At 41.1% G+C, this 259,251-nt stretch overlaps 6 protein-coding genes across 12 annotated transcripts; 4 read left to right on the forward strand and 2 right to left on the reverse strand.

Annotated features, from left to right (window-relative positions):
- Positions 1–48,847: 48,847 nt before the first annotated feature.
- Positions 48,848–160,405, forward strand: RAI14 (retinoic acid induced 14). Of its 5 annotated transcripts, XM_081317824.1 has the most exons (18): positions 48,848–49,118; positions 63,500–63,570; positions 115,103–115,233; positions 131,644–131,732; positions 133,699–133,763; positions 135,311–135,368; positions 137,127–137,197; positions 142,142–142,248; positions 143,585–143,763; positions 144,850–144,878; positions 146,098–146,187; positions 146,743–146,826; positions 148,082–148,142; positions 148,996–149,114; positions 151,652–153,190; positions 153,820–153,969; positions 156,192–156,257; positions 157,914–160,405. In XM_081317824.1, the coding sequence occupies exons 2-18, from the start codon at positions 63,535–63,537 to the stop codon at positions 158,013–158,015; spliced, it is 2,976 nt and encodes a 991-aa protein (XP_081173950.1). In that variant the 5' UTR covers positions 48,848–49,118; positions 63,500–63,534; the 3' UTR covers positions 158,016–160,405. The 5 variants fall into 5 exon arrangements, with proteins under 5 accessions (XP_081173950.1, XP_081173952.1, XP_081173953.1 ...); XM_081317826.1 differs by lacking the exon at positions 146,098–146,187 and having other exon boundaries at positions 48,849–49,118; XM_081317827.1 differs by lacking the exons at positions 48,848–49,118; positions 63,500–63,570 and adding an exon at positions 97,448–97,683.
- Positions 160,406–170,840: 10,435 nt separating this feature from the next.
- On the forward strand, positions 170,841–185,615 carry TTC23L (tetratricopeptide repeat domain 23 like; the record flags this gene model as incomplete). The annotated part of the gene is made up of 10 exons (XM_081316382.1): positions 170,841–170,924; positions 171,814–172,046; positions 176,423–176,524; positions 178,054–178,179; positions 179,282–179,459; positions 181,158–181,266; positions 182,536–182,663; positions 183,245–183,394; positions 183,805–183,887; positions 185,527–185,615. The coding sequence occupies 10 exons, from the start codon at positions 170,841–170,843 to the stop codon at positions 185,606–185,608; spliced, it is 1,275 nt and encodes a 424-aa protein (XP_081172508.1). The 3' UTR covers positions 185,609–185,615.
- A 1,399-nt stretch (positions 185,616–187,014) lies between these two features.
- On the reverse strand, positions 187,015–191,443 carry RAD1 (RAD1 checkpoint DNA exonuclease). 2 transcript variants are annotated; one of them, XM_081316542.1, is made up of 6 exons: positions 191,381–191,443; positions 190,782–191,034; positions 190,121–190,229; positions 189,073–189,331; positions 188,025–188,123; positions 187,015–187,228 (listed from the first exon to the last, which is right to left on the reverse strand). In XM_081316542.1, the coding sequence occupies exons 2-6, from the start codon at positions 190,974–190,976 to the stop codon at positions 187,045–187,047; spliced, it is 846 nt and encodes a 281-aa protein (XP_081172668.1). In that variant the 5' UTR covers positions 190,977–191,034; positions 191,381–191,443; the 3' UTR covers positions 187,015–187,044. The 2 variants fall into 2 exon arrangements, with proteins under 2 accessions (XP_081172668.1, XP_081172667.1); XM_081316541.1 differs by having other exon boundaries at positions 190,782–191,442.
- Positions 191,444–192,949: 1,506 nt separating this feature from the next.
- BRIX1 (biogenesis of ribosomes BRX1) lies at positions 192,950–202,130 on the forward strand. Its single transcript, XM_081321200.1, has 10 exons — positions 192,950–193,146; positions 194,104–194,215; positions 194,699–194,742; positions 194,987–195,057; positions 197,145–197,194; positions 197,411–197,484; positions 197,581–197,631; positions 198,240–198,341; positions 199,380–199,508; positions 201,299–202,130. Exons 1-10 carry the CDS (start codon positions 192,979–192,981, stop codon positions 201,569–201,571), a joined length of 1,074 nt encoding a protein of 357 aa, XP_081177326.1. The 5' UTR covers positions 192,950–192,978; the 3' UTR covers positions 201,572–202,130.
- Positions 202,131–204,671: 2,541 nt separating this feature from the next.
- DNAJC21 (DnaJ heat shock protein family (Hsp40) member C21) lies at positions 204,672–224,162 on the forward strand. 2 transcript variants are annotated; one of them, XM_081315693.1, is made up of 12 exons: positions 204,672–204,872; positions 209,457–209,550; positions 210,123–210,246; positions 211,889–212,011; positions 214,520–214,824; positions 217,995–218,149; positions 218,942–219,029; positions 219,222–219,377; positions 220,859–220,898; positions 221,565–221,746; positions 222,458–222,536; positions 223,696–224,162. In XM_081315693.1, exons 1-12 carry the CDS (start codon positions 204,776–204,778, stop codon positions 223,858–223,860), a joined length of 1,608 nt encoding a protein of 535 aa, XP_081171819.1. In that variant the 5' UTR covers positions 204,672–204,775; the 3' UTR covers positions 223,861–224,162. The 2 variants fall into 2 exon arrangements, with proteins under 2 accessions (XP_081171819.1, XP_081171820.1); XM_081315694.1 differs by having other exon boundaries at positions 222,458–222,530.
- Positions 224,163–225,918: 1,756 nt separating this feature from the next.
- On the reverse strand, positions 225,919–253,686 carry AGXT2 (alanine--glyoxylate aminotransferase 2; the record flags this gene model as incomplete). The annotated part of the gene is made up of 14 exons (XM_081321901.1): positions 225,919–226,032; positions 227,364–227,462; positions 229,524–229,673; positions 231,017–231,105; positions 233,803–233,935; positions 235,011–235,103; positions 236,194–236,294; positions 237,659–237,752; positions 243,378–243,471; positions 245,178–245,272; positions 246,592–246,715; positions 248,961–249,145; positions 249,986–250,071; positions 253,596–253,686. 14 exons carry the CDS (start codon positions 253,684–253,686, stop codon positions 225,919–225,921), a joined length of 1,548 nt encoding a protein of 515 aa, XP_081178027.1.
- Between the last annotated feature and the right edge of the window lie 5,565 nt (positions 253,687–259,251).

Below are 259,251 nucleotides of genomic sequence, written 5' to 3' on the forward strand. Positions count from 1 at the left end.
AACTCCCAAGCCTCTCGGTTTCTAGGCCAGCACCTTAAACCACTACTCCAAACTAGCTGATGCTGTTTTCATCGCCCTTTCCACCCTTGAGCCCCTGCCCTGTGGACACTAGGCTTCTGTGGCAACAACTCTGATCAATCCAGCTGTATCAGCCTGTCCATCATCGCCACATCGAGGTTTGCTCTCCTGAGCTCCTTTCCAACCACCAACCGATCCACATGGCTAAACCCCAAAGTGTCACCAGGGGAGTCTTCTTGGCACTTCTGGCTCTTCTGTTTGGCACGAGTTCTTAAATGTCTCCTGAAGGTGCCAGGGAATGTTGGTAATTAGGACAGCTGATTAATGATTATTTTGGGTGGTTTGGGTTTTGTTTTAGTTTCTTTTGCTTTGTTAGACTTAACTGCTTTAACCCGATTACTGGATTAGGTGCCAGTCAGAGTCACATCTTGTAATTAAGCAATTAATAAGTGTTTCGCAATGAGTCTTAGAAGCCAAGAAACAAGATGGAGGGCAAAGGTGGAAGTTTTAGGGAACTTCCAGACAATCAGATTTCTTCTTGGTCCATTTGGATTCGTGTTTCAACTGTTCTAGCCATTTTTGGATTTCTCTCAAGTCACAGCAGATATGTTCACATGTTGTTTAGTCTGGGACTCTGTGGCTCAACCTTGGCAGCTTGAAGCTGTTGGACTTCAACTCCCAGAATTCCCCAGGCACCATGGTGGTTTGGGAATTGTGGGAGTTGAAATCCACACAGCTTCCAGTTGCCAAGGTTGAGAAACAGTGAGGTAGGAGGTTACATAGAACCACCAGCCAATCAGGACTTGTCCTTTCAGGCTAATAACGGAGCCCAAAGGGCTGTTGCCCAATCGGTCACCACCCTAATCATATGTACCTTTGAACATATTCTTGGACATAACTTTCCCATTTCCTCAATTTTTTTAAAAAAATTACACATTACTTCTGTATTCACTATGGCAGGCATGTCAAACTCGCGATGTCACGTGACATCTCGTGACGTATTGCGACTTTTTCCCCATTGCTGACAGTGGGGTGGGTGCGGTTTTAGTATGATGCATCCGGCCTGCAGGCCGGCAGTTTGACATGCCTGCACCATGGTGTTAAGTTTCTATCATCCCAGTAGCGTTTGCGAGAGGTGTGTGTCCAAAAACCCCCACACAATATGGCAGCCTCATACAATGGAAGCCCCAACTCATTTTTAAATGTATCATATGGGCAATGCATATAAAAAGGGTGGGGCTTCTATTGCATGGTTGTCTGTCATTTTTACCTTTTTTCACTCTAATCCCCAATTAAGGCGCCTAATAGGTTTGTTGGTTTGTGCATTTGACTGAGTGCAGAGTCCTGGTGTCTGCTGGACTAGTCCCTGCAATTTTTTCTTGGCAAGATTTCAGAAGTTGTTTGCCATTGCCTGCTTCTTAGGGCTGAGAAAGTGAGACAGGCTCAAAGTCACCCATCAGGCTTTGTGCCTAAGATGGGAATGGAATTCACGGTATCCTGCATTTTAGCCTGGAACCTTAACCACTACACCAAACTGGCTCACGTTTTCTATATTTATTGAATTAAACATTCCACCATGATGGGACGAGGAACTGAGAGCTGCAATGAGCTGATTCCTTTTCACTGGAGCAGAGGTTATAAGTAATCCTTGATTTATGACTGGTCACTTAGCTATTAGAAGTTATGATGGACCTCCCATGGGCTATTTATGACCTGGATTCAAAATTTTGACAGCTGGTCTCCCTCCCTCGCACAGTCACACAATCACATTTTGGATGTTACACACACACACACACACACACACACACACAAATTTACTCTAACATCTCACAGTGACTGTGATTTATAACTTTACAACTTTTTTGGCAGCACCAGCACTTAATTCTGTTTTCTGGCAAAAAAAAAAAACCAATCCCACCCATTATGGACAGTGGATTTGTTTAACAACCATGGCATTCACTTAATGACCATGGTGTTTCACTTAATGATCACCACAAAAAAGGTCATTAATTAAGCAAGGTCACCTGCTTAGCGTCTGGCGCCATTTAAATTCTAATTGCAGGTTCTGTTATAAATTGGGAGCTATCTGTATACTGAAGCAGAAGATTTCTGAGCTGATGTGGGTTGCTGTTAGTTATTTTTCTGCTTTCCAATAAAGCACCAAAACCTCTATCTATGGCAACAGCTGGATACAGAATCATTTAGTGCCCAGGACAGTGGCTCATCTTATGCCACATCAGAAATTGGGCCTCTGCTTAGGCTTTTAAGTCATGGATGAGAATCCTACTTAAATTTGAAAACACCATGAAAAGGGTTACGTGGGGAAAAAGAGAGCTGAAGTGATGTCAAACTGTTTCCTAACCAGAGACATGCAAATTCAAGTTATCTTTTTATTCTTGGATTTGGTTCTTTTTCTCTCTTCTTTTACAATTTTTCCTTAAGTAAGAGAGACAAAGAGAAAAGAAGCGGGAAGAATAATCCAATTCCTTTGCTCAGTCTTATTCAAATTCTAAATTAATCTATGAAAATAAGAAAAGGGGCTCCAGATGGTTTGGGCTATCACTATGGAGATAATCCAGTTTAAACAGTATGCAAGAACAGTGCAAACAAGATTAAGAAAAACTTTGAAATGGCAAAAATGCATCCAAAGTTGCCAGAGAAAAATTTGACCTGTGCACAAATATGTCATCCATCAAGGCAGAGAGATGAAGGAGCAGGTCAGGAACCATTTGTCAAAGTAGGTTGTTGTTGTTGTTGTTGTTGTTGTTATTATTATTTAGATTTATATGCTGCCATCCCACTGTCATGCCACTTTAGTGACTTTGATAATAAGATAATAATTTGGTTTGCATAAAGCAATAAGCCACAGTGTGGTTGGATGGTAATCTTCAGCGTGACATGGTTTCTGGACAAACCCAACAACTGTAGCTTGTTTAACAACCTGTTTGGTTCTGATAGACGAGGACTCAGAGTGGTTTTACAATGAACGAGTTTATTGAATACACATAAGTCAACTGTCAACTGTCAAATGTTGCAAGCTTTTATAGTGGAACTGTTTGAACTGTAACCAATCAATAGAGTCTATTTTCCCGCTTCTTGTTTGTTGTAACCAATGATTGCACCGGAATCTCCCGCTCTAAACCCGGCTATATTGCAATCTGCTATTTCACTTGTTTGCAACTATTTACAGACACAACACCCCTTACCCCCCAGTTGTTGTTATTATTGTACAAAATCCTTTAAATATTTTGGTGGCCTATGGACTCTCGAAGGGTATCTATTGCTCTGGCTGCTAGGGTTACTTCTTTCTGATTGTCTGCTAGGCTGATTGCCTCTGTTGGACCTGGACTCTTGGCTACCTGACTCTGACGCTTCCCTGTTGCTGTTTTGTGGATTTGTTTGTGTTTGAAGATCAGCTATCGCTGGCCTACTCCGCAGGGGTATTTCCCAGTCAATTTGACTAAATTGTTGTTGTTGGTTACCAGGGGATGAGTTATTTTGCGTTTCTGCTACCCCACTATCTGGCGTGTTGTTATCACTGAACCTGAATGTAAAGTTCCCCCCCACTATACTTTGATCCCCGTCTACTGGCACACATCCACTAGTTCTCTTCCTCAGCTGATCTATGTGTCTTTTGCTGATCCTATTCCCTTCCCCCTCAATAGTGTAAGACAGGGGGCCCAATATTTCAGTGACCACCCCTGGGATCCATTTGTCCCCTTGTGCATAGTTCCTGGCCCAGATTAAATCCCCCACTTTAAATGTTCTATTTGGAATGTCCAGTTCAGCACTAGGTAGAAGTCTGTCAGGGTGTAATCTGTCCAATTTGGTGGTTAGTCTCCTTCCCCACCTCATTTCAGCTGGACTTTTTCCGGTAGCTGTACATGGGGTCGTATGTTGGGTCAGCAAAAATTCGGCCAGTCTTTGATGCCAGTCGCCCCGAATGATTCTTTTTAAGGCGTCTTTCGTGGTCCTCACATTCCGTTCAGCCAAGCCGTTGGTAGATGGGTGGAAGGGTGCTGATGTCTTGTGTTTAATCGAGTTGGCCTTGAGGAAATCCTGGAATTCAACAGAGGTGAATTGGGGCCCATTATCAGACACAATTACATCCGGTAACCCATGAGTGGCAAAGAGGCCCCTTAATACCTGTATAGTTCTACCTGAAGTTAATGAACTGACTGGTACTACCTCTAGCCATCTAGAGAAGCTGTCCACTACAACCAGGAATGTTAACCCTTGGAAAGGTCCAGCAAAGTCAATATGAATCCTGGACCAAGGATTCCTAGCTAACTCCCACTTATGCGTACGAGTGTGTTGTTGTTCCGGCCTAGAACGTTGGCACAAATGGCAATTGGCAACACATTCCTCAATGTCATTGTCCAGTCCTGGCCACCACAAGTGGCTCCTGGCCAACGCCTTCATACGAACTATTCCTGGGTGCCCTTCATGTAATTCTAATAGAATAGCGGGTCTGTGGATTTCGGGAATGACCACACGGTTTCCCCACAGTAAGCATCCCAAATGAACTGACAGTTCATCTTTTCTTCTAAAATAGGGAATGTACTTGGCATCAGGGTTGGCATTTGGCCACCCGCTCAGGACCCAGGCCATTATTCTCTTTAAAGTATGGTCATTATTTGTTGCCACAGCTATATCTTTAGCAGTTAAAGGCCAGTCAGGAATGTCCTGTAGGGACATTATTTGTCCCACAGGGGCAGGGTCTTCCTCAGTGATGTTTAAGGGCAGTCTGCTAAGGGCGTCAGCATGTCCCATGTCCTTGCCCGGTCTGTATTGGAGAGAAAATGAATATGCCGAGAGGAAAATGGACCACCTCAGCATTCTGGGTGACATGATTTGGGGAGTCTGTTTATCCGTGGTAAACAGTCCCAATAGGGGTTTGTGGTCAGTCAGTATGGTAAAGTTCCTACCATAAAGGTAGTCATGGAACTTTTTTACTCCTGCCACGATTGCTAAGGCTTCCCTGTCTATCTGAGCATAATTCCGCTCTGCTTTGGTTAGCGTCCGGGAATAATATGCGATTGGTCTTTGTATACCTTGGTTGTCTAAATGGCTGATAACAGCCCCCACACCATAAGGTGAAGCATCACACGCTAGATAAATTGGTTTATTCTCGATAAAATGGGTTACTGTTGATTGGCTGGAAAGAATGTCCTTTAAAGTTTGGAAACTAACTCTATGTTTATTCAGCCACTGCCAAGGAGTCTTTTTATCTAAGAGTCTATGGAGGGGTTCTGCAATGGCAGCCTTGTGTGGCACAAATGTATGGTAGAAGTTCACTAAGCCAAGGAAGGCTTGTAGTTCAGCCTTGTTCCTTGGTTCAGGAGCCCATTTAATTGCTTTAATTTTGTCAGGGGTAGGATGTATTCCATTTTTGTCTATCCTGAACCCCAAGAAGTCAGTGGACTTAACCCCAATGCAACATTTTTCCTTTTTTAGTTTCAATCCAGCCCTCCTAAACCTTTCCAATACCTGTTGAAGCCGCTCCACTAACATTTCCTCATTTTTTCCAGCTATCAAGACATCATCAAAGTAAGGGCATACACCAGGTATGCCCTTTAAGGTCCTCTCCATCACTTCTTGAAAGATGCCTGGAGCTGCTGCAATACCAAATTGCAGTCTGTGGACTCGGAACGCCCCCTTGTGGGTAACAATCGTCTGTGCTTCTGCAGCCTCCTCAGAAACAGTCAATTGTAAGTACGCATGCGCCAAGTCTAGCTTGGCAAACATGGCGCCGTCCTGGATCGTGGCGAGGACCTGCTTCACCGTCGGGACCGGGTAAGCATGTTTTTTCATTCCAATGTTCAGGGTGGCCTTGTAGTCAGCACAGATTCTCACATCCCCATTGGGTTTGAGGGGTGTGACAATCGGCGTTTCCCACAAACCATCCTCAACAGGTTCCAGGACGCCCTGGCCTACAAGCCGGTCGAGCTCGGCCTCGATTTTTCCCTTCAGGGCGAAAGGTACCCTTCGGGCCTTAAGCCTGATAGGTTTTACTGAGGGGTCTAGATTAAATTTAATTGGGGGACCTTTGTACTTACCTAGAGATCCATCGAATACGTCTGCAAAATCATTGCAGACTGATTCGAGGGTCTTATTTTTAATTACTGAATTTATTCCCCCAATCCAAATGCCCAGGGCTGGGAACCAGTTAAGGCCAATTAAACTAGTCCTTTGTCCCTCAGTGACTATTAAATCTAAAACCCCCTTAAACCCCTTAAATTTAACGCTAAGGCTAATCTTTCCTTTTATTTTTATTGGGGTTTTTTGAAAATCGGTTAATTGAATGTTTGTTGAACTAAGTGGAAGTTTCCTTCCACTTATTTGTTCAATCCTTTCAAGGGTTTCACTGGATATTATTGACACTGAAGCCCCTGAGTCTATTTCCATTCTGCAAGGAACCCCTTGCAGGTGGACTATGATTTTTAATTTTCCTTCTGGAAAATTGCTATTTTTCCCTTTCCTACTGCGATTGACACGCGCCACCTCCCCTAGATTTGGAATCTCAACCCAGGGTCTAGGGGTCTCTTTGCCACTAAAGTAAGGGGTTACCTTACCTTCGGCCCACACATCGACTTCGTGAATGCGGTTGTCACGAGCACGACTCCTACAGATGGCCTGGATGTGGCCGGTCTTCCCACACGCTCTGCATTTTGCGGTACGGAAACGGCAAGAGGCGCGGGGATGGTTGCCTCCGCAGCTGCCGCACCGGTTGTCATTGTCGCGCGGTCTCGTTGTGGAGTCTCTCCACGGTCGTTGGGCCCCTATCGTTGGTCGTTGCAGCGTTGCGGTTTGGTGACGGCGGTTCGGTTCCGGCCCCTCACTTCGGGATGAGTTTGGCGCCATTTTCCCGAATCGTCTGGAAACTTCGGCAATGTCTTCTTCCCATTGCTGGTCCACCTCCCCACAGTTCACATAGCCTTCTTGGTTGATCTCGGCAGACACGGCCATGCTACTGCGGGGGGGGGGTCGCGATACCCGGTGGACTCGTATGTTAAAAGTTCGTCCAGCACTTCTTGCAAATCGCCGGTGGGTTTGGCGATTATTCTATTTTGCAGCTGCTCGTCTCTCAAGCCCAGTACAACTCGGTCCCGAATTCTAATTTCTAAATTGTCGTATTTACAACGTACTGCGGCTTCTCTGATGGCAGCAACGAATTTTTGTATGGATTCTCCCGGTCTCTGGTTCCTTTTCTCAAAAATGCGCCGCCAGAAGAGTTCGGATCTCCTGGGTGTGAAGTGGACCTTTAGTTTGGCTAGGAGGTCAGCATATGGCACGCTTGAGACCGGCTGCGGTTGACACAGTCCAACAGCGATTCGGTAAACCGGTGTGCCGCAAATTGTCAATAATGCTGCCGCCTTTTTCCGGTCGTCTGTGATTCCATTCACTAGCAGGAACCCTTCGACTTGTCCGATGTATTCTTCCCAATCCTCTGGAAAGTTTGGGTCGAATTCTTTCAATGACCCTATTTGCGCCATTCGGAGAATTTTTCTTATTCCGCCGCGGCCGCTCGGTTGACTGTAACACGCTTTCGAATTTGCCGCCTTTGCGCAGCAATTCCGCCGATTCTCTGGTCTTCTGTCTATCCCACCTTCGTCGCCAATTGTTTGGTTCTGATAGACGAGGACTCAGAGTGGTTTTACAATGAACGAGTTTATTGAATACACATAAGTCAACTGTCAACTGTCAAATGTTGCAAGCTTTTATAGTGGAACTGTTTGAACTGTAACCAATCAATAGAGTCTATTTTCCCGCTTCTTGTTTGTTGTAACCAATGATTGCACCGGAATCTCCCGCTCTAAACCCGGCTATATTGCAATCTGCTATTTCACTTGTTTGCAACTATTTACAGACACAACACAACCTATGATTCATAAGTAGATGGTAATCTTCAGCGTGACATGGTTTCTGGACAAACCCAACAACTGTAGCTTGTTTAACAACCTATGGTTCATAAGTGGCAGGTCTGGTATTATGCATGCTGTAATAAGATCCAGGGCTTACATATTGCACCAAATTGTGGTTTGCTTAACCAGAGTTTACTAAATAAACTGCAGCAGCTAGTTTATCAGTATTCCGCTAACATATTTACAAAATAACCTTAATGAGAAGTCTGTGGAATATTTGATGCTCTCTGAGCTTGGTTGTTTTCTTGTAGACATTTCATTACCAAACTACGTAACATCATCAGTTTTTAGCAGTTCATGCCTCAACTACAAATATTCTCTTTTATTGGCAATGAGAGGCCTTTTTTTGCAGTGTCTAGCACATAATGCACAACTAGAGACAAATGTGTGTCCTTTGGTAAGTGTGTACTATTCCTCAGTTATTTGGATTATTTCCAGAGAAGAAAACAAATCCCTCTACATCTTGATTTGCTAATAACATAGCCCAAAATTCCAGTTACACCAACGAATGTTGGTTTGATCTTCAGGTTGCATAGCACAGAGGGATGTATTAAACATTACATAAACAAAAGCCAACATCCTGGCATTATGTGAGAAATAAGAAATCTGCAGTGCCTGAAATCAATAAACTTCTAAATAAAGCTAACTAAGTTATCCTTTCAGAAAGGAAACCAGGAGATGGGTGGGCATAATGATTCAATCCACGACTTTTCCCGGGTACTGAATCACAGAGCCGTATTGGAAGGAGAGATCTATAGTCATAAAGGCATAATTAGTGGAACTCTTAATTAAAAAGCTCCTCTACAAGCAGGCAGTTTGCATAACTTGTCTGGCTCATGGGGGGGGGGGCTTCAGCGGAATAAAAACAAAGCAAAACAGCCCAGTTTTTCTATGAGCAGTTACATGTAGGAATCTGTTTTCAAATTACCGTAGTTTCCTTTGCCAAGTGAGCTGGGGGAAGGCCTCAGACATATTTCACCTCCAGAAATTACTCTTTCCCAGCCAACAAGAGCTTGGATCGCTTCCAGATGGAATCTGGACTTTGAAGCAGCTATATCTCCGCAGAGAGAACATTGTATATCATAAGGTATTTAGCTAAAAGGGAATGGAATGTAATTCATAGCCCCAAGTGCCCCAGGTTCACAGAAGGTAGTTTTGTCAAATCCTTCTTCTCGACTCCATTTGTTTTCTGTTAATGGATCCAGCATGTTGTCACGAATAGAAGGTCGCTCAAAGTGGAGAGGAGGCCTCCATTTAGGAGAGAACTCACCGAAACCCTTTGGGGAGAAAAAAAAAACCCAGGAGACAGTGGGATATCACAACTTGCAGAGAGCTGGTTCACACGCAAAGCGCTTCAACAGCTTCTCTGCTCATTTAAGCCTGGAGTAAACGCATCCAAACCTATCTTGTTACTTGATCGATAAGTTTTACATATTAAATTAAGCCATAAAGTGGTTTGCTTGATGTTGGCTGAACCCAGCTAGGGTGACCGGTAAAGCGTGGGGGTTTTTTTTTTGTTTTGTTTTAAGAAACAGAGTCCTGAATGCTTGCTGGGAAGTGAGAAGCCCTCTTTCATATCAAATTACAGGTAGTCCTCAGCTTACAACGGTTTGGTGACTGTTCGAAGCTACAACGCCCCTTGAAAAAGTGACTTATGACCATTTTTCACACTTACAACTGTTACATTTCTGAGTCTAACTTATGGCTGTGATTTGCCATCCAAGACTAACCAGGTCCAGACTGGTTTAGCCCTTGAATCTCGACTAGGTCAGCCAGGAACTGGTGTCTCCTGAGATCCTAAGAAAATCCCCAAATTAGTAATACAAAGCATGCATAAATCATGCAGGCTCTGTTTCCAAAACAATAGAAGAAGAATCTCCTTGAAACTGTCTTCTCTGTGTTCTTTTCTCAGTCCAGGTCTAAGATGATGAACCACTGGTTTTCAACCGTAGCAACTTTCAGATGTGTGTACTTCAACTCCCAGAATTCCCCAGACGGGTTGCTTAAAGTTTATTTAAGTTGAGAAACACTGGGCTTTGAAGGTGGTTGCTTCAGATTCTCCTACTTCTATGGATTCAGTGTAGCTTGTATTATGGTTTTTCTGGTGCATTTGGGGAATTTCCAAGGGATGATTCAGTGTCTATACACTGGCACAGAGTTGGGGACTAATGTTGATCTAAGACAATGGGAGAGAGGAAGAAAGGGGGGAGGAGACAAACTTCCTCCTTCCCCCCCACCATCTTTTTAGGAATGTGTAACATCTATCCTAAGGAATGGGTGATACACGTTTCTCTGAAATCTGAGCAGTTTTTCATGGGAAACCATGCAGTCACTTCTTCTTCATGGAAAACAGTCTATTCCAAGTCAAGACCACATTTTTTTCAATGTATAGTGCAGGGGTAGGCAACCTTGGCTCTTTTATGACTCATGGACTTCAACTCCCAGAATGCTGGCTCAGGAATTCTGGGAATTGAAGTCCATGAGTCATAAAAGAGCTGAGGTTGCCTACCCCTGGTATAGTGCTATCTCATTCACACTTCTTCATATACTCCTTAACTATAACTTAAATGAAAACTCTATATGCTTCTTAATTATAGTTAAGGAGTATACAAAGTTTATAGGTTGAAGGCACTTTGAGGGCTTTGTGAGGTCTACCATGGAGTTCACTCCAAAAACTAATGGGTAATACCAAGAGAAACATTTGATTTCAGTTCATTTCCATTTTGTTTCATTCAAATTAAATTCTTAATGTCACTTTTTTATTGAACATATACCTCCTTCTGTCACATGAGACATTCTGGGACAAAATTTTAAGAGGACAGTTTGTGAGCATTTACAGAAGTTAATGAAATCACAAGGCTGGAAGGGAGCTCAGAGGTCTTCTAGTCCAACCCCCTGCCCAAGGCAGGAGACCTTACTGCATCCTGGAAAAATGGATATCCAAGCTTTTCATGAAGGCCTCCAGCAATGGAGCATCCACAATTCCAGGAGTCAAGCTGTTCCACTGATTAATTGTTCTTGCCGTCAGGAAATTTCTCCTTTGTTCTAGGTTGCTTCTCTCTTGAATGAGGTTTCACTCATTGCTTCTTGACCTGCCCTTGAGTACTTTGGAGGATATGTCGACCCCCTCTTCTCTGTGACAACCGCTCAAGCACTAGTAGAATCAATACTTGAAGCCACTGTTTGTAGAACTGATTAGCATAGATCAACTAATGATGATGGTAATGAATCATGGCCCCAATGTATTGATATATAAACATCTGTAATTATGTTTGGGAATTGTTTTTCTTATATTTGGTTAATAATTAAAAAAGCAAAACAAAAAACAAAACTCAATTATCCCACAAAATCTAATTGAAATAACTTTGCCATCAATTGGACGGTATCCTTTCTGTCTATGAAAGTGACACTGATTTTTTTCTGTATTTTTCATGTCCTGAGTAGTAAACAGTTTGAATTTTTTTTTGCCAGAAATCAGAAGTAAAGAACAAAAACTGGCCAAAAAAATTGTTGCAGATTGTGATCTGCAGGATGCTGCAAATGGCTGTAAATTTGAGCCGGTTGCCAAGCACACAATATGCAATTACATGATTGCAGGCATATGTGCGGCCATTGGAACTCCAGAACGGATCCTAAGTAGCTCTGTGGAAATCGCTCGTAACTTTCAATGGTCATTAAGTGATTGGTCATAAATCAAGGACCACCTGTATAGGTCAATGTTTTCACGTGAAGGTGAAGGAACGTTCTGAAAGAAGTGCTTTTGCCTAGGTCCCATCCCCTTCAAAATATATATAAATGATTTCGAGGACATGTTAGAAAATAGACTCATCAAATTCTATTGGTATATGACAGCAAAATGCAAGCATGGCAGAGGGTAGCTGTAGCTAGATTCAGAAAGACCCTGAGAAGCTTGAACATCAGGACCAGCAACTTGAATTTCTACCTGATATTTATTTGGGCAAATCAAAGTCACAAATATAGGAGGGGGAGAATTAAACTAAGCAATAAGCATGCAAAAAGGAATTGTATTCACATGCCAAACACAAGCCAACAATCTGCAACAAATGCAGATACAATTCTAGGTTGCATCCACAGAAGTATAGAGTCACATGTGTTATCATTCCTCTTTATTCTGCATTTGTTAGACTGTACTTAGAGTCCAGTGGGAAGGATGTTGACACATTGGAGCCTGTCCAGAAGAGCAAGATGCTAAAGAAAAATACAGGAGAAAAGACTACAGGCGATGGGAAGATTTAGCCTGGGGAAGAGAAGGCTATGGGGAGATGTGGTGACTTTTTGGATTCTAAAGGACAGTCTTGTAGAAGAGAGGGCAGAATAACAGAACTGGAAGGAACCTCGGAGGTCTTCCAGCCCAACCCCCCTGCTCAAGTAGGAAGCCCTGCACCGTTTCAGACAAATGGTTGTCCAATCTCTTCTTAAAAACCTCCGGTGTTAGAGCACCCACAACTACTGGAGACAATTAACCACTGGTTAATTAGTCAAAGAATTTTCAAATCTGTTCCAGAAGAAAGGACAAGAAACATTTGATTTAAATGACTAGGAAGGAGATGTTGATTGGTCCTAACAAGTTCTAAAAGTGAGAGGTGTCCAATGCTGTCATGGAATGAACTGACTTCTGGTGGCAGGACCTGCCTTCTCTGGGGGTACTTAAATAGAGGCTGCATTGAACGAATGATATACTACAAGCAGAGGAGGCAGATTCACAAATTGTATGAAACTCAAACTCAAGTTCAAATAAAGGTAGTCCTTGACTTAACAACCATTTGTTTAGTGACTGTTCAAAATTACAATGGTGTTGAAAAAAAAAAGACTTATGATCAGTCCTCGCACTTAACTACTCTTGGAGCATCCCCATGGTCATATGATCAAAATTTGGGTGACTGACAACCAGCATGGATTTATATTCATTGAATGTCCTGGAGGTTATGTGATCGCAATTTGCAATCTTCCCAACTGACCTCCAACAGGCAAAGTCAATGAGGGAAGCTGGATTTGCTTAATGACCATATAATTCACTTAACAACTGCAGTGATTTGCTTAACAACCAGGGCAAAAAAGGGTGTAAACTGGGCCTGACTTACTTAACAATCACCTTGATTAGCAATGGAAATTCTGAATCCCAATTGTGGTCACAAATTGAGGACTACCTCTAATACAAAAAATAACTTCCTTCTGAAAGCTAATAACTGCAGCTGTTTCCAGATCTGGCTGTCCAACTTGTGATCTCAAGAGCAAAGGCAGCCAATGACCAGCCGTATATGGTTGCTTTCTCAGGGTTTGATAAATGTCATTCCACATAAAGCATTGGCGCCAAGGTGAGACCAAATAAAGTAACTAACGAGAGCTGTCAGCACTGGCTAGTGCACAAGACTTGAATTTTGACATGTTTGCTCTTATTTCAGAGTGATTGTGCTTGGATAGACTCTAAGCTGCATCTTGTGGTTAATTCTGAGTAAGACCTGGATTGGGCATGAACCCTGCAATTTAAGTGCTTCTTTCACCTATATGAGAAGCTGTGCTCAGTGTTTGGAGAAAAAAAAGGAGATACTTCTAGTTGTTGCTAAATCTCTTTCAGTGCAGAGGCTGTCAGAGACTGAGGTGATAGTGGGCACAGTGTCATTAGATATTCCATTGGTGCCCACCAAGTTTATTGTTCTCATGACTTTTTAAAAATCTTTTCATAAGAGTATTAAATAGGAAGCTTACATGCAGAAGAGCAGAACACCAATCATGTCCATCTTGCTGGACCAGATTGGGTGAGTAGCAACAGCTGGAAGAAATTGATCTGTCAGGTCATGTGTCTGAAGCTATGAAGCTAAACCCAGGCTCAAACCCAATAATTTATTTTATTTATTTTTATTTTAATCCCATTTATATCCCGCCCTTCTCCGAAGACTCAGGGCGGCTTACAATCTAAGCACAAATAAAATGTGCTTAGCAATAGCCTTCATTCTATGTATATGCCTGCTTATTAGGGCTTTCGCCCCCCCCCCCAAGCGGCATTATTACAAAGTCAGCTTATTGCCCACAACAATCTGGGTCCTCATTTTACCTACCTCGGAAGGATGGAAGGCTGAGTCAACCTTGAGCCTGGTGGGATGCGAACCTGCAATAATTGCAGGCAGCTGGTGTTACTTAAGGAGGCATTAGCCCACTGCTCCACCAAGGCTTGTTTATGGCTTGTTCAATAAACTAAAGCAAAAACAAACCATTTAGTCACATGATGGGTAAACAGGCAGTATCAGGCAAGAGATGATAATTTACCTCCCAAACCTTGTCTGTAGAGTGTGTAGAGTCATCAGTAGTTCACGATGTCCAGTATGGGCAGAGATTTGTCTAAGCACAACTAAATCAGACTATGAGCAGTTGAAATCTTTTCCCCTCCTTCCAGGCAGGAGTTAGTTTTCCTTTTTGTTTCATTTGGGACAGATTCAATCTGATAGGGCTGTCCAGGACGTGATTGCTGCCTTAAGAAAGTTGGTGACATTCCAGAGAATTTTCTAGGGTGTAAGGCTAACCTGACCAAACACGCATTCTAAGCAATTGCTGAAGGTGTGACCTTGTTTAGGACAATAATTTCCCTTTACTTCAAGGTGGCCAAAGGAAATGAATGCCAAATGTCAGTTAAGAGAATGTATTCTTCCTTAAAAGATGTTGGGAAAGAGAGAATTCTACTTGACAAGCCATAGCATGCTGTGTAAGAGATTGTCAAGCCACACTCAACAGGGCAAGATCAAGCAAGCAAAACCTACACAGATTTCAGTTATTTTTAACACGAGTTATGGTAAAGGGTAAATACCAGGAAACTGCACGAGGAATATCTAACCTTCCTTTATTGTGAACTCATTAAGGTGGAGTCTCTTATAATGACCAGAAATGGTTCTTTGCAAGTTTCTTGCCACTTGAGCTACGTTGCCATTTATAAGATAAGCTGCCAACTGACTTGCTTTTGAACTTGATTGTTTATGTCTACAGTACAACTCTTTTCAAGCCAAATATTTCCAATACTTTCCAGATTCATCCAGAATTGTTTGGAACAGTGTAGAGCAGAGGGTTTCAAACATTTTCAGGCTCTGGAAATGTATATGTGTCTCTTTGCATGTTAGAAAAATTTCAGTTCATGTCCCTGACTGCATCCAAACAAATCTTTTCTCACAAAACCTTATTAGTTTGAAAACTCTTCATGCACGTTGAAACTCTTCGTGCAAAGTCCAATTTTCAAAGTTTGACTTTTAAGAAGCAAGATAGGAAGAGCATTGACACTTTTGAACTTGGTGTTGAAGAAGATTCCTGAGAATACCATGCCCAGCCAAGAAGACGAACAAACGGATCGTTGAACAAATTAACCCAGAGTTTTCAGTTGAGGCACAAATGTCCAGATTCAAATCATCATATCTTGGACACACATTCTCCAAAAAGGCTCTAGTGCTGGGAAAAATGAAAGGAAAGAGAAGAGGATAACCAGTAATAAGATGGACAGATTAAGTTCTATAGCGAGAGCATCATTAAAAGAAAGCACTGTTAGAAGACCTGAAAAAACAAGTCAGGTTGTCATGGAAAAAAAACTATGTGGTTATCAAGAGTTCACATGGATGTGAGGACCCATAACCAATCATTCAATCATGGCTTGACATATCAACAATTAGCAAAAGATGCTGAGATGCAAATGCTAGCAAATACACTCCCTTATTCCCAGCCTTTTTCCAGCACATGGGTACATTTAAAATTCTGAGAGAAGGTGATGGATGTCACTTCAAAACGACAGTTGTTGTGGGTACCACCAGCCCCAAACCACCAGAAAGATGGTGATGAGGCAAAAGAGTAACACAGATTTAAAGGATAGTTTAATAGATGAGTATTCTGCAAGCATTATATACAAGAGACCAAGTCTTTTTAACAGTTGGTTAAAGTTGATAGAAAGCCTTGGTTGGTTAGTTTGAAGTTTGTTTAGTTCAAATTCTTTTACTTTTCCTCAGCAGAGGTAGCTTTATTTAGTAGCTTTTCCAACTGCTTCTAACCCTTCTGATTGTTTGACACTTTAAATATATATAGTTTTTTTAATTGGGAATGGAAATGTTAATTGCATATTATGTTGTTGACTACTTTGAGTGCCTTTTAAAAAGAAAGATGGGATAAATGTGTTTTAAATGTCTTAAGAAAACCATACTTGTTGAACTCATTTTTTGTGAATTCAATTTAGCACTGACGCCCTCCAAATTTTTCTGACATGGTCTAAGAATGTTCCAAATCTAGTCATTCTTTTCTCTTCCAGAATCATTCCCCTAACACTCTGGCTTGATGTGCTATGTAAATCTAACCATTATGATATGTCACTTAGCATGTTGTTTGATCTTTTATTCTTTTTTTGTTTTCACACTGATATTTATTAAGCATTTTTAGAAAGAAGAAAACCACAAACAACAGAAAAAAGGCCCCAAAAGACATCAACAGCAATAATCAGCACAGTATAAGTTAGAAAATGAAATTAAGAAGTGCACTCATTTTTATTTGGGACAGTGGTTCTTAAGCTGTTTGATCCTTTTCTTGGTCTCGATAATGTCAAGACCGCTACGACCCAATAAATCAGACTCTGTTGATTTCCCGAACTATCCCAGCTGTAGCAGTTCCAGACCTGATCCTTATCTCACAAAGGAGCAATTATAAATAAATTGCTCCATTAACCCCAGAACTATTCCCAACATTAGGAATAATTATCTCAGTTTAAGAGCCACTAATCTAGGCAATTGAAGATTGATCCTTATTTAATAGAACGTTGAAAGCTGGAATATTAAGACTTTGTGTTGAGACAAATCCAAATTCTGAATATGGGATGATCCTTTTTATTGATTGATTTTTATATAGCTGCCCATCTTCTAATGAACTCTGGGCAGCTTCCGAATAATTAAAAATTAGTTTCCAAATCAAGTTGAATTTTGTGTTGTATTTACTTTCCAAATACAAAGTTGTTTGGGATATCAAGGTGTACCTCTGCAACTTAATTAGCCATTCTTTTGCAGAAGGAACTGTACATAGTTTCCAGTAGAAAGTGTATAATACCCTTGCAGCAATTACTACATACAATGCTACTTCAGTATGCATTGTGGGAATATAAGGTTTATTAATAGTTTAAAAAAAGATTGAAGGGAAAGTAGAATATCCAGAATTTCTTTCATCCTATTATAAACCATTTAGCACAGCAATCCCCCAACCTTTCCAGCTTTTCGGACAGCATGCAGCTCCATTTGCATGAGCAGTGGGCACAGACACCTGTTGCTTGCACAAATGGAGCTGCACACACGTGTGCATTCACCTGGCATTTCTGTGGCCCAGTTCCAAACAGACCGCAGCCCGGTAGTGGGCCATGGCTCAGGGGCTGGGGACCCTTGATTTAGCAAAACTGTGCACCTTTAAAGCATTGCCGTGTATCTTAAAGTTGCCAAGGTTGAGAAATAGTTCCAGAGGAATAAAAGTAGGACAGCAGCTGAGCCAGTGTTTCTGCACGACAGCTTTATTGGCAGTCGTAAATGCAGAGGAGACTCATGGGGTAAACTGGAAAGGAATGCCCCAATTCAAACCTTGCTTTATGTCTCTTACTTGTCATTCCTTAAATTATGAGATGTTTTACATGAGTATTAAATTAAATATGGATACTGAATGTTTAAAGCAATAGATGATGGAAGTGAGGAATGGATTAGGGTAAACTGAATGCTTAGTAAGTGTTCAGCATCGAGCAGGAAGTAATACATGGATGCTTGATGAGTTTATGGATAAGGAATGTTTGTGGTGACAGTAGAGGTGTGTTGTTTGGGAATATGAATGTGCATGTATTTTTGTACTTAGGTGATACTGTGTTGTTAGGTGGGAAATGGTATGCCATGAAAAACATGAATCTCAAAATAAATTGATTGATTATGTACTATCAAGTCATTTGCACTTCCTAGTGACTACAGAGATAGATTTTTCTGCATGAGATCTTTTCTAACCTGTTCTTCCAATTCCTCTAATGGTATAGTCATCATCCCTGTAACTGAGTCCATCTACTCTGCTCCTGGAGATCCTTTACTTTTCCTTCCTTCCACCTTTCCCAGCATCAGAACCTTTCCCAGACAGCTGGGTCTTTACATAATGTGTCCAAAGTAGGTTCGAGTATGGTCATTTGTGCCTCGAGTGAGAATTCTGGGTTTTGTTTCCTGATCCATTGGTTTGTTTTCTTGGATGTCCTTGGTATTCTCAGCAGTCTTCTCCAACACCAAAGATCAAAGGCTTCAATACCTTTCCTGTCCTGCTTCTTTAAATTCCAGCTTTCATTTCCATAGTGTCACCATGGCTTACCGATAGAGAATATTTGTAGCTCAGGTTTGAAATGAGAGACCCTTGGTGCTCTCTGAGGTTGGTTGTTTTCTCGCAGATGTTTTATTACCTGAACAGTGTTGACGTTGCCTAGTTTGGGTAATGAAATGTCTGTAAGAAGACTACTAAGCTCAGAGAACATGAAGGACTCCTCAATCCATGGCTTGCAAGATTCTGATCTTTGTAGGTATGGACAGATCACATTTGAATATCTTCTCCAAGACCTTCATGGCTGTTCTACCAAGTGCCATCTGCAGAGTATTTCTTGACTCATGTTCCTTTACTGTTGGTGATTGATTCTATAAGGCAGAAGCTATCCATCACTTAGATATCTTGATTGTCAATTCTAAAACTGGTTATATTGTCTGTTGTCATTAGTTGGTTCATCTTTATGGTTAATTTTAGACCAATTTTTTCACTGTGCTCTCGGACTTTTAATTAATATATCAAAACCCAGATAATTTTGTCTAACAGAGAGAATGGAGTGATCAATAGAATGGTGAAAAGTTAAAGGAGGCAGATGCATTTGTGAACCTTGGTAGAATGTTGACTTAAGAAGGGCAAATAACAGAAAAACAGAATAAGAGAGTTGGAAGGGACCTTGGAGGTCATCTAGTTCAACCCCCTGCTCAGCAGGAAACCTTATATCATTTCAGACAAATGGTTCTCCTATCTCACCTTAAAAACTTCCAGTGTTGGAGCATGCACAACTTCTGGAAGCAAGCTGTTCCATTAATTAATTGTTCTAACTGTCAGGAAATTTCTCCTTAGTTCTAGGTTGCTTCTCTCTTGATTAGTTTCCATCCGTTGCTTCTTGTCCTGCCTTCAGGTGCTTTGGAGAATAGCTTGACCCCCCCCCCTCTTCTTTGTGGCAACCCCCTAAGACAGACATGTCAAACACAAGGCCCGGGGGCCAGATCCGGCCCGCGAAGTGGTTTCATGTGGCCCCTGAAGGCATCCTGGAAACAGTGAGGGAACGGCCCCCACTGCCTTGGCCCTGGCCCAGAGACCCTCCTTCTGCCAGAGACCCCCAGATCTGTCCCACTCCTGCCCAGGCCCCCATGATGCGAACGATGTAGAGCTGGCCATGTCCACCCAGTAGGCCATACGCACTCTAGCCATGCCCACCCAGTAGGCCACACCCACCCAGGTCATACCCACCCGGCCCCCTGATGGCAACTGCAATGCTGATGCGGCCCTCAATGAAATTGAGTTTGACACCCCTGCCCTAAGATATTGGAACACTGCTTTCATGTCACCGCTCATCCTTCTTTTCATTAAAATGGATAGATGAGATTTTAAGAAGCACAAATGCTGGTGGAAGGATAGTGGACAAAACTGTATATGAAAAAATTTTATTTTATTTTTTTTTATTTTAATTCCATTTATATCCCGCCCTTCTCCGAAGACTCAGGGCGGCTTACAAGCTTAGCAGTAGCCTTCATTCTATGTTATGTGAATGTGTTTCTGCCCACTTTGTTATATGGAAATGAGAGTTTGTTATATGGAAATGAGAGTTTGTTATATGGAAATGAGAGTTTGTTATATGGAAATGAGAGTTGAATTTGACAGAAATATAAGTTGCATGTTGTAGGAATGATGTACTTTAGAATTGTATACTTAAGTCTAGAGCAAGAGGTTGCTATATTATATATTTGTATCTGTACTGAAAACAGCAGGAACTTGCTCTTTCTTACTTATTTTGCCATGTTTAAAATTTTTCCCTCTTTTACCTCCCGCCCACCAATTTTCCCCCTTTGTGTTATTTTGTATTTTATCATTATTTTGAAACTCAAAGTTATTTGAGGAAAAAGGAATTGTGTGTGGTAAAAACATGCAAAGAGATAGAATTAAGAAAGGATGTGGGATGAAAACAAAAGTGAGTGACTGATATAAAAGAAGTATTTTTTGTTGTTTATATAGACATATATATGGATATAGTCCCTGGATCTGGATTTATCTAATACACAGAGAGGGAGAAAGGGGCATTTAAAACCATGCATCTATCTGTGTGTCAGAAAGCAACAATGACAATAACAGCTGAATTTGTCATCAGTTCTATATATCAGCCTCGGTACTCAAAGGATAAGTACATAAATGTAATATAATCCTTGTAGATTTATTATTTATGAAGGATGCAGGTGGGACAGGAATTTCTTGACTGGTGGTTTATTAACTCCACAAGGAAAGAGGACGAATCTTTCTCCCCCTCAATTGATTTTCCAGGATCCTGAAAGAAGGATGGCTAAAGATTTAATGGTACTGTTTTGTATATATTATTTTTCTTTAAAAAAAAACCTTACAAAGTTAGTACAAGGGTTACAACAGAATTAGAAATGATGTAACAATGTCTTACAAACCTATTTTAATAAATCTATGTTGCACGTTTTACATTTTACAATTCAAAATTCTGCATGCTTGTTTGGTTAAAGAGGTTTTTTTAAAGTAATATTCCAGCACATGAGAAAAAGAATATATTTGGCCTAAATAAATGAACTCTCCAGACTGTAACTCTGTAAAAAGCCTTGTGTGTTAGTTATATAAGAAATTCAGGATACAAAATTAAATGCCAAGCTAGTTATATTTCCCTTTGATCTTATTTTATGTAACATAGCCTTTTGAATATTGCACAAGAAAGTTTTTCCAGGTAAGATTCTCAGCCTTAATTAAAAACGTATTCAGATTTGACTTACTTAGTAGTCTTAAAGACTTCTTCACTTGTACCTCTATTCTAGGCAAGCTTACTCAGAAAGATTTTCCACAAACAGCTGAACTTTTCTAATGCCCTTAACCAAAACCAAGACATGATAGGCTTATATCTGAGCCAGACCATAATGGTTTGTTCAACAAAGGTTACTAAAGCAAGTCATAGCTTAATCTAACTTGTAAAAAAAAGACAGTTCAAACAATCATGATGTATTTAATTGTGCTTTATAGAACAAGCCATAATTGGGTTCAAAACAACCTGCTAAGTCCTAAGTCGTGGTTTATAAATTTATAAATAAATAGCTTCACACATTGTGATGCATGGACCCAGCAGCCGACTTCTTGGTGAGCTTAAAAAAAACGTGGGATAGACAGCATGACCACCAGATGGATTTGTAACTGGCTGACCAACTGCACACAGCGTGTGGTCCTCAATGGAACTACATCTACAAGGAAGGAAGGAAGGAAGGAAGGAAGGAAGGAAGGAAGGAAGGAAGGAAGGAAGGAAGGAAGGAAGGAAGGAGTGGGGTCCCCCAAGGTTCCGTTTTAGGCCCAATACTCTTCAACATCTCCATAACAATTTAGATGGAATAGAAGGGGGACTCATCAAATTTACAGACGACGCTAAACTGAGCAGAATGGCCAACACCCCAGAAAACAGACACAAAATCCAGATGAATCTCAACAGACTTGAACACTGGGCCCTATCTAACAAAATGAAATTCAGTGCAGAGAAAAGTAAGAAAACCAAATGTTCGGATACAGATTAGGCGAAAACTGGCTCCGTAGCAGTAACTGCTTGAGGGTCTTTTCAACAGCACCGCCATTGACCCAAATACACCTATATCACTTTTAGCTTCCTTAATTTAGCCCTTGGAAAAATCATTACTTAATTATACTGAAGATTAGCGTTTTGAGGCCCACAAGGAAAGCTGGCAAAGACTGAGGCTGATATTAATGGACTTGCCAAAGGAAGACAAAGAGACATTGATTAAATTCATCATTAACTAGCTAATCACCATAGTTAATTGAGTAATGTTTTGGGGCTAATTGGAGAAAAACAGCATGTTCCTCTCCTCAAAGAAAGGAACAAAGGAAAAGAAAGGTGGAAAATGAAGAGAAAGGCAGACAGAAGCTGAAAGTGCATAATAGGGTTATTTTTTTATGTTTTTAAATTTTATTTATTTCCAGCTTTTATTATTTTTATAAAAAAAATCAAGGTGGTGAACCTACCTAATACCCCTTCTTCCTCTTATTTTCCCTACAACAACCCTATGAAGTGGGTTGGGCTGAGAAAGAGAGTGACTGGCTCAAAGCCACCCAGCCGGCTTTCATCCCTAAGATGGGACTAGAACTCACCGTCTCCTGGTTTCTAGCCTGGTGCCTTGATTTTCAGCATCTGATTGCTGCCATCTAGTAGCTGTTCTGCCTTTTTTTGCTGCTCCAGTCCGATTCCCCCTTTACGAAAAAATAGTAAGATGAAGGAAAGGGAAGAGAAAATAGAAACCCCAGGATGACAATGAGGACAAGACAATTATTTCAAATGCTGCAAAACCCCATTATTTCTCCTTTTTTCCCATGTCCCATCAAAGGAATATATTAAATGACTCAAATGAATTTATTCAGTCTGGATTGGAAAGAGAAGCTTTTGTTCAGGGATTTTTCCTGCTGTATACCCCCAGTTATGGTCAGGCCAGCGAAGCAAACTATCGGCATAATTTAGTCTGGTTCATTTAATTTGTCATTAAAATGGATTTCTATCCCATTAGATTTACAGCCTTCAGGGCATGAAGGCAAAAGGACTGTGTACGACAAATAGATTTTAGAGGCTTAATTCCTGCTTTATTAGGGATTGTCTTATGCCATCAGTTGTCATACTGTGAATTCCTTGTCTAATCCCTATTTTATGGAAGGTCTCCTGGAGTACGAAGGAAGGGTGTTTTTGATTTAAAAGAGATCTTGAAGAATTTGAGAGATAATAGCTATACTACATACAGGGACGCGGTGGCTCAGTGGGTTAGGACGCTGAGCTTGTCGATCAGAAGGTCGGCAGTTTGGCGGGTCGAATCCCGAGTGCCATGTAGCAGAGTGAGCGCCTGTTACTCGTCCCAGCTTCTGCCAACCTAGCAGTTCGAAAGCACATAAAAAATGCAAGTAGAAAAATAGGGACCACTACGGTGGGAAGGTAACAGCGTTCTGTGCGCCTTTGGCGTCTAGTCATGCCGGCCACATGACCACGGAGACGTCCTCGGACAAGCGCTGGCTCTTCGGCTTTGAAAGGGAGATGAGCACCAGCCCCTAGAGTCAGAAACAACTAGCACGCATGTGTGGGGGAACCTTTACCTTTACCTTTACCTTTAGCTATACTACTGCATGCATAAGTTTGTTTCTTTTCACTGTAACAGAGAGGGAAGTCATTTCTTTAAGACTAATAAAAACATTTTTAAAAACAACCTATTAGAACAGGCACGCACAATGTGCATTTACCAAATAAAATGCAAGTGAGCTGCCTGCCATATGTGATTGCTCGCTAGGAAGATAATAAATGTCCTAGTTTTGCTTATAGCCTGGATTTACAAGACCCAGCAGGGAATGGTGAGGTGGTTGTTCCCAAGGGCTGATTCAGTTGCCTTTGTCTTAATGTGTCAAAACGTACGTTGATATGTATTGGTGCATTTGCTTCCATAAAGTGACATGCAGTTAATCAGAGGCAGGGAGGGAGGGCTTTGTAGCCCTGGGGGTGATACGTGACCCACTTGCATGCCTGTTTTTGATCATCTGCCATGCCTGTGCCAGACCTTTGTAAATGAATCCCATTGAAAACACATACTGTACCTTCTTCTCCAATGGAAACTGGCTCCATAAAATTTGACCATCCACTTTCCTTCGCTGTAAATCATAAATGGGGATGAAGTGGATGAAGTATCAGGGCTGGGGTGGGGGTGGGGGTGTGTACAATTATGCTCTTTGCTACAGCTGGTATTTACAGAATAAAATACATATAATGGCATTGGTGCAATTGTCATATTTAATTGAAAGGAATGGTAGGTCTGAATTTAAGACAGCCTTTTGAAATATATTTATAATATTTTTCTTTTTTTTTTATTGAAAAGTTTTAAAATACAGTTTTCCTTTAAAAATCCCCCCTTCCCCCTCCCTCCTCCCCCCTCCCTACCTCCCCCCCTCCCCCCCTCCCCCCCCCGACTTCCCAGAGCTAAATACAAGGTATATATATAAAAAGCAATCATAAACAATCATATACTAACAATTATAAGCTCTAAAATCCATCACTCTCTAGCTTATATAAGATAAAACAAATAATAATAATATTGAATATGTATGAAAAGAAACTAAAATAATAAAAGAAAAAAAAATGAAAGAAGACTTATTCAAATGCTACATAAAACTTCTTAACCCTATACTTGTTCTGGATAAAATCAATCCATTTTCTCCATTCCATAATATAGCGTTCTTGCGAATGATCTTTCAAATAGGCCGAAATCTTCGCCATCTCTGCCAGGTCGGAAACCTTTAAAGTCCACTCCTCTATGGTCGGCAGTTCCTCTTTCTTCCAGTATTGGCCTATCAAAAGTCTTGCCGCCGTAATTAAATTCAACATCAACTTGGTGTCCACAACTGTGGCATCTGTTATTATTCCCAACAAAAAAAATTGCGGACAAAACTTTATCCTCTGTTTAAAAATCTTCTGCATGTTCCACCAGACTTTTATCCAAAAAGCCTTAACCTTTTTACAAGTCCACCATATGTGAAAATATGTTACATCTTCATCACCGCACCTCCAACATTTAGGCTGATAATTCGGATACATACTTGCAAGCTTTTTGGGATCTAAATGCCATCTATAAAACATTTTGTAAAAATTCTCTCTTAAATTTTGAGCTTGTGTAAATTTTACGTTCCTCACCCAAATCTTTTCCCACGTGTCCATTGTGATAACTTCCTGGATATTTTGGGCCCATTTTATCATACAATCCTTAACAAGCTCTGTTTCTGAGTCAATCTCTATCAATGCAAGATATATCCGTTTGATATGTGCTGGTCCCTGATTCCTGATTTGCTTTATCAAATTTTCATCAGTCATTGTAAATCCATTTTTCTGGTCTTCTTTCCACCTGGCCCGTAACTGAGTATATTGAAACCAATTTTGAACAACCTTCTCTTCTCGCAAGAGGCTATATGATTTCAAACACCAAACATTTCTTTCCAAACTGAGAATCTCCTTGTACGTAGTCAAATCATGTTTGAAGCCAGCATGTATATTTTCTATTGCGTGTTTTGGAATTGCCCACAATGGTATCTTGCAACTTAACTTATGTCTGTACTTCTTCCAAACTCTCAGCAATGCCTGTCTTAAAATATGCACCCTAAACACGTTGTCTACCTTCTTATCATACAACAAATATGCATGCCAGCCAAACAACAAATCGTGGCCCTCAAGATTTAATAACCTCCCTGGCGTCAAATTAATCCAGTCACTTATTCCTACTAATGCAGCAGCTTCATAATATAATTTAAAATTAGGCAATTTAAGGCCACCTCTCTCACGAGTATCCTGCATAATCTTAAGTTTAACTCGCGGTTTTTTCCCTGCCCACACAAATTTATTGATACCTCGCTGCCATTCCTCCAGATTGGAATCTTTCTTAAGAATCGGTATCATTTGAAATAAAAATAAAAATTTAGGCAGGACATTCATTTTTCTACTAAATATTATATTCAAACAACCTATCACGATCAACTCATATTGAATACAGTCCTGGAGATTGCCGCACTCTCAAAAAATTGTCTGTGTTCGCCTCAATTGGGTGCATACAACATACATATTTGGGATTGTGCAAAACTTCCCAGAAAGGTGCTGTGTGATATGTTGCAGCGTGAACAGAACACCTCTCCTTAAATAATTAAAGCAGCCATGTCTTCTGTAATTATTGGCTGCTTTGGAAGCTGTTTCTGGAAAAACAAATAGCTGTTTTATTGTTTCCAAAAGAGATGCTTCATTCATGTTCCCGCACATTCTGGAACATCTGCTTCACAGCCCTAGAACATATTTATATACATATATATGAATATTTACCAAGCCTGAGGCCATATTCTAAAAGAGAGAGAGAGAGAGAGAAGGACAAAAAGTACATTAATATTAACTGAAATAATGAAAACTGATTAAAGTTAATTACCTGTAAAATAAAAAATTTCATTTGCAAGCTTAATTGGTCTCCCATCTGTAAACAAAACATTCTCCTCTTTACCAATTTACAATTAAGCTGTGCACACACAGAGAAAGACCAAATATTGTATCTGGACTCAGCAAACATAAAGCTACAGGTACCTGTATTAAGTAGTAAGGCCCACTGAGTTCATGTCAATTACTTCCAGGTGAGTACAGATAGTCCTCAACTTACGACCACAATTGAGCCCAATATTTCTGTTGCTAAGTGAAACATTTGTTAAGTGAATTTTGTTCCATTTTATGACCTTTCTTGCCACCGTTGTTAAGGGAATCACTGCAGTTGTTAAGTATAGTAACATGGTTGTTAAATGAATCTGGTTTCCTGCTTGTCAGAAGATTGCAGGTGATTGTATCACCTCAAGGCCCTGCAACCGTCATAAATATGAGTCAGTTGCCAAGCATCTGAATTTTGATCACATTATCACGGGGATGCTCAAACGGTCATAAGTGTGAAAAATGGCCATAGGTCACTTTTTTCAGTGCCATTGTAATTTTGAACTGTCACTAAATGAACTGCTGTAAGTTGAGGACTACCTACAGTATATGCATAAGCTGTTATTCTGTTTAGCCTGCCTTACTAGGATGAAACCTGGGAAGGAATCTTAAGGGTATTGAGCTGTTTATTCCAAGTGACACTGATTTGCAACAAGGAAATTTACTGTTGGGTCCCATTGCATTCAGTGATAAATATGCTTAGGTTTTTTACTTCCCTTCAGTCAGCATTTTGCTCTCCTTTTCTCCAGATGTGTGTGTGTGAGGGGAGGTAATAAACAAATCCTAAGAAACTGGGAGCACTTTTTCTTATTAAAAAAAGTATCAGCTTTTGTGAATTGCAGCTCTTTATCAGATGCATAGAATGGTTAGACCAGGATATGTGGACTTCAACTCTCAGAATCACTGCCTCAAAGCTGCCTCAAGGAATTCTGGGAGTTGAAGTCCACACATCTCTTAAAGTTATCAAGGTTGAGAAACACTGGGTCGCTAGACTGATGGAGGACTTCAGATAGGATGAACAAGTGGTGGATGGAGAATGAGGAGATGCAATGAGATACATTACAAGTATCTCATCAGTCAGCAATTATAGTGTATTAAAAACCCATTGTGTTTGTTGACTCCTTCTGACATTGCCTCAAGCCTTATTACGTGGGTGGATTCAGCAATTTCTTCTTGATGATGCTTTTGAAGTCCTATTTTCCCCAAACAATCACTTTGAAGTCTGCCCTAGAATGTCCTGGAAGATCTACTTTGCCTTTAATACAGTAAATAATTTTTGTTGTGTGCAAAATTTCTCCTGTACTGAATCCTGAATGGCATTGCTGGAAGATGACAGGATACAGATAGTCCTCAGTTTATGATTAGCCACTTTGTGACCAGTTGAAGTTACTGCAGACTTGCCCAGAAATGCTTACAACCTGGTTCTGAAGTTACACAGCTGATAGGGGCATGGCCACATGACCACATTTTGGGTGCTCAGCAAACAGCCCACAATTTTATTTTTGTTTATTTGTAAAAATTATTAGCATTTATGACCATTTGCAGCATCCTGCAGTCATGAGACCATGTTTTATGGTGGTTGGGCCAAAAACTGACATTTACTTCTGGTTTTCAGCAAAACTGTCCATAGTGAATCATTGCTTCGTTTGACAACCACAGTGTTTGTTTAATGATTGTCACAAAAATGGATGTAAAATCAGGTTGGTCATATGGGCGATCTGCTTTACGATCATCAGGACATACAACCTTGATGGGCAGCTCCACTACAGTCATAGGTCAAGGACCACCTGTGTATCACACTGGAGAAATAGCATGCAATGGCACCTCTAATCATGTGTGTGTGCTTGTTGACATCTGTTGGTACAAAGTAGAGGTCTGGGTTTGTTTCGGGGTCTGGTTCTTATGTAGTCCTGCTGTTTTGGTTTATGAGCATCTGCTTCAAGTTGAATGGTTGTGTGTGTGCATGTACGCACACACGCCTGAGAGAATGAAGGGTTACTGTCCAATATGGATTATAGTTTATTAATAACGTGCTTAAGTAGTTTGAGTGGTTGGTGACAACTGGCAACATTCTGTGGTCCATCTATCTTTTAATAGATTGAGGGCAGGGTGGAAGTTGTTGAAATCATAGAACAAGCCGGCCTGGTCTGATGGGTTTTGGGATTTTATTATGTTTTTATGTATTTATCTGTTTTATTGGGCATTATGGTTTAATCTCTTCTTAATTTTTGTACTTTGTATTTTAGTATTTATTGCCCTGTTCACCGCCCTGAGTCCTTCGGGAGAAGGGCGGTATACAAATTAAATTAATAAATAAATAAATAATAAAAAGAGCCTTGGTGGAGCAGTGGGCTAATGCCTCCTAAAGTACCACCAGCTGCCTGCAAATAGTGCAGGTTCGAGTCCCACCAGGCTCAAGGTTGACTCAGCCTTCCATCCTTCCGAGGTAGGTAAAATGAGGACCCAGATTGTTGGGGGCAATAAGCTGACTTTGTAATAATGCCGCTTGGGGGGTGGGCAAAAGCCCTAATAAGCAGGCATATACATAGAATGAAGGCTATTGCTAAGCACATTGATTTGTGCTTTAGATTGTAAGCCGCCCTGAGTCTTCGGAGAAGGGCGGGATATAAATGGGATTATAAATGAATGAATGAATGAATGAATGAATGCTTTTTCATGGGATTAGTTCAGGGGTGGGGAACTATGGCCCCTCTATGACCTATGGACTTCAACTCCCAGAATTCCTGAGCCAACATGGCTGGCTCAGGAATTCTGGCAGTTGAAATCCCCAGGTCATAAAGGGGCCATAGTTCCCCACCCCTGGTTTAGATGATGAAAATGTTATAATGAATCTCAACTAAAGGATGAACTTTAGAGGGTATGAGTTTAGCAAGTGCCATTTCTTCCCTCCCCACGGGAATTTTGTATTTTTCAGAAGCTTTTAGGCAGAGCATGTCCTGCAAATTTAAAACAGCTGCCTTTTTGCCTCCTTTTAGGAAATTTTGGGCACAGCGTCAAGATTAAAGAGATTCAAGATGGTGGCTAATTTGAGTTTGAAGCACATAATAAGCCTAAAACTTTAGATAAAACTTTGCAGTGCTACGTATGTTGAATAAACACACCTGTAATGTGGCTTGCATAATCTGATTTATTGGCTGTGTTCAGACAAAACAACTGTCCCAGGCAGCCATTATCTCAAAGGAAACATCCCAGGCTGCCTTCAGTAGTGAATCATAGAATCATGTGGTTGGAAGATGCCTTGGAGATCATTTATTTTAGTCCAATCCCTATATGATGTCCTGGAGAATCATATGTCCTAGACCTAGAGAATCATTTTTGACCAATTTCCGTTTGCCACAAAGGCAGCTGGGAGAGTATCTCTGTCACAGGGCCAAAGCCACTCCATGTCTCACCCCTTTTCATCTCGAACTTACTACGTGTATGAGTGCAACAAGGATAAAAAAAAAACCTGTCAACACAAAGCTGTTTTCTGTCTTGGAGCTTATCAAGAAGGTGAATGCTTGCCAGTTAAGTGGGCAGCCAAAGCACATGAATGTCCTACAGAACTATTTATAACTGTTATTTCCTGACCATTGCCAAATATTTTAAATATTCAGGATAACATTTAACATTTCCTTCAGGTTGCCAAGTTCAAAACATTGGAGGAAAATAATTATAACAGAGCTTATTGCACCTTTTATATCTTTGCCATTTTCTACTTGTTTTTGGAGCTTGTCATAGGTTAGCTCAAAGCCTATGAAGATTGCGAACCCAGCAAAAAGAAAAAAGAGATTTCCAGATCCCACAGGAGAAGTGGGATCACATGAAACATCTGCATAGAAATGCTTATCTAAATCCACTGGATGGGTTTCTTTTATATCATATCCCTGTTTTCCTCTGTTTTGCTGGGATCACAATGTTTTGCAAGATCTATCTCTTCCGAGCTCTGTCAAATTTGTAGTAGGCCTGATATAGATATAATTAAATACAGGTAATTCTCAAATTACGAGCACAATTGAGCCCAAAATGTACTGCATGTTGCTAAACAAGACATTTGTCAAGTGAGTTTTTTCCCCATTTTACAACCTTTCTTGCCACCGTTGTTAATTGAATCACTGCAATTAGTAGCATGATTGTTAAGTGAATCTGGCTCCCCATTGACTTTGCTTATCAGAAGGTTACAAAAGCTGAACACATGACTCCAGGACATGCAACTATCATAAATATGAACCAGTTGCTAACTTAACAATTGCAATTAATTTTGATCACATGACCAAGGGAATGCTGCAATGGTTGTAAATGTGAAAATGGCCATAAATTGCTTTTTTCAGTGCTTTTTTTCATAAATCACTTTTTTTCACTGTTGTAAGTTGAGTTTAATGTGAGGGTATGATGCCATATGCTTTCATCTGGGGTCTTGAGTAAACCTAGGAGCCATAGAGGAACAATACTCCAATCTAGATCTTAAGAGAGTATTTGTAGCTTGGGGTTGAACTGTGGGATCCTCTGAGGTTGGTTATTTTCTTTCAGAAGTTTCATCACCCAAGTCTGCAATGCATAATACCCACATTCTGAGGATATAGTAGATGTTCATAAAGCTAGAAGTGACAAGCAAAAAACAAAATCCATTCCAAAGTCATAATACCTGCTAACATCCCTAGAGGCCGTAGCTACTTTTTCTGTTCTTGAGAAGAATCATACCATCCAATGATAACTCATTTAGACAGTCTACATTTTGGGGCACTAAAGTTTGAAAACTGACTCCATAATAGGAACACGTGACCCATCTTATCCTCTTTATCTTATTTTTTCTGGAAAAAAATGGGAGGGGGAGCATTCTTTTACTGGCTGCCTTCTTAAAATGTCTCACATATGCTTCCAATATTTGTTTTCCACCCTAAAGTATTATCTGTTTAATTGGTTTGGGAGAGATACATATTGCTTTTAAAAACAAGAAAGATTAAGATGAGGACTTTCCTATAGACCCTGTGAAACAAATACAAAATTATGAAATTGTGTAGGTTGTAGATTGATTCTGTGTATGGTACTTTAACTCCTTAAAGATACTTCTTCCAAGTGCTGAAGTGAAAGGATTATGGTTCAGACCTGTGCATACTTATAGACAGAATAATGAATTCCAAACTAACATGCTAGTAGCTGGATTCAGCAACTAAAAGTTGTAGAAAATAGTTGGAAACATTTATGTGTTTCTCTAGCACCTAGATTTTGCACTGAGATTATAAATTCAGGGGATATTACCCTGTTCAGGTGGTCTTTGACTTACAATCACTTGTTTAGTGACCATTAAAATTTACAATAGCGCTGAAAAAAGTTACTTACAAACAGTCTTTACACTTACGACCTGCACCCATGGTCACATGATTAAAATTCAAGACCTGGCACCTAGTATGTATTTACAACAGTTGCAGTGTCCTAATTGCTATTTTTGATCTTTTCAATTGGCTTCTGACAAACTTAAGTCAATGGGAGAAGACAAATTTGCTTAACAACTGCAGTGAGTCACTTAACAACCAAATCAAGAAAGGTTATAAAATCAGGCATGACACACTTAACAATTGTCTTGTTTACCAACAGAAATTCTTATCCCAATTGTGGTCATACGTTGAGGACTACCTGTATTATAACATGCCTACTGAGAACAATTGTGTCTTAGAAAACTATCATGCATAAAAAGGATCCCAGCATCATCCCTGCTCAGGATTCTCTGTCTATATGAGAAGCATACTCAAAACTTTTGTTTTCCTTTCAGTGCAACTGTATGTAATTACATCGGTCTTAATGCCTCTTGGATGGAGAAGGATTACACAAGGTTTATATCTGTCCTCACCCAAAGTGCAGATATCCCCCAGGTCCTACTTTAAATCACAAAAACTAAATCTTGGACAGCATCCTGCTTTCCATCCCTTTGATATTTCCCTCTAATGCTTTGGGACATGCGATATAGATTATCTCTTCCTAGAAAATAAAAAGAATGTGGTTCTCAGTTTAGCTGAAACAAAGACCAGCTTCTTTACATCTCTTTGTCTTATAATGAAAAGAAGCAGTATGGTCTACAATGGGGGTGGGGTGGGGACTGGGTTTTTTCAAATTCTTATTTGGATAAGCCCTTGATGCAGAGGTATGGAGGAGGTGTTTAAAAGCAAAATCCTGGTTTGAAAATACTGGAATAATTTAAAAGGCATATTAGATTTTTTTGAACTTTATTTTGGGGGAGATTTTTTTTAAAAAAAGGATGAGGAACATTCTGCTTAAGAATTCAAAAGAAATAGAAATGGGAATGTTTGCACCACAAGTCATCTATAAAACTCTGATTAAGCTGCAAGAAAGTTGCCGTGATTGGCTTCCGGTTGCCCTCCGGGTGAGATTCAAGGTGCTGGTAATGACCTATAAAGCCCTAAATGGCTTGGGTCGGGGATATTTGAGGGAACACCTGCTGCCAGCATCAAGTTCCCTTCGTCCAGTGCGCTCGCAGAGGGAGGGTCTTCTCAGGGTGCCGCCAGTAAAAGATTGCCGGCGGATAACACCCAGGGGGAGGGCCTTTTCTGTGGGTGCGCCTGCCCTCTGGAACCAGCTGCCCATGGAGCTCAGGACTACCCCTGACCTACGTTCATTCCGCCGAGACCTGAAGACTTGGCTCTTTGAGTTCTCTGGCCCAGGCTGAGAATTTTAACTGGGGTTTTATTTTCAGGGATAATTTAATCTTTTATTTGTCTTTTAACTTTGTATTTTGTATTGGTATGATTTTATAATGCCCTGTAAACTGCCCTGAGTCCTTCGGGAAAGGGCGGTATATAAATATTATAATAATAATCATCATCATCATCATCATCATCATCATCTGTTAGATATTCAGTTCTATCCATTTATTCATTTCCAGCAAACTGGATAACTCACAGGAAATATGGAAGAAAATAGTGGGCTCTCCCCTCAAATTTCTTTGCTCCCTTTCATTTTCCAGATTTATGTTACTGTATGTTACATAATTGTGTGTGGGGGTTTTACACTGATAGTAAAAGACTTTCTTCATTGTGATAGATTCTTTCCAGAATTCTTCCTTCTGAGTTTAAATTCTAATTATTACCATTGTTACTTGTGACCCCCTTTTCCCCCCAAGTCTGCATTTTTGTTTGATTTGGTTTTCATCAAGATTATATCCAGTCTAGATATGGATTTGTGGGGATGATGTGGGAAATCCAAAGAGGCTGAATCTATTTCTGAGCATTTGTAACATAAGCATACAGTAAATCTATTTCTACATAATGCTACAGTCAGAAGAATCTCACAATCACAGCCATTGGTGTTCCACTTGATTATGATATTCTATGGACACTGTCTGAATAAATTATGTATGGGAAATGACATGGCTATGGAGTATATGATCTAGAGAAGGTTGGAACTACTTGTGAAGTCATTGGCATCTTGGCTTTGGAGAGAACTTCATACTGTATCTGGCATAACTTCCTGGTTGAGTATAACTCTCTCAAAAAAAAATGTTCCCGAATATCATGATGGCTTTGACACTTGTAAGCAATTTGACCTCAGGATGTTCACATTAATGTTTCATACCTAAGGTGGGTCTGGTGTATATTTATATGATACCAGCAGAGTAAAAAAAATAGGAGGAGGACAATTGTGATGGAATGTAGTCTGGTTTCCCAGCAGGGAGGGAGAACATTCCAGAGGAACAAGAGACAATTCAGTTCAGATACTTTGTGTGAGAGGAAGAGGATGAAGATGGCTCCTCCCTTATAGTTGCCAGAATATATGCTTTATAGGGATAGTATTTTGCATTAGTATGGCACAATTCTGCCTATGGGTGAGGAGCAATAAAAAAAAAATCTCCTTGGAAGAATCACGTTTCTTTCTTGGTTTCTGAAGCCTGACAACAATACAGGTAGTTCTCGACTTTCAACCACAACTGAGCCCAAAATTCCTGTTTCTAAGTGAGACATTTGTTAAGTGAATTTTGCCCTATTTTATGACCTTTCTTGCCACAGTTGTTAAGTGAATCACTGCAGTTAAGTTAACAATGCATTTGTTAAGTGAATCTGCCTTCCCTGTTGACTTTCCTTGACATGTCACAAAAGGTGATCACATCACCCCAAGATATTGTAATTGTCGTAAATATGAGTCAGTTGCCAAGCGTCTGAATTCTGATCACGGGACCAACAGTTGTAAGTATGAAAAATGTCATAAGTCACTTTTTTCACTGCCACTGTAACTTTGAATGGTCCCTAAAGGAACTGTTGTAAGTTGAGGACCACATGTAGAAATGAACATTGCATGCTTTTACAATCACAGAAAGATTTATACTACAAGGTGGGAAGATCATTCCTTACAGTTAATTATAACAATAGTTCTGAAGAGTTCATCTCATTTTCTGTATCCAAATTAGCATTTTACTGCTTTAAATCTTGTTTGGGAAAATAATATTCGGGCTATAAATATTTGATTAGAAGTTCCTAGTATATCAGAATGTAATGATTTAATACATGTTTCTATATTTAATTTATCTTGTAGCCTCTTGTTGAGTGAATTACCCTAAGTAATAATAAGATAATTGCAGCACGTGAAGCCAATATTTAGGACATTTTTTTAATACATAAGGGGATGTATATACTTTTCATTTCCCTTTTTTCCCTTCTCTCAAAATGGATCTAATGAAGATTTAGATTTAAGGTATTTCTAGGAGAACGCCTGCTATTATCTTATATTTCCCTACAGATGGATCTGCTCTGAAAATAATTTAGGAATGAAATATTTAAAAGTATGTATCATTAGGTCAACAGCTGCAAAAGAAGGATATTAGTTACCAAGGCCCAAGAGCTAGATAAAAACTCCAGAGGAAAAAATATACATCTCAAATTATACCTTGGATATTAACCAAGGTCACTTTTCTGTCTTCTGAGCAATTGCCAAAAAAAAAAATAAAAAATAAAAAAACCCCAATGTCAATCATAACAGCAAGACAATATATCTATTCTTGGTTTTATAATAGAATCAGAGAAGTGAACTGAATTCTCTATCTGCAAGTATCTGTAATATCTTTAAGTAGATATTTTAAAATTCAATCACTCTTCCTCTTGGACAGAAAAGAAGCACAATGCAGAAAGCTGAAAGGCAATGCAAGTCCATCACAATTCGTGCAAGTTCAAATACAGCTAGTCCCTGACTTATAACCATTTGTTTAGGGACCATACAAAGTTACCACGGCACGGAAAAAATTAACTTACCATCGGTCCTCGCAGTGTGACCATCGTAGCATCCCCACAATTATTTGATCAAAATTTGGACACTTGGCAACCAGCATATAGTATGATAGTTGCAGCATCCTGGGGGGGGGGAGGGGGCACACGATCATCATTAGCACGCTTCCCAGATAAGCTTCCAATAAGCAAAGTTAATGGGGAAAGCCGGATTTGCTTAACAACCATGTGATTCCCTTAACAATTGCAGTGATTCACTCAGCAACTGTGGTAAGAAACATGAGCGTGACTCACTTAACAACCACCTCACTCAGCAATGGAGGTTTCGGTCCCAATTGTCATAATTTGAGGACTACTTGTACTCTGAAATTTGATCTAGTGTAATTTATAAGTTGATACCAGGTCGCGTTTAATGTGACCCAAAATTCAGGGAGTTATAGTTAGTTTATAGTTTATTATATTTGTATACCGCCCTTCTCCCGAAGGACTCAGGGCGGTGAACAGGGCACATATAAAATACAAAGTACAAAAGTTAAAAGAGAATTAAATACAGTAGCATGTGCACTAATAAATAAGGTAGCATGTGCACTAATCATCGTTTGTGCAAAATGGAGAAAAGGAATCTGAGCAAAGCTCAAGAAAGAACTACAGCAAAATATGGGAAATAGCAGATGTGCTTTGGATAGGAGTTGACTCTCTTTTACTGTCACAAAAATATTTCATTGATAAATATATAAAATTACATTTCAAAATTTTAATTGCCCATTCCCATCGAGATGGAAGCAATTACTCTATTTCCCCATAGAGATATCACTTTGAATAGCACAAATTTGAATAAAGCGACCATTTCATGGAGTTCATTACCCACACTAAACTGTAGATAAAATTTTAAAAACATGTTCTGTGTTTGCTCTGGATGCTTTAGCCACCTCTGTGGCTTTGAATGTATCAGAGGAGCTTTTTACAGAGGAAAAATTTACAATTCAATTCTCTCAACCATTTAAAAATAAGAACTGAGTTTGAGCAATGTACACAATTTGGAACAGATAATTAGATATCATATAGTATGATTCTCCTATATTTTTTCCTTTTTCCTGGAATATCCTACCTAGAATATAAAATCAGTGGGATCGTTGGACACAATGTCAAGTATGTCCTCTATGACTTAAAAATCAGATTAGTCCAGCATTTTTTTTCCAGGTTATTGGACTGCATAGTAAATGTTTAAGAAAGGTGGGCTATTTACCATTGTATGTTGGATATAACACATTTGAAAGAACCCCACCTCATATAGCAATAGCACTTAGCACTTAGCCTTATATACCACAGTGTTTTGCAGCCCTCTCTAAGCCGTTTACAGAGTCAGCCTATTGCCCCAACAATCTGGGTCCTCATTTTACCGACCTTGGAAGGATGGAAGGCTGAGTTAACCTGGAGCCGTCAGCTGGCCGTCAGCAGAATTAGCCTTCAGTACTGCATTCTAACCACCGAGCCACCATAGTGCTTTGGTCATGTCCACTGGTGCTTCCAGTTTGACTGGATACTATTATAATCATCAACCAAATTTGTGAAAGGAATGCAAGTTTTAAACTTATTAGTATTTTTGTTAAATCATATTCCCCAAACAGAAATTTGTCAATCTAAGAACCTTGGATATACGGGTGGTCGTCACTTAATGTTCACCCGTTCGGTGACTGTTTGAACTTATGACAACTCTGAATGAATGATAATTATGACTGACATTCTAGCTATCACGATGTCCCCATGGTCATGTGATTGATGCTTTTCACTGCCAGCTCCTGACAATCAAAGTCAATGGGAAAGTTTCCAGGAGGTTGCAAATAACAACTATATGAGATCACTTTATTGATGATGTGGGGTTCACTTAACAACTGGAAGTGATGGAATTTCTGTTGCTAAGCAGCACAGACACGTGATGTTGCACTTTACAACCACATAGCTCAGTGATGGAAATTCTAGTTCTAATTACCTTTGTTAACCAAGGACTACTTGTCCAGTATTGTGCTTAAACTGTTGTTAAAAAGTGATTAGCTATTCTTGTGAAATTGTGTCATTATCAATGGTTGGCTAAATTAAATTTATCTCTCAGCCTTTTAACTCATTTTAAGTGAGGCAAGATATGAAGATAAGTTCCCATATGATCTCAGTTTAATTTGAGCAAATAAAATGAATTTAAAATAAACTAACGTACCCAGGGAAGTGGTGGCTCAGCGGGTTAGGACGCTGAGCTTGTTGATCAGAAGATCGGCAGTTTGGCGGGTCGAATCCCGAGTGCTGCGTAGCAGAGTGAGCGCCTGTTACTCGGCCCAGCTTCTGCCAACCTAGCAGTTCGAAAGCATGTAAAAATGCAAGTAGAAAAATAGAGACCACCACGGTGGGAAGGTAACAGCACTCCGTGCACCTTTGGCATCTAGTCATGCTGGCCACATGACCACGGAGACATCCTCGGACAAGCGCTGGCTCTTCGGGTTTCAAACGGAGATGAGCACCGGCCCCTAGAGTTGGAAACGACTAGCACACATGTGCGGGGGAACCTTTACCTTTTTAACATGTACCCAATTGTCTTGTCCCCTTCATAGTTTTTCGTTTCTTCTTTTTCTTTGCTTTTCCCTGTGTTCTTTCCTGCTTTAGGTATACAATTTTTATAAGTACTATGTTAACAACACTCAAAAATGTTGTTTTTAAAACAATGGTAAAGCCAAATGACAGTGGATGAATCATCAAGAGGACATGACAGTATCAAGCATATTGTTGACCTCAGTGTGATATTTTGTCTGAGCCACTGTTCTGAGGACACAGTTGTAAAGATGCTACATTGCCAAAAATTTCAGTCAAAAAGCTTAATTAAGGCTTATACCCTAGAAGAGCAAGAAGGCAAATCTAAGGCTGGCAACAGGCCCCATTCATTAGAAAAGAAAAAAAATAATTATCCAGCATTTGCACAGAATGTCCAGAAAGCAACACAAAAGAATTCTTGCATTCCATTGTTTTTTCAAAGGGATGCACTGGCAGTTCTTTGATTACCCTGACGTTTGTAATGTTCAAATATGCCATTGGTTAAAAATAATAGCCATTTTCTTTAAATGTCCTCTTTAATTGTTACTTTTACGCAAATAGGCTGACGTGGTTCTTTATGCAGAAATAAGCTGTTGTCTCTTTATTGTGAAGTACTCTTGTTTTTGAGTTTTGCTTTCTAAACACAAGAAATGGATATAAATATATATATATATTTAAAGATGCCTCGATCTTCAGCCTTTTCATTGCTGCTTGGATGACTAAAATCACCAAACTTTCTTCCCTGGGACTTCCATCCTTTGAGGAAATTAGTTCAGATATTATTAGAGACAATTGGACAATGATTTATCCTGCTAACTGCACTTGTTCAAGGAACTGTCAAAATATATTGAAAGGTTAGATAATGTTGTGGTTCCTCAGTTCCGTTATTGTGGGCTGACTGTGATAAATGATGGTTTTGTGCATACGTGGAGTTGGCTTTATTAAATGGGGGACTAACATCCTACTGGCTTAAGAGAGCCGTGGGCTGTAGTAGTCAAAGGATTAGAGAAGGATGGGAAGAGCTCAAATTCAGGTCCATCCTCAAACACTCACCAGATGACCTCTGGCCATTCTGTTTCAGCTCAACCTACCTCACAGAGCTCTTATTGTGGAGAACAATGGAAGAAGGGGTGCTACACTGAGTTTTTGGAGGAAAGGAAAATATAAATCCAACAAGGCTGGGCTTTTACTAATACAATCCCAACTATTTAACATTCCCAAATATTGGGAAATGCCTGAATATGGCTTTTATCCCCTTTCTGGACTTTTGGGTTTGGAGGCAATCCCCTAAACTCCTTCCTTCCTTCCTTCCTTCCTTCCTTCCTTCCTTCCTTCCTTCCTTCCCTCCTTTCTTCCTTCCTTCCTTCCTTCCTTCCTTCTGTTGTGTTCGGTGCTGCGACAGATGACTCAGAGACTGGTATGGGGTTATTCTGTTTATTCCAATACACGTGGCTGAACTCACCTTGCATGCCCCGTTAACTCTTATATGTCCGGCAACTGCCGGACGCTAGCCAACCCCCTGGCTGCAATCTCCCGCCTTGCCTCAGACACCCAACCCGATGTCCAGGAATTCCCGCCGGCCGGATTAGCCAATCAGGAGGCTGGACAGGTACATACAGAACACCTTCCTTCCTTCCTTCCTCCCTCCCTCCCTCATACAGCCATCTATCTCATATATGATTCTGGGTGGCTAACAACAACCACCTCTTGGCCTTCAATACTCTTAAGGAACTTAAGAGCATGCTCTCTAATTAACCTTTCCTTCACTTCCCATCTCCTCTGACAAGTAGGAAACCTTAAGCCTCATTTGCTATTTTTCATTTAGATTCAGTTTTTTCTCTGTTGTTTTACTACACCCTTCCTGTGGTCTCTTTCTTCCTGGGTTCATTGTCCCTTAGCTTCCTGTCTTCCTAGGAGCTTTTCCCACACAACCTCCCCCATGCAATATCTGAATCTCAATCAACTATCATTTTTACCTTTTTCCAAGATACCCAAGGGTAAATTGATTTGTCATCTGACATTCCTCTTCATCTCATAAATTGGCCAGTTGGTATCAGAGTCTATGAACAGAGTCTATAAAAGACCTAATGCAGAATTAGGTCTTTTAATGAAATTGTAAATATTAGCAAATTCTTTCCATGTAAATTCATATGGATTCTTCTGCATCCTGGATTGTTTTCTTCACTGAAGCTAATAGCCAGATCTGTCAGAACTAACTATATCCAGACTTCTGCACTGGAGTAACCCAAATTCTGTGCCTAGAGTAGCCACCTGCCAACCCAAGTATGACTATTGTACCAATAAAACAAATGTTCACAAATGTGCTAATTCTATGCATTTATGAAACTATGGAATGTGATCTTAGGGCTCTGTGCAAAAGTAAGTCCCATTTGATTCCCAAGAAGTCCCAGGAACAAACAGTGGCTAAGCTGCTTCTGAGGATCGTAGGAAGGGAACAAAAGCTCCATGTACCATGTTGTTCTCAGCTTAGGGTGGAGGGGAGAGAATCTGCTTCCTCTTTTTTCACAAAGCATGGCCCATGCCCTCTTTTTTTGCTATCCAAAGTGTAGAGATATAATTGTTGTGTGAGGGGTTTTTTTGCACAATGTGTAATTAAACTTTGGAATGTGCTACCACAAGATGTGGTGCTGGCTTAAAAAAAAAGGACTGGACCAATCATGAAGTGAGCGGCTATCAGCCTTACTGGCAGTGTAAGGGCCATTTGCTGGGATACTGGTGGGCTTCCTTGGACCATTGACTGACCAACAAAGGAGAACATTTTAGCTCAGGGTTGAAATGAGGTGCTCCTTGGTGCTCTCTGAGCTTGGTTGGTTTCTTGTAGGCATTTCAACGTATAGTCAAGGCTATGGTCTTCCCAGTTGCAATGTATGGCTGTGAAAGTTGGACCATAAGAAAGGCTGAGCACCAAAGAATTGAAGCCTTTGAACTATGGTGCTGGAAAAGACTCATGCGAGTCGCTTGGACTGCAAGGCGATCAAACCGGTCAGTCCTAGAGGAGATCAACCCTGACTGCTCTTTAGAAGGCCAGATCCTGAAGTTGAAACTCAAATACTTTGGCCACCTAATGAGAAGGAAGGACTCACTGGAGAAGAGCCTAATGCTGGGAAAGGTTGAGGGCAAGAGAAGAAGGGGATGACAGAGAATGAGGTGGCTGGATGGAGTCGCTGAAGCAGTAGGTGTGAGCTTAAATGGACTCCAGAAGATGGTAGACAGGAAGGCCTGGAGGAACGTTGTCCATGGGGTCGCGATGGGTCGGACACGACTTCACAACTAACAACAAGGCATTTCATTACAGTACTCAAACTAGGTGACATCATAATGAGCACAGATGATGTTACATAGTTTGGGTACCAAGGCCCCTCATTGATTGACCACTGTGAGACCAAACTGCTGGGTTAGATGGGCCAGGGCTCTGATCCAGCAAGGCACTGCTTACGTTCTGAAGATCCCGGGATGCTAAAGCTGGATTTTGTAGCAAAATTTAAATAGTAGGGATTTCTAGTCTTCTATGCAAAGTCTTGCCGAAAAAGGTAATGAGGGAAGGGAATGGTTTTTCATGTTTAAACATTTGGGACATACCAAATTTGATTTGTGTTTAGATTGTAAGCCGCCCCGAGTCTTCGGAGAAGGGCGGGATATAAATGGGATTAAAATTAAAATTAAAATAAAATAAATGGAAATCTGCTCATGCGGTAGGATTTATGTATTTATTACTTTATTTATATATCAAACTTATGAGACTGCCCATCTCACGCAGAAAGGATGTCTTCTTGCCGTCTCCCATTGGAATGTACATATCAGAAAACTCTCCTGGAAGTTTATCTGTCTAGCATTAATCAGGAAATGAAATCAAGAAGAATCCTGCTCTTAGGAGACCCTGCCTGAACTCTCATTCAAGAGGCAGCTTATTGTTTCATAGCAAGAGCAGGCAAAGGGAATTGACTCACCATCCTGTAGAAATGCAAACAGAGGTCTTTTTAGCTCAAAGGAAGTGCTAATGGGAGGAGAGGCTAATGAATCACGAAAAATACCATTTTCAGCTGTTTTTACTGGCTAGATAATGCTTAGAGGTTATACCTTTCAGTTGAGGCTGAACCTTACAGAGAAGCTGGGGATTTCTTCAGATCAGGCTGAACTCAGGCTAAGTAGAAATTAATTGGCTGCAAAAAATCTTAGATGATTGACAACAAAGATATATACTGTCAAGGCCAGGGTTTTCCCAGTTATCTGACAGGGACAATTGGACCATCAGAAAACCTGAATTAAGCAAAACTGATGCCTTTTAAATGTGTCACTGGATAGACTCGCTGAAGCTATCTTGGATCACCAAAAAACAAATATAGTTTAAGACTAAGGTAATACTAGCGTATGGTGCTCATCTCTTGCTTCTTGGTTGAGGCAGCCAGTGTTTTCTAAAGTGGCCAGCATGGCTATACGCCAAAGGTGCATGGAATGCTGTTACTTTCCCACCGAAGTGTAGCTATTAATCTACTGGCATTTGCATGCTTTCAAACTGCTAGGTGGGCAGGAGCTGGAGAAAGGAACAGGAGCTTACCCCGTTCCATGGTACTCGGGTCTCAAACCCGGTGAAGTAAAACCAGACCGTCGCCAGAAGTGTTAATCACAAAACTAAAGCTTGAATATTTTGGATATATAATGTGAAGGTAAGAGTCACTGCTGCATGGGGGGGAAAATCAAGGCAACTGAAAAAGGAGTGAACAGCAAACAAGAAGGTTAGATACAATTATTGATGATACAAGTAGAAGCTCAGGCTCAACATAGCAGTTACTGACGGGCAAATCTGCTGAGGTGTCTGAACAATAGCAGTGTGGATGATTACAGACATTACAATGAGCTGGACAATTGATGGTAGGCATGTGGGGAATAGACTAAAACAGAGGTCCCCCAACCTATGGGCGGTGGCCCGGGACTGGGCTGTGGGCTCTTGGCCAGCGGGCTGTGGAAATGGCTGGCTGGTGCATGCATGCATGGGCGTGCATTCCTCCCACTCATGCTAGCACCCGTGGCCCCGTTTGAGCATGTGCATGGGCACAAACAGGCACATTAGTGCAGGGTGGGTGTCCGCAGCCCGTTTGTGCATGAATGAACAGAGCCACTAGCCTGGGTGGGTGGTGCGGCCCATTTGCACATGTGCAAACGCGGCCGCTAGCCACCACAAGGGGTGCACGGCTGTTCTTGCATGCACACGGCACCAGTACATGCTGCATGCATGCATGAATGGGGCCGCTAGTGCCACGCCACTGTGCGTGGCCCAGTGCACACGCGCACCAATTTTGAAGCTGCTCTTCTTCCCTCCAGTCCGCAAGCCTGAAAATGTTGGAGACCTCTGGACTAAAAGAACTAGAGGAGTAAATGCAGACTAAAAGAAGAGTTTTGGAACAGGATAAGGAGGAAACCATTCTACCATTGGACAGTTACCATTGGGTAAAGCCACAGCAATGCCGTTAACTTGATCCCACTGACCATGATCAGAACAGAAATAGTACCGGGTAAGATATGAAAGATTTATAACTGTCTTCTTGCTCGCCATTTTTGTTCTCACAGCAAGACAAATGGAGATGTTGGTCTTAAATCATGGGCAAAAAACAGTTGTCCCAGATTGGTCTGAGATTTCATGAAGAATAAGGGAACAACACTGATTTCATGTACATAACTTCACTAATGATTTTTCCTCCTGTTCTAATGCTACCTTCATATGAAGGCAACAGTTGAGTTAGGAACTGTGGGACAAGATCTATGCCATACACAGTAGCTCTTTCCACCAATATTTTCTAGCATCTGCTGCTTAATGACTGTTTAATATTACATCAGCCCCACCCAGTTAATTTGTTTGTTGGCTGTACTGATCTTGTATGTGTTAGTGGATAGAAAATAATATAATGGGGACATTAATATGCTGAGGCATCAGAATAAAAATTAAATGAGTTGATTTTATTTAAAGGAACACCCCACACCCATCAGCCATAAAATGGCAGACTACAATTAGCAGATGGCATTCCTGTGATCTTGAAAAAAAGTTGCTGTGCAATACTGAAATTGTATGTGTAGGTAGATGCATTTCCCCTTGTACCAGAGTGTGGTTGTAGTTGTGGAATGGTTGTGGTTTTTCTAATTGACACATGGGTGTCTGGAGGAAGTTCTCATTCCTCTGATTAGGCTGAAAGCAGACTAGAGAAACAAATGGAGAGGCATCAAGGCTCCTGGTGCAGAGTGTTGACAAGCTTAGGGTTTCCAAGTAAACAAAGGTAAAGGAAGGCTTGTTGTCATTTCTGAAATGAGGAGGAAGATGCAATATGTATAGGTCAACTTTTCTCCACCTGACGACCTCCAGAAGTGTGGGCCATAGTAGATTGGGATTATGGGGACTGAAATCCAATATATCTGGAGGGAAGCAGGTTGAGAGAAGGTTTTTTTTTTATGCATATGCATCTAGTGTGAAACAACATTTCTGGTGGATCTGGGAACAGAGGAATGATAAGATCAAAATCCCCATGTTTTATATCCTAGAAGAAGAGATTCTGACTTGCTTCTGTATGACATTTGTTCAATATCTGAAAAGTAATGATTGCAAGCCTCCTCAGTTGCCTTTCTCAAGGCTAAATAGATCCCCCCTCCTTCAGTCTTTTATAGGCCTTTGCTTTTGGTCCCCTGATTGGCTACCCATTCCTATTTCACTGAATCCTTAATTAAAGTGTGGTGAGGTTTCCAGACCAAGACACAGTATTCACGAGATGGTCTGACCACAGCAAACTAGCCTGATTACTTTCCATGACCTTTATTATTTTTAATCAATGCATTCTAAGGTAGCATTTGCCAGCTTTGCAACTACATCACACTTTTGGTTCATATACAGTTTGAAATCACTATTCCAAACCCTCTTTCACAAGAATCATTACCAAGTCGACCATTAAACTATCTGAGCATTTGATTTTTTGTTTTTTGCATGAAAAAAATGCAATTAAATTTCATTCTTCTGTTTTGCATCTGATTTTCCACAACAGGTCTGAATTTCTGTCTTGAAGGAACAGAGTGGACTCAGCTACTGCCAGTGGTGGGATTCATATATGTGAACAACTGGTTGTCTGTGTGGATGCCGTTTCCGGAAGTCCATTTTGGGCCTGGGCAACAAAAAGCTATCGGTTCTGCCAAAGTGGTGCGAACTGGCTGAATCCCACACTGGCTACTGCCCAGATAAAGCAATGCACAACTTCCTTGTGGTGGGACACCCCCCCCCCTTTCTTCTTCAATGTGGTCTCTGAAGACTATAGAAAGCTTGCCCATGATGTCATCAGATTGGGAGAGACCAAATGTTTAGCAGGTGTTGGGGGATAGCTCTATTAAGCCTTACAAATACCCATCTGGCTTCTTAATTGCCTGCTAAGAAGAAAAATTAGCTAAGATGTGGCTGGCTAATTGATGGTTCAGCACAGTGTGTGAACCAAGTTTAGGAATCTTTCTAGAGAGGAAAACAAAAGAAAAAAAATCAAACAAGTTATTTTTTCCAACCAAGTAGCAGCAGAGTTATGTTAATCTCTTCTATATTATGTAGTTAGTCTATAATAGCCAACCTCTTTGTGATCTTCTTGGAACAGGAACTGGGTTAAAAAAGAAATTATAGATTTCATTTTACTAAGTATTTGGAAAAACTTTTCAGTTGCAAAAAATGGTTTAAGAAGACTGAGTGGATTGAACTACTTGAAAAAATATCACTTGCTCCGTCTTTTCCATCTATAACAAAATGAATACTATTAGCATATATGAAAAATTTAAATTTAATGGCTGGATATAATAATGTAGAAGCTATTGTATGTAGGGCAATGTTATGAAACATTAGTCCTAAAATTTCTAAAAACAATTCCATATGGTTTATCCTAATCCCACACACTAATTTCAGAGAGATTTGGGCCATGCAGCCCAATGCCTAAAAAAAAATAATCTATTCAAATGCTTATAAAATGCATTTTTCTGCCAATGAGCAGTTGTAGTAGCATTATAAAAAGAACCATGAATGCAAAGATACCAACACCACAAGTCTGAAAACAAATTCTAAAAACCACAAGAGCCAACAATGACTACCCAACAATTTTTTTTAAAAGAAATAAGCTGGATTCGCAAAAGCTGCTCAGCTGAAATGTTCTTGAGCTTTTGGGGGGATTGAACTGTGAATATAATTGACAAGAAGCTTTCTACAGTGTGTGAGTCCAGCCAAATGGGGCTACCTGCAAGCATGTTAATCTAATACCGTACATGCTGACTGAGGAACTCTGGGAATTGAAGTGCATATATCCTAAAGTTGCCAACTTTGAAAGCACTAATCTGAGGGGTCCATAGTGCTTCCTGAGCTTGGCTGTTTTCTTGCAGACATTTCATTTTCCAAATTAGGATACACTATCAGTGTCCTGCAAGACAACAAGCAAGCTCAGAGAGCACTAAGGACCCATCACTTCAACACTGAGCTATAAATATTCTCCTTTATTGGTTCCCTGATCTAAATCCATCAGTCTTCTGCAACTCTCTGTAATTCCAAGCTAACGCATAAATCAGATTTAAAATAAAAATTTTGCAGATGAATCAGCACTTGTGTGTCATTCCAAACAATTTCAAAGAACTCTTATTTCAATGTTTATAATTCCAAACAATTTCAAAGAACTCTTATTTCAATGTTTATTATGGCCTCAGCCGCTTTTGTAATTTTTGCAGCCTGGTTTTATGTATGTTTACTTAGAATTAATCCCTACTGATTTAAATAGGAAGTACTACCAAAGAAGCGTTGTAATTTATTTGCAGCCATTTATTATTCTGGTTTAATCATTCATTAGTTTCAATTCCAGCTTTCCTTCAAAGCAGGGGATTGGAGTGCATGGGGGTACCCTATTCAAAGTTATCCTCGCAACAATCTTGTGAGGTAAGTAGAACTAACATGTGCTTGACCTGTCCTAAACTCATCTGGGGAGCTTCCATGACTGAGCATGGACTTGAATCTGGAACTCCAGGATTCTGGTGCAGCACCTTATGGCATCCTGAACTAGCTGTCTCACGCAATAGCTCCCAGTTCGTCCAAAGTGAAATCTATCAATCAGGGTAGACTCAGAAGAGGAATTAGGCAGAAGCCTAATTGAAAATTAATTCCAACACACCTGAACAGGAAGAATAAGCAGTCTTAGAAATGATAATGAAAATATCAAAGTGGTGTATATCTTTTGCCTTTTAGGATCAACCATCAACAATAAAGGAACAAGCAGTCAAGAAATACTTTACAGATAACACTTGGTAGAGCAGCCATGAAGGTTTTGAAGATATTCAAATGCCTTGAACCCTAACCCCAGAAAGATCAGCATCTGCAAGCTAAGATATTCCCCATGACTCTCTGGAAACAGAAGCTGAAGTTTAAAGCAGCAGGATAGAAAATATATTGCCATTTTTTTTGTTTATCATTGGTGTTGGAAGAGACTCCTGAGAATACCCAGGAGAGCCAAGAAAACAAACCAATGGATCATTGAACAAATCGACTTGAGTTCTCACTCAAAGCATAAATGCTCAAGTTCAGATGATCCTACTTCAGACACATTACCCAAGGACCCAACTCTCTGGACAAGACTCCAGTGCTAAGAAAGGTAGAAGGAAAGAGATGACCAGTGGCATGGTGGATGGCCCTCAATTTTGGTCACCACGATGTAAAAAAGATGTTGAGACTCTAGAAAGAGTACAGAGAAGAGCAACAAAGATGATTGGGGGACTGGAGGCTAAAACATATAGGGAACGGTTGCTGGAATTGGGTATGTGTAGTTTAATGAAGAGAAGGACAAGGGGTGACATGATAGCAGTGTTCCAATATCTCAGGGGCTGCCACAAAGAAGAGGGAGCCAAGCTATTCTCCAAAGCACCTGAAAGCAGGACAAGAAGCAACGGATGGAAACTAGTCAAGGAGAGAAGCAACCTAGAACTAAGGAGAAACTTCCTGACAGTTAGAACAACTAACCAGTGGAACAACCTGCCTCCAGAAGTGGTGAATGCTCCAACACTGGAAGTTTTTAAGAAGAGACTGGACAGCCATTTGTCTGAAATGGTATAGGGTTTCCTGCCTTAGCAGGGGGTTGGACTAGATGACCTCCAAGGTCCCTTCCAACTTATTATTATTATTAATTATAGTGATGGCAAGTGCACTGTTGGGGGGGCATGTTAGAGATAGATCGTCGAAAACGATGACACATGATCAATCAATAATCAGAACAGCTTCAGATGAAGAGAAGAGAAATTCTTTATTGGCGAAGCGTGATTGGACACACAAGGATTTAAGGCGACCTCGGTGCATGATGACCTACTTCGCTACCCTTTCAGGAGGCACCAACCCAGGCGCTCCTGGGCGTTTTATCCGCTGAAGTCCAAAGCAGAGGAACGTGGGGTTTTTGAGGGGTTCTTCCCCTACCAGCAGAAACCCAAGTCCCAACACCTGAGGTGCCGCTATCGCCGCCGGAAGCGATAAAACCCAACCCCGACGGCCACCGAGCCACCAAGTTCATCAGGAATAAAAGAAGCGGGGCCGAGATTGAGAGACAGCGCGAACCACGTGACCGACCTCCAGTCAGTTAGGCGCGCGCCCCAGACCCGGCGCCACGCGGTTCACCCGAGGCGGAGCAGCGGTGGCGGCGCCTTTCGCTGAGTCACGTGGTTCCGCCGTGACATCATTCCCCCGCCCACTCCGGGGCATTTAGAACGCCGAGGAGTAATTTTCGAAGCTCGGCATATGGGCGCGCGCGCGTGGCTCGGAGCGAACGGGCGAGCAGCTCGCAAGCAAGCGGGCAAGCGAGCGAGGAGTAGCAGCAGCCGCCCTGTGGCGGGAGCAAGCGCCGGGGGTGGGGAGGGGAAAGAGGAGAAGCAACGTGAATCCTACATTTTGCAAAGCGACAAATCCGCCTCCCGGGTCCGAAAGCGCCGCTCGGCAGCTGGCGGCGCTGCAAGCCGGAACCGGCATCAACTACTAGCAACAGGGTGCAGCAAAGCTTCTCCGAGGTGAGTAGCGCTTGTGGGAACTTTTGGACGAGCTTTGCTCTCCCTCGCGGAGGATTTGGCGCAACTCTTCGGTCATCTCCGCCCGCTCTCTTTGCATTCTCTTCATTCTCTCTTTTGTAGTTGGGAATCTTTATTTGGGAGGGCTGGGGGGGAAACCTTGACGCCCCGAGAAGGAGCGAGCGAGGCTTATGAATGGCTGCTTTGTCTCGCCCGTCCTCGAGAAAGACTGAAAGTGGCTGGGACGGAGGGGCAGAAAGGAGAAAGATAATCTGAGCCGGTGCAATTGGCCCGGGGATTTCTTTGACCAGGAATATGAGCTCGGGAGATGCTCTTTGCTCTAGCTTGGACTACAAGTTCCATTCTCCCTGGACCGCAACGATGGCAATTGCGGTCCAGCACTTAGGATAGGCGTACGGTGGCCGGGGAAAGAAGACCCGAATGGCCGGGAAGACAGCTGGGTATATATAACCCCGTCGTGTCTGATAGGTACTTGCAAATGGGAGCGCTTCTTCCCTTTGCCGGGGAGGGGGCGACGTCGGTCTAGGGCAGGGGTAGGCAACCTTGGCTCTTTTATGACTCGTGGACTTCAACTCCCAGAATTCCTGAGCCAGCCAAGCTGGCTCAGGAATTCTGGGAGTTGAAGTCCACGAGTCATAAAAGAGCCAAGGTTGCCTACCCCTGGTTTAGGGCGAAAGGCCCCCCGCGAGCACCTCGGCTTGAAAGGCGCGCGCTCTCGCCCTTTTGTTCTGTCGGGAGTCGAGACAACCTTCCGAATCCGCTGGGCGCTTAGCCGGGAGCGGGGAAAAGTTGCTCGGCGGGAAGGGAGGTCGCCAGTTTTCCTCGCGCTGCTTCCACCTCCCTGCTCCCCCACCCACCAAGGGGAGCCTCGCCTGCCGGAGAAAGCCTCCCGGGTGACTCCGGGCCACTTTTTCGGTTTAACTTTCCTCAGGGAAGGCGAGCCCGGGGCGGGGAAAGTTGACAGCTCGGCCGCTTCCACTTGAGTCAGATGAAATGAACCTTTACTGTCAAAAGTACAACTCTGCGTAGATTGAGATTAGCTGAGCCTCCCTTTCGGAGAAAGCTTGGAGAACTCGCAGGGAAATTCAGTCAATCAGAATAGAGCTGGAAGGGACCGTGGAGGTCTTCTAGTCCAGGGAATGTTCAAACTTGGCCCTTTTGTGACTTGTGGACTTCAACTCCCAGAATTCCTCAGCCAGGCATGCTGTCTGAGGAATTCTGGGAGTTGAAGTCCACAAGTCATAAAAGAGCCAAGTTTGAAGACCCCTAGTCCAACCCTCTGCTCAAACAGCAGACCCTATACCAGGGGTAGGCAACCCTGGCTCAGGAATTCTGGGAGTTGAAGTCCATGAGTCATAAAAGAGCCGAGGTTGCCTACCCCTGCCCTGTACCATTACAGGCAAGTGCCGTCCAGTCTCTTAAAAAATCCAGTGATGAAGTACCCACAACTTCTGAAGGCAAGTTGTTCCACTGATTGATTGTTTTCACTGTCAGAAAGTTTCTGCTTAATTGCAGGTTGCTTATCTCCTTGATTAGTTTTCCATCCACTGTTTCTTGCCTTCAGGTGCTTAGAAAATAACTTGACCCCCTCTTCTTTGTGGCAGCCCCTCAAATACTGGAATACTGCTATCGGTGTCATCCCTAGCCCTTCTTTTCTCTAAACTAGCCATACCCAGTCCCTACAACCATTCTTCTTACGCTTTAGTCTCCAGTCCTTCAATCATCCTAGTTTCTCTTCTCTGCGCTTTTTCCAAAGTCTCAACATCTTTTTTTGTAATGTGGTGACCAAAACTAGATCCCCCCCTCCTGAGATTTAGCATCTCAGGGTGGGCTAAGGCAGCCTCAGATCTTTGATTTAATGTGTGGGGCAGCCTAAGTGGATGGTTTATGAATCCCAGGTCTAAATTCCTGCCATTTTAATGATTTCTGTTCAAACTTTTTTTTCAGGGTGTTTCTTTTCCCACTGTTGCTGGTTCTTAATTGATTCTGCTTATTGAAACTAGGATGAAAAGTATATCTGTAAGTCCTACAAAGTTTCCTGGTGGTAAGGCAGAAGAATCCCCCATCTTTCCTTCTACTGCTTGAGCATTAGAAATCTTAAAATAAGAAATGCAGGCATTTCTGCAAATTGTTGGTAGACGGGAGATAGCTTTGCCTGTCTGATATACTTTTATAAATCAGCAGTGATTGCATGAGATTTGTGCTGATTCAGGCTTTCATACAGGGCCTCACTACATTAAGACTTCAATAACTTTGAGGAGAAGCAGTAATTTTGTTCAGTGTCCCTTCTCTAATCTTGGGCAGTTCTGATTTCTTACCCTGCAGAGAGGTAATCTTGGCTTGTAAGCAGGAGAGTCATAACCTATTTAACCATGCTTTGTATGATATGCATATATCTTTTTCAGAATGTTTTTCACATTCCCTTGCTATGTCCAAATGTTTACAAGGAACTATAAAGTGGTTCCTTATACAGGTAATCCTTGACTTACAGTTGTAATTGAGCCTGACAATTATGGTTGCAAAGCGGGTTACCATGTGACCAGACCTGTTTTTAAGACCTTGTCGTTCACTGAACCAATTGTTCACTATGTGCAGTTTTTGCCAGAAACTGGAAGTAAATACCAGCTTCTGGCTAAACGGTGTTGTAAATTCTGATCATAGGGCACTGCGAATGGGCATAAATGCAGGATGAGGACCCAAAATGCAGTCACCATGACTGGGAGAGCAATGAAAGCAGGCCTTAAGTCCCTTGGAGGGGGCATCAGAATGTTGAATGGTTGCTAAGCAACCAGTCATAAGTTGAGATATATGTTTTGATTTGTGGAATAAACCACACAGCTGGATTCACAAAACCTGGAAGCCACACTAGAAACGATGTGTAAATCCAACCATTTTCTTTTATTCCAAGTCATTGAGGTAGGAGAAATATCTCCAGTCTTTCACTTTGCTGTTAAATGCCAATGGAGATGCTGGTATGTCTCTGTAAAGCAAATTCTTGAAGATTGCTGTGTTAATTGAGGACACAATTGCATCACTTCCAACCATCCTTTCATTTTGCATTTCATGACTGGCAAATACAGTAGCTCAAAGTGACAGTGAAGCTAAAAGGGAGCTTGTTTGAAAGAGTGTTTTTCAAAATACAGAGCTTCTAATGGTAACTGTTGAAGTTGGAACACACCCATCCATAGTGGACCAGAGGACAATTGGTGATTGTATTTATTCTCACTTTTTTTTTAAAGTAGGCTTTATCCATTTTGAGGAGAAGGGGTGCTTTTCTCCCTAACTTGCATTTCCTTTCCGATTATTTACTGAATTATTGCTCAAGTGACTGGAGTATCTAAATGTTAATGTGTGTTGAACCTTCTAATAAACTAAGTTTTTCTGATTAAAAAAATCTACATCTATTAATGCCAAAAGGTGGTTGGAAATATGATTCATTGTGCATTAAAAGCAGCTTTTCTGATATTGTTGCTACTCTGTAATTGGCAAAGCATTTTTAATTGCTTTGGAAGCTGTACAGGTAGTTCTTGACTTAACAAGGTTATGAAGCCCAGGATCTCCCTCATAAGTCATGATGGTCATATGTCAAGGCACCTATGTGGCTGATCCAGTTTTTGCAGCAAATACCATTGTTACTGAGTCAGTGCATTCCTATGGGCATTTCAGTTCAAAAACAATGTAATTTGCATCATGTGCTACAACTGACCCAAATGCAGCCATGTGACTATGGGGGGAGGGGTTTGCCACCAAACGGCACTCTGGAACTAGGAAATAAGTACCTTTAGGGGAGAGGTGTGGTAACTTTGAATATCACTAAGCGATCAGTCATTAAATGAGGACCATCTGTTTTGTCTATGACAGGGGTAGGCAACCTTGGCTCTTTTTTGACTCGTGGACTTCAACTCCCAGAATTCCTGAGCCAGCCATGCTGAGGGGAAAGAGAGAGTTTTCCAAGCTGAGCCATGCTGGCTCAAGAATTCTGGGCGTTGAAGTCTATGAGTCATAAAAGAGCCAAGGTTGCCTACCCCTGGTCTATGAAATGGCATACAAAGTTTGTAAATGAATAGGTTCAGGAATATTGCCTTTTTAAGAGAGGCTAAAATTGTAGGAGTTACCGTAGTTTGAATGAGTCTCCTTTTGCTATCATTTGACTCAACCATTATCATTGAAAACTGGTTTAAAACAAATGCAAATTGACTGAAAAGAAATTACAGAAATATAGTGTATGAATGAACCTGTTAAACCTAACCATTTTAAGTTGGTGCAGCTTTATCTTATTTGGTTACATTTCATTTACTCATTAGATAAACAACCTGCTTTTCCTCCCAGAGCTTCAGGATAGTTGTCTCTTCTAATATTATTCCCCACAACAACAGTTTTTGAGACAGGTTGTACAAGAGATTGCATCTAAACCAATGTGTGGTTTTTTTGGTTTTGACTTTGCAAGGTGTGTCAGTGTAACCAATTATGATTTTATCAGAAGACCACAATTTTGAAAAGTGTGACTTAGTTACATTGTCACATGTGAACTGAATGTGGACTTGGACCTGTGTTTCCTAGTTCCAGTTTAATACCTGATCTTCCATAAAACTAATTTTCATATTTTTCTGAATTACAAAGAAGCAAAGAAGCCCTTATAATGTTTTTGAGTAGATGTCAGTGGGGCTTCTGTACTTACAAAAGAATTGTGTTCATTTTGACAGTGCTGATGTAAAAGAAATCCCTTGGACAATTCTTTTATTTCCAGACTTTGAATACGTATTTATTTTTCTCTGATTGAAAGAAAGTAACCTACGACTTCTACAGAAAAGAAACCTGCTTAGCTGGAATCATTGCCCTTTCCCAGGCCATTAGTTCCCAATTGTCCTGTTCAAGGAATTGTAGAAGTTGGGTTTTTATTGATCTTTACTATATTTTTATTTATTTGTAGTTATTTACTTATCAGCTTTAGCTGATGTGAAAAAGTTAAGCAGGAGAAGACCTCATTAGTACTTGGATGACAAGCTGGAAGTGTATATAAAGAAAGTAAATTCTGGAAGAGGATAGCAGCAAATTGCATTTTTACTATCAAAAATACAGTATGGCTACATCCATGTATTCTTTGGAGATGACTTAAATTCAGTAGAAGCTTTACCCATAGGCCTTGCAGGCTTTTTAATCCAATTAATGTAGACTAATTAATGTTTTTTCATTAGCCTTGACTGTGTTTATACTGTGTATTGAGAAGAACATCAGAAGCTCAAATTATTTTATTAATAACAAGGATTATATCTGTCTTACAGATATTGCTTGTCATTGAAAAGTTTCCAGAATGGAGAATCTGTCACTGTTTAGGGCAGTTTAAGTTGCTCACTATTATACAGTTACACTAAGATAGATGCCCAATCTTATGGCCTCTGGAAATGGTCACAGTTGCTTCCTATGAGTTTCTGCATTCCAGATAGTAGAATGCTCATCTCTCATGCTGGGAATTAAAGTCCAGTATATTTCTAGGTTACAGAATTCTGGCTTAAAGATCTCTTCCCCATCCCCCACCCCCCTTAAGCAGGGAAACATCTGATTGAAAATGAACACTGCCCAACTTATATGGTCCACATGAAGAGTAGGCGTTGGAGAGAATTTGGTGCTGCATGTTATATTTAACACTCTTGAAAATTTAGGTTGGCAAGAGACCATGTTAGCGCAAGAACAAGCCTAGGGCGAATTGATGGAACCACCCACTGGCAGCAGATCTTAACTGGTTTAAGACTCATTACAAGAATTATCCTTTAATATCAACTCAAAGTGAAACCAGTATTGGAGGTAGGGAAAATATTTTGGCTTATTCTATATTCGGATCTTTTATACAGGTAATCGTGTGTTTATATACGTGGAGTGAAGTTGCTTGTTTAGAATGTTATTTCTTAGACTGATATCATATCTACTGTACCTTGAACCTACCAGGAGCTGTGGTTCTGTTAAGTGGCTTTGCCCAATTCGCTTTATTCTTGCAACAATCTTGTGATGAACGTTAGACTGAGAGATGGGAATTTGAACATGGGTGGGTCTGCCATGATGCTGCCTCTGTCAATAATGGAAAGAAAGCACATGACTTTTACATGATATTGAATGGGTTAACTATAATGGGAATTTAAAATACGTTCTGTAACTGTTCTAAACAATGGTCTTGAGATATGAACATGTTTAGATGTGGCCAGGAAAGCATGTCCTACTAGTTTCAAAATATAGTTCCAGTAATGTAGCAGAGAAAAATATAGTAAACTCGGGCATTTTATTGCACGATCATCAGATTTCAGCTCCTCCTCTTCTGGAATATTTCAGCAGATCATAAGACCTCTGCAATTAATCTGCTTTTTCCTCCCACTGAGTTCTTTACCTTTTGTCTTCCAGATAATCCCTACTCTTGGGTTTATAGACTTGTTATTGACCTTGTAAGGCTCTGGGAATTCTTCCTCTTTTTGTGGCTGATGAGGAGGATAAAAATGTTTAATAATAATCTTCCTCAACTTAATGCTGCCACTGGCTACCCTTATTATAATGTGCAGGGAAAAAAATCTCTGGGTCACATCAGGGGAGGATGTTATATTGACCACCAGGAGGCAGGCATCATGTGACCAACTTCATCCTCTGGGATTCATCAGATGTCAGTAGCCAGATGTTATTCTATGGATTCAAACCCTCTACTGGGAATTGAACTCACAGATGAGTTGCATTTTAGATGACAAAAAAAAGCACATTAGCTTTCAAAGCTGTTTAGGTCCTGATGGTCAGTAGTTGCAGGAGGGGATATGTAGAAAGCCTTGAAATAGTATACAGGTAGTCCTCAACTTACAACCACAGTTGGGACCAGAATTTCCATTGCTAAGCAATGTGGTTGTTAAGTGAGTTGTATCCAATTTTACAGCCTTTTTTACCATGTTTGTTAAGAGAATCATTAGTGTTAAATGAATCAAGCAGTCATTAAGTGACTCCAGCTTGCCCCATTGACTTTTTTGGAAGTTGGCTGGAAAGGTTGAAAATGGCGATCATGTGACCCTGGGACACTGCTACCATTGTAAATGCTTGCCATTTTCCAGGCGCCCAAATTTCGACCACAGGACAGTCCTAAGTCACTTTTTTCATTGCTATTGTAACTTCAAACACTTGCTAAACAAAACATCATAAATCAAAGACTACCGGTATACTGAAATGAAGGAAATACAATGTTGTGTCATGTATCCCTGATGCATCATGTTGAGTCTGAACTCCTGTTTTGCAGGCCCCAGGAATAATGTTGTGGAAGTTATGTGTAAATCACTAAGAATTTTTTTAAAATAATGATTTTATGACTTTCTGTGCTTTCCTCAGATAGACAGAGGAACAATTGCATCAGAGCTTAATTGGATATTTGCTCTTGTTCCTGGTTATGTAGTTACGTTTAAGTTTCATACATCTTCCCCAGTTCTCCGTTTCCAGTGTTCACAAGGCTGTTTCATATTTTGGATCTGAATTTTAAAATGTTAATTTGTTACTAAGTTTCTGTGTCTCTAATTTCTTTATGTGCTTCTTATGCCTTGTGTGCATTTCTGTGAAGGAACGATGTGCAACAACTTTATGATGTGTGTTTACTAGACTTCTGAGTCAGTCCAGATAGGTATCCACAATAAGTCACAATGATATCATATAATCGCTCAAATGATGAGAATTATGTCATTTGCATGAGTTGTAACCTGTCAGTTGTCTGACAATGTTATGATGTGCAGTGCTGATAGATTTTTCTGTGGGAGGAATTTTCTTTCTGAAAGCACAATAACTGCATGATCACCCAGGAATTAACTAATATGACTTGGAGATGCATCTTAATCTGACCTTTCCTAACTTGGCATTTTCCAAATATTTTGGACTATCACCTCTGATAAGCTCTTAAGTGGCATGATCAGTGGTTGTGCTGGTACAGGATTGTTATTTTTATTGCTAATTTGTGTATGCCACCTTTCAAAAAACAAGATTTTCTAGAGGCAGTTTGCAAATGAGCTTATATTATAATTTTAGGAGCTGATATCCATTGTCTTTGGAAGGTGCCAGGTTCAGAAAGATTGATTTTATCTACTTTAAGGAACCTAGTTTCAGATTGGCTGTATTACTTCATTTTAAAAGAAGGTTTATTTGAATTTGGGTAGATGGTAAGAATAGCTTGCTTTTCCCTTTAATTGGAAAAGTCTTGTATTTTCATTATTCTGTAATGTAATGATACTGGTGCTAGGATTTTAAGGGCTCAAGTCTATAGCAATACCATTGATGAATAGTTCTAATGTAATCAGCTTTTTCATGCTTGGTTGTTCTCGAATGCTAAGGATTACAATATTTCATTTTCTTTGGCAAATGCACATTTGCCCTGCTTCAGCACAACTCATACCCTGATCCCATCTCCACAAATACTGCCAGAACTGAATTCTTTAAAAGCCGCTCCCTTATACACACAGAAAAATCTACCCTCTTATTGTTTTAAAAAGGCTTTTTCTATAGCAAGAGGATCATGGGAATTGTGAAGCACACTAATGTTCTTGTCTCTGCACTGGGAAGGTATGGAATTGTGCAGGTCAATCTTTGTTATACAGGTAGTCCTTGACTTATGACCACAATTGAGCCAACATTTCTGTTGCCAAACAAGACAGTTAAGTGACTTTTGCCCACGTGACTATAGGGATGCTGCAATGGTCAGAAGTGTGAAAACCACTTTTTTCCATGCTGTTGTAATTTTGAGTGGTCACTGAATGAATGATTATAAGTCAAGGACTACCTGTATTCCACTAGCTTGGAAATCTGGTATTCTTCCAGTTGATTAAGAAATCCCTCTTATGATGGGCACATCACATGCATTGCAAAAACACAGGTTTCGGTGTACACTCAGGGTGTGTCCTCCATTTGTAGAGGTAGTTCATGACTTACGACTTACCTGAAAAAAGAGACTTACCACCTGGATCAGAAATTCCAACAGTTGCACCATCCCAACACCAGCAGTCACTGACTGCACTTCTGGTGCTTAGAAACACAGCTGCACTTAAGGCCGTTTACAGCGTCCCATGGTCACGTAATTGCATTTTACAATGGTTTTGTTGAAAATTGGCGCTTCCAGTTTTTGGTAAAACCATTTCATAATCATCAGTGGGTTCACTTAACCCCGCTGTTTGTGCTTACAGCCCCCATGTTCGTTTTATGACCACCACAAAAATGTAAAAGTGTGTGTGATCACCCATTTTACAGTTATGACTTACAATCAGCAGGCTCCATTATAATTGTGAACTTGAGGACTACCTATACACAGACAAATACTGCAAGCCCTCCCTGCTCAATTATCTATTGTTGGATCTTAGTTTTACCCTTCCTGCAAATCATCTAAATTTACATTTTACTTGTCAGAACACTCACAGTTAATTTATATGGGGAAGATGAAGGAGGTGTTGCGTAAATCTGGTTCCTATGTCCGGGGGCTGTTAAGCTACTAAGAAGCTCCTGTCTTTATTATTTATTTCTGGAACAGCTCGCAACAACTGCCTGTTGCTCCCAAGCCCCCTTTTTTTTTGCATCCTCTACAATTGCATCACCTAAAATAGCAACATCAACTGTTTTTAAATTTCTTCCAGCATTTTGGAAATGTTTTGACTTCAGCATAGCTTGTTGAAGTTTAAAATACTTAAAGCACGGTTGGATTTTCATTTCAAAGTAAAGCAATTTTGTCAAACCTGAAATGTGCAGAACTCAACATTTTGCCTTCTGCTTGTTGGAAGAACCCTGTGTCTTTCCTCAAAATCTTAAGGAGAACTATTTGGTTACCCTTTTTAGCATAGCTCATGATCAGCAGGCACCTTGTTTCATGGGAGCCGTGAATGCTAAGTGCAGGCTTCTGCCTATGACTTAATAAAATCTCCAAAGAATGGGGAAAGATCTCCAGCCAGATTGATTTTTTTTCTTTCTATTGGCTAAACATGCTGATCCACGCAAATGTCTAACTTTGCAGTAAATCCATCAAGGAGCATTTGCTTTTTCCCCTCTGCTAAGAAGGCAGAGGAGGCCAGGCATGTTTTTGGCTGTTGTTTGAAAATTTGTTGTTTTAGTTGCGGAGCATGTTTTTCTGCCTAGCTCCCTGAATCAACTAATGTTCTTGGTTAGAAAAGCTGTCTGGGAACAGGTCAAAAAAGATCTCTAGAGAGTCCTGTCAGTCCACGTAAAATATCGGACCACATAGGTAGATAATTATCCAGCATGATAACAAAGAGGGGCTTCATGGGAGGTATAGAGGGATCTGCACATCTCCTCTACCTTTTTCACTCTCCTACATGAAAGTCACTAGATCATTGTTTCTCAATCTTGCAACTTTAAGATGCAAGGACTTCTGCTCCCAAAATTCCTTCACAGACAAGGTTGAGACATGCTGCACTGGACATATGTTTACTGCTTGATGTCAGCTAAAAAAGGATTTGCGGAACAGTGCAGGTATTCCACTACTTCCATTATCATTTCTTCTTCCATAAAATAGTCCTTGCTTAGTTAGCAACTATTCAAAGTTACAACACGCTCCTGGGATACATGATCTGGTTCCGAAGTTCTGACCACCCTCATCACATGACTGCATCTTTGTCCTGCATTTACAGCCATTCGTAGCACCCTGTTTTGACAAGACTGCATTTTATGACATTTTTGCTGAAAACCGGCATTCATAGCTAGTTTTCAGCAAAAAAAAAAGTGTGGCATTCACTTAATGACTGAAAAAAAGATAATAAAATTGGGTCATTCATGGGTAACCCACCTTACGACCATCACTGCTTAGAGGTTCCATTCTGGTCATAAGTCAAGGACTATTCAGGTACCACTCATAAAGTACAGACTGCTGCAATTATGCACATGCAAATATAAACCAACTTTGAGAATACAGTATGTATTTGTTCTGTAAAACAACTGAATCTGCTTGCAAATATTCATTTCTTGATGTATTAAAAATCCACAAAGTTCCAGGACCTGTTTGCAAGTGTTCTTTCCTTCTCTTAGAGGTCACTTGGTGCCCACACACAAAAAAGCTTACAAGGTTTTTAGTTTCACCGAATTATCCTTGTTGGTTTTGCAATTCATGAATAAATGTTTTTCTTGCCAAGTAGCACTTGACTGGTTTGGTGTGTTTAACAATGCAGGATTTTATTTTATGTTTTTGAGAGAAGAACAGGACTAACCTCTGGCTAAAGGCATTTGCAATGATTGTGCAATGAACAAATCAGTTGTTTTGACACACCGCTTGTGTCATGTTACTTCTATTTGTATTTTTTTGCAGCTTGCCTATACACATTCAGCTCTGCAAAATTGCACTGTGATCCCAGATTTTATTCCTGTTGGTGAATAGACAGCACAAGTCTACTGTTCTATACTCCTTGGTTTTGGAGCTAAAGTGGTATTTACTTCCATAATTTTTAAGTAAAGTGCAGGTGTGAAATACAGTTAATCCGTGATCACAATTGAGCCCAAAATTTCAGTTGCTAAGCAAGACAGTTATTAAGTGAGTTTTGCCCCATTTTACAACCTTGTCATAGTTGCTAAGTGAATCACTGCAGTTGTTACGTTAGTAACATGGTTGTTAAGTGAATCTGGCTTCCCCATTGTCTTTGCTTGTCAGAAGATCACAAAAGATGATCACATGACTCTGGGACACTGCAAGTGTAATAAATACATGCCAGTTATCAAGTGTCTGAATTCTGATCGTATGAATATTGCAGTGTCGTAAGTGTGAAAAACGGTCATAAGTTACTTTTCCAGTGCCGCCGTAACTTCAGATGGTCACTAAATGAATAGCAGTAGCACTTAAATTTATATACTGCTTCAGAGTGCTTTACAGCCCTCGCTAAGCAGTTTATAGAGTCAGCATATTGCCCCCAACAATCTGGGTACTCATTTTATCAATCTTGGAAGGATGGAAGGCTGAGTCAACCTTGAGCCGATGAGAATTGAACTACCGAACTGCTGGCAGCTGGCAGTCAGCAGAAGTAGCCTGCAGTACTGCATTCTAACCACTGCACCCCCATGGCTCTATGGTTGTAAGTCCAGGACTACCCGTATGATTAATACAAATAGAGCCTATATTATCTCCCAAACCACTGGATATATTTCACCCTTCTGCAGGGGTGGACAATGTTTTGCTTTTTTTTTTTAAGTATAAAGGAGGGACCCCTTGCCACACTAGATGGCATCTGCCGGATTGCGTGTAAATTGTAAATTTTCTAAAACTTGGCTGAAATTTCACAACATTTCAATGTTCATGCCAATTGTTCAGGGCAAATTGTTGCTAATAGGTCAATTTTAAAATGATTTCTAAAGTACTTTTTTTTTCTTTTGAGGGGGATAGGCAGGTTTTTTTTTGGAGGGTTTTATACATTTTACAGCTTCCATATTTAAAAAAAAAATAGAAAATGGCTCTGATTTCGCAGGGGAGAATGGGGGAGGGGATTTTTGGCAAGTCACAGGTTTCCTACTTCCGGTATCACTTTATTCAGTAGAGGTGTCTCTGCAAACATTCATCCTATGTATACTCAAAATTGCCATATTTGACATGCTTATTCAGAGGGATGGAAGTTTAGCTTTGTGCACTATGAGAACCTATCCCAAACTCAGAAAGCCTATTAATAAAAGAAGTTGGAGAACTATACAATACTTAATTCTCTTGTATTATTATCTGTTACTGTGCAGTCGTACAGATTTAAAGATCTTGCCTTCATCCAAAGAGAGATTTCAGGGTAGTATATTTCAAAATGAGACATTCGGTTCAAAAAGGCCATGTAAAGTCTAGTCCTAATACATTAAAATCAGCTAAGAAAGCCCAAATATAAAATGTCTAGATGAATTAAACTGTCTATGTAAGCAGAAGTTAGTATTTCTCAAGGCACAAATATGTGTTATTTCCTATACTCTAAAATGAAAAATGATTGGGAAAAGGGACTCCTGCTTGAGAGCTATGCATTTCAGAGCAGCGAACCTTACAACAACAATTATTGTTCAGCGGGTACCTAGAGCCTAGGTTTCCATTTTGGGAATCTTAACTTCAGAATACCAAATGTTTTCTGATCTGCTGTAAAATACTCTTCATGTTTCTCAAGTCATAAGTCTCATCTGTTTCAGCCTAGAGCTTTTGAATGCATAGTAATTCCATCCAGTACAGGTGACATATTCATAGATGGAGCTGCCTAGGTAGACAGGCAATATGTTCTTCAGTTACTCATAGTACAGTTACTTATGACTTTACCTTCTTATCTTCTCTATTTTACTAGAACAGCTTTCCCCAATTGGCAATCTCAGCAGCTTTTAGAATGCAGAGTATGTGCCTTGCTGGGGAATTCTGGGAGCTGGTGGTACTAGTATTTGTGGAAGGCATTAGATTGGGCAGAAATGTGCTGGAGGTTTTGTTTAAATGAGAAAGTTTTATTATCAAGTGGTGCCCAGGAAATGCTGTTAAGAGAGAAAAGCCTTGGCCACGCTAAGTTGTAGCTGCAAATGACATAAACTTAGCTGACAAGGAAACAGCCAAGTTGGGTGTTGTACAGTACATTCTGCTTCAATTGAACAAGATAAGAAAAGGCAGGCCTTGCTGTTGGATGAATCAGTGTAGGCAACTAACCCTTTATAGCATGGTCTATAAAACCAATGAATACTTTACCAGGCATGTTATTAAATGTATTGCACTTTGATGGAGATATAGAAAACCATTCTTTTAGAGATTTCATTTTTTTATACAGAAGGTATATTCTTTACTGCTTTGGAGAACAATGCCATGGGGTTATAATCACAAAAGAAGATTGTGCATTTTTCTTGCTGGATTAAAAAAATATGGCTAGATCAAAATTTATTTATTTTTATTTTATTTTATTTCCATTTATATCCCGCCCTTCTCTGAAGACTCGGCGGCTTACAAGCTTAGCAGTAGCCTTCATTCTATGTATATGCCTGCTTATTAGGGCTTTCACACACACCCCAAGCGGCATTATTACAAAGTCAGCTTATTGCCCCCAACAATCTGGGTCCTCAGATGGGAGATTATGTCATACTTATTCAGCATTGCTATAAGTACTTTGAAAATGCACATGTAAAAGTAGATCCTTTTTTCCATTGTTGCACAGAAAAGTCACTGTGTGTGTGTGTGTGTGTGTGTGTGTGTACGCGCGCACACACACACACACACATGCTATTTAATATAGCAGGTAAAATTGAACAATAAATTTGAGTATCATTTTGCCTAAACTAATGTTATACTCCATTTAAGAAAATGAAGCTAATGCTTATTAAATTTCAACCAAATGTAGCTGGAAACATACATATCCTTTACATCTCTGTTTTTCCTCCTTACATAGGTGCTGAAAACGTGTAAGGTTTGAATGGAAAAAACATGAAGAGTTTGAAAGCCAAGTTCAGGAAGAGTGATGTAAGTATTCAGTGGCTCAGTTTGGCTAACTCTCATCTGTTTTCACTTCCATTCCACATTCTTTTGCTTCCAAGATGATAAAACCGAAGGTTAATAAACTATAAGAGCAGGAGTGGCAAAGCTTGTAAAAGGAGACTGAAAGGAGTAATAGGATGACAAATTGCTTCTGTTCTAGACAAATATTATGAATTAATTGCTAAGGTGAAATCATGGTTCACCTAGCCAACTTTAGTTGATCTCAAAAAGCTTAGCTGCATCATACCTGGGTAATTCTTGAACAGGAGACTTAGCTAACATGGAAGCAACCAAAGAAACACAGGACTGAGCAGGATTAGGAAGTCAAGAAAATGTCCTTGAAGAAAGCAGCAGTTTCTATATTGTTGCCAAAAAAACCCTATATCTACCAAGAATTAAACTTGATATGAAGGAGACTTTTATTGGAGAGTGCATAAATTACATTCATCTTGAGGTGTGAAATAGATGTATATGTGTTGGCTTGAATAGCTCAGCAAACTTCTGTTTAAACTAATCCACTTCCATCAGTTTATCTGAAAAAAGCTACTATTGCTCAGCTGAACTTTGCTATCCATCACACCAGGATATAGTTTTAACTATTGAGGACTGCATGTTTCGGGAAGGATTATATAGCCCTTCCCTATGTACAGTCTATAATATGTAGATTGTATAATGCACATGCACTAGATTCAGGGAGAAAGTCTTCCATTTGAATCCCTGAAAAATTGCTGCATTTCAGCAGCCCACAATTGGGTCTCCACATCTTGCTTACTCATAATTCATGGTGTACAGATCATGATGGATAATTCTCAGTCCAAACCGAGTGCAGCAGACAATAGCTTATCTTAGTTTCTGAATTCATTTGTAACAGGATCATTCCTATTAGCCTTCTCTGGCTTATCTTAAATGAAGAGCAGGAGTTACATATTTAAAAGTTCTGCAGAAAAAACTATATTGGTTGAAGACCATGTCTCTGTTGGCCAGGGTTTTTCTTGTGTTTATCCTTTTAAGAACAACTGGTAGGAATCAACCTTTCTTGTTGCAGAAGATAATGTCCATGATCGGCTCTCTTTCATATCTGGAAGACTCAGTTTTGACAGTTCCTGGTGTTTCATCTTCTACATGTCATATTCATTTCTCTGCATTGTACCTCATCACTGTGTTAATGTCTTTGTCCTAGCAATCTGCCTCAGCTTGTCAGGAAGCAGCCACCCTCTTAGGCCAAGCATTGACAGGTTGTGTTGAAGTTTTGCTGGATCATCAGACTCCTTTAGATCGCTATAACTGCAGTTTATTGGGTGGTCCTTTGTAAAAGGAAACTGATGAGCCATATGTGCTGCTAGGGCTATGACAAAAGTTGCCTTCCAAATTGTTGCTACGCATTTCAGGCATTGTGTAACTTTTAGCTTTTTTTAATTTTGAGTATGAGCAACACTTTTCTGGACTGTCTGGATGACAGTTTTTTTATAGCTAAAGAGAAAAGAGAATGTCTTGGGTCTGCAGGAAGACTGTTTAGTGATAATATAGGCTGTTTTTTCCCTTGTGTCACAGATTGATGCTTCCTTGCAGATCTTTGGCATTCATCCCTGCCAAACACTGTCTAGCTCTTAAGAATCAGCCAAAGTTCTTCAAAGTCAGGGTTTCCATTACCATCTACTTTTTTTTCTTGTTGGCTTATTAAAAAAGCAGCAATCCGGTGATTCTAGCTTGGGTGCAGTGCTAAACAACCAATGAATAGAAATCCCTATTATTTGTTATTCCTGCTAAGTAGTGTACATAATGAAACCATGGACCCATGCAAACCTGCTTCTTCAAAGTATTTCAGGCTGGTTGGGATGCCGTTCTGGCACCATTTTTTTGTAAATAATTTTTGGGATGCTATTTTCTTGGTTGAAGGAAAAGTCAAAACCCATTGATTCCTTTAAACTAACTTGTAATTGTTTGCTTTCTTTGAAATGTCTGGAGAAGAAGCTTTTAACAAACAAAAGGGTATTTTCTGGTCTGTTCCCATGCCTGGTATTTGTAAAATTTTGTGGTTTCTAAGTTGAAAGGAAAAGAATTAGGGAAATATATCAGTCTGGATAATGTAGTCTGTTTTTTAAAAAATAAAGCATTTTAATATCCTATGAAAGACACTCCCACAGTTATCTGTTGCTATTTTTCCAGCTTCTTTCTAATTCCTCTTCTTAGTTGATCTTTTCCTGAATCCTTGGCATATAACCTGCTCATTTTCATATCTGCTTGTAATCTGGCCTAAATTGAAACATCTGCATATAGTTTCCAAGTTGTTGTTTTTTTTAGGTTGTAAAGTCCTTGAAAAAGAGTTCTTTCTCCTTATCTCTGGTCCTAAAGAAAGTAGATAACATATATTATGGAAATGAATAACATTAGCATATGTCAGGGTAGTAATTTGGCACCCAGCCACCAGGGTACCCCCCCAAATCTCAATGGATTCTTATTCCACCTCTGGTTTCTTTAAACTAAATGAAACTAAACTAATAGGAAAAATTTGTATTGAATAGAAGCACGTTGCATGCTGGCTTTCTGTATTTATTTATTTATTTATTTATTTAAATAAATTTTTATACCGCCCTATTCCCGAAGGACTCAGGGCGGTTTACAGGGCAACATAAAATATGATATAAAAATAGTATAAATTAAAATAGATTAAATTACATAAGCCCAACAATTAAAACAATATTAAAAGCTAAAACCCCTTCAGTCCAGGCCTGATAGATCAAAAAACCAAGTTTTCAGATCCCGGCGAAATGTACGCAGATCGGGGGCGGTCCGAAGTTCCACCGGTAAATCATTCCAAAGGGCAGGCGCGCCCACAGAGAATGCCCTCCCCCTGGGGATCACCCGCCGGCACTCCTTAACCGTCGGCACCCTGAGAAGGCCCTCCCTGTGGGAGCGCACAGGACAATGGGAAGTTGATGCCGGCAGCAGGTGTTCCCTTAGATAATCCGGACCCAAGCCATTCAGAGCTTTATAGGTCATTACCAGCACCTTGAATCTCACCCGGAGGGCAACCGTAGCATCTCTATTTGCTCAAATGCCTCAGGATTGTGTAGAGCTTTCACTGGGATAGAAGAAAGCAACTAGGACTATTTTCCCTCTGGTGAATAATGTGTGGTCAATGTGGTAAGTGACCTTCTCTCTTGGGACTGGTCATGCTATAATGGGATGTGGGAATGACCTTGGGAAACATTTCAGAAAGGACCCTCTTGCCGGTGGGTTTTATCACCCTGCTGCTGTGACTGCCACAAAGTCATCTATGCTCATTCAGAGGTGTCTTAGTCCTCAATTTTCCTCAACCGGAAATCCTCGCTAACTCTTAACTTTATTGTAAGGGTCCATTAACACATTCTTGCAAAACTAAAAGTATTTCTTTTCTCTTTTCCTTTTGCTTTCCAGAAAACTAGGGAGAGTCCCTTCTGAAACGTTTCCCTCTTTCTGTGGGTGGAGATATTTTTATATGCTTGTTTTTCAGCCTCTGGGCTCTTCTTTTTGTCTCCCAAAATCATTTCCTCATACTGTTATACATGCTTATAATGGCTCCCATTTTGTGAGTAGGTCCATCTCCATGACAACCATTTGTGACTGTGCTCTCAATAGGCTAACATAATTCCAAATCTACTATAATTCATAAATTTGTCTACCCTATGTATAAACATCTTGGGGGGGAAATAATGTGATCTATCATTCCCTGACATTTTCATCTAAAAGGAATCTTTGCAAATGAATCTTAGTGAAAATCTTATACACACTGGTAAAGGTAAAGTTATGGCTTATCAACAAGCTTTTTGAGAAGGAACCTGTTACATTTACCCTTTGAGTGAAAGACAAGGTTTAAAGGTTGTAAATAAAAGTCAGTGTTACAGATTTTTACATACGTAATTGCAGTGGCATTATTAGAATCTAGTTGAGTTCTTATTATTTACTTGGATTTGCATGAAACAGCAGGATTAATTTCAGTGAAAATCATTTGGACTGAAACTGAGAGGGGTGGGAAAGGCTGAGTTCATATATTGCTTTTAAATCATAATAAAATTGGCTTGTTTGGGTTTAGTATATTGTTCAAGACAGCCCATTCAGTAACCATACTTAGGCAAATGATTAGTGCTACATGGGAATCCGATCAGATAGAAATTAGGAACACCAGATCAGGTGAATAGTCCTATCTTAATCCTCTTCAGTGTGGTGCTTTCAAGATGTATTAGGACTATAATTTCCCAAATTTCAGGCTAACATAGAAGAAGCTTGGAATTGTGGCCTTAATTCATCTCAAGTTCAACAGTTTGTAGAAGAATGCCTTATCTAGCATTTTATTCCATCTATGTACAACCAGATGCTTCAGGTAACCAAAAACCACACTATATTCTCAATATGTCACAATACCTCTTGCTTTAGAGCACGGATGTCAAAGCCGCCACGTCATGTGATGTGTCATGATGTATCGCGACTCTTTTTGCATTGCCGGCAGTGTGGTGGGCACGGCTTCAGTATGATGAAACTGACCCGTGGGCCGGCAGTTTGACACCCCTGCTCTAGAGTTAATGATATAGGTCAGGGGTGTCAAACTGCCGGCCCACAGACCGGGTTCATCAAACCGAAACCGCACCCATCCCATTGCCGGCAATGCAAAAAGAGTCGCGATACGTCGCTTTATGTGACGTGGCAAGTTTGACACCTGTGATATAGGTACTAATAAGAAATAGGATAGAGAAGGTAAAATTTATACTGCTGAACATTCAGGCTGATTTTTCCTTGCACTCATTTTTTCACTCTTTAGTGGTATTATCTAAAGTGCAAGATCGTGCTTTTGCATAATCTTTTTGCACATTGTTTCAAGGAACAGCCAGAGAAAGCTGCATAACTTTGAGGTTAACCACAGAGCTATCCAAGCAGACTCTGAAGCTAGCCCAAGCTCTGTTTTTTAAATATTTGAGACACTTTTGAACTTAGATAGTAGAGACTAAGTTATTATCATTGGCTTTTAAAATCTGTGATATATTGTAGACTTGGAATAATGCCAATAGCAAATATTTGAGCTTCTTTCAGCTACCTTTGAATGGAGGTAGTGCTATTGCTTTAAGCAGTAGTAAAACATTTATATATTTCATTCACCATGTACTGTTTTGTCATAAGCTTCTTGTTTCAAACTCTATTAAGTTCATTCTGGGTGATGAATTTATAGAAGCTTGGTTGCTTTGTCTTTGGGAGAATCCCAAGGGTTCAAATATTGTTTTAATAGATGCTCAGTTGTGAAATTTTCTTGTGTTTTAGTCATATTTCTATATAAAGATTGTTTTTCTTCTGTTAGAGAATGTCATCTGTCTCTGCTAGACAAAATCACTCTTCTGAAGGAAGGTCGTCAGACATATAAGTCTGGAGAGTGATAAAAGTAGTTAGGTCTTTTCTGGAGTTTTATATGTTTTCTAGCTCAGTGAGAGGTTGAGTCATCTACGTGTGTGGTCTTTCTTATCCATTAACTTAAGAATAAAAACAGAGTTTTTGCATTTGGAATTGAGTTACCATAATTTGTTGCTCTACAGCAGTGATAGTGACACTGTGATTTGAGACCACCATCTGGTCTGCTGCAGTCTCTCTACCTGCATCAGCTAAACAATCTGCTCATTTCTCCCTTCTGTCCAAATGTATGATCTAGCTGGACAAAATCATTCAGCAACTCAACCTCCCTCTTTCTCACATCCATCAACTAGGCAGAAGAAAGCCTGCAGTTGTTGGTAATAGTTCAGGAAAATAGATTAGTGGCTGAAAACTTGTACATTGACATGTATACATTTGATAATATGGGTAGCAATGTGAGTGTGTTACTAAAATTCTGAAAACATTTATGAACAAATCTCAGATGCTGTTACTAACTTTGAGGTCACAAACTTTGCTAAGTTCTAATGGTATGCCAGAATGACCTTGGAATGCTGGGCTGAAGACTGGGCCAAAGAGGCTGCTTAGAGAATGGTCAGATATGAGACAGCATAGTTTGCAGCTGGATAGTATGTGAAGTAAGGGGCTCAAAAAGACCCTCTAATTTCTTGGACCTGTTTAGTCTACCTGGTAAAGCTAATATCAGTTCCCTACAAAGCGTCTCTGGGCCTAGTCTTCTAAGATTATTCTGACATACCATTGTACAAATAGAAGTATATAATTTTACACCGGCAACACCAAAGGAAAACTGTAATTAGGAAGTACAATTATGAATATTAAAAAATGAAACTCAGTTGAACAGGAGATCCAATTGTTTCTAGTCCCTTTGTATTCAAGATATTTCTATTGATGAATGTTCTTGACCAGCAAATTGTTTATTATTATGATCAGAATTTTTATTTAAATGAGGAAGTGAACTTGTACAAACTAATAGACCCAAACCATAGGGAAGTATATTCAAGGTAGGTATTAGGAGGAATTTCCTGACAGTAAAAGCTGCCAACCAGTGGAATAGCTTGCTTTAGTACATTCTACTTCATTAGAACTCTTGAAGAGAGACTGGATAGCTATCCATCCAAACTACTTTAGCAGATCCTGCAATGAATGGCATTGGATTAGAAGATTGCTAAATAAATGGTTCCTATCTTTTCCTGAAACATATGAATCTAAAGATGGAAATTGGGTGAGAGCAAGGAATGTTGGGTTAATTGCATCACCCTGCATTTTCTGAATATTTATTTAGTGGTTCATGGTTGGAGAAAGTCTGTGAACTACTACTGACTAGTATGCCACTCCAGTTGTACACTTTAAGATCAAGTTAGAAATGTACAATGCTGCTTTAACAGGATACTGATAGTATGTTAAATATTATGGGTGAACTCAGCCAATTATATGGCACCTATGTATCTACTATATGAACAATGTGCTTATTTGCCATTGCAGGTAGTCCTTGACATACAACTGTTCATTTAACTATGGTTAAAAGTTATGACAACCTTGGGGAAAAAAGACTGACAGCCTGTACTCGCATTTATGACTGTCACACCACCCTCTTGGTCATGTGATCTTAATTCAGATGCTTGGCAACTGGCTAGCATTTACAACTGGTTGCACCATTTGCAGTCACATGATTACAGTTTATGACATTTTTTGCTGATTTCCAACAAAACGTGCATTTTTTAAAAAATTCCATTTATATCCCGCCCTTCTCCGAAGACTCAGGGCGGCTTACAAGCTTAGCATTGGGAAAGAGGAATTCATTTAACCACATGATTTGCTTAACAACCACCATAATTGTTGTAAAATCAGGTCCAACATGTAGTGACTTACAATGGAAATTCCAATTCCAGTTGTGGTTGTAAATGGAGGGCTAGCAGTAGATACTTACATGTTGAATCCAGCGGTACTGTTTTTTATTTACACATCATTCTCATATCCCTTTGAAGTAAGCACTTCACTTGGAGGGCCAAATGTAATCACAGAGCCTATTTTGTTCTACAGTACACTTTCAGAAAAGTAGCAGACAAAAAAGAGCCATGCTCAGGCCAAGAACATGGAAATCTGTTTCTAGTATGTAATTTTCAATGAGTAGTCTTAACTGAAGAGTAGGAGAAATAAAGAAGAAAAATGTTCTTTGTTTAACAGGAGAAACAAATCTCCCCTCCCACCCCCGCTTGATTTGAGAGCAAGAGTCTGAAAGACAGCTGGCTCTGATCTTATCGACACCTCTTATAAAAGACTTCCTTTTAATCCAGCCAGAATAAATTTCTTGGTTTTTATTTACTGAAGTTTGGGCTTGATTTATTAAAACAGCTCCTGGCCTTAAAAGATTCCAATATTATGGAGGCAAAATAGTCCCAATCTGGTATATAAAGGAAGCTGATTATGTTTGAGAAATACAAAGTTCTGGTGGTGGACAGAAAATAAGAAAATGCAAGGAAAACAAATCATTAGTCTAGTGCAGGAGTGTCAAACTGGTGGCCCGTGGGCCAGATGCATCACGCGCAGGCCACGCCCACCTCAGCTCTGCAAAGGCAAAAAACATGCTATGTCACGATATGTCATGTGACGCAATCGAGTTTGACAATTGTGGTCTAGTGCAGAGGTCCCGAACCTTTTGGGCACCAGACACCGGTCCTGTGGAGAAAGGTTTTTCCACGTACCAGAGAGGGCATGGTTTTGTGTGCTGCCTGCATCCCACAGATGGGGCTTTGCTTGTTTGTGCGGACCGGTTGTTGGCATGCTGCAGCCCGGTACCAGTCCACGGACCCGGGGTTGGGGACCCCGAGTCTAGTGAATCAAATTGGGTTGTAGCAGGCTTCCATTGAAACATGTAATATAGACTTTTCAGCAGTCACCCTAAGCATAGGGCACATTTTAAAGTACACACAGATTCCCCAAAATTGGGATTGTTGTAGTTGTTTTTGAGAATTGTTTGAATGTTATCACTTCTGTATCATATTATCATAGAACATGATATAATTAATGCTCTATAAGTGGTGGATGCATGGAATATGGGAATTTCAGTTGGAATCGTGGAATAGTTCAGGAGTAACACACATCTGTCAAAACTATTAGGAAACTCAAGCTGGGACGTGAGTTCTCTTAATGGCTCTTAAGAGCTATTTACTCAAAGGTTGGAGACAGACAGCTCATCTTCCAGTCAACGCTTTACAAGCTGAGTCTCCTACCTTTTATTCCACTATAAACTTGACCTGAATGATCTAATTGTCCTAGAGGTGGGGGCAGGAGGACCTGATGGGCTCTGAAGATATAATTAACAGAAGTCTGCAGATAGGTAAAATATATGATAGCAAAGGAAATACATTAATAGTAAGCAAATTCCATACCACCATATTGGTGTAGGTGAATCTTACTATAGCCATTATATTTGTGTTTGGATCTTTTAAGCTTTCAAAGGAGCCTTTCCCTCAGAAAATAACTAGCAATTCATAATGTGCTTTTTGCTGTGTTTTGCGATGTTGGATTAGAATGATCATGGCTAATAGTTTGGAAGCGATTCATTTTGCACATAGCTTCATATATGTAATGGTAAGATGAGATGATGAAATATTTATTGAAAAAAAGCAAATAAAACCAAGCTTGGGAAATGCTGGTGGGGATGCGGCTAAACTTTTATTATTTATTTATATTTTACATTTCTGAAATACCTGCCTTCCTCGGGGAGTGACTCTAGGCAACGACAGTACTTTTCCTGTCACATCACTGTCTTCTGATATGTCTCAAGAGGGACAGTGGCTGGGTTGGTGGAAGAGACATATGAAATGGGGCTGATGTTAAAATTTTAGGCCTCCTGGATCTGTTTTGTGAAATCTCACTTCAAAGATATCTGAACAGAAGTAGGAACCGTCACTTTCATGAGCTTGATGGAAGCAGTATCCGGATGCAAGTTCTTCCTGTTTTGTACATGTATTCCACATCTCAACACTCATACAAAAGGTTGCATTGGGGCAACCTTCCATTCATCATTTATCTTTGAGGCTGGTACTGTAGCATCTAAGCAGTGTCATTAAAACTCCTCCAGAAACAAGTTAAAAGTCAGTGCTATTATAACTTGGTGTATGAATTTGCAAAAGGAACATAATTCCTTTCTAAAAATACAGTGGAATTCATATAAATATGTAGCTTTCTGTTGCTATTAGAGGCAAAGGCTTGCTACATGGGATCAACCAAAATGTACTGCTTAAACTAGAAAGCTAAATGCTCAGAGCTGCAGCGCAGAGTTAGCCCAAAGCATTTTGCTTCTTGTTCTAGAAGAACAAGATACCATCAATTTGTTCTCTGTACACTAACGTTAGCTTGATTAGCACTTAAAGTTTATATCTAACTGGCTTTTCCAACTTTTTTTTTTTTTTACAAAGGGACAAGTTGAATCCTAAAAGTAGATAGGAAATTGAACAACTCCCACCCTCTTCATATAGTCCTTAACTTACAACCACAATTGGGACCAGAATTTCCATTGTACGTCATTGCAGTTGTAAGTTGAGCCAGACTCAATTTTATGACAATTATTACCAGTCATTAAGAGAATAATGCAGCTGTTAAGCAAATCCAATTTCCCCAGTGATGATTTTTTTTTGCAGAAATCAGCCAAAAAGTAGCTGCAAACCATGATCACATAAACACAAGCCAGTTGCTAATTAACTAAACTGGATCATGTGACCACAGGGATGGTATAATGGTCATAAGTGCAAGTCCAGGTCATAAGTCACTTTTTCCAAGGCTGTCATAACACTGAACTGTTATTAAATTGATGTCCATAAGTCAAAGACTAGCTGTACTACTTGACTTTGGATAGCATTTGGCTCAATGGCCTTAACCTGGAGATGAGCACTGCATCCTTTAGTCGACAAAAACTAGTGGAGTAAAATCCGCAGGGATTCCTTTTTAAAAAATTATACAGCAGCTACTGAAATTATTTTGGCTTCATTAGCTTTTATATGGTAAGCCTTCTTGCCTGAAATTGTTGCATCTGTGGATACCATTTGGTTTTTCTCATCTCGCTTGCCAGAAGAGGCCTGACAAAGTTTGGGTATTAATATTATGTTAGCAATATGGTGATGCCTATGTGCTTATTTCCATCATCAAGAGATATTAGGCCGAGTAAATATCTGAATTGAACTTATGATGTTTCCTCTTTTGTCTTTGTGTGGAAGCCTGATTCTCAACAAAATGCCTATAAAAGAGGGCCATATAACAAATCATTTGATTTTGCATATTTGTCTTAAAATGGTGGGTGGGAACAATGGTTTTTAATGTGAGAAATTATAGGTCCCAAATACCTGTTTTGGCTTAATGATGTTTGTAACTGGTTGCTTCCAGCATGTGATCCTTTCTACAGGTAATCCTTGACTTATGACCACAATTGAACTCAAAATTTCTATTATTAAGCAAAAAGTTGTTAAGTGAATTTTGACCCATTTTACGATTTTTGTTGCCACAATTGTTACGTGAATGCAGTTGTTCAGTTAGTAACACAGTTGTTAAGTGAATCTGGCTTCCCCATTGACTCTATCAGAAAGTCACAAAAGGTGATCACATGACTCTGGGACCCTGTAACCATCATAAATATGAGTCAGTTGCCAAGCATCCAAATTTTGACCATGGGATGCTGCAACTGTCATACGTGTAAAAAACCATCATCAGTCACTTTTTCCAGTGCCATTGTACCTTTGAATGGTCACTAAATGAACTGTTGTAAGATGAGGACTATCTATATTAGGCCAACAGTAGTTGAGACTGATGAAATGCTGTAGAGTTTTCACTTCTAAATAAAATGATAGTCAGCAGCGTAAAGTCCAAGGAGAATTATCTATTGAAGCATTATTATCTTTGTCTACAGCTATGTGCTGACTCATCCACAAATCTATTGCTTAGAGATAAAGCAGTCTGAACACAGCTCACAGATGTAAAATATTGTCGGTCTTTGTCTAAAAATATGCTGTATGTCAGCAACACATTTTCCAATACGCTTTTCTCTGGTGGTGAAAACTCTAGGACAGGCAAGTCAAACTGCCGGCCCACGGGCCAGATGCATCATACTGGAACTGCACCCACCCCATTGTCAGCAGTCGGGGAAAAGTCCTGATATGTCACGCGACGTCACGTGATGTCGCAAGTTTGACATGCCTGCTCTAGGAGGTGGTGGTATCAATTAGTAACTGCTATAAGCAGTTACTAGGAGGAAGCAGCCAAGGCTGAAATGCGTCTTGGATTAGAATAGAAATTCACAAATCCTTTTTTCAATGGGAAATGAGGCAGTAGAAATGAGAGCTTTTGAAAGAATAGCTGCAAGTATCAGTGTTTAGTTCTGAACGCTTAAACAGTGTTTCTCAACCTTGGCAACTTTAAGATGCATGGACTTCAACTCCCAGAATTTTCCATGCTGGCCAGAGAATTCTGGGAATTGAAGTCCACTCATTTTAAAGTTGCCAAAGTTGAGAAAAACTAATGTAGAAAGATAATGTTTGGTATGTTCTTCTCCCCACCCTACACAGTCATTTCTTCAACCTGTTTTATAAACAGCAGCAGTGTATTGTGCTACCATTTTTAATAATTTATGCTACTTATTAGAAATATGTCATATCTCTAACATCTTCCTTGTAAGGAACTCTGAATCACTTTTAGATGGTTAGTTCTTTTTCACTTAACTTACTTTCTCTCTGTGCGAAGCATATGTTTTACCTTCCCTTTTCTTAACCATGTGTATCAGCCAACATAAAAGGAATCCATTGCACCTTGCTGATAGGCTAAAGGGATGTAGAGTTGGGATGCAGTGTTCAGATTCCTGTGGGAGTGAACGCTGAACCAGCTGTGCTTTGACCTTGGAAAATGCACATTCATTTGCCATAATTATACTTTGACTGATTGGCAAAAAATTACAAATACCAGATTGAAACACATCTGCTAGGGCAGATTTTCTTTTAAAAAAAATTACATGTATTCCCTTCAGTTTTATTTTCCTCTGAAATGACCCTTATTGTTGAGTGTATATTTTGCAGGCTGGGATTGTCAAGAAGTCATTACAGCCTATTCACTTGGCAGACCAGCACAGTGACAACTTTCTGGCAGTTTATAGCTGCAAAGCATCTAGTTGCAATGTGATTCCTTTTTCCTTCTCAAAAACAGCAGAGTCAGAAAGCAAATTTCTTTAGTTTCTCCACAGTTTTAAAACACAGCTTGCACGTAGGTATCTGGATTGCTAAGTTATTTACAGTCGTGCCTTTAAATGGAAACCTACATAGTTTCTTCACTACTAGAATTCTTGCTTATGACAGGTAGCACTGAACAAGCTTGTGATTGTTCCTGAACAGCCTCTTTGTTTTGGTTTAGCTCCTAGGTTCAGCATTAGGATAGGCCACATGTTTGCTTTTAAAATTTTCTCTTTGTAATGTTCATGCAGCTGATGGAAGTCCAGAAGCTGAGAAATAAAGTGATAGGAGATTCCAAAATAACAACCATTGAAAGAGAAGTCGAGGTAGAAGAAGACAAGGTTATTAAGTTAATAGTTTCTTAGCATGCAACACTAATAAATATGGTTTAGCATCAAGACACTACTTCTCTACACAAAATATTTTCCCCTCTATATACTTTGTGTTAAACAACTAGTACAGGTAATTGTCACTTAACAACCGCAGTGGGGACCAGCAGCTCCATCACTAAGCAACACAGTTGTGAAGTGAAACATCACCTGACTGTGCTTGACTTACAACATCAGTTCCAGCTGTTAAGTGAATCACCACAGATCATTTAGCGCAGGGATATCAAACTCGCAACGTCACGGGACATGTCGCGACGTATCGTGACTTTTCCCCCCCATTGCTGACAATGGGGTGGGTGCGGTTTCGGCATGATGTATCTGGCCCGCAGGCCGGCAGTTTGACACCCCTTATTTCATGTAATGTCCTGCCAACTTCCCCATTGACTGCTTGACTGTGAATGAAGTTTGCAAATGGTAATCACTTGGCCACAGAACTCTGCAACTATTATAAATGCACACTGGTAACCAAACACACTAGTTAACAATCTTCTGACTAGGGGATGCTGTCGTAATTTCAAGGAGCAGTGATAAATCTCCTTTTTCAGCACTTTCATAAGTTCAGTTGGTGAACAAGTAACTGAATTCAAAGGATACGAATTCAAAGAAATTCTGAGTAGGATCATTTTTCTTTTTCTATATTATCATTTTTCTTCATTGTACCTTGTTTCAACAAAGAAACCATTCGAAAAGGGATAGGGTGCTATTTACCAGAATTAAAGAGATTTGCAGAATTATGGGATAGTTTCAGGTTTAACTTTATGTTCAGTTACTCCTTTCCATTCCCACACATGTCTTTACTGACCTGATTATGCCAATGGAGAGCAGCAGTGCTTCTTAGATTACAGTTTGATGCCAAAGTTATCTAAGCAGGAGACTTCTATTTCGAGTCCCTGAGTTAGTGTTTAATGGGTAAGATTTCTCACTCACCTGGATCCCACTCCTGAGACTTGGGGTAATTTAGTCGAATGCTAGGACTAAGCTGCTGATTCATATGTTGTATCTGAAATAGCTTTGGAAGTCGTTCAAAAGCAATTTGCTATAAGACTTGGAGGGTGATAAGGGAAATAGAGCCTTTAGCTTATTCTTGGTTCCTGCTTCAGAGCTCTAAATTCAAATGTTGCAATGGATGAGCCTTCCCTACATAATTACCCTCCAGTTTATTTGGACCACAGCTTCAATCAACATAGTCATTAGACATGCTGCCCAAAGTTAGTCCAAAATATTTGGAAGCAGCTGGTTGGGGAAAGCCTGGACTAGATGGGTGGGGGCTTGCTCTGGTTGAATGAGTTTTGTTCCAAAGGAGAGAGTTTTACACTTAACTTCCTCATGAGGGTGAAGGTTCATTTTCCAAGGTTGTGGTTTGGTTTCTGAACATTTTGTTACCAGGGTAGGTAACATCTTCAGCAGAATTTATGGCAGGCATGTCAAACTCATGACCTCACATGACATATTGGGACTTTTTCCCCACTGGCCCACGGGCCGGCAGTTTGACATGCTTAGTTTAGGGTAGGGGTAGGCAACCTTGGCTCTTTTATGACTCCTGGACTTCAACTCGCAGAATTCCTGAGCCAGCATGGAATTCTGGGAGTTGAAGTCTAGGAGTCATAAAAGAGCCAAGGTTGCCTACCCCTGGTTTAGGGGAATGTCAGTGTCAGTGTTCTGTTTATAAGGGCTTTGTGTGTTCAATAGGTCTTATGATGGGTCAGATATGCGTGTCTCAAGTGTTGGTCTTGTAATGGATCAGGTGTGAGTCATCAGTGGGAGTCTTGTGATGGGGAGGTTACATCAGGTGAGGGTCATTGGGAGGTGAAATGCTCATATCTTTGTTATACAGCTCCATTCTGAGTGACTCTTGGTTTTGAAGGACAATGCCAGGAGAAGTAGCTTTAAATAACTTCATATCTTGCAGTCATCACTCCTAATTGATTTTCCATTCTTTTCCTGGGTACAATTCCATCTCCCCAAACTTTTCCTTCCAGATGTACTGTATTTCAACAGACACCGGGTTGGAGTGATGAACGTTGTAATCCAAAACATCTGGAGTACTATAAATTGGAGAGACTAGGATAGCCATTCTAGTTATGCTCCTCAACTACACTCCTTTTGTCTGCATTACTTTGTGTATTACTTCCTTTTTAACAATACCTTGCTACCATCTACAGTATCTCAGTGTTTTTCAAATCTGGCAACTTTAGGATATGTGGACTTGAACTTTCACAATTGCCCAGCTAGCATGATCAGTCTCGGAGAACTAACGAAGACAATTGTTCTGAATGCTCTCACAAGAGAGATATAATTGGAGGCCTAGATAGCAATTGTTGCCATTGTGGACACAAGTAATCACAAAATACCAGTTTAGCCTCTTGATGAGAATAATTATTGATCTCATCTTCCAACCCCCTATCACTTTAACTTATCTGTGATTTTTTACTAGGGCTGGAGAGTTTTCTGAACAAAGCATAGTTTTGCAGGCATTGGTAGCCCCCCACCACCACAATTTTTTCAGCTTTTTTTAAAAAAAAAACTTAGCTTGGCCTGGAAATTTTGGCATTTGTCTCCTCCCCCCCTTTTTTTATAACATAGGAATGCAATTGTTCAGCCATTATGGATTTTTCCTCTGCATACCAGGCAATTTCCATGGAAGGAAGCTTAAGAATAGTTTCATATTGCATCTCTGTGTGTGTCTCAGCCTTAAGAATGACTCATACTACTTGACTTTGTCTTATAGTTACCCTTTAAATATTAGTTGTCTCGCCCATCCCTCCCACCCCCAACATTGTCTTCAGAAAGATTCTTCTCCAAATTGTGCCATTGTGTTGAGCTGAACGTTCTGTTTCTTACTTAAAGGCTCATCTACTTGTATAGTAAACTTCTGCAGTGAATTCTAAATAAGCTGTTGAATTTCCATGCAAAAGTTGAAATCAGGTTCTATAACAGTTACTGTATTTTATGAAACCTCTCCCAGGGTGCTTTTTTCACAGTTGCCATGCAATGCAATACTTCTTCAATTTTCTAAAAGCCAAATTGGGCATACTACACTGTTTATCCTGTCCTGTATTTTTTTTGTGTCAGCTCCCATTTGTTATTTAATAACAGCTAGACCAGACTTGGAATATTCTTAATAAAATTCTGATTTGGGAGCAGATTACAAAGTGTTGCATTAAATCTATGTTTTATCAATTAGTTGGTAGGTGTATAAAAGGAGGTGAAATATACTGGCTTCATTCACCACAATATACAATTATTAGTTTTTTGCATAGTGCAAAAATACCTATTGTTTGGACCCAGCCATTAGGTTTAATGATTAGCACAATGGGGAACTTAGCCAGTTGTAAATAAACATATTTATTTATTTATTTATTTATTTATTTATTTATTTATTTATTTATTTATTTATTTATTTATTTATTTATTTATTTATTTGGATTTATATACCCACCCTTTCCCGCAGGACTCAGGGCGGTTTACAGGGTATTTAAAACAAGAAATACAAAAGTTAAAAACAATTAAAAATAATTACAACAGTCCCTGAAAAAGTAAAAAACCCCAATTACGGTAATTAAAATTAAAATTCTCAGCCTGGGCCAGAGAGCTCGAAGAGCCAGGTCTTCAGGTCCCGGCGGAATGAACGGAGGTCGGGGGCAGTCCTAAGCTCCACGGGCAGCTGGTTCCAGAGGGCAGGCGCACCCACTGAGAAGGCCCTCCCCCTTGGTGTTACCCGCCGGCAATCTTTTACCGGCGGCACCCTGAGAAGTCCCTCCCTGTGGGAGCGCACTGGACGAAGGGAGCTTGATGCCGGCAGCAGGTGTTCCCTCAGATATCCCGGACCCAAGCCATTTAGGGCTTTCTGGGTCATTACCAGCACCTTGAATCTTACCCGGAGGGCAACCGGAAGCCAATGCAGCTCGCGGAGTAGAGGTGTTACATTGGAGTATCGGGAAACCCCCATCACAACTCGCGGGGCCGCATTCTGCACTAGCTGAAGCCTCCGAGTGGTCCTCAAGGGCAGCCCCATGTAGAGAGCGTTGCAGTAGTCTAAATGGGAGGTCACGAGCGTATGAGTGACTGTACGTAGGGCATCTCGGTCCAGGTAGGGTCGCAACTGGCACACCAGGCGAACCTGAGCAAAAGCCCCCCTGGTCACGGCTCCTATGTGGTCTTCAAAATTGAGCCGGGAGTCAAGGAGGACGCCCAAGTTGCGAGCCCTATCAATGGGGGGTAACACCTCACCCCCCTATGCTAATAATGGCTAATAAAATATACAAATACAGCCTTTCCCTGTACAGAACTTGTTATTTTTCCTAATTCTCAACCACACCTTTCACTTTTCAATTTCACTTTCCATTTTATACATGTGGCAGGCTCCTCCCATTTATTTTTATATAGTCCTGCCCTCCAAAGGACTAGAAATTTGGTAGTTAAGCAGAGCTAGTCTTCGTGTTATAGCCATTTGTTTAGTATTTGTTCAAAATTACAACAGCACTGAAAAAAAGTAACTTACAACCAGTCCTTGCACTTAAGCTTATTGCTACACACCAAGATGACATAATCAAAATTTGGACACCTGTCAATCAGTATCTATTTATGAAGGTTGTAGCATCCTAGGGTCATGTGATCACCATCACCATTTGCAAACTTCCCAGCTAGCTTCTGACAAGCAAAACCAATGGGGGATCCAGATTTGCTTAATGACCACATTATTTACTTTACAACCATGGCAAAAGGTTTTAAAATCAGGCATGACTCATTTAACAACTGCCTTACTTAGCAACAGAAATTCTGATCCCAGTTATGGTCATAAGTTGAGGACTACCTGTATAATATTTCAGAATATGTCTGTAAGTGCTTCCAGGACATATACAGTATGTGCACATGCAAACTATATGTCAAAAAAGCCTTAATATTGCAGATAGCATTCTTCGCCTGAGAACAAAGGTCTAATCTGAAATTTGTTGAGTATTGGACTTGATATGTTCATAAATTTCCTCAAATTTCTGGCTGATGTCTGTGGGGTTGAGAGATCTTGGAATAGAGGGAGTCCAAGTAGCTCTAAACACTTAGTAATCAGGTACTTCCTGCTTCACCACCAAGGTATTGTTCAGATTTTGTTACCCTACATCCCAGCAAGGCTTCCATTGTCTAGAAGTAGGAATGGTCTTCCAGTAATTGCCCTGAGGGGAGATCTTTGTCTTCTCCAACAAGGAATTCATGTACATACAATATTAACTTCTCAATATGAGACTTCCTTATATAGCCACTTTTGGTGCTTTCTGTACATCTTGCTATTCAGAGGTTGTCTTCAGAATGAAACTGGCTCACAGAGTAGAAATTCCTGTGGCCTACCATATTTCATATTCAAGGAATGTGTTTTGTCCTTGCAATAACTTGCTTACATTATTCAAGCCCAAAGATACTATGCAAGATGAACACATCTTGGTTCTTTGTGTAGAAGGGCATATAATGTGTTCAAAGCAATCCGGAATGCTGAAATTTACTTCCCATTGCTGCGTTGTCAGAGCTGGCCCAAGCTTGTAAAATAGTCTTTTCAACATCTGATAGAGTAAGTCTTCAACTGCTGAAAACTCCTCCAAAATATAAGTTTTCTAAATAATATTGTAACCAAATCAGACCAAAAGTGGAAGGAGAAGTGTGTTATCTGGCTGTGGTCTAGCAATTGTAGTGGCCCTATCTTTGAGATCAATCAATTCCTTTTCAGAAGACACATGTCGACAGATGTGTACAGCCTTGCCGCAAGCAGGAAATGACCTAGCCTGTGACCTGGTCTCTGGGGAAAAATTAGAACTCCTATTAACTTCCCCCTTTTCACTTCAAGATCAGTCTCCTTGGATGGAAAAAGTCAGATGTAAGATATTGTTTGTAGTTAGTATGCCTGCAGCAGGAGAAGTGAAGTGCATCTTTCAAGCAAGCAAATGGATCTGAAATTCCTGACTGGAAGTTTAGGCGTTGTTCAGCAAAGAGGAGAAGATTTTTTTAAAATATCCCTTATTTATTTGATTTTATGTCCTGTCTTTCATTCAGATGCTCAGGGCAGTATGTCAGTGGGTTAGGAGTTTGTTTTTAGGGGTTGTTCTAAGTACATCTCAATAATATTACAGTAGTAGAATTTTCCAGCTAGATACACTATAATTTTGAAACTTCTAAACCCAAGTTTTCGCACCCCCAGGAGTATCATGTTGCACCCCAGTTGGGAACCCCTGTGCTAGAATGATCACCCTTTTCCCTCCTCTTTTTAAGTAAAGGTAAACATTGAAATATGTATCTAACTGAGTTTATACATAGTATTCAACTTACAACCATTCATTTAGCAAGGTTCAGAGTTAAGAGTGGCACTAAAAAAAGTGACTGACACCTGGTCTGCACAATCACTGCAGCATCCCCATGGTTATGTGATCAAAATTCAGGTGCTTGGCAACCAGCATACATTTACAACAGTTGCAATGTCCTGGGGTCATGTGCAGCCATCTCACTTAACATCTGCCTTGCTTAGCAATGGAAATTCTTGTCCCAGTTGTGGATGTAAGTTGAGGACTATCTTATATCAAGTACTCTGGCCCACTTAGTCCTGAGAATACTCTAGTATGCAAACTAGGAATCAGCCATCTTTAATATTGTGGGGACTGAAAAGTGTTGCTTGACAAAGCGAAAACATTGCGGCAGCGACTTTGTGAACTCCACTTTCAGGGATAATTTGGGTGGCTTTTCAAAGTAATTGTATGAACAGGCCAGTGCTATGAACAAGAAAGAATTTTTAAGGGTTGTTTTTTTGTTGTTCCTAATTTATTAGTAGAACATGGTATTAACCAAATAAACTATTAATCAGAATTTAGAATTAATCCACATTTATTTCAGCACATTTACTGGGGTCACAGTTATGTAGCAGAACTGGTGGTTTATATTTCAGTATGATTTTTTTCTCTGCCTTTTTAAAAGCAAGTGCAACTAGCCTCTTCAAAGAATAACCAGAGAATTTGTACAAAAGAAGATCCATTTAACACAAAAGGGAGACTAAACTTTAAATTCTGGGAATTTGAAAAGCTGCTTGCACATTTGCATGCCAAATTTGAGAGGCTAAAAATTACAGGAATTGTATAACAGCTTTTGTTTGCAGAGTGTGCTTTAACTTAAAATATTTTGGTGTAGTGTCAGGATTCTATTAATATACAGCCTGTGGTCTGTATTATGGGTTTTCCTCAGGATTTCCAAATATCATGAAAGGAAACATTCCTGTGGAAAAAAGACATCCGAGTTTCAAGAATTTTGAAATCCTGACTGTTGCTGTCAGAGCTCAAATAAGAATTATGAATAGATCTGCTATGAAGAAATAACAACACTTTTCCAAGGTAAATGCATAGTTGGTCTGAGGCTGCACCTGGACCCTGTAGGAGGATAGCGTCTGTAATCTGTTAGGGTTGGGGTTCTGGTAAGAAGGCACTTAAGTTTCTTCAGAAATTCTGCCCCCAAAGTGGCAGCACCAAGATATTCTATTGTTCATGTCTTCTAGTTCCTTACAACAGTTTTATGGGAGGCTATTGAATTGGGCATCTCTGACTTTTTCCCCTTTGCCAACCTTTTAGGATACAAGCAGTCCTCAACTTACAACTGTAATTGAGCCCAGAATTACAGTTCAAAACTCTTGGCGGTTGTTAAACAGTCTCACCACATGAGCACACCTGATTTTACAAACTCTTTAGCATCAGTTGAAACAGGAGTCTGCAACCTTGAGAACTTTAAGACTTGTGGACTTCAGCTCCCAGAATTCTGTATGCTGAAGTCCACAAGTCTTAAACTTGTCAAGGTTGCAGATCCCTGAGTTAAGCAAACATCATGAAGTTAAATCAGTCCATTTTCCCCAATAGGCCTTTTTCACCATAAACTAGAAATAAACACTGGAAACCGGGGGAAATTGCGATCACATAAGCACAGAATGCTTCAGGCAGTTATGAAGTGCCCAAAAGATGATTTGCAATACATGAGTGTGGCTGCTGAAACTCTGAAAACTGGGCCTAAGTAGCTCTGGGAGGTTTGTTGTAACTTTAACAGGCACTAAGCAACCTGTTGTTAAGCAAGGACTACCTGTAAGTCTTCCCTAACAGATTGTCATATCATAACTCCTATCAATCCTGATTACTACAGCTTTTGGCTACAGAGGCTAGGAATTCTTGAATAAGGCCTATTCATGAATATTTGATCTTTATGATGGCTGTATTAGAGCATTGAGTAATCGGTTGCCTTCAGTCCTTGAGTTCCTTAGATGAATCTTTACTTAGGTCTCCAAGAGAGTCATTTGAAGGTGAGCTCAAAACATAAGAAAAACAATATATTGATCAAGTGGGAGAAAAGACTAGACTTCTCTAGTTATTCAGGAACTAAAGTCTCACATGAGGCAAAGGTTCTGAAACTAGAGAACTTAACATTTCAAAGATTTGCAAACTAATTCTAGCTTACTCTGTATCTGGTTTCCTGATCTAAATATGAAACATGATCTGATTTTAACCTCTGAAAAAAAGTGGAGCAGAGAGATGAGAAACTTCCTAAATTATGATTTTCTTTTGTTTTAATTATTGAGCAAACCAGAGTCAAACTTATAGATAAGCAAAGTAGACGGTTTGTTTCTGATTTCTCTTATTTTGCATCTTTATAAATCAGTTTGAGTGGGGCACAAAAATCAAATTACAAACATGCTACGTAACATGACTATCAATATGCATATATTCCTATATCATTCTATGCCACAATGGCAGTTAGCAAGCTAACATTTAGTCATGGTTTCTAACTGTGATTTACTGTTGTAAAACAAGGTTTTATTTATCAATCCTTTGAGTACAGCACTCTTAAGTCCAAACCAGGTTAACTACATTATAGCTCAACAAGAGGTAGGAATCTAGTCATTATCTAAAAAAATACTGTGAAGCATGGACACTGATGTAGATTACATTGTGAGAACTAAAATACTTAATATTTAGTCTTGCAAACAGCTTTGCCGCTATTTGTTTCTAGTATTTGAGGGGAAAATATGATGGGGATGAAGAATTCATTTTAGGGACTTTCAGAGATCATTGAGCAAGTCAAACAAATGTGTTTACAGGGGAAAAAAGAGCTTGGGTACAGAAATTATGGGTAGAGGAAAATTTGAAATCCAATACTTAAAGTACTAAAGATTGCTTGACTTTTAGTAACATGTTATACTTTGGGTAGATTGCAGTTAAGATGCTTCCTTCATGATAACATGGACCTTTAAATTGTTTTAATATTACTAATTGAGAAAACCTGAGATGAGAAACATGTGGCTGGAAGAATTCAGGAATGTTGTACAGGGATTGATTAGGAAGAAAGAACTTGAGGGTCATGGCAGGAGATAGGCAATTTCAGGACAATCCAATAATTGCTCTATTTGCTTTCAAATTTACAAAAGATTTTGGCAATGGTACTCTGGCCAGGAGCCAAAGATTGGGACTGTTTGCAGTGAGCCTGGAACGTTTTAGATTTTTTAAATGGCCTTTTGTGCAGGTGGAAACTGCTTTATTTAAAAAGGTGAGCTTTTGTGCATGTCAGAAATCACTTGCAGTTCAGTCAGCAACTTTTTAGTCAGAAGAAGCAATTAACAAGTACATTCTTTTAGAGTATTGTAGAATAGTACTGCGGATCCTTTAGTGCATATGAATGCAAGCAATTTTGTGTCCACTATGCTACAAACCACTTTTTGTTCCAAATGATTTACATTAAGTTTGGATCGGCATGATCCAAGAGAAAACCAGAACATCCCATCTCAGGAATGGGAATTGTCACGCACATTTGGTTTATTCAGCTTCATAGACTTACCAGAATAAGACCTTTTTTCATTGAAACCTGTACCCATTTTTGTGTTGCTTGTTAGCTGGGGAGGCAGATCGGCAGTTGAACAAATTCCAGAAATTTTCCTAGGGTTGGAATGGAGAGATTGGAGATCAGCAGTGCTTTTTTTTGTGAAAGAAAAAGGTGCCGGAACTCACACACGTCATACAACCCGCCTTGCCTACCCTACAAGGTTCCATCCAAAAAAGGTGCCGGAACTCCATTCTGAGCATTCTGTGAGAAAAAAAGCCCTGGAGATCAGTACCCTAATCCTGTGCCAAGTTCTATCACTGAAGGCTTTTCAGAAGAGACTGCACAGCCATTTGTCAGAACTAGATGGACCTCCAAAGTCACTTCCAGCTTCTGTTACTGTAAATTATTTACCTCTGCAATTCTAATACAAGGTGGATGACTTTGGCTTCTCATGGTCAGTGTAATGCAGTAACATACAGTTAGTCTTCGACTTACAACTACAATTGAGCCCAAAATTTCTGTTGCTAAGTGTTAAGTGAGTTTTGCCCCATCTTATGGTCTTTCTTGTCACAGTTGTTAAGTGAATCACTGCAGTTGTTGTTAGTAACATGATTGTTAAGTGAATCTGGCTTCCCTATTAACTTTGCTTGTCAGAAGGTCACTAAAAGGTGATCACATGACCCTAGGATACTGCAACTGTCATCAGTATGAGTCAGTTGTCGAGTGTCTGAATTTTGATAATGTGATCATGAGGATGCTGCAACAATCATAAGTGAAAAATAAGTCATAAGTCACTTTTCCCAGTGCTGTTGTAACTTCAGACAATCACTAAACTAATGGTTTATTTATTTGTGAGTGAAAATACAAATGGGTGTTTTGTGAAAGTTAAGGGGTTCTTCATTGTTCCAAAAGCCACAACATGGTTTGTTCTAAGACAGACATGTCAAACTCGTGACATCACGTGACATTGCACAACGTATTGGAGCCTTTTCGCCATTACCGGCAATGGGGTGTACGTGGCTTCTGGATGACGTATCCGGCCCGCGGGCTGGCAGTTTGACACCCCTGTTCTAAGAGAACAAAAGAAAACATTGAATGTGAAGGCTTAGTAAACTATTGGTCAAGCAGTTGGATCTTTTTTTTTTCTTTTATATTTTTTTATGTTTTATTTATTAAAGAGTTTTACAATATTTTACAATATATCCCCAAATCCCTCCCACCCCAACCCCCCCACTTCCCCCCCCCCCACTTCCCAGAGCTAAATACAGGATTATAGTTACAACAATCATATTCTAAACAAAAATTTACACAATATACAATCAACCAAATTCGTACTGCGCTTTAACTCTCTCTTAGCATAACTACTAACAATAACAATATCCCACTAAATTCTACTCATAAGCTAAATGGAACTTTTTGGTCCCATATTTGTTTTCAATATAATTTATCCATCTCCTCCAAACTGAAATATATCTCTCCTGTGAGTGATCCTTTAAATAAGCAGAAATCTTGGACATTTCTGCAAGATTAGAAACTTTAAACACCCATTCTTCTACCGTTGGATCTAATCTGTATTTGTACACATTTAAAGTAAACAAGTATGGAATGACCTTGATAATTATATTTGTAAAATAAAGTCTTGGATTAGTAGTTGATTGTAGTGTTGAATTCAGTTTTTAATGTGGCTGCATTTTATGCTCATCAGTAAAAGTACAATTTCTAAATCATAACATGTCATGCTTCCACTTTATTCTGCAACAGAGGTAGTCCTCGACTTACAACCATTCAAAGTTACAGCGGCATTGCAAAAAGTGACTTATGACCGTTTTTGACACTTGAGACTGTTGCAGCATCGCCATAATCATGTGATCAAAATTGAAACGTTTGACAACTGACTTGTTGCAGTGCCCTGTTGCACCATTTGTAATCTTCCCAACTTGCTTCTGACAAGCAAAATCAACGCGGGAAGCCAGATTCGCTTAATGACCACATGATTCACTTAACAATTGCAATGGTTGACTTAACAACTGTGGCAAAAAGGTCATAAAAGGGGCAAAATGTAACAATTGTCTTGCTTACCAACAGAAATTTTGGGCTCAATTGTGGTAATTCAAGGACTACCTGTAGTCAATTCCATGTTGAGTATTGAGTCAGTCTGCAACTCTATATTTTAAGAAGGATTCAGAAAAACTAAAATGGGTTCAGGAAAAGGGAGCAAGGATGAGCAGGGGATTAGAAACTAAGACCAAAAAAGATAGATTTAAGATGTTCAGAATATTTAACCCTAAGAAGATAAGATTGATAGATATCCAACTCTTCGAATACAGAAATAATATAATACAGGGGCTCAGGACTTGTTCTCTTCTGTTCCAGAAAATAATGGAGTTAAGATACAGGGAAGCCGATTTCAAATAGTTTAATTCTCCACTGAGTAATTCGGATCATAAATGTAATGCTTTCATTTGGATTTTTCAACTGAACAAGGAGTTGGCAGCCTAAATAGCCCTCTTTCCATGATTTTATGAAATGAACATTTTGTAAAATTAGAAGTTTGTTAGACAAACTCGCAACTGGTGATGAAGTTTCTTTGGCATCTCACCACCATCCTTAGCTAATCTTTAAAAGCAAATGGATAAGAAACTTGTGTAGGACAAGAATCCTGTCCCCACATAGAATAAGTTGGAAAGGACCTTGGAGGCTTCTAGTCCCCTGTACCATTTCAGGCAAATGGTTGTCCAATCTCTTCTTAAAAACCTCCAGTGATGGCGCACCCAAAACGTCTGGAAGCAAACTGATTAATAGTTCCAAATTCTGGGAAATTTCTCCTTAGTTCTAGGATGGTTCTCTCTCCTTGATTAGTTTCCATTCATTGCTTTCATCCACACTTCCAAGGGTTTGGTCAAACACAAATGTCTGAATGAGAATGACCATGTCTGATGTTTCTAGTTGTCTGGAGCAATTTCAATGGACTTTTGTTTCACTAAAGGAAATCTTGGGGGATTTGTGGTGGGGAGAATAGGGTCCTAAGTAATGCATTATACTGCTGAGTATATATTGTGGTCAAGTCTGTTCATGAATTCCTTCTATGCAGGAATGTGCTTCTGGCAGGAAGTATGAACTAATGGCATAGATTCCATTACAAAAATCATAGAAACCTTTGTATGGTTCTAATAAGAATCTGTAATTGTCCATATAATGGCAAACAATGCCTGTTTTATTATTATTATGCAATTTTCAATAACAATTTTTGTCTTTTAATTGAAAAGCATTAAGTACTTTGGCCATAATCCAGTGACATGTCTAAAAAAGCCCCATTATAGCCTGTGGAAAGCAAGGGCCCTGAAGTTATACTAGTTTTACAAACCAGCCAGCACTGGTCTGATGCCCTTTGCTCTTATCTTTGCACATTGGTTGTTTATGCATGTGGAATGAAGTACATATGTGACCTTTTATGTAGAGCACCATTTAGCTCTTCATGACCCCATGTCCTCTGGCTTATTGATCCTCAGCTGGGGAATGGAAGGATTTATGAACACTGGTCGAGATTTATGTTACTTACCCCCAAGAGAATTTTCAACAGCACATTTTTCTGAGTTTGCCCATACTCCCTGGTGGATCTAAATGTTCCAGTCCTCACTTCTATGAGGAGTGAAAGAATAAACTGTGTTTTGATTTTTGATTTTTGCTGCAATTCACCCTTTTCTTCTTGTAAGAAGAACATGGCCATTTCTGTTCTTAACAATATTATTGTGGATAAAACTGTTTATGTGTCAAAAAAGCACCCCTGATTTATTTATTTTTCTCCCATCCCAAATTCACTTGAAATTTATTCTCATAACCTTTCCTCCCTCCTTGACAAAGGTAGAAATTTTCTTGGAAAAGCTAATACATGTCAGATTAAGCTAATGATGTCTATCCAGAAATTTGGCTTTTGGCAATGTTCTCTCAAAGTACTTTTCCAGTCCTTGATGAAAGCATTTTTTTTTCAGTTATGTTGACAGGTTTGCTGTTATTGTCATGTAAGCTACTCAGAGTGTTGAAAAATGCTATGATTTGTGTTTTGTTTTGTTTTTTAAAAAAATACTATTGTCTAGAAAACATGCATAGAAGAGCAAAGATACTTAGGGTACTAGAGGCTAAAACATATGAGCAACGGTTGCAGGATTGGGTATGCCTAGTAAAGCAGGCCTTTTCAACCAGTGGTACGGATACTACCTGTGCTACATTGGCACCTGGCAGGTGGTACGCGGCCATCCTAGAAAAGTGGTAGCGGGGGAGGGGAATGAGCTGAACTGGTGGCAGCACTGCATGCACAAGCCTGAGCGAGAGATGGCTGGAGCTGCAGGGCTGTCAGGGCTCAGCGGAAGTACCAGGATCAGCACTTCTTTGGGGCTGTCAGGGCTCAGTGGAAGCGCCAGGATCAGCGCCAGGCTCCAGCTGGAGCTCGGCGCTCATCCTGGCGCTTCTGCTGAGCCCAGAAGAAGCGCCGATCAGCTGGAATGTTGCAGCATCCCCAGGGTCTTGTGATTTACATTCAGATGCTTGGCAACTGATTCATATTTATGATGGGTCACAGTGTCCCAGGGTCATGTGAAGTGACCAAAACCTGCTGCAACCACCCAGCAGAGGGGGGGGGGGAGAAATAAAAACCAAATACCCTACCCCCCACCCCACCCCACCCCTGCTGCCAATCCTCAACAGAAATGCTCACAACAATGAAAACCTCGGACAGGAGGAAGAGTGCTGCTGGGCGGGCAGGCAGATGTCTTGCTCGGCTGTGGCTTGGGGGGCATTTTTTTCAGTGCCATTGTAACTTCAAACAGTCACTAAGCGAACTGTTGTAAGTCGAGGACTACCTGTACTTCATCACTTTTTTCCTTTTTTTTTTTTTTGGTCATCAAGTTTTTGACACCTTGCTAGGCGACTGGTGCTACTTGGATGTTGCCATATCCTAAAAGTGGTACAGTGGGTGAAAAGGTTGAAAAGCCCTGCAGTAAAGTGACAAGAAGGACTAGGGGTGACATGACAGCAGTGTTCTAATATTTGAGGGGCTGCCACAAAGAAGGGGTGGGTGGGTTTCAACCTATTCTCCAAAGCATTTGAAGGCCAGAAAACAATGGATGGAAACTATTCAAGTAGAGAATCAACCTAGAACTAAGGAGAAATTTCCTGACAATGGGAACAATTAAATCAGTGGGCTGGCTTGCCTGCAGAAGTTGTGAGTTCTCCATCACTGGAGGTTTTTAAGAAGAGAGTGAATGGCCCTTTGACTGAAATGGTATAGGGCAGGGGTAGGCAACCTTGGCTCTTTTATGACTCATGGACTTCAACTCCCAGTATTTACAAACTCAAGCAAAATTGTTACAGCCTAGTGAAGGAAAAGCAGACTGTAAGCCTGTTTGAATTTATGAGGTGAGTTTATTTGATGCTTTCCCTGAACATCTTCTTAGCACAGATGTTGTTTTCAAACTCATTATTTAAACTCTGTAATTTATTTGATTTAGACCACCGTTCCTACTTAACATTCTGCTCACTTAGACCTCAGCTCTACCTACCATTGACTTTGCTTGTTGTATTTTTAAGAATATCATCTTGCATAATGTCAGGATGTATACGGAGAGTTGATAATGCTGTTAAGACTGGCTTGCATCCCTCTTTCACTTGAATCTTCCTGTTTTGACATTAACTGTTTAGGGAAAATAATAATTCTTCAAAGGAGTGTGCATATGTGTGTTTCGAATATAAAAGAAAACTAAAGCTATTAAGCTATGTGGTTCTCGGGAAATGTTTCTTATTTATAACTTTGCTTTGCTTTAAGTTTATTTAAAAACATTTGATAAATTATGGCATCTGTCCACAGTATGGCACACTTGAGATATGTAGTCGGCATAAAAATGGAGAAAGCCATGTTAGAAAATAATCATAGATCCTATGATTTGTCAGACGCTAGAGAAATACAATTGGAGGTACTGCTGTGGAGAATGCCTGAACAGTTTCTCTGCAAAGTTTTACGGTAATGATTCATAGGGCAGTCACAACTGTCAAAAAAAAAAGTAAATCATGATTGGTTGACTCAGCCTTCTATCCTTCCGAGGTAGGTAAAATGAGGACCCAGATTGTTGGGGGCAATAAGCTGACTTTGTAATAATGCCGCTTGGGGGGGGGGGGAAAGCCCTAATAAGCAGGCATATACATAGAATGAAGGCTATTGCTAAGCACATTGATTGTGCTTAGATTGTAAGCTGCCCTGAGTCTTCGGAGAAGGGTGGGATATAAATGGGATTTAAAAAAAAATCCTAGTTCAACATGGGAATGCAATCCCTTAGGCCAGTGTACTTGAAGCTCAACTTGAACTTCAACTCAAGCTGACAAACTTATCTAATACCTTTCCTCCTCCTGATTTACCCACAATAGGTGCGGTAAGTTGAGAGAGATTGACCCAAAGTCACTCAGGCAACTTTCATGCTATGGTGGGACTAGAACTCACAGTCTCCCCATTTTTAGCCTTGTGCCTCAACGACTAGATTAAACTAAAATGGCTACTGCATAGTGCAGTACCAGATCTAAATTAGTGGCATGGTAGCAAAAAAATAAGGAGACTAGTAGCCCTTTTTCCAAGTAAAAAAATGTTATTTAAAGACAGAAGCTTTCATAAACTACAACTGCACGATACTTATCACTGTATTTCAGTTATTAGTATATCAGCAGTGTTGATATCTTCTGGAATATTTAAGATTTAAGATTTATTGAGATTTTTATACCGCCCTTCTCCCAAAGGGACTCAGGGCGGTTCACAGGGCATAAATATAAACAACAGTACAAACATTAAAAGATAATTAAATTAATGCCCAAGTTAAAACCAGAATAATAAAACAAACCTATAAAAAACCCAAGTACCCCCATCAGGCCAGACCCGCTAGTTCGAATAAATGGGTCTTCAACCCGCGACGGAAGGATCGGAGGTCTGATGCCATCCGGAGCTCAACCGGCAGTTGGTTCCATAACGCCGGAGCACCCACAGAGAAGGCCCTCCCCCTGGGGGCCACCAGTCGACATTCCTTGACAGGAGGCACCCTGAGGAGGCCCTCTCTGTGGGCGCGCACAGGGCGGAGGGGAGTCGACGCCGGCAGCAGGTGGTCCTCGAGGTATCGCGGACCCATGCCATGTAGGGACTTAAAGATCATAACCAAAACCTTGAACCTCACCCGGAAGACAACTGGTAACCAATGCAGCTCACGGAGCAAAGGTGTAACATGGGAGTACCGGGAAACTCCCAAGACAACTCTCGCGGCCGCATTCTGTACCAGTTGGAGCCTCCGAGTAGTCTTCAAGGGAAGTCCCATGTAGAGAGCGTTACAGTAGTCTAGGCGAGAGGTCACGAGCGCATGAGTGACCGTACACAAGGCCTCCCGGTCCAGATAGGGCCGCAACTGGCGCACCAGGCGAACCTGGGCAAAAGCCCCCCTAGTCACGGCCACTATGTGATCCTCCAAAGTGAGTCGTGAATCTAGGAGGACTCCCAAGTTGCGAGCCCTATCCACAGGGGGTAAAAGCTCACCCCCCATAGAAAGAGGTGGAACATCCCAGGTGTCTCGGGAAGCCGGAATGTACAGCCACTCAGTCTTGTCAGGGTTGAGTTGAAGTCTGTTCCTCCCCATCCAGACCCGAACCGCCTCCAGGCAACGGGACATCACAGCGAGGGCATCACTGGGGTGGTTTGGGGTCGAAATAAAAAGTTGGGTATCATCAGCATATTGATGATACCCAACTCCAAAACCACGAATGATCTCACCCAGCGGTTTCATATAGATGTTGAACAGGAGAGGCGAGAGGACCGACCCCTGAGGAACTCCACAAGCGAGAGTCCTAGGGGTCGACCTCTGCCCCCCTGCCAACACCGACTGCGAGCGTCCCAGGAGATAGGAGGAGAACCACTGAAAAACCGTGCCTCCCACTCCCAATCCCCTGAGACGCTGCAGCAGGATACCATGGTCGATGGTATCGAAAGCCGCCGAGAGGTCTAATAGGACTAGGACAGAGGAATACCCCCTATCCCGAGCCCTCCAGAGATCATTCACCAGAGCGACCAATGCCGTCTCCGTGCTGTGCCCGGGCCTGAAACCCGATTGGTAAGGGTCCAGATAATCCGCTTCATCCAGGACCAGAGGGAGCTGATGCGCCACCACACTCTCAACAACCTTCGCAAGAAAGCGAAGGTTGGAGACTGGACGAAAGTTGTTCAATACAGCTGGGTCCAAGGCAGGCTTCTTGAGGAGAGGTCTCACCACCGCCTCCTTCAAGATGGTGGGGAAACAACCCTCACTCAAAGAAGCAGATATAACCGCCTGGAGCCAGCCTCGTGTCCTCTCCCTAGCTGCATAAACCAGCCAAGAAGGGCACGGGTCCAATAAACATGTGGTGGAACTCAGCTTCCCCATAATCCTGTCCACTTCATCAGGGGTCACAGAATCAAACTCCTCCCAGATAACATTGACAAGACCGCCCGTGTCCTGATCGTCAGACTCTGCCCAGCTGGAGTCCAAACCGGTCCGAATCCGAGCGATTTTATCCGACAGATGTTGACCAAACTCCTCGGCACGACCCTGCAAGGGATCCTCCCTCACCTCCTGATTGAGAAGGGAGCGAGTCACCCTAAACAAGGCGGCCGGGCGATTATCTGCGGACGCGATGAGGGTGGAGAAGTAATTACACCTCGCCTCCCTCATCGCAGCGAGATAAGACCTAATGTAGGTTCTTAACCGCAATCGGTCGGGTTCAGATCGGCTGGACCTCCAGCAGCTCTCTAGGCCCCGTTTCCGACGCTTCATCTCCCGGAGCTCCGCGGAGAACCATGGAGCTCGCTGGGATCTGCGTCGGGTCAGGGGCCGCAAAGGTACAACCCGGTCGAGTGCCTCAGTGGCTGCCCTTTCCCAGGCTTCCACTAAGGCATCCGCCGAGCTGTGAGCAATGGAGGCAGGTGGAGACCCCAGCGCCGCTTGGAATCTCTCAGGATCCATTAGGCGTCTGGGGCGGTACCATCTAGTTGGCTCCGTACCTCCACGGCGGGGGGTGGCAAAATGGAAGACCAGCCGCAGGAGGTGATGATCGGTCCATGACAGGGGCATAATAAATGGAAAGCCCCCACCAAGATCATCCAACCACCGTCCAGATAAGAAAATCAGGTCAAGGGTGTGGCCTCCCTCATGAGTTGGCTCAGAAATTACCTGCGTCAGGTCCATGGCCGTCATGGAAGCCATGAACTCCCGAGCAAGCTCAGATGAACCTCCCAGGGATGGTAGGTTGACGTCTCCCAAAACTATAAGTTTGGGGAACTCAACCACCAACCCTGAGAGGACATCGAGCAGCTCGGGCAGGGCTGCCGCTACGCGACTAGGCGAAATGTACACGAGCAGCAAGCCCAACTGCGCCCCAGAGCCAAATCTCATGAAGAGAGACTCACACCCGACTATCTGAGGAACGGTGGTCTCCCGCGGACATAAGGTCTCCCTAACGATCACCGCCACACCCCCACCCCTACCCTGAGCTCGAGGCTGGTGCAGCACCCGGAAGCCTGGTGGGCAAAGATCAACCAAAGGGACCCCACCCTCTGGGCCCAACCAAGTCTCCGTGATGCAAGCCAGGTCCGCATGCTCACCCTCAACTAAATCCCTAATAAGGGGAGCCTTGTTGACCACGGACCTGGCATTCAAGTACACCAGCCGGAGCTCAGGAGGCTGCACATCATCGCTCCCGGAACCTCGGGAAAGAGGCAGAGGGTCGGAGCGCCCCACCGCTTGCAAATAGCGGAGACGGCGCTCCCGGTAACGATATGGCCCCCTGTCTATCCGCCTGCTGCCATTCCCCGTCGTGGGAATTGGTAATCCCACGACCCGCTCATGAGCCCCGGAGACAACGACCCCTCGTTCTCCCCCCGCGCGGTCAGACCCAAGTCTGGCCTGAACTATGGTTGATTGGCCGCCCCCCAAAGCCAGACAACCCCTATCTCCCACCCCCCTCCCCAACCCCGTAAAAAATTTTGATAAAAACAAAATCAGGGGCCTCTTATTACATTTATGTTGACGGCCCCTACCCCTGCCCAGCCATCTCTCAGAGACCCAAAACTCGGGCCCTTCATCGAGGTTAGAATTTAAAGAGGCGGGTCGCACCCAGGCGAGGGGGGCACCCCTGAGGGCGAGCAAGTCCGTGCTGGTATATTGTCGCATGTTAGTCCAGCAAGTCCAGAATAGGTAGTCCTGGAGATGATCAAGTCCATAGGAGGGTCGAAGGCCGGAAAAGAAAATATCTGGATCCACACCCAGCTGCACTGCCACTTAGCTGGGTGCCCCAGTAAACAGGTCCCCCCCGCCCTCTCACGGCAAGTTGCAACTCTGTACCTGGGGATGGTCAAAGATATACTCTGGGTAGGCATGCCCCATAGAGCTCCCACCTCTATGGGGCTGCAGATGTAAAAGTCAGCCACTCTCCCACCATGGCTGATACCCAGGACCGACCAAATCCAAAGGGGAGAGGGGGAGGCAGACAAAGTTATATATTCAGGCAAAAGAGTAGACGGGCCAAAATGGGCGAAATGGTCTAAAAGCGTCACCGCCGTTAGAACGGTCCAAAGGTGGTATAAAGACCGCCTGTTGCTCCATTGAAGCGGTCCAAAGACGCCGTTGCCAACACAAGCGGTCCGAGGCAGCACAGGAAACATCATCGCCGCTAGGATAACTCTCAGTCGCCCTCTCCGCCGCCAGAACGGCCCGAGGACGATAGCGTCACTAAAAGCAGCCTGATGCAGTCTGGGGTAAGATGGAAGCACCACCGCCGACGAGAGGGGCCAAGAGCCCGAGAAACATCGCAGCCAGTCACTGGCCTCCACAAGCGGCCCAAATAGGCCAGAAAACACTGATGCCGCCGAAGTGGCCCAAAAACAGGTCCAGTGTTGCCACTCGGGCCAGGAGGCCCCAGGAATGCCACCGCATAGTGCTGGTCGCTGAGAACGGCCAGAGCCCACTGCTGCCGTCGTCGTCGTCGCCGGATGCAGGCCATCTCTGCCGTCGAATGCGGCCCCAGGAGACGCCGCTACCAGCGGCAACGCCAACGCCCACGCCGTCGCCGCCATCGCCGCCGCCAAGCCGGACCCGCAGGCGTCTCTCTCGGCAACCAAAGGCAGCCCGAAGATGTTAAGGGCGGCCCGAAACGGCTCGGGGAAGCAAGAAACGCCTCAGGACATCTTGCAAACAGATAAAATAAACCAGGTCTGTTCTGGTAGTGAGATGCTTTGTCCCTTTCCGTAGGTAAATTGTTTTTTTTTTAACTTCTTGGCTGTGCTTACAGGTAATAGTGGCTATGCGTAGTGGTGGTTATTAATGATGTGGTACAGTTCTCACTGACATTGATTCAAGGGTAAACAAACATTGATGGAACTTTTCATTAAGTGGCTGGCTTCACACATCAATTCAAAAGATGATGTGGTTTGTTTTCACTTAATGTGATGTGTGAACTAAATCATTGTGGCTAAAACCAGTTTGTGGTTAACCTAGAGCACAAACCCAGCCGCTTGTGATGTATTAACTAAAGCAGGGTTTATGCTTGTGTGATTTATGAACTAGGCAATATTTGCTTGAGCACTGCGCAAAAGAGGATGGTGTGGCTTGGCATTATGGGAGTTCTCATTCAAAACATCTGGAAAATGCTGGCTGCAGGATATACTTTGGGGTTACTGGTTCTCTCACTACAAAGGTGTAATTTACCTTCAGTGCCCCTTTATATGAACCAGATGGAACAGCCTCTGCCTGTAGAAGAGATGGGTACAAATTGAATCTCAATTATGAGAACACAGAGGAATCAGTTGCAAAAGATTTCAATGTTCTTGAACATTCTAGCTTCAACCTTGTAGTTATTATGTGTTTAAAAGGAAGGATTCATGATTTGCTAAGGGTAGGAAGCTACAAACCTGGAATTTATTAACAAATTTTACCTCTAACCTGTAGCTCTTACATAGTCTTCTGCTTCTTTCTCCTTTCCTGAACCTTGGTTTCTCCCTTCCTTGGGTTTTTATTTTTGGACAGGGTACTAAGCTGGAGTGAGTTAAGGAGAGGTGGGTCATTATTAAGACAGATAAGACAGGAAGGGGTTGTGTTGTGAGTTATAGCTATAGTACAGTCTTGCTATTCTTTTTAAAAGTCGCAACAAAAATCATGCACTGGATCTTACGGCATTGCAGTAGAGACTGCATTCTCACTTCAAACCAACTTTCCATTTTGCTATTCAAATTCTAGCTTGGTATCAAACTTGGTCACGTGCAGAGTAGACCAGTGAAATTAATGCAGTTTACATTAGACCAGGAGTCTTCAAACTTGGCCCTTTTATGACTTGTGGACTTCAACTCCCAGAATTCCTCAGCTAGGCACAAAAGGGCCAAGTTTGAAGACCCCTGCATTAGACAGTAGTACCTAACATGACAATCATCAGTAGGTCAGTTTTAAAGCATGATGACATCTGGATCCAACCCAGAATTGTAGTCATCCTTAATGTGTGGTCTTGACACATGGCCCCTTTTTTGCAGTGGCGTTCACGTGGTAGGTGTACCCTAAAGTAATAAATGTTGAGAATGTGACATTTATTCCTGGCTCAAAATTATGACTGCCTGGACAAGAATGCCTTCTCCTTATACATCTTCTTGTTAAAGATGTTCAAACTGTTTGTCGTTAGGTTTACTATCACATCATGCATTTTCCCATGCCACTTAGTTTAATCTCAGGGCATGTGTGTCAGCATTCATTTGCCAGTAGCTTGAGCTGGCATATTTTGAATGGGTTGGACTCATCTTCCTATCATTCCTGGAGGCCAATGGCTATGCTGACTGAAGGTGATGGGAAGTGGTAGTCAAATTGAATGAAGGCAGTATTTTTCAATCTTAGTGAGGCTTGTGGGCTTCAATTCTCAGAATTCTGTAGTCAGCAAAGTCCATATATTTTAAATATGTGAAGGTCAATAAGCACTGAAATAAGGTGTCCTTTTGCACCTGCAGTGTTTTCACTTTTCGAGGAAACCAGCAAAAAGTTTTATTAATTTCTGCAATCTTGATTGGACTAGAATTAGATAAAAAGTATTGTGTGAGGAACATGTTAAGCCTTCTGCTGCTCAGTCTTGTATTTTGTGCTCTGTATTAGATTATGGGACAATCTTATTATTCTTATTTCTTATTTATTGTATTTGTATACCGCCCTTCTCCCGAAGGACTCAGGGCGGTGAGTCAAAATTTAACTGCAGTAACCATGTTGCTTGCCAAGATTTAACTAATGCTGTGATTTCACATCAGTATTGGGCCTTGGTGCCTAATCTAAAGCACAATCTAAATAAAGATTTATGTAATATTGTAAGAAAGGATAAATGGAGAATGTTGTTTATTTTCATCTTAAAATTAATTTATTGGTTGGGCAAAACAAGAAATGAATTGCAACCTTATCATTTTCAGAGTAACTTAGCATTTTCTTCTCTCCTATTCGGTCTTCCCACCTTGTAGTTTTGAGGGTGTGTATAATTGTTGGCCCAGGGGAGAATATGCCTGCAGAAGGACATTTGTGTGCCATTTCAAAAAAGTTTCCTCCTGCAGATTCGTATGCATTTTGAGGTAACATTTTGACTGTTGTGAGGTATTTTGGAGAAATACCCCTTAGTATGGGGAGAATGCTGCCAGGGAACAGTAAAATGATAGATGTGGTACAAAATGCTAATTCATTTGTAATATTTACATTTGAGGCAGAATTGCTTTTAAGTTTGCTTTAAAGAAAAGTCATTTATATAGATTCCAAGAACAGTCTTCAGAACGTTTGTTTTGGGTTTTAGTATGTCTTTATAATGTAGTATGTGTCTTTTGCAAAAAAAAATTGTAAAAATAGCTAAGCAGTTGGCTTCCAGGAATACTTGTGCATGTCACATATGTCTGACGCCTTTCTTGTCTCTTGAGGCCACACTACATTGCATATTTTATGATTAGAGTGGAGCTTTTAAATGGATCTGTGCCATACGGCTGAGTCATCTGCTCCCGCCCTGGTTTTGGGAGGATTATGTGTGGAACCTTCCAATGGTTATGAAACAGTTGGAGTGGGGGTAGGAAAGGAAATCCTCAGAGCACAAAGGAGTCCAAACTTTGCAATAATCAGAATGTATTATTGTCTTAAGCTAATACAGACGTGGTAAAATTAACAGTATTTCAGGTTTTGGTTTGAAAAGAACCACAAATGATACTTTTTTTTGGCTTTTTTTAAAATAAATTTGAACCAATGGAGATTAACTGAATTAACTGAGAATTCATTGCTAAATTGGAGTAGTTATATTGCTGAATGGTTACTCTGGAGAACTCCACAGTTGTTCAAATGTAGGATAGGGAATTTAACATTTTAAAGTTACTTCTTTTATGCCCAGTGAGAGTGTTACTTCTCCAATAGTTCAAACTGTATATTGTGACCTTTATTTCCTTTACCCAAGGTGGTTGTTTCTTCCCTGGTTTACAAATGATCCTTTATACTCTCTGCATTAAACTGGGTCCAAAAAAGTGGAGAAAGGTCTTGCTTATGGAAAATACACTTGAGTTGTGAGATGCACCATGGAGGGTTGTATTCCAAATACACTCACAACATCCTGTATCAACACCCGGTGCAGTAACGCAGTACAACGGGCACTGGATTGGAGAAGATAGTTGTAGGAAGCTTTTCCCAAATACTGTAAATTGTTTGGTCCCATTTAGGGCAAGTTCTGCATCCAGCTTTATATTTCTTTCCCAGTGGGAGAACCTAAGGGTAAAAATAGGTGACTGAAAGTTTGTAGTGGCTTCAGACTGCTTTCGTCATTAAATCTCAGTAGATGTGAGGAAACAAGTTAGCAGGTTCCACCAATGAAGAATATTGGATTAGGAAGAATTAAGCTCATCTTTATTAGCAATTACTGGGCAACCATGTGCAATAAGTAATATTCTATGACTACTCAGCCTTGTTGCTATTTCAGGAGAAAATCTTCTCTCTATCCTATGAGAGAAAGGAAATTGTTCCCATTTTCCAGCTATTTCATTTTTATAGATGTTCTACCTAGAAGTGACACAAGATTAAGAGCCCATTCATTCTATGTAGCATTTTTCATGTTTCCTTGTTGTTATTAGTATGCTTTGTCACACAGTCAGCCAGATATTCAGACTGGATTTGGCATTTTTGTCCACCTACTGAGTCTTTCCCAAGGTCCTAGGACAGGCAGATATGGCTGTTTGGTGGTCTTAAAGGTATTGTTACAGAATATTAGCTGTTCTGACCAAAGCTGTCTTTTGCAATTGACTGGTAATGATTTTGTCAGTGCCGATGGTATTCCAGTGGTGCTTCAGTTGTTTTGGAACCGGACCCAAGGTGCAGTCTATTACTATTGGTTCTATCTTTGCTTGCTTATTATTATTGTTACCGTGCTTAGACCAAGTGTAGTGTTTAGAGGGCTTTCTGCCTTCTTTTGAGGGAATTGTCTTGATTTTTGTTGCTTTGCCTGTATGTTTTTCTCCCCACACTATCATACTCCACCCTTTGGCATTTCTGCTTCTTCCACCTCAAAAGAGGTTCTTAGTTTATTGTGTTTGGGTGAGTGCACTACTATCTATGACACCAGTTTTTAAACTCTTGGAGACACCCATCTTTTTATAAATGCTTAAACTAACTGTATCATGTTTACATTTATCATATATTATCGTAGCTTCAATTTTTAAATCAGTGTTTTTTGCATTCTTGATAAGTTTTAGTTGCTTCGAGAGTAACTTCTAATGGGTACTGTATCTCAACAATGTTTTCCAGTAGATTTAGGGAGCAGAATAAGTATGCACAGACTGAAGAATTGTTCATAGTTTAGTTGTGCTAGAGCCCCACTATGCTTTGCTTTCAAAAAGCTGAATTATATTTTTTAGGATTTCTTTGAAATGAACAAGAATGCCTCCTGGAATGTTTTTCAAAACACAGAAGGACAATAAGAAATAGCAAACTAAAGAAATAAAAAAAGCAAAAGGAAGAACCAGAAAAAGAAGTCTTAAATTCTAGTTACCACAACAACACAACTCACTATGTAGCTTTCTGTTCTTGCAAATGATGCTTTCATACACCGTATCTCTGCATTGCTTTATATATAGCCTTTTGTTCTTTAAATTTTTACCCTTCTCATCAACCTGAACCACAATTTTTTTCAGTCTTCTTCCTCTTAACTCATTCTGTTCTACAGTTCAAGTCTCATTCATCCTGTTTCTATGCAAAGCTGCCTCAGCATACTTCTGACTGTATCTCTTTCTTTGGCTACATAGGCTTCATATTCCATCTGTCTGTGGTTTACTGCAAACCATCAACCACACACCATCACATTTCCAACTAACAGACTTCTAATGCCATCATAAGCACACCTTATATAATTATCCATAATTCATTAAACAGTAATGGGAATATAATTGCTGAATATTTATCCACTTACTAGCCAGATTATCAGCTTTAACCATTAGATTCCAAAGCAGAAAGCTTTTCTTTTACCGTAGTTACAGAAATTGAATCTGAGATCTTCAATATGCGACACATACACTATACCACGGAATTATGGGTCTTTCTGAAGAACAACAAAAACTTATATTTCGTCAGGAACTTCAAATTAAGTGCTATATTAAGATTAAAGTGGGAGACCTCGTGAATCTAATTGGAAATCCTGAACTGTTACTGACTATGTATTCTTAGCAGAAGTAATCAATTTATTGCCACATTGAGGTTGTAGACTAGAGACCACTAAAAGGGCCTGTACGGTATATTATGAAGGAGACCTGTAGACTTTAGATTATTTTTGGATGCAGATGTATTTTTAATTATTTATTTATTAAATTTATTTGCCACCAATCTCATTTCAAAGCTATTCACACTGAGCAATAAGTTGTAATCCTTGCTTCAAGAATTCTGTAAGTTTACTTCCAGGTCATAATGTTGAACAGTTAAGACTTAGTAACTCTGATCTGTATATTTTTAATTTGCTGACATTGTGATACTTTGGTGGTCTTTTTATAACCAGAGTATATCAAAGCAGTCAGACTGATGATATAATTTAAAAGTGATCTTTGGCATCTTCTGCCAAGGCTAGCTGTATGGTCTGCAAAATCACTTAAGCCAAATATCCCGTTCTGAAGTCTAGAAAGGGATAAAGAAACAAACATGTAAATATTTGTGGTTTTGAAGTCTTGCCCAGTGGAATTGGATGATGAAAAACTCAGCCTTTAGGAAGTCATGTGATGGTCCAGTGTGATGCCTGTTACCCTGTGATTTCTCTATTCCTTTGAAAAATTTCTTTCTTTCTTTCTTTCTTTCTTTCTTTCTTTCTTTCTTTCTTTCTTTCTTTCTTTCTTTCTTTCTTTCCTTCCTTCCTTCCTTCCTTCCTTCCTTCCTTCCTTCCTTCCTTCCTTCCTTCCTTCCTTCCTTCCTTCCTTCCTTCCTTCCTCTTTCTTAATTTTTGGTTGAGAACTTAATTTTTGGTTGAGCATTTTTTCATTCCTACTGAGAGAGTAATTGGGCAGGATTTGCGAATATGTGATTGTTGATTTTTGGAATGGGAAACCACATAGCTACAAAATCCGGAGTAAGATGTAAGCAATATAGTAGGAGTACTAAAGAACTGACAGGTTTTATTTAATTTTATTAAAATTGTAGGATGTCTTGCCATGCCTGTGACACAATTCCAGTTTCTTCTGTGTTTCCTGCAAAAGTTCAGCTGCAAAAATTGTGTTAACTTTAAACAGCATTTACTAAACAGATTGTTACATTTTCAATATTTTCTCCAAAGGTTTGTAGAGTAAATAAAGGCAGATATTGGGAGGACATAGAATAGATTAAGAAGTTTGGGAAATAATTATTGATAAGCCCCTATAAAATAGAATACATACGGGCCTGTTTGAATAGTGTTTCATGAAAGTGCATGTTTTGGGGGAACTTGTGGTGCCAACCTTCCTCATTTATCAGCCAGAGGACTCAAATCCAGAATTCCCACATTGACATTTGTACAAGAGCTACCCAACAAATTTAACATTGATTCCCAGTGGAAAGCCAAATGGGTCGCTGAATGCCCAGACATAGGCAGACATATAAATAACCCCACAAAAATGGTTCCAGCCTTTAAACCACAGTTAGTCCTCAATTTGCAGCAGTTTGTTTAGTGACTGCTCAAAGTTACAACAGCACTGAGAAATGTGACTTATGACTGTTTTTCAAAGTTACAAAGTTACATCCTTATGATTATGTGGTCAAAATTTGGATGCTTTGGGAACTGGTTCATATTTATGACTGTCGCTATGTCCCAAGGTCATGTGATCACCTTTTGTGACCTTCTGACAAGCAAAGTCAATGGGGAAGCCAAATTCACTTAACAGCCGGGTTACTAACTTTATCAACTGCAGTGCTTCACTTAACAGATGTGGCAAGAAAGGTTGTAAAATGGGGCAAAATTCACTTAACAAATGTCTCACTTAACAGAAATTTTGGGTTCAAGTGTGGTCATAAGTTGAGGACTACCTGTACTACGTCAGCAGTGGACAATCCTGAAGAGGATTAGCACCTCACATATCTGCCAGGATTCTCTGTATTAATGGGGCATAATATCCTCCCCTCGGTGTGACTGCAGGGTCCACATGAACTGTAGATCACATCGTGACTGACTATAAGCTGAGGGCATTGTCTATTTTTTAAAAAAGTTAAATGATGCTGTGCTTCAATGCTTAGATGGCACAGACATTGGTATTTCTACATAGATCTTTTTTAACATTTATATTTTATTGTGCTTTACTAATCCAAGTGAAATGTTAATATATATTGCTAGTCCTTGTATCATATGCCACATGCTAAATAATAAAATGGGGGAGGTTAATTACCTCCCAACATGCTGAGAAAGATAAATTGCATGTGATGACAGTAATTGTGCCTCTCCTTTCTTGAGAAGCATTGGAGATAAATCACCGATCATTTTACTGCTGACTTGCAATTTCAGCAACCTGTCTAGCTGCTTCTGCAATCTTCAAGTTGCACACTGCCTATGATTTGGGCTGCAGTTTCTGGGTTTTTTTGCCTTTGCAGGATCTTTTCTGCTGTGTACATGTGGGAACATGGACAAGTTGTCATATAAATCCCCGGGACATCTGATTTTTTCTCAGAGGGAACAAGTTCTAACCAGCAAGAATAGTTTGGAAACTGAAAACTGTGTTACAAAAGCATTGTCTTAATTGTTCACATTTACAGGAACCATAGAATCATGGGTCCCTTCATAAATCGTCCTAAGCAATCTTAACTTTAGGGTGTGGGAAATCCAAGGAAAAGCTCACCTTATCTTTTTCATGGATTTTTTTTTCTTTATGCATTTTTTAAAATGGCATAATGATGGTTCACTCATTTCCGTCCCAGCTTCTGCCAACCTAGCAGTTCGAAAGCACGTAAAAATGCAAGTAGAAAAATAGGGACCACTACGGTGGGAAGGTAACAGCGTTCCGTGCGCCTTTGGCGTCTAGTCATGCCGGCCACATGACCACGGAGACGTCCTCGGACAAGCGCTGGCTCTTCGGCTTTGAAACGGAGATGAGCACTGGCCCCTAGAGTCGGAAACGACTAGCACGCATGTGCGGGGGAACCTTTACCTTTACCTTTTTACAGGTGGAAAATCTCTTGCTAGATTCTTAGGTTCCACCAACTTCCATAACTATGCTCTCATTTTCTATGATAAAAACCATTTTATCTATTTGGGGCTTCCTTTCTGAAACCCTACTGAAAACCTCTGAATCATATCAGATGGGAAAATGTTTTGCTCAGAGATGTAATCACATTCTGAAGTAATTCCCCCCCTGTTTGTATAGAAAACGTGAAAGTAACATGCTCATCTGCCTTTCTTTATTCAGCAAAATTACTTACTGGTGGATGAAGAATGAGGCCAGGAACTGAACAGGGTGGGTTTTTTTTAGTAAATTGGGCATTTCCAGATTTCTCTTAATACCTTTTCCATTATTCAATCCTTCCTATACTTTTTTAGTCTGAAGACCCCCTTTTAATATACACATCTAATCCTCCACTAAGGATCACAATTGGGCCTGGAATCTCGATCATTGAATAAAGCAATCATTAAGTGAGATGCCACATGACTGCTTCACCCAACAGTCCCAATCCCAACCTTCCCAGTTGCATTTAAGTGAAGCCTTGGGGAGAGGACCAAGGCCCAGAGCTTGTCACTGCCCCACCAATGAGAACAATGACATTTGCTAGCATTTTTGCAGGAGAGGGCAGGAAATCCCTTTGCGTGCCAAAGGAACAGACCTCAGAGGGCAATTTGGCAACTGGTTGTGAATGCAATTGGTTGCCAAACATCTGAAATACAGTTATGTGACTGTTGGGGAGTTTCATGGTGGCTGGAAGTGCTTTATGGGCCATGTTATGAAAGGACCCATTCTGAGGCCATTGTGATTTGCAGAAGTCTCTCCAATTCATTTATCACTTTGGAGGGTCATAGGACTGCAAATATTAGAAGCCCTGCCCTATTGATGGGAGTGCACCTAAAACAAGCAACAACTCGGGGGAGGGGGGGAGGATTCTCCCAGTGCCTCTCTTTTTCCCTAGCAAGGGGCAAATTTGCCACAACAAGAATTGAATTGAGCAAAGGACCTCAAACCTCCACCACCTGACTTTAGCACAGTATATAGTATTGTTCCTTTGTACTCTGATTGGAGGCATTAATTACATTTGTCATTATGACCTTTAGGATCATCTTCTTTAAAACTATTTTTTTTCCCGATTCTAACCAGAATGCCATCTCTGTGAGGCCTTCCAGTATGCTGGGCAACTCATTTAGACATTAGATTGCTTGACTTATCTATCTATATGCTACTAAAACTCTAGTTCTCATCTGTAACCTTTAGTTGGGCGAGACGGTGCGTCCAAAATCTGAGACACTGACTTCCATGGGATTGAAATTTGGCAAATTTGTGGCTGCTTCAGTGCTGCCATGGTACCATCTGGTGGTTCAGTAGACCTAACCCTGCAATGGGGTAGGTAGACTTCAACCCCCCAGAAATCAGATTGACTCGTCCCATCATAGTCCTCTGGAGGCCAGCTCAGAGTGGTCACACTGTCCACTCCTAAAGAGTGATCAGCTACAACAAGTTGGCAGGAAGAGTTGGAGGTCACTCCTACTGCATTTTGCCCTTGGTCGTTTTGTTTCCCTGTTTAGGTAATGAAAAATCTCTGAAACAACCCAATGGCTCACAAGTTGCCTAATAATGATTAATCCTGTCATTTTATTGTTAAGTTGACAGATTGAGTTTTAACACGAAGGGTTACATTTCTAGACGTCAGCTAGATACTAAGAGTGTGTGTTTATGTGTATTTATATTCAAATAATTTTTGGCTTTGGGGCAACTGGAAGAGATAAATATTTCCCAGTCTCCGCACACTCCCACTTTGTTGACAACAGTTAATTATTCATAGAATGTTCTGACCTTTTCCATGCTGCTAAGTTAATGTCTGTAGCACCTTCTAAAGATACAACTTAAGCTTTTATAATGAGCCTCCACAAACAACCTCTCAACAGCAGCTTGAGGAGAACTTGGAGTACATGCCAAATTGTTTGTTTTAGTGTAATTTAACTTCCATAATTCAACTTTGGAGGAAGTCTTACTTTATAAACACATTCCTTCTCATTTCAGTCTTTTAGGATAGTTTAGAGCATTTGCAGCATCCTGCCTAAGATGAATTGTACAGCAGGTGGGGAATCTTTCATGGTTTATGTTTAATTCTTTAAGAGATTTGATAAATAAAATTAATGCCTTATAAAACTAATCTCTGGGCCTTGTATAATCATTACATAGTGTTACAAGCATAGCAAAAAATAGAAATTTCAGTGAGTGAGCGAGAATAATGGTAAGCAGAGAAGTTAAGTTGCTATAAAAACATACCGAATCAGAAATCCCAATGCAAAGCCTTCAGGATTAAAATCATCATTCAATAAATAAATCTAAAATGTAGAAGATCAAACTAATAATTGGCATGTACCAAGGCAAGTTTTGCTAGGATTTTTTAGTTGGAGCAATTGCTGTCTCTTGTTGCTATACTCAGTGTCAGACTTGAAGGGTGTCCTTAAGCCAGTGATAGTGATCCTATGACACACATGTCAAAAATACCATGCTATGTTTTTGGGTGGCATGCTAGTGTTCACCAACATCTAGTAAGTATTCTAGAATGTATGTCCCATTCTTGCTCAATTTTTGGAGACTGCAGACGCCATGTGAGAATGGGATATGCTCTTGCAGGGTCTCCAGAGCCTTTAGAAGTTATGTGACAGGACCATGTTCTTGCATGGCCTCTGGAGCCTCTGAAAAACCTCCCATAATTCTCAGCCCATGTGCGGAAGGCTGATCAGGTTCCATATGCTTTACAAACGGGGTTCTCGAGCTGCAGGTTATGACATCTTGAAGCAGGATTTCTCAACCTTGGCCGCTTGGAGATGTGGCTGGGGAATTCGGGAGTTGAAGTTCACACATCTTCAAGTGGCCAAGGTTGAGAAACACTGCCTAAAAGGGTTATGAATATATTTGACTGTATGTATGTATGCAAATTTGAAAAGAGGGGACCTAAGGACTCCACGGATCTCCCATTCCAGAACAATGCAGACGTTCATGTTGTTGATCAGAGAGGTCAGACCCAGGCAGGCACTACCTCTTTAAAGCAGAAATATAGTATGATTTTGGGTAGTATCTGATATAAATGGTACTTTTAAGGTAGTCCTTCACTTATAACCAGTCAAAGTTACAACCAACTCGAAAAAAAGATTTGGGACCTGAATTCAAAGTAAAGTTCTACACAATCAAGTTACCAAACTTCAGGCACTTCGCAACGTTGCCAATTTACATCCAGTTGCAGTTTCTCACGGTCATATGGCTATATTCTTATTATGGTTTTGCTGAAAACAGAACTTATTTCCAGTTTTTGACAAAACTACACCCATAGTGAACCATTGGTTTGCTTTACAACTGCCACAAATAAATAAATAAATCTCGTAACATTGGGTTGATCACATGACCAACCTATTTTATGACTGTTGTGACATTTGACCAGAATGGGCAGAGTCCATTACACTTGTACTGGCTGCCCATCAGTATCATGATCATTATTCATGTCTATATTTTACTGATTTATTGACTTCTGCCATTTTTATGGCAGTGTGCATATCAAGCAACTCTTAAGGACAAATAATAACCATGTTGCACACTAAATAGTCTCATATAAAATCCTGGTCATCTAGTTTAGATGTAAGAATGATTGACCAAGTGATGTGCAGTCACTGGAAATTGGTTACTGGGGCAAAATTGTGGGGTTTTGGTGTGTCTTGTTTTCTTTTGCTAAATTTTTAATATGGGCTTCAATTTACCAAATTGCTTGTTTAGTAATGAATTAATTGAATGTTTATGAGGTTTTCCATCATGAAGTCAATCTGTCCTGTAAAGTGATAATGGCCTTGTAATGCTGAATGATTGATTAGACTCCATTAAAGAATGAAATAAAATATGCATAATACCACAGTGGGGACAAATTCCATAAGGTCTCAGTGAATTTATATGAGATCTTACAAGTTCATGAACGGTTATTGGTGCCCGCATACACACACACATGCGCACACAGTACCAAAAAGTTTGTTGACTCTTGCAGACTTCCGGGAGGCATTGCTAATCAGGTTTTGAAAGCTGCATTTAAAACTGCTGCATTCTTGAGATTCTTGAAGGCAGTTAACAACAAAGGGAGCAAAGTCCATTGATAAGTGCTTATCAAATGATAACATGACTATGAACTAAAATAATACAACCAGTAAATAGCCCTGGCTTGTGATACCTGTCTAAAAAATCTTTGTAACCTCCAGTTTTGAAATTCTCGATTTTTATTCTTGCTGAAACATGGAAAGTGGAACTCATATAACTGACTTCAGCTAGACACTTAAATGATTATCTAGCTAATAATATATTATCATGGTTCAAAAGGCCATGAAAAAAAGGAGGCTGTCCTTTAAATCAAGAGCAAGGCTACTTTTTAATGTCTTGAGAGTTATAGTCAATATTTTGTTGCTGCAATGGAAAGGGAAGTAAAGTTGGTGGTGCTGGGACTTTTTTCCCCTCCAAGATTATGTTGAAATGAGTAGTTTGTGCTTTTCTAAAAACAAGTACAGGTAGTCAGTCCTCAACTTACATTAATTTGTTTAGCAACCATTCAGAGTTACAATGGCACTGAAAAAAATGACTTATGACTGGTCCTTGCACTTATGACCATCGCAGCATTGCCATAGTCACATTATCAAAATTCAGATATTTACAATGGTTGCCGCATTCCAGAGTCATGAGATTACCTCAGTCAGCTTCAGACAATCAAAATCAATGGTGGGACCCAGATTCACTTAATGACTACATGATTCACTTAACTGCAGTGATTCACTTAACAACCATGGCAAAAAAAAGTTTTAAAATTAACAGCCTTGCTTAACAATGGAACCCAGTTGTGGTCATAAGTCAAGGACTATATGCAATGCATCCTTTTAGGGCAGGGGTCTTCAAACTTGGCCCTTTTATGACTTGTGGACTTCAACTCCCAGAATTCCTCAGCCAGGCATGCTGGCTGAGGAATTGTGGGAGTTGAAGTCCACAAGTCATAAAAGGGCCAAGTTTGAAGACTCCTGTTTTAGAGTTTACAATGCCTTTTCATATATTTTGGACCTCAGAAAGTTTTAAATCTTCTACCATCATTTTTCAAAAAACACACACCAGAAGGTGCTCTTTACAATCCTCAGCCCACAAGTTGCCATCTTGGTATAAGTTGCTCCATAATTTTAATTTCAAGATATTCTGTAAAAGATAGAATAATTCAACATGGAACTACTAGAAAGAAGGATAACTGGGGAGGGTGACAAGACAAGACATAAGGTATTGGCACAGAGGTAAGACAGGGCAGTTAGCCCTTTATATTGCATTCCCAAAGTGGATGCTCTGCCATTAGCTGAGTCATTTACAATGATTAAACTCTGACCTGAATATGTAATAATTCTGCCCTGATACTACACTTCTCTCTTGAGGATAAGACTCTTTTTCAGACCTTTCCTTTTCTTTCCTTGAAAAAATGATAAGCCAATATATTGGGCAGACTGGCACATGGACAAGGTTACTCCCTAGGCTGGGCAGTAGTCCAGATCAACTCGTTTCCAGTTTAGTACATTTATTAAAGCATTTGGTCAGATATAGTTGTACTTGAAAATAAAGCAAATCTACATGTTCCTAATTAAAACATACCAGAATATGTTGCCTAAATTTATCCAGAATCTAACAACTTGAGGATATTTAGAGACTCATTCCTTAAGATTCTACAACTGAACGTAGCTGTGACATTCCACCAGCTCCTTGAAGACCGAACAGATTCAATTTGCTGGGGTTTTGTAGGGATTGGGAAGAGCTTCCAACGAGGGAAATTCAAATGTTATTTATTTAGATATAAAGGGCACTCAGCTCTGGATGGATTACACTTTAAAAGAACAAAAGCATTAAAAAAAAACGGAGATCATGTATGTCTGACCAAACATACTATATCAGTAGTAAAAACACAACAAACAGGTTTGCAACCACCCTGCTCCAAGGTGTAGGAGAGCAGTTTGGTTTTTAAACATTTCTGGAATCTCATCAGTGTGGGAACCACACAGATTTCTGGGTTGATCCTGTCTGGAATGCAGGTGCTATGACAAAGAAGGATCACATCCTGAGTTACAGTAAATGGCATTGTTCAATTGACACAGCCCAGAGTGCACCAGGTTGGTCTGATCTTACTAACCAGTTAGTATCGAATGAACAATCAGGGTCTAGTAACTGATCGGATTAAAGTTGAGTAATAATAAGAAAAGCACCCTATGATGTGGATTCTGGTAGGATTTTGATCTGGGCATGTATGTATATATCCTATAATAGACAACCTACAACCCATTGGGTCATTCTTTGTCAATATTTACTTACTTGAAGAGGTAAACAGAATGACTACAGTCAGCTAAAGAAGCAGTGGGTTCAGGAGTGATTTTTGCCACCTTCTTCAGTAACTTTGCTTCTAGGAAACTGGCAGGGCTATTGGAAATCGGGATCACGTGACTGCGGTTGACCCCTGCAGCAGCCACAAGTTTGCAAATACAACTGGTCTAAAGATTCTTGAAATTACAATTCCAGGGGAATAATGGGTCCCAGATTTTGTTTGCTTAACTTGACACATTGAGGTACAGTTCCTTGATTCAAACATCGTTCCTCTAAGACAGGGGTCCCCAACCCCTGGGCCATGTTCCGGTACCAGGCCGCAGCCTGTTGGGAACTGGGCCATGCAAGGAGTGGATGAGCACAAGAAACTCCATTTACACAAATGGAGCTTCATGAGCAAGTGTGTTTGTGTGCTGCTTGTGCTGAGCCATCCCCCTCCCTCCCCCACACCCCCATTTTGGTTAACTACAGATTGGACACAGATAGTAGTAGTAGTAGTGCAGTAGTGTTGAGATGTAAAGGAGTGGACTAGGAAATGGGTAATTTGGATGCACCAATTGAGCTTTTAATGTTGCCTGTAGAGTACATGCTTGAGAGCAAATGTTAACTCCTCTTAGGCCCTTTTCTTTCTTCCTGGCATCAGAGTAGATTAAAAACTTTCTTGGCTTCTGAAAGCTTAAGGGAACACATGCTTACTTTGCATCAGACGTGAGGATGTTCATATCCTAGGAAAACAATTCTCTGCATTCTCATTTAAAATGGGAAGTTTTTCCTTATAACTAATGTATGTGATGTTCTGCTCACCAAACTAGTAAATAGCAAATGTGTTCCTTGGTTCATTTTTGGAGAGGAAAAGCGAACCCCTTATAAGAAAAGAAAATAACAATATTTGTCTATGTGTTAATGTATCTGGCAAATTTATGTGCTGCCTAATCCCCGGTGGCTTAGATTGTTTAAAAGCAAAGCTCTGTTTAACACATAAAAACATTTGAAAATAGCATATGAATTCTCTGAGCATTTAGGGGGAAAAAACCTGGAGCAAAAAGATCTCTTTAAAACTGGCTGTAAAAAGACAGCCAGCTTCAACTCCAAGTGGCAAGTTGTTCCAGAATATAGAACATGTTTTATAAAAGACAGAATCTTTGATGGAGGTTGAGGGGCTGCAAAGTGCTCAATTAAAGACCTGGGAGCATAAAATAAGCTATATGGAATTAGATAGCCTTGCAGTGGATAAGTTAATGAATGAAGCAGGTTGAAGAGTCACAGAATATTCTGCTAGGGTAACTTCCTCCCACGTGTACCCAAATTCCAGCAAAAGGCTCATTAATTGCTCCATGTTGAACTAATAGTTGGAGGTAACTGCCAAGTTGAACCTCAGCAGCTGGCTCATAGTAGCTTGTTCCAAAAAACTTTCTCATTTTCAGGTTTTGGCTTTTGTGTTTAAGCCGCAGGGTTGGCTTACAACTGCAACATAATCTGTAGTTCATTAATAGCAATGAAACTCCCTTATGGATTAAAGTCAAGCCAAGCTGTCAAACAGCATTGTCTCACTGAATGTTGCGATGGTAGAAATGTTAGTATAAATATTTACAACTTTTCTACATTTGAAAGATTGGCACTGCCTTCTGTTTATAGAAAACCCAACTTGGATCAAGGCACTAAAGGGCGCCTTCCTTTCTGAAGGCTGAGTTTAATGTAGGCTTTGTGTTTGTTTTTGTGAATTGAAGATGCTTTCAAACAAAGGCATCTCCACCCTTAACTTTTCCATGTGGACCAACTTGCAAAAGGCCAGAGTACATGGGAAGTTTCTTCTCTAACATGTTTTGGCAGCCCACTTCCCGTGGATTCTTCTGGGTCAACAAGATAAAAAATATCAGATTTGCTGCAAGATTCAGCTTTCAAAAATGCAACCTCCCAAATACTGCCTCTAAACAAATTGTGGGCAAGTAATTTTCTTGATTGTTTCAGTTCTGTGTAAGCTTAAGGTAGGGATATACAGCTAATTAGTTGCATGAAATTCGAAAATCTTTTTTATGGTCCATGATGATTCTCCAAATTGCTACACTGAAATTCAGTGGTCAGCTAACAATAACTGTGGTGAAAGTTTCTGCAGTTACCCAAAAAGATGACATAAAATTGTTGATGACCCATTACTATCATCAGTCTAAAAAGCTTAAACAAGAAATGGATTTAAAGAAAGAGAAAAATCAGTGCTTAGGTTGCATACTTAGTCATCCAGGACCATCAATTCCTATCATTTCTTGAGATTTATATCTCTCCCCCTAATAAAAACCCCTACAGATTAAAATAACTACCTTTATAATAAGGTATCCTGTTATGTACATAAAGCAGAAGAATATTAAGCAAAGGGTCCCCAAAGCCAAGCTTTATTGATTAATCCAAGATTCATTATAATAAATCCATTGTGATTAGCATAACCACAATTGTCATTCTCATGATGATCCTGTCCCATGCAACGACATGTACGAGCCAAATGCATCCAGAAATATTATTTAAGGTTGGGGTGAAGCCAACAGGAAACCTAAGTACCATTTAAGGAATACTTTATTCCCCTTCTTAATACTCTGAAACGTTTTTTTCTTTTACAGACCCATGAGTGGAATAAGAATGATGACCGACTCCTCCAAGCTGTGGATAATGCAGATCTGGAGAAAGTGGCTTCCCTTTTGGGCAAAAAGGGAGCCAGCGCGACCAAACATGACAGTGAGGGCAAGACTGCGTAAGTTGCCTTCATCTTCTCAGTTGAATAACAACAGGAGGGATATTTGGTTGAACCAGACCTCCAGATTCTCCACTGTGCTGTTAAATGTTTATGACAAAATTGATGAAGTTTGGCTAGTTTCATTTCCCATCACTTTGCAACTTGAAATATAAGGAGAAATAGTCACAGAACAATTAAAAACGGGCAACTGCAACCAAAAAAAGAGATCCCTGCTGGTGGGGAAAAGTTTGTGTAGGAGGGGAGATGAAAATCTTGGAATCAGAAGTTGGAATTAGCGCCAACCCCTTTGGACCGTGATGCATCTGTTATAGACCTTAACTCTCCCCCTAATTGCATTAGAGGATTTGGCCATCAAAAGATGGCCCATTTATAGTTGAACAGATCTTTTATATTTACGAATGAAGGCAAAGATATGTGTCCCAGGATAATGATGCAGGATCCAATCTGGGTCAGTCACCGGGACCAGACATTTATCCTTCTGAGCTCTCAGACTCGTGCTAGATGCCATCCTCAGGGAACTTCTCTGGTGAGAAAGACGTTCTCTGAGGATGGGCTCCAGGATGAGTCCGTAAGCTTAGAAGACTAAACCTCTGATCCCAGTGACCGACTCGGATTGGATCCTGTTTATATTTAGATTGAGTGTTTGGTTGCCCAAACTAGATAGATCCTCCTCAGGTTGGATTCTGTAAAAGGTTAGTTGGAACAATAGCTTGCAAAGTGAAAAAGAGGATCGTTGAAAGAACAAATGAGACACATGTTTTCAAAGGAGATGAGTTGATCTTCTGCCATTTTATGCTCCTTCCCCACCTCCAGGGTATTTTCCAAGATTACTTTTTTCCTTATTTAGCCAATAATACAGTGGAGCCACCGAGATTAGCTAGAGCAGTGTTTCTCAACCTTTGAGAAGTTTAAGATATGTGGAGTTAATATCCGCATGCCTAGCAGGGTTGGGGCTGGGGAATTCTGGAAGTTAAAGTCCATTCATCTTACAGTTGCTAAGGTTGAGAAATACTGAGCTAGGGAGACATTGAGATGAAGGCTTGATGGATGGAAAGGGGAGCCTTCTTCCATTAGCATTTTCTCTTTATGCGTTCAAACTAGGCTTATGCAAAAGTCCTAATTTAATAGGCATAAGTGCAGAAACATAAATGATATGCCGCATGTATAGGAACACATGTAGCACCTGACGGGAACATCTTCAATAGATGTATTTATTCCACAGCTCCCTCTGCAGCTGACACATAGGCCTAGGAAAAGATATTTTCAACGTGTATTTTCCAAATCGTGTTTTCCCTTCAGATCCGGAGCTTTGCACTGCCTTAATAAGCAGAGCCCACTCATTTTGCCCTGAGACTAATTCACTTTTAGATATGTGTAGGATGTGGAATGTGTCATTCTGTTTGTATTGAATAACATTGAAATTAATTTTGCTTTTTTTAAAAAAAAAATGAACTTGTGTCGATCTGGAGCTTCATCCTCATCATCCTGATAGCTGTCTGTGTTCCACTTTGAATTCTGATAGCTCGTGCAGAGTGTGTTGCGTTTTTCTTTCTTCTTTCTTTAAAGATGACAATAATACAAATCGTTCCAATACTGAAAGCTACAGAAAGAAATAGCTTCAGAAATAGCTTACAGTTTCAAGTCCCTTGATAAAAGAAAAGCCCTCTGAATTATATGAGTGGGTTGGAAAGAAGGAAGCAGCCAAGACGAGATGACTCTGGGCAATTTATGGCAAAGTCTGAAGCTGAAAAACAGAGCGTGCTCTCTTTGTTTACAGAACCGTGTTCTTGGCTAATTCTCACTTGCTCTGGATTTGCTTTTGCTGTGTCCAGTTTCTGTTTGGGTGAAGAAATGAAATTACATCTTTGAGTGACCTGAACTTGAAAGCTCTAACGTAGCTTCAAATTTCCCAAATAAGGCTTCCTCCACATCATAAAATGGCACTACAGGACCTACTTATCCTTTTGTTATGTTTCAGAGGAGAGAAAATGGGAAATGGATTGAGTGTCTGTAACAGCTGGAATGGGACAATTTGCCACGGCCAACCAGCCACGGCCAATTCGCTGCAGGACAATTCAACAATTCAGTTTAATTATTTAAAACAATTTAAAAATTATTTTAATTTTTGTCATTCAGACTTCATTTTGTCCTCCCTTTTGCATCCTTTCTTTTATGATTCTATTCCACCATTTTTTCAATATTACTCTTTGTCTTTTAGTGAGTTGTCCCACAGCGAGTTGGCCATGGTGAGTTGTTCCGTGATGAGATGGCCGTGGTGGGTTGTCCTAGACCAGGGGTAGGCAACCTTGGCTCTTTTATGACTCATGGACTTCAACTCCCAGAATTCCTGAGTCAGCTATGCTGGGTCAGGAATTCTGGGAGTTGAAGTCCATGAGTCATAAAAGCCGAGGTTGCCTATCCCTGTCCTAGACCTTCTGTTTGAATGAAGAAATGAAATTACATCTTTGATCTGAATTTGAGTTTTTAACAGAAGAGAAACTGGGAAATGGGTTGAGTGTCCATAATAGCTGGAATGGGACAGCTCCCCATGGCCAATTCGATGCAGGACAATTCAACAATTCAATTAAATTATTTAAAATAATTTTAAAAATATTTTAATGTTTGCCATTCACATTTCATTTTGTCCCTCCTTTTGCATCCTTTCTTTAATGATTCTATTCCACCATTTCTTTGGTATTAGTGTAACTCTTGTCCCATAGTGAGTTGACCCATGGCGAGTTGGCCGTGATGAGTTGTCCCGCAGTGATTTGACTGTGGTGAGTTGCCCTAGATCCTATAACAGCTTCCTTTAAATGGTATCCTCCTCGTGTATTGAACTGCACTTTGAGAATCATGGGGGTGATAGTCCCAAATATCTGCAGGGTATCTGACTAGTGAAAGCTTTTTGAAGACGGTGGGTCGATCCTGTTGTTAACTACTGGCAGACTGAAGCAACCATCTCAGACAATAGATCTTGGTTGTCATGAAAACGCACCAGGCTCCCGAGTTACATAATGTACAGATATTTTAGAGTCCAAAATGGGAAAGTGTTCATGTGATTTTGTGGCTCATATTCCAAAGTAGTGTGCTGTTTGTTATAAATGTTTCAGGAGAAGAGTGTCTCCATTTGCTCCTCTATCTTAAGCAGCAAGGGAACTTAGGACCCAGATTCAAAGTTTTGGCAATTGGGCCACCTTGTGGTCACATGACCAAACTTTAAATGCATTTATGGCCGTTTGCAGCATCCCACACTTATGTGACTGTGTTTTATGATAGTTTTCCCAAAAATCAGCACTTCCAGGTTTTGGAAAAACCACACCCTTGGTGAACTTAAGCTTGAGTTTGTTTAACAACTGTGGTGATTGGCTTAACTATCGCCACAAAAAAAAAGGTTACAGAATTGGGTCGATCACATTTTACTACTATTGTGACATACGACCATAATGAACAAGTTCCTTTATGGTCATATATCAAGGACTATCTGTATAGTAATTTTAAGTCATTTGCTTTTTATCACATTCAATCTCCACTGGAATGGAACTGAGAAGGATGAATGGTCACTTGCATACATATCTTCATGTATATTTTTATCATTTTTTCCTTTCTATAGTATATTATCTTTAGGATACGATGGGTGTTCCATATCTTGTTCAATGGCTCTGAACCTACCTGGAGTTACAGAGAGAAAAGTATTAATACAGCTTTCTTCAGCTAAGAAGCTTTCAAATGTATTGGATTTCAGTTCCATTATTCCCAGCCAGCGTAGCTATGCTGCTTTGGGATTATGAGAATCAAAGTCCCTCTCTTGGATTTCGCCACCAGGTTAAATAAGGTAAATTCATAAGTTATTGGTATTGCAGAAATGGCACTTTTATCGGACTGAATTCTGCAGAAAAGGTGCCCATAAAATGGTCACAATCTCAGGGGCTGAGTCTTTATACAGATGCTAGTGCCAGCTGTGCTGACTATGAATTCTGTAACTTAATTCCAGTACATCTGCAAGTTCCCCAAGTTGGGAAATTTTGGATGGAATGGGGATTGCTGAATCAGATGATGCAAACCATCCAATTTATAGCAAGAAATATTTTCCCTCTAGTAAACAGCATAGAATAGAACAGAACAGAACAACAGAACCTTGGAGGTCTTCTAGTCCAGCCCCCTGCTCAAGCAGGAGAACCTATACCATCTCAAACAAGTGACTGTCTAGCCCAGGGGTGTCAAACTCATTTTCATTGAGGGCCGCATCAGCACTGTGGTTGCTCTCAGGGGGCCGGGTGGGTGTGGCCTACTTGGTGGGCGTGGCTAGAGTACGTATGGCCTACTGGGTGGGCGTGGCCAGTTCTACATCGTTGGCATCAAGGGTGTCTATGGGGGCCTGGGCAGGAGTGGGACAGATCTGAGGGTCTCTGGCAGAAGGAGGGTCTCTGGGCCAGGGCCAGGGCAGCGGGGGCCGTTCCCTCACTGTTTCCAGGATGGCTTCGCGGGCCGCATGAAACCACTTCGCGGGCCGCATCCGGCTCCCGGGCCTTGTGTTTGACATGTCTGGTCTAGCCTCTTCTTAAAAATATCCAGTGATGGAGTGCCCACGATTTCTGGAGGCAAGCTGTTCCACTGGTTAATTGTTCTCCCTGTCAGGAAGTTTCTCCTTAATTCCAGGTTGCTTCTCTCTTTGATCAGTTTCCAACCATTGTTTCTTGTCCTGTCCTCTGGTGCTTTGGTGAATAACGTGACCCCCTTTTCTTTGTGGCAGCCCCTCAAATACTGGAATATTGCTATCATGTCAACCCTATTTCTTCTTTTCTTTAGACTGGCCAAACCCAAGTCCTGCAGCCATTCTTCATATGTTTTAGTCTCCAGGCCTTTGGTCATCTTAGTTGCTCTTCTCTAAGCTTGTCTGTTTTGGTTAAGCTCAGTTCTCAGCAGGGTTTTTGTTTGTGTGTGACCATTCTTTCCCCCAATTCTCTGGTATGTTCAGAGAATTGATTAGGAGGAGAGATGAAGCACCTAGTTGCTCACTTTCTCCTGAACCTCAGGGATACCCAGAACTCCAGCAAATCTGGATCGCCAAGAGAGGTGTTTTTTTAGAAGTGTTTCTAGGACCAACATCAGGTAATACTGATGTTCCTACTTCATCCAAGATCTACTTCTAAAAATTACAACAATAACATCTTGGTATATATTGTAATTCTAAATTAACCCAGTCTTCTCCAACATGGTGCTTTTCAGCTCCAGCCAATCTTGGCATCAAACATACTGGATGGGTGGTGGCAGAATTATAACCCAGCAAATGGTGTAAGTTGCACCTTGGAAAAGTTGTATTAAGCTTTAGAATACCTTAAATAGGGTGTTCTTTTTTCATTCTGCTCTTGAATCACTTTTAAAGCACAAAACACTTGTAAGGGGACTTTCAATTGCTCTTGTCTTTTTTTGGCAAACAGTTGCCAAACATGGTTGGAAAAAAACAGCCTGTAAATCAATTGCCTGATAGTTAAACTGGAAGGAAAAAAAGTCAGTTTTTTCCTTCCCTAAGGCAATTTGAAGCTAGAGGTTCATTGCTTGATGTAATTTTTGTTAAAGCAACAATAATCAACACTATGAAGTTTTCTTAGGCTCCAAGCTGATTAATCCATTACTCTCTTTGGTGTAGAGAGTAGCACAGCTGCTCAACAAATTGGAAATGGCATTAAGGTTACTTTACAAAGCATAAATTAGAGTTTAGATTTAGTTAGTGGATTTCTGGCTTGCCATATATGAACCACAAATCATATTTAAAAAAAACCTTCAGCCAATGTCTAAACAAACAAGGTTCAAATCCTGTGCTTTTTCTGGTTTGATTTCAATTTATTGTAAATTGTTGCTAACGTGTTATAACAGTTTAAAATATTCTAAACTAAACTAAGTTGGCTGGCTTCTATGAAAAGTGGGCAGAAAGTATTGTAGTTCATATTATTCAGAGGGATGTTCTTGTTCCATGTAAAATTAAATTATGGTTTACCACATGTGAACTAGCCTTTACATGTACTTTTTAAAGTAAGTTAAAATACGAAGATGGACTTAAATGTGATACACGTGCACATACAGATCAACAGATCAGCCCCTATGTAGATGCTCTTATTTTAGATCAGGGGTGTCAAACTGCTGGCCTGTGGGCCAGATGCATCATAGCAAAACGGTGCCCATCCCATTGCTGGCAATGGCAAAACAGTTGTGATACGTCATGACACATCACATGATGATGCAAGTTTGGCACCCCAGTTGTAGATGAAGGCTAAGCTTCGCTCTTTCTAGGAAGTTGGATATCTTCAAGAGTTTTTTAAATTATTGCCTGAAACTACTTTAGTTTAGTTTACTTTAAGGGACGCGGTGGCTCAGTGGATTAGGACACTGAGCTTGTTGATCAGATGGTTGGCAGTTTGGCGGGTCGAATCCCGAGTGCCGCGTAACAGAGTGAGCGCCTGTTACTCGTCCCAGCTTCTGCCAACTTAGCAGTTCGAAAGCACGTAAAAATACAAGTAGAAAAATAGAGACCACTAAGGTGGGAAGGTAACAGCGTTCTGTGCGCCTTTGGCATCTAGTCATGCCGTCCACATGACCACGGAGACGTCCTCGGACAAGTGCTGGCTCTTCGGCTTTGAAACGGAGATGAGCACCGGCCCCTAGAGTTGGAAACGACTAGCACGCATGTGCAGGGGAACCTTTACCTTTTTTACTTTAGTAGTTTGTATATTGTCTACTAAGTTTTCCAAAAATACATAGCTTCATTGGAAGCCGGAAGGGAATTCAGTGTGGAATGCATTGAATGGAGCTGGTGTTAATGATTTATTTCTTGAATTTATATCCCACCTTTGCTCCAGAATGTGAGAATGGCATAGATAGCAATTCTCCTTCCATTTTCCCAACAACAACCTGTGAGATAACTTAGGATGAAAATATTTATCTCAAAGTTATGATGTGAGTTTCTGTGACTGGGTACCCGCAGTCTAGGTTCAACCCCTTATAGGTAGTCCTTGACTTACGACTACAATGAAGCTCAGAATTTCAGTTGTAAATTGTTTTGCATATAAGTTGACACACCACAACAGTTTTTATAACAGTTGTAAAGCAGTCACCATGGTTGTAAATCAAGTGGTCAGTAAGTAAATCCGACATATTCAGAGGGTGTTTTCTGTTGCAGTCATGTGATCCCGATACTCCCATGTAACACCTCTTCTCCGTGAGCTGCATTGGCTTCCGGTTGCCCTCCGGGTGAGATTCAAGGTACTGGTAATGACCTATAAAGCTCTAAATGGCTTGGGTCCGGATTATCTAAGGGAACACCTGCTGCCGGCATCAACTTCCCATCGTCCTGTGCGCTCCCACAGGGAGCGCCTTCTTAGGGTACCACCGGTTAAGGAATGCCGGCGGGTTATCCCCAGGGGAAGGGCGTTCTCTGTGGGCGTGCCGGCCCTTTGGAACCAGCTTCCCACGGAGCTTAGGACCGCCCCCGACCTTCGCTCATTTCGTAGGGACTTGAAAACTTGGTTTTTTGAGTTGTCTGGCCCAGACTGAGGGGTTTTAATTTTTAATTAATGGGGTTTTAGTTAAGTTCAGGGATTAATTTAATCTTAGTTTTAATCGTTTTTAATTGTATATGATGTATTTTAACTTTTAATTTTCTCTGTAAACCGTCCTGAGTCCTACGGGAATAGGGCGGTATATAAATTTAAATATAAATAAATATAAATCTCGGGATGCTGCAACCAGTCCTAAATGCAAACCGGTTGCCAAAGGCCTTAAATGCAATTATGTAACTGTGGTAGGAGGGGTGCAACAGATGTAATTTTGACAACAGGTTATAAAAGGGGTGTCATGCCAAAACCGCACCCACCCCATTGCCAGAAAATGGAAAAAAAGTCACGATACGTCACGACACGTCATGTGACATTGCGAAGTTTGACACCCTTGGGTTATAAGTAGCTTTTGAAAACTCCATCGTAACTTCAAACAATCAGTAAGTGACTGGGTCATACGTTGAGGCCTGTCTGTAATCACCATTGATTCCTAAACTACCTTTAAAAAGAATAAGAGTAGGAAGAGAAAATTGTGCTACAACTTTCTTCTTTAAATGTTGGTAATGGAAATGACCAAACTCCCTCAGAAGTCTCACGTTACAGTATGATAAAATTAGACTCAGGTTTTATGTATTTTGCTATTAGAATCTATTTCAGGGTTGTAAAAAATATTTGAAAGTTAAGGAAAGTGAACCTAGACACAGGGGTAGGCACCCTTGGCTCTTTTATGACTCGTGGACTTCAACTCCCAGAATTCCTGAGTCAGCCATGCTGACTCAGGAATTCTGGGAGTTGAAGTCCACGAATCATAAAAGAGTCAAGGTTGCCTACTCCTGACCTAGAGGATGGCAAAATTCTCTTACAGTAGCCACTCTCATAAAAGTTTCAGGCCTAAGTGGTATCTGTTTCTTGATCTGGTCTGATAGGGCTGACAAAATCAGAGCCCTGCAATTCCTTTGAAAGCACCAAATCATAATAAGTGCATCTTTTGTCAGGTTTACATATTGCAATGCAAAGCATCTCTTTCTTCCACGAACAAGAAATAGCTTATTCCCGTGTATTGATAATGGTAAAACTGTTTTTAATTCATAGGGCAGCAGTATCACCATTTGCACCTCACTTGGTGTCCAAGAGACTCCTATACATTAAGAATGTAAGAAATGTAATCAAAAATGTATTGGAAGTTGGCAGAGTACACAGCAGAACAGCAATCTCTGCAGCATCCTTTATTTCCAGGAATGTCTCTGAGCTCCATAGGTTCTCTTAGAAAATAGTTGGCTGCCTTCCAGGTCATTAGTAAAAAAAACCAGTTCCACGTGTTCAGATTAAAAAGCAAAAGTAAGTTGAGGTAGCCAAGAACATCCTACCAGAGAAAACTATATAGGATTAGCTGGGCAGCATCCCTACCTGTTTGTCAGGATCTGTCAGGATTAGTGCTAATTATTACTTCTCTTTTGTTGTTGTTTTAAGCCTGTAGTTAGGGATCAAGTTTCTGGAGATGTTCCACATGTTCATAATGCTTTACTTTTCGTAAAGTAAAAGTGAGAACGTCGTGTACTTCATAATTAAACAATATATAAATTCATGTGACTGCAGAAAGAATGCTATTTTTATCAAAACACTCTCCTCCCCGCCTCCCCAATAATTTATCTTTAACAAGAGTAAATTAATTGTTAATATATTAACAGAGAATTCATTATTGCAAAGTAGACAAATGTTTTTCCTCCCTGCTCCTCCTCCTGGAGGAAGGCATATCCTAATTTCAGAGTCAACTTTCTTCCTTTCTTTTCCAGCATCTATTGCAATTTTTGCTAATGTCTTGATTATAGAACCTATTTTAACCCTGGAAGTTTTCCACTTGCTCAGATACGTATTTTCAGTCTTAGTGTCCACATCATGTCTTGGTCTAGCTCTGAAGAACAGTTCATTGTCCCACTTGCAGAGTGTCTTTTTTTCAGATGTGGAAAAATTTACCTGTAATACATTATGGATAAACAACTGGTTTTAAACAAGTCGGCTTCATAGCACTATAAAGCAAGTTGTGTTTCAGATAAAATTTAGTTCATATTACCCATAGTTTCAGGGACGCGGTGGCTCAGTGGGTTAAGATGCTGAACTTGTCAATCAGAAGGTCGGCAGTTTGGCGGGTCAAATCCCGAGTGCTGCGTAACAGAGTGAGTGCCTGTTACTCGTCCCAGCTTCTGCCAACCTAGCAGTTCGAAAGCACGTCAAAATGCAAGTAGAAAAATAGGGACCACTACGGTGGGAAGGTAACAGCGTTCCGTGCGCCTCTGGAGTCTAGTCACGCCGGCCACATGACCACGGAGACGTCCTCGGACAAGCGCTGGCTCTTCGGCTTTGAAACGGAGATGAGCACCGGCCCCTAGAGTCGGAAACGACTAGCACGCATGTGCGGGGGAACCTTTACCTTTACCTTTTTACCCATAGTTTATTCTGTTCAGGCAACATAAACCACAGGCATTTGGTAGTAAAACATTTTAAACTTCTCAGGTGCATTAATAGCAATAGCACTTATATATCGCTTCATAGTGCTTTACAGCCCTCTCTAAGCAGTTTATAGAGTCAGCGTATTGCCCCCAACAATCTGGGTCCTCATTTTACCGACCTGGGAAGGATGGAAGGCTGAGTCAACCTTGAGCTGTCGAGACTCAAAACTGTCAAACTACTGGCAGCCAGGAGTCAGCAGAAGTAGCCTGCAGTACTGCATTCTAACCACTGCACCACCATTAAAACAAGGAGGGAGCCTGAGGTTTTCATGAAATATGGTATTTCTGTTAATAGGCAGTCATGGTTTACTAGAATGCCTACAATGTAGGCAATAATGATTAGTTGAAAATGAGAGATACATTCTGGTGTCTTAGTCACGTCCATAAGGAAGTAAAATTTCTTGAATCTAAGAATTATTCATGCTATAATTATGGTGGAACTACAGGAACAAACCGGTACTGGATTATTTTGCATTCTTGCTATTTTGGTCTTAAATTAGGATTGTTTTTATGCATGCTGCTTCTTTTTTTGTTTTGTTTTCTTTTCTTCCGTCAGCCTAAATAGATAAGCTTTCTTGCCCTCATTCCAATTTGCAAGGCAGAAGCTTGGGTGTCCGCCAGATGATCACTTAAAATCGCTTAGAATCATAGAATTGGAAAGGTCCTTGGAGACCATCTAGTCCAGGGATCCCCAACTTCCTGGCCGCAGCCCACTACCAAGCCATGGCCTGTTTGCAACTCATGTGAGCGGTAGGCCTGCGCACATGTGCATGCACAAGTGTAGTGGCCCGTCGCTCATGAAGCCCGGTTCTTCTCTATCCCCCCCCTCCCAGCCAAGCCGCAAAGATTGGGGACTGCTGATCTAGTCCAAACCACTGCTCACTACAGGATCCATCAGAGGACCTCAGACAGATGACATTTATTTGAAAACTCTGGCAAAGAACAACTCCGTTGACAACTCAACACTTTGTGTGGCAGCTGTTCCACTGGCTGCCATATACATTTGGTAGAGGTAGTCCTCAACTTACAACTTCAGTTGGGATCAGAATTTCTGCTTCTGTTACTAAGCAATATTGTTGTTAAATGAGTCACACTTTTTGTTTTACACCCTTTTTGGCCACAGTTAATTACCGAAGTTGTTAAGTGAATCATGGCATTGTTAAGCAAATCCAGCTTCCCCCATTGCCTTTGCTTGTGGGAAGCTAGCTAGGAAAGTAGGAAATGGCAATCACAGCAACCGTGGCAAACACTCGCTTGCTGCCAAGAATTCAGATTTTGACCACATGACCATAGGGATGTTGCAACAGTCATAAGTGCAAGGACTGGTCATAAGTTACATTTTTCAGTGCCATTGTAACTTCGAATGGTCACTAAATGAATGGTTCTAAGTCAATACTACCTATATACCAAACGGCTGCCAATGAGAGGTGGAGTCTGTTTAGCTGTATTGTACAGTTAGTCCTTGACTTATGACCACAATTGAGCCCTAAATTTCTGTTGTTAAGCGAGACATTAGTTAAGTGAGTTTTGCCCCGTTTTACAACATTTCTTATCACAGTTGTTAAGTGAATCACTGCAGTTTGTTAAGTTGGTAACCCAGTTGTTAATTGAATCTGAGTTCCTCAATGACTTTGCTTGTCAGAAGATCGCAAAAGGTGATTTACATGATCCTGGGACAGCGGTCATAAATATGAACCAGTTGCCAAACAACTGAATTCTGATCACATGATGATAAGGATGCTACAAAGGTCGTAACTAAAAAAACGGTCATAAGTCACTTTTTTTTTAAAGTGCCGTTGTAACTTTGAATGGTCACCAAATGAACTGTAGCTAATTTACTCTTTTGCATGTGTGAAACACCTCTGCACACCGGGATCAAGGAATGGGGGAAGATCCTTTTGTAAACTGATCCTAAGAAAGATCAGTTCCATGTTATTGCATTCCCTAAGTTGAGTCATAATTGGTTTAGAAGCCAAGCAGAATCTGTTGACTTTCCTGAAGTTATGGGACAAGTGAAGACTTTTTAAGCAAGAGAGGAAGTGGAAGGCATTCACCTCTCTTCAAAGGCCATAAGCACATAAGACGGAGCTGTCTCCATGGCAGCTGACGAAGGGGCCTCTGCTTTGATAAATAGTTTGCCTTGGTTTTAGGAGCGATAAGCCATGTAGAGAAATGTTTGTAGGGATCTCAGTTTCTCTAGCTTTATCACTGCTGCTGGAGAGGCGCTGACATCATTGCATCTTTATTTCTGCAATTTCATTTTTCTGTGAAAGCTGTAGATCATTAAGTTGCTGGCAAATTAATCCTGATTTCTTGAAAGAGTCTGAAGCTTTTGCATCAGGAAAAGAAAAGCGAAGAAATAATGCTGTTTTCTCTCAGAACAAGCCTCTAGTCCAGTGTGTGGATTTCAACTCCCAGAATTCCCCAGCCAGCAGGGGATTCTGGGAGTCAAAAGTCCACAAATCTTTAGCCCACATTGAGAAACACTGCTATAATTAATGCTCGTTTACAGTCAATTTCATATGTTGCTATTGCAAATAAATATACCCTAATCAGTAGTTAATGTAAAGCAAATGGTGTGCTTGGTAGCTTGGAATAGCCTTTTGGGATCCTTGCTTTCGTCTACATAACGGAGTTCTGGCCACAAAAGTTCATTTGCCAAGGATATGAAGAGCAGCTGATTTGGTGACTTTTGATCACCTCTGCTGTTAACAGAGACAAGTGTCATCCACGAGCTGAAAAAGATCCTAAAATACCAATAAAAGAAAATATTTGTAGCTCAGGATTGAAATGAGGGGTCCTTGGTGATCTCTCAGCTTGGTGGTTTTCTTGCAGACATTTCCTTATCCAAACTAGGTGACATCATTAGTACAAGGTGTTACCTAGTTTGTGTAATGAAACTTGTGCAAGAAAACAATCAGGATCAGATAGCACAATGGACCCCTCAGATCCTAAAATTCCATAGAGATTGAGAGTCTCATCCTGAGACTCAGATCTTATCTAAGGGGGGGGGGGAATGCTTATTTGAGGAATAAGATTTGGTGATGATGTGAGATTTTATTTTCATGTTTTATTAGGAGGTTGCACTCCCCAGCATCCGCAGCCAACCAGTCTATGACCCAATCTCTGGCAGCTCTCATCAGTAAATTGACTCCACTGATAAATCTGGTTAGGAGGACTTTAGACCACCTACTCTATGATGAGAAAATAGATTTCATTATCCATTATGTTGCCCTCTAAATAATTTTTGCATTATGAACAAGTAAAGTACCTTTTACCTGGTCTTTAAATTCCAGAAAGGGAAGTTCATGTATTTTGTGCACATTTTTCCAGCAGGCTTTTTGTTTTGTCTCTAAAATTCATTACAGTGAAATGTGTTACACTTGGCACAGTTTGTTTCACAAACGGAGAAGTTGGCATGAAGATTACATCTGTCACTGCTTTAGCCAAACTGTTGCTATGCAAGTATTTTAATTAAGGCAGATACTGCTGAAATATAAACTCCCGTGAAGTGTGGTTTGCACGTTTCTACCACAAGATATCTCTATCTTGCATATGTCTTTTGAGTCTAATATATTTTATTTTGTTTGGAAATTTATCTTGTGTTCTGTCTTAGCAAAGTTAGAAGCTGGGCTGTTGGTGAGGACGTGGTCTTTTCCCTAACCATCCATGTTTAAATAGTTCAGGGAACATTTCACGGGAACAAACTGTTTTAAAAATTCATCCTGTTGGTGCCTTGGTAAACAGTTTTGTGTTCTTGGTCATTATTTCTCACATACAGTCAAAAACATTTTTCAGTGACTTCTAATGTATTTCATAAATTCCTTTGCTTGTGTATAGACCTGTTTATAGCACAGAGTTGCTTGTGTGAATTTTGTTCATGTTTGAAAACACACTGCTAGAAAAACAAGGTTCTCACAAGCCCCAGGTTTCCCATGTTGTGTGTGTTGGGAACCAGAGCATTAGACATGAAGAAGCATTATCATAAATTGTTTCTCTATAATAAAGCCCCCACCCCACTCCTCAAAGGTGTTTTTTTCAAAAGGCAACTGGACGGTGTTTTTTTTCCCTTAAGGAAGAAGATATTTCACTTTTCATCCAAGAAGCTTCATCAGTTCTGTCTGGATGGAAGGATTAGTTCTGACAAGATGTTGAGGGTGGTGGAAGGATTATATTTATTTGCAATTACGTTAGCACTCCCTGAGAGCCATTGAGGCCACTTGGTGGCTTATCTGTGCCCCCAAGTGGCCTCAGTGGCTCTCAGAGAGAGTGCTAATGACCAGATGACTGCAAAGAAATATCATCTTTCCACCACCACCCAACATCCTGTCAGAACTAATCTTTCCATTCCCCCTCCCTACCATCCAGCCAGAACTGATGAAACTTCTTGGATGAGAAGCGAAACAACTTCTTCCTTAAAAGAAAAAGGAAAAAAAAACATCGTCCATTTGCCTTTTGACCTGGAATGACTGAGAATTTGCATAGACATAAAATCCCTTCCATTTCCCATGGAATAACAGTTGCCAAAACCGCTGCCATTACATAATACTCACTCTCTCTGAGGGGCTGATGAAATGCCTATGATGAAGACAACATACTATAAATTTGAAGAGGTGGACTGTACAGTAGCTGAAAAATGTTTGTGAGACATACAGGTTAGCCTTTAGAACACTGAGAGCTTCTATTCTTTCTGCCATAAATTAAGGTAGCCATTTGGAAACAGGATACAGCAAGACCTCCTTTAGCGACCACAGTTGACACCATCAACTTGATGGAACACCTCTCAAAAAAAAAAAAACCCAAGGCCTGTAAATGCAAGGATTGGTGGCAAAGTTATGTTTTCATCACTGTCATAACTGCAAATGGTCATAAAGTCAGGACTACCTGTACAAACATATATTTCTACATAAACCAGAATTTAGGTTGACATTTTATTGGAGTTAAATGTTTTAATTTTTACTTACTTGTGTACACAAACCATTTGGGGAGAGCTTCGATGTATAAGATAGCTTGGAAATCGTGCTGAGATCTGTTTGGAGAAAAGAATTGGTCTGACAACAGGATATCATTCGGAATGATAGGCTTCATCGGAAGCAAATATGTACTGTCCTATAGTTTCAGCATCCTGATTATCTTTGTACATAGACTTTTATCAGAGGAGTCCTTGGTGCTCTGTGAGCTTGGCTATTTCCTTGCAGAGTGCTCTGTTTGCACTCAGTTTGCACTGAAGACATCTGCAAGGGAGTGGGGAGTGGGGTTTGCTGTCTGTTTTATGTACAGTGGCTTGACCTGCCAGTATTGGTGGGATGTTTTCTCCTTGATAGTTCCTTGATTAGGCTTTTATTTATCTGAGTTGGTAGTTCCTTGATTAATGTATTATTTACTGCTTGATTGTTTGTCTCGTGTTAATCTTTGTGTTAACCCTTGCTTTTCTGGGTGTTGATAGCTAGTTGAGGCGGTGTTCTGGTTATATGAACATTTTCTTTCAGACTTAACATCAAAATTCTGCAGAGAATTTTGTATTTCTTTAGTAAAGAGAGGTAAGTGTCCGTTTTCCATACAATTCCAGAGGTCTATAATCAACGGATCTTTTCAATTGTGATTTTTTTTGTAATGTTGAAATATCAAGTATTATTTAATGTGCAATTATAACTAGGGTCAGAACAGACATTTCACAATCCTAACATCCTGCTTTTTAAAAAAGTTTTAACAATAAGTTCTTCTGAAGGCCTCCCCTCCCCTTAGACTTTTGTAGGAATATAATCTTTTTTCTCCCTGTTTGAAATGTTTTAATGTGGAAGACTTTTAACTTGCCCTAGAATTAATTTCCCTTGTTGGCTGTAAACAAAGTTGGTGGTCTTAACAGATCATTGGAATTAAGTTTCAGATCTTTGTTATACTAAAAATTACCAGCTGATTTTTTTATTGATTTTATTAATGAAACCTTTAACTGCTTGCCATTATTCCAAAAAAGCTTTAAAAAGTGCTTATAATAGGGTAGTTGTACTACAAGTGTTTTTGAGAGGCGTCTGCTCTAAGCTTTTTAATTATGATTTTTGTATGATCATCATTCTGATAAGTGGGTCAAACCCGGCCTGGGGAAACCTAAATTCAAGACCTTCCTTGGCTCTGAATTGTGTTGGGTGACCCTGAGGCTTTCAATAATGTCTTGCAGTTAAATTTTCATCTTACTCTGAGCACATTTCCTTGAGTTCTTAGAATTAAAGTAGGCGATACATATATTATTCAAGCAAAGTCATTCAAAGGCAAAGATTGATGTGATCCACCAGAAACATTTTCTTATCACTTATTATGGAACTGGTTAGAGACATTATAATTCTTTCTTTCAGCTTCCATCTTGCTGCCTCTAAAGGATATAGCGAATGTCTCAGGCTTATGATTACACATGGTGCAGATGTTACAACTCTGGATGGAACAGGTACTCAAATTATCTGTTTAATATGAAAAGATATGTTTGTGTGTGTGTGCTTGCATCGATGGGCATATTCTCCTGGCATTCTTTGCTTTTGTGGCTCATAGCTACTGTAGAGGCAGAGAGTGGCTTTGAGGAACAGAAGGAAGAATCAGTGCCAGTTGGATAAAGGAAACCTGAGCCCAGGCCTGAACTGTTATGTATGCAAACATCTAAGACAAGCTTTTCTAAGTACACACAAAGAAGCAGGCAGAGGCCCATTCTGACTTGCAAGATTCTGTTACTATAAATGTACAATAAAATGTACTATAAATTTACAATAAAAGTAGTATTAGAGTTTGTTTGGTTCCTTAGGTTCCTTAGTCTGGTGTATCTTGAAGGGCTGAATTCTACCTTCCCTAGTACAGTACCATCGAGGTACATTGGACTACAGTTTCTATCCTTTCTGCCCATCCAGTGGTGGGATTCAGCTGATTAACACCACTTCGGCAGAACCGGTAGTTAATTTTTTTGTTGCCCAGGCCCAAAATGGACTTCCGGAAGCAGCATCCACACAGAGAACCAGTTGTTCACATATTTGAATCCCACCACTGCGCCCATCCCATGTTACTTAAATACATCTGAATAATCCAAAGTTAAGCAAGTCTGTGGATGTGGATGGATGCTTTGGAGCTATATATGGATGTATGGAGATAAGTTCAACATTCCCATATCTAGTGCTGCACAGGTAGGTTAGACTAGAGTTCACATTATAGTTAGTTGAACATTTGAGTTGCAGCCAACAATTCTGGAGAATGCAGGAATGAGAAAGACTGCCTTGTACTAAAATCATTATTCTGTTTGAGGTAAATATTTGTATTCTGATTAATAGCAGCTTTCCAGTATTTCAAGTTAGTCTCCCCAGCTGACTTATCCAGATATGGCATAAACTCTATATACTTGGTTGTTGTTGTTGTTGTTGTTGTTGTTGTTGTTGTTGTTGTTGTTATTATTATTATTATTATTATTATTATTATTATTATTGCATCCTGCTCATGTGGTCTACAACTGTATTCTGCTCTGCCCCACAAACTTGTTTTGTTTGTTTTGTTTTGGACACACCATAATTTTTACGGCTTCGGACCAATTTATTTCTCCTTGATTGATTCTTTCAGTACTATTTTGTATGATAGGAGAGGCTCGCTCCAGCTCCCATCTGCTAGGAAGTGTCATTTGGCAGAGCTCAAGAGGAGAACTATTTCTGCCATGGCACCTGCCCACCTTAAGGAATGTTACCTTTCTGGAGTTTAGATTGGCCCCAACCTTAAAGCCTTGATGACTTGGTTCTTTGCTTGAGCCTGAAGCCCTGGATTTCTGATGAAGCCCATCATCTAATTGTGTTGACTGTATGATTTTCTGGTTATGTTGATTTCATAGATATATGTTTTATGTTTTTTTGGTGGCTTTATTATTTTTAATATTGGGAGCCACCAAGCATCATGTAGTTGAGATAGCAATATACATCTAATGAATAAACTAAATGCAGCTTATGATTACTGTGAGTGGAATCAACATATATGTTAGCCAACCCACATTCTACAAATACTGAAATCTGAGTGCAAATTTTCTGCAGCCAAATTATAGCCTGCTATTTGGTTTCACTACTTCAGACTCTCTGAAGCTCATCTATGACAGATGTATACATTTAAGCAGGGTTTAAACCAAGTACAAAATGATGAAGCCAAACATCTTCTGTTCTCATTTAAATATAACATGTGCTTAATCTTGGAGGTAGGGAAGAGAATATTAGTACATTTGTTGATTATGTCTGCTTTTGCTTATGTCACTCCTATAACTCTGTGAGGGAGATGGAGATTTTTGAATCTAAAGGCATAATCCACTTAGTACTTCAAGCTAAGGTTTTGAACAATATTCATTTCATTTTTAGTGCTGTTTTCAGTGGGCCTGAAATAATTATGAAATATTTACATAGGGCACAGTGCTTTACATCTTGCGGCCAAGAATAACCATGTTGACTGCATCAAGAGACTTCTTCAGGTAAGGTGTTTTATTCCCCCCGCCCTTCAGCACTTCTGGTTTTCTGATTAAATGCCAGCCTACATTAACCTTCTCTCTGCAAGTAGAAATTAAAGGGATTTAAGAGTTTGCACAGGGTCCATCTAAATTACTGAATTGTTTTTAAGTCCTGCGCTGTGAGTAGGAGATCCTTAGATTATATAGTTGTTTGCTGCTTTCTCTTTCATCACAGTTTAATGGTGCTTCACTAAGATGCTTGCTCCACAGTTTCTTCTTGCTTGTATGATCTGCTGGGAACATTTCACATAAAATGCCATATAATTGCATGGACTGGGAGTAGTAAATGTTGATCTTTAACATCTGACAAGAACGAATTGAAGTCAGGCTAGAGAGTAAGAAGAGCTGCAATTGCCTAAATAAATTGTTTGTTGTGGAAAGTGCTAGATTTGTTAGTTGAAAATAGTGAGTGTCCAGTTTCTTTACAACCACGTATGATAGCAAAGCGTAAGCAATGAATCAAGCTCTTCATTTTTACAATGGAGTAGGAAAATCTGGACTGACAGGCATTTTAATTATATTTACAATTTTTAATTTATTTTTAGTTTTTAATTTTAATTTATTGCACAGATGATTTTAATTTTATTTTTATCTTAATTTCTGTACTTATATGTTTTGTTGTTAGCCGCCCTGAGTCCTTCGGGAGATAGGGCGGGATATAAATCCCATTAATAAATAAATAAAATCATCTTGACTGGATTCTGGCATAGACCCATGCAATTAGATGTTGGTATCAGATTTCTATATGGTTTTCCACTTCTCCCAAATGTTACACTACAAAATGAGATGGAGAGAAAGGCGCTCTCTAAAAAAATCCAATATATTGTCTCTTGTGAATGGAGTTCAATCCTCTGTCTAATTTTGTAATACACACCACCCCTTTTTAATCCAGTAGACTCACCGTAGTCTTTAGTCAGCATTTTTGGGTAGGACTGATATACAGGGGGTGTAAAACCACTTATGAAGTTCAGAACTGACATTGTGCTCAGAAATCAAGCAGGCATGAACTTGGTTAGCCTTCAAATAAGAAATCTTCAGGAAATTCAAGCACCTTAGCCAGTCCAATCTGAAAGCATTCTGGAACCAGTTACATTAGAAATAATGTAGACTTCCTAAGAAAACTGAAATTATTTTTCTTTTGCTGGAAATCTAAATTTTTTTTCCAGTCAAAGATAGACCTTTTTCTTTTATTAAACATTTAGTAATTTATTAATTGCTCACATCTGTTTTTGACATGTCCCCTCTTAAGTTTCAATCAGTCACATTGCTTCACCTCTTGCAGTCTTGCAACCAAGTGGTATTGGATGATCAACTTTGCAAAATGGATTTAATCCCTTTCTGAAAACATTCAGATTAATTTTGTCCTGAACATCTAGTTAATTCTGGATAACATTTAAAACTAGTTTGATATTCACACAAAAAACATTTCTCTCATACAGTATTACAATTTTAACTTTCAAAATCCTTTGTGTTGTGTATTTTACTAAGTCTTCTTTTTTCTCATTCTACAGTCCAAATGTCCAGCAGAGAACATGGATAGCTCGGGCAAAACTGCTTTACACTATGCAGGTATTACATAATTGTCTTGCTTCCATTCCATTTAGTATGATTTGTGCCTTCTGCTTTAAATTTCAGTAAGACCTTTGACAAACAAGAAGGGTATGACTGACCTGACCACATGAGGTCACTAATTATTTTAATTGCTTTCATTATATTCCCATAACAAAGACCTTGAATGGGCTTTGCTAAGTAAATTTCCAGTAGAACGTGATGGAGATAGTCCTCACTTAATGACCATTTGTCAAGGACTGGAATAACAATGGTGCTGAAAAGATGATGTTATTTATTTATTTATTAAATTTATTGGCCTTTATGGTCCACTTACAATCTTTGCAGTGTCCTTCAATCACATGAATCACCATTACAGTTGCACTATCCTAGGAAAACACGAGGCTGCTACAGTATGTTAATGTGCTACATGCTCTGAAGCATCCTTTTGACTTCAAACCAGAAGCACTGCATAGCTCTAGCAAAGAATGAGGGTGTAGCCCATGAAAATGTGATAAATATATGGACTAGCTGTTGAACATGTGAAAAATATAGTCACCTGGTACAGCTCCACCCTGAAGTGACCTTCTAAAAGGACTTCAAAAAAGAACTAGACCAGGGCTTTTCAACCTTTTCATCCATTGTACCACTTTTAGAATATGGCAACATCTGAGTACCACCAGTCGCCTAGCAAGGTGTCAAAAACTTGACCCAAAAAAAGGAAAAAAAGTGATGAAGTACAGGTAGTCCTTGACTTACAACAGTTTGCTTAGTGACTGTTCAAAGTTACAATGGCACTAAAAAAAATGCCCCCCCAAGCCACAGCCAAGCATGACCTGCCCGCTCGGTGGCGGTCTTCCTCCTGTCCGAGGTTTTCATTGTTGTGAGCATTTCTGTTGAGGATTGGCAGCGGGTGGGGGGTGGGGTGTTTGGTTTTTATTCCCCCCCCCCCGCTGGGTGGTTGCAGCAGGTTTTGGTCACTTCACATGACCCTGGGACACTGACCGTCATAAATATGAATCAGTTGCCAAACATCCGAATGTAAATCACAAGACCCTGGAGATGCTGCAACATTCCAGCTGATCAGCGCTTCTTCTGGGCTCAGCAGACATGCCGGGATCAGCGCTGAGCTCCAGCTGGAGCCTGGCGCTGATCCTGGCTCTTCTGCTGAGCCCTGACAGCCCCAAATAAGCGCCAATCAGCTGGAAAGCAGTGCTGATCCTGGTGCTTCCGCTCAGCCCTGATAACCCTGCAGCTCCAGCCGTCTCTTGCTCAGGTTTGTGCAGTACTGCCACCGGTTCAGCTCATTCCCCTCCCTGCTACCACTTTTCTAGGATGGTTGCGTACCACCTGCCAGGTGCCAATGTACCACAGGTGGTACCCGTACCACTGGTTGAAAAGCCCTGGACTAGACAACCCATGACCCATTGGGTCATTGTTTCGGAGATACTTCTTTACTTAAACAGACAAGCAGAATAATAATAATAATAATAATTTTATTTATATACCGCCCTTCTCCCGAAGGACTCAGGGCGGTGAATGACAATGGATGGGCAAAAAAGCAGTGGAAATTGGAGCGACTTCACCCATAGGAATTATAGGTCCCAGATTTTGGACTTATTCTCTAAATTACCCCATTTTAGGTACACTTTTTCAAAAATTGTTGTCCTATGACACACTGTTTTACTCAGTTGAAGATTACAAACTGACAAACAGGAGAGTTTTAATAGTATATACTGCAGATCTTCTAATTTTACAATTCTTCCCCCCCTTCTTAAGCTACCTATGGCTGCCTTCAAATAATTCAGCTACTGTGTGAACACAAGTGTCCAATTAACATCAAAGATGTGGTATGTAATTATGATCACTTTGACAATTCTTGTATCCTTTTAAGCTTTTAAACATCTTTCAGTTCCTGAAATCTTATTAAAACTTAGTCAGCTATTTTGTTTGGTGTTCCTTATTCTATTATTTTTAATAATTTTGCAGTCCAGTTGATGATATCCCAACATAGATGTTTATAACCACTCAATTTCACTTTGAGATGTGCTGTTATTAATGAGAGAGCATGCAGTAAAAATGCCATCTGCTATATGAAGTATTAAGTGCCTTTACTTTGATATCTGGTTCTGCACCAGGATGAGAAATTCAGAAGACAAAAAATGAGAAATGTTCGTCTAAGTATTAAAAGAATAACATTGCAATAATTTCATAATGAGAGGAGTTTGATGCTTTATAACAACTGGCAGTCGTGGGTCATGTTTATTTCCATCTGATTACTATTGCCATTGTATTTATTTATTTATTTATTTATTTATTTATTTATTTATTTATTGAATTTTTATACCGCCCTTCTCCTGAAGGACTCAGGGCGGTGAACAGGGCATATAAATAGAAATACAAAAGTTAAAAAAGATTAAATAATTGCGCAATTAAAACAATCAAAATGTAAAACCCATTAAAACCCTAAGGTTCCCCCATCAGGCCAGGCCAGCTTGAATAAATGGGTCTTTAACCCGCGCCGTAAGGAGCGAAGATCCGGTGTCATCCGGAGCTCAACCGGCAGTTGGTTCCATAAAGCCGGGGCGCCCACAGAGAAGGCCCTCCCCCTGGGGGCCGCCAGTCGACATTCTCTGACCGGTGGCACCCTGAGGAGGCCCTCTCTGTGGGAACGCACAGGGCGGAGGGGAGTCGACGCCGGCAGCAGGTGGTCCCCGAGGTATTCCGGACCCATGCCATGTAAGGACTTAAAAACCATCACCAAGACCTTGAACCGCACCCGGAAGACAACTGGTAACCAGTGCAGCTCGCGGAGCAAAGATGTAACATGGGAGTACCGGGAAACTCCCAAGACAACTCTTGCGGCCGCATTCTGTACCAGTTGGAGCCTCCGAGTGGTCTTCAAGGGAAGCCCCATGTAAAGAGCATTGCAGTAGTCCAGACGAGAGGTCACGAGCGCATGAGTGACCGTACACAGGGCATCCCGGTCCAGATAGGGCCGCAACTGACGCACTAGGCGAACCTGAGCGAAAGCCCCCCTAGTCACGGCTACTATGTGATCTTCTAGAGTAAGCCATGAATCTAGGAGGACTCCCAAGTTGCGAGCCCTATCCACGGGGGTAAAAACTCACCCCCCATAGAAAGAGATGGAACATTTTGAATGTCCCGGGATGTCGGAATGTACAGCCACTCAGTCTTGTCAGGGTTGAGCTGAAGTCTGTTCCTCCCCATCCAGACCCGAACCGCCTCCAGGCAACGGGACATCACATCGAGGGCATCACTGGGGTGGTTTGGGGTCGAAATGAAAAGTTGGGTATCATCGGCGTATTGATGATACCCAACTCCAAAACCACGAATGATCTCACCCAGCGGTTTCATGTAGATGTTAAACAGGAGAGGCAAGAGGACCGATCCCTGAGGAACTCCACAAACGAGAGCCCTAGGGGTCGACCTCTGCCCACCTGCCAACACCGACTGCGAGCGTCCCAGGAGATAGGAGGAGAACCACTGAAGAACTGTGCCTCCCACTCCCAGTCCCCTGAGACGCCGCAGCAGGATACCATGGTCGATGGTATCGAAAGCCGCCGAGAGGTCTAATAGGACTAGGACAGAGGAATGTCCTCTGTCCCGAGCCCTCCAGAGATCATTCACCAGAGCGACCAATGCCGTCTCCATGCTGTACCCGGGCCTGAAGCCCGATTGGGACGGGTCTAGATAATTGTAACCTCTTTATTTATGGTAATTTCTGTTTCTTATTCCATGTCTGAGCTATCTAACTTCATTAAACATCTTTGTTCAGTTTTACATTTTCTTACTTGCTTTGTGTAAAGCAATCCACTCAACTGTATTCAGAGAAAGAAGGCTGAAAGTAACTTGTGAGCAAAATTCTTTCAAAGGTAGCTTTATGCATAAAGATCAACAATGATGGCAATCTCACACAACTTTTCTTTATTCCTTTCACTCCAGTAACTAAGTGGTTGTATTGTTTATTTTCAAGTTATACACACCAATCCCATGAGCATGAGAGCATAGGAGCTGCTTGGGGGTTCTGCTTAGGTTCAGTAGATAACGACACTTGGTCAACTTGTCTGGTTTGAAGATAAGCAGGAGCAAACCTGGTTAGCACCTGGATGAGAAACTTATCAGATAAGCTCAGGCTAAAAATTTGACTATTAGTTACACTCTCCTCTCCCCCCATGGTCTCCAGAAATAACAGTAAATATACACAGTACCTGAATTGACGATACCGTATTTTCCGGTGTATAAGACGACTTTTTAACCCCTGAAAATCTTCTCAAAAGTTGGGGGGTCGTCTTATACGCCGGGTCATCTTATACGCCGGAAAAAAAACAAATCAGTCGAGCGTCCCCGTTGTTGCAAAGCCGGGCCACCCCGTGCAACTGAGCTAACTCCGGCGCGGCTCCGGGACACGGCTGGGCGGGAGCGTCGGGCGGCTCTCCCCACGCGAAGGCGGCGCTGCCCGTTGGCTCTTGGCCCGAGGGGAGGGCCTTGCGCCCGCCGGACTCACCTGTCACCAGCACCGCTCTTCCCCCCCCCCGCGGGGATGCGCTTCCGCCGGGCGGTGCTGTCGGAGACGAGCCAGCCTGGTGGCCGGGATCGGAGCTGCGCACCGGACTAAGAGGCCGTTTCGTGAGGCGAGAGGGCGGCGGGAGGGGGGAAGGAGGAGGAGGAGGAGGAGTCCCCAGACGTGGTAGCTCTTCCCGCTGCCCGTGGAGCAAGGTCGGTGTCCTCATCAGCCGCCTTTGCCTTGGCCAGAGGGATGCAGGGTGGGCACTTTAAGAGGCAGGCAGGCGCGGCGTCCCAGGCGGGGCGTGGGCGCGGCAGTCGCTCTCCCGGTTTGGCAAGTTTGCCGGCGGGTGACCGAAGAGCAGCCTCTGCCGGCGCTTACTCCAATGCGCTGCAACTAGGAGTGCGAGCCGCCGAGGACGGGAGAAGCAGCCACTCGGGCGCATCAGCGCAACCGAGACGAGCCAGCAGGCAGCCGGGATCGGAGCTGCGCGCCGGACTAAGAGGCCGTTTCGTGAGGCGAGAGGGCGGCGGGAGGGGGGAAGGAGGAGTCCCCAGACGTGGCAGCTCTTCCCGCCGCCCGTGGAGCGAGGTCGGTGTCCTCATCAGCCGCCTTTGCCTTGGCCAGAGGGATGCAGGGTGGGCACTTTAAGAGGCAGGCAGGCGCGGCGCTTACTCCAATGCGCTGCAACTCCAATGCACGCCCAGTCCAGCTCCATGAGGGGCAGGGCGGGAAGCCGGCCGGGAAGAGGGACCGGGAGCCCGGGCCGAGCGCGCCTCGGCCGACGGTGAGAGGGAAGCGCACGAGTTCTAAAAAAGAGGCTGCGGGCGGAGCTGCCCCGCCCTGCGCCCAATGGGAGAAGTTCAAGGCCTGGGGGGGGAAGCAGGAGGGGCGCCGGCCGTGGTGGGGTGGCGGCTGCCCTCCGGCGCTGCCTGCCGCCTGGGAAACACTGCGCCTCGGGGGCCGGCGGGAGCAGCAGGAGGGCCGGCGGGGCCAGTCGGGCCTTCGCCTCCTCTGCGACGGGCAGGGCATGTAAGTATTTTCCGGCGTATAAGACAAAACCTTGAAAATCTTCTTAAAAGTAGGGGGTCGTCTTATACGCCGGGTCGTCTTATACGCCGGAAAATACGGTATTTCCATGCATATTACTGTAGGATAGGTAATAATTTTATAGCAATGGGTACATTTTAACATTTGGGTACAAAAGGTCACTGAGATACAGAGGGGAAAAAATATTTTATCACCTCAGATCCTGGAAAAGGCCTCTGATGCCCAGATCCAGCCTACGGAGGGCCGTGAAAGCATCCCCCAGCCTCAGATCTGGAAGGCAGCGGTCTGGAAATGGCCTCCAATCCCTGGATCCAGCCTCTGGAGGCACGTGGAAACATCGCCCGGCTTCAGTTCCATTCTCTATTGCAGAGAACAGAGGCCTAAAGTACCATGAGATCACGCAAGATCAGACCTGGGGTGGTGGTGGGGGGAATAACTAGGGTGAATGTTGCAGTGCCACTGCGATTGCTTGTAAGAATGAATGACTGCCGTGGTGTAGCAATATTTGTAATTTTGGAACTGGCTCGTAAGCACTAGGGGGCGCTTATCGCGTAACTGCAAACATTTAAGGAAATGTTCGCAACTCAGGGATTATTATTATTATTTATTGGATTTATATACCGCCCTTCTCCCGAAGGACTCGGGGCGGTGTACAGGGCAATTAAAACACAATATACACTATACAAAGTTAAAATAAATTAAATTAAATTAGCCCTAATAAGTAAAACACATTCTAAAAGTTTAAAAATTAAAAAAATTTAAAATCCCAATCCCTCAGTCCAGGCCAGCAAGCTCAAATAACCAGGTTTTCAGGTCGCGGCGAAAGGAGCGAAGGTCGGGAGCCATCCGGAGCTCAACAGGGAGTTGGTTCCATAGGGCAGGCGCGCCCACAGAGAATGCTCTCCCCCTGGGGGCCGCCAGTCAGTATTCCCTGACCGACAGCACCCTGAGGAGGCCCTCTCTGTGAGGGCACAGGACGGTGGGAGGTTGACGCTGGCAGAAGGTGCTCCCGTAAATAATCCGGACCCATGCCATTTAGGGCTATATAGGTCATCATCAGCACCTTGAATCTCACCCGGAAGATTGTATTCCGTTGTTTCCAGTTTCTGGATGTTTCCAATTTCTGTGGTGCACATCTTGTTATAAATGTGTTGGCTTGTTTGAGTTCAATTGAATAATTAATAGGGTATAATTTTTTTCCCAATGTTTTCTTCAGGAAGGAAATACACCTTTCTTACTTACAGTACAAAATGGCCACTCTGAAGTATGCAAATACCTTCTAGACCATGGGGCAGATGTCAACTCCCGGGACAAAAATGGCAGGTAGGATTAAATGGCATGCTCCCCATTTTCTTTAGCAGTAACTAGCATTCTGTCGGTCCTAGACACTCCATCAGACTATTTTTTCTAGAGTAGGATTGAAATCAAAAGACAAATAGTATATTTCACATTTGCATTAGAATCAACTTTAAGAGATAAATTCATATTGTTTCCAAATATTTCCCAATGTCCTTAATCAAGAAGATCTTACTCTTATTTTGCTGTGAGAAATATGCTGGTATTGTCCGTTGAAGCTTATCCTGAGACTTCAATATAATTAAATAGCTTGGCTATAATTATTAGAAATACATGAAGTAATACATCTTGTTTTATGTAAGGCACAACTTCCCCACTAAAAGTCACAAGAAACATTTTATCATATCCTGTATGGGAAATGTTTCAGCTTGTTGCAGCCATTCATGTTCTTTCTCTGTAGTTTCTATCATCAGAGGCCAAGTATACAAAGGTACACAGTGCCAAAAATCTATAGACAGAGGATAAAAGTTCTTAATTGCTGATAATCATGGGATATACAGTATAATCCCGTTTTGGCATGCTTCTAGACACTAGTTGTTGAGACATGTTAATGGGAAGGGTTGGTTCTCACTTGCTCTCCTCTGGGTTTCTGTGAGGCATCTTATTGGCCGTTGTGGGAAGAGAATGGTAGATAGATAGGACTTTGCCTAACTTAATAGGCTAATGTCAAAATAAGTTGTGTAATATTAAATATGATTGGTATGGGATCCTGTCCTTTAGATATATCTTGTCCAGCTGGGCATGAAATGGGCAACCTTTCCCTGTGTAGATGTATTGAACTACAGATTTCATTAGCTACCGTATATCCTGCTTTTTAGGAGTTGTAGTCCAACACATCAGGAAAGCTCCAAGTTGGGAAAGGATTACATGAGGAAGGCAATACTGCACATTTTTAAACTAAATTCATTCCAAGCAAAAATCTCCTTCACTTGAACTTGTGACTTCGTCCAAGTCAATTTTTTTGGCAACTAAACAGAAATGTTTTGCCATAATCTTCTTCTGAAAAAGAGTTTGTTTGCTTATTTTGGTTTTCCAGTTTATCCTATAGTAGCCATGAGATTTCCTAGTGATCTTTCCTCAAAACCTGCAGGAATGTAATGTAATGTAATGTGATATAATATAATATATAATATACAATACAATACAATACAATACAATACAATACAATACAATACAATAATCAGCCTAAGCATATCTTGGGCTGCTCTGGAGTGGTATCACATATCTTAAGTTATTCTGGGGCAGTATCTCCTTGCCACAGGCTCACTCTCCCCTTCATGGTTGGTCTTCTTAATTTCTGTAGGACTGCTTTGATGCTGGCCTGTGAAGCTGGAAACCTGAACATTGTGGAAATCCTGATCCGAAAAGGGGCAGATATAAATTTGGCAGATGCACTTGGACACAATGCCCTACATTACTCCATGCTTTCCGAAAATACAGGAATTCAGAATCTCCTTCAGTCCAAAATGGTTCAAGATACTGGTATGTGCACGCTTCTTAAAATACTTTCTAAAGCATACAAATAAGGCCATATAAGTAGTGTATGCGATCACAGCATTCCACAGTCATGTGACTACCATTTATGACCTTCTGCTGGCTTCCCAATTGACTACTAGTCAAAGACCAGCATTGAAGAGCACAAATGGCAAACACTTGACCACAGGATGCTGTTTACAGTGTTGTAATTGCAAGCCAGTTTGCCAAGCACCCAAATTGTAATCTAATGACTGCGAAAACAATGGTTACAGCTATGAAGATTTTATGTCTAGTGAACATGCTTTGTTATGTACCTCCCCCCTCTCCTCTCTCTGAAAGATGGGTCTTTCAGCTTTTAATCTGTCTGCCTCTTCCTTCCCTCCCCCCCTTTCTAATTTTTCTGACCCATTCCTCCCCATGTTGGAGAGGGTTTCCCTCCACCTCCAAATTCAATATTTTGAATATTTAATGGGCCAATTGAAGAGACTTCTTGTTAGATTTTCTTTTTTTCTACTGTGCTTTTAAGGCCTGTTTAAGCTGGGGTAACTCTGTATCTGCAGATAAATTTAAGCCATTTAAAAAAACAACAACACCTTAGTCTGTCTAACAAAAGAAACGATGCCAACTTAGCCATCTTATGTATCTACATATATCTTCCTTGTATACAGTGGAGTGATTAAATGCCATGGAGTATGGTGTGTGTCTAGTGTTATACTTGGATTGCTTCTTCATTCACACTCTTATTGTGCATTATAAAATAGTCAAGACCTGAAGATATAAATATAAGTAGGATTATTTACACATCTGGTGTAAATTAAAGATGTGATTCCAAACAAGTGTCCACATGATATGGTTAAAAAACAGTCAAAGAGAACTCAAAGTTGAAGCTCCATCTGTTATATACCTACCTATTATACCTCTGTAGCTTCCATCTTAACTTTTTTGACCATATCCTATGGGTCCCCAACTCCAAATATGTTCATTTGTATCTCAAGCTATACTGAAATCAAGGAATTGACTAAAATAATGCCAAGCTTAGGATCTTGATTCATGTATCTCAATTAACTTAAATGCAGTCTTTCTTTTCTATAGATGCCAAGTCATCGATCAAGTCAAAGCAGGTAAAAAAGAAAGAAAAAAGATAGCAGCTTAATAAAGATAAACTTTACATTTAGCATAAATAAATGCCTAAGAATTAAAATTATGATGAAATATTATTTTTAGTTTTATAGAGCTTTTGGAAATTTATCCAACGCGTGTGTTAAACAATTGTGTGAATCTCCCATCTCTGATTCAAACTGGGACAGTTTCATTGGATCAGCTAAAAGAAGCAGTCTATGCGTTTAATCATCTTTTGCAGCTAGAAGATCCTTATTGTAGATTTTCCACAGCGCGAAAGTTTTGTGGAAGACTCAGGATCTGTAGAAGGCATCATGTTGAAGAAGGCTGTTTCAACCTATTTGAACATTTTTGGACCTTCTTGTAATAACGTTGGCAAAAGCATGTTCTAATCTCCTTGCAGTCAAGCTGGAGAAGAAAACAAAATGGGAGTTTCATACTTGTTCACACAACAATAAAGTAGAATCTTCTTGGTTTAATGATGCTTAGAAACCATTTCAATGTAACAAGCCTAAAATTCTGAAGTAGCTGCTCAAGCTTTATTGGCTTTCAGGGATGTTTTTGGCCAATTGTAAGAAGTTGCAGAAAATGGTCCTGTTTCCTTTGGATGTCATGTACAACTTCTAAAGTAGGGCTGGTATCGGTTACATCCAATTGGCTGCAGTTATGAATTATTGCTTTGCTGCATTGAGTTCCTCTGTTCCTATTTTGTGGATTCCAAATTTATAAGAGATTTTGAAAGCAGGTAGACAGAGATGGAAGAAGATTATGGTTGGTACTGATGATTTTGGCCTGCAGAATGTTCAGTTATATATTTTGCAAAGATACATGTAAATGCTAAATGGTCCAAGAGACTCAACAAAAAAAAATGGCTCAGGAACAGGACTGGGAGGATATAGTCTTGTCTCTTTCTATCTGTCCTGGGACAGACAAGGCAGGGATAAGGAGGTTTGGCAAATGGCTCGAGGCTGTGAATAGCCTCTGAAAACGTGGCTCAGTAGGGAGGGGTCTCCCTTTATTGACTTCAGCAAAATGTACAGAGGCATGAATTAAAAAAGGAAGCAGGATGAGCTCATGCTTAAACACGTGTCATATCCTCACAGCAGTAAGACCAGGCGTGAATGTGTGTGTGTGTGTTTTTAATGTCTTTGAATAACTTGTTAACACAATCCTTACTAACAAACTAACAGACCTCCCTTTTCTGGCCTGTGAAACTTCCAGCATGATCAAGCCTCTAAATTAAGTTCAGAAAGAAGCGGAACTCCAAAAAAACGCAAAGCCCCTCCACCTCCTCCCATCAGTCCTATCCAGGTAAACAACCAATCCAGCTTGAACGGGTTGCTATGTATAGAGAGGGAGGGGTTGGCGGAGGAATGTCCTGTTGGGAATTGATCTGGTTAAATTTGCTTGGTGCAAATCCCCCTCTCTTTTTTTAAAATATGTGAGTCTCATGTATCATGAGTGAATCCGCATCAGAATAGAAATAGGACGGCCTGTTGTTGGGGAAAAAATATCACATATTAATTGCCACTTTGCAGAGAGAGCTGTGGAGATGGGACAAAAACCTAAGTTTAGACTATGGGAGCTTATAAGACTGACCTCCAAGACTGTTGGCTTGCCTTTTAACCCTCAGTTGAAGTTTGTTCTTAGACATGCATAAGCAGCTTTGCAGATGGGAGCCCATGGCATTTTAACCAAAAGTTTAATATTAAACTGAGTAGTTGCTCAGGCGATTGTTTGATTGCATGCCGGCTGCCGACAAACAATGAGGGCTGTGTAGTCCTGCTTATCTCCAACTAACAGAGAATGATGATTTCTGCGAGCAAGAGGAAGTTTGTCTCCCTAAAATGCATCCATCTCTTCCAGCTTGCTGACCATTCTTCATCACATGCAACCTCTTCAACCCCAGCATCTGGAAAAGGCCAGCTCTTTGCCCAACGAGGATCCAAGGTATACTCTTTTTTTTCAGTCTTGCTTCAGATGAAATATGAACATTGCCCTGTTTGTAGGACAGCCGCCTCCTATTGGGCTTTCCAGATATATTGGTTGCCCCTAGGAATGAGTAGCATGCTCAGCATATTTGAGGGGCAATGTGACACAGTATTTAATTAGCTCAAGTTGGGGAGAAGTTCCCTGTTGTGCAAGGTGCATGGACATAAATAGATAAAACTAGAGAATTCCAGCTTCTAGTAGTCTCTGAAATGTTACTTGTCCATGAAGTTAAATGAGTCACTTAAGATTACTTGTGAGAGGATGGCCAGGGTTGTACCACATCAAATGGCCTAATGGAATTTCCTTCCAGGGGGAACTTAGCATCAGGGGCCACAAAGATACTGTATGTTTTCTACATTGCTGCCTCCCTCCTTTGGAACTATGTTCTTCCCAATGTCAGATTAGTACCAACCCTGCTGAGCATCTGCTAAATCTGTAAGACCTAACTGTTTTGGAAAGTTTAGGAGTGGTACAATGATGAATCCCCATCCTGTAGTAGATGATTGGTTATTAACTGAGAGTTGTTACTCAGCACGATGAAAAATGTGAAAATTATTATTGTTGTAATAATTGTTTGCTTTGAGTCAATTTATAGTTATTTAATCTTATGGTATGGGCATAAGAGCCTTGGTGGAGCAGTGGGCTAATGCCTCCTTAAGTAACACCAGCTGCCTGCAATTAGTGCAGGTTCGCATCCCACCAGGCTCAAGGTTGACTCAGCCTTCCATCCTTCCGAGGTAGGTAAAATGAGGACCCAGATTGTTGGGGGCAATAAGCTGACTTTGTAATAATGCCGCTTGGGGTGTGTGTGTGAAAGCCCTAATAAGCAGGCATATACATAGAATGAAGGCTACTGCTAAGCTTGTAAGCCGCCCTGAGTCTTCGGAGAAGGGCGGGATATAAATGGAATAAAAATAAAAATAAAAATCTAAGCTGCTTAGAGAGACGTCTGAGACTGAAGTGGTACATCAGCTTAAATAAATAAAACCAGCAACTAAATTATAGCAAACAGTTTATGATATGCAGACATGTATACATGTAGTCAGTCAAATATCTGCCACTTAACCAATTATTGTTGAAAGATGGTTCAAAAGTTACGGTTGTTTATTTCAAGTGGAACATTCCACTTCAAAGTTATTTGACTTTATTAATGGGTATTCAGTGGGACTTGGTTCTTGCTTTTAAGCAATCATGGTTTATATTTGTCTTTCAGCAGGAAGATATCGGTGCTCTTCCGTCTGATTGCAAAGATGGGATAAAGGAGACCACTGTAGGTAAGATGGAAGGAAAAATGTGAGGATGATTTCCTCTGTCTTCTTCTATCTTAAAAGTTTCCTTCTAAAAAGGGAACTCTGGATATTATTATTGTACCTCATGTGCTATTGGCCACAGTAGAATTAAAGTTTGCCGCTTCTCTGCAAGAAGTTACTGTTTGTGCTGACTCATTTTGTCATGACAACCCCCTATGCTTTATTGCTTTAAGCTGGTTTGGATCCTGAAGTCCCCTGTCTGAATTCCTAAATGTCACTGATTGCGCTCTCCCAACCAGCCTTACAGGACTGTTAACACTTCGGAGCTTTTAGAAGAAATAATACGGGGTCCTGGGATCAAAGTACTAAAATGGTTTTGATTTTAATTTGTTTCATTTACTTTAAATTAAAGTTAAGCAGAATAAAGGCCATCATATGATCACTCCCCGTGCATTCATAATTTTCTCCTGTCATAATTTTATGTTACAACTTGGCACCAAATTTTGGAGGAGTTCCAAACTAGCATGCCCACTTTTAGCTTAGCTACAAATCCACTAACAGCCTGTTGTTTTTACCCAAGTTTGCATGTTCTAGATATTTTTGGCAGTGTCTCAAAGTGTTCATAGATCTCCAGATTCACATAGTTTGTTAAAATACTTTCCCGAAGCTATGGCTGCCAAACGGTTTTAAAAATCAGATTTTCATGTGGCATTGCCAAAATTGCCAAAGCTAGTAAATGATAATTTCATTTTGAAGGTTCAATAATTTCATTTTGAAGGTTTGCTAAATAGAAACTATAGAATTGTAGCCGCACTGAACATTCAAATCATACATGTGCTTTTTTTCCCCCTTGTTCCTTTCCTTTTCTTATTTAAAGGTGCTAATAGTTTATTGGATGTGAGTTCAGAAACAGATCAGCAAGATTTGCTCCTGATGTTGCAAGGAAAAGTTGCTTCTTTAACATTACAAAATAAGAAATTGCAAGAAAAACTTCAGGTATGTGTGTTCAGGAATAAATTCTAGCGCAAAACAGCACTGGTATCTTTGATGAAGGATGTCGGTGCCTTAATGGAAAAATATTAAACTGAAGGATACAAAATGAGTTTGTGCTGCAGATTCAAGAAACTATATGGGATTGGAAATTTCTGATCCATCAGTTGGTCCATAGTGCTCCTCTAGTAAAGCCCCCAGTCCCTCCCTGACAAATAAGTCACAATTATGGCTTCTTGGTGTATATGATTCATGTCATCCTTTTCTTTCTGAAAAACAGAAGGTACCGTATTTTTCGGACCATAAGACGCACTTTTTTTCCCCAAAAGTGGGGGGGAAAACGAGGGTGCGTCTTATGGTCCGAAGGTGATCCGTATGGCCAGCCCCAACCTCTGCAAGTGGAGCACGAATCGGCACGTGCTGAGAAACGCCAATCTCACGCTCCTGCACTCTCCCTCGCTCGGTTTCAGCTTCCCTTGCTACAAGAGAAAGCAGGCTGAAACGGAGTGAGGGAGATTGCCAGGAATGCGAATCGGCTGATCTCGCGCTGCTGCAATCTGCCTCGTTTCAGCCTGCTTTCTCTTGTAGCAAGGGAAGCTGAAACCGAGCGAGGGAGTTTGCAGGAGCGCGAGATCGGCCGATTCGCATTTCTGGCAATCTCCCTCACTCCGTTTCAGCTTGCTTTCTCTTGTAGCAAGGGAAGCTGAAACAGAGCGAGGGAGTTTGCAGGAGCACGAGATCAGCCGATTCGCATTTCTGGCAATCTCCCTCACTCCGTTTCAGCTTGCTTTCTGCAAGAGAAAGCCGGGCTGCAGGGCCGCCTCCGTGGGTACTGCTCTAATGCAGAGAGGGAAGGACAAAGAGGGAGGGAGGGAAGGAAGGAAGGAAGGGACAATGGGAGAGGGAGGGAGAGAGAGAGAGAGAAAGAGAGGGAGAGAGAGAGAAGGAGAAAGAATTTTTTTTCTTGTTTTCCTGCTCTAAAAACGGTGCGTCTTATGGTCCGGTGCGTCTTATGGTCCGAAAAATACGGTAGCTTGGATGAGAATCTCCCTTCATGTTACAACAACAAAGAGCTAAGAGAAAAAGAGACTGACTGGCTCAAAATCATCCAGTGAGCTTCCTTAGCTGAGGTTGGGCTTGAACTTGGATCTCTCCAGTCTAGATCAACACCTTCACTATTACCCACACTGGCACAACTCTGCCATTCTCTGTGCAACTGCTTAGCGTAGGGCAAAAGTCTCTGCATTTTTCTCCATGAAGCCTGAAAAAATCATTTTCCGTCTTGCCTTGCAAAGGTAAAAGCCTTTTATTCTATCAGACTAATCAGGAAGCAACATCTGTTCTCCCTTTTAGCCATGTGGAGATAAGTGCTCCATGCAAAACCCAGTTGGGGAAACTGAGCTTGCTCATCTACACATTAGTTTTCTTTCTGTGCACCTTTTGCTTCTCCCTACTCCCTTCATGGAGAGACACAGGGTGGAGACACGTTTTTGTGTCTTGGGGATATGTGATTTAGCCTTACTAAAAGCCCACCATGACATCACCTGGAACACATTCAGTTTCCCATCCCCTCTCCCATGTCCTCATGTTTGTGGTTTATGCAGTCAGTATCGTTATCTTCAGTCCTTTGAAATCAGAAATACAATTCAGACTGCCTTGGAAATGGGAACTCTTGGGAACAGCCACACTACAATATCATCCTTCTGGCAGAAGCGGAGGGAGAGGCTTGCTGGCTGAATGGAAATCAAATGTTGACCCCATAATGATCAAAGAGGGGAGAAAAAAAATGTAGCTCCTTGTCTTCTTGATGGGGAAGGAATTCTTGGATTCCATTAGAATTAGACCTAATTTTTTTTTTATTGAATAGTTTTTCAGTACACTTTATCTTTAACAAAACAAAACCCCTCCCAACCCCCTCCCCTCTTCCCAACCCACCCCAACACCTCCCTCCCTCCCCTTCCCCCCTCCCCGACTTCCCAGAGCTAAATACAAGGTATAAAAGTAGAAACAATCATAATCTACCATATGCAAACAACAATAAGCTATTAAATCTATCGCACTTTAACTCTTATGACTACAAGCAATATAAATATCACATCAATACTTATTCAAATGCTAAATGAAACTTTTTAGTCCCATATTTATTCTGGATGTAATCAATCCATTTTTTCCATTCCACAATATATCTCTGTTGCAAATGGTCTTTCAAATACGCTGAGATCTTTGCCATTTCCGCCAGGTTGGAAACTTTTAAAGTCCATTCTTCTATAGTCGGCAGTTCTTCCTTCTTCCAGTATTGCCCTACTAAAAGTCTTGCTGCCATAATTACCGTATTTATCGGCGTATAACACGCACCGGCGTATAACACGCACCTCATTTTAAAAAGGTGCGGTATTTACTATGGGTCATTAACATTATATCGGCGTATAACACGCATACATCATTTGCCCCCTATTTTCAGGAAGAAAAAGTGCGTGTTATACGCCAATAAATACAGTAAGTTAGACCTAATTGTTGAATGCTGCCCTCTGCTGTCTCTGCAGGCAAGAGCCTTCAAAACAGAAGATACAGACACCACAATGGAATCTTCTTGTTCCACCCACATGGAATTTGGTGCCCTCTCTAACAGGCTGAGTGAAGGCTCGGCAGTATCAGCTGAGGACATAAGCACCTCTTCCCTGATTCTGGCACAGGCTCAGGAAGAAGCAAGCCCTAATGAATTAAAAATTAAACAGTTACAAGACAGCTTAGAAGAAGTACAGAAGAGACTAGATAGTTCAGAAGCAAAGAGATTGCACTTGGAGTCACAGCTTCAGTCTAGCGTGCTGGAGGAGGGTCCTTTGTTAAACAGCTCAGAAATTTCAGAGAATGGCTCTGACCTCAGTCAGAAACTGAAAGAAACTCAAATCAGATACGAAGAAGCAGTGAAGGAGATGCTGCATGTCCAGAGACAAATGAAACTGGACCTGGTAACTTCAGAAGGCAAAGAGCCTGACCTGCAGGAGGTTAAAACAACGTGTGAAGAAGTTGAGCTGCTGAAGGAAGAGCTGAAGAAAGCTCAAGAAGACCATGAAATGCTGAAAGTGAAGGTGAAGGAACTAGAAATGAAGCTGGAAGAATGGGAGACAAATGCAGCTGGTATAATGTCTGTGGAAGAATGCGAGGAGATGAAGAAGTCTTACTGTTCAGTTATTGAAAATATCAACCAAGAGAAGGTGTTGCTAATTGAAAAATATAAGGAAGGGCAGGAAGAAATCAAAAAGCTTCAAGACAGACTGAAGGCTCAGATGGAATTAGGGCAGAGCGATGAAGCTGAAGAGGTGAAGGTCGCAAAGAACCAAATGATAAACGAACTCAACAGGCAGGTTAGTGAACTTTCTCAAATGTACAAAGAAGCCCAGGCAGAACTCGAAGATTGCAGGAAGAAAAGCACTCCAGAAGACATAAGTTCCAGATACATACCTCTGGAGGAATACGAGAAGCTCATGGAGGCCACCGTCTCACAGAGAGAACAAGTTGAACATGCTTTATTGGAGATGAAGACACAATATACAAAAGTGTTAAGTGAAGTGACACAACTCCAAAACTTGGTTGATACTCAAAAGAAGAATTCTGTCTCCGTCACGGAACATCTTCAAGCAGTTACCACTCTCCAGACCTCAATGAAGGAGATGGAAGAAGAAATAAGTGAGCTCAAAGAGCAGATTCTTCATAAGGAGAGCGAAGTACAGCGTCTGCAGAAGGAGTTGTTAGAAGAAGAAGCTGCAGTGTGCGAAGCCATGGTGCCTAGAGTATTGTACGAGGAGCTCCAGTCTTCTTCAGAAAATGAAGTCAACTCCTTGTCATCCAAGCTGAGCGATTTAATGAAAGAAAAGGAGACCTTGTCTGCCAACCTTGCACAGTTGAAGAAGGAGATCTCACAAGTGAAAGGGGAGAAGGAGAACCTCCAAGCTCTTCTCCAAGCCAGGGAAGAGGAAATCAAAGGACTACTTCATCAGTATCATAAGTCTCAAGAAGAACTCCTCGAAATGAAAAAAGCTTCTGAGAGTGCCTTAAAAAGGGATGAAGACAAAGATAAAAAGGTTAGTTGTTCTGACATCCCTATCGGGAACGGCTGGGTTTCCCATGGTCCAAATGCACCCCCAGAAGGCATGTTCATCCCCTGATTACTTGGACATGCTTGCAAGATGTTACGGTGCTAGGTTCTTTGTGGTTATTAGAGAATCCTGGACTAGAGTGGATTCCTTGCCAGTAACAGAACTAGGATGTGAATGCAGAAATGGTTTCCTATGCTCCAAGATGGTTATACACAGTATCTCTTGCATGAGCTTGTTTTAGGGAGTTTGAAGAAATAGACCCTCATCCCCCATGTGTATTTTTACAGAAAAATCCGGTTGTAAAGGGTGATTGGTGCAATCACCATAAATACATGCCAAGCACCCAATTTTTTTTATCATGTAACCGGGGGATGCTGTGATGTTTGTAAACATGGGAACCGGTTGTCACGTTTTCCAATGCTGCTGTAACTTCAGACAGTCATAAACAAATGGTTGTAAGATGAGGACTACCTTTGCATTATGATTAAACTTAACCATCTGCATCAAGGTGATGATAATGAAGGTTGTTTCCCCACCTTTAAAGCAGAACTCACCAGTGCCAGGACTTCGATGTACTCTGGGATAATGAAGTTTTTCCTTTTATTCTTTTATAGATAACAGACATGTCCAAGGAAGTTACCAAGTTAAAGGAAGCATTGAACAGTCTTTCCCAGCTGTCTTACTCAACTGGTACACCTAAACGACAAAGTCAGCAGCTGGAGCTGTTGCAGCAGCAAGTGAAGCAGTTACAAAACCAACTGGCTGTAAGTTTATAACTTCCTTATATAGAATTGCTTACTTTTGTAGTTGGAGACCCAAATTCTCCTTGGGATGAAACTGGATAAACACACTCCTTGATTTTTGACTGTAATTGAGTCTGGAATTAAAGTCATAAGCTGTGTCGGTTGTTAAGCAGGTCCGACTTTTCTTGTGGTAGTCATTAAGTGAATCACTATGATTGTTAAGTGGTTGTTAAATGAACAACGTAGTCATTGTGAATCCATTGTCCGCAATGGACTTTTTTTTGCTGAAAACCAGTTTCCGGCAAAAAATATCATAAACTATAGTCATGCAACCATGGGATATTGCAATTTGATATAAGTCTGGGCTGGTTGCCGAGTGCTTAATGCAATCATGTCATGGCGAAGGGCAGGGGCATCGTAACTTTGAATCTTGAGTTGTAAGTAGTCCTGGGGAGGTTTGTCATAAACTTTGAATATTTGCTAAGCAACCGGTCATAAGTCGAGGATTACATCCTCTAATATCAGGGACAATCTCAATGAGATACATAGACTTGGTTTGTCCATTGATTTTTTTTTATTATTACAGAGCAGTGACAGATCCTTTCTGCCATGCCAGTTCTCGTTTTCTTGTCGGAAAAAGATTTTTAGTTCTTTCAAATCAGTGTGGGAACTTGCCTATAGAATTGTAGGATTCTGAGATGGCAAACCAGTTGGAGCAACATAACATTAAGTCAGGATACACCGTGGACCCAGTTTTTGTATCTGCTGATTGTGCTTTGTACCTTTGCCTGGTTCTGTAAGGTATGCATAAGAGTGCCTAGCAGTTTCTGGAACATTCTGGGGTTGAGTGGTCATCACCTGCTTTAGGATGAAAGCATTTGCCCTGATTCAGCCAAATGAGCTATCAATGTGAATGCTTTCAATTTGGAAATTGGCAGCATGGCACTAAAGAGAACTCTCTTCAGAACCCCAGAGAAGGATCAATCTTGCTGAGATCAATTAAGAGGTTTGGCAAAGAACATCAGAGCCTCATGAGATTTCAATATCTTTTCCTTCCTTTATGATGGCCAGAAAGAGCTCTGCATCCCCTTGTTTTCATTTATTACATTTTCTTGAAATGTCCAACAATGCATTTGTGCCTGCTTTTTCTGAAGGAGTGTATGGCTCAGGAGAAAGATAGGTGACATTTAAGAGCCAATATTAGTACTGAAAGTTGAAAGATATCTATACCGGTAGTTCTGGACATACAACCACCATTGGAACCAGAATTTCCATTTGTAAGCAAGGCGGCTGTCGAGTCAGTCACGCCCAATTTTATGATCTTTTTTTGTCATGGTCATTAGGCAGATCACTGTAGTTGTTCAGCAGATTTGACTTCCCCAATTGACTTTGTTTGAAGGAAGCCAACTGCAGACGTGACCATCCCCAGGACCTCATAAACCCAGGATGCTGCAAGCCTTGCAAATACGTGTCAGATGCCAAGAACCCAAATTTTGATCCCTTGACTGTGGGGATACTGTAATGGTTGTAAATGCAAAAACCAGTTTTTGAGATACTTTGTTCGGTGCTGTTGTAACTTTGAACAGCTGCTAAAACAAATGGACTGGCTATAATGATACAGAACAGCTTTAACTAAACAGTGAATGGGTGCTTTCCATTTTTTTTAAAAAAATGGAAGACTGGGGTTTCCTTTCCGTCTTGACCTCCTGTTCCAAGGACTTATCCTCTAACTCAGGGGTCCCCAACCCCCAGGCTGTGGCCCACTACTGGACAGTGAGCCTTTCGAAACCAGACTGTGAAAGTGGTGGGCACGTGCACATCCCCACTTGTGGAAATGGAGCTGCGTGCGGATGCTTGCCAACCACTTGCGCGGAACCATCCCCTCACACGCACACACAGACCCCCGCTGGTCCACAAAGCCAAAAAGGTTGGGTAACTCTGCTCTAACCCAGACCAGACGACCACCGTTTTCTATTTTGCACACACAAGCCTGGGATTCTTTTCCCTGTGGGATAGGCAGGATAGAAGACAGAAAATGATACCAATTCACACAAGTCATAATTTGCCACATACACAGTTGTGTCTGTCCTAGAATGGACAGACAGAACTGTGCATGTGGCAAATTATGACTTGTGTGAATTAGTATCATTTTCTATTTGACCTTGTTAGAAAACTACACCAATGTTCCATCAGAATGCTAGTGCATGCTTGTTCATTTGTTGATTGATCATCTTTCTTTACAGGAAACAAAGAAGCAACATCAGGAGATAGTTTCTGTTTACAGAACACACCTGCTTTATGCTGTGCAGGTGAGAGGCTCCTTCCTTCAGTTCCCTTTGTATTTCCTTCAAGGACATCAGTTGGTTAAAGAAAGCAGTGGATTATATTTGTGGAGTTCTTGGTGCTCTGTGAACTTGGTTGGTTTTCTTTTTGCAGACATTTCGTTATCCAACTAGGTAACATCTTCAGTTTATGTAGGCAAACTTCCATCAAGATACAATTATTCTTTCTACACGAATGCCTATAACAGCAAGTCCTACAGCTCTGTTGCACTGAAGCTGTTACCTAGTTGGGTAGTGAAACATCTGCCAAGAAAGCAACCAACCTCACAGAGCACCCAGGACTCTACAGTTCAACCCTGAGTTATAAAATATTCTCTTGTATTGATTATATTTGCACACTGTTGTTAATAGTGGATCGTATAGGAAATGGAAATCAATCGGAATAGAACTGGAAGGGACCTTGGAGATCTTCTAGTCCAGTCCCCTGCTCAAGCAGGAGATCCTATACCATTTCAGACAAGTGGCTTTCCAGTCTTTTCTTTAAAACAGGGGTGTCAAACTCAATTTAATTGAGGGCCAAATCAGTATTGTGGTTGCCCTCGGGGGGCCGGGTGGGTATGGCCAGGGTGGGCGCAGCCTACTGGGTGGGCATGGCTGGAGTGTGTATGTCCTACTGGGTGAGCATGGCCAGGTCTACATCACTGGCATCAAGGGTGCCTATGGGACAGATCTGGAGGTCTCTGGCAGAAGGAGGGTCTCTGGGCCAGGGCCAAGGCAGTGGGGGCCATTCCCTCACTGTTTCCAGGATGGCTTCGGGGGCCACATGAATCCACTTCGCGGGCCAGATCCGGCCCCCGGGCCTTGTGTTTGACATGTCTGATTTAAAACTTCCAGTGATGAAGCACCCACAACTTCTGAAGGCAAGCTGTTCCACTGCTTGATTGTCCTCACTGTTAGGAAGTTTCTCCATAATTCCAGGTTGCTTCTCTCCTTGATTAGTTTCCATCCATTGTTTCTTGTCTTGCCTTCTGGTGCTTTGGAAAATAGGATGACCCCCTCTTCTTTGTGGCAGCCCCTCAAATACTGGAATACTGCTATCACGTCACCCCTGGTCCTTCTTTTCTCTAGACTGGCCATACCCAATTCCTGCAGCCATTCTTCATATGATAAAGTCTCCAGACCTTTAATAATCCTAGTTGTTCTTCTCTGCACTTTTTCCAAAGTATCAACATCTTTTTTTGTAATGTGGTAACCAAAACTGGATGCAGTATTCCAAGTGTGCTCTTACTAAAGTTTATTGATGCTAATAAATGCTTCAGGAAGACACATTGCACACAACACAGAATAAATGCCTTTTCTAAATTGGTCTGGCCAAATCATTGTAAATAGCTGTAATTTGACTAAAGAAATATATGCAATCATTTTAACTGGAATGATTGAGTAAAGGTTGCAATCACAACTTGTTTTATGTTTACAAAGGAGAGATTTTGACATACATAACAGAGTGATAAACATTTATACTTTAGAGCATGATATTCATAATACAAAATGAATACTTGTTTTATTACAACAGAACAGTAATGATTGTAATATTACAAGTCAGTAATTAAGAATTTGGCTTACTGCTCTTTGCTCAAATATTATTAATATTGTTTGCCTTTACTGTTTTTTCTTCCTCTCTAGGGCCAGATGGATGAAGATGTCCAGAAAGTGCTTAAACAGATTTTAACTATGTGTAAAAACCCATCACAAAAAAAAGGTGAAACTGTTTTTGTGGATCCCTGATGGTGTTGCTGCTGCTGCTGCTGCTGCAGAATTTGAAACTCACCGTAGAAAGATTTCCAAAGTGCTAATTTTGCATCTTGGACACAAATGCAGAATTCTCCAGAGATTGCAGTTTACTATAAATCAGGGATGATCAACATCTGACCTTCAGTATTAGAATGTGGTTGTGTATTTTCATGGATTATGATGAGTTGAGGCAAACTTTCACCATTTTGGTTATAAGCAGCTGCACCATTTGAAGTTGGAGGCAGAAATTAATTGTTCATTTCCTGGTTATTTTTAAATAGATAAAATTACCTTCTTTATATTTTTAGACCTTCAGATGCCCAATATAATCTAGAAGCTAATGATAAGTAAGACAACTTTGCCTTGTTCAGTAAAGCCAGCTGCAGTGTTTTGTTTTTATTTATCAAGTAATTTATGGACTGTGAGAGCACCAGATTTGTGATATGTATTAAATAGGTAACATAAAATATAGCCATGTACTAAACAGGTGTGAAACCATGGCCCTTTTATGACTTGTGGACTACAATTCCCAGAATTCCTGAGCCAGCATGGCTATCTCAGGAATTCTGGAAGTTGAAGTCCACAAGTCAGAAAAGGGCCATGGTTCCACACCCCTGTACTAAAACAAGTAAATAGTTCTGAAACAGCTAATTGCTAAAACCTCAGTTTCATTATCAGACAGGAAATAAACTTATCTATGCAAAATTTTGCAGTTCTATTGGAAATAGAACTTAGAAGAGGGAAAAGGGTATTTCAAATTCCAAGCAAGGGATCTGATTGAATCCATGATGTTTACAGTGAGTTAACTTATCTCACAGTTCCAAACCTCACTTTTGTAAAGAAAATAAAAATCTTCTCCGATATATTTTTACTGGCCCTCAAATTTAGAAAAGCCTTTATAATGAAATTTGTTTGCTTATGTAATACCTTTTTGCAATAGACTTTAATAAGAATTTACGCAATTGCTTTCTTGGTTTTCTCCCTTAACCCCCGCTCTGTAATAAAATTTGTGGGAGTAGTCCACTCTAGAAAAATTGTGCCGAAGTAGAATTGTCCGTGTATTTTAGATATGTTGTAGTTTTCCAAAATGCTGTAACAATTAAAGCAGAAAAAAACCCTGTTTCCAGAAAGGTTTGTCGTATTAAATTAACATAATATAGGGATGATTCTACAAATGTCAATGGTGCCTAAAAATCATTGTGAATGATGATAACCAATAGTATTAGAGCAGTGTTTCTCAGCCTTGGCAACTTGGAAGATGTCTGGACTTCAACTCCCAGAATTTGCAAAGCTGCTGCGAGTTGAAGTCCACGCATCGCCAAGGTGGAGAAACACTGTATTAGAATATCATTTTGGAATAGCAGGAAGGAATATCTTTATCTTCTATTTTAAGGACATGTTTATACTGTTAATTGGTTTTTGGAATCGGTTTCAAACTAGTGTGATCAAATTCCAAACTAGTGTGAGCTTGCCAAGGGTGTCAGTTATTTTGTGAAAAAAATATCGCATAAATATAAGACTCCCAGTATTCAGTTGATGAATGGTATAACTTGCAGAATTAAATAGATTAAACCAATTTACGCTTCTAATGTAAACATGTATTTTCATGAGCGCTCATATTTCAGAAACTGACGGTGGATATCACATTTGAAAACTTAGACAGCGCTGATTAAAGTTTTGAAACAGAATTGTAAAATGAATAAATGCATCACTCCAGGTCTCTCCATGGGTTAAAAATAAATCCCCAAATCTAAACAATCTATATTTTCCCCAAAGCAAAGAACCATTTTGTGTCTTTATGGAATAACTTAATTATAACACAGCCTCACCGCTGCAAAGAACCTCAGTGACCTGTAATAAATGGCACGTAATTGTTCAGTATCTCAGGGCTACCACCTTCACCAGTCACTTACATTGTTCTCCCATTTGCTTTTCTTTTTCTTTTCTTCTTTTTTTTCCTTTTTCTTTGTTTTTGTTTGTTTGTTTGGGGGGGGTTGGTACAATGAGCAGAATTTTGAACTCTTGGATCTTTTCCTTCTTTCTCATTATTTTTTCTGTCTTTCTCAGTATTTGAACAATCTGAGACAATATTTCTTCACACGGCACCTCTTTTAATACTTCGAGGGGGTTGGGAAACTTTTGCAGCATTTACCAGCAAAACAAACAAAACATGATAACTAACAGAGGCTAATAAACACTGCCAGGTGTAACACTTGAGGAACCATTTTGTAGGTTTGTCTAACATTTTTATTTTGTTACATGTATTTATTACGATTATCCTTGTGGACACACATTGGAAATTGTATACTATAGCATAGTAATAGTCCTTTGTACATTTACAGAAGTTTCCTTATTCAGCGAATAAAAAGGTTTTTTTGTCCATGTTTTCATTTCTAGATCTTTTGTGTAATGCTTTATATTAAGATACTGTGCTTCAGAAGAACCAAGGAAAAGTTTCTTCAAGGAACTCATGGAGATATTAGGAGGATTTGCAGAGGTCCTGATCTGAATCCACAACTAGGTTTCTGCTGCCAACACAACTGATAAGCCCCAAAAGAAGAGAATATAGAGTAGTTCAGGGTTGAACCTGTGGAATCCTTGGTCATGTTCTTGCAGACATTTTATTAGGAGTTGTGGTGGCGCAGTGGTTAGAATGCAGTATTGCAGGCAAATTCTGCTCACGGAGCCAGCAGTTCGATCTTGACCAGCTCAAGGTTCACTCAGCCTTCCATTCTTCTGAGGTCGGTAAAATGAGGACCCGGATTGTTGGGGGCAATAGGCTGACTCTAAACTGCTTAGAGAGGGCTATAAAGCACTGTGAAATGGTATGTAAGTCTTAAGTGCTATTGCTATTACCCAATTAGGTAACATTAATGCAAGTAAATGTGGGGTTGCTCCCTGTTTATATACAAGAAACTAAGGAGTTAAACAGTTAAGCAGAAAACAATTCCCTAATCAAGGAACTACCACAGGTGTGTGTGTGTGTGTGTGTGTGTGTGTGACATTCCCACTAATACTGGCAAGGCAAGCTACTGCATATAGGGCTTAGTTTGGTGCCCAGATTGATTAAATATTCTTTGAGTCAATTTGGCTCCTGGTTATTTCATAGACCCATCCACATGGTTTCCTTGTCTGTGATGGAGAAGGGCTCAGCTACTCTGAATTTGTTTTTTAATTATTATTATTTTAAAAAACTAATTTTCTGGTCTAGCCCTGGAACTGGGTTCTGCTCCTGTTCTATCCAACTGCAAACTAGATTCAATCCTGCTTGGCTTTCTGAGGTCTTGACCTGGTATGTCTCCAATTTCTTGGCATTGCCCATTCTAATTCAACAATCCATCTTTGCTTATAACTTTTACTTAAAATTGATCCCAGGGGTTAATTTGGAAATAATTGCAGTTTTAGCTGAAAATATTATAAAATCAAAATATAAAACAATTGATCAAGCATTGTGATTTCCTATTTTCCTTGCAGTGGACTCAAGGCTTTTATTTATTCATACAGTTTCCTAGATAAAGTACACACAGTTTTTTCATCTGCATTTTATCTTGAATATTAACCTCCTCCTAAAAAGGACTAAACCAAGTAATTCACAGATACAACACTAATGGGGAGCAATGAAATTTCTATGGCAAAATTCAAGTCTCAGAGACAGACCAAACGTGGTGACTTCAAGGAAAACATACTTTAGTTTTTTAGGTAACAGTATTGAAGTGGTTTGATACTATAAGTCATGGGTGTCAAACTCGCCACGTGATGTGTCACAACATATCACAACTTTTTGCCATTGCCAGCAATGGAGTGGGTGCGTATGATGAAACTGGCCCATGGGCCGGCAGTTTGACACCCCTGCTATAAGTGATTTGATACTATTATCTTTGGTGAGGGGGTGTTTTTTCAATTTGACAGTCTACCTTACAGACTAGGAACTTATTGGTGTTAATGCCTCCTTCCCAGTAGTAAACAAGTCTAATTTAGCTTAGCTTTTCAAGATCAGCCAAGGTGTTGCATGTAGCTAGAAGACACAACTGAATTTAAGCATATGAAATGCCTTAGTCTCACCACAGCCAAGCCATTCCCCCGGGTGATATTTCTGAAGATCTCTCCAAACTTGCGTTTCTGTACCTTTCAGCACTGACACTGCAAATACACCGGTGTGGCCTCTGTTTCAATTTTACTATCAGTGAGATTTGACTTACCTTGGCTTAGTCTTTTTAAAGACTTGGTGAAGCTCCGTTTAACTGGGTCTTTTAAAGCATGGCTTAGATACACACTGATTAATCTGTCCCTGTATTGTATATGTAATTACATAGTACAGCATGACTCTTACAGCTGCAAAATGCTCTAAAAATAAGAAGCAGGTGGGCCAGCTTCCTCTGCCTGAAGCCTATAGGCCTGCCAGGATGGTGAGTAACAGAAGAAATTGCATTGGTTTGTCTATAAGGAGACATAGCATTTATTCTGCAAGACAGATTCAATAAGCTGTCAACCTAAAAGGCAATATTGTTGAATTGCAAAAGGGGGAAATGTGACCTTTTCTTCCTGAAGGCAAATCTAGAAGCAGGACAACAAAACTCATTCTGTCAGCTTGACGAGTTGCCCTTAGTAACCTGGAAGCTAATATTAATTATTAATTAATTAATAATTCATTAAGTTTTCACAGTAGCCATACTAGTTTGGGGAACTTTTAACTTGACTTTTCATTCTTCAAAAATAAAAACACAACACTAGGCCTGCAATATGGATGAAATGGTGTAGGGGGGGAGGGGGGAATTGGGGTCATACACTAGTTTGGTATAAAAGCAAATATCAAATGCAAGGAAACAATGCAGATGATAAAGAGAATGGTTTTTCTTAAACCCAGGGCCCTCCAGATCAGTGTTTCTCAACCTTGCTGGCTGGGGAATTCTTGAAGTTCACACAACCTCAAAGTGGCCAAGGTTGAAAAACACTGCTCCAGATGTTCTGGTTCTGCCCTTCCCAGAATTCACTTTATACATGAAGAATGCTGGAATGGAACAGCTGGAATCCCAGCAATAATCTACCCTGGGTTGTCCTCAGCTTTTAAGTCACTCAGATGCCCACCCTCCAATTTCTATCTAATCCACATGGGAGGATAACGCAGAACTGGGACTTGGATATGGGTTATGTATGCTAGCCAGTGGGAGGAGGGGAATAAAGATGTGGCATTTTGTCCTGATTATAAGCTATTTGATGCTCTGGTTGTGGTTGAAAAGGAGGAAGTGCAGGAAGAGTGTCCTTGTCACCAGGTCAGTAAAAACAATGCTTGTGACCATGGCTACTGGACTGCTTGGGGGCGTGGCCTTTACTTGATCAAAAGTGATCTGCCCAGGTTTCTGAAGAATGGAAGGCTTGATGCCTTTTCCTAAGATTTAAAAGTGAGGTGAATGTGCCCAGCAACAGAACTGATTCTTGAAAGAAGGACAGTGGTTCCTGGACAAAATGTTCAGGTAAGATGAGATCCTGTTGCTTATGCTCTTTGCTTTTATGCACAAAAGTGATTTTCTATATCAATAAGAGTTCTATATTATAGAACTATATTATAAAACTCAAATCTAGTATTGCTTCAATCCTTCGAAGTTGCTAAGTTACCAGGTAAGTCCTTGATTTACAACCACAACTGAGCCCCAAATTTCTGTTGCTAAGGGAGACCTTTGTTAAGTGAGTTTTGCCCCATTTTACCTTCATTCTTGCCACAGCTGTTAATTGAATCACCATAGCAAGGTCAGTAAGACAGTTGTCAAGTGGATCTGGCTTTCCCATTGATTTCACCACAATGATGACTTGATAATGTATGATGACTCCATGTCATCCATTATTACTTTTTCTTCAGCAGGTAACATGTAAATAATAACCTTGATTGCTTTTAGAGGGCTGCTGCAAGTGTAGCTATGACAAGTGTTATAGTTAAATAAATTTAAAGTTAAATGAAATGAAATGAACCTTTATTGTCAAAGTGCGACTATGTGTACATTGAGATTAGCTGAGCCTCCCTTTGTGCTCCCACCCCCCAACACACAGTGACAACAAACCCTCCATCTTACTACACCATGTGAACCAACTACACCACATACCGGCCTCCTAAGTCAATTCTGCATAAAATTCACAAAAGTTATTTCTCATTCAAAAGCCTAACAGCCCACGGATAAAAGCTGTTTTTCAGCCTGTTAGTGCGGCTGGCTATACTCCTATATCTCCTACCCGATTGTAGGAGAGTAAAGAGATACCGTCCAGGGTGTGAGTCATCCCTGAGAATTTTCCTCACTCTTCCAAGGCAACGAGCCCTGGCGATATCATCCAGTGGTGTCAGGGGACAGCCCACAATGTCTTGTGCTGTACTCACCACCCTCTGTAATACTTTCCTATCCGCGGCTGTCAGACCAGCATACCAAACCACAATACCATACGAGAGGACGCTCTCTCCACCCCGAACCAACCCAGCGATGCCCTCGCCGTGATGTCCCAGTGCCTGGAGGCGGTCCAGGTCTGGATGGGGAGAAACAGGCTTTGTCTCAATCCCGCCAAGACTGAGTGGCTGTGCATATCGGCATCTCGGGTCAACCAGACTATTCCATCTCTAACGATGGGGGGTGAGGTGTTACCCCCCGTTGATAGGGCTCACAACTTGGGCGTCCTCCTGGATTCACGACTCAATTTTGAAGACCATATAGGAGCTGTGACCAGGGGGGCTTTTGCCCAGGTTCGCCTGGTGCGCCAGTTGCAACCCTATCTGGACCGAGATGCCCTACGCACAGTCACTCATGCGCTCGTGACCTCCCGTTTGGACTACTGCAACGCTCTCTACATGGGGCTGCCCTTGAGGACCACTCGGAGGCTTCAGCTGGTGCAGAATGCGGCCGCGCGAGTTGTGATGGGGGTCTCCCGATACTCCCATGTAACACCTCTACTCCGCGAGCTGCATTGGCTTCCGGTTGCCCTCCGGGTGAGATTCAAGGTGCTGGTGATGACCTATAAAGCCCTACATGGCTTGGGTCCGGGATATCTGAGGGAACACCTGCTGCCGGCATCAAGTTCCCTTCGTCCAGTGCGCTCCCACAGGGAGGGTCTTCTCAGGGTGCCACCAGTAAGAGATTGCCGGCGGACGACACCCAGGGATAGGGCCTTCTCAGTGGGGGCGCCTGCCCTTTGGAACCAGCTGCCAGTGGAGCTGAGGACTGCCCCCGACCTCCGTTCATTCCGCCGGGACCTGAAGACCTGGCTCTTTGAGCTCTCTGGCCCAGGCTGAGGATTAATCTTATTTTAACTGGGGTTTTATTTATACAGGGATAAATTTAATTTTTTTAAACTTGTTTTTAACTTTTGTATTTTGGTTTTTAATTACCCTGTAAACCGCCCTGAGTCCTTCGGGAAAGGGCGGTATATAAATGTAATAAAATAAATAAATAAATAAATAAATAAATAAATAAATAAATAGTAGACCAGTAAAAGAGGGTCATTAGCCGTTGTTCTACCCTGTTCTTCCGCAAGACCCTGAGAAAGTGAAGCCTCTCTTGGGCCTTTCTAGCCACCTGGGTTGTATTAACTTTCCAGGTCAGATCTTCACAGAGGTAGACTCCCAGATCTAGAAGAACATGCTGTGACTTTACTTGATGTGGATCTATGGGATCTGGTCTCCTGCAGTTCAGCAATACGGAGTTCTGCCTTATCCCTTGCATCTTGCACTGGGAGATCTCTTTGCTGGTTTATTGCATCAATCATGGTTAGTACTGCTGAGGAGTCATCTATATTAGAGTCCTTTAAGAAAATTGTGTATTTTGTAGACAGCCACTGGTAACGTTCATAAGCTGCAGATAGACGATCTATAGAGTCTCTTAATTCAGCATGATTATCATTAGAGTGCAGCAAAACTGACATGCAGTGTGCAGTTCTGTCCCATAGGTCTGACAGATTACTGGAGAATTCATCTCTAATTGTCTCATAGTTTTCTCTGAGTTTCTGGGTTGGTCTTATTGTACGCTTGGGTTTTACAGCAGAATCAGCACCCTGTATATCTATAAAGTTAATAAATGTCATAGTTCCAAAGCATCTGAGGGCAGGACAAGAAGTAATGGATGAAACGTATCAAAGAAACATCCAATTTGAGCAATTTTCTATCATTGAAAGAAATCAGTGGAACAGCTTGCCTCCAGAAGTTGTGGTGCTCCATCCTTGAGGTTTTTGGAAGGGAAAAAGGACAACCATTTATGTAGAATGGTACAACTCGAGCAGGGGTTGGACTAGAAGGCCTCTACGGTCTCTTCCAATTCTGTATTGTGACTGTGCTTGTCAAAAAGTTGCAAAAAGTGATAATGTGACCCCAAGATACTGCCACCATCATAAATATGAACCAGTTGCTAAGCATCTGAATTTTGGTCATGTGACCATGAGGATACTGTGAGAGTCGTAAGTATGAAAAACAGTCATACATCACTTTTTTCACTGCCGCTGTAACTTTAGTCACTAAATGAATGATTGTAAATCAAGGATTACTTATAGTGTATTGATTTTTCAAATGAAGCCTCATCCTACTTCGACAATTGAACAGAGCAATAGGAGGAACCATTGCACACACTACCAAATATTTTTTTAAAGTGGCGTTTTAAAAGTCTTTGTAACCTCTGGGGTGACATATATGGGGCATTTCTCAGAGTCTTTGGGATAAAAAACTGGGACTGTTATGAACGCCTGGGTGCTGAGCTCCTTCAAGCTTTTATCAGTGGAAGTTTATTCAGTAGTCAATATCCTTTTTAAGGATGTATTTCATGGTTAAACTGATTTGCACTAATAATCTGTTGTCCTTAAGAATCCTTAGAATTTCTGGTCTTGAATAAAGCTACATTATATAACATTTCTGCAGGAGGAAGCCGTGGGTGTATATGGGATATATATTAACACTCTGGCTGTAAACTAAGAAAAATATGGTGGTTTATATTTGCTTTTGTGTTTGTTTTTGAGACTGGAAATCTTTCTTCTGAGAAGTTTGCATGTGACTCTGTTTGATAAGATCAAGTCCGTACCAAGATCAAGTCCTGCCTGTTGAAATCCCTGGGCTCTGTAATTGAAAATATATGTTAAATTCCCATTACTCTTTGCAATGCAATAATCATTATTTGCATGATTTATGTGAGGATCCTATTTGTATTCTGATTCAGATGGATGACCTACATCCAGCTGCTTTTGAAACTGTTCCAAATCATTCATGCCAAGAGTGTGGAGTGTACACCTGCATGCAAGGGAACTTAAATCAACCCAGTGCTCTTCTGGATATATATTTTAATTGCTTCTATATTGCAGCCCTCCTCCACTTTTTCTTTGCTATGTACTAACACTGGTTGAAAGCGTGCAAGCACTAAATTGACAACCTGTTGAATATAAAAAGCAGAATCAAATCATTTTGCTCTTTGTCAAGCACCAATTGCATCTCATTGCATCAGGAAGCTGGAGCTGTATATTTTGGATTTGAGCAATTGAATACAATAATTGAACTATTGAATCATTGCTTACTTTGTAATAGCTTTATTACTTCTCAGGTGCAAGCCTTTCTCAAATTCCTTCCTTCCTTCCTTCCTTCCTTCCTTCCTTCCTTCCTTCCTTCCTTCCTTCCTTCCTTCCTTCCTTCGTCTAAGCATTAAACCCAAGCTGTGTGACAACCAAATTATCTTTATCTTTTCATTCATAAAACCCAAGCCTTCTCTTCAGCAACTTCCACAATTCAGATTTCTCATGATTAAGAAGGAGGTGCAGGCAGAATAGAAAACTCAAGCTAGCAAACCAAGTCACATGTTAAAGGAAAAGCAAAATGCTGGCAAAATCAATGGTGAATTTACTTTGATTAGAATTATCTTCTTAAAGAATGGAAGGAAAACAGCTTCCGTAGGAAAATGCTACCAACTTCTAGATATTGCAATACAAAATAATATTTATTTAGTTCTTATAATTAAAAATCATTTAGCTCTTCAGTAGACTTTAGACATTCTAGCAGTTTTTCCCTGTGCATTTATGTAGCATTGATAGTAGATGCATACTCTTGCTAGCAGTTAGGGGGACACCACTCCATCCAGCACTTCATGTCTCAATTGCCTAGGCTACCCACCTGCTTGTCTCCCAATTCTTTCAACTAAAACAGATCCAGAAATAGTATACCAAAGCAAAGCAATGGATCCAACTTAGACCTCAGAAGCATTTATTGAATATAAGATAAGATACAGCCCTGTACCTTCTTTAGATTATAATTTATAATGAAGGTATCAAAGTGTAGGCAGCTTCTGCCTTTTTTAAGATCAACCATCAACAGAATAGCAACAAGCAGTCAAGAAATACGCCAAAGTCTTGCACACAGGTGAGCATCCATGAAAGCCATGACAAGGATATTCAAAACGTGTGATGTGTAGACCTACAAAGATCAGAATAGTGCAAACGATGTTATTCCCTATGATAGTGACACTCTATGGAAGTATAAGTTTGATAGGAAGAATATTGAACACTTGTCAACTTTGGTGCTGGAGAAGATGCCTGAGAATATCATGGACAGCCAAGCAAACCAACTGATGAATCATTGAACAAATCACCCCAGATTCCTCACTCTCACAAATGATCAGGTTCAAATGAACATATTTTGAACAAATTATCACACTTTGGATACTTATGCAAAGGCCCAGTTCTCTGAAAACTCTAATGCTGCGAAAGGTAGAAAGAAAGAGACGACCAACAGTAAGGTAGATGGACTCAGTTACAGTAACAATGAGTTGGAAGAGCAGTAAGATTAGGTCAGGAACAGATCGTAGGGAATATCTATGTAGTTGCCAAGGATCAGCACCAGTTTGATGGCACATAGTTGCTTTCTTTGGAAGTATGCCCATTTGGTGGGAAATGGAGAGGATAATCTGCTATCACACAGCATCCTGGAAAATTTGAGGATGTAGTAGGAACCTATGTCTCTAGTTTGCCTTTTGGCAAGTGATGTGTAATAACTGGTCTGTCTCAGTGTACCTGTCCTATAATCTCAAAATGGGTTGGGAAAAGCTCTAGTATTTTCAGGCTTCATAAATTGGCTTTAAAGTCCCTCCTATCTGACAATTCTGTTTATTGGCAAATTATAAACAATACAAACATGGGGCACCTTAAATAAATATATGCAAGAAAGAGAATGCTCAGCCAGAAACAATTCTTCCTCATTAGTCTAATATTAGCCAAGGGTTTTTTCAAAACATACTGGTCTGCTTAAGCAGCTGGTTTTATCAAAAGCTTTTTGGAGAAGCAAGGACATAGCTGACAGGCTAAGGCTACTGCACCTCATTGCCCCAGCTAGTTCCCTTTCATCCCAAATTGGCTCCAGGCGGAATCCATCAATAATTGCCTACCACTGTTTTCCTATCATCAGCCCTTGGAGATAGGCCAGGTAAAGGGATACTGCAAGGATTACAGAAATGCTTTTTTATTGTTGTAGTGTGTATTATCATAATCTTGAGATCCTGTCTAAATTTCTGTCCTCTTTTATACTGAAGAAAATCAAGGTGGGACTATGTTGTGTTTCTCATGCTTCTTTCTACCTCAAGACCTTGCAATTGCTTATCTAAGTTCCTCCTTGATGCCTGCTGTTCCTTTCCCCATGAACAGCCTTCTCAGACCTTCCCCAAGGTCAGTTCTAAAGGCTTTGTACTTACTTAAGGCTCAAAGGAGACCCGGAATCTGAGTAAATGGATAGGATTAGAGTTAGCATCACTGCCAGATAGATGCTAACTGGCCGACCAACCACACTCAATGTGTAGTCCTCAATGGAACTGTATCCATATGGAGGGAAGTATGCAGTGGGGTACCCAAAGGCTCTATTTTAGGCCCAGTACACTTCAACATCTTCATCAATGATTTGGATGAGGGTATAAATGTGGAACTCATCAAATTTGCAGACAACACTAAGCTGGCAGGAATAGCCAACACTCCAGAAGATAGGCTTAAGATACAGAAGGATCTTGACAGACTTGAACTTTGGGTGCTAATAAAAAAATGAAATTCAGTGGTGAAAAAAGTAAGGCTCTACATTTAGGCAAGAAAAAACCAAATGCACAGTATAGTACAGGTGGTACCTGGTTCAATAGTAGTAATTGTGAGAGGAATCTTGGAGTCTTAGTGGACAATCACTTAAATATGAGCCAGCAGTGTGCTGCAGCTGCCAAAAAAGCCAACACAGTGCTAGGCTGCATTAACAGAGGGCTAGAATCAAGATCATGTGAAGTCTTAATATCACTTTATAATGCCTTGGTAAAACTACACTTGGAATACTGCATCCAGTTTTGGTCACCACGGTGTAAAAAAGATGTTGAGAGTCTAGAAAGAGTACAGAGAAGAGCAACAAAGATGATTAGGGGACGGGAGGCTAAAACATATAAAGAATGGTTGCTAGAATTAGGTATGTCTAGTTTAATGAAAAGAAGGATTAAGGGTGACAAGATAGCAGTATTCCAATATCTCAGGGGTTGCCACAAAGAAGAGGGAGTCAAGCTATTCTCCAAAGCACCTGAAGGCAGGACAAGAAGCCACAGATGGAAACTAATCAAGGAGAGCAGCAACCTAGAACTAAGGAGAAATTTTCTGATAGTTAGAACAATTAATCAGTGGAACAACCTGCCTCCAGAAGTGGTGAATGCTCCAACACTGGAAGTTTTTAAGAAGAGACTGGACAGCCATTTTCCTGAAATGGTATAGGGTTTCCTGCTTGAAAAGGGAGTTGGAATATGTCCCATGTCTGTTATTATGTTATTTTGTTATGATAGAGTGGATACCAATGGGAAAGATCAAGAAATGTGGGCCCAGCTGATGGCCACTCCAGCAGCTAAGCTGATAGAAGCACAGAAAAAAGCAGAAAAGTTTACTGAAGAAAGAGAGGTATGATGTTGCATTTGTTTCCATAGCTATGTGCAACTGAACAGTAAAGGGTTGATATAAATTTAATGGCGGTGCAAGAGAAACATAATAAAGTTTACTGTGGGAGTCTGGTAGGCCAAACTTTTTTTCAACCTAAATGCTAAAACGGATGCTAGAAGATTTGTGGTTAAATTTCATGCTTAAAACTGGAGTTGATTGCTGTTTAAAAAGTCAAACATATTTTGTCTCCAGCAACGAAAATTCATAAAATTTGTATTGGTAGAATAAGGGGGGTATGCAGCTGTGAGGCCAAATTGTTTTCAGCTGAAATGCTAAAATGGATGCTAATAGATTTGCGGTTAAATTTCATGGGGAAAATAGTGTTGTTTGCTTTTTTAAAAAAACAAGTCAAATTTCGTCTGCAGCAATGAAAATTCGTAACATTTGTTTTGCCAAGGTCAGAGATGCAGGAGACTGGCAGGCCAACATTTTTTTCAGCCGAAATAATGAAACAGATGCCAGGATCAATTTTGTAGTTAAATTTATTGGGGAAAATGATACTGGTTGCTTTTTAAAGAAAATAAACCATATTTCATCTCTGGTGACAAAAATTCATAAAAGTCAAACATATTACACGTACAGTGATGAAAATTCATAAAATTCTAATTGGCAGAATAAGGGGTGTGTGCTTCTCTCACTGCTTCTCTCACAGAAGCCTCTCCTCATCATCTTTTTTTCCCTCTCCCTCTCCCGCCAAAACCTCCTCCTTTTATATCGTCTCCTCTCTCCCCACTCTTCCTCCTTTTCTCTTCTGGGTCTGCTGGAAGCGCCAATCAACATGCAGCCATATGCACCAATCCTGGGGCCTCTGCTTTGGCCCAGCAGCTCCAGCTGACTCTCTCATTGCAAGGCCTGTCTGCTTCCAGTGATAGCGGAGGCTCCTGGAAGTGCCAATCAGCTGAACCTGCACGCGCTAATCCTGGGCCCTCAGCAGAGCTCCAGGAACACCATAACTCTAGCTGACTCTCCCCCAGGCATCTCCGGCGCTGTCTCCACTTCAGCTCATCAGCAGTGCCACCACTTCAGCTCATCCCCCTTGTCTAAGTCGCATACCACCTGCCAGGTGCCAAAGTACCACCAGTGGTACGCCTACCACTAGTTGAAACACCCTATTCTATCCAACTCCCTGCTCATGCAGGAAACCTATAACATTTCAGACAAATTGTTGTCCAATCTCATCTTAAAAACCTCCAGTGCTAAAGCACAGAAAACCTCTGGAGGCAAATCATTCCACTGATTACTTGTTTTCACTCTCAGGAAATTTCTCCTTAGTTCTAGGTTGATTCTCTCTGTAATGTATCAGGATTTTTAAGATCATTGGTAGATTTGGGGCAGGAATGGTTTCCTTTAAACCTATTTGTTGCCACCTAGTGGCCAACTGTATAAGTAGCTATGCAGCAGCCACTGTTTCAGTTCTGTTCTGCTTGACTCCAATAAAGCATGTTCCTGTTTGCAACCTTCTGTCTCGCTTATCACCTGCAAAGAACCGGCTACACAACACTCTCCTTGATTAGTTTCCATCCGTTGCTTCTTGTCCTGCCTTCAGGCACTTTGGAAAATAGCTTGACACTCTCTTCTTAGTGGCAGCCCCTCAAATATTGGAGCACTGCTATCCTGTCACCTCATCCTTCTTCTCATCAAACTTGACATACCCAATTCCTCTAACCATACTTTGTTTTAACCTCCAGTCTATATTTTTAAAGCTTCCCATTTTGAAAATCCTACTTGGTCATTTCCCCACTACTAATTTAAAGGACGAGCAAGCCACTTCCCTTGTATCAGCAAAAGAGATGGCCTTCGTCAATTTCTTCATCCAAATCATAAACCCCAATCTGATTCTGTAGTGGTTCAGTGTCAAGGTACTGGTGGGCTGTGCTAAAGTACTCCCCAGTCCCCAGCCCCTCTGAAGTTGGCTGCCTTCCCCCTTGTTAGTGTCATCAAGATACACCTTGGGTATACTCACATATCTGGCAACACCCAAATGGCAGCTATCTAATTTGCAGTATATGCTCTAAAAAAATCTGCAAGGCAGCATACATTTCACAACCTTATTGCTGTGGTGGGATGCTGTCCGATTCAGCAGGAAAAACCACTTTTAACCTGCACTTCAGTGTAATGAAACTAGACCAAGAGAAAACCACCTTCAGATCATCAAGGAGTAACATCTGCATTCTCAGGGCATTTGAGGATAGGAGCTCAGTGTCTAAACTAGAGTTTTTCAACCCTGGTAACTCTAAGATATGTGGACTTCAACTCCCAGTATTAGCCAGCCAGCCTAGAATTTGTCATACTAGTTAAGGAATTCTGGGAGTTGAAGTCCACACTTCTTAGAATTGCTAGGGTTGAGAAACGTTGGTCTGGTCTATGTATTACCATGAAGAGTCCCTTCCAAATCAATGTTTCCATATTTAAATGAGGGTGAAATGAAAGCACAAAAGATTTATATGCCACCCAGACCTTGTAGGATTGACCATGATATGTGAGGGAACAGTCAAAAAAAGTAAAAATGTTAGCCATGACAGCTTGTTCTAAGCTCTGTTGCTTTTACCGGTGCAAATTTAAACTCACCCAAGCAAGCTGCAACCTTAATTTCAGTGCAAATGAGAAAAGAATGCAACTGTCATATCATTTATGCCTTGAAAATAACCAGAATTGGAATATTTGTGTTTCAGCTCAGAACTGAGTAACATTTCTGTGTGTCTGCCAGGTAGTTATAGTTGAAATAACAAACCAGCCACATATATGTTCTTCCCCAGATACATAAAGCCTGCAAGGAGCTGGTGCAATGCACAGTCCTCACTAGAATTATCTATGGAAACCAGCATTGGAGGCTAGCGGAAGCTCTTGCCAATCTCGCACACAGTTACCTTATCCTACAAGGTAAGGCATTTTTTGCCATGATCCCTCCAGAAAAAAAGGGATCTAAAATGCTATGGATGCTTTGTTCCTGAGACCAGGCCCTAGCCATGTGATTTGCATGCTTTCATTTTCTTTCATTTTGTTGGGAATGACTGGAGTTGTACTCTAAAATTTTGGAAGGGTACCAAGATGAAAGAGATTGGGCCCAAACCCATGAAGCTACGACCATTTCTCTTACTCATAAGAAGAGACATGTGGTAGTTGTTACTGTGCTGGGGAAAAATCAGGAACCTGGCAGCCCCTTTTCCAAGCAACGTATTTTATTAAAAGTCACAAGCTTTCATGAATTTCATGAGTTGCACAAAAGCTTACGCTTTTTAAAGACAGCTGGACTGCCATCTGTCAGAAATGGTGTAGGGTCTCCTGCTTGGGCTAGATGACCTATAAGGTCCCTTCCAACTTTGCTATTCTAATTCTAATTCGCATAACCTATTTTGTCTGTCAGAAAAGGGCCACCAGACTCTGATCTCATTCCTTTTAATTATTTTATTATTTATTATTATTTATTAAATTTTTATACCGCCCTTCTCCCGAAGGACTCAGGGCGGTGTACAGGGCAATAAATATCAAAAGTGTAAATACAAAAGTTAAAAAAGAGATTTAAAAAAATTAAATAATTATGCCCAAGAATACAATACTAAAAATGTGTTAAGAACTTATTTAAATCCAACCCCAAACCCATCAGACCAGGCCAGATTGTTCAAATAGATGTCATTGACAGCATCCTCTTTCTTTAAAAAAATATATATTTTCATTAAAAAAATCTTAATGTAAAATGCAAATATAAATAAAGACAATGGAAAAAGGGAAGGAAAAAAATAGAGGGGGTAAAATGAGGAAAGAGAAAAACCAAAACAAAAAACAGTGATTTTCCGTATTTTTTGGTGCAGTAACGTGCCTAATAAAGTTGTAGTATATTTTTTTTACTTATACCAAATAGTAACTATTAATACTTTCTATAGCAATAACCCACTGAATCACCAATAGGATCCCCTTTCTGATATATTTCAAAAAGAATTGCTCATTTTCCTCCTGTCCTGGCAACATTACCTTGCCTTTAACACATAGCAATTGATCAAATAATGGTTAGTTTATTTTTATTTTATTTTATTTTTCTCCCTATTTTATTATTTTTATAAATAACTCATGATAATGAACATTTCTAATATTCCTTCCTACTCTTTTCTCCACAACAACAGTCTTGTGAGGTGGGTTGGGCTGAGAGAGAGTGATTGGCCCAAAGTCACCCAACAGGCTTTCATGCCTAAGATGGGACTAGAACTCGCAGTCTCCTGATTTCTAGCCTGATGTTTGGACCAAACTGGCTCTATGTGGCTGCTATTATGTGACTTAACAGCACATAATCAAGCAGGGAAATTAATTAATACCTAGTGCCCTTCATCTATGGTCTTTAGCCTGAGACTCGAGTACACGGCTCCCCAAGCTATGGTCCGGGGCCTGGTATAGGGCTGTTGGCCACCAGGCCCTGGGAATATCTGGTGAGCCCTGCCCCACTCACGGTAGCACCACCTCATGGGCACTAGTGGCCCCATTTGCACATGTGTGGGGATGCTATCACTGCTGCCAGTGTGACACGGGTGCCAGCGGCCCATTTGTGCATGCATGCGGGCATCAGCGCATGCACCATTGGCGTGCACAGCCCAGTTGGACCTGTGTGCGCAGTCTAGCACCACCATCGTGCGTGTGCCCATTTGTGCATGTGTGCACAGAGCTGCACACGTGCAGATTTGCCTCTGGGCCGCCAAGCCAGAAAGGTTGGGGAACTCTGCTCTAGTAGGTATGAGAACTAAATATATTTGCTGAGTATCAATAAACCAAATGGCACAAAAACAAATGCACATTACCAATCAGGTAAATATCAGATTCCCCTCTTACCAAGAGCCAGTAGCAAACTGTAGGCATTGGACAACTTTGATTTGAGTTTTCTCAAATCTCACCCAGAATCAGACTTGAATAACATCATGACTTCCTCTCCTCACCTTATAAGGAACTGTGACATTTTTCAAGGATAGCTGTGGAAGAAAACAACAATCCTCAGATGTTAAGAAAAGAAATATTTTAAATTAGCAAGCATCTACTAAGATGAGTCACAGGCAAGTGCAATGCAGATCTGAGAACAACAACAACAACAAAAAGAACAAGGAAAGGAAAATACTAATCAGCAACCCAGATGCTGAAATCTAAATAATCGGACCTGAACCAAGAGAGAAAATTACTAGATTGATGACTGGGGTGCATGTCTTCAAATGCGCAGCAGTGATCATTCCAGGGATTTATTGCTGGAATTGGGAGGAAATACCTGGCTGTTGAAATCCTGCCATCTAGTGACTATTCTATGTTTTCATCAAAGGCATACAGTACTAAAACCCAAGCCAATTAATTCACTGAACTTTTTGGCAGGGTTGGCTGCTCTACGCTTTTTTCTATTTTTGTTCAGTAATTTTATTAATTATTCCAGGTCTTCCGAGTCAAGCTATACACCATGCAAATTTGGCAAAATATATCCTCCTCTTCCTAAGGGGTGATACTTCTCCAGCATCCTCAGAGGAGAAAGGAACCATTTTGAGCACCCTTGTGACCATCTATTACACCTTGGGCATGGCAAATCTGATGCAGAAAAAATATCCTTGCCGATGGCCAGAGCAAAGGACTTGCGTATGGGAAGAATAAATAAATCCTTTTGCACAGCTGATGGCTCAGAGTCTTTCCCTCTGTGGGATAAATCAGTGCTGGGATATGAATTTGATGGTTTGGCAATATAAAAATATATGTAGTTAACCAAATAAATACATACTGGGGTGGAATGTAGTCTGGATTCCCAGAAGGGAGGGGCTGATTCCAGAAGATCAAGAGGCAGCAAAGACTAGATAGTTTGGTTGAAAGGAAAACGCTCAAGCAGCTTCTCCCTAGGTGTTCTCACAGTGTATCTATAACGATGCAAGTTTGCTTTAGTTTGGCAAGATTTCTGTCTATAAGTGAGAAACTGCTTAGAAGGAAACTGCTTAGAAAATACTCAGCGTGTCTTTCTTGCTTTTTGGAGCCTGTCATATAAATTCATTCAGGGTAGGGAAGATGCCTGTTTGAAGCACTAGCCAGGCCTTTCTGACTGTAGAAAATCTTTGGGTGGAGTCTGCTACAGGTTGACCACTCACCCAATCAAGAACTAGCCCTTTGCATAGGAAGCCACAGTGAATCACAGAAGACAGAAGTTGTATACAGATTTGGCAATCACTAGAGGGCAGCAAAGAGATGCAGAAAGTGTTTAGCTCTTTGCTGCCATCTACTGATCTCTTAAATTTTTACAACCCACATCTGAGAGGCTTAGCATTATGCAGACCTGTCCTATTGCTCATGAGAGAAAGTCTCAAGTAATTCTGTTGCCATTCCTCTCTAAGGGATGGTTGTGTGTGGTGTTTGTGCCTTAGACATCAGAACAGGTCAGCTCCCTAATTTATTTTGCTTGTTTGTTCAATTTATATTGTTGTCCTCTTGCCAGGGGGCTCTGAATGTAGCACAAAGTGTTTGTGTTGTTTTCTCATTTAGTCGCGTTGGACTGTGTGTTTCTCCCCCCCCCCAGCCACCTAACCATCATTTGCCAGAGTTGTCTTTCAGCATTGTGCATGTATGTAATTATCTGCAAACTCATTGTCTGCTCTGCATTCCTGTATTTAAATTGTGTAGAGTTTAAGACTTGGGTAACCAAAAGGCTGATAATCCAAAAGGGTCCCAAATCTAAAATGTGATATAAATAGGACAATTTTTAGGCATAACGTCAAAGTCTATGGAGGAATGTGCTGTGCTAGCCTGCATCTTCCTTTCATTTCAGTAGGATTTGTACCAAATTTCCTTATAGAAATTCAGGCACCAAACGCCTGTCACCAGCATCAAGAATAAATGAATTGTCAAAGTCAAAAACCTGCATCATTCAAAAGTTTTATTCTTTGCACTGCTTCAGGATATACTGATTTATGTAGCCATTAGCTAGAAAGCACAAATTGCCAAACCATGTGTAGGAAGAAAAATAATTTCAGGTCTGCCAAAATAATTGGAGTCCAAGTCAACAGCGCAAGTTCCTCTAGTGTTATTTTTGTTTGTTTCCTTGCTTGCTTTAAATGTACTTCCCTTTTCTATTTTTCCTTGACTTTTCTACTGCCAAAGAATGTTATTGCAACCTGCAGAAGGCTGAAAAAGGTCTGGGAGAACTGCAGGGGTTAGATTGGAAAAGAGCTGCTAAACTTAAAGTATGTAACAAAGACATTATGGTGGCACTCGGCAGGTAAGCAAAAATTTGTTTGAAGGTGGACCGACAAATAAGGACACAGATGCATTATATGAATAAAATAAAGACAAAGGTGATCTAGGGCCCACATATAAAGGTAGTCCTCAGTTTCCAACAGTTTGTTTAGTGACTGTTCAAAATTACAATGTCATTAAAAAAGTGACTTATGACCATTTTTCACACTTACAACCACTGCAGCATCCCCATGGTCACATGATCAAAACTCAGATGCTTGGCAACTGACTCATATTTATGACAATTGGAGTCATAAGTCAATGGGGAAGCCAGATTCACTTAACAACCTTGTTACTAACTTAACAAGCGCAGCAATTCACTTAACAACTGTGGCAAGAAATGTTCTAACATGGGCAAGACTCACTTAGCAAAAGTCACACTTAGCAATGGAAATTTTGGGCTCAATTGTGGTCGTAAGTCGAGGACTATCTGTAGTTTCCAAAATGCTTTTCTTTTCTTTACTTTTTTTCGCAGCCATTTCAATAGTGTGCAATGCTGCCAAAATTCAGCTGCCTTCCTACTAAAAATTTGTATCTGCAGGATAAAAGTTAAAAACAAACCAACAAATTTATGGGATGCAGAGATGATCTAGACCCGTTTTGTGCAGGTTAGCTAGCAAAAGGAATTAACCCCATGTTAATCCTAGCTTCTAGTTTGCATTAGATATGTTGGTTTGCTTAAGGTAAAACTCAAAACTTACCTGTGGTTGTATAATGTTAATTAGGACCTAAGCTGACCAAGAAATGACCCCTTTCTGAGTTTTGAAATTCTATATCTTTAAAATGACTCAGTTGATAGTGATGTGCCAATCCAGACAGAATATTTTCAGAAGCATTTCTGAATCTTTTAAAAACCTGTTTTTCTAGATTTAAGTTTCATACTTCCTACAGAAGTCCACATATGTAGCATTCTTTCCTTGCGTTCTTTTCCCACAACTACTCTGTTATGTAGCTTGGTTTGAAACTGGACTGAAGTCAGGGAACTTCTCTGAGTGAAATTAGACTTGAACCAGATTGTCTCCGGTGAATGCAACCATTCGGCAACTGCATCACAATCCAGCTGCTGTTTTTATTTTTGTCCCTAGGGCAAGTTTGCAGAAAAATGAATTAGATTTGGCATCCAAGTATTTTGAGAAGGCCGTTGATGATCTCATTTCAGCTGAAGGAGATGTGGCTCCAGAACTGATACCTCTTTATCAGGAAATTGCCAAAATCAAACAAATGAAAACAATATATGAAAAAAGCATTTCCTATGCATTACAGGTAAAGGACTTTTACTTAATTGAGTTGGGAAACTTCAGCTGGTGCAAAAAGGCAGTTATGTGTGTTCCTCTAAATCACACATTACACCTCTGCTCTGCCAGCTCTATTGGTTGCCAGTTTTTTCCCCCTGAGTCAGTTCAAGGTGCTGGTTTTGACTGGTTTTGATTTTGTATTTTTTATATAAAATCCTACATAAAATCCCATACACACACATATATATATATCTGTGTGTATAGTTTTATATAGATATAGATTAGATATATAGATATAGATATAGTTGATATATAGGGACGCGGTGGCTCAGTGGGTTAGGACGCTGAGCTTGTCGATCAGAAGGTCGGCAGTTTGGCGGGTCGAATCCCGAGTGCCGCGTAACAGAGTGAGCGCCTGTTACTCATCCCAGCTTCTGCCCACCTAGCAGTTCGAAAGCACGTAAAAATGCAAGTAGAAAAATAGGGACCACTGCGGTGGGAAGGTAACAGCGTTCCGTGCGCCTTTGGCGTCTAGTCATGCCGGCCACATGACCACGGAGACGTCCTCGGACAAACGCTGGCTCTTCGGCTTTGAAACGGAGATGAGCACCGGCCCCTAGAGTCGGAAACGACTAGCACGCATGTGCGGGGGAACCTTTACCTTTACCTTTATAGTTGATATTATAGATAGAGATAGAGATAGAGATAGAGATAGAGATAGAGATAGAGATACTTTTATCCAGTGCTTTTTTTTGTAAAAGAAAAAGGTGCCGGAACTCACACATGTCATATAACCTGCCTTGCCTACCCTACAAGGTTCCATCCAAAAAAGGTGCCGGAACTCCATTCTGAGCATTCTATGAGAAAAAAGCCCTGCTTTTATCTCAACACACACACACACACACACACACACACACACACTTTACAGGAGACCTTATTTGGTAAATGTTGCCATCCCCTGCTCTTCCCCTGGGAAATATTTTCTGATGCTGAATTATTTGAGAAGAAGAAAATGGCAATGTTTTCTTCTCTTCCTTTTAGCTTAACCATGTGGGAAGAAACACACATTGGCATATTCACAGAGTAAGGTTAGCCACTAACAAAGCTCATTCTTGCATTTGACCTTTTTTACCATTGCTAGTGATATTAAACTCCACCCCCCACAGAACGTGTGCTGAGATAAAATCCTCTCCCGAAGCTGTGATTCTGTGGGAAGCCTCCACATTGGAGATTAGACTAGGACTCGAAGTTTAGGACAGAGAACAGGATTTGAGAGTTGTGGCGGCACAGTGGTTAGAATGCAGTACTGCAGGCTAACTCTGCATTCCACTGCCAGAAGTTTGATTCTGACAGTTCTGATTCTCAAGGTTGACTCAGCCTTCCATCCTTCAGAGGTCAGTAAAATGAGGATCCAGATTGTTTAGGGCAGGGGTAGGCAACCTCGGCTCTTTTATGACTCATGGACTTCAACTCCCAGAATTCCTGAGTTAGCTATGCTGGCTCAGGAATTCTGGGAGTTGAAGTCCACGAGTCATAAAAGAGTCGAGGTTGCCTACCCCAGGTTTAGGGCAATATGCTGACTCTGTAAACCGCTTAGAGAGGTCTGTAGAGCACTATGAAGCGGTATATAAGTCTAAGGGCTATTGCTATTTGAGGGAATGGACTGCCAGATGTCGTGTGATAGCTCTCGTTTTGTGAACTGGAAACATCCGTCTCTTTCCTTTAGGCTCATTCTGTGTCATTAGCTCTCTACCAGAAATTCAGCGCTGAAGTTGGATCTGCAGCATTATTCCTGGGAAAGGCTTATGCTGCCACAGGGGAAGAGAAGCACACTGGTAATTATGTGGTAAAGCCATCCGATAAATATTTATTTATAGTCCCTGCCTTTTTAAAAACTAACTCAAGGTGGCAAATGTAGGGTGGCGGCAGCAGAGGAGGACCCCTCTGATTAATGTTTTCAGGAACTAGGTAGGTTCTTTGATTGTTTCTAGTAGATTAAGAAGAAAACAAACTATGAATGAGAAATTTGCAGCCCAATAAGAACTGGTTCAAAGCTGCCAAGGACACTGACTTCAGCTTTAGTGACGTCCAAATGCGCTATACAGTAATAGGAAAACCACACTTCTTGAATATTTCAATGAGCATTAACAAGATCATATGAAGAAATTAAGGGATATGCCGTGTTACATGCTAAAGCTTCTGTCCACATACATAATGCCAGAGATGTGTCAGAATGACTATAACCAATCAAGCTGACTCACGCCAAAGCCAAGCTGCTCTTCTTCTTTTGGCTGAGTGGCCAGTGAGGCACCGTCTCTGCTTATGTAAATAAATAAAAAATAATTTTAATCTACCTTTCTGGCTTGGAGTCTGTTTGGGCAAAGCACACTGGGCTAACGGACCTGCTAAGACTTGACAACTAATACATACTTAATACTCCTTTCTCCTCCTGTCTCCTGGCTGTGTGCAAGATGGGTTGGACAATACCTGGCTGCTATGTGTTTCATTTTTATTTTTATTTTATCTTGTGTATTTCATTGTAAACTACCTAGAGCAGACATGTCAAACACAAGGCCCGGGGACCGGATCTGGCCCGTGAAGTGGTTTCATGTGGCCCGCGAAGCCATCCTGGAAACAGTGAGGAAATGGCCCCCACTGCCTTGGCCCTGGCCCAGAGATCCTCCTTCCGCCAGAGACCCTCAGATCTGTCCCACTCCTGCCCAGGCCCCCATAGGCACCCTTGATGCGAACGATGTAGAGCTGGCCATGCCCACCCAGTAGGCCATACGCACTCTAGCCACGCCCACCCAGTAGACCACGCCCACCCTGGCCGTACCCACCCGGACCCCTGAGGGCAACCGCAATGCTGATGCGGCCCTCAATGAAATTGAGTTTGACACCCCTGCCCTAGAGTCATGTAAAAGTGAGGTAGGCAGCTACATAAACCAAAGGAATGAACTGATAAATTTGTGCTTCTGTGGCAGAACAAAATGACATGGAATAAAAGAAGGAAAGTGAAATTTAACTAATCCATACAGCTTCCTTGTACTGATTTGTTTTTCAAGATACATTTCATACAAAACACACCACACTTGTTTTTCTAGAGGCCGCTGAAAGGTATTTCAAGGAGAGCTTGGTAGCCTACAAGGAAGCATTAGGAATGGACCATCCTCAGACAATCAGTGCCCTTAAAGTCTTCAGCAAGTGGCTTGGGCAAATAGGAAAAAGAAAGGTAAACCAGATTATCTGCTGGGATATACAGCTGTGTAACTTTTGGCCATGCAAAGGCTGCATGAAAGGACAGAAGGTCTGGAGGGATAAGATGGATTTATCCCCCAACTGTATTAGCAACTGGGATGAGGGGTTTGTACCAAGAAGGAAGATCACAGCTGTGTTGGGAAGAGTTACTGCCCTGGGGGAAAACTTACCTTTTTGCCAAGCATTATGGATAAATAACTCCTTTGAATTGGGAGAATTCAACTCAAGTATAAAGAACTGAGGTCATTATGATTTCAAGAAACATAATCAATGAGCCAGGAAATTCAAGTTATTTAACATAAGAAGCCATAAACTATGACAGTCTAATATTTAGCAGGATCGTAGCAACAGTGCTACAGCTTTAAATTGATGAACAATCAGTTGTTCACTAGAGAGAAAAGGCTAGCTATATTTCAAAAAGATATGTGTGGATGAATGGATGGATAAAGAGAAAATTAAAGATACAGTAAACCCAAAAGAAATGAGCATAAATAAGTGAAGTATTTGTGTTGGAGGACAGAAGTGATAAAAATATTTTTGTATGATTTCTTTCAGCAAGCCTATGAATTACTCAAAGAGTCTTTTAAAACTCAACAAAATCCCTGCAGTGATTTTAATAAGCAGGCAGCTGAACGATTATATATTATGGGCTGCATTTGTCTAGCAGAGGAAAAAATAAGGGAGGCCTATCAGCTGCTCAGTAAGGTAATATTATCAGCTTGAATAAAAAGACCATATTTTTATTTGCAAAATGTTTTGGTTTGCCAAATGTTTTGAATTTGAAATATCTCATAGTTGCAGGAATATCATTTTGAATTCATGATATTTCAGAATTTAATTTTTATTAAGAGCTAGTCTTATAAGTGTCACAAAATTGTCCTTAATATTTGCATTTAAATTTATTAATGCAAGTGCCCCCATATTCAGTCTATCAACAAAAGCTTCCTCATGGTTGCTTTGGCAGCAAGAAAGCAAAGGTAATGTTATAGTAGCTCTAAAGCACAGCCTTGGTCTTAAGATTATTTTTTATATTTCAAGGAAAGCTTTAAAAGACATTGGTATGTATAAAATAACTACAAGGAAGTAACTGCGACTTGCATTTTGAACCCATACAGTGTGTGCAGATTCAGATTGCTATTTATGGGTCCCACCACAAGAAAACTAAAAAGATACAAGAGCTGCTAGTTATGATGAATATGTAAGTTTAAATATTTTTAAAGAACTAGAGTTGGAGGGGGAAATGCACAATAAATACCCAAGCTTTGCAGCAGCAGCAGGGCTGGGGAAGCTATCTGTCTGGGAGACAATTCATGCAGTCCACTGCCAAGCAAAACTCTTAACATTACTATTCTAAAAGGGTGCACAGAACTTTCAATTTGTATATGTTTGTGGGCATAAACACATGTGCATTGCACTCATACTACTATTTGTTAACTACTGTGATCAAACATCACCTCTTTGTATCCAGAAGTGTTTTTTGTTAGAAAAAGCAGGCTTCCATCAGGGCCACCACTTTTAACTTCTATTTATGATGTGGATCGACATTCTAGAGAGTTAGTCCAGTATTACCAAAATTATTAAGTAGTACCAAAACCTATAGTGCTTCCTGCTTTGGAACATAGGATCTAAAGCTCCTAAAGAATGATCCAGAAAAAATAGTGACAGAGTCCATGCTAGCTTATGTCACTTTTCCAAAAACTGTGTTGAAAACAAATGTCCAACCTACAGAGCATCAGGATGGTTGAAAGCCATTTCACAGAACAAAATCCTTATTTGCAAAAGGAACTGTGGGGTGTTTTTTTCCAGATAATTTTTCTGGTCTATTAAATTCAGATCAATTTATGAAATGTGAATTCTTAATCAGATCCCCAGAACTTCAAAGCAAAAAAGTCTATGCTATTTAGAAATTCTCAATATATTAAAATTATAAAAGATGAGATGTATTTTTGTATACCTAATCTCATATTGACACAGGTAGTTCCTCACTTAACCCTAACTAGAAACAGAATTCCCATCGCTAAATGATTGGGTTGTTAGGCAAAACAGCACGACTGCATTGCTTAGTAATGGTTGCAGGTGTCAGGCAAGGACTGTGCTGTTGTTAAGTGAGGACCCCAAACTTTTCTGGCCCTGCTATCCTCACCTCTGCTTCAGCTCCCCCATCACTGCCCTTCTTTCTGCCCTGCATCCTGCGTTGTCCCCCAATATTATCCTGCATTCCTGCCACTTTGCACTCTGCTACCCCAGCCGATCTTTGCTGTCTTTATCCTCTTGTTGCTGAAGCGCTCTGGGCCTGGCCCTTTTGAAGGATAGCTGCTCTGCACTCAGCTCTCCCGAGGCTTTCAGGAGCGCTGTGCAAGGCTTTGAGAAGGCCTCATCTGGCCAGCAGCTGACTCATAAAGGGCCAAGCGGATACATCTCATCATCAGCGGTAGGAAGATGACAGTGAAGGACAGCTGTTGCGTCAAGGCCAGGACAGAAGGGGCAACAGATGATAAGAGATGGAGAGGAGCTAGATAAGTGGGAGGAGTTGAAGTGGACACTGCAGTCATAAATATAGGCAGGATGTCAGGCATCAATTTTTTAACACTTGACTGTGGGGCTGCCACAATAGCTATAATTTCAAGGACTAGCCCTAAGTACTGTTTCTTTAGCGCCATCCTAACTCTGAATGGTCACTGAACGAATTTAAGCAAGGATTACCTGTACTATGTTTTGTATTGTTAGCTTAGTTCCACTTTTTAAAGAGCAAATGAAATAGAACAATATAATCTGATTTAACTGATTAATTTATTGATACGTGCCCATTAACTGTAACATTTTGTTTTTTCCTGCAGGCTTCCTGCTGGACAGGAATTGACCAAATGTTTAAAACGGAATAAAAAAGCAGCACTATTTTGCTCCATACCAGATCTTTAGGCACCAAAGGACTAGGAGACTGGGAAAGACGTGCCTAATATATGAGATACTGGCATCTAAATTCTTGATTTAATTTCCGCCAATGGTTTTAATATTAATTTCCATTCTTCCTTTTAAGAAAGATACCCACAAATTAGCAGCAATCTTTGATACTACAGCTACAATATATGGTAACATTTATCTATACGAAAGACCTTCCACTGAAAGTCCTGTCAACCTAAGTTTGGGCTTTTAATAGTGATGCTGATTTCCAGGGGTGGTTGGGAAGCAGACGAAAGGATAGCTAACTTTTAAAAGTTTCTTATTTTGTCCACAACCTTTATTCTTGTAATGACACTTAGCACCTAACTGAATTTTAGAATAATCTCTTTAAATTAGTTAAGAGGCTTCCGTGTTACTTCTTCTCCTGGGGAAAAACGTGTTTTCTCTTCCCAATACCATTTCTGGTCACCTGTACATTCCAATTAAGCCACTATGAGAAAAGACTGAAATAGACCGATCACATAAACTGTGTTGCCCCCTTCATTTTTCATCCAACCCCATCCCACCCTCTCCACAGACACCCCACTGAATCATTTTTTCCAAGCACATTGAGGACCTATTTTTTTAACAAACTCTTTGAAAGTTTCTTCTGTCCTGGCCTCTAAAACGGTGGTGCCGATTCCCTTCTTCTGTTTGCTTGGGCAGAGAAGCAGCCTGAAAGAGGAGAGCCTTCCCCCCCCCCCAGTTTAAAATAGGAGAAATGGAAACCTGTTACCTTGACAAAAATAAAAAAATAAAAACTAAATTTAAAGATATTACTGAAAAATGTATTTTGTAGTATGTAAAAAGGGAAATGTATCAATTCAGAACTTGTGATGCTTTCGAGATTCAACTACAAAGTATGCGATTTAGAAATTGTAGAGAAGTATGCGACACAACAGTTTTGCTCTTGGCCAAATCTTCCTCCAGAAGTTCAGTTAGCGGTTCACGGTTTGGCATACAATCAAGCCTCTCTTTCAGCACTGATTCAGAGACTCATTTCTAGTTCCCATATTGGGTATGTAAGTCCCAGTGTTACAGAGAGCTGCTTTAAGTTGTCCCTTGTAATTTTTATTTTCAGATAACTGAAATAAAAATACATTTGGCTTTACCCTGCTCTCCTTTTGGAAGCAAAGCAAAACCCCTGCTTGGGTGGAAAACAATGTGGGGTTTTTTTTTCCTTCTCAACCTTAAGCTTCCACATTACATACATTTCTCCATGGGCAATCACTGCAGCTCCTTGAAAGCGTATTGTCTCCATCTCCATTTTTTTTATCATCCTAACCTAAATGGCTCAGGGATGCTCTGACTTCCACTACAATGGGAATAATGTTCTCTTGTTCTCTTTCTTTCCCGACTTGTCTTGAACTAAACAGTTTTCGCAGGTGTTAATTCAGTAACTTTTTTCACTACAGCTACAGTTCTGTTTCTGTAACATCCTCATCGGGACAGCAGTAATATTCCACAAAGCATATCTCTCCGTCTTCGTTCCTTATCATATATTGCAATGAAAGAAAGCCTCGGTTATCTGTCCGAATGGACACCTTGCAAGACAGAGCTAATGCTTTAATTGATGGCTTGAGTAATGATATCTTGTATCTGAAAAAAAGAAAGACATAATGTCAAGTATAGTTCATCTCCTCCCCCACCCCAACCCTACACAAACATTATTGTTGGTGATGGGGGTGGGTGGGGGTGGAATGTCATCCTCTCTCCTCATGCTTTATTTTCAGCCCAAGCGCAATTTGCCCAGCATTTAAAATGAGCCCAGTGTGATTAGCACGTTCACACTTCACCCTGGAAGGACACACCTACCTGGTTTTGTGGCTTCCCTGTAAAAGTGTTTCTCAACTTTAGCAACCTGAAGATGTGTGGACTTCAACTCCCAGAATTCCCCAGCCAGCATGGGGAATGTGTTTGAATTCCCCCAGAAAACCACACTCCCAACCAAAACTGGCCAGACACCTACTGTATATAAACAGGGAGCAAACCCCACACTCACTCACACTAATGATGTCACTTAGTTGGGTAATGAAATGTCTGCAAGCAAACAACCAAGTTCAGAGAGCATTGAGGACTCCGTAGATCAATTCTAAGTTGCATGTATTCTATATTTTTTTTCAATGCTAAAAAATTATCCAAGATCTCACTGGCCATCTTTGTTAGATTTCTGAGTATCAGTTCTGATTTGGGGCATTTAAAAAAATGTTTTGACTCTGCAAGATGGCATTCAATACCAGAAAACATTGCCAATCCTTCTACAAACATTCCAATTAAGTAATATTGATCACCTTTCTGGTGGGGGACATGTAGTCTAGTGTAAATAAATATTAACAATTGCATGACGCAAATGGTCATTGTAATACCTTGGAGTAAATGTACTGGTGTAACTCACCTGTTTGTTTGTGTTTCATTACAATGAAAGGCTTCAATAAGGTCAGAATCCTTGGGGTAATCCAGATGAGTGCTTCCAGCATTCCCAAAAGTGGATAATCTTAAGAAGAAAAGATGTACCAGATTGAGTAACAAAAATAGCAATATTGCATATGTAAACACAGTATATGATAAAATTGAGCAAAGAATTTGTCATTAACACTCTAAATTACTAAAAAATTATGTCTGGTATTAAAGGCTGAAAATAGTAAATATTTTTGTCTAACTGTTGCAAAGGGATATTAAGAAAAATGAAGACAATTGCTACTGATGGACTTCATTTTCATTTTGGGATTAGTAGGATTTAAGGAACAAAAGTCATGGGACATGCATTATGCCCATTAAAAAATTAGCAAACAGTAAAAAAAGCTATTTTTTTTCCTTTTTTAAGTAGCAAGAAGAGTTTGCAAATGTTCAAGGAATCCTGCTCCTGAATCCCCTCATACAAGTTCATCAATTTTAGTAATTTATGTTTTAACCAGTTCCACTAATATTAAAAAAATGTAGAGCTTTCTCTTTATCACTAAAGGAAGTGTTAAGTTTCTGGTTCCCCTCAATCATATTTCAAAATGGAAAACTGGTTCCACCCAGGTGCCTCTGCTCACATTGCCAACCTCAGCACTACGTCCTCTGAAGGCCTCAAAAGCATAAATGTCTGCGATACCAGTTGCAAAAAGGTTGCTCGTGGTTGATTTACTCTGACTTGGCAGATCTCCAAAATCTCAAGCTATAGCTTTGCTGCTGGCTAATTAGAGGTCCTTATCAGCTACAATTTTCCACATACACAATTGGGGGGGGGAAGCCTGGGAATTCAATAGGACTTACTTTTAGATAAGTGACGGACTGCTGTGCTAGAGCATAATCCAAGACTGAATTTTAAATATGCAAACGTTTATTCAGCTTTACTTCCCATATACAAATTTTAGGCCACATGTTTGCACTGTGCTCAGTATTACAGTTACCAAGCCTTGTAGTATGATTTATCAGACTAGGACAATTATTTCTACTACCTGAAATAAGGTTTGTCTGGAGACATTGTAATCTGCAGCACTTCACTGGTCATATCTAGTTCGGAAAATGCCTCTCTCAGTCCCTCTGACTGCAGGATAATTTTATTTACAACATTAGTACTGCAGAAGTCAAAATCGAGAATCTCTTCAGGCTCCTGAGTCTTGATTTTACATACAGTCACCACCCCTCCTTCCTCCAGGTAGAGTGTTAGAGGGTAGCCATATCCCTTGTAACACATCCGAAGGGCTGTTTGAGTTCCTGAAATGGGAAAAAAAACTATTACAATATTGTAATTGTAACTATGCCTATTCAGTAAGGCTGGGCAGCGATTTGGACTTAAATAAAAAAAAGGTTTTGAGTGGAAAGCGGTATTAACAGAACTCCTGAAAACACCTGCATCTCTTGCAAGGACTATATCATTGCTTTTTGCAACTGCAGCATGATCCTGGAAAAATATGCAATTAAGGGCTTGCAAACAGCTGTACGAGCAGGCACCACATCCTCCAAAGCACCTTTATGCCTTTGACTGTGAAGAACCACATAACAGTCTATGAGTGTCTGTGTTTGTGTGCACACACCCTCAAGTCACTGACTATTATTGACTGCCTGGACAAATCTTTGTCATTTTCTTTGCAAAGTTTTTTGCCACTGCCTACTTCCTATGGCTGAGAAAGAGTGACTGGCCCAAAGTAACTTTGTTGATTTCATGTCTAAGGCAAGACTAGAACTCAGGGTTTTTGGCTTGATGCTTATTACACTTCTACACCAGACTGGCTCTCATGGTCATATTCAGCTGGTTGTAAACCCCACTGAACACAATGGGATTTTCTTTTCCATAGACGTGCATGAACTGCACTGCAAAATGATCATGTTCCCTCCTGATTAATTCATCAGTAGGACTTTGGAAGCAGACATTAGGCATATTGATATGGACAAATATGAGGCATTTCTAATTCAATCCACAATTCATCTTACAGCACAGGATAATTTTCATACAATAAGAAGAAACAAGTTGGCATCATTCAATGAAGTAAACTCAAGCAATACCTGGCAAAGAATTTGTTCCAAAGATGGTCAAACAGTCCAAAAGCACAGACAGATTGATTCTGAACATCACAGATTCTTCCTGCACAACAAATTCTTGGAAAATTCCAGCCTGTAAATTAACAAATCCAGAAACGTGAAGGCCAAGCAATAGAAAAATGGCACTTACTTTCAAACTGCAATCCAGTGATGTTTAACAAGAGAATGATCAAGCAGAAGAGAGTGTTTTGCAAAACAGCACATGGAACAGATATATAATTAGCAACAGACACAAGGGCAAGGCTGTGATGATTAAAGCAAGTGTAGTTACAAACTCTGCTACAAAGTCATACACAGCAGGGCCACAACAACTATTTCTTTATTTTCAAAATGCTGTGTCTTGCATATAGAAAAATCGTATTTTAAATTACTATGTTATTAAATGTGTATCAAGAAGTACTGCTGGAATAACAGCATTACAAACTCAACCACCCCAGAGTGGCTTAAATAGTTCCCTGTGCTGGAAATAAGATATGCTGAGAAATTACAGGAGGATTGTTTTCATTATTAGAATATATCATTTCTTTTGGAAGTCTTATTGGATGTCACACACGTTCATTTAATTTCTTTAGTCAAACTAAAGTTCCTCATAAGTCTGAACAGAAAAGAAATCCTGTGGTCTAACCTGAATAAAAGCATTGGCTTGCAAAGACTTTGCATTTTCCACCGTGAATTTGAGTCCATTTGATGAAGCGAAGCAAGTAGTGTGGTCTTTGAAATGAATGGCTTTCAAAATATTGGAGAGGTTTCTAACATTATCAAGACATGCTACCAGAACATTCTGCTCTTTGCATGTTTCAGGTTGGGTTGAGAAGGGCATGGCACCAATGCCCTCGTAAAGCCTTGCTTGGAGAGCACAAAGAAGAAATTTGGAAATCCTGAAAGAAAAAAACGGAGAAATCCAAACACAGTTACCTGAAACAGACAAGACTCGATGCAGCATAATTGTTTTTAAGCAGCAATTATACTATTTTAACACTGTTTTTTCTAGGCACAATAACAATGTAACTTTTCAAGAATCTTTTTCTTCAGTAAAAAATTGGACCACAATTCCCTTTATCACCCGCAGCATTACAAGAACCATGGCATCATATACAGTATCTAATCTATCTATCTGTCTATCTTCTACCTTTACATATCTATCCAAAGAGAGAGCGAAGGAGAGACTCAACACACACGCACACACACACATATATGGTACATATGAGATGTTTATGACACAACCTCTCCGACAATGTCACGAATTTCTTCAGACACCCCGCTGGGAGAAGAAAGCGGTTTAACTGCTTTACGGCATGCTGTAACGAGCATCTCTATGACCTGCCGAAGCGGCTCATGGAAAGGCAGAATGGAACTTCCGGTCCTGGCTAGTCTCTCTCTATGACCTGATATGTCTATGATTTAACTACCCTCGAATCCATAGCCGAGTTAGGAGCGTTTTAGAAAGCGCAAAAAAAGAGGAGCGAGGAACAGAAAACCAAAGCAATTAAAAGCAGGAGATGTGAGAATATCTGGCTAAAGTTTAGTTTATAACAACATCATTCACGAAAGGTGTTCACACCTCACACATCCTCACTTCTCCCGCACCTTTTGGGGGTTTCTCAGGAGTCTGAAATCAAAATTTGCTTCCAGATACTTAACAGTACTTGGAAATATTTAAAACAATGTCCTCATTACAAATACTGCATCGAACCTTTCATGGAAAGCATTTGTTAATAACCAATGGGTTTATTTATTTTTTTGACCTAGTTCAGGGGTCGGCAACCTCGGCTCTTTTATGACTCGTGGACTTCAACTCCCAGAATTCCTGAGCCAGCATAGCTGGCTCAGGAATTCTGGGAGTTGAAGTCCACGAGTCATAAAAGAGCCGAGGTTGCCGACCCCTGACCTAGTTCAATAAATAGTGTGCGAATGCATTTTTAAATTTTAATACAGTATGAGTAATGCCCATTAAAAATTTGAGGGCAAGGATTCATTGGGTGTTTGTTGATGTTACATAGATTTTTAGGCTTTAAATGCAGGTATTATCATTTTGGCATGACAATATATGCCTCCTTTTGAAGATTAGGAAACCATTTTTTTCCTTTGGAGTTATTTTCTAAGTATTGTTTGATTTGTTGCTTTCTGCTGCAACGCATATCAAATGTATCATTTGTTTTTATATTCTGTATAAAGAGTTGTTTCCTCTTAATAAATGCCTTTCACTTTGCCTGACCCATTTTGCAAAGGTATTATATCTCCCTCAAATTCAGGGATTTTTTTCAGCTCCAGACCAACTCAGGTATCTTTTGAGTTTTATGGGCAACAATTAGAAGCCTTACCAGTTCAAAAACCTGATGCAATTATTTCATTTTTTGCGCTTTAATCCTGCAGAATACATGCACAACGAACACCTCCTTTTCCTCCGTTTTAATTTCATTCTTAGATTGCTCAGTACAGGGTTTTTTTCCTTTTAACTATATAGCTCTTTTTATACAGTGAATTAGGGTTTTTTAACCATAGTTTTTTATATAATGGAGTTATATTACTATTTATACACAGTACCTGAAGTCATTCGTTTAAAAAAATATTGTGATGGTTTGAAAGTTTAATAAAGTTTTTTTTTTAAAAAAAAATGAAAACACGGGATAAGCCTGTTGTAATATTAAACTTATTAGGTACTCAATAAAACACATAACACTTTCTACGAAAGTCTTTACGGTACAGGAGGACATCCACCTTCCCATCATTCTTAGCGCGCCAGCGTGAAAACTCTACAATTCTTTTAGCTGCTCCCGAAGATCCTAGAGCGGTCGAAAGGGAGGTAATCTGGGAGAAGACAAATGGCGGCAGCCAAGAGGCGGCGTGGAGCCGGCAAGGCAACCGCAGCCGGGCCGAAGAAAAAACGTGCGAAGGGAGCTTTGGAAGGGAAAGAGAGCGAGGAGGCGGAGAAAGGTCCGTCCTCCGTGGAAGGCCAGGATGAGTTCCACATACCTCCTCCGGTCTCGCAGGTGTGGATGCCACGAAGGGGGCTTCTGGAGGGGGAGATGCCTCTGAGTCCTTTTCTTTCTGAGCTTGAACCCGAGTCTTTCTTGTCCGGGTAATGCCGCTGTACCTCTGAGCATGTGCAAAAGTCTCTCTGGGAACGTATAACGGGGGTGCCTGCCTTTCCCTCCTCCAAAAGATTTTAATAGAATTCAGGGGTGTTCAAACTTGGCCCTTTTATGACTTGTGGACTTCAACTCCCAGAATTCCTCAGCCAGCTTTGCTGGCTGAGGAATTCTGGGACTTGAAGTCCACAAGTCATAAAAGGGCCAAGTTTGAAGACCCCTGTAAATAGATGTTGAATAATATTTGAATGAGTTTGAGCTTTGAAGGAGTTTTTATCAAGGCTGCATCTTGGGAAGTGAGCTGAGGGCGCCTTGTGGATGAGCTGTAACGTGTGAAACTGGAAGGTGCTTTCCTTCGAGTTGATGATATCATAGCTGGGTAACGAAAAACTTTAATGCTTCTGTATCCTACCTTTTGCGATGGGGCCTTTGGCCAAGGATTCTGGGACTTTGGCTTTGAAAAGTATTTCTAAGGTTACAGCAGTGTTTCGCAATGTTAAGATGAGTGGATTTCAACTCCCAGAATTCCCCATTCAGCATGAATTCCACACATCTTAAAAATTGCCAAGGTTAGGGCAGGACCACACTTAATTATTGGGGTTTTTTTTAAAATCTGTAAAATTGGGGACATCAGTTTGAGATGAACCTCTTTCAGATACTTTGTCATATTGCACTGTTTTCTTCTACATGCAGTAAATTATTGTTAGCGCATTTAACCACAAGCTCGGAGAACGAACCTTCACCCTCGACCTATACCAGAGCTACAGTTATTTGCCACTATTGTAAACCACTGCTTTGGTTAAATGTTTTAATTTGGTTTCTTTCTAACTGGATCATGCTAATGCTTCTGTTTTCCAGGGTAAATGGAAGAACAAAGAGAGGGTCCTCATTTTTTCTTCCAGAGGAATAAATTTTAGGACAAGGCATCTAATGAAGGATTTGCGTACATTAATGCCTCATTCTAAAGCAGGTAGTTTGTGGTTTTGCTTATATTACTTCTCTGTCTTTTTAGTTAGGTGGTTATTATTTCAATTTATGGAACTCTGCACAAATCTGTACACTGAGAATTATTAGTTTCCGAAAAGATGGTGGAGTCGGAACAAAACTGAGTGAATCAGTAGTTACATAGATATATTGCTGCCTCCTCTTAAAGCCAGCTAACATGATTTTTTTTCCTGCCCTTACAAGAGTCAGTAGCGGATGGTGTGCTAAACAACATATGAACACAAAACATGTTCCATTTTTTGCAGATATGCAGTTCTTCCCAATAAATTGCTTTGAAGAGGTATTAGGAAACAAACACATGGAAAAATTTGAAATATGCATCACCTGTAAACTAAATGTGTCAAAGCAGTTATTTTGAATATTAATTTCAGGGTAGTCTTCAGTATCTGTAGAATAAATTCCATATTGTTGCAGTTTATAAGCTTAAAATATGCTATTTGTGTTATAGATACCAAAATGGACAGGAAAGACAAGCTATTTATCATTAATGAGGTAAGTTATATACATTTTCTGCTTTTTCCAAGTTACTAGTTGATTGTCCTGGTGGAGTGGGAATTTAGTTCTAGCTTTTCCTGTGCCTAAACCTTTCACTGTGCAGTATTATAAATTACAAACTTGGGCATTATCTAAAACAACATAAATGAGTTTCATTTACACTCTTTTATTTTTGATATTAGATTAAAAACAATGAAATACTCTTCTTCGGTGTAAATACTGTTTTTCTGATTTTATATAGGTCTGTGAAATGAAGAATTGCAATAAGTGCATATTTTTTGAAGCCAAAAAGAAACAAGATCTTTACGTTTGGTGAGGAAAATTTAATTTGGAACGCTTTTGCCTGTATATTCCAGTTATTGATATCTAGACATTTTGAGGAATAAGTGAAAATGGGAGTATGGGGGTGTACTAAGGATCATGTAAATATCTCAGACTGCTATTCTTTAGTGACATAATTTTTAATTGGTGGATAATGACTGTCAATTTTGTTACATCAAGAGCAACCAGTTGCCTGGCCATGTCTGTCCCCTGTTATGTCCTAGTCATTTCAGTCAACTCTTTGACAGGTTAAATGTTCAGGGTAGCTGGCAGAAACTTTTACTTGAGAGTGTTGCATTCTGAAGATTGGGTATAAATAAATCTGCCTATAATACATTTTTGTGTTAAGAAAAGGTTGGGATATTAATTAAAAAGTGTATGTGTAATTAGGAAATGTTGAATGAAATCAATTGCCCTCATGAATTTTGCATTCTGCCAACCCTGTTGCCAACAAATGCCAACAAATCTCTATATAGTAAGTTTATGCAGGATAGCAATAATGTTGGTGAATCTTTTATTACCTTTGATGATAAAGATGATACTGGGCCTATGCTAAATAGGGCTGTTTTGTGGAGGATCTGGCTTCTCTTAGACAAAAAAGTGTTGTAGCTAAGAAGTTCTGACTACTAAAAGATGTGCTACTCTTACCCTTCTCGCATGTACTGCTGGAAATCTTGTAACTCGTTTAACAGTATGCAGAAGTATGTTCCTTTTTTGAGGAGATTTGTTAGTACTTCTAATTGCTATTGGATCTTCTCTGCAGGGCACATTTTTCTCCATAATGTTATAGAAAAGCATAAAAGTGATCTTCACTATCCAGAATTATTTTCAAAAATGAATGTGTTTCCAGTAAGTTTAAAAACAAAACTACTGTTTAAAAAAAAACCTCATGACTTCTATTGCCTTTCTTGCTGTGATCAAGAACAGTCCATAGAAATCCTTTGCACAAACATTATAAATGTTTTGTGTCATGAAAGCACCATATACATTTTCCAGATTTGCTCCAAAATGTTGCAGTCTGCTATCCAAGAATTATCTTCTTGTATAAGATAAAACATTCTAGAAGAAATGTGGATGCATCATTTAGGAGATATGCAATCCTAGTCAGAAAATAAGCTGGGTTGAGTGGTGGAGAAAGGTATACTGTACTTGAGATATAGATAGAGATAAGATAGATAGATAGATATACAGATATATATATATATATATATATATATATATACATATAGATAGATATAGATATAGATATATAGATATAAATATATAGATGAGATATAGATATATAGATACAGATAGATAAGGGACGCGGTGGCTCAGTGGGTTAGGACACTGAGCTTGTCGATCGAAGGTTGGCAGTTTGGCGGGTGGAATCCCGAGTGCCGCGTAACAGAGTGAGCGCCTGTTACTCGTCCCAGCTTCTGCCAACCTAGCATTTCGAAAGCACGTAAAAATGCAAGTAGAAAAATAGGGACCACTACGGTGGGAAGGTAACAGTGTTCCGTGCTCCTTTGGCGTCTAGTCATGCCGGCCACATGACCACGGAGACGTCCTCGGACAAGCGCTGGCTCTTCGGCTTTGAAACGGAGATGAGCATCGGCCCCTAGAGTCGGAAACGACTAGCACGCATGTGCGGGGGAACCTTTACCTTTACCTATAGATAGATATATAGATATAGATATATAGATAGATATAGATATATAGATAGATATCCATCCATCCCTATGGCCAGGTATACAGCCTGTGCATTTTAACTCCCAGGCTGACTGGAATTCTGGGAGTTAGTCCACAGGTCGTAAAGTTGCCATAGTTGCCCACTCCTGCCTAGAGGTTTGGATGTTCCTATTCCGAAAACAAGCGAAAACATCACTGTGTTAGTGGCAATTTGAAACTTAATAAAACAGTGGCAAAACTGCAAAAGCCTTTTTAGTACATATATTTGGGGCACTTTCAGGCATCTCTTGTCAAAAGTATTGTCTGTTTCATGCATTCAAAACATTATACCGTAGGCCAATTACTAAGGAAATGCAGTTACCAAAGAAATGCTAATTTTTTCTAACCATATTCCTTAACTGTTTTAGGCTTTCAAATGTCCCCCATGGACCATCGGCCAAGTTTTTAGTCCAGAACAGTAAGTACAGCCACTAGTGAAATATCTTTTAATGCAATCATTATGTTTTAACGGCTTTCAAACAATCCACAGTAAATATGCTTGTAATTATGTTAGGCATTTGCAAAAATTAGTATTGCAGACTGGGATCAGCTGCTATACTGTTCTGTTCTTTTAAACAACTTCTTCCCCACACAGCAGACTGTACTTTCTTAATTGTACTTAATATCATTACAGTTCACACGTTGGCTGAGTTGAAGATGACTGGAAACTGTTTGAGAGGCTCTCGACCTGTTCTTTCTTTCGATCCAGTAAGAATAAACTTGCAGTTGTGTGGCTACTTTCCTTTATGGTCTATAATTCTCATGCTTTTTCCCTTATTCCTAAACTTTATTGTTCTTTTGTAGGTTTTTGACCAGAAACCACATTATGCTTTGTTGAAAGAGCTATTTATTCAGGTCTGTATATATTTATTTATTCCTAAGGGGCAGTCTTCTATCTGTAAAGATGTGTTGTGCAGATTTGGAATCCTTTGATCAGGATTTTATATACATATTTAAGCAACAAGGTTTTGTTAGACTTCTATTAAGTATAGGTTGCCAAGATCTCATACTCCTACTTCAGTAGGAACTTCACATTATACATTAATATTAGTCTTTGTAAGACTTTGTCCACAAGGAAATACAAGAGCGAGACCTGAAGAATTCAGCTGAGATTTGATTTTCCATATTTTGCCTCCGCTTCTGTGAACATAATTGAACCAAGTGTTCTGTAATTCATTTTTTCAGTTGACATGGTCTGTAGAGCCCAAGAGTGATCAAGACAGAAGTTATGTTGAAGTTGCATTCAACAAATATTCAGAAAGTAGACAGATTTTGTATTATGAAAATAGAAAAAAATTATAGCCTGACTTTGTGATAAGCAATCTGTATTCAAAATATTTTAATAGCAACAAATCAACCAGACAAATGGAATGTATGATGTATGTATGATGTCTGATCTTTGTGATACCCATCTGGGACTTATGATTGATTGATCACCCAGCGCTCTCATTTCTCTTGACTAGATTTTTAGCACTCCACAATATCATCCCAGGAGTCAGCCTTTTGTAGACCACGTTTTCACATTCTCCATCACAGATGAGAGGATTTGGTTTCGAAATTATCAGGTTAGTTTCTGTTTTGCTTATGGGCTGTAATCAACAATAGTGACAGGAACTCTCTCAGGTTTGGCCTCTGAGAAGGAACAGGACCATAGAGTTCCAACCTGGAAGAGGTTAAATGGTTATATTTTTTCCAAGTTATTTTTTTGTTTCACTGGATTAGCTTTGGAAGATTTATGTTTTTTTAAAAAAAACTTCGATAAAATTGATCAGATGATGTCAACAGCAAAGCCAGCAACCTGAATTTGGTAATGATATATGTAACAATGGTGCATATACATACAGTAATAATTGTAAAAAAACATCCCAGGTAAGTTTGCCTGCTTCTCTCTCTTTTTTCTTTTTTCTTTGCATAGTTCCAACAGGACTGGAAGAATTGTTTTCCTTCAGATTAATTAACAATTAATTAACAATTTGTGCACAAATTGTGAAATTGAATTGAAGTTTAAATGAAACAATCAAATAAGAATCCCATGCTTTCTTGTTTAAAGGCACAGTAATTGACCACAGCTTGGAATTTATTTTATCAAATTTGTATGCTGTCAAATCTCTTAAGATATAATGGTAAAGTGCATTTATATAAACTTAATTGTTGACATGACAGTGTTCAAAGGGAGAACACAAAGTTTGAGTTTAAAGTTTGCTCAAGCTGCTTTGTATAACAATAGGCCATATATAATGGTTACATAACCACTAAATCATATTTCAATTTCATGCTGCAAACAATGGCTTTCTCTTCCAATGATAACTTTCATCTAGTTTCCAGTTTTTTTTCTGGGTCAAGTAGAGATGGATTAAATCTCAGGTGCTCAGATTATAAAAGCCCTTAAACTCCTATATAATAAAACCAGGAAGATTTGGGTACACTGAGGTGGAAGGTCCTGGAAAAGAGAGGTGATAGAAAAGGGTATTTAAGCATATACATTAAACATACAAGATGCTTGAAAGTTCTAATCAGAATAAAATTTTAACACGTTGGCTAAAATGGTGTTAAGTACTTTGATTCCCAATGCCAAAACGTCCCTGTCTTTTGCTCTGTTGCAGTTCATAGAAGAAGATGGAACTCTTGTTGAAATTGGGCCTCGTTTTGTCCTGAACCTAATCAAGATCTTCCAGGGCAGTTTTGGAGGACAAACCCTGTATGAAAACCCTCATTACCAGTCTCCAAATATGGTAATACCATATTCTTGTTTTCATTACCGGTTAGATAACTCTAGCCTTTTTTCTTAGGTAGTCGAGGTGGATTATGCTGAAGGAGAAGGGAGGACAATTCTCCAGCATAAAATGCTGCATGATATAGATTGAATTGAGAGTAATTGGTCCATGTCTTCCAGCAAGTTTCCCTGGCTGATGCTGGACGAACTGGGTCTTCACACCTAGTATCATTCTGTCTCAACTTGGCTGGTTACTCTGGTTGCTATGACCATCTCAAGCCATTAATAAAAATATCAGTATTTTGTTATTTTCCCCAATATTCTACTATGCTGGCTTGTCTGTTAATGACTACTGTACTTGTCCCTGAGGTAGTTTCTTTGGTCTTTATTTAAAAAGCGGTGATTCCTTTGCATGCTGTATATTCAAAATACATTTTTATATCTTTGTCTGGAAGCCGTTGCATCAGCTTCAGTAGAGTCTTGTAAAGTGCTGCCTCTTGGCTCAGTTACTTTGAGTCAGTCCCATAGATACTTGAAACACGTATTCTGTGTCTGTTGATTATTGATCTTGTCAGATTAGCTTGTTACGTTTTTCTTTAAACACTTGATATTCTGTGCACTTAATCTGCACAGAAACGTTCGTGCAAATGTGCTCTGCTTGTATTAGAAATGCAAATATTTGTACAAAATTATTTGCAAAATTATAAACGATGGCTTGCTCTTATGCTAAAATTATAAAATAAGTTTAGATTGACCCCACTATTAACTAGGATCAGTGCACAGTTTTCAGCATTTTTTGCACTGTGTGATGTAATTTCAGCTTTAGACCTTTGGTGGACATTCATGTTCATTATTTGATAAAGCAGATGTAGCATACTGCTATTAAGTTGCATAATAATAATATGGTTTTAGGTAGTATGCTCAAAAGTAATGTAATACAATCCCTTTAGACAGTGCTTTTTTTGTAAAAGAAAAAGGTGACGGAACTCCGTTCTGAGGGTTCTGTAACAAAAAAAGCCCTGCCTTTAGATATTGAATAGAACTGGAGATCCAAGTTCAAATTTATCCTCAACTATGGAACTCATTGGGTAGCTTTGGGGCAACTAATACATCTCTTAGCTCATCCTTATCTCACAAGATCATTATTGTGGAGAAAAACAACTCGTGTAAACTATCTAAGTTCCTGGATAAAAGATGAAAAAATATTTTTTTAATCCCATTTATATCCTGCCCTTCTCCGAAGACTCAGGGTGGCTTACAATCTAAAGCACAAACCAATGTGCTTAGCAATAGCCTTCATTCTATGTATATGCCTGCTTTATTAGGGCTTTCGCGCCCCCCCCCAAAGCGGCATTATTACAAAGTCAGCTTAATTGCCCCCAACAATCTGGGTCCTCATTTTACCTACCTCGGAAGGATGGAAGGCTGAGTCAACCTTGAGCCTGGTGGGACTCGAACCTGCACTAATTGCAGGCAGCTGGTGTTACTTAAGGAGGCATTGGCCCACTGCTCCACCAAGGCTCTTATACCAGTCAATGCAAGTTAATTATTAAAATTTCTGGAAACTGAAACTGATAAGAGGGAGAAACTGATATTCTTTGCATATTGGGGGGTCTGATTCTACCCCCCGGGATATTCTGGTTCAGTTGCAACCCTATCTGAAGAGTTGCAGAGCTTATGCAGTTGCCATAAAAAAAAAACCTGGAACTAGCTAGACTAGGGATCTAACTTGATATATGCAACTTTCTAATGGTTTTTTTTATGCCTTATAGTAGGCATACTAATTTGCTTTTATTATCATTATTACAGCACCGTCGGGCATTAAGACTGGCCCTAGTTGCTAAATTTAGGGAAAAGCAAAACATGAAAGAATTACAGAAATTGAAGTGTAAGGAGGACCAAGCACTCATTCCTGAAGATCCCACGGAGGAAGTTTTTGAAACGCCAGCTGAAGAAAAGCCAATGGAGATAGAACTGGTGAGGCCAGAACCAAAAATGAGTTTGAAAAAGAAAAAGAAGAAAGTGCATCAACGACAGAGGAAGTCAAAGAGAAAGCTTGGCAGAATTGGAGTACAGAATTAGAACTTGGAAAAAAGATGGGAGATTAACTGGACTTTATAGTATGGGCATCTAATCGGTTACTATGTTACTTTTCTAATCAAGTTGTCTACGGTTATCTACCGTAGTATCGCACAGTAATATCAGTTATTGGCTGGTCTTAAATATTTTTACCAAAAAATGGCTTTTCTTGCTTTTTTACTTAAAAAAGGAAGTTGGTGATATGTATAGCACAGTTAGAGAGAGTCAGTGGCTCTAGCAATATCTCTCAGGCCTACTTTTTTTTTAAAAAAATAGCCCACTGGAACAAACAGACCCTCTTTTAATCTCTGTTTGGAAAAAAATAAACTCAATCATAAAGCAACTGTACACTTGCGAAATCACCTACTCACAATTTCCAGTAGTTCAGTGGCTGAAATGCCTTGTCAGTTTGAAGACTAATAGTTTATGGAATTGGTATATTTTCCTGTATCTTTGCTATAAATGTCCTACAATTCCTACCCGAAGATTCATGATGATTCTTAATCCTATATTACAGAGTCTGTTTAGTTTTTATATGTGAGGGAGAACTTTTTTTGTTAGTAATAGCTGGAGATAAAATTTCATATGTATACATGCTCAACTAAGGTTCTTCAATCTCTGGATTTTTTTTCTTGTATTCCATAGCATTTACACAGTTTTGGACATGCTGCGCTCCAATTGCTTTCTCATTAAGAAAACGGAAAAGGATAAAAATTATAGGCTACGTTTATATAGTAGGGGTGGTTGACTTGCTTTAGAAGTTATTATGAATAGGTGCTTTGAAATGCACAGGAACACAGCACTTCAAAGCAGTTTTTTTTTTTTGCATGAGTGAAAAGCAACTGAATGAGAATTTTAAAAAATAAAAATCTGCTTTAAAGTAGTGTGCTCCTTTGCATTTCAAATACCCGTTTCAAATAATTTTGAGCTATGCACAATCCTCTAATACTTTACTACTTTGAAACAATCTATGCAAGTTTGTGCAAATTTATCCTGTAAGCTTAAAAGTAATAATAGAGCTGCAAGGCACTTTGGAGATCTTCTAGTCCAACCCCCTGCTCAGGCAGGAGAACCTATACCAGACATGTCAAACTTGCAATGTTACGTGATGTTGCGAGATGTATCGGGACTATTTTGCCATTGCCAGCAATTGAGTGGGTGTGGCTTCCGGATGACTCATCCAGCCTGCGGGCCAGCACTTTGACACCCTTGCCCTATACCAGGGGTAGGCAACCTCGGCTCTTTTATGACTCATGGACTTCAACTCCCAGAATTCCTGAGTCAGCAGGAGCTGAGGTTGCCTACCCCTGCCCTATACCATTCCAGACAAATGGCTGCCCAATCTCATACTTGATAGAGCATCCACAACTGGAGGCAAGCTGTTCCACTGATTAATGGTAAAAAAGGTAGATGTGAAGTGACATGAATCTAGTTTTTAAAATGTTTACTTTATTCGTTGATTCAATAGCCACTGCCAAGCAATTTAACTTCAAGGATGCTAATTTCTGGTGGTGGTAACAGTTTTCTCATCATTAGTATTTTTGCTAATTTAGCGTAGAACTTTTTGAAATTTTAAATTGGTCTAGATTTTTCTTCAGTGTCAAAGCACAGTGAATGGTTCAGTAACTTCCAGGTTGCAAATAATAACACTTTATTTCCTGTTAAGAGATTTATTATTCATCAATCCACTGAATAGTTACAAAATAGCACTAATAATAACAATAATAAAGTTGGAAGGGATCTTTGAGGTATTCTAGTCAACCCTGCTCAGGCAAGAAACCATATACCAGGGGTCCATGAACCAGTACCGGGCTGCGGCATGCCAACTGTCCGCACAAACAACCAAAAGGTTGGGAACCTCTGCCCTATACCATTTCCGACAAATGGTTGTCCAGTCTTCTTAAAAACTTCCAGTGTTGGAGCATTCACAACTTCTGGAGGCAGGTTGTTCCACTGGTTAATTGTTCTGTCATGAAATTTCTCCTTAGTTCTAGGTTGCTTCTCACTGATTAGTTTCCATCCGTTGCTTCTTGTCCTGCCTTCGGGCGCTTTGGAGAATAGCTTGACTCCCTCTTTGTGGCAGCCCCTGAGATATTGGAACACTATCATATCACCCCTAGTCCTTCTCTTCGTTAAACTAGACATACCCAATTTCAGCAACCATTCCTTATATGTATATATGTATCCTATTAAGTGGAAATAGGTGTGTATAATGTTCAGTATTGCCCTTCTACCAAAAAGCATTGTAAGGCAGGTGATAAAATTTCCCCGTTTCAATTTCTAACAGTCAAATATTTAGACTAGTCGGAAAGACAATTAATGGTTCAATTTCTGTACAAGGTGTTCAGCTCCAACATCCAGAATCCAAGAACATATTATTATTGAAGGGGACAGATGTTAGCTTTTTATTTTTTATGTTTTTGCCACTTGTTACCACATACATATAACAGTTACTGCTGGAACCTTGCTTTCAGTGAAATAATCAATTTCGGTTAAGTGAAATCTGGCTTCCCCATTGACTCTGCTTTGTCAGAGGGTCGCACAACGGGGTCATATGACCCCAGGACACGGTCAGTCGTCATAAATATGAATGCGTTGCCAAGCCTCTACATTTTGATCACGTGACCATGGGGATGCTTCAATGGCAAGGGTGAAAAACCGGTCCATCAAGTCACTTTTTTCCGGTGCCGCTGTAACTTCCGAACGGTCACTAAACGAACTGCCGTAAGTCGAGGACTGCCTGTAGTCACAGATCTGCACTGCAATTGCGACCTGAGGAAAAGCAGGCGGGACCGCCCTTGTTCTGATCGAGGACTCAACCGGCTCCAAACGCCGCCCCTCCCGGCAAGCGACCCTGGAACGTTCGGTCTCCCAGCGTTCCACGACATCAAAGCCAGCTCGGCGGTCTCGGAACGTTCACGGCCCCGACGTTCCACGCCATTTAAACCTCGGCGCTCGGCCGCTTCTCCTCCTCCTCCTCCTCCTCCTCCTGCTGCTGCGGCTGCCGCTGCTGCTGCCTTCCCTCCTTTCCAGAAGCCCTTCCCGCGCCATCCGTCAGTTCCGCCTCCCAGCCAGCTCGGCCTCCCAAGTCTGCCTCTTCCGGTCTTCCTCCTTTCCTCGCCGGTTCTCGTCACTGCGGTGCTCACGTGCAGGTGCCGGCCGGGGAAGGCGCTCGGCCGCCGGGCTGAGTCCCTCGGACCGCCCAGCATGAAGTGTCACTACGAAGTGCTGGGTGTGAGACGCGACGCGTCCGATGAAGAGCTCAAGCGAGCCTACCGGAAGCTGGCCCTCCGTTGGCATCCAGGTATGAACCCGGCCTGAGCCCCGACCTGTCGGGAAAGCGTTTTTTCCCCCAATGCCGCCGAGGCCTCCCCGGACCTGCCCTCGCTCCAGAAGGCTGGAGTCAAAGCATGGGCACCAGCGGGATGTTTGGGCAGGATAGGGAATGTAATCCAGCAGGGTGCTGCTGTGATCCAGGTGTTGGAGTGGGGTGGGGTGGGGTGGTAGTTCAAGCCACCGTCAGCCATGGAAACCGCCCTGGCCGGTCACTCTCTTCCTTAGCCCAGCCTATCTTACAAAGTGGCCTTGGCGGTGTGGAAAAATAGAAGATGCTCCTGAACTAAACTAATAACAGTAATAAGTTAAATTGGCAATGACTCTGGGTGACTCACAACAAGGTATTTAGGCTGTGAAGGTAACAAATACTGTACAGGTAGTCGTCCCACTTATCTCAACAGTTGACCCCAAAATTTAGGTTGCTAAGTGAGACATTTGTTAAGTGAGTTTTGCCCCATTTAGGACTTTTCTTGTCACGTTTATTAACTGGATCACTGCAGTTGTTAAATTGGTAACACGGTTGTTAAGTGAATCTTGTTTCCCCGTTGACTGTGGGGATGCTGCAATGGTCATAAGTGTGAAAAACAGTCATAAGTCGCTTTTTTCAGGGTTGTAACTTTGAATGGTCACTAAATAAACTGTTGTAAGCTGAGGACTACCTGTATAGATATTTGGAGGGCACACAACTGGAAAAAGTTACTCAGCCATCAGAGAAAGAGAACCTCCTAGAGCAGGGGTCTTCAAACTTGGCCCTTTTATGACTTGTGGACTTCAACTCCCAGAATTCCTTAGCCAGTGTGCCTGGCTGATAAGGAATTCTGGGAGTTGAAGTCCACAAGTCATAAAAGGGCCAGGTTTGAAGACCCTGTCCTAGAGACTGAAATCCTCTCACTCTTCTTCTCCTTACCTGTGAATTAGTGCCTCTGAAAACAATTGTTTCCTTGATTTGTTTAACAGCAGTTGTCTGCAGAGATTCTCAATCATCTAGGTCAGGGCTGTTCCCAAGATGCTTTTCTTTCTTTCTTTTTTTTTTCAACGGGTGACTGGACTTTCTTGCTTTTTTTCCTTTAAAAACATTTACTTCTCACCCAACAAACTGCAATGCCTTGATGCTAAAGGTTCAGAGACAATAGTTTAAAATATGTATTAGTTGCTAGCCATATATCCTACCTGGTGCCAGCCCAGCACTTTAACCACTCACTACCTCTCACTGTGCTAAGCTTTTGAAATGAAATTTGGTACATTATTTCAGTTTTTCTATTATATTGACAAATATAATAGAATATCATACTCTATATGTATGTGTGTGTGTATGTATGTTTATGTATATACATATCCAGGAAATTACAGACCTATCAGCCTGACCTCAATACCTGGGAAGATTCTGGAAAAGATAATCAAACAACCAATCAGCGAACACCTAGAGGCAAACAAAGTCATTACTAAAAGCCAACATGGGTTTGTCAAAAACAGATCATGCCAGACAAATCTTATTGCATTCTTTGACCAGGTGACAAAATTAGTGTAGAGGAATGCTGTGGATATAATTTACTTGGACTTCAGTAAGGCATTTGATAAAGTAGACCACAACCTACTACTTGATAAGATAGAAAAATGTGGGTTAGACAGCATCACCACCAGATGGATTCATAGCTGGCTGACCGGCCGTACTCAGCGTGTGTGGTCCTCAATGGAACTGCATCTACATGGAGGGAAGTGTGTAGTGGGGTGCCCCAGGGCTCTGTTCTGGGCCCAGTGCTCTTCAACATCTTCATCAAAGATTTGGATGAGGGGATAGATGGGGAACTCGTCAAATTTGCAGACGACACCAAGCTGGCAGGAATAGCCAATACTCCAGAAGATAGGCTTAAAATACAGGAGGATCTGGACAGAGTCAAACACTGGGCACTATCTAACAAAATGAAATTCAATGGTGAAAAAAGTAAGGTTCTACACTTAGGCAAGAAAAACCAAATGCACAGGTATAGTATAGGTGGTACCTTGCTCAATAGTAGTAACTGTGAGAGGGATCTCAGAGTCCTAGTGCACAATCACTTAAATATGAGCCAGCAATGTGCTGCAGCTGCCAAAAAAGCCAACACAGTGCATTAACAGAGGGATAGGATCAAGATCACGTGAAGTATTAATAACCACTTTACAATGCATTGGTAAGGCCACACTTGGAATACTGCATCCAATTTTGGTCACCACAATGTAAAAAAGATGTCGAGACTTTAGAAAGAGTACAGAGAAGAGGAACAAAGATGATTAGGGGACTGGAGGCTAAAACATATAAGGAACAGTTGCTGGAATTAGGTATGTCTAGTTTAACGAAGAGAAGGACGAGGGGGGACATGATAGCAGTGTTCCAATATCTCAGGGGCTGCCACAAAGAAGAGAGAGTCAAGCTATTCTCCAAGGCGTCCAAAGGCAGGACAAGAAGCAACGGATGGAAATTAATCAAGGAGAGAAGCAACCTAGAACTAAGGAGAAACTTCCTGACAGTTAGAACAATTAACCAGTGGAACAACCTGCCTCCAGAAGTGGTGAATGCTCCAACACTGGAAGTTTTTAAGAAGTGGTATAGGGTTTCCTGCCTGAGCAGGGGGTTGGACTAGATGACCTCCAAGGTCCCTTCCAACATTTGTTTTTGTGGTGGTCCCTTCCAATTGTTGTTGTTATTATTAATGTCTGAATATATACACACATACATACACATACATACAGTGTACACACACACACTTTGTGATGCCAGGTGGGAAATGTATTCTGCCTTTAGTTACTTCTCAAGGCAACAAGGCAGCTCAATCAAATTTGATTCCTGATGTTCATATGGAGCCATCCTTATGCCATGGAATGGAAGTAGCTTCCTATTATGGGTTGTTTTTTTGCTTCCCAATTTAGTCCATGAATAAATAAACAATAAATCTGGGATTTATTACTATATTAGTCTACAGAAGATGATGTTTATTCATCTCTAAGCAAATGCAGATTCTGTTGGATGTAAGCTAGTAACTCAACAGCCTGATTTTTTGTACTGGTGCTCTTATTAATTAAATGCCAGCAGGATGTCCACACATACTTTGGTAATGAATTGTTTTCGTGAGCTCATAATAGGTCAGTCTGGCAGCAAGGCTTTATTAAGATGCTTATTAAATATAATTTCAATTTAATACCCACCTGACAATAGAATCCTATATATGATTATTTCAAAAATAAATCCTGCTGACACAGATAAGCAATCTTAGAATTGCAGCCTAAAGTTAATGAAAATAATGTTTGTAACAGCAGTTCAATTACAGGCCTTTCCCTGAACTCTTTATTGAAATATAAAGTAATTTTTTCATGCCTTAATTCCACATAACCATTCATGGTCTTTTGAGTACAGTATGCTTCATAGTATTGACAGTACTGTTTAGCATACCTTAATCCTGAATGCATTGATCTTAAAATCTTCAAATAGCAATCATGCTTAGACAATTGCCCTACTGCTTTGGATGCCCCCTTTTTGTGTGCAATTGAGTATATTTCAACGAATGAATGACAAACCAATTAACTAATTTTTACGGATGCAAGTGCATTAGGCTCCATCTTAATATTACAACAGATTTGAACATTTTTATCCAATCATTCATTCATTTACTTATTTATCTGAGTATCCCTTTAAACTGTTGAAATTAATTGGTGGCTTATGTATGAATAAAGATCATGGTAATCTTTATATACCAATGACAAACTCATCCACTGCATTTGTAGCCTTATGTTTGCCAAAATATGAATAAGATCCAAAACTTTCTTGAAGGAAAAAAAGAACAGTCCAGTGAAAACAGAGTTTGCCCAGTAAGCAGGGAATACTGGTGGAGCAGTGGGCTAATGCCTCCTTAAGTAACACCAGCTGCCTGCAATTAGTGCAGGTTCGCGTCCCACCAGGCTCAAGGTTGACTCAGCCTTCCATCCTTCCGAGGTAGGTAAAATGAGGACCCAGATTGTTGGGGGCAATTAAGCTGACTTTGTAATAATGCCGCTTGGGAGGGGTGTGAAAGCCCTAATAAGCAGGCATATACATAGAATGAAGGCTACTGCTAAGTTTGTAAAGCCGCCCTGAGTCTTCGGAGAAGGGCGGGATATAAATGGAATTAAAAATAAAATAAATAAATAAATTTGTTTAGAAAGACAAACCTTAGCAGGAGAAAAAGTGGAATATCCTGAAAAGAGCAGGGCTGGCTAAACTCCTGATCAGCAGATGATACTGGAACATATTGTTGCAGATATTATAATTATTGTTTCATTCTCACGTTAAGCATTCTTTTTTCGGAACTGGATTCTGTTGGAATTAATAGAGTTTATTTCCAAATAAGTTTGATAGGAGCCCTCAAATGTATTATTCAACTGAAGTCTAATGGAATGTGCTAGAACCACCATGGGAAATGTGAGCCAGGAATTGTGTTTTCCTCTTGACTTCTTAATATCTGATAATCACAAATGGATTTCACAAGGCTCGTAGCGGTGGGGTTTCTGTTTTGGGATGAATTCATTAGATTTTGCTTTGCAGATAAAAATCTAGACAACGCTGAGGAAGCAGCAGAACAGTTCAAGCTGATCCAGGCTGCATATGATGTGCTGAGTGATGCCCAGGAAAGAGTGTGGTAAGTTTGCCTTTTGGATAAAAGCTTGAAAATTCTTATAGTGGTGTATTGGCTTAACCAAATCTTTTTTGCCATAACATTTAGTTAAGGTTTGTTATAAAATAAACATGTAGGAAAAGTTTGAAAACAACCTAAAAGCAAAAGTGCAACCTTTGCTTTACATTTCACAATATTTCAAGCTATTTCTATAGTAATAAAATCATTCTCATCCCCAAAATCTAAAATCAAAGTTTCATTTTTTTTCAGTTCCGAGCAAAACATCCGGAAGCAGTTTCCAAGTAGAAACAAAACTAGACATGTTCTTCTCTTTAACTAAAAGAGTTTAGGCAGAGTTGCACCTGAGTCCGTCAGACCCCAAACTGGCTGGGGTATTCTGGGAGTTGAAGTCCTCGCATCTTAACGTGGCTAAGGTTGGGAAACCGTGTTACAGCAAGACCTGAAAACAGCCCAATCTTTTAGCTGTGATTCAGGAAACTAATTTGGTCTTCCTGCCAACAGATACCATTCCTTGTTTATTCTGCAGTAGAAAGTTTCATGGCCTCTAAATTTAATTTGTTCCTTTTCCTTTGTAGGTACGACAATCACAGGGAAGCTCTCTTGAAAGGAGGCATCGATGGAGGCTATCAAGACGAGAGTCTGGATTTGCTCCAATACTTCACCGTTACGTGCTATTCTGGCTATGACGATGATAAAAAGGTCAGGCTTAAGCACTCGCTCGGGGGAGTAACATTTACCCTTGGGTGACTCCTGAGACCCGCACAGCTTCTTGCTACAGGTGGCAAGCCAACAGGTGCCAGACCGAGGCTAGCAATGCCGCCACCCCACAGCTGCCCTCCTCAGCCACTGAGCTGCACTTCAGTCTCAACCTGAGGGGGAATCTGTGTGGGATTGGCAAACAGCTGCCCAACTCCCCGCTATGACTGTGTGCCATTGAAATGCAAGCCTCAGAAAGTGACCTACAGCCCACGATTGTGAGTTTGAACCCACTGAGGGCCATCATGTACAGGAAAATGCTCTACTTGTGATCAGTCACTTAGTGATCATTTGAAGTTATGACATGCCCCCCTAAAAAGGTACCTATGACCTAGTTCTGCAGTTCCGACAGCTACACCCCACCCACCCACCCACCCCGCAGGTCACAGGACTGTATTTCAGGCACCCGGCAATTGGCCCACATTTGCAGTGGTCACATGATTGCAATTTACTGCGGTTTTGCAGAAAAACAGTACTTACTTCCAGTTTTCTGCAAAAAAAGACCCCATAGCAAACAATCGGTTCACCTAACGATTGCAGCGTTTCGTTAATTTATTTATTTATTTATTTATTTGGATTTATATACCGCCCCTCTCTATTACATGAGTTCATGTAATAGTCATGGTACTTCGCTTAACAACAGGTGCAAAAAGTGTCAGAAAATCGTATCAGTCAGGTGATGAACCCACTTTACAACTGTCATGACTTAATTGTAATGGGTGGACTACATTACAGTCATGAATCGAGGATTACCTTTACATAATACCAAGCATACAGAAAATTCTGCTTCTCCTTTATAATGCCTTGGTAAGGCCACACTTGGAATATTGCATCCAGTTTTGGTCACCACGATGTAAAAAAGATCTTGAGACTCTAGAAAGAGTGCAGAGAAGAGCAACGAAGATGATTAGGGGACTGGAAGCTAAGACATGAAGAACGGTTGCTGGAATTGGGTATGTCTAGTTTAACGAAGAGAAGGACGAGGGGTGACATGGTAGCAGTCTTCCAATATCTCAGGGGCTGCCACAAAGAAGAGGGAGTCAAGCTATTCTCCAAAGCACCTGAAGGCAGCACAAGAAGCAACGGATGGAAACTAATCAAAAAGAGACGCAACCTAGAACTGAGGAGACCAATCAGTGGAACGCCTTGCCTCCAGAAGTTGTGGGTGCTGCAACACTGGAGGTTTTTTAAGAAGAGATTGGACAGCTATTTGTCTGAAATAGTACGGGGTTTCCTGCCAGAGCAGAGGGCTGGACCATATGACATCCAACTCTGTTATTCTGGTGATTCAGATAGAGAGAAGTCATTTATTCGTGTAAGGAGATACAACAATTTTATGTGATTACGAATGTGAGGAGATGAAACCTTTAAGTCTGCCAGATCTGTTTTCAAACATAAATGCCTGTCTGATTCACCTCAAAGCAACGTTGTTGGCTCTCGTACAAAAATCTGGCTGGAGATCTCACAGTCAAGAGCTCAGAAAACTGAGCAATTATTCCAGATGTCATTATGCCGATGTCTTTCATTGTCCTCTGCAATTAACAAGGGTTGTTTTCTCTCTCAGTGATCATATTGTTTCTTTCAGGGGTTCTACGCAGTGTATCGGCACATCTTCGAAATGATTGCAAAGGAAGAAGAGGAATCCATAGTAGAAGATGACTTTGAAGGGTTTCCCAACTTTGGAGATTCCCAGAGTGACTACGATACGGTAACAACTCTGAAATTCATAGTTGGGCAGTTGCCTTGTTAGAGTCAGCTCAGATGGCACTGAATAATCTGTAAGCTTTTGAGGTCACCAGAACTTTTCCTGAACTAAAGAAAAAGCAAGAATGTCATTATAGTGGAGGAGAAATCAGCATTTTAGGCCTGAGACCGAAGAAGTTGTAAATTCTTTCCATTTGCATCTTTTCTTGCCGAGTGCTGCACTTTCAGATTGTACCTGTTGTTCCACAAATCCTCTTGTTTCCTAACATAGGGAGAACTGAGGCTGTTCTCACATAATTCTTATTTGGAGTGGAACATAGAAGTTCCTATGTAAAAGAAATATTTTTTTAAAAAAGCAAAATAAAGGATACAGTTTTGAAGAACTGGGGGTCAATGAACTCTCCCATGATAGAATTTTTCTCTTAGCTGGGTTTGTAAGGAGCCATTGTGGTGCAGTGGTTAGAATGCAGTATTGCAGGTAAACTTTTCCACAGCCTGGAGTTCAATCCTCACCGGCTCAGGGTTGACTCAGCCTTCCATCCTTCTGAGGTCAGTAAAATGAGGGGCCAGATTGTTGGGGGCAATATCCTGACTCCGTAAACCGCTTAGGGCTGTAAAGCACTATGAAATGGCGTAAAAGTCTAAACGCTAATGCTATTGCTATTGTAAAAAACATTGCTTGTATACCAGTCACACATATTTTTCCTTTCTACATGGAAAAACTGTTTCCTGTAGTAAGCTCGTATAAAGGAAATTAAACAGTACAAGTTATTGAGCGGTCTAGGTCAGGGGTGTCAAACTCAATTTCATTGAGGGCCGCATCAGCACTGCGATTGCCCTCAAGGGGCCGGGTAGGTATGGCCAGGGTGGGCGTGGCCTACTGGGTGGGCATGGCTAGAGTGCGTATGACCTACCCATCAAGGGTGCCTATGGGGGCCTGGGCAGGAGTGGGACAGATCTGAGGGTCTCTGGCAGAAGGAGGGTCTCTGGGCCAGGGCCAAGGCAGTGGGGGCTGTTCCCTCACTGTTTCCAGGATGGCTTCGCAGGCCACATGAAACGACTTTGCGGGCCGGATCCGGCCCCCGGGCCTTGTGTTTGACATGTCTGGTCTAGGTTAATTCTTTACATATATAGTAAGGTAAAGGTAAAGGTTCCCCCGCACATGCGTGCTAGTCGTTTCCAACTCTAGGGGCTCCGTTTCAAAGCCGAAGAGCCAGCGCTTGTCCGAGGACGTCTCCGTGGTCATGTGGCCGGCATGACTGGACGCCAAAGGCCCACGGAATGCTGTTACCTTCCCACCGTAGTGGTCCCTATTTTTCTACTTGCATTTTTACGTGCTTTCGAACTGCTAGGTTGGCAGAAGCTGGGACGAGTAACAGGCGCTCGCTCTGTTACGCGGCACTCGGGATTCGACCCGCCAAACTGCCAACCTTCTGATCAACAAGCTCAGAGTCCTAACCCACGGAGCCACCGCGTCCCTTTTACATATATAGAAGCCCTGAAAAGTTCAGGAGGTTTTCTCCCGAGGCCAGGGACCACTTTGTGAATTTCTGTTCAGCTGGAAAAAACAACAACATTGAGTCCTACTTCCTGTTCAGTGCATGAATCCAAATCCAAAGGAATGTAAAGCTTCTCCAATAAGCCCCTGCGTGAACAGGTCGCTGAAAGAATACAGGTTGTCTTTAACTTTATGACCATTCGTTTAACAACAGACTTTGAGAAAAAAAATGACTTATCTCGTAGTTATGACCATCATACCATCCTTTGCGGTCACATGATTGCAATTGGGTGCTTGGCAGCTGGCTCATATTTGCTACACATTAAAGCAGCTGCATCTTTTTCATGCTCCTGAGGAAGCCTTAAAAAGATGTAGTTCTTTTAACGAGCAGAGGAATGATGCAGATCCAGAAGAATTTTTCTGAATCTTTTTCAAAGTGCAGACATCCTGAGTAAAAATGCAAAAAATAAATTATTACCACCACCATCATCATCTTTCAGTTAGAACAATTAACCAGTGGAACAACCTGCCTCCAGAAGCAGTGAATGCTCCAACACTGGGATTTTTTAAGAGACTGGACAGCCATTTGTCTGAAATGGTATAGAGTTTCCTGCCTGAGCAGCAGGGCTGACTAGATGACCTCCAAGGTCCCTTCCAATGTTGCTGTTATTTTTGTTGTTGTTGTTGTTGTTGTTGTTGTTGTTATTATTATTATTATTATTATTATTATTATTATTATTATTATTATTATTATTATTATTATTATTATTATTCAGCATGGCACCCCAGTTTGGCTGCTGCATCTACTTTTCAAAAATTTAAGTCAGTACAGAAAAAAAATATTATTATGTTTGACCTCTACCCATAAATAGTTCATCAGCCACCATGTGCTATAAGTTAAATATGTAGACTCAGTTTTAATAAACAACCTTAAGAAAATCACTGCCTTGGGGGTGGGCCTCTTCAAACTGTTAGTCAATGTAAATGTCTCTTTCTCCCTCCCTTCCCGTTTAGGTAGTCCATTCTTTCTACGGGTACTGGCAGAGTTTTTGTACCCAGAAGAATTTTGCCTGGAAGGAAGAGTACGACACTCGGCAAGCGTCCAACCGCTGGGAGAAGCGGGCCATGGAAAAGGAGAACAAGAAGACCCGAGACAAAGCAAGGAAGGAGCGGAACGAACTGGTCCGTGAACTGGTGGCCTTTGTGCGGAAAAGAGACAAGCGAGTGCAGGCCCACCGGAAGCTCTTAGAAGAGCAGAATGCAGAGAAAGCTAAGAAGTCAGAGGAGCTCCGGAGGCAACAGAAATTGAAACAGGCCAAGTATGATGATCTAGACCGCTGTTTCTCAGATCTTGGTAGATTTCCAGAATTTCCAAAATGCCCCAGGCAGCACACTGCATGAACACTACCTCTTTATACGGTATTGGTCCCAAAAGGCAACACAGTCGTAAAAAAAAAACAGGGTCTAATGTAAAGGGGTAGGTCTGTACATATGTTGTATATAGTATGTTTAAATGTGTGTTATGTCTGTGTACACTTTGAGAGCGAGCAACTACATTTCATTTTTAATGTGCGTCTTCGTGGCCCCAGCTCAAAGACCACATGGTGAAATCCAATCCAGTCCACTTCCTTATTGCTTACATCTATTAGAGCAGGGCTTTTCAACCTTCTCACCCATTGTACCACTTTTAGGATCTGGCAACATCCGAGTACCACCATTCGCCTAGCAAGGTGTCAAAAACTTGATGACCAAAAAAAAAAGGAAAAAAGTGATGAAGTAGAGGTAGTCCTCGACTTACAACAGTTCGCTTAGTGACTGTTCGAAGTTACAATGGCACTGAAAAAAGTGACCCCCAAGCCACAGCCGAGCAAGACACCTGCCTGCCTGCCCGGCAGTGCTTTTCCTCCTGTCCGAGGTTTTCATTGTTGTGAGCATTTCTGTTGAGGATTGGCATAATAGAGTTGGAAGAGACCTTTGAGGTCTTCTAGTCCAACCCCCTGCTCAGGCTTGTGCGGTTCAGCTCACTCCCCTCCCCCACTACCACTTTTCTAGGATGGTCACGTACCACTTGCCAGGTAACAAATGTACCACAGGTGGTGCCCGTACCACTGGTTGAAAAGCCCTGTAATAGACGGAATCTTGCCAGACTAAAGTTACAACCTTCTAACCTAATGGCTATATCCTGAGAGATTCTACCCTGAAGCTCATTTTCTCTCCCCCATCCAGTTTGGAACTGTACAATTTCTTGTTTTGGGCTTCTCAGGAATGTGCTGCCCCGTCCCTGGGAAACCACAGAGCTTCCGCCAAGTTTACCCCCTACTCCTTCTCCAAGTGCACATTACATCACCGTTTCTATTCATGAAGGTTCATAAATGTCCTTCCTGCAGTGGTACAGAAGGAGAAGTTGATCTTCTATGTTTCTGCCTGCCTTCAGGGCTGTTGCAGTGCGGCTTCTAAAGCGCATCCTAACAGGTTAAGCTTATAAATGTGTGGAGTAAGTTCTTGGAAAGGCTTGGTAACTGTTCTGTACCAGCCTGCTACCGGCCCTGCAGAAAAGGCAGGGACAACCCCTTTTACAAGAAGGCAAGAGGCTGGAACTAAGCCTGCCAAATTTATGGATACAAAAGCAAACAGAACAAGACACGAACCATGAAACAGGAGCTATTCAAGCGGTTGCCTTCAGCAAACCAGCCCTCCCCCTTTTATACAGTTCAGGGCGTGGCTTCTCTCTGCCTCCTTCCGAGGTGCCCCATTGCCTTCCTCTGTTTACTCCTGATTGACTGCCTCCTGCGTCGGGCGTCCTTGAACAGGGCCAGCTGTGGGTCATCTTCATCCACGCTGTCAGGCTCACACAGCTGGGTCTGCGTCGTGACCAGGTGGGAGGGGCCTGGCTGAGGGCTCTCATCAGCAAGCTCTCCAACCCCTTCAGCAAGCTCTCCAACCACCTCAGCAAGCTCTTCAACACCCCCCTCCTCCTCTGAGTCGTCCGACCCAACTGCCGAACCCACAGGCTGACCCTGAATCACAACAGTAACCAAGGAAAAACATGATAAGAAGTCTTGGGGCTCTCTGAGCTTTGTTGTTTTCTTGTAAACATTTCATTATCCAAACTAGGCAACATCATCAGCACACGGATTCTTCCTTATTGATAAGAACTCCGTATATTTAGATACAACCTTGCAGTAGTTTAGAATGAAGAGTGAAATACTGAGATTGATTGTAAGAGCTGTGTGCTGACAAAAGGCTTATCTAGCTTTGATTGGTAGCATCCACAGTTTGCACAACACAACTGTGTCTTTGTTTCATAACACCTGGTCAGCATGAAGCTGTCTGCACAAAAGAAGCTGTCTTGATCCAACCTGTGTAGGACAATAAATATGTCAGCAATGTAAGCTCACTCTTCTTCGGTCTGGTGATTGCCAAAGCTTTGGTAAATCCTATGCTTTCTACCCTGCATAGACATTAAATCGTGAAGTGCTTTATTCATTTGGAATTGATGTTGTAAGCTTCACTAGGTGGCAGCATCTGGCCAACCATGCCTAGGTACCAGGTAGAAAAGGAGAGATTTGAAAAACTCAGGACTGTAGATTAGTCAGAAAGCCTGAAAAAAGGCTGTAACATACCATTTTGGTTTTTGTTGGTGAGGAAATTAGATTTATTTTATTTATTTTATTTTATTAAGTTTATATACCACCCTATTCCCGTAGGAAGGGACGCGGTGGCTCAGTGGGTTAGGACGCTGAGCTTGTCGATCGGAAGGTCGGCAGTTTGGCGGGTCGAATCCCGAGTGCCGCGTAGCAGAGTGAGCGCCTGTTACTCGTCCCAGCTTCTGCCAACCTAGCAGTTCGAAAGCATGTAAAAATGCAAGTAGAAAAATAGGGACCACTACGGTGGGAAGGTAACAGCGTTCCGTGCGCCTCTGGAGTCTAGTCACGCCGGCCACATGACCACGGAGACGTCCTCGGACAAGCGCTGGCTCTTCGGCTTTGAAACGGAGATGAGCACCGGCCCCTAGAGTCGTAAACGACTAGCACGCATGTGCGGGGGAACCTTTACCTTTACCTTTTATTCCCGTAGGACTCAGGGCGGTTTACAGGGAGGGTTAAAAACAAACATACAAAAATTAAAATCAGATTAAAAATTAATTAAATCAAGTCCCCAAAATTTAAACTAAAACCCAATAAAATTAAAACCCCTCAGCCTGGGCCAGACAGCTCGAAGAGCCAAGTTTTCAGGTCCCGGCGAAATGAGCGAAGGTCGGGGGCAGTCCTAGGTTCCATGGGGAGTTGGTTCCATAGGGCCGGCGCGCCCACAGAGATGTCCATCACTACTAAATCACCAGTAGTTGAACTTGACTCTCCACTTGATCTCTTCTTTAGCACATGGACCAATTTCTTTCCTTTCATTAACCGTGTTTCTTGTTCAGGGTATTGCACAAAGCCAGCCTGTGAATATCTCCCACCTTTTGCCTTTCCTCTTCCTTTCAAAGGCTGGCGGAGCAGTACAAGGAGCAGAGCTGGATTACCATGTCTGACCTAGAGCGAGAACTACAACAGATGGAAGCTCAGTATGAAAAGGAATTTGGAGATGGGTCTGGCGAGGAAGAAGAGGAAAAAGAAGAGAGGAAAGAGAACCAAGAAGAGGGTGAGGACCAACTGGTGCACAGTTAGTTGCGCCTTAAGAGCAAGCGCAAATTGTGCTGCTGGGAATGGCTTGCTAGGTAGCCTAATTTCCTTTACTGATTTCCAGAATAAGGACTTACAACTATTAAGCAAACATTAACACAAGTTGGGGGTGCTCATGCTCATTGTTGCAATTTGGCAGCTATTCCTCCCTTTTACCAAGAGTTTGATTTTTTCCAATCAGTATCCTGTGACCCCTGGACAAGATCAGTCCTGAGTGGTACAGTTTTCTCCATGTGATTCCTGGAGATTTTACTCTTGGCAGTTATTAAGGGTCCCTTCAACTTTGCTGATTCCTTCCTCACCTGCATAGCTGTACCATTTTGGTTACTTAAGCACTTAAACCAGGGGTGTCAAACTCAATTTCATTGAGGGCCACATCAGCATTGTGGTTGCCCTCAGGGGGCCGGGTGGGCGTGGCCAGGGTGAGCGTGGCCTACTGGGTGGGCATGGCCAGCTCTACATCATTGGCATCAAGGGTGCTTATGGGGGCCTGGGCAGTAGTGGGACAGATCTGGGGGTCTCTGGCAGAAGGAAAGTCTCTGGGCCAGGGCCAAGGCAGCGGGGGCCATTCCCTCACTGTTTCCAGGATGGCTTCGGGGGCCACATGAAACCACTTTGCGGGCCGGATCCAGCCCCTGGGCCTTGTGTTTGACATGTCTGACTTAAACTCATAGGTAGGATGTTGACAATAGAAGAAAAGATAGTCAGATCATGAAGTATCTTACACAGAAATACATGTATGTATTTTCAGACAAATTAAGTGAAGAACACGACGCTGCTAACCTTTTTGATGACCTCTATTGTCCTGCTTGTGATAAATCCTTTAAGACAGAGAAAGCGTAAGTTTTTCTTCATATGCAAACTAAAATGGATCAGGACATACTTCATCTGCCATCTTACCCCTGATTTACTCGGTTCCATGCAGGCTTCCCTTCCCGAGCAAAGCTCTGCCCAATTTAACAAAAGGCAGCCATTCTTTCTTAGACTCAAATCTTGTTCTTCTCAGTAACATCCATCTGATCACTCTTCAGGATGAAGAACCACGAGAAGTCCAAGAAGCACCGGGAGATAGTGGCTTTGCTCCGACAGCAGTTGGAAGAAGAGGAAGAAGCATTTCCTGTCTCCAGAGTTGATGAGAATGGGTGGAACAGCGAAGAGGAGGCAGAAGAAGCAAAGCCCAAACAAAAGTACTTTATGAAAATATATAGAAGTTCAGACTACCAAAGACCCTAAATTATTTCTGTTCTCCAACGCTTCACGAGGGAGCTGGTCAGGCGCCCTATTTTAGGATGTGCCATTCCATGTTCCTTTTCCCCATTCCTCGAGGATCAATTAACAAACAATTCAATTGAGGAGTTGTCATGGTTCCGACAAATTAAACTCTTCAAAAGAACTTTGAGGCATTGTTTACCTCTTTTATTCGAGTAGCATAATATCGGCACTCAGTGCTTTTTTTGTAAAAGAAAAAGGTGCCGGAACTCACACATGTCATACAACCCGCCTTGCCTACCCTACAAGGTTCCATCCAAAAAAGGTGCCGGAACTCCGTTCTGAGCGTTCTATGAGAAAAAAAGCCCTGTCGGCACTTACATAATCAAAGCAAAAAACTGAATTCCCCTTCCCTGGGCACATAGTATCAAAGCACAATTCCCTCCTCCAATTAACAGTCATAAATCACATTCCCCAATTAGCTTGAAGCGCAGCCTTCCTCTCCAGCTCTCCAGCCCAATTCTTTTATCAGCTCTTGAGTTCAATAACCTTGATTCTCACGCTAAGTTTTAGTGTTGTTATGTCTAGCTGGACACTCATTCACATCCCCCCACAGCATCATCTAACTCTAAAAGCGAAAGGGGAAAAATGGCTACATTTCCATCTGTTGTCAATGCAAAAACATCCGATGTTAGCAGCCTTGACAGCTGTTTTATGTTTATTCCTCTCTCAGCTTTTCCCCCTTAACCATTGTGGTATAACTGAGTTTGTTTCTCTTTCCTTTCTGTGACCGGGTTACATGGTTCCCAGTGCCTTGCCTTGGTAAGAATCCATCAGGAGAGAATTGGGCTATCTTCAGCCGGAATGCTCAGAAATGTGTTGCTTAGAAATAATCTGTTAGCTGCTAGTTGGTGGGCATGGCTAAAGCAAGCAGTTGTTCAGGATGAACTCCACACTTTTCCTGGGTGTAGAAGGGGTTTCAAATTACCGGTTGAGCTCCGGACGGCGCCCGATCTTCGCTCCTTTCCCCGCGATCTAAAAACATACTTGTTCGAACAAGCCGGCCTGGCCTGATGGGGGATTGGTGGGGTTTTTACTGTATTTTATTGGGGTTTTACTATGTATTGTTTTTTTAGTGGGCATGTATTTAATCATTTTTTAACTTTTGTAATTCTGTGTTTTTATTCTTGCCCTGTTCACCGCCCTGAGTCCTTCGGGAGAAGGGCGGTATAGAAATATTAATAAATTAAAAAAAAATTGCACCCGAGATTTCTCTTAAGGCAGTGTTTCTCAACCATGGCAGCTTTAAGATGGGTGGAATTCTGGGAGTTAAAGTTCACCTACCTTAAAGCTGCCAAGGTTGGGAAACGGAGTTCTAGGGCTTCAGAAGAGATTCAGCAAGCAAAGGTTGTTGAACTAGGTTGTTTTGACATTACACTTTTGTTTTTATCTTTAACAGGTTGTCAAAGAAACAGCGAAGAAAGCAAAGAACAACAGGCGTACGTTTGGTTTGTTTTTTTTAAAAAAAAAGTGAATTTCCCTTTGCATGCTTTCATGTTCTGATCTGTTTGAACATAGCATTGATTGCTGGCAATGCCCTGCTGAATAAACTGGCTGAAATATTTTTGCATTTTATGAGGAGAACTAGCTAACTTTTCAGAGCTAGTTGCAGCTTTTGCCTCACCAACACAACCTCATTTTGAGGAAATGGAGATGGCAGCCTTCCCTTTGCAGAGGACCCCACCACTAGACCATTATCTGCCAAATATAACATGGCTTACCAGGAGGAGGTTGCTGGATCCCCAACTTCAGAAGATGAAAAAGTTTTCAGGTGTGGGGCAGATGCTTCCTCAAAAGGTCTGTGCATGTAAAACTTTTTGTCCTCACCCTTCTGTTTACTTCCATTATTTCTGTGCTGGAGCTGAAGGCTTCCTTGAATGGGAACAGATTTAGCACTGCCCCGTGTTGAAAATACATAAAGGCCTTCCCCAAGTGGTTGATGTTCCAGGTGATGGCTATTTTGTAGCACCTGGAAGGCACCAGCCTGGGGAAGATTGGTTTGCATGTTTGTGTTCAGATGTGATGTTCTAGCATACCAAGGCATGATTTTCTTCATCTTGCAAACGGACTTTGTCCGTCTGAGGGCTCTCTTATTCTTCCAACAGACCCCGGAGGACCATTCCAATGACAGTAGCCCTGAGCAGCAAGTCGAAGAGGCAAGTCCTGTTTGCAGCAATGACCCAGAGAGGGTGTCTGAAGAATCAGAAAATGTCAGCAAAAGCCATAATTCAGATGATGTTGGGGAAATTTCAGCACCTACAGCAGAATCCAAAACTGAGGTGAAAAGGTAAATATGGTTCTCTGAAAATAACTGAAGGGAGCTGTTGGTAATGAAATGTAAGGAGTTGGAATAGAAACCTTGTGAAAATGTTTTATATAGTCTATAGCAGGGGTCTTCAAACTCGGCCCTTTTATGACTCATGGACCTCAACTCCCAGAATTCCTCAGCCAGCATGCCTGGCTGAGAAATTCTGGGAGTTGAAGTCCATGAGTCATAAAAGGGCCGAGTTTGAAGACCTCTGGTCTATAGCAAGGGTCCCCAACCTGTGGACTGTGGCCCACTACAGGGCCGTGGCCTCCTGGCTACTGGGCTGTAGGACAGGCCGGCCAATGCGTGCGTGCACACACCCATTCGTGTTAGTGCCGTGGCCGTGGGACGCAAAAACGGGATACCGTGCTGCCTGGTGCGAAAACGGGACGCTGTGTGCCGCAGGGCGTGAAATGGGACGCTGTGCTGTGGGGCACGAAAACCACCACCACCGCAGGGCGCGAAAATGGGGCACCCCGCAAGAACGGCCCAGGGCTAGCGAGAATCACGTGGGCACTAGTACAGCCCCATTTGTGTCGTGTGTGTGCTTGCGGCCTTGTTAGCGGCATGCACACGCACGCATAAAATGCTGCCCCCTCCCTTCCCCTCCGGTCTGCCAACGGAGAAAGATTGGTGACCTCTGGTCTATAGTACCTGCTCAAAGACTAAGAATTTCTTTTATTATTTTAGCAATCCTAAAGGTAAAGGAAAGAAAGCAAAAGAAGCCAAGAAAACATCCCCCAAAGCTTCTTCAGAGCACCAGGTAAAGGTATGCACAAGAGATTAAGGCAATACACTTTCACTGTGACAAAACAAATTGTCCTTGACCTACAACCACGATTGAGACCAAAATGTCTTGTTTGTTAAGTGAGTTTTGTCTCATTTTACGACCTTTCTTGCCACAGTTGTTAAGTGAATCACTGCAGGTGTTAAATTAGTAAACTGGTTGTGAAGTGAACCTGGCTTCCCCATTGACTTTGCTTGTCAGAAGGAAGCAAAAGGTGATCAGTGCCATTGTAACTCCAAACAGTCACTAAATAAACTCTTGTAAATCAAGGACTGTTTGTACTGAGTTTGGCATCAAGTCTTAACTGTATCTATCTAAGACAGGGTTAGGCAACCTCGGCTCTTTTGTGACTCATGGACTTCAACTCCCAGAATTCCTGAGTCAGCTATGCTGGCTGTGGAATTCTGGGAGTTGAAGTCCACAAGTCTTAAAAGTTGCTGTCAGGGCCCACTTCAAAACCTCATCCTGAGAAAGCAGGATTCTTGGAACAGTTTCTTTCCAAAAGGAACTTTTATTAGGAGAAGCTGATAGCAGGCATAATAGGGAGGATCTGAGGGTATCCCGCTCAGATCAATAGGTTAAGAGTCTCAGGTATAACCGCACCCTCAAGAGTTCATCCAGTCAGTTTGAATGGGCTAATCCCCAGGTATTAAGGCCACTGTGGGAAAGGAGCTGATCACCATGTCCTTTCCCATGCTTGTGAAGACGTTGTTGGGTCTTCGCATCTTCCCTTCCGCAGCAAGAGATAAGCCAGATGGCCGGAGGCACATTCCTTTCTCACCCCAAAGTAACATCAAGGGAGAGACAGTTCAAAGAGTTAAGTATGTAGGAACAGCGGAAAGGATACATACCACAGAACCTTCCCCCCTCCCCCTCAGGAGAATGGCAGAACCCTCAGAAAGAAATGAATTAGGAAAGAAATGAGATAGATTCCCCGCCCCCCCACTCCCCAGGAACAGAATGGGTTCTGACAGTTGCCAAGGTTGAGGACCCCTGCCTTAGACTACTCCAATCAGGTAATTCTTTGTTACATTTTTGCTGACATTGAAGAAATACTATATTAATGTCTATGGAGATTCTCATATATATTAGTGGTAATAAAATCCGTCCCGTCTTCGTTTCTTCTGCTTTTCCATGACAGCCTGAAGGCCCCCTGCAGTGTGTGACCTGCAGCTGTGAATTTCAGTCACGGAACAAATTGTTTGAACATCTGAAAGCCACGGGGCACGCCAAAGCCGTGGCCGCCTCCACTGCCAACACAGCCATCAGCAGCAGAAGCAAGAAAGAGAAGCGGAGGAACAGATAGGGTTTCCAGAAAGCATGGATAACTGTGGGGCTATTCAACTTTGTCACATCAAAAGGCACCTTGTTGACCCAAAGAGAGAAACAGGCTTTTCCCATGTAATTTAACCGGGATGAAGAGTGATGGATCCAGCCATAAACAGAGCAGAAAAGCATTTACACCTGTGCAGCACTTGTTATCTGTTTGTGTCTATATTGTGTTTCATAAATTGGGCTGAAACCCCAGATTGTTCATAGAGCCTTCCTGCTCCTTGGATTTGTAAAAACCTATATGTACAGGCAAAGGAAATAAATTATTTTACTGTACATTTCTGTTTATTTTCAAGAATTGCACTATTCCTTTCATTTAGCAATGTCCTCTTTACATTGAACACACCTTTTTGCTACCAACCTGCTGATACTCATTTAGCCCAGGGGGTCTTCAAACTTGGCAGCTTTAAGACATGTGGACTTCAACTGGTGATGACCTATAAAGCCCTAAATGGCTTGGGTCTGGATTATCTGAGGGAACACCTGCTGCCGACATTAACTCCCCATCGTCCTGTGCGCTCCCACAGGGAGGGCCTTCTTAGGGTACCGCTGGTGAAGGATTGCTGGCGGGTGACTCCCAGAGAGAGGGCCTTCTCTGTGGGTGCGCCTGCCCTTTGGAACCAACTTCCTATGGAACTTAGGACTGCCCCTGACCTCCGTTCATTTCGCCGGGACCTAAAAACTTGGCTCTTTGAGCTGTCTGGCCTAGACTGAGGGGTTTTTAATTGGTTTTAAAGTTTTAACTTTTGGGCTTAAATTTAATTAATTGTTTTACATTTATTTTAACTTTTGTATTGTATGGTTTTAATTGCCCTGTAAACCGCCCTGAGTCCTATGGGAATAGGGCGGTATATAAGTCAAATAAATAAATAAACAAACAAACAAACTCCCAGAATTCTGGGAGTTGAAGTCCACACGTCTTAAAGTTGCCAAGTTTGAAGACCCTTGATTTATTTAACCCAATCCTGGATTGGCCATCATAAGACAGTGGCTGTCAGCTATATTAGTCCCATCCCTCACACTATGAAAGAGGGCTTGCTCCAACCATGACAGTAACAAACATTTTTGAGACAAAACCATAACTTTAAAGTTATTCTTTTATTGTATGTTTCAAGTTCCAGTACCTTCTTCCGTGTGCCATGCATAAAGTTTATGAGTCCCATCTGTGGTATACATTCAACCACTGATGGAAAACCACTGCTGTAAAAGATATTTGGGGAACTGTAGCTCTCTTGTTCTTGCTATATATTCTAATGCCCAAGGTTCCTCAGCAAAAGAGGCTTAAGTAAATTATCTACTCAGGGACATTCTGGAACTCCATATGATTCTTACATTCATCTCGGTTAGCCCGGACAAGCAAGATTTGCAAGTGTCAGTTCAGCTTTAGCTTCTTCATCCCTGATCCAAGAGCTAAGAATTGGATTAATATTCTTTTATCAATGTATGCTAAGACTCTTTATTAAAGCACTAATCAGCATGAAATCTAGCTGGTGGGGGAAGTGTTTGTTGCCCCTCAGAAATTAGTAGTAGGTTTTCTGAATGTCTGTTCAACATATTAGTCTTTCACGTTCTAGTTTCTGCTTTATGAAACTGCATTCTGTCAAAAGGTGGAAGGATTTGGATATGTGTTTTCCCACCTGTAATTCAGAAATTCAGGATTGGAAAGAATTGATATTCTGCTGCTCAGCTGTGTTTCAAATCTTTTTCCAGCGGTTTTCCCCGCAGAAGCGTAATCCCAGCACTCAATCTTAAAATCCCTTTGTGTAGAGAGGAAGAAAAGATGGCTCTTGTGCTCAGCCAAAACATCAGCTGGGCTTTTCGAAATAAGCTACCGACATAATGTCCAGCTGCTGCACAAGTTATAAAACAGCCAAATGGAGTTGCGTGCTGAGAAGCCTCTTTCTTCTGTATGTAACCTTATCCAGATTAATCTCAAAAAATAATTATTATGAATCAATGCTCTGGTTCTGGTTCATGGATTTATTCACAATGAGTCAAATGTATTTCAGATCTGGGGTGGGGGGAAGTTCTCCTATTTTCCAGCTGTTGTTCTTTCCATATGTCTTATTAAGGCTTCGTGGAAGACGGCCACTGCGAAATCCGCATCTTCCTTAGTAATGCACATCGGAGGTTTAATTCTAAATGTCTTGGGGGAAGAACAAAAAAGAGGGAAAATATTATATAGAGAATATTTAATACTAGAGATGTTTTGGCAGTAGATGTAATCACAAAGCAACATGCTGTACAGACACTGCTTAAGGGGCAGAGAATGGGGATGGACCAAGCTAAAACAATTCCAGCCTACCACAAACTAAATTTATTGATCCATCTGTATGGTCCTGCTCTACAATTTATTTTGCAGCCATAACAAAAGGTAGATACGGCCAGTACCTTCTCATGTGATCATTTTATGGTGCTTGGCAACTAACCCGCATTTACAACATCATGTGGTCACTGTTTTTGCCAGAAGTTTCTGGTTTCCTCTAAAAAAAATGCCCGTTAGGACAATGGGATGCTTAGCAACCAGCGTGACTTAACGACAGTAATTCTGGGCTCAATTATGATTGTCAGTTGAGAACTATCTCTCTACTTCTCTCCCTGTGTTTTGTTTCATGCACAGGCTAATAAACCTGGAACAAGCAAGTTTGGAAACAAGCAGCAGATGCCAGCTATTTCATACATAGACAGTTGTATGTGTTCCTTTTTGACAGTAAAGCATTGCTTATAGCGGGGCTGGCTAATCTTTTTCTCCTTGGGGCTACAGTTTCCTTACTGAGGTCTGGATGGGGCATGATAATGACATGGTAATGTTAGTGGAGCTGTGTGCTTTTTACCATCCTAAATTACTTTGTGTCACCCATCATCCTGGCAATGTTCAGCCTTCTGAAATACATACAGAGGAATACTTACTGCCTGAGATGTACTCCTTGACTTATGACCACAGTTGAGCCCCAAATTTTCATTGCTAAGCAAGACAGTTGTTAAGTGAGTTGTGCTCCATTTTACGAACTTTCTTGCCACAGTTGTTAAGTGAATCACTGCATGTGTTAAGTTAGTAACATGGTTGTTCAGTGAATCTGGCTTCCCCCTTGACTTTGCTTGTCAGAGGGTCACAAAAAGAGGATCGCATGACCCCGTCATAAATGCGAGCCATTTGTCAAGACTGCAAATTTTGATCATGTGATCATGGGGATGCTGTAATGGTTGTAAGTGTGAAAAGCAGTCGTCACTTTTTTCTGTGCCATTGTAACTTTGAAACGTCACTAAATGAATGGCTGTAAGTCAAGGACTGTATTTTTTTCATATGCAAATGATTCTTCCTCAGCATGGGTCATCCTTCTACATCAGACATGTCAAACTCGCAACATCACGTGACGTCGCGCAACGTATCGGGACGGTTTTGCCATTGCTGGCAATGGGGTGGGCGCGGCTTCCGCATGAAGCACATCTTAATATGCTTCTCAAGGTTTATAATACCTGTAAATACATCCCTCCTTTGCCAATCAGCAACCCCATATCTTTGCAGTCTTCCCAAATCTCGTTCATCTCTTCAGTTGGAAGTGGCTGGCGAGTTTCCTAGGACGACAGATTAAACTTCAGTTTCCTGCCATTTTTTCATTTTTTTTAAAAAACAGGAAGACATGAAAGAATCAAACAACACATAGCCATTGATCCCAAAAAACAGCTTTCTTCTAAAACCTGTAAAATTGCAGTCTGACATACCCAACATTACAACATCTTGTGCTTTATTTATTGATTAATACTCTGCCATTAAGAACTCAAAATAGCTTTTGAATGTCTGCGAATGCACAAAGACTCACAACACAAAAATGCAGCAGGTAGAGCTTAATTTTTCAGTAATCGCCGTAGTGAGTTAGTGGTTTTTGCAAGAAGACTCTACAGGAAATCCTTGACACATGACTAATGGAACTTGCTCATTATGATCATCTGTCATAGCGGCTACAAAACAGGTTGATGGATTTCACTACCTTTTTTGTAGTGGTCATAAACTGGCCACCATGGTCATTAAGTGAACTAATGGAAATATGGGCCAGTTTTCAGCAAAAACACAGATACATGACTGCAGGATGCTGCAAAGGGCCATAGATTCAGCCATGTTGCTGAGCACCCATGCATTAGAAATTCGAACCTGGTTTTTTTGGGTCTGTCATAACTGAATGGTTGCTAAGTGACTGGTCAAAAATAAAGGACTACCTGTAATTTCAGTAATGCCACAGCAAAGTTGGACCTACAATCAAGATTCAATGTGTAGTTCTCTGCTCTGCTGTTGGTTTGGGTTTTTTTTGCACCATAGTTTTAGAGTTACACCATTAATATTCATTTCTGATTTTACTGATTCTATATTCTGCAGTAGAGATTCTATATTATGGGTATTTAGTAACTTTAGCATTACATATAGTTTTATATAATAGGATGCCAATTACATAGTTATAGCACTACAGTCCTCATGGATTTAATAACCCTAATTATATTAATAATCTTAATGTTACCATTATCTTTTCATATTTGTGCCAGCACCTTACAATTTAATTATTCTTATAGCATGTAAATTAGACTTGCAAAACAGGATGGTTTTAATTTTAGTGCTGAATATAAATTTTGATGATCAGTGACCAAAATATGATGAAAATGGTTCTTCTCTACTCAGCGTATCGTTCTGAGCATTAGAGTTCCAGAAATCTATCAATATTTTGCAGACAGTAGAGGAGGCCAATAAAAATGACACAAGGGCTTCAGAGCCTGTTCTAAATCTATGGGGATAGGGAGAAAGCAGTTTAACTCAGTGGGTTAGGACGCTGAGCTTGTCGATCAGAAGGTCGGCAGTTTGGCGGGTCAAATCCCGAGTGCCGCGTAACAGAGTGAGCGCCTGTTACTCGTCCCAGCTTCTGCCAACCTAGCAGTTCGAAAGCACGTAAAAATGCAAGTAGAAAAATAGGGACCACTACGGTGGGAAGGTAACAGCATTCCGTGCGCCTTTGGCATCTAGTCATGCCGGCCACATGACCACGGAGACGTCCTCAGACAAGCGCTGGCTCTTCGGCTTTGAAACAGAGATGAGCACCGGCCCCTAGAGTCGGAAACGACTAGCACGCATGTGCGGGGGAACCTTTACCTTTACCTTTTACTCAATCTTGGAAATTCCCAGACAATCATGCTATTTGGGGGAATTCTGGAAATTGAAGTCCACACATCTTACAGTTGCCAAGATTGGAAACATTGGTCTGGAACAAAGAACTGAGGGGAGACATGATACGATAGCTATGGTGAGATCATAAAGGGAAGCTACAAAGAAGATAGAAATTATTTGACCTGGCCCTAGAAATTAGGGGTAGAAATAGCAACCACAAATGTAAAATTCATCAGATTATAAAGGAAAATCCGCAGCATTTGTACAACAATGAATAGTGAACAATAGTGAACATTCCAGTTAGAATCCAAAGGTTATAGATTTTTCCCTGTGTTGTTGTTTTTTTTAAAAAATCCACCACCTCTCATGAGTGGTAAGTTGATTTTCCTGCACATTGCAGTGGGTTGGAGTAGATGAACCTTGTTGTCCTTTCCAACTCAATGCAAGTACCTTACAAGCACTGTAGGCCCACCGAGTGCAGTCCATACCTTATTCTTGACCATCTCTATCCCAATTAGAAGTCCTTTGCCACGAACATCTCCAATAATTTCAAACTTATCCCGCAGCTTTGCAAACTCTAAGAGCAAGTGAGTTCCAACCTCTTGGCAATTTTCCTGCAAGCCATCTTCTGCTATTGCCTAGACACACAAAAATGATAGAAGAAATTATCAAGCATTCTCAAATAGCATTGCTGGCACATTTAATTCTACAAGGGAGCTTAAAAACTAGACCGAAATAATATTAGCATGTCAATCAAATTCACTACGTGCCAATACATGAGAAAATTCTGCAGTATATTTGATTTAATACAATATTCAGGGGCTTTGGGGGAGGGGGCTCCACCATTAAAATAGTGGGTACAGCTGAGGCAATCAAAGTCCCGGCCCAATATATTTGCATGAAATGCTTGTGACCCATATTAAAAAGGGGGCAAAGCTTCAATCACCCAAAGTACTGGCCCCAATACTTTGCAAGTATTCCTGGCAATATGGAGAACATGTATTCTCTCAAGACTAACTTTCTTGCTGTCTATATGCAAAGTACAGTGGAAATTATACATGCTTTTTTTCCCCCCTCCCCATTCCACTGTGTTTGGTTCTCGGAAACTGTGCGAATCCCTGAAGTTTTCTTGACAAGGTTTTTCAGGAGGGCTTTGGCTTTTCCTCCTTCCCAGTGCCGAAAGAAAGAGACTGGCCCAAGGTGGTACTAGAACTCACTGTCTCCCAGTTTCTAGCCTGATGCCTTAGCCCAGGGGTGTCAAACTCAATTTCATTGAGGGCCGCATCAGCATTGCGGTTGCCCTCAGGGGGCCGGGTGGGTGTGGCCTGGGTGGGCGTGGCCTACTGGGTGGGCATGGCTAGAGTGCGTATGGCCTACTGGGTGGGCGTGGCCAGCTCTACATCATTCGCATCAAGGGTGCCTATGGGGGCCTGGGCAGGAGTGGGACAGATCTGAGGGTCTCTGGCAGAAGGAGGGTCTCTAGGCCAGAGCCAAGGCAGTGGGGGCCATTCCCTCACTGTTTCCAGGATGGCTTCGCGGGCCGCATGAAACCACTTCACGGGCCGGATCTGGCCCCCGGGCCTTGTGTTTGACATGTCTGCCTTAGCCACTTCAAATTGGTTCTCTACACAAGTGTAATATACCCATTAATTTCACTGGAATCTGCAACAGATGAATAATCCGCATTGAACTATCTGCATGGGAACCTCTCAATCCATAGTTTTGATGCTTATTACCTGAATGGCCTGTGCGTTTCCTGCATTTAAGCAGAGAAGGAAGTTATGTTTGAAAATAAAAAGGATCCCAGATTGTTTTGCTAGAAAGAGATAAAGAATCTCCAGCCAAATGCACTATAAATGTGCATGCATTAAGGCACAGCAAGCCATCATTTTGGGAACAAAAAAAATCCCTTTAAGGGGGTAAAATCAATTTTGTCAAAATTCATAACAACATGTAAAAACCAGTGAAAACATTTTCTTACATCCAGGACCGCAGATCCAACTGCACATGCCACAGGATTGCCTCCAAATGTGTTGAAATGGAGGTTCTCTGTCAAACTATGTGCAATTTCTAAAACCAAAATAAATTAGTATTAATAAATGAAGTTGTAAAGTCATTCATTAAAGAAATCAGCAGCCGGAAGTAACATTAAAAAGAGAGATCTATGTTTACAATGCAGGCAGACCTTGATTTACAGCATTTGTTTAGTGACTGAAGTTACAACAGCACTGAAACAGCACCTTCACAGCTGTCTTCCAGTAAGGAAAGTCAGGAGGGGAAATTGGATTTGCTTAACAACTATATGATTCACTTAACAACTGCAATGATTTGCTTAAGAGGTGTGACAAGAAAGGTCGTAAAATTGGATGCAATGAGGTTAACAACCTCTTCCTCTAGCAATGGAAATTCTGGTCCCAACTGTGCTTGTAAATTGACGATTAACTGTATTAACTGTTCCCATAGTGACTCAGCAGCTCTTTTGTGAACCTGTGCTCTCAATGTTCAGTGGATCAAACTGAAAGTAAGTCTGTATGTAGTCAAAGCCCTTTCCACCTAAAGTGATTTTTCTCTAAAGGTTTCTTTGGTTTACGCAAATACCAGATGCAGGTGCCCACAGTCTAATGCAAAGTCATTTGTTCACTAGGCTGAACTATGCATTTGAATTATTACTACGCTATTACTAGGCTGAACTATGCATTTGAATTGGATTTGTTTACACTGCAAAACCAGATTGTATTAAAAAGTAATTCATTTATTATATCCAGTCAAGGGCATCCAAAAACTACAATATCACATTATTTGACAATTAAGCTCTGCAATTCTACCAATTCAATTTTCATACCACAGTCCTGAGGGAACTGCAAAAACGAAGACTTAACAACTTCATGGTGATCAAAAGAATCTCATTCAGCCATATTGATCTAATCTCTGTATTTTAAACTTACGATTATTTATAAAACCTATGACTGTACCTGGCTCAAAAACAGTAACTGTGAGAGGGACCTTGGAGTCCTAGTGGATGATCACTTAAATATGAGCCAACAGTGTGCTACAGCAGCCAAAAAAAGCTAATATAATCCTTGGTTGTATAAAAGTGCAAAGAAGATCAACTAAGATGATTAAAGGCCTGGAGACAAAAACATATGAAGAATGGTTGCAGGATTTGGGTTTGGCTAGTCTAGAGAAAAAAAGGACTAGGGAGGGACATGATAGCAGAATTCCAGTATTTGAGAGGTTGCCACAAAGAGGAGAGGTGAACTTATTTTTTAAAGCACCAGAGGGCAGGACAAGAAACAACGGGTGGAAACTAATCAAGGAGAGAAGCAACCTGGAATTAAGGAGAAACTTCCTAACAGTGAGAATAATTAACCACTGGCATAGCTTGCCGTCAGATCTGGGGTTTTTAAGAAGAGACTGGATAGTCACTTGTCTACAATATTATAGTGTCTCCTGCTTGAGCAGGGATTTGGACTAGAAGACCTCAAAGGTCTTCCACCTCTATTCTGACTCCGAGATTCCTAGAAATATGACAATTTCATAGAATAGGGCTTTGGGTTTAGTTACTGTTGTCTGAGAGTGGAAAGGAAACTGATAGCTTCTTTAAAACATTTATTCTAATTTAAAATAGGCAGGTGAAACTTAATGGAAGAAAACTGTAAGATTATTTTGTGGGCCACCTGCTGTTAGCTGGAGATTACATCTTTTATGATAAAGTCATAGGGTAAACTTTAAAGAATAACACAATTATTTCATAAGCATTGATGAATCACAGTCTGGTTCACTCTATTAACAGAACATTGTAGTGACAGTATTTTTATGTGCCCTGTCAGAGACAAGGGAAGGAAAAAGGAAAGAATAAGAGGAGAGACAGAGAGAATAAGAATTAGAGTCCATGTCTGTTCATAAGTGCCTGCTTATGGCTTTTCTCTATGTCAGAATCCATTTATATCACATTTCATAAATGTATAGGTAGAATATTGTGCTTATTCTGGGGATTCTGCCATCTCTCCGAGGGGGGGGGGAGAGAGAGGATGGTTACTCAGATTGCAATAGGCTGTCTTCTAACACCAGGGAAGCTTTTGATCTGGCGGGGGACAGGGGGAGAGAGAGATCTGGATCGCATCTCTATTTACAACTGAAAAGAAAGAAAGCAATAACAATAAACACAAGGAGAGTTCCTTTCCCACAGAAAGGGCCTGACACCTAAGTAAATGATGGGAGCCTGACCAAATGGATGAGGGGAGGGGGTTGAAATGGGAATGTAACTCTGTTAGATCCCATCTTGTATTGCCACAATCGATCTCATCCTAGTAAACTTTTCCTTTTTGGACAAACTTGCATCCAAGAGTTCTTATTTCCTAAGATGTGGATTGAGGTGGGTCCTGACACTCTATACGAGATAAAAATTCTACTGGTCCAGCAAAATTTATCATGTGTGTTCTGAAATATGAGTGTACATGCTAAGGTCAAGGATAAAATCCAACCTAAACTCTTTTTCATAGCCATCCAGACCTCTGGGGAAATGATTGTTGAAGACTGTGGAATGGCATCCTGCCATTTTGAAGCAGGGAACAGTCATACGGAACATATGACATTGTTGGGGAAGAAACCCACCCCCCAAGTCCTCTCCAACCCAGGAAAACAACAGAGAATTACCTGACCCTTCTCCCATGTTGATGTGATTGCACCCCCTGTGTGGCATAACCTGCACCTCTGGACTCTGTGCTATTCACTCTGAAACCCACCAAGTGTGAAAGCAGTTCTCACCTGCTGTGGTCACAACTGCTGCCATGGGAAAGCCGTTACCAATTCCTTTGGCCATGGTAACTATGTCTGGAATGACATCGTGACCTTGAAATCCCCAGAAATGACTGCCCGTTCGACCAAATCCAGTCTGAACCTTCAGGGAACATAGAAAAGGTGCTTTAAAAAGGTTTAGCCATGGCTGACTGGAGAATTCTGGGGGTTGAAGTCCACAAATCTTAAAAGTTGCCAAGGTTGGACACCCGTGCTGTAGTTTCTCTATATAAGTAGCATCTATATTTTAAGGCTATTGTTTCCTGATAGGGAATTGTATATATTCCCTGTCAGGTTTTATGGAGATTCTCAATCATATTCCAGCTCATGGCTGTCCTAAAGGTGTTTCCCCCCCCCCCTCCAAAAGGCAACTGTACTTCTTTGTTTCCTTTTCTCTGAAAACATTTCGCTTCTCATTGAAGAAGCTTTTTCTTCTGAAGAAACGTTTTGGATGTGAAATGAAAAATTTTCAAAGAGAAAAACCCAAGAAAGTCCAGTTGCCTTTTGAAAAAAAGCACCTTTACGTCCACTATCAGATACGCTACATGCATGCCAGTACTTCATCAGCTGCTCTTACACAGAAGTGACTTCCAAACTGAAATCTGTGTATGGTGAAGTCCCTAGAGCAGGGGTAGGCAACCTTGGCTCTTTTATGACTTGTGGACTTCAAGTCCCAGAATTCCTGAGCCAGCATGGCTCAGCTTGGAAACCTCTCCCTTTCCCCTCAGCATGGCTGGCTCAGGAATTCTGGGAATTGAAGTCCACAAGTCATAAAGCGGCCTAGGCCTAGGCCAGGGGTAGGCTCTTTTATGACTTGTGGACTTCAACTCCCAGAATTCCTGAACCAGGGAGTTGAAGTCCACGAGTCATAAAAGAGCCAAGGTTGCCTATCCCTGCCTTAGAGAAAACACCACCCACTTCTCCCAAGTTCAGGATTCAGTTTAAATTTTGTTCTGTGTTTGCTTTCTATTTAATTTTTAGAAGACACTCCAACTGTCTTGCATGGAGGAGGAGGAGTTCCCTCAGGACAACTTGTTTTGTAAAGTCCTCCTCAAATGCTTTGTGGAGTCCCAATCCCAGTGACCCAGCCAATCTAACCACTCTGCCAATGAGATCTAAAATAGCTGTCCTTCTAGAAACGATGCACATAAAATCATGAATCACATTCAGATATTCACCTCATCTGCTATGCAGAGACCTCCCCTTTCACGCACCAACTGATAAGCCTCCTTTAGGAATCCTTTGGGAAACTGAACAGCTCCATTTACGCCCTGGAGAAAGCAGACAGACAGGATCAAAGGAAATATTGATCTTCCAAAGAAAATTCCACACAGAATTATAGAGCTGGAAGTAATCTTGGAGGTCTTCTGGATCACCCCCCCTGCTCAAGGTGGGAGTCCTATCCCACCCCAGTCAAATGGTTATCCAGTCTATTTCTGAAAACCTCCAGTGACGGAGCGCCCACAACTGAAGGGAAGCTACTCCATTGATTAATTGCTCTCATGTCAAAAAATTTCTCCTTACTTCTAAGTTGGATCTCTTTTTGACAAGCTTCCACGCGTTATTTCTTGTCCTGACTTCCAATGCTCAAGAGAATAAGCCAATCCCCTCTTCTTTGTGACAGCTCTTCAAGTACTGGAAGATAGCTATCTTGTCCCCCCTAATCTTTCTCTTCAATAAAGTAGACCAGGGGTAGGCAACCTCGGCTCTTTTATGACTCATGGACTTCAACTCCCAGAATTCCTGAGTCAGCTATGCTCACTCAGGAATTCTGGGAGTTGAAGTCCATGAGTCATAAAAGAGCCGAGGTTGCCTACCCCTGAACTAGACATATATCTAGTTCCCTCAACTGTTCATCATACAGTTTAGCCTTCAGGCCCTTTTACCATCTTTGTTGTTTTTCTCTGCACACTTTCCAGGCTCTTAACATCTTGTTTGTATCATGGTGACCAGAACTGGATGCAGTATTGCAATTGTGGTTTCACTAGTGTCCGGCATCATGTGAACACCATTTATACCTTGTGTAATTGCTGTAGTCCTACTGATGCACTTCCATGCACATGACATGGCACTGTTGAATTTATTTTCCTTTTAACCCATTACCTGTTTTACCTTTTCCTTGCTAGTGTGGGAAGCCCCCCACCCCACCCCAGAGAAGGAAATATTTTGAGGAATATTAAAAAGGCAGAATATTATATTTCCCCAAAGGATCTTAAAAGGCAGAAAAGCAGGCCCAGCATCTTAAACCACTGAGCCACTGTACTTCCTAAGAATCAAGCATAGTATGAACTAATCTGCATTGGAAAGAACAGTGAAAAGTTTTAGGTCCTTGCAGCCTGTTAAAAGAAACAAAATACGTACTTGAATTGGCTCAGCAATAAATGCAGCAACTTTGTTTGGAACACAAGTTTGGAGTGTGTCTTTGAATTGCGCAATGTACTGGTCGTTTGCATGGCAGGTTCCTGTATTGAAGGAGGTGAGGAGCAATACATTAATTATTTTAAGGCTGTTATTACAGCCCAGTTTATCATTTAAAATGCCAAAGGGCTTTTCCCCGGTTGACCCACTGTGATATGAAGTTCCCTCTGCTATATCCCTTTTTGGCTAAATAATTTAGGTAAGGATTGGAACAGAAGTGGGAGAAGTGGGAGGGGGGGGCAATCATGGGGAAAACAAATTTCATCCTAGTGAATTTCTGCTGAATAAGGATGGACAGCACCAACTCAGCATTAGGTGGGATTAGGGTGGAAGTTCGTTCTTCAAGATTGTGGGTTGGTTTCCAAACATTTCATTACCAGGCTAGGTAACATCTTCAGTGGAGTTTAGGGGAATGACAGTGTCAGTGTTTTTCTGACTATAAAGGCTTTGTGTGCTCAGCAGGTCTTGTGTTGGGTCAGGTGTGGGTGTATTGTGAGGGTCTTGTAATGGGTCTTGTGATGGGGAGGTCATGTCAGGTGAGGGTTACTGGGAAGTGAATGTCTGGTGAGGGTTACTGTGAGGTGAAGTTCTTGTTTGGGAGGATTTGTGTGGGTTGGTTTAGGTTTGTTGCTGTCACTGGTTGGTTGTGCAGTTGTTTTGAATTCTGAGGGGTTCATAGGCTGGTTGTAGGTCAATGTGTCTGCTGATGGAATTGCTTGGAATTGCTTCAATGAACTCACGTGCGTGTAGGGTGATAGTATGGCCAATGATTCTGATATTACTCCAATCAAATCCACTGAAGATGTTATCTAGCCTTGTAATGAAACATTCGGAAACCAACCCAGAGGCTCAGAGAACAAACCTCCAGCCTCATCCTACACCCAAGCCAGTAATGGGATTCAGCCAGTTCGCACCAGTTCAGCAGAACTGGTAGCTAATTTTTTGTTGCCCAGGCCCAGAATGGACTTCCAGAAGTGGCATCCATACAGAGAACCGGTTGTTCACATATTTGAATCCCACCACTGACCCAAGCTACAGATATTCACCACCATCGCAAAATTAGGAGGGATTGTATGATCGAGATCTGATTAAACAGATCCTGACACTTATAGATAGACCTCAACTTATGACTGTAATGAAGCCTAGAATTAGTTGTAAGTTGTACTGATTGTCAGGTGGACCATACCCGATTTTACACCCTTTGTTGTGGTGGCTGTAAAATGAATGAAGTGGTTAGTTACTAAGTGAACAGCGCAGATAAGCAAATCTATTGTCCCACAGTGGGCCTTTTTTTCCAGAAACCGGAAATAAATGCTGTTCCCAGCCAAAAAAAAAAGTTTTAAACTCTGCTCACATGATCATGGGATCCTGCCTGTGAAAATCAAGAGGGTTTTCCTTACTAACCAACCTGAGGAACAGGAGCACTTTCGAATGGTTTGCACCGGAGAATCACGGCAGTGGCTTCCTCCCCAAGGACCACGGAAAACATCAGGTAGCATTGTCTAAAGAAACAACACACCTAAAGATGTTCATTACTCCACCATGATATCCTTGAATATGCTAAATTTTTAAGAAGTGCATTCATGAAGAAAAGACAGAACTGAGATAGCAAAGAGAAATAAAGATGAGCCCTTACACTAGAGATCTCACCATTTATTCCTTGTTTATAAACCAGGTTTTCTCTAACATGAGAATCAGAAATGCCCACCTGGCCAACTTCAACCCTTGTTGGTATAGCCCAGGCCACAGGGGTAGGCAACCTTGGCTCTTTTATGACTCGTGGACTTCAACTCCCAGAATTCCTGAGCCAGCCATGCTGAGGGGAAAAGGGAGAGGTTTCCAAGCTGAGCCATGCTGGCTCAGGAATTCTGGGAGTTGAAGTCCACAGGTCATAAAAGAGCCTAGGTTGCCTACCCCTGGTATAGCCAAATGCATAACATCCATAAATCTATCAGAAGACAAATATATTATGGGATTTTACTACCTATCATTTCATTTTTATGGATGCTACTGGGGCTTAGCAGGATAGCAGGAAATATAATTATGCTTCTACTTGATTCTTATCTTTGTAATATGCTAGATTATTTTCTTTTTTCATTTAAGGAGTCTACTCTAGACTGTATAAGGGACGCGGTGGCTCAGTGGGTTAGGACGCTGAGCTTGTCGATCAGAAGGTCGGCAGTTTGGCGGGTCGAATCCCGAGTGCCGCGTAACAGAGTGAGCGCCTGTTACTCGTCCCAGCTTCTGCCAACCTAGCAGTTCGAACGCATGTAAAAATGCAAGTAGAAAAATAGGGACCACTACGGTGGGAAGGTAACAGCATTCCGTGCGCCTTTGGCGTCTAGTCATGCTGGTCACATGACCACGGAGACATCCTCGGACAAGCGCTGGCTCTTCGGCTTTGAAACGGTGATGAGCACCAGCCCCTAGAGTTGGAAACGACTAGCACGCATGTGCGGGGGAACCTTTACCTTTACCTTTACCTTACTCTAGACTGTAAAATTAGAGTAGGGAGTGGGTGAAGCTTATATAGCTTATATAGCTCCCAGATACCACACTGCAGACACAACTGCTACTGTTAAATAAAAGGATCAAAGTACATAATAAGAATTTTCAAATACTTTAAAATCTCAATCTTATAATATTTTATTAATTTTCCAATTTTATATTTTATTTAAAAAACATTGTGGTAGCTGGGTTAAACAATAATTCGATAACAAAATCTTTAGTACCAATCTCAAGTTACAACATCAAATATTTCTTCTCTTTTTCCCTTAACATTTACTGTCTCGTATTTAAGCTAATACAGTTCTTATTATATCAACTCAATAAAAACATCATTATTACATTTATCAATAAATTTTACCTTATATGTATCTTAATTATGTTTTACATTCAATCTTCATAAATAATCCATATCCTGTTATTAATTTTTCCCAATTTTTAGTTTCCCATCGATATTCCAATTTAAGCTTTAATATTTATAATTTTCAGGATTTAGGTATCCAAGATTTCCCTTATCTCAATTCATAACAGAATCTAATATCCAAAATACACATTTTATCTATTTGAATATAATCTTGTTCTATTTCCTAAAAGTTATCTATTTCCCACCATATTAAATCATTTACTTATTAATACAATATCCCCTTTAAAAAATCAAAATCATTATATATATTACCTGGCTTAATCAATAAATCAAACATATTCATAATAATTATTTTTTTTGTTTAGGTCTAATTTTTAAATATTACAGATAAAATCCTTATTTCCAACTAATTTCCAAATATTTTAAATCTAATGACCAGATTTCCCCTTATCTCAGCTTCTCCCTTTAACCCTCTCTAATTAATATGAAATCCCCTCTAATAAATCAAACCCCCAATTTTATTCAGCCTTATTCTGGCTTTCTTCCTTTGCCAACTAGGCTTTCATATCAGTGCTTTCAGATCGTCAAATAGATCTCCCTCTATTATTATATATGTTATTTGAAATAAAGGAGACCATTTAATTGCCATTTTTTGGAAGGACTAGCCCATTTATATTCATTAAGTTGTCTCCCTATTATTCCAATTCCCCATGATTGCCCTAATATGTTTATCTTCCATTCAATCTGTTCTTCTTTCTCAAATTTCTTCTGATTTATATAGAAAGTCTTTTCTATTTTCAGTATTGTCATTCCTTTTTCTGGATTTTCCATTAACTGTATTTGTTGGTCAATTGAGTCCTCTGTCTTAATAGTCTTCTGTGTTGTTAGTTGTTTGGTTGTAGTCAAAGTTTGGGTTTGTGTATCTAAGCTGGTGTCCTGATCTTTTATGTTAGGTCTTATTTTATCACAAGCTGAAAGAATGGTTTCATGTATTGCTTTCAACATGGAAAGGATCTTTTCCTGATCTTCATCCATCTTTTTCATGTGTTTATAGTCTTTATAGTAGAAATCGTTTGTCAAGCAAGATTTTATAGTCCAAGGTATTTCATCATCTCATATAGTAACCAATATTCCTCAAATAAAGAGATAGGAAGGCAATTCCCCACATATAACTCTGAAAGTCAGTAAAGGTTTACATTCACTATTCAAGTAGGCCTGTTATGCCGCCCAGCTGTTCTCTTACAGATGAGTTTCTCACAGGTGGTGCCAAGGTCAGAAGAGTCTTATCTAAGGTCTGGGCTTTGAGCCAAATCTCTTTTAGGAAATAACAAGTTGTAATTTGAAACTTTGCCACAAGATCTCAACGATGCCGCTTAAGATTTTTTTTTTTTTATTGAAAAGTTTTAAAAATACAGTTTTCCTTTAAAAAACCCCCTTCCCCCTCCCTCCTCCCCTCCCTACCTCCCCCCTTCCCCCCCTCCCCCCCTCCCTCCTCCCCCCCCACCTCCCCCTAACCCCCCTCCCCCCCCCGGACTTCCCAGAGCTAAATACAAGGTATATATATATAAAAAAGCAATCATAAACAACCATATACTAACAACTATAAATTCTAAAATCCATCACTCTCTAACTTATATAGGATCAAACAAAACTTAGCATTATTAAATATATATAGAAGACAAAAAATAAAAAAAGAAAAAAGAAAACGAAAGAAGACTTATTCAAATGCTAGATAAAACTTCTTGACCCTATACTTATTCTGGATAAACTCAATCCATTTTCTCCATTCCATAATATAATGTTCTTGCGAGTAATCTTTCAAATAGGCCGAAATCTTCGCCATCTCTGCCAAGTCGGAAACCTTTAAAATCCACTCTTGTATAGTCGGCAGTTCCTCTTTCTTCCAATATTGACCTATCAAAAGTCTTGCTGCCGTAACTAAATTCAACATCAACTTAGAGTCCACAACTGTAGCGTCAACAATTATTCCCAACAAAAAAAATTGCGGACAAAACTTTATCCTTCACATAATGATAAAATGGGCCCAAAACATTCAGGAAGTTATTACAATGGACACGTGGGAAAAGATCTGGGTGAGGAATGTAAAATTCACTCAAGCTCAAAGTTTAAGAGAGAACTTTTACAAAATGTTTTATAGATGGCATCTAGATCCTAAAAAGCTTGCAAGTATGTATCCGAATTATCAGCCTAAATGTTGGAGGTGTGGTGATGAAGAGGCAACATATTTTCACATATGGTGGACATGTAAAAAGGTCAAGGCTTTTTGGATAAAAGTCTGGTGGAATATGCAGAAGATTTTTAAACGCTTAAGATTTTTTAAGTCCAAAATTTTTATAATCCTTTTTCCAATTTTATTTCTTTTTTGTAGATAAAAGCAAAAGTCTCCAATAAAAATAGGAAAAATTTTGGGCCCAAAGTTTCAGGAACATATAAATCCAATTAAATTAAAGTTGTTCTGTTAGTGCTTTAATTCCCCTGGGTAGTCAGTTGCCACTATTCTTAGAGGGTTGGATAGAAATTCCCTTCCCTCTCTCCTCACAGGGGGAGAGATACTTCAGGCAGCTTTTACAGCAAAAGAAAGGGTAAAAAGAAGATCGGATCTCACCCAGTTTCATCCGCGTTGCTTTCGAAGTGCTTGGTGGTAAGTTTGACTTCGGCTGTCTGCAGCCTAGTGACGGGCCATATTACTATGGCCAGTCTTTCCTCTGCCGGTTTGGAGGATTGCCCTGGATCAAGCGGAAGGACTGCCATCCTCCCGCGATCAAGCGGGGTTCCCCTCCTTGCTCGTTGCCCCTACAGGGTGACTTTGACCCATTCCAGGGTCCCCCCGCGGAGCGAAACCGAACATGGAAAATGGAGCTCGCCTTCCAGCAGCTGCGGTGGCCGCGATGGCAAACCAGAAGTCGCCTCAAAAGATTTTATTTAAATTGAATTCCCCCACCTATAATCCTGGCTATATACACTTTTGCTTCTGGTCCCACTCATACTTTGCTTCTAATATGTCGCCTGAAAAATAGAGCCCATCTCTGATGCACAGCATCTGAAAATGTGGATAGTTTATGCAGGACATCTAATCGTGTTGATGGACCATGAAATGAAGCAGTTGACAATGGTAGCTGCTGTGTCTGGTTCATCCCCATTAGAGGTGGAGCCTTTAGACAAAACAACTTGGGATCACAAGACAAGATTGACTGAAGACATGAGCAGAAAGGAAGGTCAGCCTGTGCTAAGTAAACTGAGCCTGATGGAGATCCCTAATATTTCATCCAAGTCAGGTGAGAATTCTATTAAAGCATTTTCCTATGTTGTTGTTAGTTGCAAAGTCGTGTCCGACCCATCGCGACCCCATGGACAACGTTCCTCCAGGCCTTCCTGTCCTCTACCATCTTCTGGAGTCCATCTAAGCTCACACCTACTGCTTCAGTGACTCCATCCAGCCACCTCATTCTCTGTCGTCCCCTTCTTCTATTGCCCTCAATCTTTCCCAGCATTAGGCTCTTCTCCAGTGAGTCTTTCCTTCTCATTAGGTGGCCAAAGTATTTGAGTTTTAGCTTCAGGATCTGGCCTTCTAAAGAGCAGTAAGGGTTGATCTCCTCTAGGACTGACCAGTTTGATCGCCTTGCAGTCCAAGGGACTCGCATGAGTCTTCTCCAGCTATAGTTTGAACTATAGTTCAAAGGCTTCAATTCTTTGGCGCTCAGCCTTTCTTATGGTCCAACTTTTATAGCCATACATTGCAACTGGGAAGACCATAGCTTTGATTATATGCACTTTTGTTGGCAGGGTGATGTCTCTGCTTTTTAGTGTGCTGTCTACATTTGCCATGGCTTTCCTCCCCAGGAGCAAGCGTCTTTTAATTTCTTGGCTGCAGTCCCCATCTGCAGTGATCTTGGAGCCCAGGATCTTGGGCTCCAAGATTTTCCTATAGCCCTTTTTTAAGAGTACAAAATTTGATCTGATTCATGAATCAACAAAATGTTTGGCTCAATTTATTTCAAGCACAGCTATTTTGGTCAAACTGGCAATAGGAATAGACTGCCAAGTGACAAAATGATGCTTGCCTTTAGCATCAACCTGCATAACCTTTCTTGAAAACTGAACTCTTTTTTCATTCTTCATGAGTAAGAAGAAACACCAAAGCGGGTAAGATGCAATACCAGAAATACCAACACCAGTCAGGAACACATCCAACATGTCCCAAAACATGTCCTCCCCCAAAACAAAGCAAGATACTGACCGAGTGGCAGTTGGCTCCAGTGGCAACACTATGCTTGTACCTTCCAATGGCTGTGATGCCCATAACATACGTACTACCTCCATGGTAGCTCCCCCTGCAAAAAGAAAACCATTATATTTTCAACCCCAGGTGATTAATTTCTCTGCTAATCTTTTTATATATTTAGAATCTCAGAAGCTGTGTTAATTGCAGAATAAAAAATAATAATACATTTCCGAAACTCAAAAACTCAACTCTTGTTCATTGGAATATGTTTTTGTCAAGTCCCATGCTCTTAATGCTCTTTATTAAAACATTAGCACTCTGTCTTCTTGAGATTGTATTTAATGGTTTTCTTCTGCCAGTGGACAAGTGCAATTGGCATATCAAATAAAAGGCTCCAAATCAATCAAAGGATAGAGAACCTTCTAGAAGTGGATTAGAAGGGGATTTCAAGAACAGAATAAGGAAGGGAAGTTACTATTTCCCAGTAAAAATCTGTATCCCTAACAGTTTAGTTCATGAAAGTTTTCCTAATTCATTTTGAGTACCCAGTTTGAGGACCAGTTAGTTGAGTCAATCAAACTTCACGGGATTTGCTCTTCGTATTACAGACACTTTCTCAGTTTAGACTGTACCCATGTGTAGTGGCTTCTTTTCATATCTGTGATGATCAGATCATCATCAGTTCTTCTTAAACTTGAGTGGTCTAGAACACGGATTCCCAATTCAGCACTCATGGCTACCAGGCACCCATATATGTTGGCCCCAGCTTGCTAAAGCTGATGTAAATTACAGATGGTAATACCGCATTAGATTTTCTCAGATTTTGTATGAGAATATCATAAGGTTTACGTACAATATGGTTAAAATCATACAGAAGTATTGATCTCATACATTTTGGGACAGGTCAGGTATGGTTGCATGCCTTTATTCCAATATTGGTTGTAAGAAAAATATGAGTATTTGAACAGATATTTCATAAGGTTACTTCATATATTTCCTTATTATTAACTTGTGTTATTAGAGTACATATTTTGAATTACTGAGAAGTGGCTCTGTGGCTTAAAGACAGTGGAGAAGATCTGTGGTTCGAGTCCTAGAACATGATGGGGTGAGCTCCCTTCACTTGCCTCAGCTTCCATCAACCTAGCAGTTCAAAAGCATGTTGTATGGAAGTAGATAAATAATTACTATTTCAGTGGGAAAAACAAGGCACTTCATGCAGAGAATCCAACTGGTGCCGGACCTGCCGGAACACGAAGCAACTTCAGCGGAGGGAAAAAGCCCCAGATGAAACTGAAGACCGCCATTACTACTACTCTGTGTAAACATTGTGGTCTTCTGGCTAAGGGTACCATCACCATATGCTAAATACATAAATTTAAATTATTAACCCATGATCTGTCTAGTCCAGAGGTAGGCAATCTTGGCTCTTTTATGACTCGTGGACTTACTCCCAGAATTCCTGAGCCAGCCATGCTGAGGGGAAAGGGAGAGTTTCCAAGCTGAGCCATGCTGGCTCAGGAATTCTGGGAGTTGAAGTCCACGAGTCATAAAAGAGCCAAGGTTGCCTACCCCTGGTCTAGTATAAGAATGGCCAGCTAGTAAAAAATAATGCAGAATCAAATAACATTTAATGTTAATGATATTTAGAAAAAGATTTATAGCAGCTCCAGAGAAGATTTTGATCAGAAGGTTGCAGGACAGAAATTCTTTGGCATGAATGTCTGCAAGCCATTTATGGGAGATCTGCTAATTCTTAGAGAGAACACAGCAGCCACTGAAGAGAACAAATCTCAATGCACAGAACAGAATTACCTCAAACAAATGACATCATTGTTGCGGGTGAAAAGTCTTGCTATTAACACTGCCAGGTCATTGGCTTCAGTACCACTATTAGTCAGATAAGCTACCTATGACAAAGATCGTGATGGAAATACATGGTTAGAGAAGAGACTGAGGCTGCCAGATATCTAAATTCATGCATAATTACCAATCCGACCTAGGCAATGCTAAGTTATTGTACAGGTAGTCCTCAACTTATGATTACAATTGAGCCCAAAATATCTGTTGCTAAGCAAGACAGTTGTTAAGTGAGTTTTGTCCCAATTCAGGACTTTTCTTGCCCCAGCTGTTAAGTGAGCTACTGAAGCTGTTAAGTTTTAGTAATGTCGTAGAGCAAATCAAGCTTCCCAGTAATTTTGCTTGTTAGAAGGCCACAAAACATGATCACATGACCCTGCAATCATCTTACATAGGAGCCAGAGGCCAAGCGCCTGAATTTTGACCAGGTGACCCTGGGAATGCTGCAACGATTGTAAGTGTGAAAAAACAGTCACGTCACTTTTTTCTGCACTATTGTAACTTTGAACGGTCAGTAAATGAATGGTTGTAAGTCAAGGACTATCTTGCAAAATATATTTTGCATGGTTGGTAGTGGCTTGTTCTCTGAGCTTGCAGTTTAGCTTCTGAAAGTTTTGTCACCAGACCAGATGACATCCTCAGTGGGAGTTCGGTTGAAGCGTCTTCTCCGCTTTTACTGATCTCATGTGGTCGTGTGGTGGGTGAGTCGTGTGATCAGCTGGTCATGTCATGTGACATGCCATGTGACTAGCTGGTCATTATGTGTGAAGGTCCAGAACAAAAATATTGGCCATGCCACCACATTCATGTGCATGGCCACATGACATGCACATGAATTCATTGAAGCCTGGTATTCAACCAACGGATCTTTCAACAAACATGTTGACTTGAAGCCAGCCTAACGAACCCATAAGGAGCCGTATCAATCAATCAGTCAACCACCACTTCTTTACTTGGTGATCTTCACACATTATGACCAGCCAGGCACACGGCATGTCACACGGCATGGCCAGCTGGTCACACGACCTGCCAGCCGCATGAGATCAATAAAAGTGGAGAAGAACTGAAATAAGACACTTCAAACAAAGTCCTAATACAGATCTCACCTAACTTGGTGATGAAATGTTTGGAAGCTAAACGGCAAGTCAATAGAACAAACTAACAACGTCTACCACCTGAGTTACAAGTATTTTCTATCATTTCTAATATATTTTGCATTTTCCATGGCTCCAACTCTCCAATTGTCACCATAAGTTATCCAATTTCGATATTAGGGCCCAGTTCCTTTTCCCTCTACATAAATGACTCTTACAACATGCATCCAGCCCAACCCTCTGAAGCAGTCCTGAAGATGCCCAACTTGACACACCTTTAACGAGCCGGGAAGCAGTGCAGTCAGCTTCTTTGAATATTCTTGGATTCCTGGATGCAAGTAGATGTTGCTCGTGTGTCCCAGGCGGCCAAGCTGTTTCTGAGCTTCTGAAGTTACCTCCCTGGATACATTATTTTTTTTAAAAAAAAAATGGCACTTTGTTTCCAATCTAATTTGTGGCAATATTGGTCCTTAATTAGGAGGCTAAGATTTGAAGAAACATCTCTCCTGGCAAGTCTTGGCTTGGAGATTACGGTCTGGGGGATGATGGTAAGGAAGCTCCTCGTCGTCCCATAACTGGGGAAAAACCCATTAGGGACTTCATTCTGGTGCTGTGGCTTTGAATCCTCTTCCCCCAGAGGCCAAGTTTGGCTAATTCCTGCAGTTCCTGCTTTTTGATGACTGACCTTCCATTCTTACATTTGGGACCTAGCATCTGAAAACAGTTTCCCCTTGATACCTTAAGTGTCTATGTGTCAGTCTTATTCTAAACACTCTATGGCTGAACTGAAGATATAATTTGAGTTACATAAAAGTCCATGTATGAATCAGCGTGTGGTTGTGTAGGTAGGAAGGAAGGTTTCTGAGAATGAAAGATATGGAAAGCTTGAGGGAATGGAGCTCGTGTAAACAAAACTAAATTAAAGTTCCTTCTCTTTTTCCTCCTGCCTTTAATTGATTTTGCCTACTACTTCTGCGTTTCTTTCTGTGCCTTGCATAAAGTTGTTTGCCCAAAAGGAAAGAGCTTGGTGGATAAATTAAAAGAAATGTATGTATATGATTTTACTGTTTTACTTTGCTTTTATCCTGAAATGTCACCAGTCACAATATTTTTTTTAAAGTAGTGGACAGGCTGTATTTAAAATAATAGTAACAGGGAAGTGTCATGGCCCCATTGGATCCCGGTTCAGAGGAGGAGGAGGAGGAGAAGGAGGAAGAAGAAGAGGAAGAGTTGGAACTGGGTCCGTCCAATGGGGATGGCATGTCTCTCTTGGCCTGTTAGGAGAGGCCAGGGGGTGAGGATGATGCTGTCCCAAACCCTTCAGGCATTGGGGGAGGTGATCGACCGGACAGAGACCTGCCTGCCCTCACAGGGGAGGATCAACTGCTGACAGGCCATGGTGTTGAGAGACAGTAGATCCCCTCTGATGAGGAACAGCTGCCTCCCCCACTCAATCCAAGGGCACAGAGAGTGGAATACAGGCAAGCTCAGGGGTAGGCAACCTCGGCTCTTTTATGACTCATGGACTTCAACTCCCAGAATTCCTGAGTCAGCATAGCTGACTCAGGAATTCTGGGAGTTGAAGTCCATGAGTCATAAAAGAGCCGAGGTTGCCTACCCCTGGGCAAGCTCAAAGGAGGCCTCTAGGTTGCTGGGGAGAAGGTTGTCCCACCCCTCCCCATGAGGAAACACCTGGCATGGGTTGACTTAAGCAGAAGCCAGGAGAGTCTGTCTTTGTCAGGAACATTTTTTTTGCTTTGGCTTACGCTCCTCCGGCTTTGGAAAAACTCAGCTTTGACTCTTGTTTCTGCCCATGCCTTGCCTTTACCTTGCGGACTTGCTTTACTTTGTGAATTTGCCTTTGGCCTTGTGGACTTGCCTGACCCTGTGGAATTGCCTTGCCCTTTGGATTTCCTCTCTGCCTTTATGAATTGGTTTTGTTTGTTGATTAGCTTTTGTTTGTGGGACTGAGGGTGGCTGCCTTCAAAGAAGTGTGGGGTGCCGCCTGACCAGCCATTGTAGGGCCATTTGTCACAGCAGCTAACAGGGCAATAAAGGACTCCATCCATACCTGCTTCTGCCTAGGTGACCTGGGTCATAACAGTGAACTAAGATGCTGCAGCATTTAAAGAAATGGAAACAAACTTAAGTCCCTAGAAAATAAGACATTATAGAAACACTTTCAGAAGCACATCTTTAAACAAGTAAAAAGATCACCATGGGTATTTCTCTGCCCATACGTCCAATTCAATAAGGATTATGCCTGTTCAAAATAGCTGTGATGTCAGAGATGTCTATGGAGATTCTCCATCATCCAGGTCATGATTGTCCCAAAGGTGTTTATTTCCAAAAGGCAACTGGACTTTCTTGGGGTTTGTTTTTTTTCTTGGAAACATTTTCTTTCAAAAAGAAAAACTAAAGAAGCTTCTTGGATGACAAGCAAAATGTTTTCAAGAAAAAAACCAAGAAAGTTCAATTGCCTTTGGGAAGAAGCACCTTTGGGATGATGTCAGAAAAGCTAAGCCAATAGCAACAACGGAAAAAAAAATGTTTCCTGGGTTTTGCAAATGGCAACACTGTGAATGGAATTCAGTCATGCTAGCTAGTCCATGCATATAAGCTTGGGTGTTGAAAGCTTACTTACGGATGGCAGTGACCCACACTGACAGTAGCGATTCCAGCAAAGAGATCAAGGTATCTTCGTCCTTCAAAGTCAAACAGCCACTGCATGTGTCCTTGATGGATCAGGAGTGGCCTCTTATAACAAGTTAACTGGGATGGGAAGACGTTGTCTTGGCGGATCTTCAGCATTTCTTCATAAGTGTGGGACTACCGCAAAACATAAAAAAAATTATATGCGTGGTGAATGTCAGCGCAACATCAGATCAAACAAAGACCAAGCGGCTGCATTCAAACAACATGCTAAGATTATTTAATTTTAACCTTAAGTTTTCTTTCTTTCCTTTTTAGTGGCTATACCTGATGTGTGAACCCAGTCCAGAAGAAGAGGAATTATTCTTCCTTTCTGTTCTGAATCTGTCAGTCTGCACGGATGGTTTTGAGTTTTAAGTCTTCTTTTTAGGACAGACATGGATAAATTAAAATGCCTCCAGAAGAAAACATGTTGGCTAGGGAATTCTGGGAGCTGAAGTCCTCTCGTCTTAAAGTTGCCAAGGTTAAGAAACACTGGTCTAGCCTGATGAACACTAAGTGGCAGGGATTGTTTAGAATTTCTGGCAGGAATTCTCCCATCGATTCTGCAAGATGCCACAGATGGGACCGAAGATCTGCTAGTTTTCACACGTGCTCAACTCCTGACCTAAAGCCTTATCCAAGTTTCTGTAGGACAATAGCAGCAGCAATAGCACTTAAAGACTTATATACCGCCCCATAGTCTCTGAGCAGTTTACAAAATCAGCCTATTGCCCCCAACAATCTAGATCCTCATTTTACCGACCTCGGAAGGATGGAAGGTGGAGACAACCTTGAGGCCATCAGGATCGAACTCAAGGGTGACGGCAGAGTCAGCCTGCAATACTGCAGTCTAATCACTGCGCCAGCAGGGCTGAATCACTGTGGACATTTGTTTGGTTTGATTCACTGCATTTAGTTCCCATTAGTATCAACGATACCAATAATCCGTAATAACCAAGACTAGCATATGCTTACATCATACTTCTCAGGTACAAAGTCACATGGAGGCATTTTTGGTTGGAGACAGGAATTGTTTTTCAGCTCTTGATACTGATGCACCTCTAACAAAAAGAAATGCAGATCAATACACTTTTCAAAGCCCATCACAACAGCCATCTATCCGGAATGCAATTTAATTCCACAGCGAATCATTTTCACCTTTTAAACATTGCCTATAATGGATGAAATGTCATCTCAAACTTTATGAATGAATTTGAAATTGCACCTCATGGGCCAGGAGGGGACACTGGAAAGAGTTCTTATACTAATCTGAACTCTGGGTTTTTCCGAGTACAGACAAAAGAGGTCCTGGAGTTAAATCCACCTCTTTTCTTCAGGAACAATTTTCGTATCATGTGCTTAGTGGGGTTTCATTTGACATCATCTGTGCCCTCCTCCCACCTTCCAAATGAATTGGATGACAATTTCCATCATCCTCACCAGCATGAATATTCTGTTCCTTGCAAGTCAGAAAGAGTGGGAATTATAGCATGTCTGCCATGTCTAGACAGCATATTAAGAGGCAAATTGTACCTATTGACACAAAGCTGCTCTCATTCTGCTTCATTAATATATACAGAATTCTTGATCCCCCAAAGTCTAATTCTGTTTTAAACTCTGGCTGTTCTAAGAAAGTGAAAAAGCATTATGGAAAAAAGCAAAAGTCAACTAACATTTGCTGTGCAAAGAAAACCACACCAGCCTGTCCATATAAGACATACCAGCCATCCAAGGGGTCTTGATTTCACTCACATACAAGTTAGCTAAAAAGAGGTAAAAGCATCCCGGAAGAGAGATGCAGAAGAGCAACTGCACCAGTTAGCTTCCCCAGATTGTTTTCTGACCCTTCTGATACCATACATCATCTTGTTCATTTCCCAAGGAAGGACAAAGACAACCAGATTCCAATCTTGGTCTAAGCCAGGGCTGCTCAAACTTGGCCACTTTAAGACTTGTGGACTTCAACTCCCAGAATTCCCCAGCTGGCTGGGGAATTCTGGGAGTTGAAGTCCACAAGTCTTAAAGTGGCCAAGTTTGAGCAGCCCTGGTCTAAGCTTTCAAGGCTGGTATCTGTTGGACAGTTTTGGCTTCAGGGCTTAGTGACCTCTGTGTAGAGAACAGATTTCCTGATATTTCAGTGGGAGACACCAGCCCTTACCAACGAGCACCAATCAGAAACCAGCTTGGGTAAAGACCAGGGCTTTTTTTCTCATAGAATGCTCAGAACGGAGTTCCGGCACCTTTTTTGGATGGAACCTTGTAGGTTAGTCAAGGCGGGTTGTATGACATGTGTGAGTTCCGGCACCTTTTTCTTTTACAAAAAAAGCACTGGTAAAGACCAATCAAAAGTCAGGTCACCTAACTATAAAGACCGCAGCCCACTCCCTTCCATTGCCTGTGGTCTGCGTGGTAAGACTTCTTTCTTTCTGCAGAGGCCAATTGCTGGCAAAACGTCAGGCAGCCTGCTCTCCAGAGTAGACCTTGGTCAGTAAATCCTGAAGTCCAACGCGGCCAGCAGATTCCAGGATTCATTCAAGTAAAAGAAGGTAATAGTTTGGGCCGTTCTTCTTCCTCCCAACTGCAGGTCAACGAGTTTAGGAAGCTCACGTAACAGCTGACGTCAGCCCCACCCGTTTGGAGGTTGAAGTCCAAGGTGTAGCCCAAGGGAGGACCACTGCATACACCCACAAGTGACGCCAATGGGGAAATCCCTGGGAGGGGCAGCTAGCATCATTTGGCCCGCGGCTGCTTTTTTTGCTAGTAGACCGTCCAAGGGCTGGAGAGACCAGCTTTGGCTCCAACGATGCCGGCAGCCTGTCTCCCCTCCGAGAATGGGGGCAGGTGGCTTAAAAGCAGGGGTGGTCTGCCTAGTCCAGGGGAGATCGAGCACTTTGGCTTGCTCAAAGCCATCTCTCGCAAAAGGGTCAATCGTGCGACCAGCAACAGCGGCTCGAGATGGCTTTCCCCTCCAGCCACGAGTTGAACGCATTCTTACGACCCAGCCGCCGGCCTGGCTCGCTCCCCTCCCGCGACCGGTCTTCTCATCTCCCCCGTCCAGCTCTTATCACCCCATCCAGGGTCTGCTCGCTCATGGGGATGCGCTTCCGCAGTGGCTCACTAGCTTTGACTTCGATCAACCTCTTTCTCCCCCCTCCCCCCCTCCCCCCCCAAGCCGGTGCCGTCCAGTTGTGTGGAGTCTCAAACTCCGCAACAATCCCCAGTCACCAGGGCTGCCAATGATAGTAGCGGGGGGGGGGAAAGAGGGGGACGGACTACAAGAAGACGAAGGATAAACTTCCCCCATCATCTCCAGCGTGGACTGGGGTTATAAGCGAGGTCAGTTTTTTTCAAACTTGGCAACTTGAATTTGAATTTTGAATTTTATTGAATTTATATACCGCCCTTTCCCGCAGGACTCAGGACTCCCGTAGGACTTGAAGATGGGGTGGACTTCAATTCCCGGAATTCCTCACCCAGCATGAAGTCCGCTCATCTTCAAGTTGCCAAGTTTGAAAACCACTGACATAAACGCACCGGGTTGAGTTAGGTCAGTGGCTTTCGAGTGAATCCACTCTTTTCCCACGGTCCTCAGTAAGGGAGCGGGGGATCCAAGCCTCACCCACTCGCCAATTCCCGAGTCTCTCGCCACTCTTGGGTACTTGGAAGGGAAATCCTGCATTTTCCCCCGTTACTGGATCTAATCTCCTGCTCTTTCACGGGGGCGAAAGATCGAGTCCCCTGTATCGGGGGCGACACTGAATTGCACCCTATAGTATTGATTTCCGAGAGAACACGTGAAGGCTCGGACACCAACCCCATCCTACGACAGCGAGCCAATTAGGAGAAGCGCAACGCGGAGTGGGATAATTTTGCCCGTGCGGGATTCCCAAATCACCAGCGCAAAGTCGCGCGTGCGTTCTCGCTTTCAGACGACACTCCCGACTCGGGCAGAACGCAGGAAGAAGCTGTGGATGCTTTCGCCCCTTCTCATTCCTGGCTCCTCCTGCAGCCTCCGCCAGGTCTTTCACCCACATTATATGCAGTACCGTGTATATATACACCTGTTGTATATACCTATACCTGTTGTATATACCTATGCATGATGTATATTGCATATACTTAATATTTCCTAGGGTTTATACATCGGGAGGGAGGGAAGGAAGGAAGAATGCGTTGTCTAACGCAGCGTTTCCCAACCTTAGGAACTTGAAGATGCGTGGACTTCAACTCCCAGAATTCCCCAGCCAGCATAGCTGGCTGGGGAATTCTGGGAGTTGAAGTCCACGCATCTTCAAGTTCCTAAGGTTGGGAAACGCTGGTCTAACGGGTTGCGGTTTCCAGTTGCGACCGCATTTCCAGAAAGTGGTTTTGTGGCTTCTGTATGAATGAAAGGGGAGTGGATCGAGACTACACCCGCCCCTTTGGGGCTGTGGGACACTCATCCTGCTCGTTGCAACTGCGGGACAAATGCACCCTGAACATGCTCAGAGGCACGGCGGTCACCATCCCCGTGGAAAGGCTGATACGCGCCGAGCAAAGGAGAGCCACCGAAAGAGCGTCTCCCTTCCCGGCTGCCTCCACTTACCTCTCTCCGGGAGGGCCCGCGCCGTGGAAGCCCGGTTCCCGGCCAAGAGCCGAGGCCTGCGGGCGAGGAGGAGCCGCGCTGAGCTAGCCATCTTTTCGCCGCTTCAGCAGCCCAGGCGAGCGGCGTGGACTTTAAAACCCATGCGGCCCACCAATCGCAACGGAGCTGCCGTCGCCGCCTCTTGGGCCAGCCGCCCTTGATCTCTCCTGCAAGCCCCGAGTTTAACCTAAAGAGCAACTGGGGCCGAGGGGCGTGTGAAGGAACGCCATGCCTCTTGGCGGGCTAAGCCCGTACGTCAAGAGAGTCGCTGTGGATGCGCAAAGTCGTCGTCTTCTTCTTCTTCTTCTTCTTCTTCTTCTTCTTCTTCTTCTTCTTCTTCTTCTTCTTCTTCTTCTTCTTCTTCTTCTTCTTCTTCTTCTTCTTCTTCTTCTTCTTCTTCTTCTTCTTCTTCTTCTTCTTCTTCTTCTTCTTCTTCTTCTTCTTCTTCTTCTTCTTCTTCTTCTTCTTCTTCTTCTTCTTCTTCTTCTTCTTCTTCTTCTTCTTCTTCTTCTTCTTCTTCTTCTTCTTCTTCTGTTGGAAGGGATCTTGGAGGTCATCTATTCCAACCCCCTGCTCAGGCAGGAAACCCTATGCCATTTCAGACAAATGGCTGTCCAGTCTCTTCTTAAAAACTTCCAGTGTTGAAGCATTCACCACTTCTGGAGGCAGGTTGTTCCACTGGTTAATTGTTCTAACTGTCAGGAAGTTTCTCCTTAGTTCTAGGTTGCTTCTCTCCTTGATTAGTTTCCATCCATTGCTTCTTCTCTTGCCTTCAGGTGCTTTGGAGAATAGCTTGACTCCCTGTTCTTTGTGGCAGCCCCTGAGATATTGGAACACTGCTATCATGTCACCCCTCACCCTTCTCTTCATTAAACTACACATACCCAATTCCAGCAACCATTCCTTATATGTTTTAGCCTCCAGACCTCTAATCATCTTTGTTGCTCTTCTCTGTACTCTTTCTGGAGTCTCAACATCTTTTTTACATGTGGTGACCAAAACCTTCCTACCCCCTGCCCTCACACTCCTTCACCTTTCCCTAATGGACACCTCCGTTGCCTTCCTGTCGTCTTCTCCTCCTCAACTCTCTGTCTGCCTTCTTATATCTTTGCTGACAATTCTACTGGGCTGGTTCAGATTTAAACCAATTTCCCCCGTTCACATGGTGGTTCCCCCCACCTGAGACACTGGAAGATGGGTAAAATGGGCCTTCTGGACTTGGCCAGTTTTTCAGACAGGCCTTGAGAGATGAAACCGCTGTACCACATCTTTCATAAATCATGAAGCACCGGGGAAGTACCTGAGGATTGGAAAAGGGCTGATGTGGTTCCCATCCACATGAATCCAGTTGAATCCAGCCAGGGGGGTTCCCAAGGTCAGAGCTTCCCAGGCTTGGCAACTTTAAAAAACCTAGATGTCTGGGGAATTCTGGTTTATTTATTTGTTTGTTTAACGAATGACATACATGCACTAGCAATATAAATTGGTGGAGCAGTGGGCTAATGCCTCCTTAAGTAACACCAGCTGCCTGCAATCAGTGCAGGTTCGCATCCCACCAGGCTCAAGGTTGACTCAGCCTTCCATCCTTCCGAGGTAGGTAAAATGAGGACCCAGATTGTTGGGGGCAATAAGCTGACTTTGTAATAATGCCGCTTGGGGTGTGTGTGTGAAAGCCCTAACAAGCAGGCATATACATAGAATGAAGGCTACTGTTAAGCTTGTAAGCCGCCCTGAGTCTTCGGAGAAGGGCGGGATATAAATGGAATTAAAATAAAATAAAAATAAAATAAATATTTAAGTATTTTAAAGCTTATATAATGTCTAATCCAGGACAATGACAGAAAAGAACTGACAATCTCTGGGAAAGAATAAAAGAGGATTAGCTGGAAGTAGGAGAATGGAGGGCTTTATTCCTTTTTAAACAGGATATAAATGTAATAAAAAAAATTAACATTTCAACTAGATCAGTAGAACCTAATAAAATATACATGTTAAAAAATCTCTGTTCAAATATCAGTGTCTAGGCCTTCTAACCACTGAAGTGCAGAATTGTTTATATTTTAAAAAATCCGACACTGGACTTCAGCTTACAGCCAGTTATGATGTGATCTACAGTTTGATGTGGCCCTGCAGTCACACTGAGGGAAGGATACTATGCCCCATTTACACAGAGAGTCCTGGCAGATTCCATGTGAGGACCAATCCTATTCAGGATCGTCCACTGCTGACATGGTAGTTCAAAGCCTGGCCCTTCATTTGTGGGGGGTCACTTGTATGTCTTCCTATAACTGGGCATTCAGCTACCCATTTGGCTTTCCATTGGGAACTGAGGTTAAAGTTGTTGGGCAGATGTTGTACAGGGAGTGTCTTTTCCACGGTCTTACCTCACTGCCTCGGCACTGACAGTCCTGCCCAGCCGGCCCACTTCTGCGATTGAAGGAAATGCCTCTGATGGCGAAATGCAGGCCGGCGCTCCATTTTCAGCTGCAGATGCATTTTCTTCAGCCACAGAAGAGTGGGCTGGCGAGGCAAGGCAGGTGTCGATTCATGGGGGTTCTGACTGCAACGGTAAGTGGGGAGCAGGGAGCAGCCCCACCCCCCCACCCCTGCCCTAGCTTGATTTTCAGATGTGTGCCTCACCCCAAAGCTAGGGCTTATTTTTGGGGTAGGGCTTATATTAGGCTCACCCCAAAAAATCAAGCTAGGGCTTATTTTCAGGGTAGGTCTTACTTTCAGGGAAACACGGTAGCTGGAAGTATGAAAAATGATGAAGTTTAGATACAGCATTATAATGCATCTTAAAGCATCTGCTGAGAGGACAGAATAAATGAATCTCAAGTGCTTTTCCCTTGTTAAGACATTTATATATTACAACTGATTAAAATAGACTTAATCTTTCTAATTTGACTAAGGATTATTAAGGAGGTGGATTTCACATTAACATAGTTTAACATCGACTCGGGACATCAAAGATGGGTCCTTGTTCGCCGCTGAGCAAATGTCAGTTTCTATCTTTAAATTATTCTGCGCCAGTGGTATCTGCAGTAAGCTGTGAGAATGTTGAAGTGATGAACACACATGGTGACATCATGTGGCCAGCATGTTGTTTTAAAAATATTATAAAAGAAACCATAGCAGATAGCTAGAAGGAACAGGGCGGTGGTGGTGGATGGTATTCTATATGAGAGACAGCGTGGAATAGTAGTTAAGGAAATGGTCTAGGATTGAGGAAATGTTCTTCATGATCATTCCAGAGTGATAGGTCTGAGCTGTCCAAATTGAGCATTAACTAGACATTGACCCTTATTAAGGTCCAACCCAATGGCCCCATTGTTTGGGCAATTGTAATAAATGAAGTCCAACCCATCTTCAAGATACCATTTTGGGATGCCTGCTCTTAACAATAAGGATAGATGATTGCACTGGAGTCCTTAGGAAAACCAGGAATAAGTTCAGCAAAATCTTTAAGAGATATTGTACAGGTATTTCTTGAATTATGACCGATTGCTTAGAGAGCATTCAGTTACGATGGATGACTCAAAAAATATTTATTACCCAGTTCTAACAGCTAGTCCTCCCTGTGGTCATATTTTGTATGTGGGGCACTCAGCAGCCAGCCTGCATTTATGACTATTTGCAGCATTCCTTGATCACATGACTTTCTGGCTTCCAGCAAAAAGAGTCCATGGTGAACAATGGATTTGCCTAATGACTGCAACATTTGCTTAACGACCACCACAGAAAAGGTCATAAAAACAGATTTAGCCACATGGTGACCCACTTTATGATCATCATGATTTAATGATTGTAATGGGGATGTAATAATTGTATAATAATTATCATTATTTGTAATAATGAATTCTGCCATTGTTGGCTGGGATTGTGTGGATCAACTGGATTGCAGGAAGAGGTAAAAGTTTATGTTGAGTGGGCTAGATCGGGGGGGGGTCATACTGCTGGCCCGCGGGTCGGATGTGTCATGCCAAAACTGCACCCACCCCATTGCCAGCAATGGGAAAAAAAGTCACGATATGTTGTGACACGTCACGTGACATCGCAAGTTTGACACCTGTGGGCTAGATCATGCACTCCCTCCTTATTGTGAGTCTTTAATTTAGTAAATACAGTAATTTACTAAAAGAAATAGAACTAGATTTCAAAATGTGCTCCAGAAACAATTTAATGCATTGGAAAAATTACAAGAAAATTACATTAAATTGACATGACTTTAAAAAAATAGATATGTCAGAAAAGAATACACAATTATTGATCATGAAAGTAAAACCTTGTTTAAAGAAATAGTAGGTTAATCAAAGCAAGCTGTGATTGCCCTGTTACTTTCAACTAAGCAGTTCATCTTCTAAACACATTTAATCACATTTAATCAACAATAATGTTTTCCTGAGCTTTTTATTGTTTTACCAGTATTCTTCAAATATTATTAAATGTAGATTATTGCCAATCTGTACCTATATTTTAATTTAATCCATACAACTGGGCATACATCATATAAATCATTGGTAATTTTGCTACGTTTATGAAACAATAACCAAATATCTTTCTCTCTCCTCCCCCACTCTTATGTCTTAAATATATAAATTAAAATAACTATTCTACAAGTGAATAGGCTCATGATTTGCATGTAATATGACCACACCAGGGACTACAACTTTACCTTTTTCTCAGCTAGGGTATGTGTGGGACGTGGTGGCTCAGTGGGTTAGGACGCTGAGCTTGTCGATCAGAAGGTTGGCAGTTTGGCGGGTCGAATCTCGAGTGCTGTGTAACAGAGTGAGCGCCTGTTACTCGTCCCAGCTTCTGCCAACCTAGCAGTTCAAAAGCACGTAAAAATGCAAGTAGAAAAATAGGGACCACTACGGTGGGAAGGTAACAGCATTCCGTGTGCCTTTGGCGTCTAGTCATGCCGGCCACATGACCACGGAGACGTGGTCTCTTCGGCTTTGAAACGGAGATGAGCACCGGCCCCTAGAGTTGGAAACGACTAGCACACATGTGCGGGGGAACCTTTACCTTTACTTTTTAGGGTATGTGTGATTCAGAACATTCAGTTATACATTGAATTATTAAATGTGACCTACTCAGAAATCTTCAGATAAAAAATTGCTGAGAGATAAGCAAGAAAAAGCTGCAACATTTTTGTTCAGATCTCAAATATACATCACTTGCATTTCCTAGAATATAAACTTTCAATGAGGAAGCTTCTGACAACCTGCAATGATGGAAACTATGTTTTTCAAGACAATTATTTTTTTACTGCACTCAAAGTAGTATTTTAAATTTCTTTGTTTGTTTGACACACAGTTTTACTTTTTTGGCATCAGCTACAATTCTGCCAATTCTAACTTCCCAACCAGGAAAAGCTGGCACAATTTGAGAATAATGTCGAACTTGGATGGTGCCATTATTTAGGAGAAAATACTACTAAGTGCAGACTGATCTAGGTCTTTCTGACTCATAACAAGCACATTGAAGGATAACTGTCAAAAGGGTATCACAAGAACATTATGACTAGAGGCCAGTCCCAATGGTTTATTATAGAGAAAACAGACTTTGTCAGAAATCCACAGGAGCCCTAGGCAAAAGGGCTCGTGTATTG

Source organism: Vipera berus, assembly GCF_964194415.1.
Source record: "Vipera berus genome assembly, chromosome: 2".
Classification (NCBI taxonomy): domain Eukaryota; kingdom Metazoa; phylum Chordata; class Lepidosauria; order Squamata; family Viperidae; genus Vipera; species Vipera berus.

Excerpts from the sequence above, each read along its gene's own strand:
- RAI14 (XM_081317827.1), top strand. The coding sequence starts at position 97,606 with ATGTTAAGGGCGGCCCGAAACGGCTCGGGGAAGCAAGAAACGCCTCAG. Across the intron at positions 115,234-131,643 it reads GACAGTGAGGGCAAGACTGC|CTTCCATCTTGCTGCCTCTA; the intron begins GTAAGTTGCCTT and ends TCTTTCTTTCAG. Across the intron at positions 137,198-142,141 it reads CAATTAACATCAAAGATGTG|GAAGGAAATACACCTTTCTT; the intron begins GTATGTAATTAT and ends TGTTTTCTTCAG.
- RAD1 (XM_081316541.1), bottom strand. The coding sequence starts at position 191,099 with ATGCTGCATCGAGTCTTGTCTGTTTCAGGTAACTGTGTTTGGATTTCT. Across the intron at positions 188,124-189,072 it reads CCAGACAAACCTTATTTCAG|ATTATCCACTTTTGGGAATG; the intron begins GTAGTAGAAATA and ends TTTCTTCTTAAG. Across the intron at positions 187,229-188,024 it reads AATGAAACACAAACAAACAG|ATACAAGATATCATTACTCA; the intron begins GTGAGTTACACC and ends TCTTTTTTTCAG.
- BRIX1 (XM_081321200.1), top strand. The coding sequence starts at position 192,979 with ATGGCGGCAGCCAAGAGGCGGCGTGGAGCCGGCAAGGCAACCGCAGCC. Across the intron at positions 195,058-197,144 it reads AAACAAGATCTTTACGTTTG|GCTTTCAAATGTCCCCCATG; the intron begins GTGAGGAAAATT and ends TAACTGTTTTAG. Across the intron at positions 197,632-198,239 it reads TGAAAGAGCTATTTATTCAG|ATTTTTAGCACTCCACAATA; the intron begins GTCTGTATATAT and ends TCTCTTGACTAG.
- DNAJC21 (XM_081315693.1), top strand. The coding sequence starts at position 204,776 with ATGAAGTGTCACTACGAAGTGCTGGGTGTGAGACGCGACGCGTCCGAT. Across the intron at positions 212,012-214,519 it reads CCCAGAGTGACTACGATACG|GTAGTCCATTCTTTCTACGG; the intron begins GTAACAACTCTG and ends CTTCCCGTTTAG. Across the intron at positions 218,150-218,941 it reads GAAAGAGAACCAAGAAGAGG|ACAAATTAAGTGAAGAACAC; the intron begins GTGAGGACCAAC and ends ATGTATTTTCAG.